Here is a 288,358-nt window from a genome sequence, read left to right on the forward strand (position 1 = left end):
CTCTCTTCCTGATGTCTTTAATATTTCCTATTGTCTTTTCCAGTAAGTCTTTTCAAGTGACTAAATTACAGTAGCTTCAGTTCACTCATTTTTAGCATCTAGCAGCTTTTCTTGGGCTGTACTTTATCAGGCTGTGAAGGAGTGTCAGGTATATCTGGTGTTTCCCAGGTCAAAATTATGTGTGCTGCATTTAAAAAAATGGGAAAAGGCTAGGCTGTACAACCTTCTCCTTGGGTTGGGTTTTTATGTGTGTAGAGCGGTTGAGGGAATATCAAACAGTATAGTTAGATAAAAGAATGTAAATGTAATTATTCATTACAGTTCATCTAGTTCAACATTAATTTATTCTATCACCTGAAAGAGTTGCTGTTTAGATACATTAATCACACATAAACAAACATAAATATATGCGTAGTATAATTTTTTACTCCCACCCCAAATGTAGCTCCGGCTCTGGTGGTACATGCCAAATGCTCAAAGAACTATGGCAACAAATTATTCCAGATAAAAGAAAAATAGTTTATTTACAGACTAAAGTAGAAAAGCATTTGGAATAAGTTCATTCCTAAATGGGGAATCAATTTACTCAGACCAAACACAACAGCATCAAGAAATAAAAACATACACACACCAGATTAACTGAATACAATTCCTACCTACCTAAAATGCTTCAGGGCAAGCAGAGAAGACACTCGGGTTCAGCCTTCCTGCATGCTCTGCCAATATGGATGATGACAGAAGAGTGAATGGTAGGTAGCTCTTCTAATTGATTATTCTAGAGCCTGTTTATGCCATTGGCTTATTTCTGATATGAAACCTGAAGGTTCATTCATTCACTTAGTATTTTCAGGTAAGTTTCTAGAGATCAGTCTAGACATGTTGTTCACAGGTCTGTCCTTGCAGTTAGCCGAGGCTATTTTGTTGAGAACTCAACGTCCCTGAGCAGGGCTGGAAGCCTTCATTTGTCAAAATAATTAATTCTGGCCTCAAACTACTACGAGGAAATCCAGCATTTATAAATAATAAATATAAAATCAATAAGCTAACAAAATCTCCAAACCTGGTCTATTTGGAGTTGTTGCTGAAAAAAAGGAGTTGTTTGAGGAAAAAAAAGGAAGGCCCAATAAGTCCAACATAGTTTTATATGCAAAAATTCCTATGGATATAAATTTATCAGAAGCAGCCCCATTCTCAGTATGGTTCAGAAACATATTAGGACACATGTGGTTCCATCATCTCAGCGTTGCAAGATTCTGTTCCTCAGAAAACTTGTTTTTCTGAGGAATAGCCTCAGATGAATAGGTAACAAAGGTCATCTTGTGTACAGAGGGGCAGGGCAGGGATGCTGCAAATGCAATCAACATTTCTTTAGAAATGTGTTGTGCATCATGCTGTTCTGTTATGCCCATCAGCGCAATGGCTTTCTCTCAGGTACATGCATCTTGAGGACACTAATCAGTAGCTGACTGTTCCAAGCACTTTGAATGTGAATCACACTCATTTACCCAGCTGTGTTTTGTTAGGCAGAACAGAGTTATCAGGATCAGCCAGTATAGTCACCCTTGCGTAAAGTCACTTGAGGTTACAGAATGAAGGATAGGGGCAATGGGAGAATCCATTACCAGTAATAAAGGAAGACCTTTGTATTCCCTAAGTGCATCTGAAAACATAGTCTTGAATTCAGTCAGAATGTTGCCAGATACCAGAAGTATGATAATCAGTGATAAACCAGTGTCAGCTAAGATGACTAGTGGGACAACTCTGAACAAACAGTAGTTCCAAATTTTCACTGAATGCTTGGTACTGTATTTCACAAAGTTCAGAGTAGAAAGAGATAATCTCTAGGATGTCCTGGTAAACCTTTATTCCAGAATAGAGTTTCACAATGCAATGAACAAACTGTTGCTCTCAATTTCCACAGAAGAGAGATTCTGCCCTCATGGTTAAATATGGTTAGCAATATCCACTGCAGCATCATACTGAGGCACGGACAGATCCTGCAGTGAAGCAGCTTTGTGGCACTACAGTTGAGTTCTTTTCTGCTGTATACCAAGCAGTGGCTAGTCTCTCTCTGGCCTGACACACTTGCTCAAGTAGGTTTGATCCAGTTACCAGATCAGTGCTAATGTGCTATACATTTCAAAAAGGATAGGCCCATTCTTCTTACCATCCTCTATAACCTTCATATTGCATGATACATGTTTGTCTCATGCTCCTCATAGCAACTGATCTGAGGTATGAAAGGAAGCTACATCCTAAAAATAACTAGCAGTTGCAGATGAGGATTTCTGGTTGACTAGCCTAAGAGCAACGTTAACACCTGGCCAAGCACATTTTACAGGGGCTAACTGATACTTCCTCGGCAGTCAACGTTGCTTCCTGTGCATTTTGGGAAGTGAGCTGGGTTTTGCTTTTGCTTTTCTTGAAAAGAGACACCTCCTCTAGCCATCCCCTCTAGCTTTGGGAAAGTGCAGTGCTATACTAGGTACCATAATTCCAGCAATATATGTAGAAAGGCTTCTGGAAAGCATTACAATGAGCTGTCTCACGAGGCTGTGGTGAAAAAAAATTCTCTTCATGTAATCATGATACCCCTACTGAGCTGCTGCTGGGAGAACATGGGCTTTGTCAAAGGTATCTGTTCCACAGACACTGAGTAATACAGCACACTTCCTGTCTGGGTCTGTAAAGTCACTGGCTGCTAAGCGAAACTGCAGCCTAGTGTCCCTCTCTTGCTGGGGCATTCAGGGTTAAATTCTTCAATATGCTCTGAGCTAGTCATCTCTCACTGGATTGCTCCACTGACCTGAAATGCTCTTAATTGATTTCCACATAGCCCAAGGCAGTTGCTTATGCCAAGTTCCTATAACTTGTGCTTTATTTCTCAAAGCATCTCTGGATGCTTCCAAAACATCCCCTCCTCAGTATTATGCATCATGAAGAGTAAAGCATTATGCATTGTGCATCCCTCAGAAAGTACTTTACCATTACTAGATAGCAATACTGTTGTAACTATAAAGATCCATCAAAGGAATGTAATTTGAAAGTGAAACTGCTCTTGGTAAGAAGCTGAGTTCTAGACCTGCTTAGTGAGGCAAGCTGAGGGGGCAGCTGTACTACCAGGTGCACCACCGCCAGGCCTTTCACTATTAGGAAAAGCAAGAATCTGCACAAATTTGGCTTAAGTACCCAAGTACTATGTATTATGCACATAGAGATATATATTTCTTCAATCAATTTCATCAAAACACTACAGGATAATAGTCTCCTTTCATAAATCAAATTAAAGAATGTAATAACAGGCATCATAGCTGTATAAAAACAAAAACTCAAACTGTGGTTATACAAACACCTTAAAGAGACAGCACTCCTAAGGTGAGTCATGGCAATTAGAGACCTCATTCTGGCCTATTGAAATGGGCTATCTATCACTGGAAAAGATATGAATTCATTGGAGAACTTCTCAAGGCTTGATTATATGCTCCCATTACAGGTTGCAAACACACGAATATTAAAGAACACGCTCCTCAGTGTCATTCTCTATAATAAAGCTGAAGAAAGCAGTGACATAGGGAGAAGGAACTGCAGCCAGGGCATGAACTGTCCGCCCGCCCGCCCGCCCTCTCCCACCTGCCACGCCACACCACGCCACACTCCTGAAATGCCCTGAAATGCTCCCCCCAAAACACCCCACCCCTGACACGCCCCTGCCCTGCCCCCATGACTGCAATGGCAGCACCTGGGGTGAGCAGCACCAGATGTCCCCAGTGGTGGGATTCAGCAGGTTCGCACCACTTCGGAAGAGCTGGTTGCTAAAATGGTGCTTTTAAACAACCAGTTGTTAAAGTTTTTGAATCCCACCACCAGAACCGGTTGTACAATTATTTGAATCCCACCACTGGATGTCCCCATTGCAGCTACGCCTCTGGTAGAAAGCCCGTCCCTGGAAAGCAGGGCTCCAGCATCCCATCTGCCTCTACTGGCATTCCAGGGACATTCCAGGGGCATAGCTGAGGAGCCAACATTAAACAAAAGCCTTTATTGGCATCATACAAAATAATGAAAAGTACAGTAAGAGAAAAGGAGCCCATTGGCCCAAATACAATTGAAGGTACCAAAAAAATTTGACAAAAATCTACAATGACAAACAAATTACTAGCCACAGTCTCATAGTGAGATACATTAACTCAGAATACAAATAGTATAAAATTAATGACTATCTACAATTTCAAGAAGAATGTTAGCAACTGTCTCACAGCAAACAGTGTCAGTGCAATTCAGCAAAAAAAAAAGGATCTTTAAGGAGTCTGCTAATCCCTCACATTTAGCAAATATAGAAGTACTAAATTTCATTCTGATTCACATGTATCTGTAGCAGTGAAAAAGAGTATGTTCTGAAGTTCCATGCCCATACCACAAGGGCAAATTCTTTTGTCTTTCTCTGTTTTATTGTACCTGTCGGTTAAGAGGGCGGAAGGGATTACATTGAACTGGCTTAAGAATATAGGATTCTATAAGATACAAAGGTAATCAGACAGACAGCCATGGTTAGGTGGGATTCCAATAGAAAAAGGAGAGCACATTTTATTTGCTGCCTGTACTAAGTACTGGAAATCTGCATCCAATAAATGGCTTTTAATTGTATATCAAGCCTCAGAAAATGACAACATGTTCAGCGAGTCAACAGATAAACCAGTCTCTGATCATTTGTTCTCAATTATTGAATGCCAATGAGAAGATGTTCACACTGTAAGCAGTAGGTATGCAAGACTAGAAGCAGATTGAAAAAATACTGGATCCGAAGCCAGAATTTAAATGTCCTTAACCAGGCCGTTGTTTCAATAGTTGTCTGCCCTGTCTTGATGCACAAGGCAGCGTAAGAGACACACTTAGGCAGGCCCATGATTTTCCAAAGAAATGTAGAGTGGATAGAAGTAATCGATTGATTGACTGCTCTGATCCATATGGGAACACCATGCAGGAGTTGAGAGCCAATTCTGGCACTGAATATTTTTATGGCCGCTGGGATATATTGATTGCCGGTTGTACAGTGAAATCGAGTTATTGCATCAGTATTACAAGAGGCGCTAGTTAGGGCTTTTTTCTTCTGTTGTGACCAGGATAGTTTGTAACTGAATGTGATGCCAAGGTAGTTGAAATGCTTGACTTAGAGCCAACATTTGTCAGCTTCCACTTGGCCTTTGCGTGCCGGAATGCTGGCGCAGTGGGTTTGGGCTTGCACCACCAATGGTGGGCTTTTCGGTAGTGGGGAAGCTTTTATTATTTTCTGCCTTCCCACGCTGCCAAGAAGCTTTCTAGGAGGCAGTGTCAAAATGGTACTAGATCCCACCCCCAGGAGCTCTGGATTGGGCTGCAAGGACGATTGGACTATTAGACAATAACCACACACTTACTTTGAATTAAACTTGATTTTGATTGCCATGGTTAGGATTAGGCCATTTCATTTGTCACCATTTCTTTAGCACTTTCATTTCTCCTTTACTTCCCTCTCGCTTGACTTTTGGTTTTTTGGATGTCAAGTAAAGCATCCTGATATACACAGTTCCTCTTAAACAACCAGCTCAATTGTGAGCTAGCAAATTAATACTAGCATTGTAAATCCATTAACAAGCTGGCCAGTAAATGAATCATTGACCTATTTTTCAGAGATAATAGCTGAGAAACTGTAAGTGATGACCTATAAAAGCGGCAATGGTTTAAGAAAGATTAATCACTGCAGCAGCAGAGCCAAGAAAGATTAACTGCCTCCTGGGTTTCTACCAATCAGAAAACACGGTTGTCCAGTCTGCAGTCACTGGCTCTTTGTCAGCCAACATATTTTGATTCAGACTTGAGATGCGTGCAATACTCACATGGTATATTTTGTGCTTCATGCTCTGATAACCTTCGCTATGTGTGATGTCACAAGAGTAATGATTGGCTTATTACTGTTCCTGGATGTAAGATGGTTCTTGGAGTTGATTTCCACAGTTGAATATATGCGTGCGAATGCAGGGCATTGATAGGTCACACAGTGTTCACCTCTGTCCCATCAACCTGTTTCTCAGGAAAGAAAAGTTACCTCTAAAATCAGAGCCTGTTTACAACTCATGGATGATATTTTAATATTGCCGGTTTATGCAGATTTATGCCAGTCTACATGGATTGATCCCAGTGCACTTAGATTGAAGCAACTGGCAGCAGTTATCCCATGGTGAACTATTGGCATAGAATGTCTTTTTCTGTACCATCCACATTTTAAAGAGTTTTCGGTATTTGGTGTACACAATTAGGGGGGAAATTTGGTGTACACAATTAGGGGGGAAATTACACAATTAACGTAAGCCATTTGATATGCCCTTACCTGGATGGCCTAGGCTACCACCACGTTTTGAGATCTTGGAAACTAAGCAAGATCAGCTCTAGTTAGTATTTGGATGGGAGGGCACCAAAGAAGGAGGCATACTGGCAGAAAATGGCACCCAGGGCAAGACCTTATTTTTGTGCCCCCTGCACCTCCCCCTGTGCCCGGCTCCACTTACGACCTCCTCCCTGCCTTGTCTTCTCTTGGCCTCTTCCTCTGGGGGGGGCTGGGCTGAGGCTTGCCATGACCTACCAGCTGCTGCCCCCCCCCCAGCTCAACCTCCATTGGCACCTGGTGGGGTCAGGTCGAGAAGTGCCCGGCGTGCCCTTAACTGTATTGAATCACAGTCCTTTACTGGCATAACAAACAGATAAACAATTAATTAAGTAAAAAAAATCTAGGCCAGATAAAATTAAATAATTATCTAGATAAAGCATTCAATTTAACAAAATATAGCTAGAAAAAGTTAAAATGATACAACAGAATAAAAGGAAAAGCTATAAGAAGTCAAATCAAGACTTTATGTGAGCACAATCTTATAGCACAATTTAAAAATTTTGTGACAGTTTCAGTTATTTTAGAAGCAGAACTATTCAAGAGGAAAGGTACTTTAAGAGACTCCATCATAAGTTACTTCTTGTTTACTAAAAGAGGATTTGATAAGTTGGTCCAAATATTTATATAAAAGGGGCAGTAAAAGAGAACATGAGAAATAGTTTCCATGCAGTTCATCTTGCAGGGGCAGTGCCTGTCTAAATATAAATCAACAGATCATGTACTTCTAAGTTGTCCTGAATTCTTAAAAGTTAGCCAGGAGCTAATTTCCCCCCTAATTAGTAATGATTTGACTTCTCCAGCTACTGAGATTACTAGGCTACTGAGAAGCAAAGATGGATGGATTACATCCAGGGTTGCTAGATTATTGGCTACTACTGTAGAAATACAGGACCGCTAGAAGGGAAATGCACAAGCCTTTCACAAGCCTTCCATCAATTGCTTAAACATGCTCATAGGGGCTGTTCATGACCACTTGGTTGAATGAACAATAATAATAATAAAAGGTTACAGGATGTGTTTTAGTTGATGCAATGGTTGTACAGAAAAGCACGTTCTTTGCTGTTATCATTTTCATCTCAAGTGGGTTCTATAATATGTTCTGTCTGATTCAGTAAGAGTTTTCCCACCAATGAAGTTGTAACTATTTTACCCTCTTTACGACCTTGATTCCAAAGGATACTGGCTATTCTCTGACAAAAGAGATGATCAATACTTGGAGTGGTCAAAAGCAAGCAGCCACAAGCTGCAAGGGCTGCAAGGGCTACTGTGCAGCTCAGCATGGCTCTGTGCTCAAACTTTGCCAAGGGAACATTTGAGTGAGTACATGTGAGTGAGAAAATTTGAATGAGATGGTTTGCCTTGTGAGCAAGTTCATTGTGAAGATTTCAGCATGTCCGCTCTCCTTAAGTTTATACAAATGTCCCTTCATTTGTAAAGAGGGAGTGATCACATTGAGAAGGAAAGCTGTCTCTGGTAAATCGTTTTAAAACTCTGGCCTTACCATCTGCCATAGGCTCAGTGTGTAGCCTTGGGATAATTTCTTTTTTAAAAAATGGGAATGGTACTGCCCTGCCCTCTAGAGTGGTGAATGCAAACACAGCTGCTTAAGAAAACAAAAAAAGATAATGCTCCTTCCAAAAATAAATTAAAACAAAAAACTGTAAACGACTTCAAACCCTACCTCCAGAGGCATAACAAGGGGGGAAAGTGCTTGGTGCACTGGTGAGTCCTCCATCCCCACCATGACCCCGGAACAGCTCTGGAATGCCCTTGCCATACCCTCACAGGGGTGCGTGCCCAGTGCATTGTGCCCCCCCATTCCCTTGGAGCTACGACTCTGCCTATCTCCAAAATGAAATCTGGAGCTGCCCTTAGGCAAGTCACTTGGCTTGATTCAGATATCAACCAAAACATGGCTTATTTCAATTTCAGTTACATTAGAAACAAAGTTTCAGTTTACAGACTGTAATTCAGATCCCAGTTTGCCTGATACATACTGTTTTTGTCACCTTTGGTCCTCCCCCCCCCCCTTCTACTGAGAGACTGGTATCCTAGCCTGCACTATGTCAAGGCCAGCACAGGGAATGTGCATGGATGAAGCCATGCTGTCTGCATTCATATGTCAGGTAACACTGTAGGTATTAAATAAACTTTAATCCATTATTTCAGATCCTGGATGTACATATCCTAAATCCCTAACCCATGTTTGGATGGTCATACTCAGTAACCATAATTTATTTCATCCAGGGTTTTGCATGATGCCTGAACCATGTCACGGTCTCTTACACCTCCCTCTGCAATTTGAGGTTAATAATACTCACCTACATCTTACAGGATTGTCATGAGAATTAGTGAAATATTATTTGTGAAGGCTACTGAACACTTAAAAAATGCAATGCAAACGCTACATATTATTGAATTGTGGAAGTAGTTTATATGACAGAAGAAAAAATCTGGCCAGGATCCCCATCTCCAAAGCTGCTTTTGAAGGTCGGGCATCTTTCCAGTGCAGCTTTGATGTGGCATGAAGAACTACAACTAGAAAGGACAATAGATCCCTCATGTGTTCTTGGAAGTGCTTCTCACTTATGAGTTATGTTTAAATTGGTCCACGAAATGTCTGCTGTGCTAAGAAAATCTTTTTTTTTCCTGTTAGAGAAAGGTACTTGGGTATGATAGTATGGTAGGAAAGAGATGTCAATCTTGAAAAATAGAAGAGGATCACAAGAGTCTCCCAGACAGATTTCACTGGTATGTCTGAATCAGTGCCTTGAAAGCAACCTTTTGCAATCATTGCTCATTTGACAGGCCCAAACAGAATTACATCACTTCCTAAAAGCAATCATGCATCTCCTTAAGACATCTTACACATCCACCACAAATTCAGGAAACAGGAAACGTAGATATGTTGTAAAGCTGAGAAAGATTGACAGCAGTCTCATACCCGCTCACGGAAAGCTATCATGAAGGAATGCAACTTCATGTTGTCTTTGTTACTGTTGCTCAGTGAAAGACTTGCCTGCTATGGTAAGTAGTAACATGCCTTTTGCGTCGTTAAGAGGAACTACACAGACACATTTTCTGCTTGAGGCAAAGGAACTCTTTTGAAGTGTTACACCCAGAAAAGCTGGTCCTTGTAAAGGCAGTTTGCACAAACTTTCGCATGTTTCTTTCAGCTTCGCTTTCCATCTGTTTGCTGGCTTTTCTTTCCATGGATCTCGCGTTTAAGCTGCAGATTCAAGGTGCGTTATGAAGTGTACAAAGCTTTTGCTTTCATCCCAGTACTTGTGATTTTAAAGTCATTTGATATGTTTGAATTGTTGGGGACCTTTGTTTCTAAGGCTGCAATGCGAGAGACAATAACTTGGGAGTAAATCCCATTGAACTTAGTGGGATTTGCCTCCAAGTAAAAATGCAAGGATTACATTGTAACCTTAATATTTCATGGGCAAATGAAAAAGCAGGCATTCTAATGATCTGTCAAAACTGTAACTGAATAATTACATGATCACAAAGAATAATTATTAACCTCCAATAATATATACTCACTTCTTAAAATGTAATGCCAGCCAAATAATTTATTTTTGCGGAGGCAAGACAGAAAATGTGTTTTGATGTGATTCTCTCATATTGAACAGTGGGAAAGTCCCTAATTTTATTTTCATGTATTTAGGATGCTATGTTATCACATGCATTTTGAACAACAGAGAGGCTGACAGTTATTTATTACTTGCTTTTAATTATAAAACAGGTGCCTGTTCATGAACTCACTAAAACATGTTGCAATTCAATCCAGCAACATTGACCCTTAATGAGGAGGAAAGTTTATTTTCATGATTTTTCTGATCTTTGCCTTTTATGACGTTTACAAAAAAAAATAATCCTTACGCAGTGTTGTGCTACCAAAAGGCTCTTAAAAAGATTCCTAGTCCTGTCATCATTATGCTTTTCATGGCTTTAAATCAGAAACAAGCCATCTTGTGATTACAACATTTATTTGTTAATGCTTGGCTGGATAAAGCACATGCAGTCATGTAAAAGCAGCTTTTGCCATTCAAGCTGGATATCTGACATGCTAAAATGGGACCAGCAACCTAACAGCCATCTTGGAGATACCATCAATAAGCACAATGTAAATCTTGTTAGAAACCTGGTGAAACCAGGCTGCAGTTTGAAATAATGTAGTTAGGTGATCAGAATCTGCTAATGAAAACTGAGATTGGCTATACTGTTTCTCACCAAAAGAAAAAAAATTGCAACTTCATTTGCCACATGTTGGATGGTCTTTGTTTTAGAATGCTCCATTTGGCCCCTAGTGCCTACCTAGTTCTGTCACATTAAGTTTTAACAAAAGGCTTTAAAACATAAACACTCCCATTTTCTGGATGTTTGGCAGCAGAATAGTCCAGCCACAGCAAATGATTGAAGGATGGAATCTATCACTCAAGAATGTATCCATTCAGCAAGCAGAGAGCATTTGGCAAACAGTTTATCAGGGAAAGCATGTCAGCTGTGAAGGTCAACAATCTAGGAGTGTTCTTACCACCATTTTCAAGCAAAGATACAACTTGGAAGTTTCAAATATTCTGAAGAAAGGAAGGAAGTTGTGAAAGACATTCTAGAAGGCGAATGACGCTATAAAAGGGGGTTCTTGCTAAGACAATTGCAAAACAAGACATGGGCCCTTTCTGCACAGCACAAATAAAACATCCTGAGGATGTTAAAAGAAGCATCTTGGGAAGGAACTCTTCACAGCTTTTCCCCAAAGATGCCTTTTTGACTTGTTATTTCAGCTTAACCCATATTTTTTTTGAAAATGCCAAACTAGTTTTTTTCAATGGTGGGATTCAAAAATTTTAGTAACAGGTTCCAATGGTAGTGGGATTCAAACAGTGGCATAGAGCCAATGGGGATGGGCGGGGCACGATGGGGGTGGGGCCAGGCATTCCGGGGGCGTGGCATTCCTGGGCGGGGCTGTGGCAAGGACTATGGGCGCGCATGCCCCAGGTGCAGTTCCCCTTCGCCCTGCCTCTAGATTCAAATAGTGACTGTTTAAAGTATTAAAAAAGCAATATACCGAAAGGTAGTATATTATTTATTTTTTATATAATTATATTGATTGATTTTAAATATTAACATAAGTAAGGAGAGAAACCAAAAACTGTTTACAATTGTTAACATATTACAAACATATCTAATTGTCTATCTCTCTCAACCTCTCCAACTAAAACCTCCTATATTGCCTCCCTCCTTCCCAGAGCCCTTCGGGGATAGGGCGGTATAAAAGTCCAATAAATTCATAAATAAATAAAACATTTCCCTCCCTCCCTACTTTCTACTTCCCCTTCAGATTCCTATAACTACTTTATCTATTCCACTTGAAAGAAAATTAACAGAGGGAGAGATCCAAAATCCTTAATCTAAAAGAGTAGTTTAAACTCCTCTCTTTCCAATATAAATTTCAAGGGGAAAAAAGAAAATGAAAAATCTTTACCTACAATACTTTCCCAACCTTTATACCAATGAACAAAAAAAAATAGAATTACTATATATTCTATTATTTCATACAGTTCACACACACGTGGGGGGTGCCATGGGGGCCGCAGGGGGCCCTGGGGGGCGATTTTGCATCCCCCACTTGACGAGATTTGTTGTACCCAGGGACAGAGATTACCCCTTGTCCCTAGTGGAGTTAATCATTAATAACCAGTTCTCCAGACTGATAAATTTTTAGTAACCGAATAGGTGCGAATAGGCTGCATCCCACCTGTGGTTTTCCCCCCCAAGACATCTTAAAGACACTTCCCCCATGCTGTGTAGAAAGCAGCCCATTTAAATTTTCCCACCTGAGTTTCAAGCTTCCACTTGTGTTTCCTCTGTAGCTCCTGCCAGCCATTTGCTGCCACTTCAGTGATTCTCTCTGCAGTCCACCATTTGCTGAAGGTTTCCCATGGAGGTTTCCTCTTCTTGCATCGAGCCCACCCACTTTTCCTGTGTGTAAAATACAGGGGCGTACCTCCCAGCGGGACATATGGGATTAAATGTCCCCAGGCTGCAAATATTTAGGCATGGGGGTGGCAGAAAATCACCCCTCACACCCCTCTTCCTCCCCCCACCCGAGTCCATACACTGACGTTGTTTGGTTGTGGTGGGGGAGGACAGCCACTTATATGGGGGGGGGGTGTCTCAGATTTTGCACCGGGCTACATTTTCCCTAGACACACCTCTAGTAAAATACATGAATAAAGTAAGTTTTTCTTTGTAATCTTGGGAATTTGTTTTTTTGTTTTTTTCCAATTAGATGTTTTGAAGCTATGCAGACTTGATAGATTTCGATATGTCATTTTGAAAAAAGGAAAAATGACCAGTTCCTGAGATTGCCAGGAAAAACTAACTTAATTCATGTACTTTCAATCCAATTACTCCTTTATTGGCATAAATAGCAGAAAATACAAGTTCATACATATAAAAAGACAAGTTAAAAACAATATAAAAATGCATATGAGAAGTAAAACAATTAGCGATAGTAAAAAATAAAATTAACAATTGAAGATAGTCATCAGAAATGGAGCTGCTGTATATGTTACATCAGCATTATAGTCTCCTAGAAGAAAACACATGGCAATAGTAAGATTTTGAATTTTTCTTTCTGCCAGAAAAGGATGGATTAACCAAAAGTGCACATCTGCAATTATTTCGCATTCTAAAAGGACATGAATCAGAGAATCATGTACTTTATATGCAGGAAAAGCAAGAGGGTTCGATGAAAGCAGAGGAAAACTTGGTGGGAAACCTTCAGCAAATGGAGGGTGGCACAGTGGATTCAAGTGACAGAAAGGGGGGGACCAGGAGCGTACCGCCCAAGGGACATGGGAATATCCATGTCCCTGGGTGCATGCCTTTGGGCCAGATGCCCCCCACGTAACCAAATGGCGTGCACCCCAGCTGTATGCCACCAACCCCCCTCCCCAGGAGCTGGCCTGCAGGGAAGTGGGTGACGGGGCTCGGCAGTGGGTGGCTGCGGTGCCTGCATGAGCCATTCGCTGCCACCAAACCCCACCCGCAACCTCCATGCAAGCTGGCTTTCAAAAGCTGGCTTTCAAAAGTTGGTCTGCACAGAGGCCTGGGGGGCAGGGCTTGGGGGCATGGCCCCACCCCCATGCCCTCTCTCTCCATGCAGGTCAGCTTTTGAAAGCTTTTAAGGGGCTCAGGGGCAGGGTCCTGCCTCTCCCCATGTCCGAGTCCTCCCTGGCCTCCATGCAGGCTGGCTTTTGAAAGCCAGCATTTGAAATTTGGCTTTTGGAAACTGGCCTGCATGGAAGCGGGGGGTGGGGCTCAGGGGTGGGGCCATGCCACAAGCTATGCCCCCCAGCATGGGGGGCATGAAGGTGAGGGAGCGCCTGGAGAATGAGCTGTTTCCAGGCACCATTTCCCCCCTCCCCCAATATGCCTCTGTTGGGGACCCATTGTCTCCTTTAGTGTTTCAATTGTCTCCCAGATGTCTTTAAAAGGTTATGCAGATTGGACCAGACTTGACTACTGAATTTTGATGTATAAATGAATTTGGTTTTGAAGCAAGCTTTATCTTCTGTACAACAAGGATGAGCTTTTTACACATAAACAGCTTTTGAAAAATGAAACCAACTGCTTGCTTGAAAGTGTTAAATGCCTTAAGCTAAAGTCCCAAGTTGGTCTCTTGACTAAAATTCTGGATAATGTTCTTGTGTAGCTGGGCTGTGAAGACTGGGAGAATGACAATGTTTAGGGGATCTCTGAAAAATGATATAAAATATTTGCACCCTGCTCTTTCAATCATAGCGGCTTATGAATATTATATTTCTATCAAAATAAAACATACTATATTACATACACTCCACTTTGTCTTAGCCAAAAGCCCAAGAAGCCTTTTAAATAACAATAGCAAACACCAAATAATACAGATTATCAATCAAGATTAAACTAAAGATATCCAACTCTTCAGACCAAAAAACTGTTAAAATTCTTTTACTTAAAATCCTCTACTAAGGATGCTTTGCTGGCTACTTAAAAATGACGTGTAGCCCAATCCTAAGAGCTTTGATTCAGAAGTAAATGCTGCCAATTTCACTAGGGCTTACTTCCAGGATAAGAAGGCCAACTGCAACAAAAATTAAAACCAGCTGTAGTTTAGTTACAAAATAATTTTTGTTTTCCAAACTGAAGCACCTGAGATAAGAAAGAAGAAGAGTTAGTTTTTATAGCCACTTCTCTCTACTGAAAGGAGTCTCAATGTGGCTTACAATCGCCTTTCCCTTCCCCCACCCCATACAACAGGCACCTTGTGAGGTGTGTGAGGCTGAGAGGGTTTTGAGAAAATTGTGACTATCCAATTTCACCCAACAGGCTGCATGAGGAAGAATAGGGAACCAAATCCAGTACATCAGATTAGAGGCCCCCACTTTTAAACACTATACCACACTGGTTCCCAAAAAAACAAATCTTGAACCATATATATATAGTTGGCAGGTCCCCCATGGCCAGGTAGGGTTGCCAACTCTAGGTTGGGAAACTCCTGGAGATTTTGGGGTCCACAACGGGGTACAATGCTATAGATTGTACTCTCCAAAGCATCCATTTTCTGCAGGAAATCTGACCTCTGAGGTCTGGAGATGAGCTGGAATTCTGAAGGATCCCCACGTCCCACCTAGATGCTGGCTATGTTCATATTAATTGCTCTCTATTTTGAATCTGAAGATAAAACAATAGTATCACACATAATGCTCAACTCATGCTAGCTGTTAACACACTTCACCCTCAAAGTTTGCTAGTATTTGAACAAAGCCTATTAAGCCTAAGTGTATATTTTATTTATTGTATAAACTCTGAAACTGTACCTTCAAAATGCCCAAGAGACTGCACTTGTGGTTTACTAGCCATCGCTGGTTCAGGAAAGAATTATAATTGTATGGCTGCTTACATATGGTGATAATTCTTCCTATCGCTCTTGTCACTGCTCAGAAAGCAGATGCATTCACAGTGCAACCAGAGCGTTCATGCAGCAGTCTTCTGTGCAAATTTCTTGCTTTAGCTCCTCCAGCTCTGTTCCAGAAATCAACACCCTTCAAACTAGTGGAGGGGTTTATTGGGAGGGGCAGGGGGGTCAGTCATTTTTTAAACTTCAATTGCCAGATTACTCTAGTGCAGCAACATTTCAATGGTCTAATTCCATGATCAACCAGTTTCTCTGAATGTCCAAATTTCATGCTGCTTATCTGACTTGTCATTTTTGAGGGTTAAGTTTCCTTCCTACTGTTGGTGAAAGTTATATTTCTGAGTGAAGATATTGTTTCAGAACCCACCTTGCTTTTCTACAATATTGTTAAGCAGAGGAAGCGATACACTCTTTGTTTTTAAATGAGTGCAAAGTAGCCTTTGATAAAGTCAGTTTCTACAGGAGGTGGAGCAGAGCTTGCAGCAGTGAAATATGGGGAAGCAGAGGTCCCTGTTTTCATCTCTTGTAAAACTGGAACATATACTGTGTAGGATACATATGTCAATATGAAACAACATTTTCTACTATATTCTGCAGGATCAGAGCCTCTTATGTTGGTATTTAAGTCTTTTTGAGAGTTGATCCCATGGCGGCCAGGATACAGAGAAATACTCATACATCTTTTGTAGTCAGGAAGGAGATCAGGTGTAATTCTGGAAGAACATCTGAAGGCAGACAACCCTACTCACAAAAAACATGATCAAATTGAAGTTGCTTTTTAAAAATTATTTTAATTTAATTATTAATTATTAAATTATTTTATTTCACTTTATGGTAATATTTTATGCAACCCCTAACAGGCACCTTCAACGCTGTCTTTGCGCCTGTCAAGTATTTTTAGAAAGTGGGTGAAGCCGGGTAGAACTTTTGCTAGTAGAGCTTTGGATTGACCATTGGAGATTTGATTGACTTTAAGAACTTTTTAAAACATTGCTTTGGGAGCAACTACCACCACAGCACAGCAGTCTTCACTGTGTGATTGAAGATAAGCTACAACAGCCATTTTGGGATTGGCTTCACCTCCTGCAGCAGCCATTTTGTGACTGTGCCCAACATCCTGTGCCAGAATTCCAAAGATTCCTGTAAGCTCAAAAAGGTTGGAAACATCTGCCTTCGAGGCTCATTCTTTATTATCCCCTTTCCCTATGCTGTTTCTAGCTAGCTATGGCTTATTTTCTTGCATCTTGTCAGTCTTCCCATTAAAAAAACATGTTTTCTACCTTTCAACAATGAGATACCTGTGACTCAGTTGATCTGGGATTGTTGAAACGACAAAGTCAATTTTCTGAAGCAGGTCCTGACCTGCTACCTGGAAATAGTTTGCGAGTTTCATATATCTAAAACTGAGGTAAAAATGTGTCAGAGGACAGTGGAAAATTTTTAAAGAGAAATGTGAAGCAGAACTGAAGATAATACTAACAATGAAGGTTGAAAGCAAATGTTGCCTGTCGAAAACTAAACACTGGTGCTGTATTTGAAGAAGCAGAGTAATAGTTAAGCCTTACACTGCTTTCACTTTTGCATATCACCATTTTTTTAGACATCTGCCTTCAGATTCCAGTATTGTTTCAGAACAAGGGGGTGAGGCTGGGAAATAGAGCCTCTGTTAAAGAAGGTTTCCATATTTGTTCGTTAAGCAATGAAATTGCCCATTATGTTTGCTGCCTATGCAGAGCAGAGACTTTAATTATTGCATTAGCTGCTGGTTGCTTTGCCTCTTGTCCTGTTAACTCCCACAAAAATGCTGGGGAAAGATCAGAGCTTTTTACCTGACTCTTTGCTCATGCAAGGATTTGCTCAGGCTTTCTCCCAAGACAACAGCAAAGTTTGTATCTGGTAGATACAGAGAGACGCCCTACGGGTTTCTGGTTTCATTGCTTGTGCAAGTGCATTGATCTACATCTGTTCAAATTAATGTGCGAGAAAAATTTCTCCTCTAGGAAGTTCTTGTTTGTTTTCCTTGAAGGTCTAAACCCTCGACAGTTAAATACTGAAACACAAAGACAAACCTACTTTAGCTTGTAGCATTTAGCCTTTTAAACAATGGATAGTCAGCGAAAGTCATATTTGATCTGCTGTTCTGGGCATACCTACCTCCTATTGATTCCAGTGGGCTTTCATTGGTTTCCATGAAAGATATTGTCAATGATGGTGTAAATAGGACTGCAACCATAAAATTCTGCCTTATTCAGGAGTAAACCATATCCATTTAAATGGGGCTAACTTATAAACAAGAATGCCTGCTAGAGGCCTGCTGGGGGTAACAGGATGGCTTTGCCGGGCTCACAGATCAGCTGTTCTGGGAGCTGGACTGACTGTATGGGGGGGGGGGGTTGGCTGAGTTGGCTGTTGAGAGTGGGGGGAGGCAGGAGAGCTTCTGGGCCCCCCGCAGAGCAATGATTCCAAGGTGCCGCTGCTCTGCAGCCAAGAGGGAATCAAATGTCGGGGAAGGGCCCCCATTGGTGGGGATTGAGACATTTGATTCCTTAGCCATTGATTGTTTAGGATTAACCTGTGAGTGTACTATGTTGTTTACAGTATGGAATTAGCTGGTTGCTGCATGGCTGAGCAAGATTTTTTCCTATGACTGAGAGTCCTTTTTTCAGTTACTTCATACTGCATTAGGATTGCCAGGTATAGTTGGTGGGTTCAGGAGGGAGTTTCATGGGAGAAGAAAAACACAGTCTTGTATACTCACCAGAAGTTGGTTCAGGAAGTGACAAGGGTAACACTAGGAATAACTATGTTTCTAGTGATTCCTAGAGCTACCCCTTCTCCTTCCTGTATTAATTTATGATTAATGCTTGAGGCTACTTTCCCCTCTCCACCGCTTGGAGCAGTAGCAGATAATGGGACCCGGGGCTTAGCAGCCCTAGCTAGGGAGTTTTGGTTTATTTAAAAGACATGGATAAATCAGACTAATAAGACTCCAGATGGTTCAGGATTTACATTTTTGATGCTTCCTCACATAGCACATCAGGAAGCAAAGTTTTAGCCTAGTCTGTTACGGTCTGATGCTTAATGGGAATTGTTACTAGAGGGGGACTTTGAAATACCTTGTCCCACACTTTCCATTTGAAATGGTACAGCCTATTTTCCTGACTCAGCACTCTGCCTCTTAATTACCCCTTCATTCTTCTGCAGGTGTTGAACAAGCCTCAACATATGCTGTCAAAGTGATCCCTCCAGTAAAAAAGTCTATAGTGAAATTCTTTTTTCACACTTCTAAGTGACCTCATTTGACTGAATGACATCACTGTCCAATAAAGGCTGAGCAAGATGCCAGCAGAGGCATGTAGACTGCAGACTTCTGAGCTCATTAACCATAATATTGGCATGTTATGGCCAACTGTTGCTTATTTTTATCTACCGTGTTCCTCCCCCCCTAAAAGTCTGACAGCACAACTGGGTGAGTGAAACAGTTTAGACTGAAGTTATTTTGGGAGCAATTAATGTACAAAATGTCTAAAATATGTGCTGCTCTTGAAGGCAGGAACAAATATTTACATCTCGCCAACATCTCATCAAGCTTTTGGAATGCCTTCTGAACATGATACTTGGGAGACAATGATCTAATCTGTTGGGTCCTCTTTATCTGTACGGAGCCCCTCGGGGACAGGGCGGTATAAAAATCGAAATAATAAATAAATAAATAAATAAATAAACCGAATGTGTAAAACAAGACTTTAAAAATTAACTGATTTTGGCCTAAACCAAACTCTTAAAGTGCACAAAAAGTGTTATAAGAAACATTTTCTATTAGGACTACATATACATATGTATTAATGGGATGCTTGTATTTTCCCTGTGGTGTCTTTATCAGAAATACAGACAAAAGTACACTGCTAGCATTCCTGAACAGGAATGGCTTTTCTGTTGTACCAATGTGTTAGGCTGTTCTAAAAATAGCTGGCTAAGACTTGGCTAAGTTTTAGAGCCCTTTGAATCCGAAGTTTACAGAAATAACGGAACCCATAGACTTCAGCTATTCTCTTTTACAAACCTAACTAGTGCTTTTATCAATTCTTTGCATTCCTACTATACTAAACTATTTGTGTGAAGAAACTGAATCCCTTAATGCAGTTTGTTCTTCTCGTATATTGGTTCAGGCTTCAGGCCTACAATGGAAAAGTTTAAGTTGGAAAATAACTGAGCTGATGCCGTAAACTTCACAAACTGTGACCTTTACAACCCAGATAAGTGATCCAAGTGCAGAGAATTAATGGGCCTCTGAGCATCCTTCTATAACTCCATTCTAGTTCCTAAGGCCAAGAATGATGAAACCACATTTTACCTAATTAATAAAGATGAGCTCATGAGAGATGGAACTTGTGAAGTGGTGGGCTGGACTAAGCTGCAGATTGGTTGGTCTAATCACGCCATCAAACTCTTCTGACCTTTGTGGTCGCATACCTAAAACTGGCTTCCATGATTAATTGAGATAATGAAATAACTATGTATCTGACTGGTCAACTAAGATCAGGCGAACTCAGACTCTAGCCCATATAGTTCGGAATCTAATTTTATTCTTGGTACTTTGCTCATGATTCCTGGACCTTTGATTTTGTACTTGTCTAGTGGGTGAGTCTTGTTGACTATCCATGCTTACTCTTGGATAAGAGTAGATTCTGAAATTTGAAGGACTTCAGCTGAATGGTAACATCTCATAATTAGAACAATATAATTACTGATTTAGCTTTATTATTTTATTCCTCACTGTTCTTTTAATAATATTCTTGCACAGTTTTAATAAATCACTTTAATTATAAACTTGTGGTGTTTTGTCCTCAGGAGGCTTCAAACTAATTCTAGTACCTAGGTCTGGACGGGCTGCACCTACCAAATTAACTGTTTTCTTGTGAAAGTCACTTTGTGACTTTCTTAACTTTAATCCAAGGAAGATTGAAATTGCGACCCTTGGCATCTGCCTGTTTGGGTAGAGAAAGGGATTGGCAGGAGCTACCTGGACTGAGGAGGGAGGATCACACCTCACAGTTTTGTAATTTGCATGCATGTTAGCTGCACATCTCAATAATTCCTTGGGCTAGGGGTTCTCGGACTCAAGGCAGATTACACAGAGTGCATCAATGCTATCAATAGAAAGTGGCATTCAATAAACAAGGGAATAAGATTTGGGTTATACAACCAACCAGAAATCTGAAAAGCAGAATTGAAGCCAAGCATAGGTGTTAATATGACACATTAAATGATGCAAGATTACACAGTAGGATTCAATTTACAGCAAACTTCAATTTACAGCAAACTATACACAGTAGTACTGGCCACAATCCCTAATAACTTAGTGAATCATTTTGTATCCTTAGTATCCAAATAACATAGTGAATCACTCCTTGAACCAAACCTCACCAAACTTGGGGGGTAGCATAAGGACAGTCTCCTGATGATACGCTGACATTTTGGTGCTGATATGTCTAAAACTGCACTCCCTGCAGGCACCAATGTCCTGGTTCAAAAAGAATATTTGGTCATGGTGGGGTGGCCGCCCATGGGGGGGGGGATCCAACTCAGGTTTTGCCCAGGGCTACAGTTTGCCTCGTTATGCCCCTGGTTCTCAACAATCAGTATATTCACAGCGCCACACCTTTGTAAGCCCAGTAACCAGCAGAAGTGGCAGGAACAAAGCAGAAATTAGTCTCCAAACAGCTATCTTGGGGATTACTACAACTGAACCATTTCCCTTGGAGTTCTGCCTAGTTTGTTTTGGACTTAATTATCCTTAATGCTAGAAAGTGATTTACAGCCTTGTGCCCTTCATGATTTGCCTGTTTCTCCAGATTATTTACGTATCATTTAATGGCCCAGATACGAGTCTTTGTGGAAATAATTTTAATTCCAAAGTTGATATGCAAATGATTATAGAATCTGCAGAGTGGCAAGTGAATAATCAGGCTGTGGTCATGTTGCTGATAATAGTGCTAAGATAGCTACTTCATCAGAAGAAGAAAAACTTTTAAAATGCATGTATAGCCAGCAGGGGTCTCCATGCTCTCAGCTGGGAGCTGGCATGGAGGAACAGAATGAGGGGAGCCAGCTGCTTAGAAAAGAGTGTGGAAAATCGTCCTCTGGAGAGGGAGGAAATATACAGCAATTGGGCAAACTGATGGGAATGGTGTGGCCAGGGACCTACATAGTCAGTCAGCAGGGGGGTAGTTGGCAGTAGAAAAAGAGGAGGAGAGTGGATTTATACCCCATTTTGCTCAACTGTAAGGAGTTTCAAAGCAGCTTACAAAATCCTTCCTTTACTCTCCCCACAGAGACAATTCAAGAGAACTGTGAATAGCCCAAGGTCCCCCATAGACTTTCCACAGAGTTGGAGAACAAACCTGGTTCACCAGAATTGGGCCCACTGCTCATGTGAAGGAGTTGAGGAATCAAATCTAGTTCTCCAGATTAGAGTTCACTGCTCTTAAACACGACACCATCACAGCCACTGTTAGTGAGGAGGGCATTCCTTAAGGAGTGAGAAAGGCCTGGGGTGAACAGGAGGGAAGGCCTGGACAAAAGCATGTGGGAGGGTGCAGATGTTAGGGAAAGCTCTAAAGCTTAGGTGTCAAATTCACGGCCTTCAGATGTTATGAACTACAGTTCCCATCATCCCCTGCCAGCATCATGCTGGCAGGGGATGATGGGTATGAATCCACTAACTTTATCTGGAGAGGCATACTCAGGTTATTGACACACAATATGCTCTAAAGGCTGTGGATAGGTGAAACCTGTGGTGGACAGAGGAGACAGCAGGCTCACAAGACTAAAGGCCAGGGAAGCAGAGATAAACCGCTTCTCTCAATTTTGGGGCTAAGGGGGTAGAACGACAAGATCTGTAAATGAAGGCAGAATGAACAGTTTACTGTTCTTCAAGTGTTGGTGAAGTTCTTATCAGAGCGAGGTCACTATGGAGCCCCGACCTTCATGGAGCCCCTACCTAGTTTCCTTCATGCCCATACCTAGCGTGAGGTATTGATTGCCCCCAAATGTACCCTCAGTAAGTTATTAAAACTAAGTTTCACATATCAATCCAAATAAAAGCAATACATTGTTTACATCTCTTTTGCAGGCTTTACCACTGAACCTGCAGTCCCAGAAGGTTCAGATTTGCTCCCATCAACAGTTCAAGTAATTCTGGGAACCTCTACAACTTTTGTGGTGTTGACAAGCAGTGACCAAGACCTGAAAACTGCCACCCCACTAACAGAAACTGAGTTTTCTGCCACCACAGAAATATATCCCACAAATGGTAATGGAATTGAAGATCTGCATCCTGCTTTGATATATGGAGTCCCTGCAGCGTTCGTATTAGTCCTACTTGTTCTATTGATCTTTTTCATCATAAGACGTCGTAAACGGAAGCAACTCAAACAAGGTAAAACGTTTTGGTGAGACAGGAGGAGAAAGATCACAGGTGCGGGAAAGCAGGCTCAAATCTTTCCAATGTCATGTTTAAATTGGATCTATGCTTTGGTATACAGAGAACTTTCACCTCTTCATCCTATGCATTTAACCACATCTGTTAGTGCTGTTGCTATTACTTCTCTTTCATCCTTTATTTAAAATTCCGTTATTTAGAAATTTATACCATGCTTCTTTCTTCAAAGTGGCTTATAAACTACAGCTTTCCCTCTCTTTCATATTTCTCATAGTATACAGCCCTGAGAGTTAGGTTAAGATGAGGGACAGTAACTGACCCAGTTAATAGGCAGAGCAGAAATCTGAACCTGGTTTCCCAGATCCTAATCTGACTCTCTAAAAAGTGTACCATGCTGGCTCCAGGGCCACCTCTGAATGGTCTCAGCCATACAACCCAGAAAACCTACAAATTTCCATAGACACCCACCACTTCTGATCCTGATGGTCCCCAGAAGTAGAGAAAGCAATGACCCAAGATTTTCCCCCAGCAGAGGCGTAGGAGGTTAAGAGCTCATGTATCTAATCTGGAGGAACCGGGTTTGATTCCCAGCTCTGCCGCCTGAGCTGTGGAGGCTTATCTGGGGAATTCAGATTAGCCTGTACACTCCCACACATGCCAGCTGGGTGACCTTGGGCTAGTCACAACTTCTCAGAGCTCTCTCAGCCCCACCTACCTCACAGGGTGTTTGTTGTGAGGAGGGAAGGGCAAGGAGATTGTCAGCCCCTTTGAGTCTCCTGCAGGAGAGAAAGGGGGGATATAAATCCAAACTCTTCTTCTTCTTCTTCTTTATATGGAAGAGAATGCTATTGACTGTTATAAGAAAGAGAACAAGTAGAAAAAACCGGTTTCAACAAGTGAGACAAGCAGATGCTGAACTCTGTAATCTTTCCCAACTCCTCAGTACCTGGCAGGATATGGGTAGAGCAGTGTAATTAGAGCCAAACACATTGCTGAATTCTCCCCACTTACAGTCCCCTAACAATAATTATCTGGCTAAACATAAGTCCTGCATGTACAGGAGATCTTATTGGAGCTGGCTGAATTGTGCATCTTACTGCTGTCTGGTTATCTTGCATATCCAGGCCAGCTCTACCAGGATTCTCTGGCTTTTCAGCAAAGGGTTTTAGGCCACAGATAATGTGCTTTGATCATTTTTCATGACTTGTCCTTATTAAGCAAACACTGGATTTGTGCAGGGTTTCTTCAATCAAGAAGCAAAAACTTGTTTTTTCAGAAGAATGAATTTATTCTTAACATTTTCACAATGGTCTTCTTGGGTAACTGTGATGACCACCACTGCTACTTCCTAACAAAAAAAATAGTATTACAGGGGAATCATGTGATGATGTGTCTATAAGCCACTTGAAGAATGCCATGAAAGAAACTGCAAATTTCCCATTCAAATTATTCTGTCAAAGGAAAGCAAATGCAGGCAGAGCCTTTGGAAAGTATGCAGTGAGGCCTAAAGGGGCCAGTATAAATGAGCCAGCCCCTGATTGGACACAAAGGTCAAGCACTACACAGTTAGTTGATGAGGCTTTTTCCTTGTTTGTTTATATTGTACAACAGCTTGCAAGCATGGTTTCAGGATGATATCTTGAAAACCAGTATGATGTACTTATTAGAGAGTTCAATTGTACCCTGTCTCAATAAAAGAAAGAACCTCAATGTGGAATTAATCCACAGCCCGTTCCTGGACCTTCATTTAAATGGAAGCTCCGCTGCAGTCCTAGTGCATGCTGAGTTCTGCCCCCCAACCCTTTTCTCCGTTTGTATTTTAAAAGCTATTTTAAGCCCTACTTCTGTCAAAAATTTCTTCTGTGCCCTATTAAGCTTGCTACTGTGATAAAAGAGCATTTTAGTGCATTTAACATTTATTAGCAGAACTTGCCTTTTGCAATCATTGCACCCACCATTTTGTGTCAGCTTCATCATGGAGCTGTGTCAGCTTCATCAAGTTGACACAAAATGGTGGGTGCAATGATTACAGAAGGCAAGTTCTGCTAATATACTTTAGATGCACTAAAATTGCTCTTTTATCACAGTGGAATCTTAATAGGGCACAGAAGAAAGGTTTTGAGAGAAGCGGCACTTAAAATAGCCTTTAAAATGCAACCAGAGAATTGCAGTTTATTGAACTGCAGAAAAATGCAACTGTCACTTTTGCCTCATTACACATGGCTCCCTTTTTTTTCTTTTGTTAAGAGAGGATTGGAAAGACTCAGGTTCAAATTCCCACACAACTATGAAACTCACTTGGATTACTTTGTTCCCTGTGGTATTTGGAACCCATTTGGGCTGGTGAAACAGGGTGATCAATGATGCTAGAATCATCAGTAGGTGGACCCAACTAATTCTTTGTTTGTCCCTATCCTAATCCTTTGTTTGTCCCTACCCTTCCTTGCAACAAGGTGTGGTCACAATGGTCTATCATAATTCCATCTATCTAACAAGTGGCCTTTTCCAACAGTCTGCCAGGCCTCGGTAGATATTCTGCTGGCCACCCCACTGCTCAGTGAGCTCTCTTTCTGAATTAGCTGAACTGATCTTGGGTGTGCTGGTAGAGCCCCCAAACTTGGTGGTCTCAAGTGACTATTTTAACATTCTTGCCAAGGTCAGGCTGTCAGGAGTGGCTCAGGATTTCATGGCTTCCATGACAACCATTTGCATTGTTGACAGAGTGCTAATTTATGCAGTGAAGTGGCAGACTCATTTATTAAAGATAAAGTTAACTGTTTATTAGGAAACTACATTTCAGATAGGACTGAGAGCCATGGATAGCCTTCAGCTACCACACTAACTAGGGAAGGAGGGAGAGGAGACTTTCGAGAAGAAGGAATGAATTAGACCTGAATTAGACCTAAGAAGAAGGAATGAATTAGACCTGAATTAGACCTAAGGACAAAAAAGAGGTGACACAAAAGGACGGAAGGATCTTTAACCTTACAGTCCTATATAGCTGACAACTTGTTTGTCCCCTGCTGGATATTTTCTCAATTTGTTTGCACTATTCCCAACCCCACATACTTAGCAGGGCATACACTGGAGCTGGTATATTACAGTGATGAGGAGGGTGATCTGGAGTTTAATCTTACTCCCTTGTCATGTGCAGATCATTGTCGAAAGATTTAATGCCCCCCCTTTAATGCCCACCTCCTTTCTCCGAAGGGGTGGTGGACCCATTTAGATGCTCTGCCCCAGGTGCCTGATGGATCCTGATGTTTCTTTATCAATACATGGGATTTCCCCACCTCAGCTACTGAAGATTCTGTTGAGGCCTTGTGATGGCCCCAGCTGTTGACACAATCACCCCTAATATATATGTATGCTGTATGCAACCTGGCAGGATCTGCTAGACAAGACTAAATTACAATTATTTGAATCATGCATGGTGGTGCAGCTTGGAAACTATTTTAAATCTGGTGTATTCTTGGAGGGACATTTAATAGCATTTAAACCTTATAGAGAAGATATGTTTAAATAAAATGTGTCCAGTGTAGGAACTCAGTCAGATCCAGTCAGATCTCAGAAGATAAACAAGGTTGGCCCTGGTTAGTATTTGGATGAGAGACCACCAAGGAATACCAAGGTCACTATGAAGATGCAGGCAATGGCAAACCACCTCTGAATTTCTCTTTCCTTGAAAATCCCTACGGGGACACTATAAGTCACCTGCGACTGGATGACAAAGCAAAATCCATTTATGTCTCATTCCCCTCTTTTTTTCTTGTTTTATACCCTGTTGAGTATAAAATAATTTTTCTTCTGCTCTTTTGAAGGCAGTGATCATCTGTTATACCTCATCCTAACCTCCACTGTATGTAGTTGCCCCTGTTTATCTTATCTGGTAGTCTTGTCCTCCCGTATCTCCCCTGGCAATTGATTTCTGATCAGGGTTTTGGGGTTTTTTTGGTGAAATATCAATGATTTTTAAATCTCCAGACTTTGGAGTTTTTAAAGTCTGGCTCCTTTGCTGTACTCTTCTGTAGTTTCGGTTCACAAACAGGTCAATTGCACATGTGCAGAATGAGACCATCTTGAACTAAACCATTTTGATAGCAAACTTGTGATTATGCTGCTTTCGCTGTTGGAACTGGGTAACATCAAGGAATTCATTGCTTGCAGTCTCCTGTTCACTGAAAGACTGTGTTGTGAATTTTAATGCAGCAGAGCTGTAGTATTAAATTTATCTTGGCTACTACTTTCTACTTGGGTTAAAAATCTATTCAATTTCACTTCACTTTCTTCCTGACTTCTCATCTGTCCTGTCTAATTTTATGCCACCTTACCCTTAATAGTAACCCCAGAGGATTTAAAAATTGCCCTGATTTCCTTATACTGTAGAGTTCAAGCACTGTTCAAAATTATGCAGTGCCTTTGCACAGAGTGTCTGACTGTTTTCTCCAGCCCCTATTACTTGAACTCACAGGCGCATGCTTATGCAGCATGAGCAAAAGTATGTGTCCCTCCTGCTTGTGCATTCAGCTCTTCCTGCATGCTATGCATGCAAGTTGCGTTATAAGTATGACTAGGAAAGAGAACTGGGTCAAGATATAGGAAGTGTTACCCTTTCACGCCCAAACCATACATGCCTCTGAAACTAAGGGTCTAAGCAGCCTTTAAGTTGGATTAAGTGACAGAATCATGATGATGTCATCTCAGGACAGGCAGGTCACTGTGAGAAAGTGTCACCCTCCTTCATTAAAGGAATTGCCTTATGATTCCATGGAATCTCCCCACACCCTGACCAGAATGAATGACCAGTGCTTGCAGAACAATAATCTGGTATCCCTTTCTACTTAGGGAACATACAGAACAATACAGACCTGCCAGGTAAATCAATTAATACATTAAACTGCAGGATAACTTTATTTCTTGCTCTGTTAACATCTCCCTTGGAGTGACTAATGCAACAGGAAAACCTTGCCACCAATGATGGAAAAGGGAGCAAATTTGGGATATATGCTTGTAGCTCAGCATGTAAAGTTCAGTTTTGCCTCAGGGCTGCCCTCCACCCCAGTTCAGCTTCTACATGTCTTCATTCCTCTCTTCCTCCCATTCTCTCAAAATTCCATTCTGGAGCCACCATGCTTTCTATCAGGAATGAATCCTCACATCTCCTTTTGCTTCTGAGCATCCTCCTTCTCCTCCAACCTAATTTGAGTTTGCAGTCCATTTCTCCTGAATTTTCCCAAAGCCCAAAGCCTGCCCTCTTTTGCTGTTTTTCATCAATTCCAAATCCAGTTATCTCCTCCCTATACAGTTAATTCAGCCTGACCCCTTTTACTGTTGTAGCTCTGTCCCCTTCCCTTCTGATACCTCTTCTTCTTTTTGAGTGGGTTCTGCTTTGACTAGTTGTGGGTGGATATATTTAACCAAAGTGACCCTGTACCACTAGGAATGATTTAATCACTTCCTGTTGCACTTTTCAGATTGGTATGATTTTGATTGCATTGTATTGCATTGTTGACATTGACCTTTCCTGCCCCCTTGTCTTATCACTCTATATTCATTAAAGGTTGATCCAGTTACACTGGAAGTTCTTCTCCCTTCTGTTCCCCAAATATCACCTCAAGCAAGCACCTGTGTATACGCAGGATCAAGTGCAATCCTAAGTAGAGTCATAGCCTTCTATACCAGAGGCGTACAGCCTATAGCCGTGATGGCGAACCTATGGCACGTGTGCCACAGGTGGCACACGGAGGCCTCTTTTTTAAAAATAATTTTTATTGTATAGTTTGAAATAATCATTCTATTTACATCTTTCTGATATAATTTCCAAACAATACATTTTCCCTTTTCCCCCCTCCCATCCTCCCCTAATATAAGGTGACCAGATGGTCACCTTTGTGAACTGGGACGGGGGGTAGGCGGCCCCACGTGCACGCAGCCGCACTGAAGGCAGTGCGCTCCTGCGGCCGCACGCGGGGGAGGCTGCCGCACTGCCTTGCACCCCAGAAGGCAGTGCGGCAGCCTCCCAAAAATCGGGACAATTGAAATAACCCGCGGGCCGCGGGACAAATTGTTTGAAGGCGGGACTGTCCCGCCAAAAGCGGGACGTCTGGTCAGCCTACCCTAATATTATGTTTTACTTTTCTTTAACCAAACAGCAGTAAGTCCATTCGTTGTTGTCTTCTTATCCATATGTCTTCTCTGACTTCCATCTCCTTATACACGGAGGCCTCTAGCCGGGCACGCGAATCTCCCCCTCCCCCGAGCAGGTTGCCGCCACCATTCCCCCTCTGCCTGAGGGGGAATGGCGGTGGCGACCTGCTTGGGGCTGCCTGCTCTCGCAATGCAGGAGCAGGCGGCACTGAGCGGGGAACCCCCTCTGCCCGAGGGAGAAGGTGAATGCTGCCCGAGGGACAAGGTGGCTGCCTTCTCCCTCAGGCAGAGGGGTAATGGCGGCAGCGACCTGCTTGGGGCCGCCTGCTCTCGCGGCACAGAAGCAGGCAAGCAGGGTACCCCTTCTGCCCCAGGTGGCTGCCTTCTCCCTTGGGCAGAGGGGGAATGGCAGCGACGACCTGCTTGGTGGCCTCCAACACTCCAGCCTGGGCATTTTTTTAAGCTGAGAAAGGGACCCTTTCTCAGCATAAAAAACCCAAACAAATGCAGAGGCTGGAGGTCCCCTCTCTCTCTCTGAGAGGAAGGGCTGGAGCCCACTTCTCTCTGAGAGGCTACCTGTCAGAGAGAGAGTGGCGCTCCAGTCTCCCTTGATCCATCCACTCCCCACCCCCATCAAGCTTTCTCTGCCCATGGATCACAGGGTCCATGGCCTGCATCTGTGTCTGGCATCTTCAGAGGTGTATCACAGAGGGAAGTCCCAGAGTATATCACAGTGTGTAACAGACTTCCCTCTGTGATACACCTCTGAAGATGCCAGCCACAGATGCAGGTGAAACGGTAGGACTAAGATCCACCAGACCACGGCCACACAGCCCGGAAAACCCACCAGAACCTGTAAAACCTCAGTATTCAGGTTAAATTGCCATATTGGCACTTTGCGATAAATAAGTGGGTTTTGAGTTGCAGTTTGGTCACTCGGTCTCGAAAAGGTTTGCCAGCACTGGCCTAAGGGACATGGGGTTAACCATGTCTCCGGGCGCACACCACCGTTCCCCCACCTCCTGGTCTGCAGGGAGGTGGGAGCGGGGCTTGGCGGCAGGTGGCCGTGGCACCTGCCTGGGCTGCCTACTGCTGATGAGTCCCATCCCCCAGCCTGCACACACTTTTTTTTTGCAATACGCTCATAATGTGTGTGAAAAGATAGGACTATGCTGAGCTCTATGGGGCTTCTTCACCCATAGAACTGTATGTACATTTCACTGGTTTTAACCTATTTGAGTCTGAGACCTTCTAGAGTAGATAGGGATACAACTGTGTTTGAAATCACTGCTGGGAAAATATAGACTTAATTGAGTTATTGTGTTACCCGTAACTAACACTCCTAAATATATCTATCTGGAAATGTCCCATTGATTTCAGTTAAACTTACTTGCTTTGAATTCCCTTAGACAAATAGTTGGAACATAATAAAGATTTCAGTGTACATCATGCCAGTTGCCACTTCAGTTTATTCTCTCCTGAGTACAATGGGAGAAAAGAAGACTTCACATCTACTGTCCTCACAGCAGAAGGAATATTCTGCTACCTCAGTGCTTGCTTGGTTTATGTGTAGTGTGCTTTCTTCTCAGGCTGAAGAAACACAGGCTTGCCTTATAAATGGCTTGCTGAAAGCATTTTGAAGTGGGTTGTAGGAATGAGCAATATAACCATGACTTTGCATATCTTACCTTTGATCTCTTTCAACACTGCCTTTGAAAATCTGCTTTCTAGAGGGGACATGGAACAGAGAGACTAGGCAGCACTCTTATGTTTGTTAATCTTTTGTTATACATGCCAGCAGCATATCCTACAACGTGACACAGGGAAAACAGGGTTCACAATAGGGTTGTCAATTCTGTTTTGGGAACTTCCTGGAGAATTGGAGTGGAGCCTGGGGAATGAGGAGATACCTCACTGGGATAGAATGCCATAGAGTCCACTCTACAAAGCAGCCATTTTCTCCAAATGAATTCCTGTAGTCTGGCGATCATTTATAATTCCAGATGTTCTCCAGCCTCCAACTGGATGTTAGCAACCCTAATTTATATGGAGTGAACAAAGGAGTCAGGGAATGCAAGTGAGTGAGCCATTTATTTGGGATATAGTTTTCAGGTTTTTTTGCCCTTGTGGGTCACAGAACATTGTTCTCACCATAACAGTAGCATTTAATAGCCACAAGACTGGAGAATAGATGTCACAGTTAAGAGTAAATTAGATGTGACAATAGAGGAAGAAGAAGAAGAAGAAGAAGAAGAAGAAGAAGAAGAAGAAGAAGAAGAAGAAGAGGAGGAGGAGGAGGAGGAGGAGGAGGAGGAGGAGGAGTTTGGATTTATATCCCCCCTTTCTCTCCTGTAGGAGACTCAAAGGGGCTTACAATCTCCTTGCCCTTCCCCCACTCACAACAAACACCCTGTAAGGTGGGTGAAGCTGAGAGAGCTCCGAGAAGCTGTGGCTAGCCCAAGGTCACCCAGCTGGCGTGTGTGGGAGTGTACAGGCTAATCTGAATTCCCCAGATAAGCCTCCACAGCTTAGGCGGCTGAGCGGAGAATCAAACCTGGTTCCTCCAGATTAGATACACGAGCGCTTAACCTCCTGCACCACTGTTGCTAAGATCCTCTGCGAGATTTTTTTATAACACTAGTAGCTTTGATGAGAATAGAGCAGGGATTGGAGACACAGTGTTGGTGGAGGTAGGGACCTTTTCCCCTGCATCATTTTACCAAGTTGACATCCAGTCCCTTCACCCAAACATTAAAAAGCCCTGTGTTTATTCAGAAAATTCAGGAAGAGAATGTTCAGTGACTCAGAATATGCAGGTGAGGGGTGGGATCAGTTGGGGCCCTGCTTTTCAGAGTCCAAAATGCCTTGGATATATTTTTCTTATTGTCCTGACTGAGTAGGTGGTATATTAACATGTGATGCCTAAATCTCAGTTTAGAAATTCTTTGTTTTTTAATTATGTTTGCCTTTCATTTCAGAGGAACTGGGGAGTGAAAACTGTAAAAGGTAAGATGTATAGCAATTTCTTGTTCTTCGGTGTTTGATATCCTCCTGTTCGTTTGTTGAACCATTTGAGCTGTGCAGACTCCATTTTGTTACATCGCACGTTTTTGTAGATTAGAGCCTGCTTCTTCAGATGCCACGAGTCGATCCTCATTGTCCTATAATTTTATGTAGGATGAATGAAAGTGAAATACAAACAGCAGGACCAAGCAGCCATGAAATGCAGGAAGTACAGGGCAAAATGTAGTTATATAAGGCTTATACATATATGGCAGAACAAAAACATGCCCCCTGCTGTGGCAACAGCAGCAAGTGGGGCAAGAACGGTATCCATGTGCTCCATTCTTACCTTGCTCATTACTGCCCTCCCTAACCCTGCTCCAACTTCAGTTTTTTGCCCCACCTGTGCAACCACAGCAGCATTTTTAGTGGTCCCTCCCCAGGGCCCCGAACTCCCCTTTCCTCTCACTTTTTGTTTCCCACTTTATAAGGCTACAGGGTGTCTCAGCAAGGAAAGGGGGAAGGGCTAAAAGTGGTAGGAAATGGCATGGCACATAGCGTCAAACTGCTGCTATTTTGAAAGAGCAGCCACCCAGCAGTTTCTCCTTTCAGCCAGAGAGAGAGAGAGAGAGGGAGAGAGAGAGTTTTTATTTTTCCTGGTTCAACAGGGAAAAAAACAGGAGCCACATTAGTTATGTTTGCTTTGTGTACAACATCCTGTGGATCTTTCTGTTTACTGCAGGAGCTTCCAGTTGCTCTGTGTGAATTCAGCCTAACATTTAATCAGGAGAACATCAAGACCATTCACTAGTGTGCAGCTATTCTACAGATTTTGTTCTATATAGTTCTCCTCCGGGGGCCTCCCCAGCCCGCTCCTTGGCCAGGGGTGGGGAAGGAAAGAAGGAAGAGGCAGCCGCCGAGCTCCCTCTGCCCCCCCCCCCCGGTACCAATCCTCTGCTGCTGTCCCGGAGGAGAGCAGGGGGGAGGGAGGGAAGGAAGAAGACCTTCCCACTTATGGCCTCCCAGCGTAGGGAGATGGTCGAGCCCCCCTCCCACCCCAGAAGGCTCTGAGGCTCCCTGGTGGTCTGGGGGGGCAGGCGTCGGCTGACCCCCAGCTGTGCCTCCCCCCACTCCCCCACAGCATGGTGGCAGAGGCATATCTAGGGAAAATGGAGCTGTGGAGGGGGGCAGAAAACACAGATTTTGCCCTCGGCTCCATTTTTCCTAGATACGCCTCTGGCCACAAGGCAAGGAGCGTGGATAAAACTGGAGCATATGGTTGCCAGCCCAGTAATGGCAATCCTTGAGAGATAGGGAGGAGAATTCCTGATGATTAGCATCACACCAACGCCACAATGTCCCTTTCAACATCAGTTCAGTAGTTATGTTGCCTTTTTAACTCTATGTCACCCAAAACTCTATGAGTCTTTCTGTGGTGACATGATGCCAACATTCTCCCCAATTTTGCTCCTGCTATTTCACTGAACTGTATATTGACTCCAAAATGTTTGCATAAAAGTTGATTCATTCTTCCAAAACTAGGACCAACAGCCAACTATTGAGATTCACTCTAGATGTATGGCTGACATAACCATATTGAAAATATCAGTCTGAATGAAAAAAGATCTTAACTACATGGTCCAAAATATCAGTGGTGGAGCTACAAGGGGAAGGGGGGTTGTACTATGCACCGGGTGCACACTTGGGGGTGGAAAATCGCCCCAGGCCCCTCCCCCTCCCCCTGGCACCCCCACCCCCTTCCCACGCTTACCTTAGTTCTTTTCCTTTTCCTATAACTTTTTTAGGCTGAAAAAAAAGGCCTGTTCACAGCACAGGCTAAAAACGGCCTGAGGAACTAGAGATGGGAAGTATAGTTCCCATCAGGCCGTTTTTAAGCCTGAACTGTGAATAGGCCTTTTTTCAGCCTGAAAAAGTTCTAGGAAAAGGAAAGGAAATAAGGTAAGTGTGGGAAGAGGGGAAGGGGGGTGCCGCGGGGGGACATGGAGGGTTGGAAAATATCGACTGCGCACCGGGCGCAGTTTGGCCCAGCTACGCCTCTGCAAAATATAGTTCTGTTTTCTTATTTAGTCCTATTTTTGAAGAAGATACTCCCTCTGTAATGGAAATAGAGATGGAAGAACTTGATAAATGGATGAACAGCTTGAAAAAAAATGGTATGTATCTGATCTTACTTTCAGTCCTTTTCCTTTCTAGTGAAATCATCTCTTCATTCTTTCCCTTGGCTTGGTTCAGTTTCTGAAACATATTTTTGTCTCAAATGCTAAAATAGTCACAGAAGTGAATGCCAGGTAAGGAATTATTCTTTATATATTATGGAGGATGGTTATTTTAAAGCAAGTATTAATCAGCAAATATGTTCATTTGATATGCTGTTGTTTTTTAAAACCTTAAAGATTTTTAAAACCTTTAAAACCTTAGAGATTTTTAAAATCTTCGTGATATTTTAAAGGCATAGAGTTCTTTAAGGTGGCTGCATGTTTTACATATTTAGGAGCTTGTGGTGTACTGTTTCTGTCTTAAAGCAATTATTGACTAATATCTCACAGAACCTTTTATCCTGCATTGTCACCAGGATATTACAGGTGTGTTGCTATGACTACCATTTCCTTCTCTTAGTCTTTCCATTAGTCCCCCTTACCCTCCATTATCTGGCATGCAGTCTTTTGCTTCTTTGTTAAGTGGAGCTTAACGTCCAGGATGGAAGAAGATTCTGCCTGCACAATCATTCTTATTGTGGCTCCTGACCCCTCTTACAATCTCCATGCTTCCTTTCCACATTCACTGCAAACCTCTTGACAGTGGTAATTTGCTGTTAATATGTTAGTTGAAAAGGGCCACAAAATGGTTGACAGAAAGATGGAAGTGTATGCACAAACTCACAAATAGGAATCAAAGGGTCCAAAATGTGAACACTTCTACAGTGCTAATGTGATCTAGTGAACACAGTGTTAGATATGGAAATAGGAGACTTGTTTTGAATCCCTACCTCAGGAATGTTCTGGTGGTCTGGGAATGGTGACTGCCTCATAGCTTTAGTTTTTCACTAATAGTCAACTCAAGGTTGCCAGGTCCTCCCTGGCCACCAGTGGAGTGGGAGGGGGATAGGGTTGCCAGATATGGGTTGGGGAAATCCTGGATCTTTGAGGATGGAGTCTGGGGAGGACAGTGATCTCAGTAGTGCACAATGCCATAGATTTACCCTCCATATCATCCATTTTATCCAGGGGAACTGATCCCTGTCATCAGGCGATGACCTATAATTCTGGAGGATCCTGAGGTCCTACTTGGAGGTCGGCATCCATAAATAAACTGCCTCAAGGGACTGTTATGAGATTCAAAACCTTTGAAGTTACAAAAGCCTTGTATATTTTCAGAGCATGCCCAAAAAGTATCTTCATATGATGGCACAAATGTACCTATGCATTTGCATAATTAGAAAACATTCTTCTTCTGCCTTGTGCCTTGAGCTGCAAAACAAACTTTTGTTTTGTTTGCCAGTCTGCAGAAATTGATAGCTTTTCCCACATGCAGTGGCATCCTTTGGGAGAAAGATTCAAACAGTTTTACTGCCCTTTGGCAATAAAACTGTTTGAAAAGGCCCTGTAAAAATAAATGAACTTCACACCCTGATTTCATATCATGGATTGATGCTGTGATGGACTGCACAGAAAGAGTGAGTTTAAAAAGTGCACGTCTATGTGAAGGCCAGGTTGTTTATGTTCAGGGAATAAATGCCTAGGAATAGGGTAAGCAACCTCATTTGCTGTCCTGCATTTTGATTGGCTTAGCAACTTGATGACATAGAGAGGAAGGAAGATAACTCTCTGACAAGAAAAGCTAGAGAAGCTTTTGGATTTTGGATTCCTATATTTACCTTATTGCCTTAACTGAGCAAAACATATCTTTTCTGAAGAGTAGTTCAGTCAGTGTATGTTAATCTGACTGGTTCTATTGTGTCAGCCTGAGCTGGAAGCAAAATTATACCCAGACAGAGAGAACTGGTGGTAGTTTATTGAGTGGGTGCAGAGAGGTGGAAAACAAAGTCCTATCTCAGGGGGCCAAATAAACAACAAGAAAGGAATAGGTCCTCTGAGAGGGAAGAAGAATTCTTGGAACCACTTAGTATGGCGTATTTGGGGCTTTTGCCTTGTTTGGTTTAGAGTTTCTGAGTGAAGCTTGTGAGCATACTGAGTATGTGTATCAATCTGTTAGAACCCTGTGAAATAAATCCTTAAGCCAGAAACAACAGAACAATCTGCAGAAACGGTACCATCTAAAGAACATCTAAGCTTCTGAAACTAAAACTGAAGAAGCCTAAAAGCTAAAAAATGAATATCAAAGCTCTTGTATATATGTTTTCCTGCCTCTTTTCCTTCCATCCAGGTGAGCTTCCATGTTAATAAACTTTAATTCTGTTTGGTGTGAACCTGCTTCTATATTATTGTGAGCCTTGGAAAGTGTTTTGCCAAAAAGGAAAATAACAGGCTCATTTTCAATTTTTGGAATTACCTCACACTACCAATGAAAAAGCTCAGGGCCTAAAAAAAGGCAGGAAATCTAACAAGCCTCGTCAGAAGGTAGTTAGCCTGCCTCAGTGAGTTGAGATGGTGAGGGGCTCCACCGCAGATGCTTATTAGTGGAGAGGGTTGTATGCAGACAATCACATTAATCTAGTTACTTAATTAAACTCTTGTTTCAAGTCATGTCTGAAACCAACCAATGGTATTTAGGATTATTTCAGTTTTCAACACCCTAACCTTTAGAAGCTACAAAGCTACGTAAGGGTTCACAGGAAGTAGCCAAAGACTTTAAACTTCTCTTTATGTCTGATGGATGGTGGGAATGGGCATTGATCTTGTCTGTGGTCTTCAAAGTGGGCATGCAACACTCAGTTGATACTACTTGATGGGTGCTACCCAGCAACAGTATTAATAGGATAACAACACAGATACCCGCCAGCTGGAATAATCCAGCAGAATAACAGATGTGATAACAAACAATTGTAAGATGGGTCATTTATTATTATCCATTTTATTTTTAGCTTGTGACGAAGGCAAAGTATTAGAGATGGGCAGTGTTTATATATACAGAAAGCACTAAAATAAATAAAACAAAGGTTACTATGGCTTCCGACACATTCACAGAAGTTTTTAAAATGGGCTAATGGCTCTAGACATAATATTAAAAATAAAAAATGATCTCCTCCAGGAGTCTACCATGTAGTCATTGCTATTCAAATTGAACACACATTCCAAAAATTCCTTATGCTAACCATTTCACTGTCTCCAATCTTTTCTTAGCGGAATGTGAATATCTGACTCCTGTGAAAGAAGAAAAGGACCTGAATGCAAAAACCAGGTACTTACACTCTTGCAATTGTATTTCTGAAAAGGACATAGTCAACTTTAAGAGCTCTCAAATTGTACAATGCTCTCTGCTGCTTTATTGTTGACTCTAAAATTCATTTTACCTATTGTTATATAATTCTATTATTCTTAACACAGAATGGAATTCCATAAGAGTGTCAGTCCCACTTGGGTCAGTCTTCATAAAGTCCGCGTAGCGTGATAATCAAAACCTGTGGGTTAACGCAGCTGCAGCTCCCCACCTGTGCTATTTTCATATCCTCAGACTTAGAAAATAACAAGAGAAGTATAAAGCATAAGCAAGAATAACAGCTGTAAAATAATGGTGCCATTATCATACAAAACCCAGCATGATTAAAACAAAATGAGGAGATTGGGGAAGAGATGAGCAATTGGGAGAGGAGCATAAAGGTCCAGGCCAGTAGAATGCCATCAATGTAGCCTGTTATTGTCTTCAATTATAGGCCTAGTGGAACAGCTCTGTCTTACAGGCCTCCAAAACTGGGAAAGATCTATCAGAGCCCACATCTCCTTAGACAGAGAGAGCTACCAGGCAGGGGCTATGGCTGAGAAAGCTGTGGCTGGATGGGAACAACTGGATGGTCTAGGTCACTCACAGACTGCTAGTGGAGACAGGTGATGTTAGTTGGATTCAGTTAAGAATTTTCCCAGTCTGCTCCACTCCATTTTTGATGGACTTAATTTCAGGTGGCTCTGCTTAAGGCAACCCCCCAATGCATCTGGGATGATGTCTGATTGACCATCCATCAACAGGAAGAACTGGGTGTCATCAGTGTACAATGGAGCCAAATATTGCAATTTTGCAATGGAGCCAATATTTGTTCCGTGAAGATGTGAAAATGGCCTGGGGTATGGGGTTGGGGGGAGGCTGAAATAGCTTCACCATAAACTCCAGAGTCATAAGTACAGAAAGACCCCAGTAGGTCTGGAAGGCACAAGACTCCCATTGCTTACTTGATACACAGTCCTCATACAGAGGTGTACCTAAGCAAACTGGAGCCCTGGGCAAAGCATGAGTTTGATGCCCCCCTCCCGCAGCGTGACCAAACAATGATTTTTTCCACCAGGTTGTTTCAAAGTCACCATCATATTATAGGACATCCCCCAATTCATAAATCTGAACACAGCAATGGGCCATGCCACACAGCAGAAATAATTTTTGAAAACATTTTCAGAATGCTTTAAAAATGTTTTATTACTGCTATGAAAACATTTTATGGTGTTGTATCCAGTCCCCCCAATTGGGGGAAACAGCATCACTTTCAATGTTATTTAAACTGGGGACCCCAGATTCTCCCTTTAAGATGGATTTAAAAGGAGAATCTGGGCTCCCTAGTTTAAACAAGTGATGCTGGAATCCACCCCCAAACAGCATCATTTCCCATGGTGTTTAAACTAGGAGCCCAGATTCTCCTTTTAAATCCATCCTCCTTTTAAATCCATCCCACCACAAGGTGGCGCCCTAGGTAGCTGCCTACTTTGCCCAATGGGAGGAGCGCCACTGCCCTCATATCATGCCCAGCAAAAGAGTGAACTTTGTAACGTGAATATTATTGCTGAGAGGTGTTCTGTTTAGCTCTTTGTAAATTCTAGTGAGAAAGACATGTTAATCTCTTGGTATATTAAAGACTTTGTGAAAGAAAACTTTCTTGGTCAACAGTTACTTCATAAGATGTATAATATGAAATATATTCTGGTGATAGGGAATCCAAATAGACAAAGGATAGGAAATGTAGATTGTGCCATTTCTTATCAGCTTCATGTAATCCTCTACTGATACTGTGAAGCCTATTGATGAGTTCTAATTTAGCCCTTTGTCTCTGGAATCTCTCCAGGGAATTCATGAAGAAGAGCCAACAACTCCTTTCATCACCACAGGAGTTAAATTACTTACACAACTAGGTTAATTTTTCATCAACTACAATGAGTGGTCAAGACACTTATATTGTGTCTTTTAAAAAGAAATGCCACACTTTGCATTTCACAATCTTCCCCCTGTATGTATTCCTGATTTCATTTGACAAAGTGGTCTTTGGCCCAGAAAAGCTTATACCACAATAAATCTGTTAATATTTAAAGTACCCAGAAATTTCTTTCCATCTCTTTGGTTAGATTCACAGTGATCATTCTCTTGTGGAAATTCAAATGAGGAGATTATTCCTCATGAGCATTTATATTTCTGACAGACTAACTGGTTCTACACAAACTATTATAAATATTTAAATTGGCCTTTGTTCAAGATCTGCATGACAAAAGCAAATATATTTTTCAAAGGAAAGAAAAAATTGTCCAATACTTATAACCCTGATTTAGTTTACTGTGAAGTTTCCTGTGAAGTTAACTTGCCATCCCAGAATTAGCTTTGTCCCTTCAACTCCTCTGCCTTCTAAACTATCCCATTTTAATATACTTCCATCAAGTCACAAAAGTCCCTATGGTGATTAAAAGACCACAATGGATTTTTGGGAGGGAAGTGGTAATCCATGAATTTACCTTCTGGTAATACGTTTTCAGCTACAGTTTGCCAAGAGACGTGTGAACACTGTTGATTAATCCTTCATGAAAAGGGTGGATAGAAGGAAGGATCACTATTGCCACTAGATGGCTCTACTTTATTATGAATGATGATAATTTTAGTTCGATGTAATTTATTCCATTAAATTATCATTAAGTGTTTTGTGCTAAAGCAAAGACGTTGTCAGGTAAAAACCAGTGCACCTGAGAAGACTGCAGCAGAAGATGTGAGACCAAATATTTTGCTACATAACAAAGGATCAACCATGCAATTCAGCTTCAATTTGCTCTTCTATAATCCCATTGATATTGAGTCTAAGTAGTCAATTCATTTCTCTACTAAAAGGTGTAAAACTTAGAAAAAATATGGAATGGTGGAACTGTTAGTTATTAGAAGCAGCTTAATGGAATATGGAGACAGGCTATCATGCAAGGTTTGATCCAGCTGGTTTGGTGATTAGAACATGTTTGAAGTATGGCATGGGTCTTATCGTAAAATTAGGACTTCAGCTTTCCAGCCCTTGAAAATGGAGTGTAGGGCAAAAAAGGCCAGTGTAGCCAGTAGAAGGAAATAATGACCATGGGGAAAGGGCAAGTGGCAAGAAGAAGCAAGAAAGAATATGGAGGATGCTTGAAGAAAGTTGGTATAAGAAGTCTAAGCTGTGGCTTCTGTTGTTATTGAACCAACATGAAAATCAACAACTCCTCTCACAGTGTAATTACATTAAATTGGAGCATAGCAGGGCTCTTTCAGGGTATTCTGCAGCACTAAGAAAAGTTCAGTTTTGCTAATCCTCCATTTGTGAACAAGACAAATGGGTTAATGAAATATAATCTATAGAGTTTTCAGGATGATAAAGCAAGTCAATGAACGTTCTATATTGCAGATGTGAGGACAACAGACTGCAGATAGTTCAGCTTGTAAATTCATGTAAACAAATGCAGAGCCCAAGAAAGCATTACTACCTTCCTGTCTTTAATGTCAGTATGCTTTGAGCCTGTTGCTGGCCGTTGGTGCCCCAAACAGATGATTGTGAGACTTGGTGATAGAAACAATCCTAAGCATTTGGTTAGATCTGACCTATGTGTTGGCAGCCTGAAAAGAGCTTATGGGGAAAACCAGATTTGGATAGGGAACAAACTGTTATTCTGCCAGTGTGTGTTTTTATAATTGTGTAAGCAAACAAAGCCATTAGTGCAGCAGACAGACATTTTATGATTAAGACAGCTAACACTGAAGAAATGTAACATGCTTCTTTTCTTTTGTTATTAAGGAGAATTCTGTACAACTCAAGTATGTGCACAATTCTTCTACCAATAGAACATAGTCCAATAAAAACACATTATCACACTAATTCTACAGAACCAATCTGACATCAGAACTGTCTAGTCTAAGAATACCACATGGAAGAAATTACTAAAATGTTCAACATTTTATACTCCAAATGTTATGATACATTATATTTATTATTTTAAATTATATTTACACAGTGACTGTGAATCATGAAGATGACACTACCTGATTTAAAAGAAGAGACACACCAAATTTAGATTCCTGAGATCCTGCATGGCCAGGACATGAATCTCAATGTCCATCTGCTGCCAAAAGGAATGCATTTGGCTGTTCCTGTGATTATTGTTCATCCTAATGACAGCATCCGTTCTGCAGAACAGAGATCCTGAAGTTTACTGATGTGCAATTCAGAAGAAGCGTGTAGAAAACAATCTTCTTGCAGACATTTTTCAGAGCAATTCCCTTTTTTTTCTTGAAAATATGTATGGTCTATTTGTAAGTTTGCCCATTATCAGAGGCGTATCTAGGGAAAATGTAGCCAGGTGAAAAATCTGAGCCCCCCCCCCCCCCCCCGCCACACTGTATGGGCGCCCTCCCTCCTCCACCATGACCAAACAACTTTTTTTGCACCAGGTCATCTCATCCGGGGGGGGATGGAGGGGGAGGAGGATGGGGGGAATTTTTGATCCCATATATCCCCTGGGTGATATGCCCCTGCCCATTATAGAAATGTTCACTTGATTTTGAAATGTTGAATGAATCACAGTAGTTATGTACTATTAAAGTAACTTAATCTCCTTTCTGGTACTTATGGTAATACCTCATTCAGCATTTGTACTGATGAATCTGTTAGAAATCTTGGAACAAATCTGATATGAAGTGACAAGTCATACTTGTGTCCAATATTACAAATTATTCTTTACAACGCATGGCTCTACCCTGGAAGTCTTTTGATTCTTTGTAACATAATGAAAAATGTAAAAGCAGTATGGATGCTGGGGGCTATGGTTGTGTCTTCAGAAAGAGAGAGAGGGACTCTGAACATGTCCTGTTTTTGTATGAGGGATCCAGTTGCTGAGGAGCAACTTTAGCTCAACAGGTAATTTAGTAGAGGCCTTCCTTTCCTGAATCCCAGTGACTCTTGCAGAGTAACATTCCTGCTTTGTTATGGAAGGGATGAACAAAAATTTATTAAAGGAATAAGAAAGTCTTGGTTCCTGTACACTCAGGCTGAGCTGTCATTCTCTACCTTGGGGAAGCTTCTTTGTCTGTTGTATAGTAATATTAGCTGATGTCTGAAGGCATGAACTTTAGGTTGAATACTCCAGATTCAGAAATACCTGGAAATTTTAGGGTGGAGCCTAGCAGAGTTGGCTTTAGGAAGGGAGAGAATCCTTAGCAGGGTACAATGCCATCCAATCCACCTGCCAAAGCAGCCATTTTTTCCAGGAGAAGTAAAATGAATGTTTTAAATAAATAAGCAATTTATGTAATAGTCTGGAAATCAGTTGTAATTCTGGGGTGATTTCCAGTACCACCTTGATGTTAGCAATTCTATCTACACCAAATGTACGGGCCTGGACATTTCCCCCTGCTAGGTCTGAACTGTGGTTTTGCAGTGTGTGTACTCACTTTTACAACAGAGTCAACTTGAAATGAGTGCCAAACCTACCTGAGCTTAAATTTCCATTGGTTCAGGTAACAAAGAGAATAAGAATAAACTTCTGAGACACTTCCTTAGTAACTACACAGCTGCTTTCTCTCACTATCGTCCTATCTTCATTAAACCTTCTTTTTATTCAAATCAGGAAAAATAGCCACTGAGCTATCTTTAACCCCTTTTGTTCTATCCACTACTAATGGCTGTTTTCTCTTACAGCCTATGCCCTGAATCAAGCTTTAAGATGTCTTCTGCCACAGTATTTTGATAGTCAAGTGCCTGGAGATAATTAACGACAAAATTCTATAGCTGAAACACTGGTCTTTAGTTCCTACATATGAGCATGAGCACATGGTCATGCTCAGCTGCCATGCTCTTGCACACAAGAAGAGGTAGTGTGGCCCGTGGTCTGCTTTGGTTGGTTGGTTGGCCTCTCACTTTTAAAAAGTTTAGATGGGATTTTTATTAGTATGCAAACCTGGCAACTCTATAAAGAAGAGCGACATATTAGTGTCTCCTGTGACAGGATACCTTTACAAGCTGTAAGTAACAGCCACTTCAGAAGAGGCGTGGACTAGTAGGTCGCTCCAGTTCTCTTACTGGCCAAACTTGAGTTTCTTCCAACTGATACTCTGGTTGTAGTGGATTAGGCTGCTGACACTTTCCTGCTTCCACCATCTGTTGATATCAAAAGATTGCTGTTGTAGAAGATGGCACTGGAGTTGAGAGTGTGGTGAGTGACTAGAGTGTCCAACTAGGATCTGGAAGGCCCAGGTTTGAAACTCCATTCTGTCCTGTAAGCTTTCTGGGTTTGTCACTCTCCCTCAGTCTAATCTATCTCACAGGGTTGTTGTAAGCATAAAATGGAGCAGAAGAATGATGATGTAAGCCATTTTGTGTCCTCAGAGGGGAGAAAATTGTGTATAAATAAATAGTAGCACAAAGCACAGCATGTTTTAGGATAAGGCATAGGAAATATTTAACAGTTACTGATACATACATAATGTTTGCCTCTTTCACACTGCTGTTTTAAACCAGTGGTTATCCATTGCTGGACTGAATTGTTGCAAAGCAACATGGGGTGAAGGTCCAGACAGCATATTTAAATCCATAAATGAGCAGTGTCTGATATGATCCTCCCATTTCAACTTGCAAGACATTTTATTTTGGCTGGGGGAGGAATGTTCTAACTTTTACACTAACCAGAAACTCTCAGTCTTAATTCTCCCAGGTCTCAGTTACAACTACTTTTCCCGGGTCTCTTAATTCTGCCCACCAATTCAAACTCTTAAAGACACACATCTATCAGCTAGACCAGTGGTGGCGAACCTATGGCACAGGTGCCAGAGGTGGCACTCACAGCCCTCTCTGTGGGCACGCACAGTTTGCCGCCCCCCCGCACCCTGGTCTAGGCTAGATTATTAGCATTAAACCTAAGACCTAGTTTTGGGGAAGCAGTGTAGGTTACTCTGTTAAGGGCTGCTAAACCCCACTGATTTTCATGCGAAGAACTAAAGCACAATCCTTTACCTGGGAGTAAACTCAGTTGCTGGCAATGGGGCTTGCTTCTGAGTAAACCCTTCTAAGGTCGTGATTTACTGTTGGAAGAGTTGGATGGTTGCTTCAAAGCAAAGCCACCAACTACCACCAAGCTTACTCCCAAGTAATGCATGCCTAGGAGCCAACTGTTTTTTCTAAACTAAAACCTCAGTATTCAGGTTAAATTGCTGCGTTGGCACTTTGCAATAAATAAGTGGGTTTTGGGTTGCAGTTTGGGCACTCAGTCTCGAAAAGGTTCGCCACCACTGAGCTAGACCAATATAGTAATTCAGTTACAGTTGCAAGCATCTGAATGCAGCATCTGAATGCAACATTGCTATATTACTCTGTACTATAGTTAGAACATTTTTTAAAATGGAAATAAAGCTGCTGTAAACAAGGCCAGCAACGAACCAACAAACATTAAACATAGGGGGAGAAGCAGCAGTATCATTTCTGAAAGTAATTGGCCTCAAATATTCTTGGATTCAAGTCTGTTATCTTTGCATTGCCTCTTTTAAGCTGTCACTTAGTATTGGATGAAGGTCAATGTACATTTTATAATAAGAACACTTTACTTGTCTTCTATAAATAAGGAATTAGAAATGTTATTCACACACATACACAAGTACATAGTAATAACAAATTGAATGCATAAATAAAAGAGTGTTAATTGCTCCAGAATGCTTATAAATGTTTATCTCATGGATGTGTGTTAACTACAAAATGAAAAAGGTTACCAACACTATGTAATGAAATATAATGATGCTACCACAGTATATTATTTCTGTAAATAATTATGAGATTTAAGTGAATAATCTCTTTAATTTTCCTCAGCACCTCTATTGTAAAGTTGAATTTATTATTAAATGGTTTGCATCTACAAGTTGGTCTACGGCTATTGTGATAATGCAGATAAAGGAAACAGCTAGCAAAAACTATTTTACAGTGAGGAAATAATAGCAAATCAAAGAAAATATATTCTCCAACACAAAATAAAATGTTCTGCTTAGGTTAGCAAACTTTTTTTGTTTTGGTTTTTGAATGTTCCTTAAGGTTTCAGTCAGATGTCACAAACTACAATTTGTTACTGGTTGTTGTGGGTTTTCCGGCTGTGTGGCCGTGGTCTGGTACAATTTGTTAATTAAATGGCCCCATGTTTTCTACTATCTCCCTACTGAATCCTGGTGTTGTTTATAAACAGTTAATGAATAATATATATAATAAACATTTTAAACAAACTCTGCTTATATTAAAGTGGATCCTATGTCTCTTGCAATTTCTGCAGCTTGAGAACAATGGTATATAATGACACAATATCAATTTGATCCATTTTCACATGCTATATTAATATTATGGGCCAATACAGATCTAAAAATTGGGAATAAATCTTTTTTAAATGAAAGAATTGGACCAATAGCAGGACTTTTACATTGGACCAATTAGGACTATGAGTTTTGACCATTTCTGAGCTGAGGTCTAGATATGACTGGCCACCCTATGTAGAATGGCAGCACTTACAGCTACAGTATTTGTTGATATTTGCCCTGAAACTCTGTCTCAATGTCCCCTTTGCTCCTTGAAACACTAATTGAATCAAGGGAGAAAACAAAACCTACAATATTTGTTTATAAATATTTTATGTCAACTAATAAATTTGACATGCAAAGTCTCAGGAATGAATGGAATAAGGAACTAGATCACCTTATCTTGCCAAATTGTGACATGCTCATTGTGTCTGAATCTTGAAGTGTTTATAAACTGTGAATGGTTAATATATCTCACTTTCTGAGAAGAAGCAAAATTAACTAAACTGAGGCTTGTACTTGGGTCACATTATGAGAAGATAGGAGTCATTGAAAAATACAATAATGCTAGGAAAAGTTGAAGGAACATAAGAACATAAGAACTAGCCTGCTGGATCAGACCAGAGTCCATCTAGTCCAGCATTCTGCTACTCGCAGTGGCCCACCAGGTGCCTTTGGGAGCTCACATGCAGGATGTAAAAGCAATGGCCTTCTGCTGCTGCTGCTCCTGAGCACCTGGTCTGCTAAGGCATTTGCAATCTCAGATCAAGGAGGATCAAGATTGGTAGCCATAGATTGACTTCTCCTCCATAAATCTGTCCAAGCCCTTTTTAAAACTATCCAGGTTAGTGGCCATCACCACCTCCTGTGGCAGCATATTCCAAACACCAATCACACGTTGCGTGAAGAAGTGTTTCCTTTTATTAGTCCTAATTCTTCCCCCCAGCATTTTCAATGAATGCCCCCTGGTTCTAGTATTGTGAGAAAGAGAGAAAAATTTCTCTCTGTCAACATTTTCTACCCCATGCATAATTTTATAACTTCAATCATATCCCCCCTCAGACGTCTCCTCTCCAAACTAAAGAGTCCCAAACGCTGCAGCCTCTCCTCATAAGGAAGGTGCTCCAATCCTTCAATCATCCTCGTTGCCCTTCTCTGCACTTTTTAAGGAAGCAGGACAAGAGGAAAATCCAACATCAGCTGGATTGACTCTAACAAGGAAGTCATGGTCCTCAGTTTCCAAGACCTGAGCAAGGCTGTTAATGATAGAATTTTTTAGGGAACTATGGCCCTTTCCGCATGGGCCATTTACAGCGGCCCAGGGACGGCAAAAACGCCATCCCTGGGCAGCTGTTCCCACAGGCAGCGCTGCTGTGTTGTGCGGCCCTGAGCAGCGTGAAGGCGCCGCTTTCCACCTCCCTTCCCAAGGGAGGTCAGAGGGCAGCGTGGGCGGGTCCCTGCAGCCCTCCAGACCAACGCTGGAGGACAAGGTGAGTGGGGGGGATGGGAAAGCGGCGCCTTCGGCGTGGTGCAGCTCACACTGCGCAGATGCGAAGGCGGTGCTTTCCAAAAAGGGAGGTGGAAAGTGGAGCTGCCTCTTCTGCACTGGCCTCTGCGGGGGCCACTCACATGCTCCCCTGCGAACGGCCCCCTCCCCTCCACCGGCATAATTTCTGCCAGTGGAGAGGCACCCTTTGCACTGTGCGGAAAGGGCCATTGATACATAGGACCACCAGAAGTTCAAAGCAACTTAATGGCACTTTAACACTCACACACACAAGTCAGCTTGACCTACAAAGAAAGGTGGCTTATACAAAACTGAAAAAAATATGGGGGTTCATATTTCCCCTCATGTCCTCTTGTTTCCTTTATGTCATTCGTTCTTATTCTCCGAGCACTGTGGGAGACAACTGGGGAGTCCTCCTCAAGTTGAGGATATTTAAATACCCTCAGAAGCGCCATCCTTTCTAGACCTCACATTTTGTTGCTGTGTCAACAACCGTAATGCCATACCTAGCCTTACTGGCAAGTTCCAGGGGTTTAGCAGATGTAAGAGGGGCCATTTGCCCAAAGCTCTTTGCCTTCTTTCTCCCAATGCAGTATACTTTTATTGCCCTTTAACCATTCCACTATGGCAAGTGAGATCCAACCTTCTAGCTAATCATCTCTCTCTCTCTGTGTGTAAAGTTCTGTCAAGCTGCAGTTGACTTAAGGCAATCTAGTAATGTTTTCATAGCAAAAGACTAATTGTAGTAGTTTGCCAGTCCTTCTACTGCATAGCGACCCTGATATTCCTTGATGGTCTTCCATCTAAATACTAATGAGGACTGACCCTTCTTACTCTCTGAGATCTAATGAGATTAGGCTAGCCATCTATACAGACAGGGCCATATAGCTGAACAGAAAGGCAATTTCTGGACCACAAAAAATGAACACTCATTTATGTTCCTGAACATCTTAGCAGAAAGGCATGTGCCCAAGTGGTAGTTTAATACTCAGAAGACTGGAAACATCAAATGCATACTTCACAGAAAGTGGAAGAGAAAAGGTGTGTTTTATAGCATCTGACAGCTGGAAAACTGGCACATTGTTTAAAGAATGATGGTGCAGCTGTACATTTATTTTACCCTTGAAAAACAGCATGTAACATCTGTTGCAACATAAAGGCAGCTTGCTTGAGTAACATCCTGTGGTGTCAGTATAAAAGTGTTATTGTTGCATTTGTGATTTGATATTTAGAATAAATAACATCAAATTGAAATAATCTGGTTTATTGAAATGGAGCTACTTTTCATATTCTGTACTTCATCACATGAACAGACACTATAGCTTTCATACAATTTTGCTCTCTCAAGTTATAAAATGTGCTTTATTATGTTGTAGGGAAAACAAGGACAAGGCTTAAGAAATCTAATGTACAAGTACAAATGAGTCATCTCCAAATATATTGTTATTGAAACCTTCTTTTGTTAGGCCAGTTGCTTGCCGATAGGGAATGACGGGCAATATATTGTCTAAATGGGTCTTTTGGCTTACAAATCCTCCCTTGCCTTTGGAATGTGACATACTTCAGCATTAAGGAAGGAAACAGTTTGGAGTCAGTTCTGCAGTTGTGAAAGCAGAGAGGACTTAGAAACAGAGAGACTGGAACCGCCAGGTGGAACACAGGGGTCCTTTCTGGGTTAGCATAGTACCTGTTTTGCTTTGCCATTTTGCTATTTGCATATTTGCATATAAAACAAATATTACACAGACACTGCAATACACATGAGTAAAATTCTGAGCAGACGTGTTTAGGTTAGCATTGTTAAAGTCTCCAGTGCTCTGTGATCAAAAGAAAAATAAATATGGTTATGTTTCTTGCTCCATGGGAAATTAGGAGGGTTTAACAATATATTAACCATTGCAATATATGCTTACAGAGCATTTTCTTCACGCAATGTGTGATTGGTGTTTGGAATATGCTGCTGTAACCCCTATGATCAGAATGGGTTGACCCAGAAAGGGGTGGAGACTCTAAGCCAGAGAAGGCTGCAAAAACTGGTGAAGTTGGAGGAAGCAAGGCTACCAGGCTGGGACCTTGATTTAATCCGTTATAAGCTCTTAACACCTTGTTTAAGGTAATTGCAAAGTTGTTGGGAACTAGTGGGAAGGGAGTTGGTTATTTTTGCTATAATTGTAAATGTTAGAATTTATTGTTTCAGGGCTTGCTATGTATGTAATTGATGGGAGTTCGTTTGGGGACCTTCATCATCTTGGATCCCATTCACCAAGCCTCTGAAGTCTTCATAAGCCAACCGCCAGCAGGAAGAATTGGACTTTGCATTTATCAGTAGTTTTCAAGATAAGGACTTGAAATGCAACTTAGAAGGACTGTAAATTGTTAATGTTAAATGTAAATGTTAAAAGTTTTATTTGTTAAGTAAACTAAATTTTGTTTTAAAATTTAGTTCTTTGCAACTCCTTCCAAGTTCTGCCCCACAGAACCCACAGTTAGAGGTTACACTGCCACAGGAGGTGGTGATGGCCACTAACCTGGATAGCTTTAAAAAGGGCTTGGACAGATTTATGGAGGAGAAGTCGATCTATAGCTACCAATCTTGAGCCTCCTTGATCTGAGATTGCAAATGCCTTAGCAGACCAGGTGCTCAGGAGCAGCAGCAGCAGAAGGCCATTGCTTTCACATCCTACATGTGAGCTCCCAAAGGCACCTAGTGGGCCACTGTGAGTAGCAGAGTGCTGGACTAGATGGACTCTGGTCTGATCTAGCAGGCTAGTTCTTATGTTCTTATTTTGCCATGATTCCAAATTAAGCTGATATACAGTTTTCCTGCAATCTGATCAACTGATCTGTTATTATATTTACATCTCAATCCAGAGGTGACAAGCGGGTGGGGACAGCAACACCCCAGCACCACACAGACCTCTCCAGAAAATCCCCCAATCCCCACTCACTTCTGTCAGGGATCAAAGACTAGTATTTCCCTAAAAAAACAATGATAGCAGCCTGCACAATAGCAATATTACATTGAAAGGCTACAAAGCCCCAAAACACAATCTTCATTCTTGGCTTGAGTTGGGAGCCACCCAGAACTGGAAGCAGGAAGAATTGCAAAGCAGATTCTACCTGACCTTGTCTACACACCACTGCTATCTCCAGACCTGACTGACAACAGACTAGCTCCTGACCTAGATTCTTGGATTCTCCTGCTGCATGTACTCCTGGCATTTGACTCCTAGACTGATTTGACTTCTCTTTGAACTCTCCCACAGATTTGGTAACCTTGGACTTTATTCTTTGCTGAACTGCCAGCAGCCCAGCCCCAGCTCTGAGCATCCTCAGTACTGCATGTAGCTGTGGCAGTACACCAGCCCTGCTGAGCCTGCACACTGGAGGCAGCGGTGGGAGGCCTCCCGGCAGCATGAGGAGGCTCCCAAAGTGCAACAACCTCCCCACCACCAGGAAGCCTCAAATGGGGTGCAATAGACTTATGCCAGCCATGGGGGGTGGGGGTGGGGACTGGAACACTGGTGCCATGTTCAATGCCATATTCTAGCTCGGGGGGGGGGGGGTCACACACCAGCAAAATTATCCCTATGCTAGGGTAAGTGCCCCCAGGGAGGACAAATCTGCCAGCACAGCTGGCACACTGTTCCCAGAAGCAGATTTTCCCATCCCCTTTGCAGGGGCTGTTAGTAAGCGAACCATTTTGTTTTAGACAAGGGTATCATACCAACACCAAAAGAAAGTTAAATGAATATGAAATTTGAGAATAGTACTCTTACTGCCTGGACACCCCTAGCAACAGCACAGGTTCCTTGGCAACTGCAATACTTGAGCACCCAATTAGTGATGCCTCCAACATGTGATTATTGCTCAGGAGCACCTATATCACTGATTATGAGGCACAAAAAGTACTTAAATGTACTTAATGTGTGCCACTTTTGAAATTGGAAGTGGAATACATTTAAAAGCTGCCTACTGGATTTTTCTATGAAGTTTGCCTTCCTACTAATACAGCACCCTGTTTGAAGCGCTGTAAGATTGAGTTGCCAGTTCCGAGTTAGGAAATACCTGGAGATTTTGGGAATGGAACTTGAGAAGAATGGGGTCTGGGGAGGGGATGGATGGATTTGTATGGAATATAATGCCATCTACCAACGCAGCCATTTTGTCCAGGTGAATTGATTTCTGTTGCCTATAGATCAGGTGTAATCCCAGTAGCTCTTCAGTCACCACCTGGAGGCTGACAACCCTACAAAATAGAGTTACTATGAATTTTTCATCAAACATGTTTAACAGACAAATTATCCTTGTTCATCTGTGATGATCAGTCATGAATTGATCACTGGGTCTGTTCAGTCACACCAAATGACTTGGACACCAACTGAACAGATTTGCAACTATTCCCACCCCCTCCCCACCATGGCAGATATGTCAAAACACTGCTGATGGAACAAAATGGCAGCCATTAATGTTGCTAAAAATGATTTAGACAAATAAAAGCCTGGGGAGGGCAGGAGACGGCCTACAGGGAGGCCGGGGACACCACGGTGGGCAGCCGAGGCAGATAGCTCAGGCAGGTGGGTGGGCGCCCCAGCAGCAGGCTGGCCCATGAGCCAGCCTGCCATCACAGCCCCTGTCCAAACTGCTCCTGAGCCCTGTCCCCCGGCCTCCCTGCTGGCTGAGATAAGTGGGGCACGGGGGGCATATGGGGGACACAGGGAGCTGGGGGGGCACAGGAACACCATTTAGGCCCTGTATGCCTCTGAGTTCCAGTCATTGACTCCAGTTCTTGCTCATGGATCATCTGAGCTTATGGCTCACTCCATGGGTTAAGTCACCATAGCTTCCTCAACCTTTGAGAAGGGCCCGTCAGACCCAATCCTGACACTTACCTTTAAGGCTGGAGGACTCCCTCTTCCCATGCTACCCATTTCATCAGCTAAGATTATCTCCACAAATTCTGCTCTCTGTAATCTCATCTATTTCCAAAGAGGAGGTGGATAGCTACCAGGTTTTTCAGTGATACATATTGCCTTTGAAACACCTTCTTCCATGAGGTTTACCTGGTACCTACTTTGTTGTCCTGTAGATGACAGGCCAAAATATATATCCTTAGCCAGGCTTCCAATTGAAATGGTTTTATCTTTTTAAAGCTATTGTTATTGTTGGCTTCTAGCCTGAGGACTATTTATGAATGATATTTTAAGATGCTTTGATGCCATGGACTTTTTATTGCTTCACAATACTATTTTATTATGGTTCTGTTTGTATGATTTAATTGCATTGTTTTAACTATATGAGCCCTTACAAGCACGTCTCTGGAGATGTGGTATATACAAAATAAATAAAATAATAATATGCTAATATTTAATTTGCAGAGAATGTTTACTTAGCAAATATTTTAAAATGCCAGTTTTCATCCCTGTACTTTGAAAATGCTTATAGCCCATTCTACCATCTATCACCTCATTTTGCTGCCTGTTAGATTTGTTTGTGAATGTTTTTTTATTGTCTCATTTGTCTCCATTTATTCTCTGTTTGTGACAGTCCAGGCAAAATAATAGCATACATGTTAATAGAGGATGTGCCAGTGAGTGAGCCCTTCATGTGAAGATTTGTGTGTTGTGATAAGAGTTACTTGAGTAGATTTGAACACTCAGGTGCTGCAGAGGTTTGTTGCTGGAACTAACCCCTGTTTTTCATTTCCACTGGGTTTTATTTTTATTTTATTCCACAAGGTGATCCACTATCAGTGGCAAAAAGTTGCTTACGGTTGGGGAGCAGCCTGTAAGCAAGGACAGACCATTACCCAAAGACCTGTGAAAAAAATGTTCTTTTTTTCCCTTCACTGAGTTGTGTATCTCTTAAATACTTCTCCTGTTGTGAGGGATATGCTGTACTTCAGAAACCGCTTTGGAAACAAGGTGAATTTTGTGACAGCCGCCCTAGATATTTGAAATTAAAATACAGAGGACATATGCTTGTTTATGAGATATTACAATAGATAGTCATCCATGGCCTGAGTAAGCAACCCTTAAGAACAGTGGTGGGATTCAGCCGGTTCGTACCACTTCGGCAGAACCGGTTGTTAAAATGGTGCTTGTAAACAACCAGTTGTTAAATTATTTGAATCCCACCCACCGGAACCGGTTGTTAAATTATTTGAATCCCACCACTGCTTATGAACATGCTGAAGAATTCTGTAACATTTTAACCAAGTGTCTTTTCTATCTCAACTCATTCTTCTGGTCTTAAGAGGATTCTCAAGTCCACACGACACTGCATTCCTGAGATAATGGCCATATGACCATTATATGGTCTCTTTTAATTAGGTCAAAGAGATCATTCAAGAAAAGCCTCTCGTTATTTAAGGGCTCACAACTTCACTTTCAGCCTGTTTCAGCCTCTGATGAAATCCTGAATACTCAAATAAATTAGACTGACATTAGTTAAGGAATTGTTAACTTGGATTAACAGGCCACATAAACAAATCCAGAAAGGACATAATTAGCTGCTCTTTGTGTCTGCAGGAGCCACGGGAAACACACACACAGATAATTATGTAAGAGGTTTTTGAGGAGGTACAGAATAACCACAAGAACCTAGTATAAGTTCCCTTGAAACCTTCACTATTTGTCCTTTGGGTCTTCTCCAGAGTAAATAATCTGTGACTATGTGAATAAGTTACAGAAGCATGCCTTGCAACAAGGTACCAGAAGAAATTGACTCCTATGCCTTTCTTTTTGTTGTTACTATTAAATTTTTAACAAGCTAGAACAATGCAAGGCCAACATCTGAAGTAACCACAGCCACAGAATAATTATGAAACCATAAATAATTTACTGTTTCTTAGAATATGTTCAGCTACCCTTTGGGAAAAGAAAACAACACTGTATTTGAAATCCATTGTTCAAGAAAAAAATGGGTCCCAAAGCAGTGTCTCTAAGCCAGTTTTTTTAAACCACAAGAGGAATGGGGTTTTTTTTTTGTAATTCAGAAGTTTCCAGCACAAACTGCATAGTTAGAATGGAACTCCAGTTGCCCTTCTTGCCAAAAAACTGTAAGACTGTTGTTAACATTGACTTTGCTGTCTTAAGTGACCTGCAAGGGAAAATATGTTCCTCTGTTGCTCCTTTATAATTTATAAAGGATACACAACTACACTTTCTAAGCCTTCATTCACCTAGTCTTACTTTCCCGGTTTTCCCAGACAGAAATACAGCTCTAGGTCACCATGAAAGACCTGATGCCATTAAATCTAGAAGGTGTGCTTGCATCTCACTCTTCGTTGTTGTATGTAGAGAAATGCCTTCAACCCAGGAATGAACCCCAAAATTAAATTCATTGTGACTGCACTCTGTCCATGTTTAGGAACCCAGCTGTGAACTCGCTGCTGGCAGAAAAGCAGGCATGGAGGAAAGAGCCATCAAGCTCCCAGCACAGACCACACCTGCTCTTAGATAAGCTAATGGCACTGCCCCAAGCAACACAATGGCTGCTAATTCACACCCCGTTGCCAGGTTTTACACAAAGGAGACTGAGACTGCCAAATGACTAGAAAGTAAATTCTTCCTCTTTCAGCACAAGATCCAAATGACTTCTCAAGTGGGATGGACTCCTCCAGGGTAGATTATACATTTCCAGGACACGAGGAAGGAAGACTTGTTTCGTTCTGCACAGTTTTCGTTCTGCGCAGTTATTTGTATCAGCACAAGCCACTATGGACTAAGTCTTTACCTAGGGACTCCATATTGTCCATTAAGCAGGGAATAAACTACTGCAACTTCTGCAATTACTTCAACTTCAAGTAAAGCTAGCCTGCTCTAAAAATGACTGCATTCAGAAAATACCTATTAATGGGAGAGAGGACTGCATGTTTTTCATCCTGGCTTAATTCTGATTTGTTCCCTGGCAAGCCCTGACAGGCCAAATCAAAAGTGCCAAATCAGCCTTTAACAAGAAAACAAAGATCTGAGTAATCATCTGTGAATTGAATGCTGATTTCACAAATTAACTACCGGTAGTTAAAAAGAAGCCACTGTTGTTTGTGATGTCTGAACTTAGCCAAAATCTCTATATTCAGAAGGAACAAAGATACATTAGTGCTGTGTAGTATGTGTAGTAGATTTTAACAATCTCTTTTATAAGACAGTTTCAGAGGGGTAGCCATGTTGATTTGCAGTGAAATAACTAGATTTGAGTCTGGCAGCATCTTAGAGACCAACAAGGTTTTGTGGGAGTAAGTTATTAAGAGTCATGTCCTAGGAGATTGATAGTTTCTTCCACCCACTCCTGTCCAGTTGTGTACTTAGCAGGAGACAGAAGGGGCTGACACCCCAGGAGCCAAAGGTGAGTGTCACATGGGGCACATTCCCATGACAGCTTTTTGTATTGCCTGCCACCTGCCTTTTCCCATGAGAGCTTTTTGTATTGCCTGCCACCACCTCCTCTCCCTCCTGCATCCTGACTCACCAGCTGCCGCCTGCCTGCCCCCTTGAGCTGCTGCTGCTCCCCTGCTGGCCTGCCCCTTCCTTGGCCAGCATGCCTCCTGGCTGGTGCAGCAGGCTCTGCTCAAGCCTGCTGGTGCTGCTATGGCTGATGTCACCCAGTTGCTCTGGGGTACTGTTGCTGATGGGCGTGGCACTGGAGCCCTGATGCACTCATAGATGCTGCCCTCTGAAATGCAAGAGGTTGAGAGCACCCTTTCCATCCAGCCCTCCCTGGAGCACAATTTTGGGGTGAGCATAATTTGAGGGTGCAATTTTGGGGAGAGGGTACAATTTTTGGGGGGCACAATTTCAGTATTTGCTCTGGGCACCATTTTCTGCAGGTATGCCTCTGTTCTCGCCTTTCTACCGATGATGAATTTGCAGCTGGGCTCCTATGCATGGACAGAATGCAATTTTAGGGTCCATTCCTGGCTAGAGAACCTTTTGAGAGTCTGGTGAAGAGAACTTTACTCTTGAAAGCTTCCCCCCCCCCCCCCCCGTGTTGTTGGTTTCTAAGGTGCTATTGGACGGCATATCTAAGAATCTCTTGGTTACTAGAAGAGCCCTTTGGAACCATCATTGATAAAACTTCTTGAAACCTCAAACTTTACAATATAGCCTGATCCAGCGAGTGCTTTTCCAGTCATTTTGTTGACATAACTGACAATGCAAACTTATCTCATAGCAACATCCTTCATAACATTATTGGGTATAGGCAATATGTTCCAGTGACATTCCTGAAGGATTACATTTTCAACAACATAAACATGTAGCACAGTTGCAACTTCAAACTAAAACAAACCTATGTCTTTCATCAAGAACTTGAAATTGTTTTAAATTGCACTGCAAATGTATTGTGCACGCATTCTCTTACACCAGTCTCTTTCTATGGGATTGACGGCTTTGAGAAGCTTGAAGAATCAGTTGTGAAGAGACCTGTGGTTTGGCTCTGGAGTGGAGGGTTCAAGGTTCCATTTCAAGTTGGAAGGCAGTGCTGTATCCCAGGGTGAGTCTGCTCACTGAGACTCCTGGAGGTGTCTCAACTGCCTTTTCTCTGAATTGTTGGCTCCTTCTCCTGACAAGGAGGTGTCTGTTTGGCCCATGACATTAGCTGAGTGTTTTAAATTGGTTCACAAACCCATAAACTTTTGCACTGCCTATTGAGAATTGCATGTATACTCAAAGGGAGTCCCAAGCATGCATCAACACCATTGATTTTGCACATGCAAAAATAGCACATACTTTTAATATGTAGCTGATTTCAAATACATGTACTTATTGAATTACTTTATACCATGTCCTTCTCCCCAACTGGGACCCAAATTGGCTTATATCACTCTCCTCATTTTACTCTCACAACGACCCTGTGAGCTAGGTTAGGCTGAGACAGTGGGGCTGGTCTATGGTCACCCAGTGAGCTTTCATGGAGCAAATGGGGATTCAAACCCAGGTCTCCCGGATAGTTATTTGACACTCTTAACTACTATACCACACTGGTTGTCCTGTAATTCAGCTAGATATGTCATGTAATTCTACTAGATATGAGCCCAGCAGCACCTTAGAGAATAACAAGATTTCCAGGGTATGAGTTTTCAAAAGTCAAAGCGGTGAAGAAATCTTTGACTCTAGATGGCTCATACCCTGAAAATCTTGTGGGTCTCTATAGCTCTTCCATTGTGGGCCAACATGGCTACCCTCTGAACCTCTGTATCCCAAGTAATCCAGTAAATGGTGAGCATGCATCAAGTGCTGCTAGCTAGTCTTGCTCAATGCTGCCAACTGTGCAGATGCAAAACTACTGGAAGTGCTACTTACAAAACTGTTAAGAAATAATCAATGAACTACAGATGAGCTTGACTTGAAAGAAAAAAAATATTATGAGCAGAATATGTCTGATTTTCCAACATCTTATTTGAATTTTTTTTAGCAGCAGCACTATTTTTAGTGGTCCTGACCAATTTGATATGAACTGTAAATGCTCTTCCTTCTGACCTCCTGCCATTTATAAGCAATTGAAATAGCACTGATCCTAATACATTGTTGGTGGGCACTATGTATTTTCCAACTCTGTAGGAATTATCCATTTACACGCATCTTGGGAGGGATGGCAAAGGTGTTTTTAGAGTCTGAATACCGAACACCCCTGCCCATAGGCTTGTTGACATTCTCAAAGATTCCAAAAAGGTTGTTAAGCCAGAACTTGCCTATGCAATTGCAATACTGATTCTTCCTCTGTTAGCCATTTTTATGTGCATAATGTTCAACGTTGAATAAAGCTTTTCATGTCTTGCTCTTGATGAATGGCAAAGTAGTTCATGGCATCTAGTGGGCAAAGAGTATGTTCTGTTCTGCAGAATTGGGATATGACGAATATTAATGGTTGATAAGCAAGAGACCTAATGCAGTTTCCCATTTTATCTGGGGATGTGATATCCACTTTCCTTCTTTTCCCTCCATTTTCTTTCCAACTCCTTCATACAGGAGGTTTGTTCCTAAAGAAACTTCCTATGCTAGTGAAGAATTGGATAGCTGCATACCTTGGGGCATTATTATTTACCAGTTAAAATAGTACAGTGAAAGTAATACATAGTTTAGCAAACATAATATGTGATGCAGTGGCATACCACCCACAGGGACATGTGGGGTCACATGCCCTAGGGCGGAGGCCATTTAGTCACATAGGAGGCAGAAAATCACCCCCACATGGCCACGCCCCTCTGCACCTGGGAAGTGGCGGCTGCAGGGCTGTTGCTGGGCCGCCTGGCATCCAGGGGTAGGAGGCAGCCTCTTCCCCGGACTCTGAACCCCAGCACTTACTGCTGTCCTGGGGGAGGCTGCCCATTGCTGGAGCTAAAGGGAAACGCCGGTGCCTGACTGGAGGGAGGCTGCGAGGGCTCTGAGCCTCTGGCTCACCCATCACCTCTCCTGTCCTGCTCAGGCGCCAAAGGGGAGCCCTGGATCAGCTTGTCAAGTGCTGCAATGCCACGACTTGGGAGGCAGTAGGTAAAAGCCTCTGCCCCTAGGAGGAAGAAGGACCTGCCTCAGTGTTGAGCTGCAACCCTTCTCTGCGAGGCAATTGCACGCATCGCTCGCAAGATTCAGAGTCACCATTTTATACTGCTGATAAATTTATTCATATCTTTGCAACTTGTTTTCCTGTAAGAATTGTACGGTGGTAAACATTCAGTAATTCCATTTTAAACATACAGGGGCATATTTCCCTGTAGCACACAAACAGAATGGAGTTACATATAAACTTTAAAACGCAATGACACAGAGATCCAATACAAGTCTTGGGAATGAAGGAGAGAGCTGTTAAAAAAAACATTAAACTGCTGGCAGAAACCAAAAGGTTTTTCTGTTTGTGTTTTTGGCCACAACAAACTATTCATGCCCTCTTAATCTTTGTAGATTTCCATCAACGCTTGTCTGTGCTAATTTGCTAAACTTGGGTGTGTTTCTCTAATAAGTATCAGGACAAGGTGGGGATGGTCTCCAGCTATGTCTGAACCTGTTTAAGAAACAAGAATCTGATTGTTTTCGGCATGATTGCTCCAGGCTTACAGTCATGTGAAAAAGAATATTGTCCACTGTCTTGCTCCTTTAACATGAAGGTGTTATCAGTTACACAAGGATGTTTACTTCTCTTTCCCATGGAATGCTGTGAATTACAGAACTCTCATTTCCTTCCTTTCCTTACATTGTCCCCTTTTCACTTCTGCAAACAGCACGGAGGCAGGCATACACATTTCTCCGCCAGTTAGCCTAGGAAATAAACTTCCCATACTCAGTCATTTTCCCTGTTGAATTGTTAATAGAGCAGGCAACACCTCTGAGCAAAGCTTTTCAGTATGTTAATTGAACAGTAACAGGTTCAGGCATTGCCAGGCAGTCTGCAGAATGAAGATAAAGTTCATGTGTTAGAGCTTATTAGACGAGACCAATATTAAACAGCCATCATCGTGAATACACCTGGCAAAATTAGCATTCGACTGAGAGATGTTCAGCGTATGATATTTCCAAGTGAACACATTTTTCGTGTCATGGATATAAAATATCAAGCTTTGCTTGGTAAGAAATCAAACGATTCATTTAAATTAGTTATCAGCAATCGACTCTGCTGTGATGATGTTGCAAACCCCATCCCCACAGTACCAAATATGTCAGTTTGCATCCTGCCAGTCAAATAGCTGTATCTATCTATAATTAGACCCAAGTCCAATTGAACACTATGACTTACAAGTAAACATGCCTAAGATCAAGCTGTATGACATTTGCTGAATGATGTGTAGAAAACGGCCTGGTCATTTACAGATTTACCTTGCAATTATAATTATGAAAAAGATAATTTTAGCATTCAGTGAATTTGTTACTCAACAAAGACTTTGGCTCAGAAGCACAAAAGAGGGATCAGCCCTCTGTTTGGATTGCAATTGGAGCACAAGTGGCAAGTGCTACCTTTGTATATTCAGAAAAGTGTTCATTTAAAAAAATAAGATGCTTCACATACTTGTAAATTATATTGCAATATGGATATGAACATGCATATTCTGACATTGCATACCCTGCTATATTCTATATTTGTAAACTGCTTCCAACAAATTTCTGGAGAAAAGTACAGAAATGCCATAAATCAGTCAAGTGGCAAGGAATTTCCATCTGGAAAAGACTTTACTGGGAAAGATTCAGCTTCAGGGAGCAAAACGGGGAAAGACAGACCCCAGAATGCTGCCGGCAAGCACAGCAAGTTATAACGAACTTAAACAAACATTTCATGTTGCTATATGTTCAAGGGCATAACCAGTGCTTTAAAGATAGACCAACAGCTTTAGCAAAAAATAAAAATAAAAATCCAACCTAGACTGTTTAGCCTTTTCCCATACTGTGTTAAAATCTCATTTATGAAAACTCACTCAATACATTTTATAACAGTAGGTGGGTTTACATGTTAGATACCAACCCACGTTCAGAATATGAAATGTCAATCAGTGTGTGAAGATGTGTTGCATACTCTTCAGCTTTCTGGTGAAGAAAGTGACAAAAAGAGGTTCAAATACTGGTAACATCCAAAAGAGCAACAAAACTGCAATTTGACCTTGTGGTTAGACTGTTGGTCTAAATTGGGAGGCTTCAGGTTCACATTTGTTGTTTGAGAAGATACTAGCTCAGAGCTATAGCATGACTTGTCAGGATATTGAAAATTGCAAGGTGGTCATATGCTGGTCTAGAATCCCCCACCCATAAGGTTGAGTTGGCACCTAGTCCTTTCGCTGTGCACTAGGCCAACATGACTTGCTCTTTCTTGAGATAGGGTACAACCCTAATGATTACGCCAATTGTCTTTAAAATGTACATATTCATCTAAACGATTGCACTGAAGACTACTGAAAACGTGATCTAGCACATGTGTTTTGCTTGCTGGTTCGCTACTGTGGGTCTGGGTTCTTCACTTACAATAAGATTTGTGGTTGTTCATTGATGAATTTAAGGCAAACTATGAACGCATGGAACTGAATGGGATTATATCAACACGTTTATGAATGAGCTTCCTTTCCAAAATCGATCTTGTTCCTGCGGTGGTAGCAGGTTGCGGTTCGTGGAATCGGCTTACGGCGGACCTTTGGCCGGTTGTTCGAGGAAACCAATCATTGATACCTGTCCATTAAGGATTATAAAAACTCACAACTTTTTCCACAGATTACAATTATATGGCAAAGTCTGGTACTTTGTGTATGTGATGCAATTTAAGGAAGATCCAGTCATTCATGCAAAGGTTTATCCATTGAATCAGCGGTTGTAAGCCTATGGAACTGTGTAAATTAAGAAAGAATGACACAACAACCTTGTAGAGAGTATAAAGAGACTACTTTATTTACTGATATGCATATTTTCACTGATGTATGATGCTTTGAATGTATAACTATATGAATATGTATTGATAAGGAAATTATAGACCTTGCTATTCTATATACAGTTGTTAGTGGATTATTGGGTATTGGGTGTTTAACTGCCCATTTCTTACACTCGTATAAATCATACAAGTCAGCTCTGACTATTGCAAGAGTGTACTCTGAAGACGCAAAATGTGACCTGTGTTTTTTTCCTTTCTGTCCCCTCCTGTCAGACAAGAAAGGGGGGGGGGGGAGAAACTATCTTCTCCCACATTTTGATCCTCTTCAAATTAATTTATTTTTTTAAAAAACTGTATTTCTGTCTTGTTCTGAACATAAACACTGAGAATATCATATGGGATGAGGCAGAGCCCAGTAATGTAAACTATTTTGGTTGCTGGTGATGTATAGGCCATGTACCACTTCTCTTCTGCTGAGATCTGGAGACCTTGAGTGTAGAGTATGAGCATTTAGGGGTAAGCAGGCAGAGCATCATCCTCTTTGCTCCAGTGCCCAGTCAATTTGCTGACTTTGGTGAGAGGGCAGGCAGGGATGAGAAGAAAGGAGACTCAAAGGTGTGGACAAGAGAAAAACTGCAACACTCAGTGGCAGGCCCCTCCAAAGCTTCTCACAAAGGGAGCCCACTACTGTCTGTCTACATCCATAGGCCTTTCTGCTTTGCATGAGAATGGTTTAAAGATGATGGAAGTCCAATCACCGAACAGAGGGCTGAAAGTCAGTGGGACTAGGCAAGACAAAAAAAAACTGAAAGAAACATTACATATGAGGAAAAAGGCAACCTAAAATCAGCTTCCGGAAAAAGATCAGGGTAAAAGTGATTTCCCCTTCCCTGCACCTCCTCAAAAAACCGGGGGGAAAACCAGGGGGGAGGGAGCAGAAGCAAAAAGGCAAAAAAAGAAAAAAAGCAAGCAGAAATCAGGAGATATAACAAGGCAATATAGGGCCAGAGATGATGAAAAAAAAAACCCAAGCAGAAAAGCCCCGAGAATCTCCCTCAGGTGTAGGCTTCAAATCAGGAATAGAAGTAAATGTTTTTCTTTTGTCTAACAGTGATTTTGAATGTGGCCTTTTATGAAGCCAAATGTACCCTCCTAGTCATCTATTGTAGAGTCTGACACATACTTGACTGTCAGTCCTGTTATTACAGACAAAGATTGGCAACCCCCCTCCCCCCAAAAAGATGTAGTGAGGCCCCTGATGGATGACTGTACATGGCTGGTGGGTTGCATTCAGATTGGCGAGTCTCGGGTTTTGCAACTTATATTACATGCAAGATTTCTAAACAATTTGATGTTTAGTAGGAGTTCAGAGAAGAGTAATTTAAGAATGATGGGGTTTTTAGAATATCTATTTATTTGTGTACACACACACACATCAGATGCAGGGGTGGGGAACACTGATTTCAGACTTACAATGTTATTAGGTTGTTGCACAGTAGTTCCACTATGACAGGATAACAGAAAAACAGAAGAGCAGTGGCACTTTACTCATCTATTCAGCCAGTTCCTCCAGCAGCAGCTGGCCAGGGACTGGAGTGCTGCAATGAGGAGTGGAGCTGCTCTCACCACCCTCTACCCACCATAGGCAGAGGGCGTCGTGATGGTGGGCTACACCAGAACAGGCAAGCTCCAGGAGCAGGTCAGGGTGTGGTGGGTGGCAATGGAAGTGGACGGAGGCAGGGAAAGGCTGGTGTTGGATGGGACCAGGGAGGCAGAGTTAGGGGAAGGTCTAGGACTAGGTCCACAGAGACAGGGAACTCAGACAGTGGGGCCAAGGATGGATAGGCTCGATTCCAGCCTATCCATCCTGGTTGGTGGAAGGGGCAAGGGCAGCCATATGAGAGGAACGAGAAGGGCCGAGGAGGAGGTTGCTGACTTCCAGTTCCTATATCTGGGGAACTTGGCATGCCAGGAGGGAGAGGCAACAAGTAAGACCTCCTCCTTCCATTCTGAGGCCCATGCAGACTCCAGGGAGCTGGAGGGAGTGACCTGGGGGAAGCCATGAAAGGTGACCCTGCCGCCAGGGAGTACCAAATATTGTAAACCAAACTGTGTCCCTGTTGGGAAGAAAAGCAGGGTAACCATATCTAACTAAATATTACTTCACTCAGAGGGCAGCAAGCCAAGATATTGCCGCTTCTTGTGTCTTATATGGCTGTAACCTAATATAGCAAATCATTTTCAGATGCTGTTTCCAGGAAGTTGAAGACATACTGATGCTGATTTGACAATAGCAGCTAATTTTTTTTGCACAAAATTTTAATCAGATCAGGCACATTGCAGAACAGCAGGAGCAGTCTATCTGAGAAGGCCAGGCATTTCAGCAAGTGTCCTCAAAGGAACACAACCACTTTTCTTAGAACTTTTCTTCCACACAAGTCAAGCTATCATGGGCATGGCAGTGTGAGCCTTACATCAGAAAATAATAAATACATTGCATACAAGCACTACACCTACACATGTATTCATAGGCCAAACCTTTGAAACATTCACAATAGGAGACACTTTCAATGAAAAGAGGTCAGCACTGGGTACTTTATTTCAATGGCTAGTTAATTATATCTTTTGTTTCTTTAATTATGGAACTCAAGACAACATTCCAGAGATCTCCTATCTGGGCAGGAACGAGTCTAAAACCTGCTTAGCTTTATGAACAGTACTGCAACATGTGTCTTCATATTCTGGGCACTAAAGGTAGGATCAAACATAACAAGGAGAGCTGATGAAATCTACAAGGCAGTATGCTGAAATGTACTACCAGCAAAGGCTTGAAGGAGCTGATTTGACCTCATGATGTCCACATGTGCACAATTCCCATTTATACTTTCCTATAAGTACGTCACAAGGTATGTTTCTTGCATATTATGGACTTTTAATCCCAGTGTACATACAGCTGCCATGTATGTAGCTGAAGATGAGAAGACATTTCATACATCAGAAGTGGGCTGCAGATCTTTTTAAATGGATCCTCATGAATTCTATATGATTTTTTCATTGGAATGAAATGAAACCACCATGAAACCATAGAGCATGTCTTAGTCTACAGGCAGCACCAAAACAACCACGCATCCCACACTGTGGCGCCACAGTGATGCAAAAACCTGCTTGAAAAACACGGATCCTCCTGATTTTTTAACTTTTGTCACCCCAAAATCAACAGCACATCACAGCCCAAGTCACATCTCTGAACACAACAATCACACATCTCACACTCCGTGGTGCCTCAGTGGTGCAAAAACATGGTAAAAGAGCACAGATCTTCATAGATCCTCCTGATTTTTCCGCTTGGTCACCTCAAAATCACAAGCACATCACAGTTCAGGCCCTTAGACACATGTCTGAACACAAGAATCAGACATCTTACACTCCATGGCACCACAGTGGCACAAAAACCTGCTAGAAAAACACAGATTCTCGTGGATCCTCATGATTTTTGCACTGTCACCCCAAAATCACCAGCACATCACTGCTCAAAACTTTAAACACATGTCTGAACATGTGTGATGTTGGGGTGACCAGGTGGAAAAATCAAAAGGATTCATGGGGATCCATGATTTTTTACCTCGTTTTTGCGCCACTGTGGTTCCATAGAGTGTGGGGTGCGTGATTGTTGTGTTCAGACATGTGGCCAAGGGCTTGGGCTGTAGTGGTGATTTTGGGTTGACTTAGTGCAGAAATCATGAGGATCCATGTTTTTCAAGAAGTTTTTGCACCACTACAGTGCCACGGAGCATGGGATGTGTGCTTATTTTGATGCTGCCTGTAGACTAATGTCATGCTTTATAGTTTCATTTCATTTCAATGCAACAATCATATGAATTCATGAGGATCCCTTTAGATCCGCCTTTTACCGGCTCTGACCAAGGGAAACGGAAAAGTTTCAGTTTCTTTCTCATCTCAACACAAAAATGCTGGGTCTGCTGTCACAACCCTAACCACATCCCGCACTAGCCAGCAATGAAAAATAAACGGTCTTCGATGCGGATCACGGTCCGACAGCAAAACAGCACCATACGCCCAAAGCCCCAGCCCGCTCCTCGTCTTACTGCGGCTGCGCACAGCCAGGTGAACGGGAGGGCGCGCGCTCCCCACTCACTCCTGGCTCCTTCCCGCGTCCTGCCCTAAGTTCTTCGGCAGCCACGCCCTGTATCCTCCAAACCGCGTAGCATCCTCTGTGCGTCATCAAGCTGCGCAGCGAGGGGCGAGAGAAGGCGGGTGGAAGGGTGCCGTTGCTAGGCTACGTATGTCATCCTTCTGCGCCACCGCCGACAGGCCGTCCCTTCTTTGCCTCCACCCTCCCACCGCTGACTGTGAGTGAGCGACAGAAAACAAGCGGCGCTCCGAGAGCGCCTAACAGCCGGACCGTCCCGAGGTTCCGCTCCTTGTCCTCCTATTAGGCAAGAGAAGCGGCTCCGAGTCCCGCGCCGTTCGCTCGTTCCCGCCTCTGCTCGGATCGCGCGCGGAGACTCAGTCACCCACATGCCTGGGAGTGGGGCGGGAGCGGCGCTGAGCCCGGCCGCCCGGCTCCGCTTCCGCGCAGCCTCTGCCTGGCTGGGGCCCTAGCAGCGCCTACTGCGGGGACTGGGAAAGTGCATGAGAGCCAGAGCCGGGCTGGGGCCGCGGCCCGACCCACTCGCCGCCTCCCCCTCCAAGGCCGGCGTGGCCCGACCGGCCCCGGGGGGAAGCGGCGGGCAGTTCTGTGGAGGTGGCGGCTCCACGTGAGGCGCCCCCGGACGTGCTGTGTTGCTCCCCGGCGAGAGAGCTTCGGTGACCCGTGCCGGATTCTCCAGACGAAACGCCTGACTCGACGCTTCCTGGTAGCCCAACTTGCTGTGACGGCCCCAAGTTCTGGCTGCCTCGGCCGCCTTCCTCCCGGGTCAACTGCGGTCACAGCAGGAAGCCCAGCTGGACGCTGCTACTCTCGTTCCCAATGTGAGTAAATCCGGTGGGACTGCGGGGGGCTGAGGACCGAAGGGTCATCTCTGCGACCCGCTGTTGCAAGCACTTTCGTGGGTGCTGCACGTGGTCTGAAAACCTCATCCTTCCCTTGCGGCCCCCTCCCCGTTTCTGTGCAAAGGAAAGGGGTGGGGAGCCAGAAGGATGCTTGAGGAGATGCTCCTGGGGCGGTGCGAAGGGCCTCCTCCGCCGCTGCCCCCTCGTTTCAGATGCATCTCACGTCCCCGGCCGCTCTGCACGGTCTGCTGCGCTAAGTGACCCTCCCTTTTAGTCGCGGCGAGGAAGCCGGCCTCCTCCCACCCCTTCCCCTCTCATTCTCAGGGTCGGCGGAAACGATTGGTGTGTACCTTCAGGAGGCTTTAAATGGCTTTGTTGGGTAGCTTAATGAGACGTAGAGGGCTGTAAATCGCCAATCAGAAAACGACTTGGCCCATCATACTTGCTCCGAGAGTTTTCTCGCTCCACGCTTCGCCCCCACCTGAGAGTAATCAAAATTTTGAAATCCTTGTATCTTGTGACCAATGACTTTCTTTGGAGAGGATGTGGAAAACTTGGTAAAGTCATCCTTGGAGTATCTTTCTGCGTATTTTCTTTTCTTTCACTTCCTTAAGCAGGAGTTCTTCTGCCAGATTGCTTTATGGCTGGAGTGAATGTATGGGTACGATCCATATCCAGAGATGCCACTTCGGACTGCTGTGGTTCAGTAGATGTGTTTGAATGTTTGTTTCTCCCAGCTTTTTAATACTGTGACAGAATAATGCTTGGCAAAGTGAAGCAGTGTTATAGTACACTTCAGTATTATGTGTGCACATGCAGGCAGTCTCAATGGGACTTGTTTAATAGTAAGCATTGAACTGATTCTCAGGAGTTCAAAATACTATAAGCAGTTCCATTGAAATCAATCATTACCTCAACTCTATACAGTTGATCTTTAAAATCCCAAATGTAAAACACAGTTATTGAATTTGAAACTGGCCTGTTGTGGTTGAACCAGATTCTAATTCTGTCCAGTTTGGTCTATGAAAGTATAACTTAATGTAGAGAAAAGCACATGACAGGAACTGTGTTTCAACAGTAGTTCACACGTGGTGTTGCGGATAACTTTTCCTGTATTCCCAGTTCCTTTGTAGTGGTTTCTTGACATTGGAAAGCTTAAACAGTAAAGTTTCTGCTATTTTTCTTTGAACTGAAAATGCCAAACTTTAAGAAATTAATGGCATAGTTCATAGCACATCCACTCTAGAATAGTACATTAAAACGAATAGTTTGTGTAAATCACTTTAGTCTTAATGTCAATGTAGCAGTAAGGATTAGTAGCTCCTGAAACATACTTTCCAGCTTGCTTGTGCTATGTATTAGCTGTACATTCATTTCAATTGTTCTTCTTTTTCCTTATCTCAACAGTTGGAATTGGGTCTTCATTGAAACATCCTCCACTAGGGTTAATCAAGACAGCACTGTTGTTCACCTAGGTTTTGTCTCTGTGTATTTCATATTTCCTCTTCTCACTATCTCTGTACTTTTTACCTTATGACTATTCTTTCTCCATTGCATTTTCCTTGATACTTCAGTGTATCAAAAAACAAGTAAAGTGTCATTTAAATATTTATTTGTTATGCCAGAGTTAAATAGTCTGACCTGGAGAGTAAAAGAGCCGTTTTGAGCAGGTATATTCAGTTAGTCTTACTTCTAGGATAGCATTCTTAGGGTTGCATTTTAACTTCTGATGATTTTGCTGCGTACTCTGTGGAAGTCCTTATTTCAACTTATTTCAAAAGTTGGTCACAGTTTGATGGACCTGTTGTCATCTGGAAACCCTAGTGGACTTTGTAGCATCTGATATATATATTCATTCTGTACTGAATTGTATTACCCAGGATATAGTGCATCTAATGATCAAGCACAGTTACTTTTTGTCCTCCAGGCTACCACAGTATTTCTGATTTTATTTCATTCATTCATGTATTTTAATATAGGCCAGTACAGTGCCCAATTTCAGCTGACTAAAATCCTGAAAATTATTACTTGGAAATAAATTCTGTTTATAAAATAGTGACATTTCTAAGAATATGTGTAGTTGAATCACTGACTCTGCCTATTTTGTCCCCAAATCCGTCTTTTCCAAGTCTTACAGTATTGTAGTTCCTCCTGTATCTTTGATTGCGATATGATTCTGCATAGTTTAGCAGGTCCCTTTCTCACTGAGCCAAAGAACTTTAATAGTGGCAACAACAAAAAACAGCTGAGTAGCATAGCCGATTTTTGTTTCAGAAGTCTTGTCGTCTGTGGCATTTTGTGGACTTCCCATGTATCCTGGCTCACTGAGTTGTTTACAAGATATTGCCCTTAGCAGATGGGGTGGGGAGTTCCTTGTTGTTCTTAATGATCCTGTAACTGTTAAGATCTGGGCTTTGTGGCTGTTTCTTTCCAGTTCTTTACAATTATCTTGCTCTCTTGTGCTGTTTTCCATCTCCAGGTGTATATCCCTTTGTCCCTGTCCTCTGAAGTTAGTTCACCTTTAAAAAAATTTTTGATCTACCCAACCGGACCAAGCAAAAGTGAGTGTGACCACTCCTCCCCCAGTTATGTTTTCAGTACTTTGATCAATTACTTTCGTAATATGCTCCAGAAGAATAGACCTGTTTATATTTTTTGCTAAGGAATCCACATCGGTGAGTCTTAGTACTGATAATGGTTTTGTACTTCGCATATTCCTTTCTGTTCTTTGCTTGTTCATATTCTCTCTGTAGTATCCTGGTTTGTGGTAAGCCATAGTTTGCTGCTATATCTGAACTGGGCAAATTATTGTTCATGATTTTCAGTTCTGGCCACACAGACTGTGGCTTGCTTGGGCAATATGCAGCAGTGAATGGTGATTTGTGCAAACTAGGAAGTGGGTAACTTAGTGTGCCCAAGGTTAGGGGGAAAGAGTGTGAACCCAAAGCTTATCACGTTTCAGCTGAGCTGAAGAATCTGTTTCTGTCTTTAACAAATTTATTGTTGGCTGAACTTTTACTGATGGGTAGCTACCAAATTTTTTGATAAAACAAATTAAACTATGAAAATTTGTGCCACAAAATTTCATCACTTTTTGATGTAGGATAACTTACAATTAGATTTGGTGAATCCATGTTTCAAAGCATCATTTGGCAGTAAGTTGATTAGGCAATGAAAATTATTGACTAGTTGCTTTGCTAATGGTTGTCTAGTCATAAAATACTAGACAGCAACAGATTGGTTCATTCCTGGCTTTATTTTCTTCAGTGACTCATTTTGTCACAATCCAGGAAATGGGGATAACAGTAGTGAAGGGGTCAAACACACTTTTTTTTATACACATAACTGTCATCTTTACATTGTGAGTTCAACACTGCTTCGTAGGTCATGTGTGCCTTATAGAAGGTCATTAAAATAGCATCTGTATAGTAGTAATCTCAGTGGCTCAGTTAATATACCTACATAGCTCAATGCACATCTTTATAAAGGCAGACAGGTGTGGAACTGGCTCCTTATGTGATTCTGACAACTTTAACATCACAGTCCTTTGCAGAGTTACTCCCACAAATGAATGGTCTTAGACTGGAGTAACCCTCTTTAGGATTGCACTCCAAGCATGCCATTCCAAGCACAGGGAAACCGGTGATTGTTTTGGCAAGTTCAGAACTGCTAGAGTTATTGGAGTTATTGAGACCACTTTTGCAGGATAAACCTTTGTTGGTATCCACTTCCTTGTTAAAAATGCTGTCACATTTTTGAGACCAGCAAATCAAACCCTGAAGTCTTTTAAAGTAATAAGTCAGTGTGATGTGGTGATTAGAGTGTTGCGCTGGGATCTCATGTTTGAATCCCTACTCTTCAATTCATATTTGCTGGGTGATTTTGGGCCAGTCATTCAGTCTCATCTTCATCAGCTCACAAGGTTGTCGTGATGATGAAATGGAGAGGGTGAACAATATTGTAAACTTCTTTTGATTCCTGCTGGAGAGAAAAGTAGGGTATAAATATCTAAATAAAGACATATATCTGTTTGATTTCAAAATGGTGTAATGATACTACTGAAGTGACATTCAGCTGTCTAACCCTAATCTTCTTGAACAACTGTTAATTTCTACAGCAAATGAGGGAGGTACCTTCAAAGAGCCTCACTCAAATATAGATCTTGTTAAGTCTCTACACTTTGCCTGTCCAATGTGCGAACAATATAGGGGTTGTATAGGTGTAGTAATGTGTAATCAAATAAAGACAGTAGTGTTATACAGAAGCACAAATGAAGCTAAATTGGCTGGCTGACTTCCTATATTATTTCTAATTTTTAGTGCTCAGCAATGTTAGGCATTTTGATGTCACGCTGCTTGAAATACAGCTGCTCCAGAGGTTCATAGTGCAATCTTCAGAAGTATTAATCCAGTCCAAATCAGTAAGCTTAAGTTGGAATAACCGCATAGGACCGCACCGTTACTTTCTGGAGGAGATGCATTTCTAGCATATGACCTATAAATGTAACTTCAAGTAGTATAAAGGTGTATCTCGGGTGCTGAGAATCTTGCCTTTGGGTTCTCCAACACTTTGCAGATTTCTTTTTATTTTGGTCTGTTGACTAAATCCTGCCATTGGTCCTTCATTTGATTTGGTTCATGTTCTCTTTTATTAATACCAGAGGTTACTGTGAGAGGGAAAGTGATGGTGGAGGTGTGCTTAGTATTCTGATGCTTAGGGGTATAGTGGTTCTTTGCATCTTGCTATAAATAATAGTCAGAGAAGCCTTTTTTCAGCCACATCTTTAACGCCGACAGAATATTTAGAAACTTTAGTTGACTTCAGCATCTCCTATAAGGCCATAATATGTACCAGGAGAGTGAATTTTTTTCTTAGTCTTCTAAATAAGCATCTTACTTTACTCTAGAAGCTGGGCTGTATGTACCAGTGATGATTTATTATTATTATTAATAATAAAAATGAGTGTTCAGCCTTTATGGAGCATTCTCACGGTAATAATACTATTCATTATCAACGTGCCTTGGGTACTTAATATTTCAGGATCTTGCTCTGATGTGAACTTCCACTGAGCAGTTTACCTCAATTTCTGACTTAAAGAAAAGCAGTGTGCCACGGACTTCAATTTTTAGCCCTGAGTACAGGCAGCAATTTTGTATTGAGGATCTGTTCGGGGCTTGTTTCCTAAGAAATGTCAGGAGTGTGAGAAGGGAAAAATCAGTGGTTGGTAGTTTTCCAATGACACAATCTAAAGCAGTAAAGTAACAAAGTATTTTTAATAAAAAATGTCAGAGAAAAATACAAAAAGATTCACTCTTGGACTCGATGAGTGGCAGTGAAATGCAGGTAGTATTCAGTTTTGAAACTTACATGGGGGTTTAAACTTTTTATGCTCAAAGTTGGAGGTTCAGATTAGCTTAAGTTTAACTGTTGAATAATGTGAATAGCTAAGGGACTGCTGAGGAGGAGGAAGGTGGAAAAATGTTCATCTGTGCAAGTTCTTTGCATCAAAGAATCCACGCCGTAACGTGTATCTGTCAGACTGGAGATTGATGGACTGGAGATTGATATACTACATAAAGGGTTTGTGTGTACAAATGTATTGCGGATGGAACCCATCTCCCGGTATATTTGAGGTTTATCCAGTATCCTCTATGAGTTAGTAGATTCTTTTTCTTCATATTTGAATCTCGTTTCCATTGATCCTGTTAGACTGTGATTGGCTGAACAGTACCCTTCTATTCTTCTAACAGTGTGGTACAATATGAGGCATTTGTCTCACACTCTGCCCTTGCTACTAAAAATAAACCTTGAATACCTTTTAGCTATGCATCTTTAAATGTTTTTGAATTTCCTAACTCAAGTTCTTAGTCAGGCTTTAAGATTTGCTCCCTTTGAAGACAAAACAAGTTGGATTTATAGGCAACCCTTTTTTCATTCTCATGAGAAAATGTGAGAGCTGTATAGCAGTTCACTGAAGAAAACAGGACAGTCAAGAAGGGTTTTGGAGCAAAGCTGGAGGCTTGCCAAAAACAGTATATACAATGAGAGGGGTGGGAGATTTTTGTCTGGAAGGGAAAGCTGACTTTATGAAAAGGGTACAAGGGTAGAAAATGGGCCAGAAAGTTATTAGTGCTCAGAGTGAGGCTAAATTGAAAAGTGTGGCTTTAACTGAGGTTGAGATTGTAGATCATATAGTAACAGATAAGTAGATGCTGGGAAATTATTTAGTGTTAGGGTTATGATATTAACAAGTGCTATTATGGGTAGATAAGAGAATTAGCAATATTTTGTTTTAGTTTGTACTCCTGTATTTGAATTGTCATTACCAAGTAAACTAAATTGGAAGAAAGGAATGTGGAAAGAAGGAGTGTGTATGACATTTTTGTTTTCCCCATCCTCCCAGGAGCTCAGATTAATGTTTCGACTTTGTAAGAATCTTGTGAGGTAGACTTGTGAGGTTAGACAGAGAGAGACTTGCCCAAAGACAACTTGTGAAGTTAATGAAGTAAAATTATCTCAATTGATGTATCCCTTGATTTCTCTGTAGACACTAATATTCACTGGCTTTGTGGAAATGGCAGCTTTTGTGCTGCAAAGTTATTATTTTATTTCTTCCTAAAACTGAAACTGTCTTTGTAAACAACTCTCACAGTATAAAGCTAGTTTACTTTATATGGTTTCTGCTTCAGAGATGTTGGGATTTTGGCAAAGGGTTGAATGTGTGGCTAAAGTCTTGTCAATAAAACTAAACTTCTTTCAGGTAGCATTCTCTGACAATAGAAGCTCAGTCATTAAGAAGTTCTTGTTGAAATTAAGCAACTATGTCCACTGTTTGTCATATCATTGTAACCTAATGTAAACAGTACATCTGTTTATCGGAGTTCTGACTAAATGTCTTCATGTGAAGTCCTGACTACTTTGATAAATTCCTCAGTGATAATAGTATTAGCTGCAACAGCAAAATCTTGTGGCACCTTGAAGACCAATTTACACTGGGATGAAGTGATTAGTTTAGTGGTAGATATATATAGTAGAAATCTAAGCAGGAAGAGAACAAATAATTGACTTTTTACCCATATTAGACATTAGCATTGATAACCAATGTGAAGCCCTTTAACAGGAATATTTGCAAATTTGTCGTTGGACTAAGGTCTTGGTAAATCCAGGGAATGATAGCTGCTATAGAAAATAATTACTCTTTATGCATTTATTTATCTCTGTCAGCTGATACCCAGGCCCTGCGGGACCTTAACCAGTTCCCCAGAGTCTGTAAGACAGAGATGTTCCACTGGGCCTTTGGTTGAGGCCATTCCATGAGTTAATAGTTGGTTTGATTTATCTGGCTTCCCATACCCAACTACATTTGATGCCATGATACCACCCGAAACATCACACATGCTTCCCATCATGTGTATTGGCCCTCCCCACTTTTGTCTTCCCTCTTTGTCTCTCCCCATCCCTTGGGAAACCGAATACCATAAGGGACGGAGAGTGTTTTTAGGTTTGGGACTTTGGTCGCCATATATGTTAGATTAAGATTTATTGATATCAATTGTCTTATGGTTTTATCTTGTGTATTTGTATTTTTAGTGACTGTTTGCTTCTCCAAGCCCGACTTTGGTTGAGGAGAGCAGGGTATAAATTCAATAAAATAAAATATTTTTATTATTAATTTTGCAATGTTTATTTACGACCAGTAGCTCCTAGTCAAGAGTAATTCACACCATTCTATTCAACCTTGCCATCATTTGACTGGATTCGTTTGTGCTCTATGTAGTGCTTTGTCACTATAATGTCTTTTGACTTGCTTGACCCTTTGGCCAAATAAACCTGCTTGTTCTCCTTCTGTCTGCATTTGGGTTATGTGTGTGTGTACGTGTGTGTATATATATCCTCTTAGACAACCACATCATGCATCTGGTAAGTATGCTTTGTCCAAAAACTGAAGCAATAAATGTATTAGCCTTTGGCTGATTCCGCATGGGCCAAAAACAGCAGTGTGAAAACGGTGTGAAAACAGTATAAACCCTTTTACAACGTTTTAAACCCTTTTACACCATTTTCACACCGGTTTCACACTGCTTTTTTTGGCCCATGCGGAATCAGCCTTTGAGAAACCACAAGAGTGTACTGTTTGGATAAACTTGGTTATTAACCTTTAATATCTTAGTAGGTATGCCTCCCCGCTTCAGAGAAGACTATGGGCCTCAGTGAACTTACGCTGCCCAAAAGGCCAACTTACATCCAAGGCACAGCCCATTGGTGTAATGTCGGCATCGTAACATATGTGATCTTGTATCTTTCACTCCCCAGATCTTATTGCTTTCTGTTATTGTTACATTTTATAAATTCTACACAGTTCATCTATCACAAAACCTTTTATTTTCCAGGTGGTAAACTCTCCTCCTCGGTCCCTGGAAATGGAATGTTATGGTCGCTATATTGTATTCTGAAGAGTGTACACACACGATTGCTGAGCTGGAAGGATAGTTGCACTAATTTTTGTAGGCGAATTCTGATTGCCTCTTACGTTTCAAGCAAAGCTTAATATCAGCATGTTCTTTTGGGATGTCCTGTGCGGCTCCTTCTCTTTTCCCCACATTGAAAAACTAACGAGTGGAATTTTACTGTGGTTGTTTGAATACCTCTTAGCCATGCAGTTCATTCCTGAAAGGACTGTTGGCTTTGCATTGGTGGTCAGGCAATTACCATGTTCAAGTAAGCATGTAATATACTGTTTGTTTTCACCCCACAATAAGAAAAATGGGGATTTACGTGTGTGTAAGTTCTTTTTAGAATTTATTGTTGAATGCTGAAACTCAGTTTGAATAATAAGGTTTTTTTAGGTAGACTTCACAAAAATGTCCATAATGCATTGCGGTGTATCTGACAATCTTTCATAGACTTTTTTCTGATAGTAAACTGCGATTCTACAAGATCTAAACTTCCACATGGATGTCTCTTAAATGTGAATTAGATATACATTTACTATTAACTTTTCTCTGATTTGCAGTGTGGATTCCTAAAAGTGTTTAAGTCAATAAAATAAAAATATATGATACAAATACATGGAAAAACGTGATAAATCAGTGAAAAAATGAAACAGGGTGTATCCCTTTGGTTTAGTCTGTCTGTAAGAAATGTGGGATGAAGAAAGATTAAGACGCTGCCCATGTCTCACTGTTTGGATGCAACAAGTTGGCTCTTGCCTCCTGGCAAGTAAACACTCCCATGAAATTGATCAAGCAACAGCAAGGTGCTGTTTATGTTTCCCTTACAGTGGCCAGCCATGTAATTTGCGAAATTTGGTTTCTCAGTAGAAGAATAGTATGTGTGTGGTGATTGTATTGCATTTTAGCTGTGTTTCTTGTGCAAGTTTTCTAGCAGGATCATGGAACTGAAATTAGTATGCTTCAATCTATATAAACATTCAAAGAAGTGAACTTAAGAGATGTTTCTAGAGTTTGTGGGAAAGCCAGAAATATTGCAGTTAGATGCATTCTCCGAGGCTTCTGATGTTTCATAGACTAACAAAAGGTTGCTTTATTAGTTGCTTTAATGAACAAATCGCTTTATTGGCTTAGACATACTGGTAGCTTTGTCGGTCCAAACAGCTATGAGTTCTTATTTCAATTCACCATTGTGCTGAAGTAGTGAAGTGATAGCCATTGACCTTCTGCTAAAGCACAATAAAAAGTATTTTGTGAAGAAAAGTGCACACGGAAAACTGCAACACAGTTCTTGGACTATAACTAAACAACTTAAAATGAGTCTTCCTGTGTTCAGACAGACCCTTGTAATGTTTCCTAGCACACATACCTAAAAATGTTGAACCTGGGTCTAGCAGTGAGGTTGTGAAATCTTTTTCTGTGAAAAAAATATCAAATTAATATTGTACTCTTGGATTCAGAGTCCTTAACTAACAAAGCAGAATGAAATAAACTGGTAATAGAGTTGTTGTACTAGGAGGGTGGGTTTATGCTTTTGTTATTCCCGAGAAATTTTACTGATTTAATTCTAATTTGAGACTATAATTATAATAAAATTGTATTGCCACATTTTAAGAAAAGTTGGAGTGTTGCTGTCACTAACTAGTAGACATTATTACTTGTTAATATATGCAGTGAAAAAAAATGAAGATAGGTGTCCAGCAGGAACTCATTTTATGGTTTAATACTCATTTGCTTTTCTCGCCATCTTGTCACCAGATGTGATATAGATCTGTTTTTCTTTTTTCTTTTTGCACTTGAAAAAAATATTTACAATCCAAGGGAATGAAAATTTACTCCATGCTCAAACAGGATGAGTCTGTGTGGGGTGTGTGGTGGAATTGGACCTATAATACAGAAGTTTTACTTTTTGGATTTTTGCAAGTATATGTTATCTGTTGTGGATGATAGGCAGGAGTGCAAGAGATGCTGTAACAGTTATGGTGATGGAAGGATACGTTGACATCTCTTTGATTGGCAGAATGTGGGAAAGGTGCTATTTTCTGGGTAGAGAACATCCTTTACAACATGCCAGCTCTTGGCTGTGTTAACATCTCTTGATTAGACCTGGCACACAGATTGCTTAAAGTCCTGGGAGCCCATGTGGGGAGGGGCCTGAAAATGAGGGGGTTTATTGGGAATGCTGTTGGTCAGTCTTTTGGGGCTGTCTCTCCTGGGTACATTTTCAGTGAAGGATGACAGAAGGGAATGATGCTAAAGATGGCTGGAGATTCACTTGCCGGGGGCGGGGGGGGGGGGGCATCATGCTGCTAACCAAAGACCAAATATGCCATGGATTATAAGTACCAAATAACTTTCTTTTTGTACATTTTGTTTATCTAGATCTGTCTTGTAGTTTCCTGAGATTTTGTCTTGTTAATATAAAGTTGAGGTGGTGGCAGTGAGAAGGGAAACAGAGAGGTCGGGGGACAGTGGGTTGTCTTCTCCACAAGGTTCACTACAGTATCTTATCCTGATGAAGTGGTTATTGTGATCATAACTGGGACTGGATGTAATGATTTTGAAGACAACATGTAATGGATGGATAGTTTCAAACCCTCAGCAGCCTTCCCTTTTCAGCTGGCAAAGCTGATCCAAACCTAAGAGGTCACATAACCTTTTTGTATCCCTAACCATTCTTTCACCTCACATGTATGAACTGAGGTATGCCTTTGATAAAGTACAAACGGACAATAATCATTTGTGGTTTAGATGTACTTCCCCATTTCCTTTCTTCATCTTGTGGTTTGCTGTAATAACTTATTTCCATAGGTTAGGAGGTACTGTTAATAGGCAGCTCACTCAGCAAGGTTTGAATACACTTGATAACTGGAGAAAAGCAAGAAACAAAGGAGTAAAATAGGTTAGGGAAAAGAAGGGTGATTCAAGGTTGAGTATGAGGTACTTCTTTGTTAGACATCTTCTTGAAGATGGTGTTTAAGGCAAACAATTACCGTATGTGCTGAATCCTACCCAGACTGATACCTGACAGTGTAGGAATATCATTTTCTACTTTTTGCTTTGTGTGTTATGTTTCATATATTTTTAATTGTCATGCAGATATCTGATTTCTATTAATATTTATTTATTTGAATATAAAATGTCTGTGAATTTCCCATGCTGCCTGCTTGTCAGCCAGCCACCTTATTCACACTATCAAAGTTTTTTCCTTCACAATATGGTTTTTTTAAAAAATACAGTAAACTTTTAATATTCAAAGTGATGGCAACATGTGGTTTTTGTTAGGCTTTTTCTGGGTCAGCCAAGCTGTGAGTGTGCCCATTTGCAGGTTGGCACCCACAGGAGGCCCTGCTGACATGGGTGTAGCTGCTGTGGCAGAGCATAGGGAAAGGTGGTTTTACAGATAAGAGGGATTGAGACCATGAAGGATTTTATATGTGATAATCCTGGTACCTGATGGGCAGAGCAACCAGTGGAGGAACTGCAGAATGGCAGTAATATGCGTGCTATGTTTGTCTCTTGGTAATAGCTGAGCCTCTGCATTCTGTACCAGTTGGGGTTTCCAGATTGACTTGAGAGAAAACTTGTGTGCAGTGCATTATAGTCGTCTAGTCATGATGTTCTTGTGGCAAGGATACAGGTGGCCAGATCTGCTGTATCATGGTAAAAGGCCATCGTAGAGAATCATAAAAAGCAACCAAAGAATTGACCTGTAATAGCATTTTGTGAAAACCTCTGCAAATGTATTAGGTTATTTGGATCCATTGTGTGTTAGATTCTTTGGATCCATCCAGTGAGAGACCTTGGAACTTCTAAATCAGTGCCGCTGTGAGTAGCAAAGTGCTGGACTAGATGGACTCTGGTCTGATCCAGCTGGCTTGTTCTTATGTTCTTAGTGGTTCTCAACCTGTGGGTTGGGACCCCTTTGGGGGGTCAAACGACTCTTTCACAGGGGTCGCCTAAGAGTCCCTGCATCAGTATTCTCCATCTGTAAAATGGATAAATGTTAGGGTTGGGGGTCACCACAACATGAGGAACTGTATTAAAGGGTTGCGGCATTAGGAAGGTTGAGAACCACTGAAATCTAAATGCTATTAAATACTGAAGTGCCATTTAGAAGGGTATAGTGTCTGTAGTCTTTTAAGTATATGAGTGATACAAACTGTCTGTCAACTTTGTAAATAGTCCTTTTTTTCCTCCGCACAATGTAACATGCTGTCAAAACTCGGTTCTTAAATATTTCTAGTGCTTTATTGTCAGTGTATGTTAAAATCACTTTCAAATGTAAACCATTTACTGTTTCTTGTTTTCATGTTTGTACAACAACCAGAAACAATTGCCAATTTTCTCACAGTGCTAACCCTCTGTGACTTTTTTCTTTTGCATATTTGATCAAATGTTGTCTGTCTCGTCTAAGACCCATTATTTGCATTTGAAATAGAATTCAGTAAGCAGAATTGTTTTCATTTTGTGCAGAAAAAATGTGAGTGTCTTAGTGCATGATGTGTATGTGATAAATCTGTTGCTCATTTTAGATTAGTCTGTTGCTGAGATTTTTTAAAAAATGGGGACAGTTTTGCAATGGCTAGTGGTAGTACTTACAAGGTAGAGCACACCTGATCTTTTTGGATAAATTGTCTTACGCAAATATTAAAATACTCTGAACTTAAAATCTGACATGTTGGGAATGGCATCTTGTATCCAACTGGAATTGATGGGGTTTAAAATGTGGACTCTTTTCTTCAGGGACTGTAACAGTAACTTAAAGTTTGAAATAACGGGTCTCTTTATTAAATGGCAGTAACATTCTTCTGGTATTTTGAATTTCAAATAACAATAGCATAACTATAAAAATGACTGGCTTCCAAAGAGCAATAATAAATTTTTAAAAAATCATTATGACTTATAGTTTATGACAGCTCTCTGAAGAGTTTTTATAATTAATAAGTTAGCATATGTAATTAATATTTTTAAACCAAACACTAGATTTTAGCATACTAGAGGAAGTCTACTTGTAGTACCTTTCTGCCAATCTAGGTTTGTTTGGTTTCATTGTTAACTGAAAGAAGTTGTAGGGTATGTAATTTTTTGGGGAGAAAAGTGAATGACTTAAAAAGCTACCAGGCAATATACAGGGTATTTTACAATAGTAGAAACCACAGGAAACTGGCAGCAGAGTAGCCAACATTCCATAGCTGTGGTTCACTGTACCCAGTTATTTCTCCTTCCTTTTTATCTGTCCCTTTATGTGATCTGCTTGTTGTTAACTTTTTCATGGCCCAATTATGCGGTTCTTGCCCATGCTTGTCCCTGACACTTTGAGTTTCTTAGTCACCAGTCATTCTCACAGTAAAGTAGCTGGTCCTCATTATGACAGTTAAACCAAACAAACCTAAGCGCTGTGCCGTCTGCCTGTGTCCTCTGTTGGCAACGTCATGGTTTCTCTGCTTGCCTTTTGGGTTAAGTATGGCTCAGGAAGTGCAACCACCCTAGCTGCCTGCCAACTAGAACCCTTTTCTAGTGGTCTTCTCTGGCGAGCCATGGACAAAAGTAGGGACTGTATAGTTGGCTGACTCTTTGGGTATGTGGAAAATTATAGCTTTGTTAACTAATCAAAAGAAGAAAAATCAAAAAGTGGCCTGATTATGATACTCAGGATCGCAATGTGGTGAGAGCAAGTGAGAGTCACTCCAATAAAGAGGGAATGATTACCCTTCTTGAGTACTAAGAAGTGATAGCATCCTGGAGAAGAGAATCTTGGTGGTAGATGGCGATAGTGTACCTCTATGGTCCCTCATAGGCTCCCAGCTTGTTGAACTCTGATCTCTTACTTCTTCCCAAGAAACTTTAATTTCTCATTTGAGCAGAGGACATCCTGATGTTTGGGTACCCTTTGTCACACAATCCCAGGAAGCAGGATATTAGGTCATTTTCTTCCCACCCGTGAAGAGAGGAGTATCTCCTTCTGTTCTTTTCCTGCCTCCTCTGCACGCACAGGCCTCCAAAGTGCTCCACTTGCCCTTTGGCCTGTGGAGTTCCTTTAAGGTCATTGATTTTTTCACTCATGTGCCTTACTCTGTATTTTCTTCTTCAAGGGGAAAACTCCTTGTTCATCCTTCCCACCTCCAGCTCTTCTGCTTTTTTGAAGTAATTCTAGGCGTAATTTGGCCACTCAGAAGGAAACAGTGGAGAGTCAGGCTGCAAGGAGAATTTTGGCACCAAACCCCCTGTGCTTTACTGCAGCAGTTGCCAGCGGTCTGGAGCTGCCACTTCCCCTGCAGCACAAGTGCAACCTGATCCCCTTCCATCTTCTTCCAGCCTCTTTCCATAGTGGGTCCAGGACTGTAAATTAAATGAACTTCTGCCATCAGTGGAAAGTGTTTATATGATGTTTTAAGTGTTGTTATAAATTGGTTTTATTGGTTTATATAGAAGGTTGGGAGCTGCCTTGAGCCTGCAAGGGGAAGCGTGGTGTATAAAACGAAATAAATAAATAAAGGTGGTGAGTAGGCTGGTCACTCCTGCTTCTCTGGGCTCCTCAGGAGGAAGTGGAGATGCCTTTGTTGCCCTGGTGGATCTTCAGGAGTGGCCGACTAACTTTTCAAATAATGAAATGGTCAGAAGACAGCAGTTTCAGGGATGGCACCCTGGCCACACCACACCTCATCAGCCTATGTTCTGCCGAAAAGTCCTTTACCCCAAGGGACTTTTTAATGGGCCAACCTCATATCACCAAAAAGGGACTTTTTAATGGCCCAACCTCATCTCACCAAAAAATCTTCCTGGCCTACTAAAGCAGCACAACCAACCTACCTCCCCATCTTCCCAGGCTTCATTTGCAAGGTCTTTAACAGCTGGCGGAGAAGATTTACAAGTCTGATTCGGAGCACTCAGGGTCTCACTCAGATAAGACAGTTTTCTTGTGATGAGTTGCCCCCCATACTCTACAGGGCCCTAAAGATTTTGCAGCTTTGCACCCCTAAGGGAGACGAGGAGCCTGAAAATTGGGGCCACAGAGCTGTTTGGTACGCCCCAAACCTTGGACTCTGCCCCTCATTTTCTTTGCTTTTTCACTGAAGGGGTCAAGAAAGTATGGACTGAACCTTCATGTCATCACTTTCATATCAAACGTGCCAAAAATTATACTCCTTTTCACCAAAGGGTCCCTCAACTCTGCAAAATTCCAATATATCATGTAATTTAGCTATTCTTGAACCTAAGGACACTTGAATTTTGTGGCTGATTTGTGCTTTTGTGATTGTACTCTGTGAACCTTTTTAGAGGGGCTCTCCCAAGTTCGAATTGGTGCAACCTTATATGTGATTACTGGCATGCTTAAAAAAAATGCACTAGTATAGTTTATTGTGAAATAGATCAACATTTTCATTGGAATGAGGAGACTGACTTGTGGGGTTGCCAAGAAGTACTATTTTTACCTCTTAAATACTCAAGGGTAGCAGTAATTTCATAATGTGCAGGTGAGGCATGTAGATTTGAATGGTATGAATGAACTCTTGATCTGTAGCATCTTTTGATTTGTAGCATCAAATTGTTTGCATGCAAACAAGCATTGTTACAAAAACACACGTTAAACTAGTTTGATTAGCATTTTCAAAGTAAGATGGGCTATTATAACTGTTTTGGACAAAGTAGAGTAACTATACATGTGACGAAAGGGATTTTTTTTTAAAAAAACCCAGGTAACGTTTGATATTCTGTGGAAGATATTGTTTTGATGTTTAAGGCAGGATTCGTCTGCATATGTGTCTCTCTGCCGTTGAAATTCTTGGGGAGAAATATTTACCTAAGCATTCACCATGTTTTCTTTACCGGATTATTGCCCAATGCATGGCCTGTCAACTGGCTCCATCTTTATGCATCCTGAGAATCAATAGTACATTAAGGATACTGACATGGGGAGGGTGAGCGCATAAATAATGAATAACAACCTTTAGTGCTAGTATTTTGTTTCTGTTAAGAGCAATACAGATTTCACTGCGTTATCTGTGCATTTGATATCAAATTTAACACATCATTATCAGACCACAAATGCTAATTATAATCAAAAGCTGCTTCTTTGATTAATAGGCAATTTGAGGACAAATAAAGCTTAAATTAGAACTATTATTAACAAATGAGAGTACTGCTTAGTGCTTCCAGCTTCCTTGAAAAGTGGGAACCTTTAGATCTGTTTTCTTTAGGAGGATAAAGGGCACTGCCATTCACGATGCTGAAATATTTCTCAAATATGCAGGCTGAAAGGTAGGAAATAAGCAGGTACATACACAGAGAGTGGAATACTCAAAGCAGCATCAGTCCCTGGACTCTTAACAATATGGTTTCTCTGGGATTCCAAACAGTAAAACCTTGGAACCCTGTTTTATTATTTTCTAGCCAAATAGACCCTTCCTTTCAGTTCTTACCTTCTTGACAGGTATAATATTGGATTTCTATAATGGAGAAGTAATTAAAAAACTAACAAAAAAGAAAGAAAAGCAATCGCTTGCATGATGGACCACTAATGACCATAAAGGAAATACTGACTGTTCGCTATATGTTACCAGGTTATAGCATAGAAGTTGTTGTGGGTTTATTTAAATTTTTTGGTTCAGCATACTTTATAGCATGATTATAACAGACTTTAGTAACATTCTGCAAACTGAGATCCACTCCAGGGTGGGGATGAAGGAGGGAGTGAAGTCCCTCTTGGTTGTATGAGCTGCTTCATCTTGTGATGCAGCTGCTTTGGAAGACACTACAGCGTTATAAGGGTGAGCGCTGCATGTTCATTCTGTATATTAATTTTTTCATTAGCTTCCTGTGATTTTTTTCTATCCTGCACTTTGGTCGCAAGCATACATCAGCGATAAGACTTCTTTATGAGCTCAGAAATGTGACTGGGCAAGGCAGCAGCTGATTTTTAGAACTTGCCTGTTTCAGGACATCTGAGCAATTTCACCTGATATTACTTTACGTTTTCCTTGTAACGTTCTCTCCCCCTCACCCGCGAACAGCGGTGTAGAATCAGCACAGGAAGAGTAAAGTCCTTGGCAATACCAGCTCAATTGCATCTGCAGATGAGGATTTAAAATTCTATGCAGCAGACAGTACTCCAGCAGGCGAGTAAAAGGTTACTGCATTATTTGCTTGTTTGCATGCAGAGTCTTTCTCTACAAAAGGCTTTTTATTCAATTGGCATTGGTTGTTTGCATTTAAATATTACTAGGAAATGATTTAATATCAATGTGAATATCAAAAGGGCAGAGCAAGGTTGAAGGAAGAGGTAGAGCTGGCTCAATATAGCTGTGTACCAGTGCTAGAAGAGAGGGGGAGGAGACAGACGAAACACAGCTTTTTGATGCATAGTGAAAACAAGAAGTTTTGCTTCCACATTGATGCCTAACCTGCTGTCATGCCACCTGCTTTTTTTTTTAACCGTTTGGTGGGAGTGATTCAGTAGACAACTACTGATAGCTCTATCAGTGTGACAATTATTTCAAGGCAGATTACCCTGTAATCAAGCTGAGCATCTGTGTTAATATGCACTCTCTTGCTACAGATATTCTAGTGCACGGCTGCAATGATAATAATGCAAAGCTTTTAATAACTGAAAGATCAGCATGTCATCTTCTAACACATAGTTACTGCGTTTAATATTGCTTGGGAAACATCAAGGTTTTTTTTTTAAAAAAAGTGATAATCAGCAAAACAGGTGACTTCAGGAACCTGACCATGTTACTGAAGAAACCTACTTTGTTGTAGCATAAAAATACCATTTCTTCCACAGGGACTAAAACAGATAATTTTATTTAGTTCCTCTCAGGTATTCTTCCTTTCAGTCCCTGATTGAACTAAAAGACTTGGCGAACTTTTGCTTCTAAATTAGTTTTCCTTGAGTGTTAAATCCATGTTTTGTTTGCCTCTCGTATTTTCCATTGCTTTGGCATGATCTCTTTTTATCTGGAATGTTTTCCTCCCCTTTGTATTATTGTGCCAGATCACATAGTATTACAATTTTTTCCCCTAGCATTTTAAACAGCTTTATGTTTTGTGTTCAAATTTGTTGCGCTGAGGGGGGTACATCCATAATGCGTGTAGACATTGCAAATTTGAGCCATAGAACATATTTGTTCCTAGCTTTACTGTAATTGGCCGGTTACCCAGGCCGTTTACATTAGATAATTAAAGGTTGAGCAGCTTTGGTCAGGTTCTCCAGGAAGCCGTTCTCTGATACAACCAGCAATGCAGCAGCAGTCCCACTTCATATACTGAACAGATCTTGAATTGTGTGCAAGAGAACCTGGAGGGGCGTGGCTCTTTTCTGTTGGCTGTTGGAAGACTGTGCATTCAGAGCGGGAATGGGCTGGGTAGCAAACCTGAAGCACTACAATAAGATAAACTCTGAGCTCCTACAAAACTGGAGAGCACCAGGATGGCTTGCCTTGCGGAAAGTATAGGCAAACGGATGCGCTTTGAAACTGAGAGCTTTGCTTGGCAGTAGTGGCTAGTGTCGGCTTTGCAGGAACACAGTTGTTTTCTTTTTATCAGTGTGCATTTTTGCCAGGGAACTGCAGAATGCGGCAGCCAGCCAGTTTTGATTGTGTGTGGGCCCATACCAGTACTGATTTCTTAAAGGATAAACTCATCCGATGAGCAAGTCAATGTGTGGCTGTGGCTGCAGTGTTATTTCTTCTTTAATGAAGAGGCTGGGCCGTTCGACCTGCTGCTCCGATCTTCTGTCTTGCAGCCATACATCAGACCAGTTGCAGAGATTGTCCACCGACTGTCCCAGTCAGCCAAAGAAGGTAACTATGCAAATTTATTTAAAACATTTCCTTTAAAGCAGATGCCATATGCACCTTACAAAAGATCCAATTTCATATGTTTTTAGGGGGGTTTTTTTGACCTTGCAGCAGCTCCCCGATATCCTCTTGCCATCATCAGATTGTGTAGCAATAGAAATGTGCTGCAGTAATTGATTTTGTAATAGGATCAGGTGATTTACTGGCTGCACTGACAAACACTTGCTTGCTCTGAATTGTGGAACAGTCTAATGGATGTTTGTGACTGCATCCTGGAGTTGCTCTGGAAGTGCTGGAGGTTTAGAAATAATGCCGAGTTTCTTATTTGAATTAAGCTGTTTAACTTGCTCTATCCAGTAATGTTACTGAATAAAGTAGCTACTTTCCCTCTATAATTCTAGTGGCACCTGCTAGTTTAGCAGTTCAAACCAAAGCAAAGTTGCACTTGGTTAGTTCTGCTGATCTGCTGCTGATTTAAAAGGGTGAAACCCTGGTTAGAATTATACTGTGAGTGTGTCATATGTAGTTTTTAAAGTTTCCGTAAAGAAAGATTTATTATAATTCGTACCTTTTAAAGGAGTTCAACAACAAGTATAGCTGTTCTTGGATATCTGTAAAACAGATCTAGGATATCTTTTTACAGTTTAAGGCATAAATTCTGAATTTTGATGTAGCTGAATTGTAATGGGCTTACTAATAGGTTCTGTTGATAGGATTAAGCTGTTAATCTTTGTGATTTCTGATACTTCAGTTTCACATGCAGTTATCAAGTACACCAACGTGGTGTAGTTCTTAAGTGTGGCAGCGTGGTGTGGTGATTAAGAACAGGTGGACTCTAATCTGGTGAACCGCGTTTAATTCTCCACTCCTTGACCTGAGTGGCAGACTCTTTTCTGGTGAACCAGATTTGCTTCCTGCTGGGTGACCTTGGGCTAGTCACAGTTCATTCAGAAGTCTTATCAGCCCCGTCTACCTCACAAGGTTCCTGTTGTGATGAGAGGAAGGGAAAGGAGCATGTAAGCCGCCTTGAGTCTTCTTACAGGAGAGAAAGGTGGTGATCAGGAGGTATAAATCCAAGCTCCTCTTCTAAGTTTAAGAAGCACAAATATTATATTTCTGGTTTATCCCTTTTTATCCCTTTTTATCCCTTTTTTCATTCTGCAAGTTCATATGGAAGAAAATTACATGCGATACACAGCTGTGATGACCTAATCTAATCCCACAGGAGCAGAGCATTTTGCTGAACTGGTAGATAACAAGGTGGAATCCAAAGAGCTATTCAGGCTTGCTCAAGGTCCTGAAGATGGCCAAAATAATTTCATGATTCTTTCTTTTTAATGGAAGGTCCCCATGCCTGACCACAACTGCTTTTGGTTTCAAGTGTGGCATGTGGTACGGTGAGATGCTGTTTGAGAAATACAAGTTCAGAGTTAGTTGTGTGGCCGTCGTTGAGTAGTCCCTGTGATCTGGGACCACACCTCACTGGACCGCATATCAATTGCTGCACAGACTACCTATAGTGGTACTTCACTGTTGGGTGTTCTTTTGCTCCCTGGTTCTGTATAACTTTGGCTGGATTTGTAGAACAGATTATACTTTTGGATTACACTTGAGATGCATATATGGAAAAACCAGTAATAACAAGAGCTAACTTTTATAATCTCCTGGTATTTGTCTGTTCCCTGTTCCTCCCTTAAGTTGCTTAAGCATCTTGGTTTCATATGATTCACGTGAAGCTGCCTTATCCTGAAACAGAGCATTGGCCTATCAAGATCAGTATCATCTACTCAGAATGGCAATAGCTCTCCAGGGTCTCAAGCAGAGGTCTTTCACCTCACCCATTGCCTGGTCCTTCTGACTAGAGATGCCAGGGATTGAATATGGGATCTTCTATATCAGCGGTTCTCAACCTGTGGGTCATGACCCCTTTGGGGGTCGAACGACCCTTTCACAGGGGTCGCCTAAGACTCTCTGCATCAGTGTTCTCCATCTGTAAAATGGATAAATGTTAGGGGTGGGGGTCACCACAACATGAGGAACTATATTAAAGCGTCGCGACATTAGGAAGGTTGAGAACCACTGTTCTATATGCTGATCCGATACTGTACCACTGAGCTCCCTTGGTTTGATTGGTCTGTTCTGCATGTCTTTCAGCTTTGCAGTTCTTGTGGTATACGTGGTTTTTCCCCTAAATAATTTGCTATTTTATTTACTATCTTTCAGATCCAAAACTTTAAGAACTCTCCTTTTCTGCAAATGGAAAATCTTTAAATATTGTTAAATAGTATCTAACTAGCGGCATAAAATATCTGGTCACTTGTAAGAGAAATTAGTATCTTCCTGGGTTCTTTCCTCCCTAGCAGCCAGCGAGTGATTCGCCAGCCTGGCTGATGCCAATGGGAGTGAGGCGGAACAGAAAGCCTGAGAGCAACACATGGAGTAGCCGAGAGGGAAGGGCGGAGCAGGCGTTGCCACATGTAAGGTTTCCAACTCAGGGTCAGAAAATTCATGGAGATTTGGGGGTGCCATCATGTAACTGCAATCAACAGCCGTTGGGGCCGGTTCCTCCTCTCCCTCGGGCTCCCACTGCACGTGAATGGAGCCATCGCCGCCATGGCTGGCGGGCCGGATAAATGCCTTCAGGGGGCCACATTTGGCCCCCGGGCCGTAGTTTGGGGACCCCTGATTTAGATGAAGGTGGAGTGAAAATTGTTGGAAAGAACATCAGCAATTTGAGATATGCTGATGATACCACATTATTGGCAGAAAATAGTTGAGACCTGAAACAACTAGTGATGACGGTTAAAGCAGAAAGTGCCAAAGCAGAAATACAGCTGAATATCCTGAAAACAAAAGTAGTGGCTACTGAAGAATTACATACCTTAAGTATTTTTTTTTAAAAAAATTATTTTAAACACAGAATTAAAATCAAACATACTAACCATTGTGAAGCTTGCGTACATCTGTATTATTCGGTTTTACATCTTAAATTGCAATAATAATTTTTAAGGCTCAAGAAATTAACATGCAGTTTCGATTGTTTATCCTTATCCATATAGGCCTCATATACTCTAAGCATACAAGTCATTAGTTTATAACTATCCAAGCCTCAATTAGCATAATCAAAAAATCTTCATCTTTCATACTCTGTGGAGAGTTGGTAGTGCACCAAGGATTTTAGCTTTGCCATTGTTGAATATTCTGTTAACTTATTCATCCATTCCAGAAGGCTTGGGTGGTGGTCTGCTTTCCATCTTGTTGTAAATCCACTTTCCATCTTGTTCCACCTTCTGTCACCATATATTTAAATGGAATTACACAACTTCAAGATTGGATATGAAGAAATTGTTAGATTTTCTATTCTTTGGCTCCATCATCACCCAAAAGGGAGCCTGCAACTAAGAAATCAGAAGGAGACTGAAACTGGGAAGGGCAGCCAAGAAGGAGTCTTACTTGTTTCCACTAAAAAATGTACGTGCTGCCATGTGTTCTTTGGCGGAAGTTAAAGCAGTGTGCTTCTGCATTTTAAAAAGTCCAGATTCTCTTTTAGCATTAAGGAATCTTATTTAAGAGTCCAGGGCAATATGAATGCTTTTAAAATGAAAGTTCTATGTTTAACAGTGCAAAGAATCATGGTTTTTACAAAGGCAGCTCTTAAATAAGATTCTTTAATGCTAAAAGAGAATCGGAAGGGCAGGGGGACAGAAGTGGACAGGCAGTAGGACCCTGGCGGAGCATTCCTCCACAAAGAAGGCCCAGGAAGATGTGGCAGATTAATTCACACATCTCCTGAGATCTTTTTGTGGAAAAAGGTACAGAAAAGATTCTGAAGAGTAAGGATCTTTTTCTGGCAACTAAAATCAAGGCAATTCATACTATACTTCTCCAGACCCACCAGGTAGTTTTCCTATTAGTATGAATTTCAGTATTTAGACATTTGATAGTATCCAATTTGGAAATAGCAGTATGGCCTTTAAATCCCAAAGTACTGATGTTCCATCCTAGAAATGGGCATCACCAACAAAATTATGTAGATTATTTTAATCACCTTTGTAATTGATACTATCCAGGCCCAGAGTGGCCTGATCTCATCTGATCTTGGAGCTGAGCAGGCCCTCGTTAGTATTTGGTTGTGAGACCACAAAGGAAATCCAGAGTTGCTTCAGAGACAAGCAATGGCAAACCATGTCTGTTCATCTCTCGTCTTGAAAACTCTGCGGGGTTGCCATAAGTCAATTGCCACTTGCTAGCACTTTCCACCCCCAACAATACAAAGTAGCTTCTATGATGCAAATGGTAGAGATGATGTACCACTTTTTGGTATTTTGTAAGGATTCTAATGTCTTTTATCTTTTTAACCCTATAGTTCCTTTGTAAGTATCACTGTTCTCCTGCTAATCTGAACAGACTGTTGTTTACATAAGGACCTCAGTAAACTCTCAGTAATCCTGAGAGCTTCGCCATGTAGAAGTGATATTAGGAAAAGAGGTTAATTTTATAGGCATGAACCTAATTGAAAGAGTAGTATTCATAGGTAAATGTTAACAAGCAACACAAGAGCTCAGGGTTTTTTTGGCTGTAAAATAGTAAGTAATCTAGTCCATACAATGAATTTCTTTTCTGAAACTCTTATGTTCACCTCTCCTTCAATTAGTAAACTAGAAACATTTGCTGTATCCTTACTACTTTCGATTAGTAAACTAGAAACATTTGCTATACCCTTACTAGCTATAAGAATATATAGTATGATTTAATAACGTAGTGCTAAATCATACTATTTTTCCGCTGTAATCCTCTTCAACTTTTGTGGAGGTGTTTGTTACATTGTATGCAACCATCTTTTTATAATTAAAAAAATTCTTATTGGAGATAAGTGGAAAACTCTGTACTGTTTCCTGAATAAATATTTGAGTTAAGAAAACAGAAGCACCTCTGTGTTAGCGATTTGCTATGGTAACTAAATCCAGCACCTGTTGTGCTTTACCCCCTCATCATTTATCAGTGCTTTGGAGGAAGATTGGGAGATGGTTTAAGGTAGGATGTGAGCTAATATTAATGAGATACTTGTTGTTTCCTTTCCAAAGGAATATCATATTCTCAATATCATGGATGGGCTTATAATTATATTATTTATTGGTTAGGGCATTTCTGAGTCACGCTTCTTCCCAAAGGGATCCAAAGCAACTTACAAAACTTTTCCAAAACAATAAGTTTTAAAAAATATGATTTAAATAAACAAGTCAAACTACAAAAATATCAAAAACAAACACATGTATTAAGAATCAAGGAATAATTTAAAGGGCAAATTATTTCCAAGAATGTCATCACTAACCTTTGTCATTGACTACATTAATCATTTGAATTTAGGGAACACAGCTTAATTCTTATTTTGGAGGAAACCTAATTTTATGGGTTCGATCCAAGGAACTGCGATATGGGTGAATCTGAAGTAATGGCAGCTTCTCACCTCCCTCCCTTGCTCTAGCTCACTCTGACAATCATCTGTTTTTATAGCTGATTCTGTATTCTATCTGCCTTCAGAAAAAGGCAAGTTAAGTCCAGTAGCACTTTAAAGACCAATAAGATATGAGTCAAATTTGCCTTTGTCAGATACCATGGAAATCTTGTTGATCTTCAAGGGACTACTGGAATCAAGCCTACCTGTTCTACCACAAACCAGAATGGCTACCCATCTGAAACTGTCTTCAGGAAACTTTCTCAATAATTGCATGGGATTATCTTGGAGCAAATTAAGAGTGGGAAATTTATTATTGGCCCTGGGGGTTTTCAGTTTGCTTTTGGTTACAGGAAAAGTCATATAGCATGCAATGTTCTGTAGAGGAAGCTCCTGAGGTCCCAGTGGAAGAGTTTGTGTTCTTCTGAAAGTGGTGTTGGAACTTGGAGCAAAGGGAGAATGCCTATAGTGGCAATGCTTGTAGTAATTTCACATTGAAGTAAAGTTTTAGGAATGTTTTTAAAGGAAGTCTTTGTTCCATTTTGTTAGGGAGGGCGCTGCTCAGTTAGAAATCATTCAGGCCTCCAATATTGGTGTATATTTTTCAGCTATAAAGAATGGAGATAATGGAGGGTAGCATGTGCTGCTGCAGACTTGGCTGTTCTTCTAAAATATTGTCCTGGAATATAATCTTCTAGTATTTTCTTGTTTTCTACAGGAATGAATGCCAAAATGGGATTTTGCTATTTTCAGAGCTGTGGTGGGAGGCAGTGAAGGCTTGGGAGAAGACATCGAAGGCAGTGGAAGGAGGGAAAAAAACCCCTCTGTGGACCTAAGGGTTTAGTATAGCATAGTGCAAAACATCCTGCAGCACCTTGATATGTTACTAAAGTGTGCAGAGAGAAATTCAGGTAGAGTCTTGGCCATATGTTAAGGATAAGGGTGAGTTTGAGGTAACCTGGCTGGAGGGAGGAGGAGGAAGGCCAGGAGTAGGTCTTCTCTGACTTTTACCAGCAGCTAAAGTGCCAAGAAGCAGGAAAATGGAAAATTGCTTAGTTTATTTACAAACTTTTATGTGGTAGTCTTAACTAATAGCTAACTTGAGACAACACAAGCAATGACACAATGAATTTATGAGAGTGAACCTGCATAATAAATGTGGGAAATACAATAATGTGAAAATGAAGTGTGTGTACCTGATTTACATTGCTAACATCTCACGGAAAGAAAATTGACAAAGCAGCCCAACTTTCTGTGTGTGTGTATGGAGGGAGGTGGTCAAGTCACAACTGACTTATGGTGACCCCATGGGGTTTTCAAGACGAGATGTTTGATGGTGGGATGCCTTTGCCTGCCTCTGTGTGGATTGAGAGTGTTCTGAGAGAACTGTGACTGGGTCAGGTCACCCAGCAGGGTTCATGTGGAGCAATGAGGAACCAACCCTATTTCTCCAGATTAAAGTCCACCACTCTTAACCACTTCAGTCATTGTGTTGTTAATAACAAGTTTGATAATTTCTTGAGGAGTGCTGCTTTACTAGCTAATTTCTTAGTGCACGACTGCCTGCTGTATCGGAGAAAGCCGGTGGAAAGGAAAAAGGGAGGAAATGTTTAAATGATTCCCATCATGAGGCTGGACTAAAATTCTTCCAGACTACTTGTTTCCTGGGTGGAGTCGCTCACATTCCTCACTTCATTTCCTGCCTTGTTAAGGAGAGCATGCTTTTGTAGGAACAGCCCAGCAAGGCCTCTGCGGTTCAACAGAAGGCACCTAAAAGTTCTGTTTCTATACATTTATACCTACTTCTCATTTCTTTATTCTGTATCTCAATTCCTCTTTTCAGCCCACTTCTTGCCCCTTCTTTTCTGAGGGTGGAACGGCTGAAGCAATACAGAATGTGGAAAACTTCAACCAAACCTTGGATGGCTGCATCTCGAAGAAGGATTGGAAACCTTTGTTCTCCCAAACTCAGGATGGAGGGACTACTTACTGGCACACTCAAGCAGGTGCAGATCTGCAGAAGAATGGCTAATGGCAGATGAGCAGAGGTGGCAAAAGGAACATGCCACACAATTCAACCACTACTCAAAGGCAGCAGCTAATGCCACTGGGAAGATATTCCACACCAACAAAGATGATGGATGCTTGGGATCCACACGTATAGCTGTGAACAGTCAGAGAGATGGAGTACCACCATAGAGGTGCCTTGTCTCTCTTGCAGTCCCATTTTCTGTATGACATGTGGAGATAGCAAGCTTTTTCCCCATGCAATATCGGAGAAAGTCTGGATCCTGCAAAAGCGGGCTACCCTTCCCTATGAGGAAGCCGGAAAAGATTTTCTTCAAGATCCCCCTCCAGGACACATCCCCCCACCCCAGTCCCATGGATTATTTTGTTGGGAAACAGTGAGGATTCATCAGATATGGGGCAAGTTTCAGGGAATCAGCCCTGCCTGACTAAGATGGCCTACAAAAAATGGTGATAAAACATAATCCATTTTTCTCACAACCCCCTTTTACAGAGACTCAAACATAATCCACATATTTACAGATGCGAGCTTGATATGCCAGGAAGATGTGCACAAGGGACCTCAAACTGTATGGAAAGGAAGGTAGGCATCAATGTTTTTGAGAGCAAGGCAGACTGACTCTACTCCAGTTCTGGAGCATGATAGGGACAATCATGTCTTAGTGAGAACAGAGAATGTCTCAGAAAAAGCTTACATAAACAAGCAGGGAGGATCCAAGTTTTTGACTGCACACAGCAACAGCATGGTATGTATACTGGTCAGAACAGAACCTCAGGTCAATATCAGCAGAGTGCATCAAGAGCCAGCAAAATGTGCTAGCAGACTGGCTAAGTAGACAGCAGCTGGACGACAACAAATGGTCTCTCAAGATAGAAATCTTCCTTCAGACTGTGAAACATCTTGGGAATCCAGAGGTGGAACTTTTTGCCTCAGACCTCAATCACTAATGTGCCCAGGCTCTTCTTCAGTTCCAGATGGTGGAAAAAGAGCAAACAGACACCCTTATGTATTGTCGAAGGCTTTCACGGCCGGAATCACTTGGGTGCTGTGTGGTTTCCGGGCTGTATGGCCGTGTTCTAGCAGCATTCTCTCCTGACGTTTCGCCTGCATCTGTGGCTGGCATCTTCAGAGGATCTGATGTGGGAAAGCAAGTGGAGTATATATCTGTTGGAGTGTCCAGGGTGGGTGGGGAAACCTTGTCTGTGAGTAACAAAGGCGGCAACCAGGTCAATAGTTGAGGGCGTCTGAATAGAAGTATGAGTAACAATGAAGACTATAGCCTGGGAGTAACCCTGTAGATAGCAAGGTCATTGGTGGGAGCATCTGAATAGAAGTATCCTGGCCTTTGTTTCTTTTGTCTATGGTCATCCTGTGTTTGTGTGGAGCTGGTTTGACACAGTCTTGACCCTAGTATTTTTCAACACTGGCAGCCAAGTTCTGTTCATTTTCATAGTTTCTTCCTTCCTGTTAAAATTGTCTATGTGCTTATGGATTTCAATTGCTTCTCTGTGTAGTCTGACGTAGTGGCTTTCAGAGTGGTCTAGAATTTCTGTTTTTTCAAATAATATTCTATGTCCAGGTTGGTTTATCATGTGTTCTGCTATTGCTGATTTTTCTGGCTGAAATAGTCTGCAGTGCCTTTCGTGTTCTTTGATACGTGTTTGTGCGCTGCGTTTGGTGGTTCCTATGTAGACTTGTCCACAGCTGCATGGTATGCGATAGACTCCTGCAGTAGCTAAAGGATCCCTCTTATCCTTTGCTGAACGTAGCATCTGTTGAACTTTCTTAGTGGGTCTGTAGATTGCTATTTTGTAGGTTGTGCTTCTTCATCAGTTTTCCTATGCGAATCCAGTGGTTCCTCGCCAGTGTATGGTAAGGAACACCTCTTCTCCCCTCTAAGATGGCTCTTTATCTTTGTTCATGTGGCTTGTTCTTGGTCTTGCAGCCCTTCTGATTTCTGTATTAGAGTAACCATTAGCCTGTAGAGCCCTGTTTAGGTGATTCAATTCATCTTGTAGGAGGTGAGGTTCACAGATTCTGTTTGCGCGATGTACCAAAGTTTTTATGGTGCTCCTTTTTTGCCCTGGATGGTGATTGGAGTTTTTGTGTAGATATCTGTCTGTGTGAGTAGGTTTTCTGTATACTGTGTGTCCCAATTGCTGGTTTGGTTTGCGGATGACTAAAACATCTAAAAATGGCAGTTTTCCTTCATTTTCTTTCTCCATAGTAAATTGGATGTTTGGGTGGATCTTGTTGATATGGTCCAGGAACTTGTTTAGTTCTTCTTCTCCGTGGCTCCAAATGGTTCCGTTATGTGGATGACTCTGAAGATGCAGGCTTTGAAAAGAGGGTATTATAGCAAGTGGTACAGGTGGACTGATGCTTCTTTGGATACCTCATTTCAATATGCTCTCTCCCTCAGATCAAGAAAAGAATGTTGGTGCTTACTGAGGAGGCTCCTTCTATTCTGAGGAAGCGAGAGCATCCTGTCCTACTGTGATGTTGTGTGTGTGAGTGTATATATATGTTTGGGGGCGGGGTGATACTCTGTTTTCTCCATGTTAATGCCTTTCCTGTCCTAACATTTTTATTGTTTCATAAAACATTGAATGGTTTCATTAGTATTTTAATACAGATACTGCTTTGGGTGTTACTGAACTGTGGATAGTGGGTGATCCTACCTAGGAGACTCGAAGTCTGGAAGAATTTTAGTCCTTTCTCATTAATAGACAGATGAGAATTATTCATGTCAAGAAGTTAGTCTTTCTTCAGAGTGAAAGGAATACTCACACTAAGTGCCAATGTTCCTTTCTCCATCCTGATCCTACTGGGTAATTTTCAACTAGAGGGTGGGCTTCTCTTACAGTTGATATGGCAGGCATGCAGTTGGCTACTAAAATACTCCGCTACCTCAGGCATTCACGAACTAAGGTTATTTTAAGTGACTGTAGCAAATTGCACAGTTGACCTGGTTAAATTTAGTTTTACTGTTCTGTTTTTAAAATTCTTTTAGTGTATGGCCTATGGACTGTCACACCTCAATAAGGTAAAGGTAGGTAGCCATCAGTGAGCAGTTGGACAGTCCATTTGTAATTTTGTTATAGTCAGTGCTAATTAGGAGGCATGCTGGTGGACATAGACATAGATGTGAAACAGTGCTCAGTTCTAAAACATTTAGCACTTGAGACAGCATTCAGAGCAGTTGGATTAGCCTAGATCAGGACTGCCTACCATGGAGCCTGTCAATATCTTTCCTGGCACCAGCCGAAGGTTCTTTGGATGGGCCCAGATGGGGCTTTTGCCCAGCAGGGTTTCTCATTGGCTGAGCAGATTTTTAAAAATTGCTTTGGTAGAAACTGTCATATCACAAAGATCTTAACTGTGTGACTTAAGGTAATATGTGTGTTTGCAAGAAGATACTTTTAACACAATATGTTTATTTTTTAAAAGCATATTGTTAATCAGAAGTTATGTCTGATCCTGACTCTTGGACGTTTTGTGGTTGGGTCTGTAACTTGTGGTAGTAGCCATTTTGGGCCCACCATCCTGTGTCAGAATTTCAAAGGTGCCCACAGGCTGAAAAACATGGGGGCACCTAGGCTAGATATTGGTTTTTAAGCCTTCCAAGTATTGATTCCCCCATCCCTTGCTCTGTTAGCTTACTGGGGTGAAATACTTAGGCGAGGTCCACTTAGCTTCTTTCTAACTTCCAGTAATTATTTTGAGAGTTCAAAATACTTCTGATGCACTCTCAGTAATTCTTACTATAGTTCTTTGTAGTTCATGTCTTGTAGCTGGAGGGGATTGGGGGCTGAAACAAAGTCCCTTTCCGTACAGTGGAAAGGGTGCTCCTCCACCGGCAGGAATTATGCCGGTAGAGGAGAGGGAGCCGTTCACATGGGATCGTGCGAGCGGCCCCGCAGAGGCCAGCGCAGAAGAGGCAGCTCTGCACGGAGCCACCTCTTCTGCATCCCCCCACTCACCTCGTTCTCCAGCGTTGGTCTGGAGGGCTGCAGGGACCCGCCCATGCTGCCCTCCAACCTCCAGGGGTCAGAGGCCGCATGGGTGGGTCTCAGCAGCCCTCCAGACCGATGCTGGAGGTCGTGGTGAGTGGGGAAGACGGGAAAGCGGTGCCTTCGGTGCGGTGCGGTTCGTACCGCACCGATGGGAAGGCACTGCTTTCCAAAAATCTCCCTTGGGAAGGGAGGTGGAAAGCGGCGCCTTCACGCTGCTTGGGGCCGCACAAATGGCTGCCCAGGGACCTGTGTTTTTCCATCCCTGGGCCGCTGTTATTGGCCCCATGCGGAAAGGGCCCAAGTGTCTTGCAAAGTGTCATAGTGAGCTCACAGTTACTATTACTCATATCCACTACAAAGTATCAGCTCTCACTTCAGATTATATTCCCTCTCCTTTTCTTTGGCTGCAATAGTAATTTGTTATTGAGGGGGAAGACCAATTTTGTGAAAATTTTCCTTTTTCATTTTGATATAATGCTTCTGTAGCCTATATAATGTCCAGTTTTTTTCATAAATTGGCGACAGTTTTTTAAAAAATGATTTCTTAAACTTGAGTAAAACCAACATGATGTTTATGTTTAACCTTCGGGTAAAACAGGCATGTTTTGCCTTTAGAGATCTCATTGGCTGGGCTGATTTAAAAAATTGCTCTGGTAAAATAACGTTTATTTATTCCTTTCTTTCTCTATATTTTGTTGCTACCAGGAATGTAATTCCAACCCTTTTTATACTTTCTCCTGAAGTAGTGTGTCCAAGTTTTAAAGCAGTTGCTAAAGGTTTTGTGGTCCTGAGGAAATTACCAGTGTGGAATTTCAGGTTACGCATAACAAAATAACATTTTATTTATACATGTTCTGTAGCTTAAAGGTTTCAAAAATAATTTACATAAAACAAAAAATAATTTGCATCATTTAAATAAAACAAACTGAGGCAACAACTTCTGCTGAGGTGACTTTCACTTTACATCAATCCAGTCTCACCTTTACATCTCAGACACCCTATTAGGGTTTGACTGCATTTCTAGTCTTTCAGTGTTTCTGTACACACTAGCTCAGTTCATCTCAGACCGACTTCCTGTCAGTCCTTCACAGACTACTATCTTTCTCCTAAGCTTTGCATTCCTTGAACAGAAATCTCAAAAATTGATGACACAGGCAAATAAAGTCTGTTCTCCAATCCATCTGAACATTTTGCCTCGTTTTTCCATTCCAGCTAACTATTTACATCTCTTACATGATCCCAACCTGAGACATGCTGTTGCCCTGGCCAGATGCAATGTTCTCTTGGAGGCGTAGCCCATCTTGGTGGGTGGTTTCCACCCCCATTCAGGGAGGCAGGAAGAAGAATTCCGTCACTTCCTGTCCAGGTTTGGAACTCGTTTTACCCAAGCACCTTTCCTGCCTCGACAGGAGTGCATGGATTTCTTGGTCCTCCGTGCACTGAATCCTTCCTTGGCTCCTTTTGGGCTTCTCGATCCTCCTGTCTCTTCTTCTTCTTCTATTCTTCTCTCTGTGTTGAAATTAACTGTAAGTAGTGGGGATAGGGGAACCAGGTCGCAACCCTCTTAGGCTCCGTCCCCTCGCTTAATCCGCATTCCCGCCAAAAGCGGGAAACTCTCCCAACATGGCCGCTCAACAGCTTTTCCCCACCGAGGGAACTCTTCCATCGCTTTCAGCGGCAGAAGCCACTAGGGCTTCCACCAAAGGCATTGCACTCTCCTCCGGCCACAGTCCCTCTCAGGGCCCCTCCCAACAGGCAGCCCGGACACTCCAGCATCGGCGCTGCAAGCGCCCAAACGGATCGGCAAGGGTAAGAAGCCGCCTTGGTGCTGCCAGCCCCGGCCTCCCGCGTAGCAACAAAGGTGCTCCTGACGGGATCGAGCCACTTGCCCCAAGCATCCAGCTCGCTGCCCCGGCCGCTCTCTCCTTTTCTCCCTCCACGGAGACAGGTTGCCCAGCCCTCTGCTCCTTCAACAGCCTCCGGAGCCTGGACTGCAACGGCCATAGCTAGCGCGGGAGAAGATTCGCGCGCGCGCGCGCAGAGGGAGAACAAACGCCTCCCCCCTTTTCGATTACAGAGCAGCAGTCCCAGGAGGCATAGATGAAAGCAGGCAAGGCTCCGAGTATGCAGGGCAGGCCGCTGCAGAATTATTGGAGGGAGGGGAGTGAAAATGGTGAATGCTGAGTCCCCATTTTAACTGGCAGTCCCTCTCCCCTGCTGACATCCCCATGTAATTTTTCTCAACAAGGGCCATAGAAGACAAACTTCAACAGATCTCCATGGTCAGCCAGAACTACTGCCTGGGGCAACTCAAGCTGTTGCGCATGGGTCTAGGGGTTACCCTAGCTCCCCCATCGCAGGGGGTCCAGGACCCTTCCCTATCAGAGACACAATAATTAGGGGTTACCCTAGGTCTCCTTCACAGGACCCCCCCCCCCCCCCCCCCCCCCCCCTCCCCATGGGCAGAACTAGGGGGCTAACCCTAGAATCCCCCCTTTCCCAACAAGACCCTCTCCCACTTTCCAGGAGATGAGGAACACAGTGCAGGGAGGAAGAGGAACAGGGCGTAATCCCACTTTTTTCACTGAGCTCCTGAAGAGTTACTCTCCCCGTTCCAGACCAAGTCACACAAATGTTTTAAAAGATCGAAGAACTTGAAAGGCGCTCTCCTCTCATTGCAGAAACTATCACTGCCCTAGAACGCTACAGGATTCCAGGGGGCCCAAAATCCAGGCACCAATGTCCCATCTCTGCACCTCCCATCAAGGGGGGTTACGTCCCACAAGGATGCAAACACTATTTCCCTCCAAGACGCAGGAACAACAACTGGTCTTTTCCCATTCCGAGTTCTTCATCAAGAAAATTAAAAAAGAATGGGAGAACCCTGCAGCCAACAAACACAGCCTTTCTTCTGTCAAGAAAAGGTACACTGCGTGCCGGAATATGGCTGGACTCCATCCTACAAGTACCACCACTCTGTGGCGAGGCACTCCATAAGTGAACCCACCTTCAGTCGACAGGCCTGCTTGTCAAGGAAGGAGAGGGTAATATCCAAGGACCCTTGGACAAGAGATCCCGGACGTAAGCCTTCATGCTCCAGGCGATCCCCGCGAAGCCATCGGTAGCTCCATCAAAGCCTTAGCCCCAGCATCCCACCGTGGCACGGGCATTACTAAAGTGTGGGCCAACCGGGCCCTGGAACTCACTTCCGCCTGAACAAGTTAGCGCCCGTCAGGGAAGGCCTTCCGGACCGCATCAAAACAGGTGCCGCCTTCATAGCTGAAGTGCCACCTTGGGCCACGCCATCATCCCTGTCCCTTCTGCGTAGCGCCATGGCCTCCTCCTTGGTGCGCCGCGCCGCCCAACGCATGGGTTAGATCCTGGCAAGCCGATATTCATTCCAAAACCCTCTTAACAAGTTACTCCTTCCAAGGACAAAGCTCTTCGGAGAAGACCTACAATCCATCACTGAGTCGAGGACCAAAGATAAAAAAGAAGGCCCTTCCAAAATTCCTTCGTTCAGATGGGAATAGGAACTGGTCCAGAACAGCTCCTGCGTCATCTTCCTTTCGCTCACACAGAGTACTTCCTAGAACCACAAGGGACGGCAAAAGCTCCTCCTGGTTTCCCAGAGATGTCAGAAACAACTCTTGGTCCAACAGGGGATCTGGTTCCTTTCGTAGAAGGGGAAACTTCAGACCCGAGATTTGATAAAAACAACAGACAAGAGGGAAATTCCAAATCCTGACTCCGTCCCAGTCATGGGGGAATCTGCCTCCTCCTATTCCAACAACAAGCATGTGGGAACCTTACGAACACACCGATGCCTGGACCAAGGAGACAATATCCCAGGGATATGCAATAGAATTTCTCTCCTTCCCCCCCCCCTCGGTTCATCCCCTCCCCCCTCAGCAACCAAAAGGAAAAAGCATCCAGAACCTTGAGGGCCATAGAGACATCTTCACAATGTCCATCAGGGGCCATGGAACCGGTCCCCTAGAGAAGACACCTACTCAGGTCACTACTCTCATTTGCTTTTACAGATCCCCAAAAAAGAATGGGGACTGGAGGAAGCGATCTCAATCTCCAAGAAACTGACTCAACAAGTTTCTAAAATTACGCCAGATTCCAAGCATGGAATCTCTCCTGATCGGCATCTCGGGAAGCCATAAGGAGCCGGGAGACTTCATGACTTCCCTAGATCTAGCAGAGGCATACCTTCACATTCCGATCAGACCCTCACACAGAAAATTCTTAAGGTTTGCCGTAGAAAACAACCATTACCAATTCAGAGCGTTACCGTTTGGCCTCGCCTCCGCCCCCCCGCGTTTTCTCGAAAACTCTATTGGCACCTGTAACACTTCTTCGTCATCGGGGGATACACATACACCTGCCCTATCTCTCGTGACGATCTTCTTTGATTCGATCCAGGACCAAGACCAAGGCCACACAGGATCTGGAGTTAGTCATCAACACACTACAACTCCATGGATTCCTTATCAACAGAGAAAAGAGCATCTTGTCCCCAACTCAACGGATCCTCCACCTTGGAGCCATCATCGACTCCAACAACAACGCATCCTCTTCCTCCCGGCGGAAGAAAAGGTTTGCAAAATACAGAAGATGGTCAGCTCCATCATGCATCCCAAGTCTCTGCATCCCCTCATGTTCCTAGTGAAACTCCCTGGGAATCCTCATTTCAGCCATGGACCTGGTCAATGGGGAAGATTTCGCAGCTTCGTCCCCTACAACTGCTCCCTGCGACCATTTCCAACAGGATATTATCCTAAAGAGGGACCGGCCCATCCTACTTCCGTGCCCCCTCAAGAAACAGATGCAATGGTGGCTTCATCACCCAGAACCTGATTCAGGGCAAACTTATTTCTTGTTTCAGGATCAGATTACAACTCTTCACAGATGCCAGCCTCCAGGGATGGGGGTGCCAGCCTCAATCACCATTACACACAAGGGAAGTGCAGGACATCCAATGCGTCCAAGCTGCCCTATCAATGTGTTAGAGGTGGAGGGCAATCCTCTTAGCCCTCAATGCGGCTCCAGACCCCTCGTCTCCGGTCCAACACATCCTGGAGTGCCTTTACAGACAACATCGCAGCCAAGTTAGGTACCTCAACAATCCAGGAAGCTGGCTCCAAGATGCGTCACGCCTTCTCAAAGGAAGCCTCTCCAAGATAATGTCATGGAGGCAGAAACCAATCTCTTGAGCATCAAGGCAGAGGCACATCAAAGGTTCTTTGAACCTGAACGCAGACTGGCTAAGCCGTCAAACAATCTCACCCGGCAGAATGGTCCTGAACAGGGAAACCTTCTTGAGCATCACCCGCATGGGTCGGCAGACCAAGCATCGAATTTGTTCGCCCACGGCCCAGAGCAGCGCCAAGTGCCAAACTTTTATGTCCAGATTTTATCACCACTGCAAGAGGCGATGGCGGTGGATGCCTTGTCAAGCCAATGGCCCCCTGTCCTACTATACGCCTTCCCGCCAATTCCTGTCATACCGAAGCTACTCAGGAAGATCATCACAGAGAAGGCACAAGTGATCCTAGTAGCACCTGCATGGCCAAGGAGACCTTGGTTCTCCACAATCCAGGAACTGTCAGCTGCCCCTCCAGTTCGGATTCCGGTCTTCCCAGAACTCCTGCATCAGGGTCCTCTTTTCCACCCCAACCCAGACTGGTTAAAAGAGCTGACCCGTCCTGGTTGTTGAACGGCAGAAACTGATCAACAAGGGTTACTCCAGTGAAGTGACCAACACACTCCTGGCCTCCAGAAGACCATCCACTGTGCGGATCTACAACTATACTTGGAAACGCTTCACCATCTGGGCTAAAGCCAAAGACATTGATCCGGAATCCCCGACGTTATCCTCCATCTTAGACTTCCTACAAGAGGGCTTCCAGGCTGGTCTCAGAAGCAACACTCTGAGAAGACAGGTCGCCGCCCTGTCTACAGTTTGGCATACCTTTCAAGGTTTTCGGCCCACGCAACATCCGGACGTTATTAGTTTCCTAAAAGGGGTTCAGCAATCTCAACCCCCCCCACCTGTCACCGGTTTCCATCCTGGAGGCTGCACCGCAGTCCTCTCGAAGCCCTCACAAAAGACTCCCTTTAGGAGCCCCATATCAAGACCATCTCCCTTAAATGGCTCAGAATGAAGGCTCCTATTTCTAACAGCCATCACTTAAACAAGGAGAGTCTCAGAAATCCGCGCTCTCTCCAACCGATCCCAATCTCTGCATCTTCCCACTCGGCCGACAAAGGTAAGTCCTTAGCATGGATCCCACCTTTCGACCCAAAGGCTGACCTCTAGCTTCCACCTACAACAGGACTGATTGTACTACCTACTTTCTGTCCCTGCGCCCTTCTCATCCAAAAGGGAAAAGTCACTGGCACACATTGGATGCCAGACGGGCAATTAAGGCATTCCTCATTAGAACTGAATCTATTAGGAAAACCCAAACCATGTTTATCAACATCTCTAACCCAAAAATGGGCCATGCCATGTCCACATCCTCCATCAGTGCCAATCTGAAGTCGTGTATAGTGGAATCCTACAAAGCATTAGATATTCCTGTCCCGGTAGGGATAACAGCACATTCCACTAGATCAGCGGCTTCCAATGCAGCCTTTAGGCATAACAGCCTCAGTCGAACAGATATGCGGGCAGCAATCTGGTCAACCCCCCTCTACCTTTGTGAAGCACTACAAGCTTCAATCTTGGGGGGCATCCGATACAGTATTTGGGCGTAGGGTACTGGAGCATATTATAGATTCCCCTAACGACAGCCCACCCTAATAAAGTGGGACACTGCTGGGAGAGTCCCACCAAGATGGGCCTCAAGCCTCCAAGAGAACGGTCCATTGGTTCACTTACCGTGAAGAGGCCTTCTCTTGTAGGCGTAGACCATCTTGGCCCTCCCGTTGCGTCGTTAACAGTGCAAATTGAGCTCCAGAACAGTACCAAATAATTATAGCAACCCTACCGGGTTCTTAGTTCACCTTGGGTTACCTAGGGCTCTCCTTCCAGGCCCAAACCAGTTTAGTTTTAGCTAAGGCTAGAGTTAATGTTGTTATAATGTTAGACGTTATCTCTCTTGTGAGACTTTTGTTCCTTCTTACTGTACTTCCAACTGCTTCGGCCCTAGTGGGATACTGGATAAAGCGAGTTCCAAACCTGGACAGGAAGTGGCCGAATTCTTCTTCCTGCCTCTCCTGAATGGGGGTGGAAACCACCCACCAAGATGGTCTACGCCTACAAGAGAAGGCCTCTTCACGGTAAGTGAACCAATGGACCGTTCTCCCCTCTATCAGACGATATAATAGAGAGTGTCATATTTCATCTACTGATAGAACTTGCAGCTGTAACCTTGGCCTTGAAACTGTTCACCAGGTTCTCCATCACTGTCCCCTATATGAAGCCGAGCGGGAAAAATTTCTCAATCCTCTCATGCCTGGATTAGGCAACACTGTAGGTGTTGCCAAAACCCTGTTCCTGTTAGACAGCAATTCAACTGCCACTCTTGAACCAACTGCCAGATTTCTGTGCGCTGTTATTACAGTACGTTCTCAAATGTTTATTAGACACAATTTTAATTCAATTGTTTAATATTTTAGTTTTTATATGCTGTACATCTAAACAGATTTTTAAATTAATCTAACTTCCATTGTATAACTGATATGCCATTAAAGGTCTCATTTCATTTCCTAAGCTTTGCTCACTTTCTGACTCTCAGTTCAGCAGAGAATACTGTCTGTCTTGTGCCTCTAGCTGTGTCCAACCTTTGTACGGCGCATACAGTCATTTACTTTTCATAGGGCCGTTCAGTCCTTTTATGTTTAAGGAACATTTTTAATTTTTCTATTGAACTTTTTCACAACATTAATTTAGTGAATTAAAAATACCAGGCCATCACAGATCTTGTGTGGTGACTTCATAATCTACTACTGTTGATTCTCTTCTTTGATCATATCAAGAGAATTGATCTTAACACTATCATTGATCCCTTGTGGCTTTATTATTATTATTATTATTATTATTATTATTATTATTATTATTATTATTATTATTATTATTATTATTATTATTATTATTATACACATAACAACACAGCACAAGTGTCTGGAATTCATCTCTGAATATCGAGTCCTTCCCAAGGACCTAGGATATTAGAGGTATTTGCGTAGAATGTGTGCAGTTCCTAGAAGTGCTGCTTTCTGCAGCATGTGGACTGATGTTCTGTCCAAGTTTAGGCTTTCCAGATGTTTTTCAAGATTTCTTGGGATTCCTCCTAGAGCACCGACTACTAGTGGGATTACTGTTGTTCTTTTCTGCCACAATCGTTCAACTTCAATTTGTGGAGTCCTTGTATTTTGTGATCTTTTCTAGCTCTTTGTCTTCTACCCTGCTGTAAACTAGCACAGCAACATCTATGAATCCAAACATGTTTTTTCGCTATCAATGTTATGTTTGGGGTGTTGTGTGCCCAGGTGTCTCTATCTGTTATTATTCTAAAGTCCCAAATTATTTTTTGCTTCTTCATTTTCTGTGGTCTTCTCTGGCTTGTGCTCGTACCAGGTCTTGCTACAGGGCAGGCCGTACTTTTTGCAAAGGTTCCAGTGCACCATTGCTGCTAGCCTATTGTGACGTTCAAGATAGTCAGTTTGGGCTATTTTCTTACAACAGCAGATGATGTGCTCCACAGTTTCATCACCCTCTTTGCAGAGACGGCACTTTGGGTCATTGTAAGACTTTTCGATTCGTGTCTTTATTGCATTTGTCCGTAATGCTTGCTCCTGGGCAGCAAAAATCAGGCCTTCAGTTTCTTTATTGCATTTTGGGGATACATTTTGGGGAAACTCAACTATTATTATTATTATTATTATTATTATTATTATTATTATTATTATTATTATTATTATTATTATTACTATTACTATTATTATTATTATTATTATTATTATTATTATTATTATTATTATTATTATTATTAATCATTAATCGCCCTACCCCCGAAGGGCTCAGGGTGGTTTACAGGCAACCAAACACAATACATTGCAACTAAACATTGCAACTAATACATTGCAACTAAATATTTTGAATAATCCCAATTAAAACAATAAATACATTAAAACAGTAGCAGCAATAACCTTTCCATAATTAATAAATTAGGTGGATGACGTCCGGTAAAACTCCGGGAGGGGACTGGCAGATTTTCAGATAAGCCGATGACACATAGGGTGGACTCAGCGGCTAGCCTCCCCAAAAAGCCCAGTGGAACAGCTCGGTTTTACAGGCCCTGTGGAACTCCCCAAGGTCCCGCAGGACCCTAACAGCTGGAGAAAGACCCGTAAAAGCCCTGGCCCAGGTGGAGGCTAGCTGCATCATAGAGGGACAAGGGACCACCAGTAAATTCACTTCTGCCGAACGGAGAGAGCGACTCGAGACATATGGGGTAAGGCAGTCTTTAGGTAATATAGGATTAGATTTTAAATTTTCCAATGCTTTTGAAGGAATTAGAATAGTAGTAATACATAGTAATACATAGAGAGTTTGACTTATCTTTTGTTTACACTAATTTTGCTTTTTAAAGCAATCACTTTCAGCTGCTGAGAGAATAGCTACTTTTAAGGCATATTTCTACTTCCTGTTTGGTCAAAATTGATATCTATTGACATTTAAAATTAAATATGATTCTAAAAGCTTTTCTCATTTATAATGTATGTTTTCTTATACTAAACAAGTAGCTAAAAACTATAATTCTTTGCTTTTCAGTGTAATTGGAAGTAAATCTGCCAGGTATTTTGGGCTCTGGGTTTCTATCAAAATGTTTGATTCTTTCACAACTCTCAAACATTGTTTTTTAACAGATGCCTTAAAAAGGTTTTGTGTATATTGGAGTTAAAATATTTTAAATACAACATATTTTACAATATTGTTTACATTTACTACATTAGACAGTGAAGATTCCTGTTTGAGCAGGTTTTCCTGTGAGATGGTATATACATTTTCAAAATGCCTGTAAAGGGCATTTTATGAACTCTGGAGAAACTGCAGTGACCTTTTAAGGCTGGTAATTTTACTGATGTGTCCAAGGCCCTGATGGTTCAATAAACATATAGAAGAATACTTTTTAAATTTTATAGGTAAATGTTTCCATCTTAAGAATAACGACTCAAGGCATGAAAAGAGAACCTTACCAACCTAGCCCTCCACATATGTCCTACCTCAACTCTGTACTCATCTGCCTTTGCCCCCAGTGACTGGCCACTACCCTTGCAGGACTAACTCCTTGTTGTAGACAGGCCCTCAGGAACCAACAAACAGTCCGGCCTCAGTTATTCAGCGACTGCAGTTATTTAATGAATACACAAAGTCTAGAAACAGAGACCTGCAAACTGAAACACAATATTGCTGCCACAAGATACCTCAGCTGCAACCTCTCTTTTATAGCCAACCTCCCATTCCCGAGTGCAATAACCTCGTGCAGCTGGGTTACTTTAGTCTGGTTCCTGTAAGGACTTAGCATCCAAGTCAGCTCACCCCATGGCAGCTAACCTGCTACTGAGTCTCCTCTGCTGTAACCTAGTACGCAGTCTCCTCCTGCGTTTCTCCTGGGGCTCTGGAGACAGGGGAGGTGACGGGGCTGGAAGGGTCCTTTCTGACTCATTGTGAAGAGGCTGAAGGACCTCAGAGCTAGACCCTGGCTGGGAAATCTCAGAGCTTGGACCTGGCTGTGGATCCTCGCCTGCATGTTCTGCCAGAGCCTCTAGATCTGGTCCTGCAGGGACTAATGACTGGTCAGACTCTGCATTAACTGGGAGTGCCTGGGGATCTGGAACCAAAACTGTCCCCTCCTCTCCATTGGAGTCTTCCTTCCAGAGGTCCCCTACTGGACCAGGCTGAGCCATAACACTCCTGTAGACTGAGTTTTCCTTTTCCTTTCCTTTCCCTTTTCCTGTATGGAAATAATTCTGCTGATATGTTGGAAAAGAGAATATATGATAACTTCCAGTTATGACTTGTTCTTTACTTTTCAATCAACTCTGGGCTCAGTTAACCAATTTCTTTTTCCAGACCACCGCCGCACATTCATTCATTCATTCATTCATTCATTCATTCATTCATTCATTCATTCATTCATTCATTCATTCATTCATTCATTCATTCATTCATTCATTCATTCATTCATTCATTCATTCATTATCCCGCCTTCCCCAACCAAGATCTCATGCAGGGCGGTGCACAATATTTTGAAACAATTTACTAAAACATAAAATGAATAATTTGTTTATAATTAAAAACACACTAGTTTAACCAGTATTGTACATGTAATATATTTTCTTCATCCATCCTCTCCCATACATGCCAGGTTTCATGGTAGAATTTCCAAATTCTTAGTTCTTTCCATTTCTTATGTTTGTTTCATCAGTATCAAATAATTTCCATTCTCCATGGCCGCCCAGGAGTGTATAAAACCAGTTCAAAAATAAGATGTCAGTTTTTATGCAATTTTCTCCTTACAAACAGAACTTAAGAGGATCAGTGGCTCGAGTTGGCCTTTTTATGTGAAGAAATTAGATGATCACCATTTAAAACATACACACACGTGAAGAGCGGAAATTTTCTAAATATAATGCTGCAGTGAGAAAAGATGTGAGAAGGGCTTGGAATTGAAGGAGGGCCAAAACTTAGACCTATACATAGAGCACTGTGGAGTATTATGAGGTATATATATTTTCTCTCCTCTTGGGGTTTGCTATTGGATTCCATATTGTTAAAATGAAGGCCAGTGCAGAAACAGTTTATTGAATGTGAATGCTGGTTTCGATTTTGAAGTTGTTTTTGAGAGAGTACTGTAACAAAGCATATCAGAATTCACTAAATGACTTATTTGAAATTTGTTATGTTTGGTCTATACCTAAAGATATTTGTTTGAAGATAAATCCTACTGAGTTCCTAAGCTTACATTACAATGTCTAAACTATTGCTCTTAAATTATTCCAAGGCCATAAAATGAAAGAAAAAATACTGAAGAGCAAAATGTTTTACATTTAAAACTTGCAGCTTATCTAAATTCTCTAGAAAAATGTTCATTGGATTTAGATGGAACAAATTGAGAGACTGTATAGTAAGGTTATTATAAATCTATACTTCCATTTCAGATTGAAAAGACTGCACACAATTCCTTGAGATCCACAACAGAGCACAATAAAAACTGTGTTTGTCACAAACTTTAACGCTTTTTGTTTTTGTAGTGAATGATCGGCAGGAAGGACTGCCCTCTAGTGGTGTAATATGAGAATTCATTTAATAGTTTAATTTTTAGCCTTCTACATTGACTGTAGTAACATTGACTAACATTACAATTTCTGAATAAAGTGCATTTAAGCAGCACCATAGCATCATGCATGCAACATAATTGCCATGATGGAATGTGATTGCATACTATGGGTAAAAGATTATCTAATGACATACTGTTTAGTGCTTGAAAATGCTTGATTCTCTTCTCACAAATTTGTGTTAAATTCATGGCATATAAATATACTTATATAAATATTTATTTTCCAAATAAATATAAAAAGTAGTCAGTTCTCTTGGTTCATGGCAAAATGTGGAAACAAAAAAAAACCTTTTTGTTAAGACCAACCAAAATAACACAAGATAGAAGTTTTTTATTAGAGAGCAAAACTTAGCAAAACATTCTACACAGGGAGGCCTTGAGAGTGTGGTTTAAAAGATATTCACATTTTTAATATCCAGCATGATGAAGAGATCTGGAGAACTCAGAAGTTTGCTATGCAATGTGTCATAGTTTGGTTGGTTTTAGGTATTTGAGTAGGTTTTCTTGGCTTATGTTTTTGGATATATTTTCAGTAATATTTACAACTACCCATTAGGACATGTTATACTCATATTGCACATGAAGGAAAAAGGAAGGCTAAGAGAAATGGGTTTCTTAAGACCATCTTGTGGTTGAGAGATATTTTGCACTGGGGACTTCTGGGCGTTCTGAACTAGTTCAAGCACTGCTTCTTTTGTTTGTTCTCTGGTAATAACTCCTGTGGGACAGACTGTATTTGGCAAGTCTGTTTGATTTATCATTAACAGTGCACTATTGGTCCTTATTATCCTATTATCATATATATTAAGATGTGTTACTAGGACACTGGAGCATTTATGCCTGCTGATTCTGTTACACATATATTCGGCCATATATTCATATTCAGTTGCGAATTTTGCATTTATTTTTAAACTGTAACAAACTACAGCCTATACTGTCAAAGGCTTTCATGGCCGGAATCACTGAGGTGTTGTGTGGTTTCCGGGCTGTATGGCCGTGGTCTAGTAGCATTTTCTCCTGACGTTTTGCCTGCATCTGTGGCTGGCATCTTCAGAGGTTCTGATGGTAGTAAAGCAAGTGAAGTATACCTTTGTTTCCCATGTGTCAAGCAAAGACATTGTAGCCATACTTTATTTGTGATTTTACAATTGCTTGTTCTTGGGAGGGAGGGGAGGGAGGGGAGTGTTATGCAAGTGAGGGGTGTTAAGCAAGTGAAGGGGAGGTAGGGAGAGGGTGGTATGTAAGGGATGGGGAGGGCCCCCAGCATCTGGACATGGCCTACCCACCCTAGCGGAGGGAGGGGGAGGGGTGGCATGCAAGGGAAGGGGAGGGAGGGGTGCCATGAAAGGGAAGGGGAGGTAGGGAGGGAAGGGAAGGGAGTGAGGGGTGGCATGCAGGAGAGGGAGGAGGGAAATAGCACTGGTAACCGAGATCTGAGGGAACCAAGAACATAAATATCTATATCTCAATTGCTGTGTGTAGTACCAATCTGCTGAAGATCAATACTGTCAGTTAGCAATACTGACCATTAATGGAACAGTCAGGAAAGAGAGGAGGAGATACCTGAACAGCGTTTAGCACCCCCCCCCCCCCCCCGGCCATTTGCCTCATGAGGATTTGGCTCCATAACCTCAGGTTTAGCAGTTGCAGATTCTGGACAATCTTAAAACCTCCCAAATGTTCTTTAATCTTTGAAGAAATCGCTTAAAAGGTCTCTAGCCAAAGTATTTGCTTAATTTTGAGCATGTTCCCCAAGTTAGCAGGTTGTCATCGATCATGTCTTTGTTCATGTGTTGCTTAAGATATATAGCCTAATAAAATCATTAATGTTATTGTGGCATGCACATTTTCTGTAACCAATTGTGAAGGAAAAAGATTTTTCAAAATAACTTTACATAAACAATCAGTTTCATTATCTGTGTTATTTTCTTTATAATTGATACTATCCAGGGTGCCTAATTTAGATTTTATGAACCACAAAAGCTTTGTGTTGTTAATGAGAGGCATTTGGGGTTCAGTGTTCATATTCTCTGTTATATTGAATGTAAAGGTATAAAACTAATTACGCATTGCAAAATGCATAGGAGGAGGACTTAATTTGAAATTGCAGTGACCACATTATGCTTCCAGATTCAAACAACGCTGTTGTGCTGGGCTTGGTGTTCTGGGTCAGAAAGAAACATGAAATGTAATTCTTGTATAAATGAGATACTAATAACATGTGTAATCCTGGTAACAGAGTTCTCTATTTTTTTCTCTCTCTCCTTAGAATGTGAAAACATTTGCATCTTCAGATAGTCTAGCGAAGGTTCAAGAAGTAGCAAGCTGGCTTTTGGAAATGAATCAGGAACTGCTGTCTGTTGGCAGCAAGAGACGACGAACTGGTGGGTCTGTTCGCGGTAATGCTTCCTCCAGCCAAGCGGATGAGGAGCAGATGAATCGAGTTGTGGAGGAGGAGGAGCAGCAACAGTTACATCAACAAGAGGAGGTACATGTTGCAAGGAATGGAGAAATAGGCGGAGGGGAACCTGGACTTGGCCATAGAAATGAATCCCAGCAAGGATTAGAAGAGAACAACAACAGGTTTATTGCGATAGACGAAGAATACTCTGGGAACCAAGAGGAGGAGGAAGATGATGCACATGCTGGTGAACAGGAGGAGGAGGAGGAGATGGAGGAAGAGGAAGAAATGGACCAGGACAGTGATGAGTTTGATCAGTCTGACGAAAGCAGCAGAGACGATGAACATACCACTAGTAATAGTGTTACAAATTCAAATAGTATCATGGACTTAGCAATACATCAGCAGTCATCTCCATTCTACATAAAGTCAAAGGTGAGTAACTTTTCATTCTTTTTGGGAGAACACTGAAACTAGAAAATTACTTATTTTATATTCTTTTGTATAAAAGTAAATGTGCATTTACTTGAACAAATAATTCCTATGAAAATCATCTGTGAAAAAAATTTTGCTGTGAAAAAAATGGTCATATTAAGTGTAAGTACAGTATCACTATCTTTCTTGTGTGTTCCGATCTTACTGTGCTAAGTGGCACCAGAAACTTTAGTGTTGTTCCTTCAAAAGTGAAGGATCTACAAGTTTTAGATTTTTAAGATTTTGGTGTAGCTGGTTTTAATGGTACTTGAAGATGATACATAGATGTAAGATTAATAGGATTCACACGATTCATTTTTGCTTGTCCAGCTTAAAGGAAAAGCAAATTGAGTATGCTTGTCATCTGTCTAAGAAATTAGGAAAACTTTAATATTTCTGTCACATTCATTTGCTGAATAATGAGCTGATTGCTGGCCATTTATGCACTTGTGTTCTGCCTTGCAGCCAATTCACCTTTCCTTTGCTGTAGAATTTCCTTTATGCATTGTTTTTTTTGCCCTTTCCAATGTCACTGTGGGGCAGAGCCAGAAGCTGCGCAGTTTGCAAATGCTGGCAAAAAGCAACCTTTCCTGTTGCTGTACTTTTCTCCACAAAGCAAAACAGCTAAACAGGAAGTGTAATTCTTGACCAGGGTTTTGTTGCTCCTTCCTGCCTTCTCCAGCTTACCCAACAGCATTTTTCCCACTGTTCTGGCCACCATTTCCAAAAGATCAGAAGGGGTTCTTTTGGAGCATATGTATTTTTAAATACCGCAGCTCTAAAATTGGAACAAAAGACTGATCTGTTGAATTATCAGAGGCCATGGGGGAAAAGGGAGTTTGCAGGAAATTTACAAGACATTCAGATTTAAACTAAGTAAGTCGATGATCCTTTCTTACTAGTTATATATATCTAATTGAGATACAACAGAAGTAGTAGCACAATTTCAAGTATTGCATAGATAACATGGAGCAAGAAAGGTATGAGCTGAACCAAAAAAATCTTTGATTTCCTAATGCCACTTAGGTCTAGCCTGGGGGCCACAGAGTAAATGCACTTCAGGCCTGATCCTGTTGTTGCTACCCTGATGTTTGTGCCGCGATCAGTCACCATGAATGGCTATCCAGCTCACTAACAGAGTGTGTCTCATTGAAAATTTTGGTGTGCCTTTCTGTAGCCAACCTGTCAGCTCTTCTGCTGTCTAGTTCTGGTGTCCCCACCCCACGCAGACCGTTGTTGGATTACCACTAGTGCTCCGACAGCAAGAGGTAAACATGATGTGCCTGAGGGTAGGTCCAGATGTCAGACATGAAGTGCACAGTTCTCCTACAAGTGCAGAACAGGGAGAGCTTGAGTTTCTTCATGTGGGCCCTGGAGCCCTCTACAATGAGGGCATCATGCTCCTGCTCATCATGGTGCAAGAAGGAGGCATGTGCCAGATACAGGCATTTTGGATCAGCCTGTGGAAGCCGACACCTATATCTCTGGAGGGCTGCTGGTCAATAGTGATAATCTTTCCAATGAGACAAGTGACTTTCCTCTCTGCCACCTACATCTCACCTCTTGGCACCTAGTTCCATCCTTGCCAAGCATCTATATCAGAGATGTTTGCTTCCCTTGCCTACTGAAGACCATGCACTAGATGCAGCAGGGAGAGCTTGAGGTAAGGTCACTAGTTGACTCACCTCTTTGAAGACTAGTGGCCACTTCGAAGACTAGTGGTCATTTAGTTAGCCTTTCTCTCCCACTATGGAATCACCTTCTGTTGGGATGATGAATATCTTTCCCTTGACTGATTATCCATCACCTAGTAGTGCTTCCACATTGAGGATGTGAGGAATTGACTGTTGTGAAGAGCTTGGGCCAGACATGCTGTGCACAGGAAGAGAGGACTGAAGGCTGCACTACATCTTGCACTACCTCTGGGGTCTTCTCATGTCTCCCCTCAGCAGGTCTGCTGGGTTTTGAAGGAACCAAAGAAGGAGTTGGTGCATACCACCCTCCTCTGGCTCCTTCAGCATCCTCTTGTTTGTTGAGGTGAGCTTCAGAGCTGCAAGACTCTTGTCCTCAAAGCTTACCCTAAAAGACAGTCCGTGCAGCTCTCCCTCCTTCTGGGAAGACCCAACAACACTGGAGGATGCACGAGTAACAGCAACAGCCTGAGCAACAGACTCTTGCCCAGTACCACCACCGGTAGTCACCTGTGCAGGTAGCACTGCTCCAGCAGCTACCTCAACCAAGAGGACATTATAAGGCATCTTCATTGTAGCCATAGGTCAGAGTGGTGAAAGGTGTCTGATAAGTAGGTCTCTGAACAGGTGGGGGTACTCTGCAACCCTCCCTTCCTCCGGTGTAGTCTTCTCCTGTGCCTTTTCCCCAGGGCCTTGCTGCATTCCCTTCCTATTGTTCATTGTTCCCCTGGAAAACACACACACACACACACACACACACACACACACACACACACACACACACACACACACACACACACACACACACACACACACACACACACACACACACTCTCTCTCTCTCTCTCTCTCTCTCTCTCTCTCTCTCTCTCTCTCTCTCTCCCCCTCTCTCCCTCCCTCCCTCCCTCCCTCCCTCTGTGTGTGCGTGTGCGTGCGTGAGTGCGTGCGTGCGTGCGCGCCACTGCCCTTTGTGCCACTGCCCTTTTTACTTGTTTGGTGTTTTTATCGTTAATGTTCCCCAGGATGGGACCCACTCCTTAATGCCATCACTTCTCCATTTGGTAAGGAGTAAATATTGCATTATAAATTTTTAAAATGCCTTTTTATCTTGGCTTCATCAACAAATGGTCATTAACAAGACTTTTCATATACACTCACATGCATTCCACTGGATCCCACCATCTTCCAAGTAACCTTCCTCCTGCCTAAGGGACATTCCTTTGACTTAAATAGCCCTCCACCAGATAGAAGGAAAGCTATGAACTTGGGACAGAAAGAAAGGTGGGATATAAATATTTTATTAACCAAACTTTACTCAGTAGAGTGGTAAGATGAGGTGGGATACACCTCTGTAGGATTCGACAACTAAAACCCATGGACTGTATCAGCCCTCTTGAGAAGTGCCATTGTGCCCCAGCTGTTTTCAGCATTTGTCTCGCCATTGTTAATGCTGCTGTGGAGTACGCGTCATCTTCACAGACTGTGTTGTGTAACTAGCTGTGTCAGAAATGAAGCATGACCCTCTTGCATCTGCATTTAGCCTGGTTAGTTCTGCTGAATTTCATGTAGTAGAAACATTCTCCCAGTTACTGCGGTCTGGGACATCAGGCAGAGTAAAAATAGATAGAACATCAGAGTCATATGCTGCTTCTGACCCAGTTGACATCCCCATGCAAAACTCCTGTGACTCTTTGTGACTGTGCAGAGAGGTCTGGGATGCATGCCCATTTTGTGCATCCTGTTGCCTCCTGGTTACTTTTTCTTACCCACTGACTGCCAGGGAAGACGTTATGAGATGTGGCTGAAAAGCAGTGAGAAGAATGAGTCATAGACCTATACTGTAATTTTTTCCTGCTCGTGCAGTGATCCATTATTTTTTCATCAGGCCTATATATTAATCAGTGTGTAAAACTGGTATTTCTGGAGGTATACACTTCCCACATTAAGATCTGGAACATCACATTGCTTTAAAAGGATTCTTCCATTAACTAATAATCTCAGGTGTAAAGCATGCAGCCTAGTTGTGATACATAGAGGGCTGGACTAAGTCACATAATGGGTAGATGATTTGTAGTTTTCAATATGAGATCCTAACTTAACGGTGTTAAGGTCTGTGCTGTGTTAGTGGCTAAAGCATGATTTTCACATTAGTGACTTGTATTGCCAACTCATCCATTTCTGTGTTATGACACCCAAACCCTAGCATCTGTGTCTAGGAGTTCTATCATTGATCTTGACAGAACGTAGAACTTTCCCTATCCATTACACATAAACATTTGTATCTGGGAATAGACAAAAATTACTTCTGTAATATGGGTTCCCGATGTCACATCATTGTGTGTTTGTAAAATGCCTTCAAGCTGCAGCCAACCTACAGTGACCTGGTAGGCTTTTCAAGGCAAGAAACTAACAGAGGTGACTTGCCACTGGTTTCCTCTGCATAATAATCCTGGTATTCCATGATGGTCTCCCATCCAAACACTAACCAGGGCCAAGGATGTAGCTAAGGGGGGATCCTGGGTTCAACCCCCCATTACATGTCCAAAGCTCTGCCCCCTCACCCCTCCTCCGGCTGGCCTCCCAGCCGGCAGTCCCTTCTGCTTTCTCCTCTAGGGAGAAGAGACTGCAGTCCCCGGCCTCGGAGAACTGCTTTTATAAGTACTGAGGCCGAGAGGCAGTGGTCAGGGGGTGGGGCCATGTTCTACCTGGCCCTGGGGGGCATGGCCCCGCCTTCCCAAGCCCTGCCCCCTGGCCTCAGTCCTTATAAAAGCAGCTCTATGAGGCTGGGGATGGCAGTCTCTTGTGGCCTCCCTGGAGGGGAGGGCAGAAGGGACTGCCAGCTGCCGGATCAGCCGGCAACGGTGCGGGTGGGGGGCAGAGCCAGACAGAGCCGGGTGGGGGTGGAGCCGGAACTGGAGTCTCCGTCTGCAGGTGGGGGCTGGCAGAGCCCTGTGTCCAGGTGGGGGCTGGTGGGGGTGGAGCTGAGGGGAGGTGGACCTTGGGGAGGTGTGGCCACTTCCCCAGGGGCAGGTGGGGCATGGCCTCACCACCTGAGCCCCCCCACCCCACCCCATAAATTTATACCTACTTCACTGACCAGGGCTGACCCTACTTACCTTATGAGATCTGATGAAATCAGGCTATCCTAGGTAATCCAAGCCAGGGCATCCATTTGATGCCAAAGAAATGTGGAATCTAATCCTTTGGGGTTTTTAAAGCATGTCTCAAGGTATTTTACCTTTTTGCATACAGCAGGGATTGCCTCTTTTAAGATGGTGCTAAGGTCTGAGAGCTGGAATTTATGTGTTCGTTGCTCTAAAAAGTCAAGATGGCAGTAGTGACACCTTATTTATATAAAACATTTATACCCTCCTTCCTATTGCTATGTTAATGGCAATGCAGAATGAGCCAAATATTAATCTCATCTAAAACATCAGAAACACAAACCAATAATTAAAATGGGAGCAATGAACGAATTTTAAAAGTAAAATGAAATTCTGTTTATCTTAAAAACATTATTTATCTTAAAAACGTTAGCAAAAAAGCTCTCTGACCATAGCTTAAAACCACAGAAATGAGAATAGCTAGTTAAAATCAGTACAGGGAAGGCTTGCAAGAACAAAAACTTGTATTCTAGATGCCTAAAAGTGTAGATGCTATCTTGGAGATGATGTGGGGTGGGGATGATTATTGAGGGAGTTCTAAAGCTACCATTTGGGAAGATCAGCTCTGGGCGCATTTCTGCTTAGCATTTAGAAATGCAGATCAGCAGAACAGGACCACCAACAATAACCTCAGCTGTCCCTTAAGCACATTGAATAGGTTGTTCTGTGGTTCATACAATGAATGTACATGTACTTGTTTAGTCCATAAAATTCCTAGTGAGTTTTGCTTTGAGAGAAACTGGTAACAGAATATCCTAATGTTTGAATCGCAAAGATGAGCACGGGAAATACCATGAATATTTTCACTATGCTTAAGAAATAGCTTCACGCAAGTTTAATAGAATTCTATTTCGATCAGGCATTTGTTCCTTCCATTGCTCTTGCCTGTATGGCAGGTGCAGTAGATTGACCTCCTTATTAACCCAAATATTTTCAATCAAGTGTGACACATTTGCAATTACTGATTACTGTAGCAAAATAGGATTTAGATTTGCTGGATGCAAGCTATATGTAGGAACCAAGTGAGAAGTGTGAGATTTCAGCTGATAAATATTGCAGAGAAATGAAATATTCTCAACTTTTAAGTTAAACACCTTTTGGTAAGAGGTACCGTATATACTTGAGTATAAGCTGACCCGAATATAAACCGAGGCACCTAATTTTACCACAAAAAACTGGGAAACTTATTGACTCAAGTATAAGCCTTCAAATTTGACTAAGTAGAAGCTAAAAACAGAAGATTTGGGAGCAAGATGAGATAGAGTTGCTTAACAGAGTTTGCATTAGGGATGAGCAGCTTTCCAGCACTCTAGCAACACAATTGAACCACTGTTTTCCTCCAAATGTAGAATAATTCTGGGGTTCATAGCCATGCCAGCCTAAACTTTGCTCCAAAGAAAGTCTTTGTCTTCAGCAACATCAGTATTTGGCAGTAAAGTACTGTATGAAGAATTGTATTAATCTAGAATGCAACGCACCAATAACCCATAGGAGAGAAATGCCTCCATTTCTTTTAACACACACACACACACACACACACACACACACACACACACACACACACCCACACACACACCCACACACACACACCCACACACACACACACACCCACACCCTAGTTGTAATGCAAAAAAATTGTAATGTAAAAAAGCAGCAACATGCTTACCGGATCCCCACAGCAGCCCCAGCTCCGGCTGCCATATTGGAATTACCGTATATACTCGAGAATTAAGCCGGGGCGGCTTTTTCAGCATTAAAAATGTGCTGAAAAAGTCGGCTTATACTCGAGTATATACGGTAAACTGTTCCAAAGATTTCAAGTATTATGGAATGTCACAGGTGGATGGGAATTGAGGTATATTTTACATTTCATTAAGATCTTGCTAGTTCGAATCAGTAAGCTTTGCAAGAACATTAATCAATCAGTCCACAAACTTTTACTAAAATACTAACTATGCAAAGATATATGTAAGAAAGCACACTTACAACAAGGGGGAAAACTTAGTTTTGTTATACTTCCATGGACATTACTGCTATTTGCTTCAGAGGCTAAGCACAAAACTACTGTTTAAAAGGCAGGCTAGGTTTGCATAGGAGAATTTTCAGAATTCCTCTAGGTATCAAGAGAAGTAAGAAACCTAGGAAAATACTGCAGACTATTTGAGATGTGTACTGGGAAAGACTGAAAATACACAAATAATTAGGTGACTGTATGCTCATTATTGAATATATATCCATCAGAATATATATCCACGAACAGAAGTCGTGGGTGTGCCCTCGCTGCAATGAGCTCCTGGCACTCAAGGAACGCGTGCGTTCTCTTGAAGCCAAGGTGGCAGACCTGGAGAAGCTGAAAGAGGCAGAGAGGGTGACAGACGAGGCTTTCAGGGACCTAACAGCCGGGTCCTACTCCCAAGGTGACATCTCTTCAGATGTCATGGAGAATGAAGGTCTTGGGGACGGAGGGTGCCAGTGTGAGGTGGGGGAAGATTCTCCCTTAGATGGGATCCCTTCCTTAACTGGTGATCAGCTATCCTCTCGCACTGAGGATACCCCTCAGGGAGGTGGGGGGCTCCTTGTAGTGGGTGATTCGATCATTAGAAATGTAGAGAGTTGGGTTTGTGAGAGGTGTGATGACCGCATGGTGACTTGCCTGCCTGGTGCGAAGGTTGCGGATGTCACGCTTCGTCTAGATAGGCTTTTAGACAGTGCTGGGGTGGAGTCAGCAGTTGTGGTCCACATTGGCACCAACGACATTGGGAAATGTAGCCAGGAGGTTCTGGAAGCTAAATTTAGGCTGCTAGGAAACAGGTTGAAGTCCAGGACCTCCAAGGTGGTATTCTCAGAAATGCTACCCGTTCCACACGCAGGGCGAGCTAGGCAAGCGGAGATACAGGGTCTCAATGCGTGGATGAGAAGGTGGTGTAAGGCAGAGGGTTTCAGATTTGTCAGGAACTGGGGAACCTTTTGGGACAAGGCAGGCCTGTACAAACGGGACGGGCTTCATCTTAACCAAAGAGGAACCAGGCTGCTGGCGCTCAACATTAAAAAGGTGGCAGAACAGCTTTTAAACCGGGATCACTGGGAAAAAAAAAGCCGACAGGAGCTAGAGGTGACTTAGGTTCGAGGAATACAGTATCTATGGGGATGCAGACAGAGAGGGAGGAGTTTTTTCTAAAATCAACCACATACAAAAGCGAGGAACATATGCTTAATGTGCATGTGACAAGGGATAGTGTCTACAAAAGACTTGAGGGTAAAAAGCTACATAAATCCCAGGTTAAGGACAGAGACAGGGTATAAAGGTGTCTCTATGCTAATAGTAGAAGCTTACATTAGACCCTAAAAAAAAATGGGGGAGCTAGAGTTACAGAGTTTTGAAGAGGAGGGACTTTGATACTTAAGTGGGCATTACACAGGAGACATGGTGGAATGAGGGAGAACCAGGTGGGATGTGCTGTTATACCAGGCTACAGGCTCTATAGGAAAAGAGGGATAGGACAGAGGCGCATTGGGGTGGAGTTGTCCCTTTTACATCAAAGAGAGCATGAGTATCACACTAAAATAGACAATGCAAGGGGAGCTGGTTCCCCCTACAGAATCACTGTGTGCATATCAATGCACCAGGTGTGAAGGACAGTTTAATATTAGGAATATATTATCGTCCCCCTGACCAAAGTGCACAAAGAGGATTCTGAGATGGAAAAAAAGAAATTAGAGAGGCCAACAAAAACAAAAATGTAGTGGTAATGGGTGATTTTAATCTGTGTATCTCCCATATAAACTGGAAAAAATGCATGTTCAAGGTCATAGTAAGGGAGAGAGCATTCCTGGATATGCTAAATGACTGTGGCTTAGAGCAGATGGTTGTGGAACCAACCAGGGAGAGAGGTGATCCCTAAGATCTAATTCTATGTGGGACCCAGGACCTGGTGCAGAAAGTCCAGGAAGTGTTGTTGAGCCGATTAGGGAACAGCGACCACAATGCTGTCAGATTCAGTATCTCAGCATACGCGAACAAGTGGCAACTACTAATATGTAGTTACATTCGCCTCCAGAAAGGGAAATTTCTCAAAAGATAGAGGGGATAGTGCGCAGGAAGCTGAAAGGGAAAATCAAAGAGAGTCAAAACTGTCCAGGTGATGCTTGGAGGTTATTTTAAAAACACAGTAATACAAAAGCTCAGCTGGAATGTAAGTTCCCACAGGTTAGAAAAAAGGCAGCACCCAGTCCAAAAAGAAAGCCACCATGGTTGACAAGAGAGGTTGGAGGAAATTATCAGAAAAAAGAAAATGTCTTTTTAGAAAATGGAAGTCCGAAGTTTGGCTGATAGAAAGGGAATATGAGAGGGAACACAAATGGTGGCAAAAGAGAAGTGCTAAGTTAGCATGTAAGGGAGGCAAAAAAAAGTGATTATGAGGAACGCGATGGCTGCGAACATCAAGACCAGCAACAAACAACAGTTCTTCAAGTACATCAAAAGCAGAGGGAAGCCAGCAAGGGGAAAGCCTGGTAGGCCCATTAGGATGACAAAGGAACAAAGGGGTGTGCTAAAAGATGGCAGGGAGATTGCAGAAAAGCTGAATGAATTCTTAGCATCGGTCTTCACCCAAGAGGAGGTGCGAGGAACATTCCCTGCACCTGAACCAAGCTTCTTAGGAGGCCGAATCCGAGGAACTAAGCGAAGATAGTGATAGACAAGGAAGAAGTTCTGGCAGCCATTGATAAACTAAATGTTACCAAATCCCCTGGCCCAGATTGCATTCACCCAAGAGTTCTTAAAGAGCTCAAGCATGAAATTGCTGATTCTTCTCACTTTTAATATGCAATCTCTATCCCTGAAATCAGGTTCCATCCCTAGTAAGACTGGAAGATGGCTACAATGTCATTACACCAATCTTTAAGAAAGGATCTAGGGGGAGACCAGGGAAATTACAGGCCAGTCAGTTTGACATCTGTTTCCTGGTAGAATTAGTAGAATCTATCACATTAAAAGATAAAATTATAAAACATGTAGAAAAAGCAAGACCTGCTGAGAAAGAGTCAGCATGGCTTTTTGCAGAGGCAAATCCTGTTCTTACAAACTTACTTCAGAGTTCTTTGAGGGTGTAAACAGACATGTGGATAAGAGGGAACCAGTGGACATTGTCTACTGCTGGATTTCCAAAAGGCTTTTGACAAAGTTCCTCACTGCAAGAGACTGTTGAGAAAACTCAGCAATCAAAAAAGGGAATAAGAGGGGAAGTCCTCCTATGGATTAAAACTGGTTGAGAAAACAGGGAAACAAAGAGTGGGTGTAAATGGGAAGTTCTCACAATGGAGAGATGTCGTGAGTATATATATGTAGGGTGTCCCCAAGCGATCCGCTTTGGGACCAGTGCTCTTTAACCTATTCATAAATGACCTGGAAGTAGGGGTGGGGTAGCGTGGTGGCCAGAGTTTGCAGATGATACCAAATTATGTAGGGTGGTATAGAGAACCACCACCAGGGATTGCTGAAAGAGCTCCAAGCGGACCTTGATGACAGAAATTAGGTGAGTGGAGCTAGAGAAATGGCAAATGCAGTTCAATGTAGCAAAAATGCAAAAGTGTGAGAATTGCACATAGGGGCAAAAAATCCAAACTTCACATACTGCACGCAGCTTACAGGAGTTAAAGTGCTATCAGTCACAGACCAGGGAAAGGGATTTAGAAGCTGTCTTGAGGTTGATAGTTCCATGGGAATGTCAAGTCAATGCATGGCAGCTGTAACAAAAAGGCAAACCTCTAATGCTGGGGATCATTAGAAAAGGAATTGATAATAATAAAACTGGGCAAAGATTGTCATGCCCTTATATAAAAGCAGTTGAAGAATTGCTTAACCCGCTACATTCTAAAAGTACTGTGTCCAGTTCTGGTCACCGCATCTAAAAGGGATATTGAGGAGATAGAAAAAAAGAAGTGCAGAGAAGGGCAACCTTAAGGATGATTGAGGGACTTCGGAGCACCTTCCCTATGAGAAAGAGAGGCTGCAGCCGCTTTGGGGACTCTTTAGTTTGGAGAGGAGGCTGGCTGAGGGGGGATATGATTGAAGCTCCTACAAAAAATTATGCATGGGGTAGAACACATGTTGACAGAGAGAAATTTTTCTCTCTTTCTCACAATACTACTAAATTCAAGGGGCATTCCATTGAAAATGCTGGGGGGAAGAATTAGGACTCAATAAAGGAAACACTTCTTCACTATAGCGTGTGATTGGTGTTTGGAACATGCTGCCACAGGGAGGTGGTGGCTGGCCACTAACCTGGATAGCTTTAAAAGGGGCTTGGACAGATTTATGGAGGAGAAGTCGATTTATGGCTACCAATCTTGATCCTCCTTGATCTGAGATTGCAAATGCCTTAACAGACCAGGTGATCGGGAGCAACAGCCGCAGAAGGCCATTGCGTTCACATCCTACATGTGAGCTCCCAAAGGCACCTGGTGGGCCACTGCGAGTAGCAGAGAGCTGGACTAGATGGACTCTGGTCTGATCCAGCTGGCTTGTTCTTATGTTCTTATGTTCTTAGAATCTTGACAACAGTATGCCAACAAATATCGAATAGTAAACAGTGCCCACAACTGGAAACAGTTAATTTACTAACTATTAATGCTTATATATTATTAATGTTTTAAATGAATTAGTATAGGATTAATTATTCTCTTATATTTTATTAATGTAGCTGAATTAGTATAGGTTTGATTATTAGACTGTATTGTAGCAGTGGCGTAGGAGGTTAAGAACTTGTGTATCTAATCTGGAGGAGCCGGGTTTGATTCCCAGCTCTGCCACCTGAGCTGTGGAGGCTTATCTGGGGAATTCAGATTAGCCTGTACACTCCCACACACGCCAGCTGGGTGACCTTGGGCTAGTCACAGCTTCTCAGAGCTCTCTCAGCCCCACCTACCTCACAGGGTGTTCGTTGTGAGGGGGGAAGGGCAAGGAGATTGTCAGCCCCTGAGTCTCCTACAGGAGAGAAAGGGGGGATATAAATCCAAAACTCTTCTTCTTCTCTTCTTCTATTGTATTATTATTATTAGATTGTATGATATTGTTGTTGTTCACTGCCCTGAGTCCAGCTTGCTAGGGCACGCCGGGATAGAAATCTCAAATAAAGTAAAGTGAAAAATTCCCAAAAAAGGAGGCATCAAAGATCGCAACAAGTATCGGACAATCATATTAATTTCTTATTCAAGTAAAGTGATGCTCAAAATATGACAACAAAGGCTGTTACCATGTATGGGACAAGAAATGCCTAATGTTCAAGCTGGATTCAGAAAAGTAAATCAAGCACAAATTTACATTGGTTACTGGAACATACAAGAGAATTTTAGAAGGAAATCAGCTTGTGTTTCATAGCTTACAGCAATGCTTTTGACTGTGTGGATTATGAAAAGCTATTGCTGGTTTTAAAGGAAATGAACGACAGCATCTGATTGTTTTGATGCACAACGTATATTCTGGACAAGCGGCCACTGTTAGGACAGAATATAAAAAAAGAATAGTTTTCAATTGTTGAATATTTTCTATTCCTTGGCTCCCTCATCAACCAAAAGGGAGACTGCAACCAAGAAATCAGGAGGAGATTGATAATAGGAAGGGCAGCAATGAAGGAACTAGAAAGTTTCTTAACATTAAGGATGTGTCATGGACAACCAAAGTCAAATTAATTCACGCCATAGCATTCCCTGTTAATAGTAATACGGTGTGAAAGAAGTTCAATGAAAAAAGTTGACAGAAAGAAAGTAGATTCATTTGAAATATGGAGGAAAAGAGAGTTATGAATACCATGGACTGCCACCCCCCACCCACCCCCCATGCCTGAACTGTCCCTGGAAGGTAAAATGACTAAATGAGGTTATCTTATTTTGGTCATGAGTAACGGAAAAAGACAATAATGCTAGGAAAAGTTGAAGGCACAGGAAAAGAGGAAGACCAACATGAGATGGATTGATTCTGTAAAGGAACTCATGGCCCTCAGTTTGTAAGACATGAGCAAGGCCTGTGAGGTGCAGGAGATCCTTCACTCGGGGGTCATTGAGCCAACTTATAGCTCTTGGTGAAGTGCAGAAGTGGTGAAGGCTGATGCAAGCATCAGGTTTTGCATTGATTACACAGAAGTAAATAAAATTGCCCAGTTCGATTCATACCCTGTGCTTCTAGTTGTCCTCCTCATTGAGCAACTGGGGACAGCCTGTCATGTCTTGGTTCTGAATTTGACGAAGGGATACTGGCAGGTTACCAACAAAGAAAAGAATACCTTTGACCACCACCACCCTGGCTTTTTTCAGTTCAAGTGTGTGCCTTTTGGGCTTCACAGCACTACTGCCACCATCCAGAGGCTGGTGGACTGGATATTTTTTGGCCCAGTGTCATAGCTTCACTCTTCTTTATATTGACGGTGTCACAATAATTGACTTTTACTGAGCCTCCCAAATACAACACCTAGGGATGGTTTGCAAGAGCTGGTGACTGCTAACCTAAAAGGCAACCCTGAGAAGAGTAAGATAGGATTTTGGGGAGCTGAAATACCTCAGATATCTGGTCAGGTGAGGCCTATTTAGCCCTTACTTGAAAAGGTGGCCCATTAGAGCATAGCTCCTGGACAAACAAAATTAATGGAGGAGGCATGGGGTCTGGTGGGATAGTATAGCTGATTTATTCCGCATTTTGGTACCCATGGGAATTTTCTCTCTCTGCCTCATACTGCTTAACTTACTAGTTTTAAGCAGATAACTCAAATATATATTGGACCACATCTATTAGACCACATCTGAATGGCTATGAAAATAAACTACAAGGACTTAAAATGTTGCAACTGAAAGAGTGATAAGTCTACTGTATTAAAAGGTAATGCTTCAATTTGATCCGTATTTTGGAGCAAACGGAAAATTACAAGATTTCTAGCTTAAATAGCGTGGGGGATAAGAGTGAGACCTGCGTAACTACATAGGCCAACAGTCATAGGTAGAGCAGGAACCTCCCAACACTACCTTCTGAGACTGACCCCTCCATACAACTTGAATTACCCGAACACCGTGCCCTTTAGTCCTATGCGCACAAAAGATTGTACCAAAAATAAAACTTCGTTGGTCCTAAAGGTGCCACTTTTTTCTGCCGCTTCAGACCAGCATGGTGACCCACCTGGATCAGTCCAGAACTGAATTTGTGAAGACTAAATGTAGAAGTGGTTTGACAGCTGATGCCAGCCTGAGACAACTATAGAGATAAACTTAATCAGGAGATTAATCATGTTATAGCCTATAAGGATTGGGCTGACATTTCTAGAATGTTTTTGACTGCAAGATGATGCAGCTGGGCCTGTGCTGCATATCTGAAATTCTTTCTGAAATGTTAACGGAGGATTAAAGATCCTGGTCTTCCAGGTATGAAATATATTCACCAAGTGTCCTGTAAATCATCTCTGCATTATTCTTGACATGCATGCATGTATACATTTGAGCACTACCCAATCCCTTTTGCATGCAGAGTCCACAATGTGAAAGAATTCCTTCTAGTAAAGACTGTAGCTTCTTCTTTCCCCTTGCCATGGTTGCTTTGTACTACTTTGCTGGGTAAAACCCAGACCTAGCACATCACATGACATCCTCAAAGGAGGGAGAGGGTTGCATTGCAGTGCTATTTTGTGAGAAGCTCCTCTGCATTCTTCTTCTCACAGTTGAAAAGAGAGAAAAAGTCCCAGATGTATCACAGAGCAACCCTGACCTGGATAGCCCAATCTCATCAGACTTCTGAAGTTAAGCAGGACTGGCCCTGGTTAATAATTAGATGGGAAGCCAGCAAGGAAGCCCAGGTTTGCTGAGCAGGAAGTAGTCAATGGCAAGGCATCTCTGAATTTCTCTTGCGTGGAAATGTGCATGTAAGTGAACTACAGCATGACAGAAAAAAAGGGCAATGCTAATCATGCATAATAAGCATGTATCTCTTTTTCAGAACAGATATAATGATACTGGTCTTTATTAATGTCTGCGACCCACTAGTGAGTCATGGCATATAAAATATCCAATTGGTATCCGAGTGAAAGGAGACAACAAAATGCAACCCCATGCTTTTTACTATTGTACCCACACTTCTGTGGCAGCTGTTTGTAAATGGACATGAGCATATGAGTACTTGAGTCTTATTTACTCAAGTAATAACAGGAAAAACCTTGTAGTCACTGGAATACGAATACTTTTCCTGTTGTGATAAAGCCAGGGATTAAACAGGAACTTTTTACTAACCTACCTAAGTAACCCAGCTCCAGTGGTTGTGTGCTTTAAATTTCAAAGTTTAACAAAACAGCAGCATTGCTTTCTACCACAGCTAATTTAAGAATAAGCTTCTCTTCATTGTGTCATAGAAATTGTTCTTCAAAATGTGCTGTAAAATGACTGTCCCTAAGACAAGAAGGCTACCTTACTATCCTGCAGCCTTTCAAGCAGGGACTGTCATGACAGTTTGGTAAATGAACAGTAAGTATGACCAAGACACTTCCAAGAGTAATGCAGTAGTTTATTAAAAATAATATATAAAATAAATATAGGAAAATTAATTCCTTCATAGTTTTGGTAATTAAAAGTGTACTTAACTCTGTTTAAATAACTACTCATGCTCTAGGGTTTGTTTGCAACAAATATGATGGAGATATTAGACCAATAATTAGCGTCTCTTTTTTTAAAAAAAATCCAGACAAAATCAGTTCACTCCAATACAAAATTGGTATGTGATTAAACTTTGGCTGACTTATCTCTAACCAATAGCTTAAAAAAGAAAAAACCACCATGTCACCCATTTCTACAGTGTATGTGTTAGTGATATGCATGGGTGGGTCAATAGCTATTTGATTGGCAGGGACAGTCTGCCTGCATAGTCGTTTATAATTCTGGTCTATACTAGGATAGCTTGCACTTCTCTAAGCAGCAGACAGGTCAAGACGCTTGGTAGGAGAGACTGAGAAGATTGAAAGACAAAGATAAATCAGGCCTTGGGAAGCTGAATCCTTCTTTTAAAATCTTCAAGATACTCATTTTTGTTAAGCTTTTTATTAATTCTATTTCATTACAACTAATTCTGGATCAAGTAAAGCTATACAATGTCAAAACCAGAGAAAGCTTCCATGAATCATGGCTTGGTTCCTGTTGATCTTCAAAATATGAAGGAACCTTTGCCCCATCAAACTGTGATGAAGATATTTAGTATCAGTATCATAGCCCAAAGCCTCCCTTTCTGCCGTAGGCGGGTGAGTATGAATATTTTGTCCCTGTACACATTAAGACCTACTTTTGCAGTACCCTAGTTTAGTAATGGCATCTTTGGTCAACAAAGCAACATACATTTAGTGTATATCTAGGATTTTCTTGTGGAATTTGTATAATTTCAAAATGTAAAAATTTACAAACATACATATTATTTAAAATATTTAATTCTTGCTTATGTAGTAGATTTGTTGGGATACATCAAAGATCCTTTTCTAGTCTTGACAGAGTTGAGCTTGAAGGTAGATGTTGGGCTAAAAGATTATTGTGGGCAAACTACAGTGCTTTGCTGTTTGGAAAACTCATATGAATTTTAAATTTAATATTTTATGTTGTAAGAATTAAAAATGTCTGAGAATATTAAATACAACTTGATGGTGTATTTATTGTAAAAACTCTGGCCTTTGGAATCAGTACAATAGAATATGACAGTAACTTTCAGATTGATATTTTATCTCTGGAATCCCCTGTTAACTATGGTTGAATTCATGTATAGGATTCATGCAGAGTCCCGTAGGAAGTTTACAACAAGAAATTATAATCAATTCGGACTTAATATATTTTGGTTTTGTGACTATGAAAAAGAGAGAGAGAGGTTCCCCTTCCCCCTCCCCCCAATATGTATATGCCCTCTGGATCAAATAGGCTTGAGTCATTTGGGTATTTAAATGCGGTGCTATAGTTTGCTTTAAAATAGAAACTGTTGACCTCAAGCAAGCTTTATAGCTTGTGTAATTTCTGCTGATCTGCAGTAGAATTATATTTTTCTTGATTAAGGAATGTGTTAGACAATACGTAATTTAGAAACAAAGTGTAAAGTACTGGAAGTAACTGACTTTTTAAAAAATCCTCCTAATTCAAACCTTAACTAGATTAATACTTTCTCCTTGTTTGAACTTAATTATGTAGCAGACAAAAATGCAACGTATACAGTAATCATTACCTTTAAAAATACTTCTGTTATGAGATCCAACAGTTCTTTTCTTATGCATCTCCATTATTAGTTGTATTCAGTCTTATATTACTATACATGGTCATAGAACATCAGTTTGTCATTTGTGTGTGTGTGTGTGTGTGTGTGTGTGTTACTCTTATCAAGATAAAAACAGAAGCTCCTCCTAGCAAGTGTTTATTAAAGAGTACTAGGTTTTTTGCAATAATTATGTGATAAGGATACATTTAACATGAAAACTTTCGGACACAAAATTGAAATTTGTAATTTTGTGACTTACCTGGAACTCAGAATCCAATTCTCAAGCCGTAGAATGTTTATTAAAGAAATCTTTATTACTATACAACAAAAATTGCATTAATTTTAGTTAATGTCAATATACACATGAAATTACACGCCTGATTTTCTCAAAAACAAAGTTTATTTCTGCTTTTTCACTGTCTGAATTTAATTATATTAGTTTTTCTTGGGTGTGAACATTCACTTTAAATTAGGGGTGGCCAACCTAAGGTGCTCCAGATGTTCATGGACTACAATTGACCATGCTGTCAGGGGCTGATGGGAATTGTAGTCCATGAACATCTGGAGCACAGGTTGGCCACCCTTGCTTTAAATGTTCATGTTTAAATGTTCATGTTCAGTGGGTTTGGAAAGTATAACATTCCCCTCAGATTACTGGCAACTTAAAATGTCTTTAATGTTCAGCTATCTGAACCTGCTGGCCTTTATTTTAAGCATGTAATGAAGATTGTGTGTGCTGATCCAGTATTTCTTTGGACTATAGTAGCTTGTATGTATATAATGTTTAGCATCTAACCCATCTCACGTAACACTAGAGACCCATTCCTTACATTTTGCTATTCGTTTTTACAACATATGCTCCTTGTAATATATCACGTTAATTCTCTCCTCTGTCTGCACAACTGTATCCGTTTCCCAGAAGAGTAAAAGCTGCATTGTTTTAAAAAAGATCAACTTCTTTGAAAGCCTGAGAGTGAAATAATATGGCACCTTCGCTAGTTCTTTGTACTTAATCCTGTCCCACATCTTATTCCTCCTGAAGACTGACTGTGCCCCTTGAAATTAAGACTTGCAGTGGAGAAGCATGGCATTACCCTTCCACTACAAATAGGTTTGTTCATACACAAGGAGTTTCTATTCATAGGAGGCAAGTATGGGCGTATGACCTTGGAGAAGGATGCCAATGAATTCTGTGACAATTCAGGTTCGATTTAGAGATTCAAGTTTCTTTAGTGGCCTCTCTGCAGTTTGGATAGAAGTGGGTGTTCAACTTAAACATGACGCTCCATGAATGACTGGGCAGTTCACACACTGTCAGTCTGTCCTACCTTAAAAGGTTTGCAATAGTAAAAATATAGGAGAAGAAAAACATGTGTGCCAGTTTGAACTGTTCAGAGGAAAGTCTGGATAGAAATGGCACAAAAAAGATGAACAAGAATGCACAGAATCAGTCTAGAACAGTTAACACTACTTTTTTCTATTCTATACTTGACAATGAAGTCAATGGGTAGAACCCATAAGAACATGAGAACCCAGCGATTCTGTGCGGCTAAGTGTGAATACAATGGAATTATTAGATTTGATTCAGTTTCTTAATATATCCCTAGTAAAAATCTTAAACATTATATAGCATCAATTTGAGCCATGCTGAGGTGTAAAGTTCAGTTCTGAAGCAGAATGATTTATGGCTTGAATTGAAATACAAATAACAATAAAAAAAAGCCTAGTAACTTTATTAAATCTAAAATCTCTTATTGATATCATTGCTCTTGTTGTTCTAGATCAGGGGTCTGCAACCTGCGGCTCTCCAGATGTTCATGGACTACAAATCCCATCAGCCCTTGCCAGCATGGCCAATAAAAAAGTAACGTTGAAACCAATTGGCCATGCTGACAGGGGCCGATGGGATTTGTAGTTCATGAACATCTGGAGAGCTGCAGGTTGCAGACCCCTATTTTAGACCTAGGTGTTTCTTCTGATTCATGTTTCGTATGATAAATGTTATAATAATCAGGCATGTATAGTAGACAAAAATAATCTGTATTGAGTGGCCTGGAAAATCTTTGACTATCTTTATGCTTGCTTCATGAACTCTTGACTGATTTCAGAGACACATGTCAGAATAGAAGGAATTTTTAAAGCTTATGAAAAGTTTTGAAAGCTGTTTTGTACTGCAGTACAGAAAACTGCTATTTAAAGGGGGGGGGGGATCAAGTTTTTCTGACCACCTTGGTAAACTCTTAGACTTGACCACATGGTACTGGTATCAAAGATTAGAACCTAGAAATTGATGAACAATTAAGAGTTTATTGTCATACTATCAAGGTTACTTTTTTATGTTCAACTAGTTGGTTTTGTGCAACTGGTGGGTTTTCACATTAATCTTTCCAGTCACCACATACTTCACTTTGGTAGAACTGATTATTTGAGTATGCTATTTGGTCTTTTCTGTGGCATTGCCTTGTTGATATCTGTATAAGTGAAATCTCTAAATTAATGAAATAAATTCCTTATCCAGAAATTTTTGAACCAACTAATTCCCCAAGCATCCAATATCATGTCAGTAAAGTCTAGAAATAATCTCATGTTGCTTTGGCAATAACGTCTTCTGAGTGCCATTCCAGTAATCTTCATCCCAACTGTCCTCTAGCTGGTGGAAGATCTTTAAGATGATTTTGAAAGCAAAAAGCACAGATTGTGTTGAGGCAGGAGAGGTCCTGTCATACTTTACATGTTAGTAGTCTTACAAAAAATCTTGCTGCAAAAGGACACAGATCAGGCAACTGTCAGTTTGGATTTGAGATGAAGTTGGTTTCCCTATAAGGAGAATCAGAGCAGATGATGTATTATTTTACGTTCTGAATATTAGATTGATTTACCTACATGCTTATATCTTACTTGTCTCTCCAATGGACAGCCAAAGAGGCTTTCACCACTGTTATTGCTTCTTTCATTTTAGCCTTGCAACAAATCTTTGAGGTAGGATCAACTGACAAAGGGTGACTGGGTCAAAATTTCTCAACAAACTGACGATAACCACTATAACATGTTGGGCTTATAATGTTAGTGCTTCAGTATTGTTTCAGAGAATCTGCATTTCTTATTGTTCTGAGACTACAAATAGCGAACTTTCCCCAAAGGCAAGCTGCTATTAATATCACTTCCATACTCGTCTCCCCCACCCTTATGCCAACAGCTGACAAGAATGCAAGCAATCTTGACTGTGTGATTTATTATGACTGCATTCCAGCCACATTTTTCTCATTGCATGTTGTTCTTAGCAGCATATTTTCAGAGGTTCCCCCTGTCCCCAAGATGTAGATGTATATTAATTTTAGGAAAGTACCTTGTTACTTGTAGAGAGGTGGGCTTCTTCCACCTGCGGACTGTGATTTACCAGTATTCCTGTATCAATTCATTTGATTTCAGATCTCAGCCCAATCAATCTTAATGTTACCTGTTCAAACCTGCAACCCCATTTGCAAATGTGTTTCCCTTTCCCAGAATGACTTCTTTGGATTTAAATAAAAGGAAAAAATTGAATTCTAAAATAAAAATAAAGACCCAGCAAAGTATAGTGGTTAAACTGTCAGACTGAGATCCAGGAAAACCAGGTTTGAATCCTGACTCACTCCATAGAATCTTTCTGGATGACCTTGGGTCGGTCACACACTTTCAGTCTCGATCCTGGCAAGTATTTGGGTAGGGTAGGTGTGCAAGCCACTTCTGAATGCATCTTGCCTTGAAAACCCCATGGGATCACTATGTCAGCTTGACTTGATGGCAAAAAGTATTATTATCAAAATCCATACCTTTTATTCCTTGAAAGTTCAGTCTTCCCTCCTTGGTGTGGTGCCAGTATAAGTAAACAATTAATTGACATGCATACGTTTAGTGTATCTACAGAAAAGATTTTTAGATTTCTTTAGATCTTTAAAAATAATTTTCAAGAACAGAAAGTCTTCACCTAACCACAGTTTCTCTCCTTAGCAGATGACTTTTGGTGCTAATAGAACATTCTTGCACGTTCTCTTCAGCTGTTAAATTAAGTTTGTATTTGTCAGAATTTGTAATTTATAATACACATTGATACATAAATGATGGAAAAACACAGTATAATATGAACAAAACAAGAAGGGGGTCCCATGCCATGAAGGCAACTGATAACTGTCTTGTGAAAGCTGTGATTTCACAAATCAGTTATTGGTTGCATCATCATCATCATCATCATCATCATCATCATCATCATCATCATCATCATCATCATCATCATCATCATCATCATCATCATCATCTCATCATCATCATCATCATCATCATCATCATCATCATCATCATCATCATCATCATCATCAATTCGATTAAATAAACCACTCTCCCCCAAAGGGCTCAGAGCGGTGTACAGACAATAAATACCAAAATACATAAATCAGTAAAAACAGTTGCAGTGATACAACCCACCCACAATTTGGTGTATGGCATCCAGTTCTAACCCTGGGAGGGGACTGGCAGACAACCGAAGAGAAACAGATGGTACATGGCCATCAGGAAGGGGCGGCAGGTCAGCGGCCAGCCCCTCCAAAAGCCCTGTGGAACAGCTCAGGTTTGCAGGCCCTGTGGAGCTCCCCAACAGCTAGAGAAAGAGCGTTCCACCAGGCAGGGGCCAGGGCCGTAAAAGTTCTGGCTCTGGTGGAGGCTAGCCACATCATAAAGGGGCAGGGGACCACCAACAAGTTCACCTCCACTGAACAGGACTCCTTGTTTCTTGTTTTGTTCAGAATTGTAATTTAGACAGTTCTTGTTTACACTATTTAAGTTGGTGCAAAGCTTTCATCAGTATTGTTTCTCTTCATCTGTATATAACTGGTGCCAACTACTGTCAAGTTGTGTTTTAATGGAAGCAAGCAATTTATTCCAAATTTTGATAATCTTCTAGCCTTTGTTTATTTAGCCTCCAAAACCACAGTTGTACATTCACAATTTCATCTTATCTGTGCACCAAATTAAATCAGACTTTCAAATAAAGAGTTTGCAGAAGCCAAAAAAAGTGCTGAAAAGACTGTAGATTCGAAATGTAAATTAGATTACTTAAATTTATGAAACTCTGATGCAGAGATCTTTTGCAGTGATAAAGTTATCTTGTGGTATTGATTCCTACTTTCTTTTTTGTGAATGGAATTAAAATCTACTTTGTTTCTTAAAAATATAATATGACACATTGTATGGTTTAATTGTGCGTGTGTGTGTAGTGTCAAATTATAGCTTTTCAAAAAAAATCAAGCTTTATTTTATTTCTTTATTCAGAAAAAAGGAAATTTATTTTTTGTTGTGCCTGTGGCAGTGAGTCGTAGTGACTCTGAATGAGCTTAGTGTTCAGCTGCTCAGGGAACCGAAGGAAGGTCAAGTCCCTAGGACCGAGACTTAACAATCGCAGTAGAGCTGATTGAGTACTGGGCAGAAGTCCAGATCAGAGTCCAAATATTTGCTTGCAGGCAGTCACCATACTGGGTCACCATTCTCCACTTCTCCCAATGGAGGAAACCTCCTCTTCTTCTGTATCCCAGATGAAGAGGTCTGTCTGACAAAAATCCATGAAACTGCCAGGTGACAAGAAGACTCAGTGGGCAGACAAGTATCACATCTAGGGAAGAAGGAAAGACACTTCAAAGGCTGATAGATCCAATTGTAAATAATAATTGTAAATAATAGCTATCAGAACAGCCTTGGAATTGTTTCTACCATGCCTTTAGATTCGTCCCAAATCCCCACCTGACCAGGTTAGGGAATGAGTCCACAGTCTGCTGCTGGAATTGTCAATGGGGTGACAGAGTGCCAGTTTTCAAATAACTTCTTCAAATCAGCTTTTATATAAATCCTTCATTTTTTGTTCTACTCCTGACAGTCTCTGGAGGGGCAAAGAAAGGATGTTTATCCCACTGGCAAAAACAGTATTTTTAGATTGCTAGGGAATATAACCATTTTGCTAATGTGACTGTGCTCACCCCTACTTCTTGTTTTATGTATTTTGTTAGAGTTCTTTTTAACTCCTGCCCTCATTGGATCTATATTTATTGAATGTGTTTTCTCCATCATTTCTACTTTTGTACTCAAAATAAAATTGCTTGCTTTTACTTGGAGTTGTTGCTTCATTCTCCTTTTTGTTATTACTGAGCCTTCAGTGTATGGCTCACAGACCCTTCAGCATTGTGACCTTAAAAAAGAAAGGAAAAAGTTAGTTCTATCTCTGGTCCCTTGTTTCGTTGAACTATCTCAACAGGTAAGATTCCAAGCTTCCTGAGTGAGCCAAAAGGTATATCTATAGAATCTATTTCTGATCATCCCCTGGCTGGTGGCAGTGCAGATATGATCTCCCTTGGCTTTTGTTGAGTCTAACCCTGTACCCCAATCACAGGAGTTCCTCTTGAGTTTCTTTCTCTGAGAAGTGTGAATCCTAGTGAGGTGGGGAATATCCTAATGCAGTACAGATGAGAATGGAAGCAAGTCATCTATATATGTGCAGATAACTTACAGGTATTCAGGATGATCAAAAAGTGGCAATGATGGGATTATTGGTGGTGAGCTAAAAACATCAGGATGTTGGGAAACTATGGAACATGGAGCCCTGAAGCAGAGGCTTGGATGAAAGGGATCAATTTCTTAACTGGCCTAAAACAGGGATTTGAATAAAAGCTTAGGTGGTGAATGCAGAAAAAGTCAGAGGAGAGAAGATTGGAGGAAGAAGAGGGACATGCAGGTAGCCTTGAGGAAACTTCATAGCTCTTAAAATTGGAATTATATTGGTGGATTTGTGGGAGTGGATCACTGTGAGATGCAGGGTGGATAAAATAGTCAAGATGAAGGGTGGATAAAATAGTCAAGATGCAGGGTGGATAAAAGGTGTAGAATAAGCAGACAATGATATGAAAAGCAGAAACCTAGAAAACCGTGTATGGTAGAGAAAGGGAGCTGGATAGAGGATGAACTGAAGACCCAATAGAACTGGGACAAAGCTTCACATTGGCCCTAAGGACTGAAAGAGCTATGTACCCCAAGAAGGAAGTTTGCTTGGGGAGAAGGGCTGGAAATTGAAAAGGGAACAAAAAGCTAAAGGGCCATAATGTGCATAATGAACGGGAAAGACCCTAACTGTCAAATTGTGTGGTTTGTACGATCACCTTAGCATGGGGATATGGCAGCTGCAATAGGGTACTGGTGGCCTATTGCAATGGGGTACTGGTGGCCAATTCACTGGAAGGTGAATTTTTCACATTTATATGATATATACTGTCAGATTGTCTGGATACAGATTTCTAAATTTGATTTGTGCTAGGGGACATGAAAACCAAGTGCAAGAAAGAATAGGTTATGGTAAACATACTGTTATGAAGTGTCTAAAGTTGATGAAATTTTGTTATTTTTACTGCTCAATTTTACGGAGAGTCAAACGGGTTGATGGAGGTGGTGCGGCACTATGCTGACATGTTTGTCCCCTTCACTAGAGTTAGGGACTCTGTCAGCAGGCAAAGGCCCTGGGTGCCCCTCAGATCTGCAACGGTGAAACCAGGAAGTGGGTGGCACTGCAGAGGAGTGCTGGTGTCCAATTGGATGCTGCCGTGGGTGGGCAGCCAAGGCATTTCTCAGGAGTACAGCTGACTTTTTGGGTGATGTAACTTGGTTAAGCCCCATGGAGGACTTCCAGGTAACCGGAATTTTCTTTTAGTTGCCACCCTACGACACCTCGGGCTTTAGATTGAGCAGCCTGTGTTCTTTCTAAAATCCCTGTTATAATACAGGCTTCAGTATGCAGGCAAATGTTTTCAATACTTTGATATAGTGATACTCAGCATAATTCTATATTAAAAGTTGAATAAGCTTCAAGGCTTGATGTTGGTATTCATGACTCCTTTAGTTTAACAACAGATATTAAGTGGATGAGTACATGAAGTTAATTCTACCCAAGGATAGGATTTGGAGTGCATAAAAGTTGGGGGTTGGGGGGATATTTTGAAGTTGAGAAAAAGATACATACTAAATACAACTGAGAGGAAGTTCTTGAAAATATGTATCTTGTCAGAAAATAAGACTTCAAAGGGAAGAGAATATAAATACATCAAAGAAGAAAAATGTTTTGTGGAACAAATGGCCTCAGAAATAAGCATGAGAAGAAAATACCATAATCAGTAAAAGTTGCCAACAAGATGATCCAACTGCTCATTGACTATGAATCTTTTGTAGTATGCTCTGAAAACTTGTGGCATGTAATGCCATTTTTCTTTAATGTATTTATACTGAGTGTGGAACAATAAGTATGTGTTAATGAAGAGAGACTCAGTGCTATGCCATCTTTGAAGAATAAAAATGTTAAATATTGGGTGTGGCACAATAAAGTATGCAGTGGTGGGGAACACAAAGACAAAAGTTCTATTAAAGTGATTATGATGAACCCTTCAGCTATGAGCTACATGCAGTTGTTTTTCAAGTAGCTCCATGCAATAGGCATCGTTAACTTAGAAGAGTTCATAGCAGTCACTCATTGGCTCTGGGTTTTTTTATATTTGTACGAGAATAGGGAATTAAATTCAGATTTAAGATCGTGATTTAATAACTGTGTTCACACAGTAATATCGGAAACCTTTTTTGGAAATGTGTTTTTCTGATTACCATATATACTCATGTATAAGTTGACCCGCATATAAGTCGAGGCACCTAATTTTACCGCAAAAAACTGGGAAAACTTATTGACTTGCGTATAAGTCGAGAGTGGAAAATGCAGCAGCTACTGGTAAATTTCAAAAATAAAAATCGATACCAATAAAATTACATTAATTGAGGCATCAGTAGGTTAAATGTTTTTAAATATTTATTTCAAAGAAAAACAGTAAACTAGCTCTGCAAGTGGAAAAGAGGGTCAACAAAAACAATATGGTCTCAACAATAACTTTAAAAGTACAAAACCTTTAGCTCAATCAGCAACCAAGCTAAAACACAAGAGTTAAAATCCTTCAAAACTGGATTTTTGGTCAGGGAGGAATGTTTACCAATATTTCAGGTCAGGGAGGAATGTTTACCAATATTTCAGAGTATCTTTAAGAGCCCCTCCTGATGATACTAGCTAGGTTTGGTGAAGTTTGGTTCAGAGGGTCCAAAGTTATGGACCCTCAAAATACAGTCTCATCTATTATTAGCTTCCATTGGAAACAATGGGGGATGGGAGCACCCACTTTGGGGATCCATAACTTTGGACCCCCTGAACCAAACTTGGGTGGTATCATCAGGAAAGTCTCTTGAAAAATCCCTGAAATTTTGGTGCCGCTAGCCTAAAAACTGTGCCCCCTGGCGGCCGACAAAGTAAAAACCCTAAAATATTTTTTTAAAATACACCTCACTCACGTATAAGTCGAGGGGGGCTTTTTCAGCACAAAAAATGTGCTGAAAAAGTCGACATATATGTGAGTTTTTTCCTATTCAAAATTCATACTGTCTTCTTAATTCACTATACAACTAGATAAATATGTATTTAGTGAAAAAATATTTTTCAAGCCACAGCAGCTTTTGTAGTGAATTCAGCATTCACTGAGAGACTGATTTTTGTCCGCAACTTTTCCTCCAGAGATGTGGCAGTCGATTAAAAATCTTTCAGTTCACAGCATTTTACTGTAAAGCTGCTTATCTTTTAAAACTGAAATCAGGCTAGTTCTCCCCACCTTCATGTGTTGAAGAGGGAGTGAAGGAGCCAATACCTTTACTCACAACTGTTGAATTTAACATGGAAGAACCACTAGTTAAACAACTCTGTTATTGAAATTACATGAAAATCTAATTTTGACAAACATTCTTCAGTAGAAAATGTCACAAACATTTGTTAGTCTTGAATACTGAATCTGGTATAGCATGTAAACCTTTTGAGATGTTATTGGCTGACTGGGGGGGGGGGGATACTCATTCTGCTTATCTGGAGTTAGTTGAAATTTCTTTAGTGCAATAAGGTGTTCTAGGGTAGTTAAATATATTTCCATGACAAAAATAAATCCTTTATTGTATGAAATTTAAAAAGAATATTTCAAGACACAAGAATCATCAGCAACAGTCTAGTCTGACCAGTTGGAGTTGGAAAGAGGGTATTTTAGAACTACTGAAAAAATTAACTCGTGGTCAATAATGCCCTCATTTGGTTGTAAGTTTTCATTGATGTATGACTTAAAATCAGTGTCAGTCCCCTGTTCAGACAATAAAACACTTGTAGGTTTTCAAGGATTTTACTGAAGACATATGAGAGACAGAAGAAGACAGTTCTGGCGAAAAGCACTTGATAATATGGATAGCATAATCCCCACCCGCACATGGGAACAGAGAGAGTCAGAAGTGTCCAGCTTGGAGGCCCCTCCCAGCCGCAGAACTCCAAGGCCAGAACCAGTGATAGCAATGCACCTTCAAAAGCGAAAGCACTCCCAGATAATTCCGCACTCCTTACAGGAGCATCCTGACAATCAGCATCTTTGAGTCTTCGGGGATTGGGTGGTATACCTCAGTCAGTCAGTCAGTCAGTCAGTCAGTCAGTCAGTCAGTCAGTCAGTGTCCTATCTCACAACACCCAAAATACATTGATAAAATGTTTACTGTTGATATTTTAAGGAATGTCTTAAAATATGTTATGCATACGATCAACAAATACAACTTGAATTATTCATTTGTGGTCTTTGGTTGCTTGAGAGAGCACAACTTCCATTTCCTATTGCTCACCAGCGTCTGTCCAGGCTAGTATTTGGATGGGAGTCCACCAAGGAATATCAGGGTTGCTATGGAGAGTAAGGCAGTGGCAAGATACCTTTGTTAGTTTCTTGCTTTGAAAACTGTATTAGGTTGCCCCACAGATGCAGGTGAAACATTAAGAACAAGATCTACCAGACCATGGCCACACAGCCTGAAAAACCCACAACAACCAGTTGAATCTGGCCGTGAGAATCTTCAACAATACATTAAAAAGAATGTTTGGGAATCGGCAAAGCAGCTGCTTTTAGTAAAGCTTAAAGTTGAAGAACGTAAGAACATTTAGAGCAGCCTAAATTTCTAATGTGTTATGTTTTGTACGAATTCATACTGCTAATTAACTTGTGTCTATCCTATGAGAAGTTCTCTGTAACCTGGAAACTTTTGTATTCTTGTTCCACTGGAAGTTGATGCCCTGTCTTGTTAATCTTTGCTTTATTCATAGTCACCAAAGTTTGGGAAGTCTTACTACCTTTCAAACTGACTTCACTTCCGTCTAAGGAGCTGCCCTGTTTATCAGTGTTCTGATGCTGACCACTTCACCTTATGTGATATCACAGCAGTGACTGCATTGTTGGACCCCATTGCTGCTAATAAACTGCATTGCTACTAATAAACAGTTTTTAGATTTATTTATGTTGGTATGTGCAACTCGTTATGTATTTTACTCTACTGCAGAGAGTTCTTTGTATGCAGCATTACCAGCCAGTGTTTCATTCAGGTATTAGCAAGACTTTCAGCTGTTCTCTGGGAACCATATGTAGAAGAATAGTATCCAGAGGTGCATACTTTGCTAAACCATTGTTTCAATTTTTCTTTTTTACATGAATAAAACCCTAGAACTCTTAATTAGTATCTGCATATGCTGGGAATATGTCTGATGGTTGACTCTTTCATGAGCTGCTTTCCCATCACTGAACATGCAGGGGCACTGTAGTATTGCTTTTAAGTTCCCAGTATTTTCAGCTTAACATTCATTTTGAAAGTTTGGTATTGCTTTACAGATACTGCAGAAATTTGATGCATTATAATAAAAATGAATTTTATCACATTTAAAAGTGCGTATTCTTTATAAATTAATTATTTTTATTGTTTTTGAAGTACTGTGTGTGTAGCATTGGGAATTATTCTTTCTGTCCAGATGTTTTGAATTAATATTAATTTCTGTCTCATTTTGTCTCCTGCTGAAGTAAATTGGTTTGGTGAAAGAGGATGAACATCCCAATAACTCATTTCTACTATGAGTTGCCCTGTTATATATTTCATAATATTTGGAATGAAGAATTCTGATAATGAACAATACTGCTATGTATATGGAATTATTATTAAATATCAGAACTCAAATAAATTCTCTAATTTGTTGCATGTCATTTTTATTTTGAGAATTATTTGAAGTAGAACACTCTGTAATGAATTAACAGTATGCTTTATTCAGTTGCTGTTAGATAGGTCTGCAGTTCCTGTGCTGAACACTTCAAAATATGTTTTTAAAAGCTGAACAAAATGTAACGTAAAAAAGAAACAAAGCACAAATTGATTAATAACATCAAATCTGAACAAATAACTAATTCCAGTGTATCTGCAAATAAAGTTTTGAAAATCTAGTCTGAAATGTCTTGATACCTGATGACAAAATTAATGTGATACTTCAGGTCGAACATTTGCTGTATAAAGAGCTTTTTAAGTGCCAGGATGTCATGGAAAGTTACCACAAAAGACTATCATTGCTGATCATACCAATGGGAGTGGCATAAATTTAGATAAGAGAAAAATTGTTTCTATGTCTTTTCCTCCTCATGGACCCCTGTAGCTCATGGAAAGGTTTGTTAATTAACAGTAAACTTTCATGAACAACTTTATGTCTTTGGAAATGGACTGAACTTGCAGATAATCAGACTAGCACTTGGCATATCACTAGTACAGGAGGAATAAGCTGTAGAAAGTGTAAAGAATTGGTTCATGTGGTTTTAAATAAAGTACTGTAGAATGTCAGCTTTTCATTAGATGCTTGTACCCTTTCTTGAGTCTGTCTGTCTTCATTTTCTCCCTATCTGCACTGGCCCTTTTCTTTTTGCAGTCTTCCCCCACCTCTGTTCAATGGCTAATCTGCAAAGTTCATGCTGCAACTGCTTCTTTGAGTGGGACCGTTGTTCTGCCCATTTCGTACCAGCTTTGTTACTGTGCAGTATTTTTCAGCTGTTTGTGCTCATTATCATACAGCTGGTATTTAGAGGAGGGATAGAGGCAGGCAGAAGCTGCACTGTCTGCAAGCATGAAAAGTTCTTTTGCAAATAGGGTGCTGGCAGATGGGGCGTGTGTTTTGAACGGATTTTGCTGATAACAGGCTGCCTTAAAAATCATTCTGAGAAAGTCTAAGGGCAGCCCTATGAATTCAGAGCTTGAGAGATATTCAGCTTTTAGAAACCCTTTTAAGAATATTAATTAGCCCAGCACATGAAAGTGACAAATGGCCTGTTTGCAAAACTGTGAGAGACTCCTCCTGCCTCTACTCTACTTTAATGGCTTTCCTCTTGAAACATCTACTTAATTTTCCTCTTCATCACACCATGATAAAATGTTAAGTTTATGGGGAGGCCATAGCTTATTGGTTGAATACCCATTCTGTTTTACAAAATTTTAGGTTTGAGCCCAAGCATTTGTGTTTAAAGTACTTCAGTAGCACACCCTGGTGAATACTGGGCTCAGTGGTTAACAGTCTGATTTGATACCTACCTGTGTACATGTTGTGTCCTTGTTTCCAGTTAAATATTGCTTTTACCTTAATACAATTAAAAAGTTACAGGATTTTTTGGGAAAAGTTTATTTTTTTTAAAAAGCTACAGAATTAACTACTGTAGGCACATATACATCTTCTTACCATAAGGTATTGGATTACTTACAACAGTTTCATCAATCTTTTTTGAAGGGGTGGGATGGGGGACGTCAGTGTCGTTTATGTCTATTTCTAAATTTCTTATTTGATATTTATCTCAATTTTCTTCCCATTGGGGAACCCCAGGTGATTACAACATCATTTTCCTCATTTCCATATTATCCTCACAGCATCAACCTTATGACCAAGGTTAGGCTAAGAGAGAGTGACTGACCCAAAGTTATATAGTGATCTTCCATTAACAGAGTGGCGATTCAGACCTGGATCTCCTGGTTCTAGTCCAGCCATTCTCAACCAGGGTTCCCTGGTACCCTGGGGTGCCGTGAGCATGTCCCAGGGGTACCACGGCAACACTACCGCCCCCTCCCTCATTTTTGTGGTGTCTCCCACCGGCGCCAGCAAGGACATGGAGCTGGCCCATGGGGCAGGGCCTGCCACAAGGTCAGCAGCCACCACCACCCCCAGTGCTACCCTTCACCCTGGGAGGGGAAGGTGGGGTGTGTGGCAAGCAGGGGCAATGGGAGGGGAAGGTGGAGGGTGGCAGCAGGGGTACTGTGAGATATGAAGAGTGAGGTCAAGGGTACCCTGACCCCGAAAAGGTTGGGAAACACTGAGTCCTCTGTTTTTTTGACTCTATGGGCACATGGAGAAATCTGACATGGCATAGTGGGCACAGCAGCAAATTGGCTATCACAAAATGGCAGCCACAGGAGGCATAGCCAGCTATAAAATGATTGCTTCCTTAACTTCAGTATCACAATATAGATCTTTGTGTTATAGTGACTGCTGCTACCAAAGCAACATTTTTTTAAAAATTTGCATAGCCAGTCAAATTTCTAGTAGTCAGTCAGAAGCCTTGCTGTACAAAATCCCTACCTGGCCCCACCCGCTTTCTAAAAAACTTGACAGGTGCCAGAGAAGATATTGGTGGCTACCATGGGACCCACAGTAACTATGTTAGGGACCCCTGTTCTAGTCTGACCCCCTCCCCCCAAAGCTTCTAAACCACATTGACTCTCTTGGTGATTCAAAAGTGTCAGGCATTTTAAAAAAAATCAAATTAATATTGCCAACAGATATATTTGCATTAATATTTTATTGCAAGTAATCTTTTTTACTTTCAATCTTTATTGAATTTAAGCAGGCATTTTAATTGAAAGATTATTTTTGATGCAGATTAATTTTATCAGACAGGTAACAAAGTTTTTCTTCCTTATCCGTGAAACTTCTATGCATGCATCCTTTTTGTACATTTCTGTCAAGCACACATTCATGGGGAATGGTTGCTGTATTTCTTTGTATACTAATGAGAACATAGCGTCGAGTTAGCATTTACTTACTGGAAAAGCAGTTCTTGCTGTATAGGAGATTTGCATTTTAGTTGAGAGATGCTTTCTACCTAATATTGGTAGGTTATTTGCAAACAAAAAATGGTGAAGTGCATACAGTGTGTGCAATATACTGTGATAATATACTTTGGGATAAAGGAATAAATTTAATTTGATGTTTGGGTGGGTGTCTTTGATTTATAGTTAGAGTAATTCCTAAATAAGTTACAGAGTATCCTTTCCAGATGTTTTACTGCTTTTTAAAAAACGCCTATTTATTCATCCATCCATCAAGGATTGCTTCCAATATTTTTATTTCGAACTCTTTCTCAAGAGGTGTGTAGCAAAACAGCTGGAAATAATTAGAAATTTCCATCTTTATAATGTTTGAATAGTCAAGGACTACTGTGAAGTTCATTTACAAAGCTGCTTAGTATCTTTTCTGCATGTCAGATGACTATAACTTTTTCAACCTAAAGATGACAGGAGATTGGTGAATTCATCCACCATTTCCTGGACCATTTTGGTTCTAAAATGCTCTGCTTGGGCCCTAGTGCCTGGGGAATAGAACTCGGTAGGCACTAGAACCCACTAGGTCCAGGAAATGGTGGATGATTTCACAAATCTGCCATATTTTTGTGGAAAAAGGTGCTTTGTATTTTCATTCCAACCTTACAAAGATCCTGATCTTCATTCATTTCTGGCTGCTTTCCTACACACCAATCTGAATTCAGAGAAGTAAAACTTTAGAAGCTCTACATTTTCATATTTAAACAAACAAAAAACTAGGCAGAACCTTTTTGTGGAAGCAGCAGCAATTGGGGGAAATGCATATAACTTCATTATCCCTCCAGTCTTTTATTGAATGAGTCTAACTAGTCTTTTCAACATCTCCCATTCTGGGCGACTGTGTATGGACTATTGTTGTGTGGGGAAAAGTTTAAGCTCTGAAATCCCTCTGACACAATGCCAGTATTCAGGATTTCACAAACCCAGTCATGGAAAATATGGTTCGCATTCTCCTTTTCTGGTTCTTCCACTCTTCTTTTATGAACCAGGAATTAGAACCAGGAAACCTTCAAAGTAACCACAGGTATTCATAACATCTGAGTTGGAAATAGGTTTTTTTTCTAGTTTTCTTGCCTACAAACAACAGTTTTTCATCCAAATCATGCAAGCTGGTTGGACAGGACAAGTAATTCCCCGTAATTTTCCAAGTACATCCTTCAGCCTAAGGACATTCTGACTTCTTGTTATCATTACTAAACAAACTAAGTTTTATTCTATTCTATTTAGCTCTTTCTATTTAGTTATTTTATGTGCTGCCCTTCCCCTCACAAGTTCAGGGCAGCTTCCAACATTTTATATAAAACAATAAAATCAATTTAAAACAATGTTTAAGACATCATATAAACCCTTTCAACTGATTGTGGCAATTCATTTAAATTACAATCCTGAACTCACTGAAGGTGAAAGAAGTTGGAAGGTGAAAAGAAGGAGAGGCTGAGATGGAAATAACCATAGCTGCCTCTGCTGTAATTGACATTGAACTCCTAAGTGCCATGGGGGTGGGGGGCGTGATTCAGTGCTGAGAGGAAACTACACATTACAGACTGGGCTGGAACTGTTTGTCAGCTTTCACTTCCAGAGACTTTCCTCATCCAAACTATTGATACATACCAGATTGCTGGCAAGGCAAGAAAACAAATCTAAACAAAATTATTTTCATGGCTAGTGTAGAAGCCTATGCTTTGTGTTGTGACATGAAGCAGTAAAACTTCTCTCCAAGTCTGCTTTAGTATCCAGTCCTTATTCCTCTGCTGTCCACCCCCCCGGTGAGCTTAATCTACTTTTAATGCTCCTCCTAATAAGTGGCCCTTTCACTGGGACCTCATTCCCATCCCACTGTCGTTGATTCACACATAATGGCAAAGCCATAATCAGACCATAATACAATGTATGCATATCAGGCTTTACCATACTGGAAGATTGTTGCTTGTATCCCAAATCCCTGGCATTCACCTGTGCCCCCTAGTCAGCTAACTACCCTATAGTCGCGAGGCCCTAGCTCTGTCTGAGCCCATCCCACCTGTCTGTTACAATTACACTCATGGCAGGGGATGATGGGAACTGTAGTCCATAGCATCTGGAGGGCCGCGAGTTTGACACCTGTGAAGGTTCATAAATTATCAAATAAAGTTACAATTCAAGCACAAATTAGAATCTCTCTCCCCCTGCATAGCAATTATTTCTGCTCTAACTAGAGACAGTGCAGTTATTTTCATTTTCATGTTCTCTTAATTTTGATAGGCCTAGACTTTCCAAGACCTAGCAGAGAAAAGGCACTGCATCTGTGTTCTGCTGATCCAGCAGTATAAATAAATGTTTTCAGTTTTGGGTATATAGCTATTCAACCATAAAAGTAGCCCTGGTCTGCCTTTCTAACATTAAAATTGTATTGTGTTGCACATGTTGTATTGTGCAGTCTGTTGAATTGGACTGGCATGTTGAACCTTCCAAGATTTAGAGTAACTGTATTTTATTAGTTATTACTGTGATGTCTGCCACTTGCTAATCTGGAATGTGTTATATAATGTTATTAGGAAAAACAATAAAATTGTGTTCAGAAACTGCTGATTATCGAAAACAAAATTTGGAAATGAACTAAAATGTGTGTAAAATTCATTTCTCTTTTGGTAAGAAAAGTTGTTACAGTAGCAGAAGATGATAGAAATGAGTGCTTTGAACTAAAAATAAACAAGTTTGTGATGGTCTGCTTTTTACCTTGTTTATGTTACTGCTTGGAATAGTCTCTGTGTGGTAACATCTTTATATGCCTCTGTAATCTGTAAAGCCACTGTTTGTGCTCTTGGTGTATTTAATGAAAAATTCAGACACCATCATTAGCCACCAAGAATGGAACCAGAATCACAAGGATAACAGGGCTGTGTACATTATGGGAGTGTCACAGAGAAAACCTGGGGAGGCTATTCCATGCTGGAGTTGTGCAATAACATTAAATGTAGACATGTTTTAACCTGTACCAGGGGGAGGAGTTCACTAATTCTGTTATGTTTTTTTCTGTCAACCATATTTTCACACACTTTCCCTCTCCCTTATCTTTGATAAATCTACAGCCTTACATTCATTGGAAATTCTTGAGATTGGCATATACAACAGATAAGAAGCAATTGGCTGTTTGCATAGAGGGTGGAACTAGTGGCTGCCCTTCGCACCTCCTTGCAGCAGTTTGCTGCTTACATGTATTTATGCAGACATTTTGTTGTTTCATTGCATTTACTGATTTATGTAACTGTGTAATTTGTAATGTTTTTTGACTAGCCACAAATATCCTGGTTTTTGTTTGTTTGACTGCTATTTAAAGGTAAAAGATAGTTTCCCCTTCACTCGTATCCGACCCTGGGGTACCACTACAAGCAATTATTTCCTAGGCAAGCCGTTTTTGTGGGGTAGTTTGCCATTGCTTTCCCCGGCTATTCTTTACCCCCTAGCTATGTGCTTAGGTACTCATTTACCAACCAAGGAATGGATGGATGGCTGAGTTGACCATGAGCCAGCTGCTAGGGTATCTGACCCACAGGGGGCTCGAACTCCTGACTATGTGAGTGGCTCCTTGACTGCTATTTAGTCTACAGCTATTTCAGTAAGAACTGATGACATATCCCAACTTTTAGTAGTGGTTCATTTTTTTTTGTTATGTAATAGGTTTAATCTTGATTTTACACTGCTTGTTTCATTAAAAAATTTTTAGCTTCCTCTGGCCACTTTAAGGGTTGTTGTGGCATACAGTATTGTTAATAAACTTGTGAAACAGTTTTTAAACATACATATAATGCATTAGTTTAATACTTCCTCTGACATTTTCAAGGCTAGCGTAACAACCTTGAGCTAGCATTGTGTAGTGGCTAAAAGCAAGTGGATTCTAATCTGGAAGACCATGTTTGATTTGCCCACTCCTCCACATGAGCAACAGAGTCTTAGCTGATGAACCAGATTTGTTTCCCCACTCCTACATTCCTGCTGGGTGACCTTGGGCTAGTCATAGTTAATTCAGAACTCTCAGCTTTACCTACCCCACATTGGAGACTTAAAATAGAAACTAAGGTGACAACATATGGTTTTCCCATAGAGACATTGATGAAAACTGAATATCACAAAGCCAGTAAGATAATTAAAAAAGAATTGAGGACATAGAAAGATATAATGACCTAAATAAACTAAAGAATCCTATTTTCTATGCAAATAATCTCAAATCAAAATGGCACCTTATGTTAACCACTTAGATATGTCACAGTATAGGAAAAGTTTCGTTTTAATAAGTCATAATGCTCTACCAACCGCAGTCCTAATGTGCAAGTATCAGGGAAAAGGAATGTAAATGCTCATGTTCTGAGGATACAATAGAAACAATAGAGCATCTTAGTTTTGACTGTAAAACTCTAGATGTTGAAAGGAAAATCTTTATTAATCCTGTTTTGAATAAATTCCCCAGACGAGATAAGAAAACCCTTATTTCAATCTTAGTTGATGGTTCAGAAGAGGGGATCACAAAAAACATAGCCAAATTTGCCTGGAGATATTATAAAAGGCATATGTTGGAATCTTTATTTTAAGGTGCAAAATTCTAATTAATAGCTTTTAACTTATTGTTAACACTATTTTAAATTATGTGATATTTGTTTTACATCTTTTCATATGTTAAGCTATAGCAACTGATGTGTATTTTAACTTGGACTGTTGCCTGGTCTATGGCTATAAATAAAGTATGTATGATGTTTAGCAGTCACTGGTCTCTTTCCTCGGAGAATGATGTTTTTGAGTTTTCCCTATTTCCTTTGGACCAGGGCAAGCACTCAGTATCAATGTATTATTCTTCCTGTCAGCTACAAAATTTTGATTCTTACCCTTGCCAGGATTCCTACTATGTTGCTTGGGAATATATATGCCCACATGCTCCCATGGGGACATGTCTTCTTGTCATATCCCTTCTCATTGTTCCTCCTAAGATATTAATCAAACAGTCTTTGAGATTGAGACTTGAGGATGTTGCTGATACAATGTGTCTTCATCAGGATCCAGATGATATAGTCATCCTTCTGGCTCCAAAGCCGAGGCTAATGATGTTTCCATGCCTACTCTGGATGGTGATGTCAGTGATTCTCCTCCTGTGTCTCCATTGGAGGCTTACAAACTCTATTCAGGACAATTTATTTGAATGGTGAAAGCACTTCACATTGACTATATTCAGTTGGATCAAGATCCTTGGATCCAATCATAAATGAGGCAAATAGCGCCAACACTGGGCCAATTGCCCTGCCTTTAATTAAGGATATTCAAAAGATAGCTGAATGGGTATGGCTTAGACCAGGGGTAGGGAACCTGCGGCTCTCCAGATGTTCAGGAACTACAATTCCCATCAGCCTCTGTCAGCATGGCCAATTGGCCATGCTGGTAGGGGCTGATGGGAATTGTAGTTCCTGAACATCTGGAGAGCTGCAGGTTCCCTACCCCTGGCTTAGACCTTCCTCCAGTCAGTCAAGATTCCATCAGGAAAGTTGAAAACTTATATAAGATTAAACAACATGGATCAGAATTCCTCTCCCACCCCAAATTCCATGGTCACTTAGGTCCTTCCTTCTCATTATAGGTCTGGTTCCCATTTCTCCCCAATAAATAAGGAAGGGAAAAAAATTAGACAATTCAGGTTAAAAAGTGTTCTAGGCCTTTCCACTTTCACTGCTGTCATGGTAAGCTAACCAGATGTTCCTTTGGAAGTGCATGGCACAGTGCGTTGAGGGCAAAAAGACTGGGCAAAGTGTTCTTTGCTGAGGGCACCAGACTGAGAAAGCAGCAGTTGAATACTGTCAAACATACACCAGTGTTCACAGAACCATGGCATCTGGAGTGGTACTGAGAAGACACACTTGGCTGAGAGTCTCCTTATAATTTCCTGACATTAGGATTAAAGACCTCCCCTTTAAGGAAAACACTTTCTTCAGTGAGGAAACTGATAACATCTTTGAGAGAATTAGAGGGCACCACAGGTTTCAAACAAACATACTTCCCTTGTCATTCAAGTCAACTGTTCCTACAAAGCTAATGTAGGTTCCCGTCGGTTTCTCAGCAAAAAAGTAGATGTTCCCAACAAAGGCAAAAAGGAGGCGGTGGAGGCAATCCCTTAGGCCGTTTCTGCATGGCAGCGGAAACGGCTGGGTCGGCGCTTCTCGCGCCGACTCCGAAGACGCTTAAGGACGTCCGGCCTGCAGACGGTCCCGGGGACGCGGGCAGCGGCATGCGCGGAGCGCCTTCAAGATGCGCCCGCTGGACGACCTTCGCGGCTTGTCCTCTGAAGGCCTCCAGCGTGTCGCCCGAGGCCTGGGGACACGCCCCTGGTCCCTACTTAGCCGCCTGCTCGAAATGGGCGCAGGGCAGGAGAGCGTCGTCCCCAGAGCCTCAGCGGCGGCGCCTTCTTGAGGAGGCCCAGGGATCAAGGTGAAAGTGCCCAGGAATTCGGGGGGTATGCCGTGAAGTCAGCTGCCGTTCGCTCGGCAGCGGCGGCTTCCGGGCGGGCAGATTCCGAAAAGAACGCTTCTTAGCGTTCTCGGAATATGCCGGCTGCGGGCCAGCCGGGCGGCGCGGGGGCGGCGCGGCTGCGCTGCAGCTGCGCCGCCCATGCGAATGGCAGCCTGGAGACGGCGTTTTTACCGTCTCCAGGCCGTCATTTTTCGCCCGTGCGGAAACAGCCTTAGAGACTACAGGAGTCAGAGCGTACTTTTTTTTTTGACAGGTTGTCATTATTCCATGACCAGTGGTCTATGATCACTTAAGATGCTGGATCCGTTCCGTAATAAAGTTTAGTTACTGTTTGACTTTTGATCTATCCCTTCCCGTTTTCCCTTCCACCACCTCCTTCCAAATACTCTTCACCTCTGCTTATAGCTGAAATTTCAATCTGCTATTGTGCTTTCAGCAAACTCACTTAACCCTTTTCTGAAAAAGATTTTATTCTAGATGTTTTCTCATTGATAGGAAGGGTGGTAGAAAGAGATCTACCCTGGATTTCAGACGTCTTAGTAAGTATTAAACATACCCACGTTTAGGATGATTTCCCTTTCAGACATCCTCCCTTTATTGTCTGGTGGTGTCTGGTTTGCAGTCCTAAACTTAAAAAATGCCTATTTTCATGTATCCATTCACTAATTTTATAGAAAGTTTCTAAGGTTTGAGTATGGGGGTAGCCTCTATGAATGACCCTTTGGATTGGGTACAGCCCTATTACAGTTTTCCTGTAATGCCTTCTTACCGTCAGAAGGTTGTGCTGTGTATCCTTAGCTAGACGGCTAGTTGTTTATTGCTCCTTTCTACCAATCTTTGTAGTGTGATCTGGCTTTTGCGTCCCAAACATGAACTAACCTGGGTTTGGTAATCAATACAGAGAAGTCCTTCCAATGCAAACCATAGTTTATTGGGGTATCTTTGGATTTCATTACACAAAAGCTTATTTTCTACTTTCATTGAATCCTTTATCACTGTTTTTTCTACTAACAGATTTCAAAAGGTCATCTGCATAAAAAAACCTCCCAGGATTCATGGTCTCCACTATCTCTGTATTTCCCCATGCCAGGTTGAATATGAGATGTTTGCAAAATTATTTCCCTCGTGAATGGTTCCTCAACCCTCAATAGTTAATTTCCATTTTCAGAGAATAGGGATTCCGTCATGTGGATCTGTTTGCCTCTGAGTGCCTTCTTTGCTGCTCCAGGGCAGGAATGGGCAGGAATTCATTGTGGATTTTTCCCAACTGCACTTGTAAGGTTGCCTTTGCTTTGCTTTTGTTCTTTTCCCTCTGAATCCAAGACAAAGCAAAGATGGTCTCAGACCAGTCAACAGGTGTTGTTTTCTGTGTTTACTTGCCCTTACTCCATTTTAAGCAAAACAGTAAATAAGGTAACAAGTATAGACATTTAATAAAATATAAAGTCACTGTAGACCTCATTAGGGATTAACTACCTCAGGACATTTTCTTCCTAAAATTGTGTAGAAATAAAAATCCACTAAATATGAGTTTCACTTCAAATATGAAAAATTTATGTAGCAGTTGATGCTCTCCGCATGGTAAAGAAAACGTCAAGTGATGGTTAATGTTATAACAAATTCCTTATAGTATTAGTAGTATGGGCCTTTGGAATTTGTGTTCCTCAAACATTTATTTTACCAATCGTAAAAGCTTCTGATTTCTAAAATCTGTTTATATATTTTTGCTTGTCTTAGAACTTGAGAGATTTAAAATGTAGTTATTTGCTGAGAAGATTTCTTGATTAAACTTAATAAGCAATTTTGTAAGTCCTGAAGGAAAGGATTGTATAAGCATAATGATTTGCAGTTACTCAGGCTGCAGCTTGGGGGAGCTTAATGTCTTCTCTAACAACTTGTGTTATTTTCCTTCTACTTTATCACTTTTTCTCCTTCCCCCCACCAATTCCTGTTTACTTGATTTACTTTTCTCCTGCTGTGGTGTGAACAACATTTTTTAAAAGCTGTTTGTATTACCTTGAAAGAGGGCACTTAGTCGATGTACCTCAGTTCTCTCTGCGAAATGGGGATAAAAACTTCCTTCTCTGTACAGCTAGGCTACAAGTAGTAACTCAAGTGCAGCAATGTTTACTGAGTGTTAACTATTTCCTTAATGATTATTGTATGAATAGTATTTTCTCCGTCCTGATTCACGGGAGAAAATTGGAAGACAGAAACTGTGCAACAAAATGATATGCAGGCAGATTTTTGCTACAAGTTAGGAGTGATGCTGGATAACAACACAGCTATTTTGACCAGGTCTCAGTGTTTATCACAGCACCTAGTTTCACTCTGAGGCTCAAATGTCCTTTCTGTAGTTCATACAGAGAGCTCTATCTGTGTATGGAAAGCACCACATCAGAATGGGTGTGGGAACTGGCATGTTTGAATATTATTCCATATGTATAATCAGATGTCTTAGGGCCTAGCCTATAGCCTTCTTTCTAATAAGCTTATTTCTCTAGAGTACAAGAAAAGGGAACATACTACTGGTTCTGTTGTGCAAATCCTCACATAAGAGTTCACATTGTTCTACAATGGAAAGGGGCTGCAGTGATTTTCATATTTCTGTTTGTTCAAGAATATGCAAAGCTCCTTGTACTAGCAAAAGATCATCTTTGGATTTAGATTAACTTTTCTTGCACTGTAGCTGCAGTATGACATCTCAAAAAGCTTTTCTTAGAGGTAGGGTTTGCCTTGAATTCATGAAGGAATTATTTTTGTTTCATAGATAAATATTCTATCAATAAAGCATTTACCTCCAACCTGAAGTCAAATAGTTGAAGCACAATTCTGCTATCCTTTTTATTGGATAAATATACTCTATGTATTTAAAATACTTGTGTCCTGTATCCAGTGGTGGGATTCAAATAATTTAACAACCAGTTCCGGTGATGGGATTCAAATAATTTAACAACTAGTTGTTTACAAGCACCATTTTAACAACAGGTTCTGCCGAAGTGGTGTGAACCTGCTGAATCCCACCACTGCCTGTATCTCTCAACACAACAGCTTCTAGACCTGTAACAAAAGTATTAAAAATTGCATAATAAAAATACTTAGAAAAATCTGTGGGTTTGAGATACCATGGTTAGAAGTTGAGACTTTGCCTATGCCAAGCCATGTGCTTTGGTACTAGAACTGTGATTCCTTCTTGTAGAGTTTTAAATAGCTTTGATCCTTTGAGTAAACTAAGTAGTATATGCATACCACTACCAGCTACTCTGATTTGGCCATAGTCACGGGCATAACAGTTAGCAAGATGAAAATATTACTTAAGACACAAATCTAATCTTTTCTATCTGAATCTATAACTAGTAACCTATCAGCATATTGGGGGTGGTCCAGGGACGTGGTTTGGGGAGGAGCTAACAGTAAGCTTCCTCCCAGCCATTGCCCCCATTGCATCGTTGGCCAGGGCTTTGGACCTTTTGGTGGCATAAGTCCATTGAGGCCAGTGGGGCTTTCTAGTGGTGGGAAGCCTCCCTATAACACTGGGAAGCTTCCTTGGGAGTGGTAGACTGGCACCACTGTAGTACACAGTGTCACAGCAAGGCTCCCAGCCCATTGGTTGGGTCTGTATGTCTGTTAGTGGGAATAACAAGCCATGAGAAAGTCTGGGGAATCTCTTCAAGTTTTAAAGCTAGTAATTCTCACCATCAGACACTGATCCAGTGTTAGATTGTCAGCTTGCATAGAAAAGGTCACTCTCTGTAAACTGATGAGGATCCCTCCATAGCTCCTATACATTATGTTCTTCATCCATTCCCAGGCTTTTAAAGTTGCCATTCCCTTCTGTCGTGGTCCCCAGTCAATGGTCAGGGGAGACCTGGCAACCTTGTAGGACAGACTTCTGGAGTTAGTCTACAAGGTAAACTATTCTGATGATCTGCCACAAGATTTTCAAGGTTGTCAATAGTCATTTTCTGGTGTATAGCCATCCTATGTTGCATATATTTTTTTTCTTATAAGCTGATCTGCACTGATCTTCTGTTTGGAGCTTTCTGTTTTATGTTATTTTTGTATCATTTTAGTTTGTTTTATTTCTTAGCTGCCTCGGGCTGCATAGGAAAGACAGGATAAGGAAAGGCACAGGAAAGGCAGGATTTTGAATAAGCATGATATTGTTTCTGTACATATGTCCCATTCATAAATGGTGCTGTTTTTACCCAGGATCTGGTTTTGAAAGCAAAAGCAGAAATCTGAAGCAGGCCTTATTAAAGGCTAAGTAGCTGTTGCATTATAAGGCAAACTAAGCAAAATGAAAAAAAAAAACCTGGAAGAATTTGAATGTCTTTGTATTATTATAGAAGAAATTAAGGGAACACAATGTTAATGGCAGGAATGCCATCTGGGAAAATATTAACATCCACACAAATGCTGTTCTGCAGTGTGTTAACAATAGCAGTAGCAACATATTCAAGACATAGTTGGTAGGGTTTAGCTGATATTTTGTGTTAGTGTGTTTAACTGGCATACTTCTCCCCCACTGTTGTAATCTTTTTTAAAAAATCACTTTCAGAGATCCAAATGAACTGATTCTTGTGAAAAATTGTTCCTTTCACATCGTGGTACATCTGATAGTTTCATGTTGTATCTTCTAGAAGTCTGTGCCATATGGATATCTCTAAGAAGTGACAGAATAAGAAAGCCTAATTATGTGAATGTGACATGAGATTTTTTGGGGGGAAATTCAACACATGGTATAGCAATAGAATGAACTTAGTATGAGGTTAAGTCCATCTCTAGTAGATTTTAATGGTCGTAACACAGGTTTGCTATTTATTAAAACAAGGGCTGAAGTCCTAAGGGTGCTTTCCTGGAAGTAACAGCATAATCCAGAGAGGGGGGCTGAAACTGCTTTGGGTAGTGGCACAGCCTCGTGCTGACACAATAGCTCTCTGCTAGCATAAAGGGCATCACCGGCTGTGCAGGGAGCAAATGTGCCGTGTCCAGCTGCTCTGTGGTGACAAAACCTGGAAATTCCGGAGCAATCAGATGAAGTCCAATCGGATGTCTGGAGCAATCTTCCCTCACCAGGGAGGGTTTTTTCTGGCTTTTTGCCTACCTGAAAGACCTCTGTAGGGGTGGAGGAAGGGTGCTGTCCCTGACCGCCTCTGGCTTTGGGTTGGGCTACCTGACCCACTGAATAACATGGGACTTATTTCCACATGACCTGCTCCCTAAAGAACTTGGAGAGGGTGGACAGTGGAGACAAGGTGTCTTGTGTAGCTGTGGAGTCATCATGATGGAGTCTTAAAAAATGGTGAATGATCTTGTTTTATGTAGGGTTTGCAGTTCCTCCAGATTGGGCCTGGAGATTTCCTAGAAACCAGGGTTGCTGACCTCCAGTTTGGGCCTGGAGATTTCCTAGAAGTACAACTGCTCTCTGCATAAGAATTCACTTTGCTTGGAGAAAAATGGTTGCTTTGGAGGATGGACTCTACGGCACTATACTTCACTCCCCAGCCTCCACCTCCAAATCTCCCACCCTAGACTTGGCAGCCGTAGGTATAACTTATTGTCCATTCAGATAAGATTTTGGGTTTGCTACTGGGCATCTTACAGACCCATCCAAGCAGCTGGCCATGGCCATACTGCCCTGCTGCTCCCAGAGAGGATTGTGGGAAGGCTTGCAAAAAGAGAAAGCCTCCCTGCCACTGCGAAGCCCCCATGGGACTCGATAGATTTACCCCACCTTTTTTGGTGGCCTAAGTTTCACATCCCAGCTGCTGGCATAAGGACGCTAATGGCTGGGAGGGAGCCAACTAATGTTAACTCCTCCCCACGTCACACCCCGGCCTGCCATCACACCGATGGTTGGGGGGGGGGGCACATGCCGGCAATATTGCACCTCTGCCCGAGCAAGTGCCCTGAGGAAGGCAAATCTGCTGGCGTGGCCACACACTGCTTCGAACGGCTTAAACCCGCCCCCCCGCCCCCGCATGGGGCCACTAGTGTGATCATCAGGCAGCCATTGTGAAGAAAGAATGTTTTCTGCTGATCCCTTAGAGCTCTATTCCAAATTAAGAAACTGTGCTAGAGATGGACCAGTGGTCACTGTCTGACTCTCTATAATATGTGTTCAGTATAGAGCAGCTGCAGTTTGCTGTACCTTCCTTCAATTTTGAATGGGCTAGACATTTTCAGGGTTTTTTTTCTGTAGCTCACTTAAAATATTCTTCTGCAGCAAGGAATTAATATTTCCACCCTAATAGTAAATGCCACATATCATTAATAAATTGAGTGCTAAATATTCCCAAGGAAGTTGATTATTTTTTGCCAAATGTCCTACAAAGGAAATGTTTGTTGCAAATTGTTTTAAAATGAACTGCATTTTTATGCAGCAGGTTTTGTACCTATTAGACATAGAGGTCCAGTTAGCTTGCCTGAGGGCCACAATATAACTGTAATTAGTGAAAATGAGCCTTGTTTGCTTCGGAAGCAGCCAGGGCTACCCCTATTGTTAAAAATCGGGGGAGACGAATTCCCAGGGTTTGAAATTCTTGTTAAAGATATGCATTATTTTCTCAAACCCAGTGGCCAGTGTGCGGATGGCGTGGGGATGGTATAATTTCCTGCGAAGTCCTTCCCATGCTGCGTGCTCACAGGCTCCTTGGAGCTGAGCACCGTATAATTGATGTGCTGCCTGCATTGCTGAAGCTTGGACTGCACCATTCTCAGCGTGAGGGAAGATGTAATCTGATCTCCGTGCCGCTAAGGGAGGAATCTATTCAGTCAAGGCTTTGACAGGGCAAAGTCTCCTCCAATAATCTTCCCCCCCTCTCTTTCATTATTCCCTTAAGTTCTCCTCAGACGAGCTGTATGCATGTATGTGTGCCTGGAGAAGCTGCTTGATACCGAGCCTCGTTCACGTTCTCAGTGGAGTTTGGTTGCTGGTTCTGCTGCCTAATCTTCCTTTTCTGACGTGCCCGAGCATGTCCACATTAGAGTCTGTGACATACCTACCTGAAAAAGGTTTATATTGTCAGAGACTACCGAGTAGCCGGACACACGGGGGCACCGAATCTCTTAAAGGAAAGAATACTGACAACATGGGTTTCTATGGCACTTTAAAGATGATTTTTTACAAAGTAAGTAACCTGGTTTTTTCTTTTTTCCATGTATGTGTAAATGTGTGTGTGTGTATATGGGGTGAGGATGGAAAAATCTGTATCATCAGAGATGGCTGCAGTATCTCACCCCCTCCTCTTTTTGGTGGGTGGCTGGATGCTTAACATTCTATAAGCTGAATAAAGGCAAATAATGAAAAGGCTCAATGAAATGCGAAATCCTTTTATTTTAGGAATCTGCATGAGAAACCAATGGCAGATCAGACTATTTACCTTTGGCTGAACTGCCTCTTCACATTCATTTGACTACTTTATGCATGTGGTTAAGTAAGGGCTTGATTCCATATGTGTTTATCATCTGCCAGGGTATTTTATTTTCATGTTGTTAGTTCAGATGGCCTTGGATACAGATAGGATAGATGTTTGCTTGTCGTGGTTATATTGCAGAGGCATTTTAAAAATGCCATGTAATACTTTAGTAACATATTTCCGGTAGCGATGCAGAATACAGCCTGCATTATCTGTTATTTCATAAAATTGACAGTGGAGTCCTCCTGCAAATTCTAGTGTTTGCTTAGGAATTTATGAAACAAGTTTTCAGTTGCACAAAACCCCCTACAAAACGTTGATGTTTACATTAGATCATTCTTTGGATATGAACTTTTTAGCTTTGTATTGCTAATTTTATTGTGGCATTCGGTTTGATGTAGTGCTAAGTACCAAATATCTGCATTTATCACAAATCAGACTTAGAATGTATGGGGAAAGTTTCCTACAAATGCTGAGAAAACAGGAGTTTAGTCATTTCCTTAGGCAAGTATAGAGACTGTAGTTTAAAATGTAGTCTATTCCATTTTTGAAATGAAGTTATGCTTGAAGTGGGAATTACAATTCTAATTTCTAAAATTTGTCATTTGAGAAAAGTAACAAATTTCACAGGGGGGAGATAACAGTACCTCTTGATACACCCTTGCAGGAAATCAGTTTAATTTGGGGTGGGAGGGGGAGTAAAATTTTCTAACTCAGGCATCTCTTCCAAACTGCCAGTTTATTTATATCTGGAAAGTATTCTACAATATATTAATTTGCCTTTTGTAAATGTGGAGAGGGCTTTCCTGGCATGCTCCTGTACATGGGCAAAAAGATGGTCTCCATTTAGTCTGAGCCTCGCTTTGAAAAGAGAGGTTGTTAATGAAGAAGGTTGTTTCTTGCTTTGGGCTTTCTGGTTCTGTATGGTAGCATGCTGTGTTTTGTCCCATGCGAGCCATGGGCACAAAAATAAGGTTGACTGCTAGAGAAAGCTTCTTCCTGACTGCAAAAATGAAATGAATAAACAAGGGAATGTTGTGCAGAATAATAATTCATGAACCACAAGTAAGTGAAATGTTACAAAACTATAAGATTACACCACACCTTCCAATGTTACTAAGATACAAAACTTAATAAAAATGTGATTTCGATGAACAGAATAAACATCTGTATTTGAAGAGCCATGTATATTTGTATGAGCTGGTGACAATGGCTATAAATCATTCTTTTGAATAATTCTACTGTGTGTGTGTGTAGCGCTGAAATTTAAAAAGACATTTAAACCTGGACTGAAGTTCATGTAGAGTCATTGTGGTTGTTGATCCACTGTTTCATCTTGTCAAGCCTATAAAGTTTATGTTCTATATATACACTTGCGCAGATGTCTTTTTAGGCATAGACTATCTTCAATTTGTAGGTGAGGTTGATGCTTACTTGGTACATAAGCCTTGATTTCTGTTACCACATTTGGTGATTCAACATGTCCTCTACTGTGTACCAAATATCATCATCATCTTTTTAAAATGAATTTGTGCTTGGCAGTTCAACAAGAAATGTGTATATATATGTATATACACCCTTTTCCCTTTTCTTTTATGGCAGTGGTCCTGAAGTCATCTTCATTAATATAGCCTTTAAATTGTTAAGAAACCACTTTAAACTGTAAGTCAAAAAAATGACCTGTAGTGTATACTGGTTGATTTTCACTTTTAAGTGGTTATGAAAGTATGTTTGGTTTAATTTTGTTTTCCTGTTTTTCTTTTTCATTCAAAAAAATTGTCCCAAAGAATATGCAAAGTTAATTTTGGAAAGACTGTCTAACTGAATGAGTAAATCATTATTTGAAATTAATAAATGTGTGGAATCAAATATCTGTGTAGGAGGATATACTGTAGTTACCAAGATATTATAGGTACTGAGTCCCTGGAAATATTTCTGGTTTGGTAATGGAAATTTAACCTTAGAATGCTACTTTGAAATGTATTTGTTATAAAAACAAAATTTTGAGGCACAGACAAAACAGAATCTTGAGACACAAGCACCACCCTACTTATTATAGGCCTAAATTATCCTGGCAAGCTAACAAAAACTTTTTTTGTGTTTTACCACTTTCAGATGAAAAGAAAGTTGGACCATGGCTCTGAGGTCCGTTCTTTCTCCCTGGGAAAGAAACCCTGTAAAGTCTCAGAATATACAAGGTAATTCAGTGTACATCTCTGCTTTCATTACTTCATCTTCCCCTCTTCTTTCTTCACACCATAAAGCAGAATTGAGGGGATACCTGCAGTAAACACATAAGTGACTTGCTTGAAATTTCTAAACTTTTAAAATTAAAAAGGCCTTGAATATTACAGAAGTCTTTCTTCTGGATTAATAAAATATAATGAATATTATTCTTTGTTTTCAGAGGGCTTTAATAGCAGTTTCCTTTTAAAAAATCTGTTTGAAATAGACTGTACCAATTCATTTTAACAGCTGGAATATTGGAACGCCACTGTCTTTAATATTAATCACAATCTTGTTACATACAACTGTGTGTGTGGTTTCTTACTCATCTAAAATAAGCATTCCTGTACAACATGAAGCTGCATTTATAAATTAAAGGGATGTATGTTCATCATGAGACAAACCAGCCAGTTTCACAACCCTTTTAATTTCCTTGGCTTAGGAATTTCATATTATGGATGTGTACAATTCAGTACTTGGTGTAGTTGCCATAACAACTAGATGCAGTCCTGCTGCATTTTTTCACGTTCAAATCTACATCACTGTAAAACTTTCTTGTTCTAGCAGATTGTTTTCTATAGCCTGTTTATGTAAGTTTAAATTTGAATTATCTTTTTATTGCCTTATGATTTGAAATATGATCCGTTACATAGGTTACTGAGGTTTTTATCTCCATTCCTGCATATCAATTAAAAAGTTAGAAATAATTCTACGTACATTATGGTTTAATTGTAGAAGTTGGCATTAAGGGAAAGGTACACTTTAGGCAATCACATTTCTCTGTGATTGGTGCACTGAAATCATGTTTTTAAGTTTCCAAGTTCTGCCAAAAAGCCTGTTCTGGAAACCCTGTAAAACAGTGTTTGAAGACAAAGTCAACATGTACCTTATTGGTTTTGTATTTAAATGGAGGGTATTACACTGGCATGTTGTAGAGTTCATTTGACATGAAAATCCTAAGATAGTAAATGCTGCAATGACTTTAGCAATGGTCCTTTACCCAAAATACATTAAAATATCTAAGCTGCGTCCCTCAGATAATAAACAGTTGTACTGTGTTTGACCTATATAAAGGTATTCATTAAGCTATGTTTTAAACTGTGTAAAATTGAATGCTTCATTTTGCTTCCTCTGTTATTATCCATATTATAAGAAACTGCCATGGGTAGTAGGTTTCATAAATCTGCTTCTATGCACTACAGAATGCTGTAAAATAAAAAATCCTCATATAAAATCAGTGTTTTTGTTGAATACATAAAGCTACCTTATATTGAGTCAGACCATTGGCCCAAATCCAATAGTACTGCCTAGTATGGTAATTGGCAGCAGGGTATAAGAAGTGTTGCCTACCCTGTCCTAGCCCTGTTTCCTGTAATGTTTGGAGATACTATGAACTGAACTGATCAAGGAAATCACCCGTGTTACCCTTCATTATTACACTTTTGACTTGCCCAGAGCTGTTGAAACCTATGGAGCAATCCAAACAAAAATAGCATCCATGGAGCAATGGCAGCATTAAAGCAAATTTAGTTGCAAATCAGGGTCATATAACAATTCTATGTGTGCAAATACTTCAGTTGGCTAGATTTATTCAGCTCCAATGCAAAGTATGTCTGCTATTTTACATGCCTGACAATGAATACCATGCATGGGCTTGCTGTAAATGAGAGATCCAAGGATTTTAACCACAGACTTCTACTGGTCAGGCACTTCAACTAAGCATTTTACATAATGAAAGATGACAGGAGCAAAGTGAGACAGCAAGGTCACATACTTTGCTTGGCCTCTACTTTTAACAGTCTACCACAGAGGCTGGAATTATTTTAAAATGTAATAGCTTCCCTATTCTAGTTTATAATTTTTTTAAAAATAGTGAAGATAGGAGTAAAATAGGTTACAAAGGCAGGATATATAAATGGTTTAAATGGAATGAAATTGAACTTGGGTGTAGATGACAGCCTCTGTATGAAAAATCATTACCCTCCCTCCCCAAAGCCAGCAATTCTGTGTAGAGATATTCAGTTTCTAAAAGGCCAAGAATCTAATAGATCAACAGATTGCCATAATTTGTGAAGCAACTTCGTGATGTGCTCATTAACTGTGAATGCTTATGGCTAGAATCCAAAGATTTACCCAGCTAGTTTCCTAAGCCAGTGTGACTATAGATTTGTGTTTCTTAATGAACAGCGCCCATGCCACATGGAAAGTAACATTGTCATGGTGTCTGCCTTTTAGGGTCTGGGTGATTAGACACCCTTTGTGCTAGAATTAACTTGTGGGATACTACCTCCTGACTTGGATCCAGTGAAGGCTCTCAGAGAAGACTTCTTTTGCTGGTTCTTTCTTCCAGTTGCAGATGTCCAGTTCTTTTTCTACATTCTATTTCTGGGGGTCCCACGTTCCCCAGGAGCAACGTGTCAAATAGTATTTGGGGCTACATGGCACTTGGTGGAGGAGAATCACCATTGAATCCTATTAATACCCTCTGTTGGTCATTTAGGACAACTGCACCTTGTTTCCATGCTTTGTGAACTTTACACTGTAGACTTCAGGCTATACATGGCACCGACCACATACAAGCATGAAAGAGAAAAGAACTGAGTTTGGAAAAGGGATGACAGTCAGTAAGATTATTGATAATCATATTTGTTTGGATAATTTAGAGTTGCATTTATTCCATATATAATTATGTTTTATAAGACACATGCCTAAGAGCTATCACACGGAAATAAAGATCCCAATCCATGTCTTTCTCCTGAGTACTTGTAATATCTGCAGAGAGGAGCATTCGGATGATACCTGACTGAGGTGCCTCCTAGAGGGCCGTGAGCATACTCGTTTTACACCAGGGATCAATCTTTGGCCCCTTCCGCACATGCAAAATAATACGTTTTCAAACCACTTTCACAACTGTTTGCAAGTGGATTTTGCTATTCTGCACAGCTTCAAAGAGCACTGAAAACAGTTTGAAAGTGCATTATTCTGCATGTGTGGAATGAACCTAAGGCCCCTTCCGCACATGCAAAATAATACGTTTTCAAACCACTTTCATAACTGTTTGCAAGTGGATTTTGCTATTCCGCACAGCTTCAAAGAGCACTGAAAGCAGTTTGAAAGTGCATTATTCTGCATATGCAGAATGAGCCTAAGTTTTGTGGAATAGGTTTTTTTTGCCTACCTTGAGAATTTATGTGATATACAAAAATCTGTACTTAGTTTGTGAGTGGGACTCACAGATGAGTACCATGGGAGAGTTTACTAGAGTTAAATATTGATGTAAACTGAATCAGTGGTCTTTTCTGCCTTAGTACTACTGGGCTTGTGCCTTGCTCAGCAACGCCTACTACTTTTGGAGACCTGAGAGCAGCCAATGGTCAAGGACAACAACGGCGCCGAATTACATCCATACAGCCACCAACAGGACTTCAGGAATGGCTGAAAATGTTTCAGGTAAACAGCATTTAGTAAACTTCCTGCAGTAGTTTTAAGTATCTTGTCACAAATTGAAATGTAATCACGTTAGAATATCCATATCTGCCAATACAGGAGATATTTACCTCATTAGCAGTTTTTCTATCTTCCACTTTCCCTTGGAATAATAAAGATTGCTGTTTTGTTTTATTTTTATTTTTGGTTTCCAGTAGCTTATTTTGGATATCTTGCTGTTTTATTTTAAACATACTGAAAAACATTTTTACATAGAGTGTGTGAAGGTAGGTTTCACCTCAGATCACTGAAGGCGATAGTTTTTAAAAGCAACCTATTAAAAGATTATTTTATAATTTTTCAAAGCTGTTAATTATTGCAGTTGAAAAAAAATAAGAATTTGTTTTGTTCTTTGAGGCAAGATGTTAGGATTAAAAAGAGAAATGGGAAGAGTGATCTCAAGGTAGGGATACTTAAATTCAGGATTGGTTATAAATGGTGTAAACTAAAATGTTATCAATTAGTGCTACTGTATCAGTCTGGTACTGCACTGTGGTTATAAAGAAACTCGATACTTCTATGTACAGATGTATAAATTGAAAACTAATTTGAAGGAAAACAAGCACAGAAAACAAACTAAACCAGCAGATAAATTAATTCATTGTAAATACTATATCTTCAGTAATAAGTTTACCACTCAATCCATGGAGTAGAAAGTAACAAAGCCCTTTGTGGTCAGCATCAGTAGTTGTCAAAATGAATCATTTCCGTTCTTGCCATTGAGGAGAAAACGCTTAGAAGCTTTTGTGTTCTCCCATTATGCAATCAAAAAAATCTTATCCTTCAGTTTGAGAAATGTCATGGTAATTTGGTCCAAAAAGGCATTTAAAAACATTGTGTGGGTGTGGATTTTTTAAACAGAAATCAAATATGTCTGCTTATATTGTATTTTACAATGCAGCAATGGATTTTTCCAGCCTGCAGGGCATTTCAAGCATCATTAAAAAGTATTAGCTTTTTGTTTCAAAAAATGTTTTATCCTCAACAACCTTTTGAGGTAGGTCACAAAAAGAGCAACTTGTGAGCTAACATTATACAAAGTTAGGCCTTTTTGAGCCCACAGAGCTAGGTTGTGAATTTTCCATTGTATGCTGTAGGCTTTCCAACCAATGGTTAGGAAAAGTTTTCTCAACATTGTTCTGTTGGGGAATGAGAAAAGTTGGAAAAAAATATGCTGCCATAGAAATGAAAGGTTTAAATCTCAAAAGTACATATCACATACAAGTCATTATTTTGTATCTTCTAACAGTTAAAGGTTCTATATTCCTACTCTCTGTGAGTTGCTGGGCCTACCAGTAGTGCAGATTATTCAAGAATAAAGCATCTTCTGAAACCATGTTGTAGGTTGTTGAAAAACCTGGCAGAAGAGGTCAAATTATACTAGTTCTAGAATTGTCAGAAGGTACATTCAGAATCATTCACATATTGTAGGAGGTGGTGAATAAAAACCTTACAGTAAAGTACAGAGCATGCAAGATTGGTCACCTGAGTATGCATTATAATAAGATGATGCCTATATTATATAGGTTGGCACATCATTAATGTTTAGGAGGCGACAACTGTGTGATCATCAGCATTACTTGACTATGAGATTAATAATACTTATAACTACTCGCAAAACTCAGAGTAAAAGGCTGTTTATATAATATTAATTATACAAATAATAGAAGCAAATTGAAACTTAATAATTTCACTATTTGACTCTTATTTGATATGCATTGAAACCTCGAAAAGTCAGTGATAATATCTGAAACAATATATTCAAGAAACAGCAAATTGTCTATTTGTGCACCATGTTTCCATAGGCGAATAGGATATGGAGCACCTGTAGCTTTACTTTAACAAACAAAACCCAGCAATTTCTATCCATCATAAGTGAAAGTGTGCTTTAAAATATGTGCCAATTACATGCTCTAACTACTGTCATCAAGCAGCTGTCTGCTGCCTGTCCCACTCTTAGGGAGGCCCTTCTGGCATATCCAGAGCCTGGGCCTTTCCCATGGTGACTGGCTCTGTGAAATGGGCTCCCTGAAGAGGTGAGGCCAATCACCTCCCAGGTGATTTTAGCATACCAGGTGCTCGGGAGCATCAGCAGCAGAAGACCATTGCTTTCACATCCTGCATGTGAGCTCCCAAAGGCACCTGGTAGGCCACTGCAAGTAGCAGAGTGCTGGACTAAACTGACTCTGGTCTGATCCAGCAGGCTTTTTCTTATGTTCTTATGTTCAGAAGATACTGCAAGGCCTGCCTGTTTGCCAGGGATTTGATGGGATTTAAATTAGATGAAAAAGGTGTGGGAAATTAATATTTCATATATATATATATATATTCTACTTGCACAAACTAACTTGCCAACCCAAAGTGAAACCAAATATTTTTTCCAGCTGTTTTTTCCCCTAACTCTGCTTGTGTCTGGCCGTTTCCGCACGGCCAAAAGCAGCGACGCGATGACGTCGCAAATTGCGACGCCTCCGAAAAAAAGCGTTCGCACAGACAGGCGGAACTGCGGGCGTCCGCAGCCCCGCAGATAAATGTCGGTTCGCACGGAAGCGCTGCGAAAGCGGCTGCTGACCTCACCATCATGGCCGCTGGAGCAGTTCAGCCCTCCCAAAATGGCCGCCGCTACTGCGGGAGATCGTTTGGCAGGCGCCGTTGGAGGGGACGGCTCCGCGATGGCGGCTGATTCGCGACCGGAAGGTCGCCTGGGCTTACGCGCTCACATGGGGAAAAAGAGTGGTTTAAAGCGTTTTCTGAATACGGCGTCTTCGCGCCGGTTTAGCGTTTACGCTGACGTATGGCTAATAAAGCGCGACTATCGCCGGCCATGCTGCGATGCGAACGCTCTCGCTATGGCGGTTCTTTTTCCGTTGCCACGACGTCATATTTCGCCCGTGCGGAAACGGCCTCTGACTCTCAGCTGTTGAAAACTGCATTCATTTCACCTTGAAATATATAGTGAAGATTCTGCATAGTCATTCGAAAGATGAATTATTGTTGAAGTTTATGGATCCATTAGATCTAATACATTTTTCATTACTCTATTTTCTGTTAGGTTGCGTTTGACTCACAGTGATTTAAACCATTCACTGACATATGTGTGTTCATAAAATTCTCAGTAAAAAAAATGCATTGATAAAATGGAACTAATTAAATAATTGATTGTGCTTTTTGGTTCTTAACCTGAACTTTATATTTCAACTAGATAAAAATATTTTAAAATGAGGGGAAGGTAGGTAAAATGTATAGTAAAGAAAGGGTAAAGTGTGTCAGGTAGACTAGGTGGAATAAATAACACGTTATTTTAAAAGAAACTTACCAGAAAGCTGTGAATCGGGATACCAGCATAAGTATTTTCAGCCTAGGGTAGTAAACATTGTCCTTTGATTATACTTCCCCTTGAATATTACTGGAGTTAGTATGAAGATGTTGGCAATTTTGGAATCTTTGTGTTTTTAAAAATATTTTTGTATCCATTTTGTTTGCACAACAAGTGTTCATTCCAAAAGGTGACATCTTAGATCAGGCCTTGACAAATTTGCTTTGGCTCTAGGAGCCATCCCAAAAATGTGGAAGCCAAATTCATTTTTAAAGGATCTGTATTTTAATAACCATATCTTCTGATTATTAATGCCACAAAACCTAAACTTCTTCTCAATTTCTTGTAATTTTATTAAAACTATGACAAAACTAGTGTATAAATCAATACAGGGTTAATTCTTGTTGTCTTCATAAAACTAAAAAACTTAAACTCTCCCCAATTTCTCATAATTCCATTATTGTTTTAAAAAGCTCCACTTAATTGAATATTGGAGCCAGTATAGGAAGCAAGTTGTTAAGAAATGAGTTAATTCACCACAGTGAATTATATAGTTGAGTACACAAATAAACAACCATTGAGAGGAACTTCATATGTCATATATTTAAACATTCTGATGTAAAATGATAAATAAGCTTTTGGTTGGATCCAGGCAGGGGTTGGGGATTTTTTTTTTTTTGCTTATATCTGTGCCAGTTCTCATTCCCATTCCCCTTTGCTTTATTTAGTCCATGCTGGTTGTCTGGTCCCAAACATTGGCAAAACTGATTAGATCGAACTGTTTGTATTGTCTGTGAGAACTCCTGAGAGATGCTGCAATGAAACCATTGGATCAGCAATGGAATTTCTAGGCACCATGGCTACCTGTTGCCTGTGATTGATGGAGTCCTGCCTAGATCCTTTCCATCTCTGATGACTGATAAACCTCTAAAAAAACCCATATAAAAACATATATAATATTTTACTGCGGTGACTAATATGCACACATTACTATGTTTGTGACCATACATGTTTAAGTTGAAAAGTGGATTGAATCAAATTTGTAGACTTGCATATTATCATTTTTAATTACAGTAACCAGTACCTTCTCTCCAATGTATGTGTTTGGTTTCATAAGCCAATGATATCTCCCCTCCAGTATTGCAAAACATGTGCAGTATGAATCTCTGAATTCTTGGGATAGTTATGCTAATAATTGTATTGACTGTTTCACTGTTTCTCAAAAGCATATCACTTTTTTCTCATTTCATTTATTACTAGTCTTTAAAGACTACATGAACAACTGTCATGAACTCAGCCATTTTGTGTCAATGATGTTATTAGGAGAAAGACATAAATAGTAATTTGTTGTATTACAAAGGAAATGTTTTCAACATGAACCTAGATTAAAATTTGCTTTGCTTGCTACAGCTGACTACTCCCAGCTATGAAATTTTGTGTTCAGCTGCTTACCAATAGCTACTTAGTAATTTTTTTAAAAAGACAAAAGGGAACAAGTTTTCAGGAGAAAACGTTTTAATCTGTTTGTTTGAAACAATCTTATCTAAATTCCCTTCAGTCACTTCTTAACCAGTAGGTTTTCCTACATTAAAGTGAAAGGGCTTTCCCCTGTGAATTATTTTAGTTCATGAATGCCACTCACTGGCCCCTTCCGCACACGCAAAATAATGCGTTTTCAAACCACTTTCACAACTGTTTGCAAGTGGATTTTGCCATTCTGCACAGCTTCAAAGAACACTGAAAGCAGTTTGAAAGTGCATTATTCTGTGTGTGCGGAATGAGCCACTGTCTCTTGGTATTTCATTATGTGTTGGAGATAAGATTATGTCCTGGGAGTATTTATCATAGTATCAAACTTTCCCTTTTGTTTCCATAGCAAGCAACTATTAACATATTACTTACAAAAATTGTTTCTTTCAATTTTAAGGCCTGATTGCAGACTTCATTTGCAAAGCAATGTGAAGCAAACTATATATATGTGCATTGTGGTGTTTGTAGTACACTTCTAGCATATCCTCCCTTTACCTGTAACAGTATATGCCAACTACATGTAGATAAACAGTTGGAAAAGGGAATTATATACATACATTCCAATATAAATTGAATAATTTTAATAGTACCCTACTTTCATATGCTTCTTGATATTTTGATTAGCCACATTAATGGTCCATAGGTTATTTTTCCTATGCCACTCAACTATATGACCCTGGGCTTTATCTGGGCCTACATTCTTTTTTCTAAGATGATGCCATGCAAGAAAGTTCTCCTCTTCAGTTGCTGAATAGAAATTCATTCCTTAGCTTTTCTGAGCCTTGAACATTCCTTCAGACACATGACCTTTGGATAATGTGTTACTTTGGAAGGATAGTAGTTGATAAAACTGAAATGGCATGCTAAAATTGCAGCCATAATTTGCAGAATGATTAAGAATTGAGGTCATATGAAAACATATACTGTGTGTGACTTTTTATGTTCCTAGTGATTTTCAGAGAGGACAAAGTGGCATATTTGTTTGTTTTAACCTGCTTCTTCTCAGTAGTATTCAGGGCAACATATATTTTCTCCTCTTCTCCATAGCAAATCTGTGAAGTAGATTAGACTGAGAGAATAGCAGACCAAGGTTATCCTGGTCATTTTAACACAGGTTATTTGCTCCAGGGTTGATGCTGTTTTCCAACAACTTTGTGGTGCATTTGTGCACCTACTTGGGTTTTGCTGGGTTTTCTCCAAAGTTTCTTCCAAACTTGCTTTGCTGTAGTATGGATGGAAAGATGACAACAAAGCCTGAATAAATACTGTATGGGTATTCAGATTGTTCCAGTTTTTCCCACACAGCAGCCATTTTCATTGCCCCATCCCCATAGTGGCTATTTCCTTAAGTCACCAAGGACTTTTGTGGTTTTCCTTAATTGGCTATTTAATATCATTATAGAATTTCAACAATATGTTCAACAATTTTCTTTGTTCCAAGCTTTTTTTCTTTTTAAAAGTAAGTTTCCAGGGTCCCCCATTTCACAGATATGCCTTTGCCCTTATATCTCCACAATGAAAGGAGCTAGTGACCTACTTGTTGTAATGATATTCCAATGCCAATTTTCTAAAAACACTGAAAAAGGTCTGCTGGTGTGTGGTGGTACTAGGGTGACCACTGCCAGGATACTAGAGGTGGGAAAAATATGGGGGAAGCTGCCATATTGCTGCTGGGCTGTGTCCACAACTGCAGCAGCAATGGGGAAACCAAGCAAGCCTGACTTTATGTGGAAAATATCTCAGTATGTTTCATGGCATAGTAGAGATCTGAACCTAGGTCTCTGCAGTTTGAATCTGACGAGGTGTTAACTAGTCTGGCAAGAAATTACATTAAACTAGCTTTTATAATCCAGTTATCTAAAAGTTGAATTCCCCCTGATTAGGATTCTATAATAATATTTTCCAAGGTAATGTTTCCAAGGTAATATTCTACCTAGGGTTTTATCATTAATGTGGATCTTTATCATCATACTACAGAAGAATGATTATCTTATTTTAAATGGTAGCCTTCTTTTTCAGCTTTTCTTGGAAGTAGATTGTGCCGTAATATTGTTACAGAATAGGCCTTTTTTAAATTGTATTTTTTCTTCTAAAATTATTTTCACGCTAAATGTCATTTGCTTAACAAAAGTCTCTAAACCAATATGAGTGAGAAAGACTACATGCTTTTTCAGATTTACCATATATTCAGTTATTAACTTTTTCCCACAAATGGTTTTGCTAATCTGCTTCATTCGCAGAGGGCCTTATTAAGACAATCAAATTTTATGGTACCCATTAGTAAGGATATGAAGAAAATTGCAAGTAAAAATCCCCTCTTTCCTTCCTAATGTAAAATGTGTACAAAATCAAATATTAGTTTAGAGCCAGGAATCAAATGGATTGCAGTGGGGCAGTTGCACATATGGCTATAAAAAATCGTTTTTGCAATAAAGGCCAAATGAACTTTGTGTTAATTTGCTGCTATTATATTCTGGATCATTTTCACCTTTGTTTAAACTTCTGATACTTCTCAAGAACTCTTGGGTGACTGTAAACCTGTTCCTCATTCAAATTCTCCCCTTTTATATGTTGAGAGTATTTGTTGCTCCCAAAGTAATGGCAATTGTTAAAATGGACAAAACTTTATAAGTGTATAGTGATATTAATGCATCCATTTGTGCCTTGCAGAGCTGGAGTGGACCAGAGAAGTTACTTGCCTTAGATGAATTGATAGATAGTTGTGAGCCGACACAAGTGAAGCATATGATGCAAGTCATAGAGCCTCAGTTTCAACGAGACTTCATTTCCTTGCTCCCCAAAGAGGTGAGGATTATCAGTTAATACTGGGCTCTTGGTGCTGTTTGACTATATAATGCATCTTCTGCCACCTTTAAACACTTCCATGCTAATTATGGTATTTGGTATTGTCAGCGTTAACACTGCTAATTGGTGTTAAAGAGGCTGCAAGTTGACAAACTGCCATGATTTAATAATGCAATTTTCAGATTAATGTATGCTTGTGATACAGTTGACTTTGTTTCAGTGACTAGGATGTGCCCCATGCTGCTTTTTTTAAGTCAGGTTTTCTTTCTTTTCAATTTTTCATTTAGTAGGTGATGTATGAGCGTTTGGTTTTCTGATTTTACTCTTGAGCATTTTCCAGATCATTGACATTTAGCTTTTTATCTTGACTCTACACCTTCATGGAGGGAGTAAGACTTCCGTAAGGCCTCTTTATACAAATCAGTTTCAGGTACCTAAAATGTACTGCCATGTAATGCAAATTCATTTATCTCTTGTTCCACTGAAGTTAGTTATATTTCAGCCTGGTTCAGAGATGGCCAGCTGGGAGGTGTCAGTGACTTTGCCCTCCATCTGCTACCTTTGAAGGGTGTGGATAGTTTACAATATGAAAGAAGCAAGCCATGATTGATTGATTGATTGATTGATTGATTGATTGATTGATTGATTGTTTAAACTTCTATACCGCCCAATCCCCTAGGGGTTCTGGGCGGTGTCCAACATAAAACATAATTATAAATAAATTATTAAAACCTTTAAAACAGCGAATAACAGTAATAGAGGTGTCCGCCACCCCACTTTAAAAATTCACCCTAGGAGAGAGGGAGGACAGAATCCCATTAGATGATGGATCAAGATGACAAAACTAACTGGGGGGGGGGGGGTTGATATGCTTACAAAACTTAATTATGGACCTCTATGAAGAATTATAGATTTTTATTTAAATTGCCTATCCCTGTTCCAAGGGTATCTGCAAAAAATCCATATATAATGACAGGAATTCTTCAAGAAAAATTGCAAGCTTCATAATCCTGACCCTTTGACAAAACTGTGACTTGTTGGATGCCTCTGCAAAACATAATGCAGCTCAACAAATCTGACTAAAGTCAATGGGAAAGCAAGTTCTTGATCTGTGTTCTTCATATTGAGAATATATAACCTAATGAAGGTTTGAGACTGAAAATCTTTTTCTTTGCAGTTATTTAAACAACAGTTAAAGCTATCAGAAGAAAACACCCAATGTAGTTGCTGAGATTAATAACATTAGTGGTTTTGTTATGAACTAGTTGTCCCCTTGTGTTTTATCTTCAGTTTTAATTGCATTTGATGCTTTCTTTAAGCGTCTGTTGGCCAGAGCATCTAGTTGTCTGACAGTGTGTGAATTGTGATTACAGTCTATATATAATATCATACATGCTGTTTTCACTATTAGATGTTGTTTGAGTAACCTGATTTTGTCTAAAAACAAGTTTGTTACATTTTTTTTTGCTCTAGCTGATGATGGTATAAATGTTTGCTTTCAAATCTTTTGCAGTGTTTTCCAGAACAAAAAACCCTCAATTCATTATATTCTCTTCCATTCTAATAATGTTGTAATTGAGCGATATTGAGCGTACTGCTGAAGTAATCAGAAATCAAAATTATTTGTGAAGGAAGCATTTTTTAAAAAGCACTTTGTCAATAATCGCTACATAGTATAGAAAAGGAAATGCTAAATAGCTACATTTCAAAAACGTTTGAAAGATTCTGTCCAAAGAATAAGACATAAACAATGTTGCCACTAGTCTTCTTAAGTGTACTGACTAGGGCAGGGAAGAGAAATTATCTTTGAAAAGATCTCTATGCTCTTGTCTGGAGAATAAGAGCTCAAAAAGTTTTTGCACATAATTTGGCCACTTGATGTGAAATATGTGTACGTATCATTGCATTATTGATTATTAGTCGTACTCCCAGGGTATAAGAACTTCAGCAGTAAGTAGAGTCTGCCATATTTTTAGCTTTGACTAATTATTTAAGTACAGTTTTAAAAGAATACTGTTTGTACACTGGAGAGGGCTAATTTTGCCATCCAATCCAGTTGAGGTTTGTTGTTTTGTGTAGTTCATAAATCCATGCTAAGCAAGAAGTATGCATCAGCGATGTTATTTTTCTATTACTGGTTATCTCATAACTGCCATAAGCATGATTTGGATACCTAGCTTTGTTAGAAATTCCAAAATGATGTTGCACTTAATTTTCAGAATTCAGAATCTTAACACTCTCATCCAGGTAACAGTTACACAGCAGTCTTATTTATATTTTTGTGTGGTTTTCTTTTCTTTTTTGTAACGAAAACCTTGATAGATGGCCAGTAACTATCATGAATCTCAATATATGGCAACCCTGTGTAGCATGTTGCTACACATTCTTTCCTTCCTACTAACTGTCGAGGATGCATGACAGTGCAACATTAAGAGTGTATTAGTGGAGGATCCAGTGTACTGCTTTGCAGTCCTTCTGTCACTGAATGAAGAAGTGTCTGATAATAAGTTTATTATTCCTTGTTTTTGAAGCTTTAACATCACAGGTATTTTTACTAGATACAAAAGCTGCAGCAGTTGTTTATGGACTTTTTATTGTTTTGATGTGATTGTTTTTAATATGATCAATTGTGTGTCTTTGATATGTTTTGTTTAAAATTATTACAAGCCGCTCTGGGGACCTGATTATTGAGTAACAGATGGTTTCAAGACCAAAAATTACTCATCCTGAATGGTGTGTTCATGTTAGCAAGCATTTGCTTCTGGCATGATAGCTAATTCCTTTATCCCATTTTTGACCAACGTACCAATCTTTCAAAATGCCAGGATTCTTTTGACACATATAAATTATTCATACATAGCACTCTATCATGGTTTGGTGCTGTGTTGGTAAGCCCTGAGTTTGCATGCTTCCTTCTTCAACTCATGCGGTTGAAGTCTATTATTAATTTCTTGTTCATAGCAAACTATAGTCTTCCACTGCAGCAAAATGACTGCAGGTATTTATCTGTGAAAGTATCGTAGGCAGGGCCCCAGGAACCAACAGTCAGTCCGGACACAGTTATTCCATGGGGACACTTATTAATTGAAAACACAAGGCTAGGAACAGAGACGGTGATCTGCAAACTGAAACACAACGTTGCTGCCACAAGAAAGCTCAGCTGCAACCTCTCTTTTATCGCCAGTCTCCCATTTCCTAGTGCAATGACCTCTTGCAGCTGGGTTACTTTGGTTTGGCTCCTGTAAGGACTTAGCATCCAAGTCAGCTTGTCCCATGGCTGCTAACCTGCTACTGCATCTCCTCTGCTGTAACCTAGTATGCAGGCTCCTCCTTAGTTGCTCCTGGGGCTCTGGAGACCAGGGGGGGGGGGGTGACGGGGCTGGCAGGGTCCCTTCTGGCTCATTTTGAAGAGGCTGAAGTATCCCAGAGCTAGACCCTGGCTGGGAAATCTCAGAGCTTGGACCTGGCTGTGGATCCCTGTCTGCATGCTCTGTCTGAGCCTCTAGATCTGGTCCTGCAGGGACTAATGACTGGTCAGGCTCTGCATTTACAGGCAGTGCCTGGGGATCTGGAACCAAAACTGTCCCCTCCTCTCCATCTGAGTCTTCCTCCCAAGGGTCCCCAACTAGACCAATCTGGGCCATAACAGAAAGGCTATTTTTCTCTGAGCACACTAGGACATCTGGATGTTTCCCACTATTGAGGAGGCGGGATCAAATTCTTGCTTCCTCTTGCCAGGCAGACTGCTTTCTTTCCTCAGTACTGGAGACTCTGAATCACAGTTCCTTAAAAAAAACCCTTATAACATTCTAACTAAAGAACTTCTAAACATTAGAGCAAACCGTGGTAAGTTCCTGGCTTATTGCCTGGAAGGGTCAGGAAACAAACAGATTAAGTCAAGATTAATGCAGGAGTACAAAAGTACAAAAAAAATTAGCTAAACCACAAAGAACCTGTGCCTATACTAACAATATACGGAGCAACAAATGTCCTACTGTGCTCAGAGAAGAATGACCTTTCGCAGGTCCTGAGCCAGAGGACATCTGGGACCTCCCCTAGCAATGTCACTCAGAATGGTGGGGGTTTCATTGCCTAACTGAAGGACTTTTCTGCTATTGACAGTGTCTGCTGAACTATTTTGTCAATTTTATAGTGAGCAACCAATGTGAACACTGAGGACCATGTGGCTGCCCTGCAGATCTTCTTAAGGAATGCCACTGTAGTGGAGGCACTCCTGAGTGAGCAGTTACACCCCCTGGAACTGGCAACTGTAATGCAGGATTCTGTAATACGTGGCTAATTCTAACCAAGCCACTTCCTCAGTAGCCTTGGGAGCTCTTGCTACTGGTAAAACTACAGCACAACTCGTAAATTCGAAGCTGTCCCACAACGCACAGCTAGTGACTTCCTCATTTTTACACCCAGATCCCTGTCTGATGTCCCATGAGGTAGCATGCTTAACCCCTCTTCCCCCCCCCCCATAGAAAGAAGGAGTGACGCTCTATCAATGGTGAGCCCTTTCAATAAGGACACAGCCAAGCAAAACTCCTGACAAGTTCAGAGTCATATGAAAACGGCCACCACTAGTATCCACTTGGAGTGTCAAACTGCATGCTTGGACTTAGTGCATAACCAGGCCTGCCCATGGAACTTCACCCAAGGATCCCCTAAAAGAAGGAGGCGAGCTGGAGCTCGATCCACCAGCACTTAGAGCTATCTACAACCGCTCATCTCCAGCTGGTCCAACCTGGGCTCAAGAGTTACTCAGAGTTGAAGCAGAAAGATTCTGTAATGCAGTCCCCGAGGCATTTGCTAATGGTATTAGGGGACATCTTGGAACCTTTATTAGAGGGAGAAATGGCAACCAACACTGAATTTGGTCTTTCTGATAAGTTCCGTCCTTAAAATGTATGTCTTCAGAACCCTACACACATCTAAGGTGTGCCAATAAGCTTCCCTCAGGGGTTTGGTCTTTGGACAGAATGAGGGAGAAAAAATTCCTGCTGTCTGTGAAATGGCATGTCGACCTTAGGACAAAAAGTGGCATCTGTCTTAAGGACTACTTTATCTTTACAGAAGACACATAGAGCAGGACTCATGGACAGCAGCGCCAATTCTGACACACTTCTAGTCGATGTTACTGCAACCAAGAATATTGTTTTCATGCTCAAATGACTCAAAGGAACGTCTTTGAAAAGGATTGGTCCGCGATTATTGAAGCACTAAATGAAAACAATGTGGGGATCTGTGAAGGGTAGGTTGATCGCTGGCGCTGAAGGTTTCCTCTTGAGGAATCTCCTGATGTGTGGATGCTTGGAGGTTGGGCAACCATCTATTGTCAGAATTACTGTCGCAATAGCTGCCACCTGATTGTCAAGTGTGGAAGAGCACCAACCTGTAAGAACTGAAGAACTCTCTCTCTGCTGTCAGATGCAATGGGTCTAACTTCTTTCTGCAACACCAGCGAGTAAAGACTTTTCACAGTTATAGACTTTTGTTGTGGAATGTCGCCATGATGCCTTAATGATGTCAGCCACCTGTGAACAATAACTTCATGCCCTTAGAGATCTCTGCTCAAACTCCACATGGTTAGCTGCCAGTGTCCTGGATCTGGATGCAGGATGGGTCCCTTTATGTAGAAGGTCCTGATGATGTGGTAGATAGTTCGGTTCCTCTGTCGACATATGCATCCGTTGCTGAGAACCAAGGACAACATGGCCAGTATGGTGCCACTAGGGTAGCCTGTTCCCATTGTTCCTTGATCTTCTGGAAATAATCTGGGAATTACCAAGAGTGGAGGAGAAGCATATAGAAGACCTGTTGGCCATACTGTGGACAGACCTATCTGCTTACAGATGAAAATACCTGGAGTAAAACTTAAAAAAAAACTTTGGAAATGGGAAAACATTTTCCTTAGAACACATGTGAAAATTCCTTTTTGCCCATGTAGACCTGAGATTGGATTTGGGCTGTTTTACTCCTGCTGGTTGGTCCTTAATAGCCAGAGCAGCCATAGACTTGGATAAGATATACCGATAATCTTCCATCTTAAAGACTCTTAGTGCAGGCTCAGTGACCTGAATGTTTTTGTCAGTCTCATATGCTGACAAAAATTCACCCTCATCTTTAGAATCTACAGCAGTGATTGTAGAGTCAGATAAATTCCTTTCAGGACTGACATGGTATCTTTTCCTAACTGTTTTAGAGGGAAGTGATGGATATCCCCCTGCCTCCCATTGGTATGTGCAGAGGTCCAATAATATCAAAACCTGGGATTTGGCATGGTGCAGATATGTCCAAAGCCCCTGGGCACTGCTGAACAAGATCAGGAAGAATCTCCGCCTATCCTTCTGTAAGGTCTACATCTCCCGTCTCAGATGTTCTCTCTGCTTGAGAGAAATCACGCTGAAAAGGTCCAGCCGCCATTTTGGCTCCTCGTGACTTTTTAGAGTGCTTCCTGTGAGGCGGGTGGAATAAGGTGTGCTGGCTCTGTCCAACAGCAGCTTGGGTTGAGGCAGTCCTATCAGGAGTCATGCCTGCCCGAATAAAGGCGACCTTTCCCACTATGAGTATTCAGAATATTGATGACTGTGACTGCCTCCAGGGAGGAGCTCCTTCCCATTGGCCATGATTGTCTCACCATCGTAACGCTTGAAAATGAACCTCATTGTAAATAAATAAACTTTCCATTCTTCTCTCTGGCTCTGGGAACCGTTTTATTCAGGCAAGAAATCTACAGGCTTGTTCTTAAAAGCCCACGGAAAATCTTCAGAGACTGTGTGCTGCTTGTGGCTTGGCATGACTATTGACGTCTGAGCAAATGTTTGTCTTTGCAGAAGTTCCAAACATAAAATGCTAATGCAGTTCTTTGTGTTAGGGAGTCTCAAACAAGGAATAGTCATCCTGATTTCATACTCCATGGCTTTAAAAAAGCATAAATACCTTTATACGTTATACCTTTAACTATCTATTTCCATTTTAATGTGTATGTTGCGTAATTTATAAACTAGTTTGTGTTGTGAAACATTAATACTACTTTACCTTTCTGTTTTCCGTGGCTGCTATTTTTTTCAGCTTACTGTTTTGTCAGACTGATTTCAGGAACCTTTTCCTTTGCCCTAATACTGTTTCTTCATTAGTGAAGGCACGTTTCTCTCCTCTCCCCACCCACAAGCCCTGTAATTAGTTTAGATTTTCCAAGCTTTCTCAAAGAATGCCGAGAGATCACAGAAAGACAAAGCCGAGGGGTATCCACACCTACCTTTCCCTGCCACTCCCTCCTTGAGAAATGAATTCTTTGAACCGGGAAGCATTGGAAATGGCAGTTCCCATGTATTCCTGGGGCAGTGGATGCTCCCAACAATTCTCAGGAGCATTCAGATCTGGAAAAGACCTCTCTTGTTGCTAGCTGACTTTTCCATGCCTCCAGCCCCTCTCCCTCACAGTTATTTGTTTGATGAATGACAGGAAAGATTGGCATCTGGCTATTATATTCTAAACTGAAACTTCAGAGGGAAGTTGGTCTTGGCTGGTAATGGTCCTGGTAATTGGACAGTTACCACAATATGCTGCGGTCATACTTTGGTTATTTATTATTAATGTTCAACGGCTGATTTTTCTTATTGTTCAATATTTTTATTTAAATCAAGGAAGCATTTTTAATAGCCAGATTTGCCTTTGCTGCATGAAGTCTCCTTCCGCCCTTGCCATAGTCCAGCACGGATGTGGCAAGTTATATCACCAAGTATTTAGTTGTAAACTTTTATCCCTAAGATGAAGAACATCTTTGAAATCCTTTGAAAGAAGTGGCTGTCATCTGTTTCCAAAGCCTTCAGTTTATCAACTATACGCAAATGCAGATTTAGCGTCTCCCTCAGATTGTCATGTGACTATTTCCCTAATCAGCCTCAGGAAGGATAAGGGCAATCCATGTAAACCCAAAGAAAAGGTCAGGACTGTCACTGGGAGGAGCAGAGTCAGTTGTAGCATCAACATTAATGAGACTGCTGTTTCACAGGCTGGAGAGGACATGAATCCTAGAGTAACAATCTCCAGATCTTCTTTAATTATTCGTAGAGCGCCTCAAGGTTTTTCATCTTGGCTGTATCTCCAGATTTCTTAATTCATCCTTCTTTTTTCTATTTTGCCCCTTTCTGCTTATCTTTTTCTAATGCCTATTAGATTCTAGAGGCAGGACTGGTCTTCAGTTTTATCTCTTCTACAAGGGTTATACTTGAAGCCCTATAAAATAAATTCAGTTTTAAAGCAATGTATAAAACAACAACTATTTCTCCTTTTCAACTTTTTTATATATACAACTATGCAAAACTGTTACTTTTGTGCAGTCACACAATTCTTCATGTTCGTTTGGCATTTTTGAAAACTGAGTCTCACTGAAACTGAAGGAGGCACACTTGCCTTGTTATGTTAGTGAAATCTGTGAAATCCTATAATTATTGTCAGTTGTTTTGCAAAAAAATTGGGCTTTCTTGACATAAGGCTGTGACGGTGCATTTGAAGTAATGATCACATTCTGAACAGTATTGATAAATGCTTAAAATTATCAGTTAGTATGTGATGTGTTTGATATTCTGACGTGTCCTGGGGTGATTAACACACATATCCATGTTTCGTTCAAGCTACAATGTTGATAAACTCATATGGTGGGTTTTTTTTACATTTAAGTAATTTCTATTTCTAAATGGGCAGGGGGTTTCCCTTACTTCTGGGCTAGGAACAGAACTACAGGGGAAAGGAGTATTAGCAGAACTAGTTTTTTGTGATTTTTCTTTCTTCCTGCAATCTGCCTTTTGTACGCCTTTATTTAAATATCTGTAACTTATTTCCCAATTTAATAACTGTTTAATAGCTTGAATATATTGCTTTGTGACTGTCTGATGTCTAATCTGGTGTCTTATATGTCCTTCCCTTTTTTCTTTGAGTGTAAAATGTTTATATCCTACCTTGATAATGACTGTTTTGTCACTGCCTCCTCTTTCTGCTTGTTTGAGTTTTACTTCTTCCTCATGGTCTGCTGCCTGTCATTTCTGTGTCAATTTTATTTTTCTCTCAGCCCCAGAAGGTTGTCTACTTCAGTCTAATTGTTCATAATCTTGAAACATCTTCAGTGAATGTGAACCATTATAGTTGCACGTTTTCAGCCCTACACACTTATCAACCTTGCTGCAATTTCCCCAATTTTCAATTATTTGCCAAACTTCTGTTATCAATTTTCTTTCTCTGTGTGTGTGTCTGTGTGTGTATGTGTTTCTCCATTTCCAGTGCTCTTGGCCTCATTTTAGAAATAAGGATTATGTAATCCACATTCTCTATTAAAGTTGCATGTTTTCCTTTTTAAAAAAACCTGTAAACTGTGAGGTATAGTTCCTGGGTGCTTATTCACCAGCCCCCATGTATTGCAGGTGAATTAGATGAAAAAATAAGGCCTCCTGCCATGTTCCTTCTTTTTGGGCTTGCATACAGCGCTCATCTCTTCTTGCCTATGCTTTCAATCCTCCAGATTCATATGCCCAGTCCAGTATTTTTGGGGAACTGTTTTTAATCCATTTGGGATTCTCTCCTCCTTGAATCCAGATTTTTTTTCTGCATACCTCTAGCCTCTTCCACTACCAATTCTTATTCTCTCTAAGCCCATTTTGGTACCTAGTGCATTCACATTAGACACTGATTTATTAGTAGTGTAATTATTAGCATCCTAACATCAGTAACTCCTTCACATTGAGATTAATTCCTGCTTCATTTCTATCTCAATGCCAGTATAAGTATGCAAAGTTGTGAGGTCATGGAAGGTTTTCTGTCTCGAATTAATTAGTAGAGTTCTAAAACATTCCTGAATGATTCACTTAACTGCTGCTGGAGGTGATTTAAATCTTGAGGAAAATGCCCCTTCATCAAAGGGGAACTTAAAGAGATATCTTTCATTTTCCTTACTCCTTTCAAAACCAGTATGAGAGCTGAGAACCTCTTACTATCTTGTTGAATATACTACTTCGGCTTACATTAAATGGATATTGTGCAGTTACAATCCCACTGCTTCAGAAAACATGCTTATCAAACTCACTCCAGCCCCTTCTGCGCAGGCAGAATAATGCACTTTCAGTCCACTTTCACAATTGTTTGCAAGTTGATTTTAGCGATTCTGCCCAGCTGCAAAGTGCATTATTCTGCATGTGCGGAAGGGGCCTCTGTTAAACTAGATCAGTGGTTCTCAACTTTCCTAATGCTGCGACCCTTTAATACAGTTCCTCATGTTGTGGTGACCCCCAACCATAAAACTGCTTTATATAAAATATAAAAAGACCATTTTCTGATGGTCTTAGGCGACCCCTGTGAAAGGGTCATTCGACTCCCAAAGGGGTCACAACCCCCAGGTTGAGAACCACTGAACTAGATGATAGATTGACTATCTCTTACTTCGTGAGTGTTTGATGGTTCCACTGGTATTTTTGATCATGACTATTTTAGTTGGCCTTTCTGATCTTATTTTAATGCACATTGTGCACCTGTGCTTAATCCGAACTTGGTTATTTGGTTATCTCCAAAATTCAGTAAACTGCTTTAAGTACTATGATCTCATTGAAGCTAATGTGACTCCTCAATTTTTTTGTTTAAAGTTGGCACTCTATGTGCTTTCATTCCTGGAACCGAAGGATCTGCTGCAGGCAGCACAGACGTGCCGATACTGGAGAATTCTGGCAGAGGACAACCTTCTGTGGAGAGAGAAGTGCAAGGAGGAGGGTAAGGCTTACTGAAGTGTGAACATAGGTATACTAATAATAATATAGGAGTATTGAACTAAGCATATCTTTGCTGTACCAAACACTTAATGCAAAGGCAGTCTATAAATAACATAAATAAATCCAAATCAGGATAATTTAAACTCATTTAAGCTGCCACTTATTAATTTCTGAATTATTCACAATACAGAATACAAGAATAACAACCTGGATAGGTTGTAGAAACTGAATATTGTAGGAAACTGTGGAAAATTATTTCTAGTGCATTCTTGTAATAAGTGTCATACTGATAGGTGAAAACGAATTGCAAACAAATGCTTTCAGAAGTTGGAATACTATATATAGTTTTTCATGAAAACCTGAAAGGCAAAGTAATTTATAGTGACAGCATAGCTGAAGTGTTCCAAGTGGTAAACATGCAAATATCTATTGGTAAAGTAATGCTGAGATTATTTTTTTAAATGAAAAAGCATAGGATGGAGATAGATCTGCCAGTGTATTGGGTTCCTGTTAAACTGATTAAATTTGGCTAGATCACTTGGTTCTAAAAATTTCTGTTGTACATTCAAACATCTTGTTTTTAAAAAAGGCTGTGATATATTCAGGATTTGGCAGATCAGATGCCCGGGGAACAAACAGTTCTGGAGTGGGTGTTGATCCACATGTACTGGCAACTATAATTTCAAGCTAGTAATGAGATTCACCAGAGGGTAAGATAGAGAGGATAAAACAGTGTCTTAAGAGCCTCCAATAATAAAAAAGAAGAAAAGGTGTGTATAGCCTTTGGCAGAAAAAAATGAGTAAAAACAATTAGGGAATAAAACATTTTAAGTGTGTGTCAGAGGCACAAAATTTTGCATTCCAGGTGTTGAGACAAAGAATAAGTGAACAGTAGTATAAAATATAGTGAAATCTGACAGTTTGGAACACATTAATATCTCAAAAAAAATCAGAATTGTGGAAAAAATGAAAATTATACTACATTTGATTTAGAAGGAAAGGGAGGTAAGAGAAGGGATGGTAGATAGTAAGGAAGAAATGAAGTCTGACATAAAAAGCTTGAAATAGAATATTAGACTGGAGATGATCCCAGTGAGACTAGAAGTTGCTAATAGCTTTATGTTCCTGTGAAGCAAGACTGAGAGAAGGATAAATCTGGACTTTGTGTGTTTTTCTGATTTTATTAAATTTTTATAGGGATTGATGAACCATTGCATATCAAGAGGAGGAAAGTAATAAAACCAGGCTTCATTCATAGTCCATGGAAGAGTGCTTACATCAGACAGCACAGAATTGATACTAACTGGCGGCGAGGAGAACTTAAATCTCCTAAGGTAACCATCTTTGAACTAGGCATATGACATAATAAATAAAGTTGGATCTCTCCTTCAAACCCTATTGTTGTTCAAGAACAACCAAATGATTTCTGACATTTAAGAATGTTCCAAAATTGCTCAGATAACTTGAGAAGGTGATCAACTTCTTGAGGTTTGCAATTTACCAATGTATTGTCGAAGGCTTTCACGGCCAGAATCACTTGGGTGCTGTGTGGTTTCCGGGCTGTATGGCCGTGTTCTAGCAGCATTCTCTCCTGACGTTTCGCCTGCATCTGTGGCTGGCATCTTCAGAGGACCATCTGTAACATGGCAGAGGCAGAGTAATGGGAAACTGTGTCCGGGGCATACACCCTGCCGCGCCGGCGTCCACCCCAGAATGCCCCTGGAATGTCTCCTCCACAACCCGGCCATGCCTTTGCTGTGGCTCTGCCCAGGGCGTCACACCCGCCCCGTCCTGTGGGCGCTACGCCACTGGTGTACGGAGCATATTTGCTTTTCTGTCCTTCCCTTGTACTAGAGATTCCAGCAGTTTCCAATCTCTTTTCCTCGTGTTCCACCTATTGCAGTGGCAGGCATTTTGCTAGTTACACTTATAAAATTAAATATATTGTAACATGCAAGGACCAAAATCTGATTAATTTTTCTGATGAGAAGTTGGTATCTTCTTTTATACTATAAAACTAATTTCAGTTCTCTTTCCCAGCCTACTAAATGTGAAGTATTAGAATTCAGCATGTAGTAACAAACTTGGGTGTGTACGTTACTGATAATTATCCAATAGTATTATGGTTACTCATAGTTTTATGGAGAGGAGCTTTTAGTTTTAATGTCTTACTAAGCACTAAGTAATTTAGATCATGAAGCTTTTAATAAAGCTAGATTGAAAAGCAGCACACTTAATTGTTGTCAAAACCACAAGATAGTTCTTTAAGAACGTTCTTAGGTGAAGAAAGATCTTCAGCTGCTGCCTTAGTGCATAAAAACAAAATGCATTTTACACTGTACATCATTTAATGTCTTCAGGCTGTACTAATGGAATAACCAAACTATTTAACAGTTTGTGTAAATAGTTGCTACAGGAGTGATTTTTTAAAGCTTTTAATATCAATAAATTTAATTGTTGTGGGTATACTGATTTGCCTTTGCTGGGTAGTTCTTGAATGGTCTATGAACGATGTAATCCCATATTGTTACATTTGTAATCTCATAGTGTTACGTTGTATGCATCTCCATGAAATTTTTCTCTTTTTCACAGTACTAGAACCAGGGGGCATTCATTGAAAATGCTGGGGGGAAGAATTAGGACTAATAAAAGGAAACACTTCTTCACACAATGTGTGATTTGTGTTTGGAATATGCTGCCACAGGAGGTGGTGATGGCCACTAACCTGGATAGCTTTAAAAAGGGCTTGGACAGATTTATGGAGGAGAAGTCAATCTATGGCTACCAATCTTGATCCTCCTTGATCTCAGATTGCAAATGCCTTAGCATACCAGGTGCTCAGGAGCAGCAGCAGCAGAAGGCCATTGCTTTCACATCCTGCATGTGAGCTCCCAAAGGCACCTGGTGGGCCACTGAGAGTAGCAGAGTGCTGGACTAGAAGGACTCTGGTCTGATCCAGCAGGCTAGTTCTTATGTTCTTATGTTCTTGTCTTCAGTTAACATCTGTTTTCAGTTAAACGTTTTGATACAAATTAAATACTATTTAACCAATAAATAGTCTGCTTTAACCAGTTTAAAAATTCACTAAATTGTTGTGACAGGAAACCTTAACTAGAAAGTGTCTTACCATGATGATACTTAATCAGAGGCGTTCCTCCCATAGGGCAAAGTGGGCAGTTGCCCTGGGCGCAGCCCTGTGGGGGGCGCAAAAACTGCAGGTTCTTTTGTGGGATTTTTTGTATTTTCAGTGTTTTTCTTTGGCCTGCAGAGGGTGCAGTTTTTGGGCTAGCAGCACCAAAATTTCAGGGATGTTCTGGGAGACTCTCCTGATGCTATCACCCAGGTTTGGTGAGGTTTGGTTCTGGGAGTCCAAAGTTATAGACTCCCAAAGTGGGTGCTCCATCCCCCATTGTTTCCAATGGGAGCTAATAGGAGATAAGGCTACACCTTTGAGGGTCAATAACTTTGGATCCCCTGAACCAAACTTCACCAAACCTGGTATCATCAGGAGAGTCTCTTACTGATACCACCCAGGTTTTGTGAAGTTTGGTCCAGGGGGTCCAAAGCTATGGACTCCCAAAGGGGGTGCCCCATCATCCATTGTTTCCAATGGGAGCTAAGAGAAGATGGGGGCTACACCTTTTAGGGTCCATAACTTTGGACCCCATGAACCAAACTTCACCAAACCTGGGTGGTATCATTAGGAGAGTCTCCTAAAGATACCCTGAAAGTTTGGTGCTGCTAGCTTAACAATTGCACCCCTGACAGCAGGCACTTCCCAAATTTCCCCAGATTTTCCTTTTAAATCCCCCTGCCTTTGACCATGGATTTAAAGGGAGAATCTGAGGACTAGTTTAAACATTGAAAGTGATGCTGTTTCAGGGTGGGGGAGAATCAACCCAAAATAGCATCAATTTCAATGTTATTGTTTAAACTGGGAACTAGATTCTCCCTTTAAGGTGGATTTAAAAGGAGAATCTGAGCTCCCTAGTTTAAACACCATTGAAAATGATGCTGTTTGGGGGTGGATTTCAGCATCACTTGTTTAAACTAGGGAGCCCAGATTCTCCTTTGAAACAATAAAAGTGATGCTGTTTCCCTCAATTGGGGGGACTGGATACAACACCATAAAATGTTTTCATAGCAGTAATAAAACATTTTGAAAGCAATTTGAAAATGTTTCCAAAAATTTATTTCTGCTGTGTGGCATGGCTTATTGCTGTGCTCAGATTTGTGAGTTGGGGCATGTTCTATAATGTGATGGTGACTTTGAAACAACCTGGTGTAAAAAATCATTGCTTGGTCACAGTGGGGGAGGGTGGCTGCCCATGGGTGGCGCCAAACTCCAGTTTGCCTAGATATGCCACTGGGCGTAGCTACAAGGGGGGGGGGGTGCGCATTGCATTGGGCACGCGCCTGGGGGGGGCATCAAGCTCAGGTTTTGCCCAGGGCTCCAGTTTGCCTAGTTACGCCACTGTACTTAATGGAAAGGAAAAAGGCATTAAGTGCAACTGTGGTATATTTCCCAAAAATAATAACAAGACTCCAGCTTATAGCAGCTCAATAAGGTGGATAATCACTCTTTTTTTCAGTATAATCCTGTCCCTGTGAACTCCATTGGTAGAATTCTGTTCCAGTCTATTCTTTTCTGTGCCAATTCCCAGCAGTTTTGCAAGGTTGAGGCTAGAACCTTGAACCATCAGCAGTTCATAGATATATTTGCTTATTTTTCCTTCTGGTTACAGGTGTGGTCTCTTTGTCCAAGCTGAACCACAGCAAGTAGTAGCTAAGAGAATGACATAGACTGGGGTGGGGGTGGGGGGTACAGTGCCAAAGGACCATCATATTTGGGGGGATGTATTTGAAGATATTGATAGATGGAAAGAGCATTCTGGTAAATACTGGCAGTTAGGAGGAGGATGGTGGAGTAAATGTTAAAGTACACTATCACATAGTTTGCCATTTAGCTATTCATCAAGTTACTTGTCTGAATCTTTTTATCTTTTCCAGTCATAGTCTTCTGTAAAGAAAATTAGGTATTAGAAATTGCTTCCCCGTTGCTTATTAGTAATAAATTATAAATGCTACCAATCTGAAACTTCTGTTCTCTTTATACTTCCTTGGTCTATGGTGACTATATGAATGTTGTGTATAATCAGGTGCTGAAAGGTCATGATGATCATGTGATTACATGTCTACAGTTCTGTGGTAACCGAATAGTTAGTGGTTCGGATGATAACACATTAAAGGTTTGGTCAGCAGTTACAGGAAAGGTAAGACAAATACTTTCATTGACTTCTAATGAAATTAACACTAAGTACATTAGCAGAATATCTATGTGATTGATATTGTTTATTGTTATATTGTGTTGCTAAAATTCACCAGGAAAATTAACACTAAATACATTAGTAGAACATTTCAATAATTTATATTATTTATAGTTATAGCGTTAAAATTTCACCAGGAAAAGGTTAAAAAAAAAGTATACTTATTTAAGCAAAGTTTTATTTTTATTTCGACAAGCATCTGTCTATTGTTTTATTTATACAAGTACAGTGTTTATAGTTGATTTTGGTAGATGGTATTGAATTTGACTTGGATGGAAAAAACATTCAGCACAATTCAGATTAAGAATAACCAGTTGACTAATACTGCCTACTTTGTAATATTATTTAAATGGTGCCACCATAGTTTATGAGACTGTACTTTATAGAAAAATTAGTTGGGTCCCTGTCTTCAAGATGTTCACCTTCTTAAAAATGATTATGGTGTAAGTAAGAGATAGAGAGAAAACAGTAAGCTGAAGGTGAATATTAAGCAGATAACCCAATTTATATAGTTTTATAGAAAAGAATTATGCTGTGGTTTGAACAGTACTGTTTAAGATTGGTCATAAACCTCTGGGGGCCCAAGACCATTAAAATTAGGTCCCACGATATCTTCCAAAAATATTTGACATACTGATAATAATCCACAGGGCTGGCTGTAGTAATAAGAGAGAAAGGTTTAGTGAAATTAATTTATGCTGCATAATTTGTTAATTTTCTTGCCTGTCTTAACATTATCTGATGTTCATCTATACATCATCATATCAGTTGTGTCATTGTTTTGCTAGGCTGTTTTTGTAGGTGTTGATTATATTGTAACTCTTAGCATGGGGAAAGGCTGAAGATATTATTGTAGTCAAGTTATTTAGTTCAAACTGAATGTGTTTCCTATCAGGATTTACTGAAAAGGATAATTTGAAATCTCAGTTAAATTTGTATGAATAAATTATGGCACTAAAGGAAGAGTGCTTTGTATGCATCTCCTATCCATAAATAAAATGCTGCCCAATTTGGGGGGGGGGGGGCAGCAATGGGACTCCTGGATGAGACATGGGCCTATGCGAGCGGATTTACCCTACCTGGGGCACTAACCCTGGCAGAGGGGCAGATAGGCTGGTGGGCAGCTGTTGCAGCCTCCCAGGATGCCCAAATGCAGTGCCCAGCACCCCATCAGTGCTCACACAATGCCACCAGCCTCATCAGTGCAGCAGGGGCATGGCCAACGTATTCCCGGGGTGGAGCTGGTGGTGCTTGTCAGCTTCCACTCCAGATTTGTGGCTATTTATGCCATGGCCTAGGCTATGGACTTGCGGCACCCTTTTGGTGCCATATTAAGACCTAAAGGGCTTTCTGGTGAGAGGGGGTTACTCTCCCCGTACCACCAGAAAGTTCTCTAGAGGCAGTGGGCAGTACTGCGGTAGCGCTGTTCCTGGCTACCTATATCTATGAATTGCTCTGCCTGTCTACTAACACTAAAATATTAAAGTACCCTGAATTTTTAATCATTTTTTTGTAGAATGTGACTACGTAAGGCTGAAGAGTGGCATGAGTTAGTCTGTTTTGTCTTTGTCTAAATGGTCTAAATGGTAACCAAGCCAAATGCTTGCTTTCAGTGTTTAAGAACACTTGTTGGACATACAGGTGGAGTTTGGTCATCTCAAATGAGGGACAACATAATCATCAGTGGATCTACTGACCGAACACTTAAAGTGTGGAATGCAGAGACTGGGGAGTGTATACATACATTATATGGACATACCTCCACTGTGCGTTGTATGCATCTCCATGAAAAAAGGTAAATCTTTGTTTCAGCAATTGTAAAGTATATTTTCAGACATCAAAGCTTGCATTCCAAGAGTATTGTACACATTTTTTGAATTTTTAAATAATTCAAAGAGTTATATTCACTGCATCAGTGAATAGGAATCATTTAATTGTTTAGTTTTATATGCAGAAATTACTTAGTCTGACTTTATGTAGTAGATACAATTAGAATGGACACCTAAAATTAATTTCAGCCTGTGTGGTTGTTTCCCTTTTTCTTCTCCCTTAGAGTTGTCAGTGGATCTCGAGATGCTACTTTGAGAGTTTGGGACATAGAGACAGGCCAGTGTTTACATGTTCTGATGGGTCATGTAGCTGCAGTCCGGTGTGTACAATATGATGGCAGGAGGGTTGTTAGTGGAGCGTATGATTTTATGGTGAAGGTATGGGATCCAGAAACTGAAACCTGTCTACATACCTTGCAAGGCCATACTAACAGAGTGTATTCGTTACAGGTAAGCATTTTTCATCTGGTGTAATAAACCTCCTTAAATATCCCACTGATGGTTATAGATACCTATTTTCTAGTTTTTTTAATTGCTTGATAAATACTAAGGAACATAGCAAGGCTAGCCTACAAAATGACAACACATATTTGCTAGACATCTTTGTTTGCATAGAAGAAATAGTTACTATTACCTGTTGACTTGGTGATATGAATCTTAGTAATCGTTCTGTCCAAATTTGTCCAAAGAGATGAAAAAATTGGCTTCCAATAAAGTGTATGGTGTAAAACTGTACAATGTAAAAGTTAGAAATAATCTTTTTTAAAAATGCTATACAAAAAAACCTTGGCAATTCTGAAATAATTATAGCAGTGCAGAGAGACACAAATGTTGTTCCCAAAAAACTCAACGCAATAGTACTATTGCTGTAAAAGTTCTGCCTCTTTTGAACCAGTCTTATGTCGGAAAGGCAGACATCGCAGTGCCCGACCAGATGACCTTAATTCATAGGAAAACTCATGGCAAGATGCAGTTTATAAATTGCCCTGGGCTCAAATATTTAGGACATGAGCAGCTTAACCCAGAGCCCCAGGCAGGCAGAGACAACACTGCTGCTGTTTGCCCTGCCACCTCCAGAAGGCTTTTTGGCAGTGTTGGGAGGAAAAAAATAAAATGAAATTTCCCTGCCACCTGAAAGCCCTTCATTGGACTACATGAACTTATGCCACCTGAAAGAATGGCATGAGTTGGACCCTCAGGCTGCTGTGTACCTGGAGGCAATGCTGGGGTGGAAGCCAACGAACATCGGTCATACTTCTGGAACACCCACATTATGTTGGCGGGTCCAGGCCACTTGGAGGGTTTCACCAGCCGCCCACCAATGGATTTGATCCTCCTGGGGTAAACGACTCAAGGAGGGCAAATTTGCCAGTACAACCCTGTGCCACCTCCACTTGCCTACAAAATTTGACAACACATTTCTTGCAAGTTACTGTAAGGCTGTCTCAATATCTTGCACTTATTTTGAAAGACCAGGCAGTAGAACTCAACGTTTTTCTTCTACTTTATATCACCTTTTAGACTAGAGAATGAGATTAAGGAAAAACTTATTGATTGTTGTGAGTTAAGATATGGCAATAAAGCTATTTGCTGTATTTCTCCAGTACTATTTGGATTTTAAATTCTGGTGTTTTATGTAGTTTTTAACATTTTGATTTAAAAATGTGTTTTAATCTATTTTTTATCATTGTGGTTTTATTTATATTGTAAGATACCTTGAGTTCTTCAAATTAAACAGATTTAAATAAATAAATAAACATTTGAAATGAATAAGGATAAAACCATGTATATTTAAATGTGAGAGCTCAGCATTTCAAATGTAGTTTATACACAAATGTTTGAAATTAAGGTAGCTGATCTAGCAGTTATAGATAATTAGGTTATAACAGCTTTGCATGTTTTTCTTTTATGTTGCACACAGCCTTAACATAAAATTTCTTCTACAGTACTTTAAACACAACTTGATTTCTCTACATGATATGTTTTGGATCACAAGATGTGTCAGTTTAAAAAATTGACAGTGAAAGTACCTGTTTCGTAAAGCTATGAAGTTACAGAAAGGCAAAGACTTTGCAGTCATAATTCTGCTTGTTCCAGATTCATGTGGAGCTGCACGAAGTAGTTCAAGTAATAAGTACATTTGGATAAGGAAAAAAAAAGGTCATTACAGTTCTAGGAAGCTGGGATTAATTTGAGATTAACCTTCTGTTTTTGAAAATGTTTGCAACATGTTTTAATTCAAGGTAGAATCTAGCCATGTTCAAATCTGAAGGTGCTGTTATTTTGGATATGTTAATTGATAGAATTATAGAAACATACACCGTGTCACTGATTCGTATCACAGAGTTGCAAGGCAATCCTAAGCATGTTTACTCAAAGTAAATCCCTAGTAACTATTTAGGATTTCAGTCTTAATTATTTCACAAATGAATAATATGTTAATAAAGTCCACCTTTTCCCTTCAGTTTGATGGTATCCATGTGGTGAGTGGGTCTCTTGACACTTCAATCCGAGTTTGGGATGTGGAAACAGGAAACTGCATACACACGTTAACAGGCCACCAGTCATTAACAAGTGGGATGGAACTCAAGGACAATATTCTTGTCTCGGGGAATGCAGATTCCACAGTCAAAATCTGGGATATCAAAACAGGACAGTGTTTACAAACATTGCAAGGTGAGTTTATTGTAGGCTTACGTACCTTACTCCAAAATATTCGAAGACCAATGATTCTACATGTTTGAAAGATGGTTTTTAATTCAATATATAAATGTAATCTGAGTATTTGAAATAAAATGGTGAGTAATTAAAATGGTGAGTGATTGATGTGTCCTTCTGACGTGCCCCATATCGTTCCTCGTTCTCCCTCCTATATTCATATATTGGCTTTGATGCCATAGTGAATTAGCACTGAAAAGGCTGACATGACCTCTCTATCAGTTAATTCATTATGATGTCATAGAAATCCTGTGTTTGGGTTCTGGCTGAGTAGCTACTTAGAAGCTAAAACCAAAAGTCTGGGGAAAATTTATATGAAACGAAATCCATTGTTATTCTTCATCACACATTATCCCACTGTTATTCTTCATCTTATGTCTGTGTATCACATAAATGAGCTATGTGTCTAGGAAAAGCCTGAATTCAGAACCTCCCAAAGCAAAGTCTTTCGGTATAAAATCATTCCTCCTCTTGCAGGCTTGTTCTCACTACATATGCCCACCCACATCAGCATCATAGATTGGGTACCTTCTCTGAGTATTTGTCTGTGAATACTTCCTTGCATTTTTTTCCTTTGGGGACCCTATATATATAAAAAGGGGACACACAATGACCCAGCCAACATCCGCCCCATTAGCTTGCTCTCAATAATTGGCAAGCTATAGACTAAATTTCTATATGCCAAACTTGAAAAGTGGGCCTGTCAAGTTAAGATCTTAGGCTCTGAACAGGTGAGTTTCTGCAAAAGGCAAATCTACTTTGGATCATGGCCTAGTTTTCTCTCATTTAGCTAATAGATATGCAAGTCATGGCTCAAACAAACTTTTTGTTGCTTTCATTGATTTGAAAGGGGTCTTTGATTCAATCTCAAGAGATGTGCTATGGGAAAATCTTAGTTCTTGAAATATTGACCCTAGATTGTTATTCTTAATCAGGCAGCTATATTTCAATGCAACATGCCAAGTAAAATGTTCACCAGAGGGCCTCCTCACAAGTAACATCCCCGTTAAACAATGCATTAAACAGTGCTGTATTTTAGCCCCCCTCTTCAACATATTTTTATGTGATCTACCATTGGCACTCTCAGAAGTTAATGGTCATAGTCCCAGACTAGGTCCCTCCCATATCTCTATACTATTATATGCAGATGATGCGGATTTATTGTCCTGCTCTAGAATTGGACTATCCCACCTAATGAATGCTTGTGCCATCTACTGTGAAGCTAATCACTTAAAGATCAATTTTGAGAAATCTAAAGTCCTAGTATTTGCCAAAAAATTAAAAATCTTCAAGTGGAAAATACAAGACAATCCAATTGAACAAATGCAATACTGGGCTTCATCTACAGCAGGGGAAACCATTCCAGCTGCTTTGAAAGTTTTTAATGCCAAAATAGAATCTCTACTGCTGTATGGGACCCCCATTTGGATTAAATTGGTAAATTACTCTTTAAATTTGGTCCACTCTAAATTTCTACACAAAATCATGGGGCTGCCAAATTGTGTGCCCTATACAGCATTGTGTTTAGAAACTGGACAACCTTAGAAACAAAAGCCTGGTTGAGAACTGTTATGTTCTGGTTACGTGTCCATTTTCAACAGGACCCTTCAAGCTATTTATATCTAATGATAACAGAATCCAAATTTTTCAACTGGCTCCCATTAATTACAAACAAAATTGGGTAATTTAGCATTTCTATTGAATCCTTGAATATGTTGTCCCATGCTGAATGAATAATAGTTTGAAAGAAAGATTACTAGAAACAGAATCTCCAAACTTATTTGCAGTGGCATCCAAAACATGTTCATGCCTAAGCTCCTTGAAACCATTTAAAAGGGGATGCATAGCAGGTTATATATGCATGATGCTGAACCCTATCCTTAGGAGAGCTATATCATTGGCTAAGTTCAATGTTCTACCTTCAGCGCTGCTATATTGTAGATTTAAAAAATTGGGGACGCGATGAGATTCTGCTCCTGTAACTGTAATCAACTGGAAACTTTAACCCATTCCCTCTTCTATTGCACTAAATATGAGGGAATTAGGGGGAAATATGCAAATTCTCTTCCCTTGAACTGTGACAGGATTCCAGATACTCAAAAGATCTCATGCTTGCTAAATAACCCTGATCTTGTAGTTTGTGAATTGGTGGCCAAGTTTTTACTAGAAATTATACACCCTAAAGGATAGTTCTTTTTTTAAACTTTGTTCTGTCACTCTGTTATTAAGAGATTCTTTGTTATCATTCTCTTTGGAGACTGTTTTAAATATGGGATTTTTTGTTTGTTTTTTCTGTATTTTACCTGTATTGTCTTATATGCCAATAAAGGCTTGGTGTTATGCTATGCATTTTTTATTCATTATTGTTATCATTAGAATATTGTGCCAAATAATCCCCCAAGCTGTAAATTCTGAGGAGGACCCCCCCACTTTGGATGTCTTCAGTGGTGTAGTGTGGAACAGACAACATTCAAGTGTTGGGAGCATAGAGGCAACTTCCCCTTGAGTAGCAAAGCATGAATAATTCCTTTTCTCTCTTGGACAAAAGTCATGGATTCAAGCATGCAATGTGAATACTGTATAAGACCAGACTCCACACTTGCTCCTCTTGGCTCAGGGCCACATTCTGGGAATGATTTAAAAGTGCTTTGGACTCTATGGCAGAGGCTTCCACTGGACCTCTGTTTATTACCAAGTTGATACCTTATGCTTTTCCAGTTTCTTCAGGTATTCTACAGACTTTCACAGTCAGGGAGATCCTTTTCTTGCACAGTCCTGGGAGTTCATACCTTCCAAGCTACAGTTCAACTCTCAAAATAGGACTTCATCTTCTTGAATTTCCAAAAAGAGACTTTGACTCCATTCCTCCCTTTATCTTTCCTGCTGTGCCGTGTATTAACACATCTTTGTGCCCAAGGCATCTCTTTACTGCCCAGGAGAGTTCACATGATCATCAAGCTAGAATGTGAAATAGTTTCCTTCACTTCCAAAATGTTCAAGCATACACATGAACCATTTCCTCCTGAAGAAGAAAGGGGTAATATAAGTGGTACTTACCTACCAAAGAGGAGAAGCATTTTGTTCTCAGTACTTTTCCTTTATGAAGAAAGATATAGGACTTCATCCTGTACTGGGCCTTAGGGATATCAAATCCTCTTACATTAAGATTCTGAATGGTGTCCATAAAGAGGATGCTATTGCTGTTTTGATACCAGAGCTTAACTTGCCTCTGTCTGCTTCAAGGTTGCATATTTTCACATGGCAATCCAGCTCCAATATGGTAAATTTCTTAATTGTTCTGTGGGAGACATATACTTTCAATACCAAGCGCTGCTATTTGAGCTATATTGTATGACTGCAGGTGCCTGAAGTTCATTGGTATAATTTTCAGCTGTAAAACTACAGGGACATTTCTGACTCAGGACAGATAGCCTCGCTGCTACTTGTGCATCATGCTAATTGGGACAGATGCCGTTGTCCATTGCTGTGGTGTAATACAGCAGGCTGCACATTCACTAGTTTGGTTTGACTGTTTATTCCATCACCTGTGGGAGCCTCAGGATATGCATCCCACACTTGCTTGTCTGAAGTCTTCAGTGTTGGATATGCCTTCAATATCTCTACCAAGAAACACCTTAAGCACCTGTTTAAGCAGAGGTGATCACAGTGATGCTTCCAGACGTGGATGAGGGAACACCTTAGCCATAGCGAAGATCTGGGAGGCTACTCCACAACAAGTTGCTTATCAATAATTGATGTTCTTCAAGAAATCAGTTGTGCCACCCATCTTCTTTCCATGCAGCAGATGCCTTGTAAAATTGCTGCAGTGTTGTCTTAGGAAGACTAAAGATAGAGGTTCCTCCTCTTGGGTGTGCATGGTGACTACAGGCTCAGAAGGGAGGGAGAATTTCATACAGAAAAACCCATCTCTAGAAGACTCCAAATTCAGGTTCTGTGTAGGCATGGGGCCTATTTGTATGGCGCACAGATGACCATGCAATCTGTTCTTTATGTGGCAGTATGTTATTGCCTTCTGGAGAGTTTGATGCTCAGTTGCCACCCAAAAGATAAAAAAAGCAAGAAGTATTGTGATTGTGTTGGGATTTGCCAGCAGGTTACTTGGACACCATCTACCACTTGCCTTCTACTACTCAACCTTACAGTAGCTTTCCAGCAAAATTTATTGCTGAGCAGGGTATGCTATGAGCTTTCATATGAATTTGCATATCTTGAATGGTTGAGGGGCATGGAACATTTCTCTGAAAACAAACCAACCAGTTTTTTCTAAGGTGGGATATTTGTTAGAACTGGAAATATACTTTCTGGGAAATCTGCTTGCTGACATTTAGGGAATGATTCCACACACTGAAGTGTGGTGTCTCACTTAAAATTTTGGAGAACAGAAACTGTAACATATTAAGGCTTAAGGGAAGAAGTGTAGCAAATAGCAGACAATGCCAAAATCAAACATGTTAATGACAGTTGCTCCATATCTTGGTTCTTCTACACCATAGTTTTATGAACGGATTCTTCTCAGTGAATGTACATTATTCTGTTAAAAGTGCTTGCTGCCAGAGCAGGCAAGCATAGATAGCTAGAAATGTGGTCAGGATTATTAAACGAACCACAATAATATGCAGAGATATGATCATTATAACAGCTACTCGGTATCTTTATTTTAGAGAACTGAGACATTCCTGTGCCTAGAGGTTAATTGGGTGAAAATAAGAAAGCACTGTCTGTTCCTATAAATCAAGGAGGAGGATGGCAAAGTATCTGCAGCATTTAAAATGTAAAAAATGAGGGAATGAAACAAAGGTTTTAGTGCTCTTTTTAATAAATACAGTGCCGGCATTTAGGCACACAAACATAGACATATGCTACTGTCCAAAGGAGAATGTTTTGAGCATTGATAAACATGTTTGTTGCACTCTTAATATTTTATCAAAATGTATTTTGCACTGAATTTTATCCACTAGTTCTTATAGAAGAATGAAACCTTCTTAAGGCTTGATTCTTCCATCAACAACATAGCTCCATTAAATACAATCTCCTTATTACTCAAGCTTGAATCCTTTGAAGGATTTGAATATTTGTGCTGTTTGAAATAAAAGGAGAAGATGCCTCTAGGAAGGAACATTTTGCAAATAAGAATGAAGGCTATCTTTGAAGCTTGCATGTTCCTCTGCTTCTGTTCATGCCCTCTTTTTCCTTGCCACAGCTGTATTTGCTCTTTCTTTCCATCTCTGTCACTGTGACAGAAGCTTCCAGAGTGATGCCTCAATTTTCCTGCATGTGGAATCACTGTGTGGCTTTGGACATAACAGGAGCACACTACCCAGTTGCACGATCTCATCCACAGTAGGTGTGGCTTTCCTGAGCATTGATTCCTCAAATAAGATGAACAAGCGTCACTTGGTCCAAACAAGTCATTCCATAATGGCTGCCAGAAACAGAACAATCAGAATGGCATCACTGGTTCTCCCAAGCAAGCAGCTATGCCCATCTCTGTTTCCTTTTCTCTTTTTCTATGTCCATGAGAGACTCCTACACAAAGCACATATACCTACTGTACTGTGTTATGTTTGGGGTGTTGTGGGGTTTCTGGGCTGTATGGCCATGTTCCGGTAGCATTTTCTCCTGACGTTTCGCCTGCATCTGTGGCTAGCATCTTCAGAATCTCTGATAGGAGTGAAGCAAGTGGAGTATGTTGTGTGTTATGGAGTGTGTTGTGTTTCTCCACATGGAGAAAGATCACTAGTTTCAGCACTTTCCGTGCCTTCATAAGAGGGAAGTGAAGACTTTTGCCAAGATAGTGTTTGTGCTGTGTTGGCAAACAGTGCGGGGGAGATACCAGTCTCAAATTTGAAGCATCCGGGCTGTCTAGTCATGATTGTGCAAGCCTCATTACTCGCAGAGGATGCCATGAGAAATAGCACAGTTTCTGCTTGGTTGGTTGTCTCACTCTGACTCAAGAATCCTACTTTTTTTGTAGTCATCGTATTGTTATAAAGCACCTTTGAACATACGTTAAAGTTTTTTGAATGACTCAGCAGCAGCTAGTCTTCCCCAAGTAGTTGAGTTGCCTTGTTCTGCCTAGATCAGTTCATATTTGTATCTTGCTGATCATTCCATCAGTTAACCCTTCTCTATGATACCAGATGTTTGGGGAGTGTTGAGTACATCATTCACTTAATTAGCCATTAGCAAACTACATGGTTTTCTGTTTTCTGTTTTCTGTTTGCTGTTTATCAATTATAATTCTACAGATGTATAAAAATAAAGCATAAATAAAAATCTGGCTTTTAGCTCTATAGCCAGTGATGTTGTATCATATTAATAGTTTTGCTGCTTTTATTGTTCCAGGTCCCAACAAGCATCAAAGTGCTGTGACCTGTTTACAGTTCAACAAGAACTTTGTAATTACCAGCTCAGATGATGGGACTGTGAAACTTTGGGACTTGAAAACGGGTGAATTTATCCGAAATCTAGTTACATTGGAAAGTGGAGGGAGTGGAGGTGTCGTATGGCGGATCAGAGCCTCCAACACGAAGCTAGTGTGTGCAGTTGGAAGCCGGAATGGAACTGAGGAAACCAAGCTGCTGGTGTTGGACTTTGATGTGGATATAAAGTGAAGCTTGAAAAGATTATTTTGTCCAGAAAGGCAAACATTGTTCTGTCCTCCCCCACTCACCCCCCCTCTCTCCCTCTGCAAAAAGGGAAGAAAAAAACCCTTGTCCTTTGGTGGTGCAGGATTTTGGCTTGGGGCAACAGATCCTAAAGACCTACAGGCTACAACAGAAGAAAGAAGAGAAAAAGATGACAAACTGTAACTGACAAGAGAGGCATTTGCTGTCTCCTTACATCAAAGGCTTCACTTTTGAATTGGGGGAAGGGGGGTGGGCAGCTTTGCAAAAGAAGACTTTCTAAATCAAGCCAGGTGCAATTTTTTTTATTTTTTCCCCTCTCTCAGTGCTCATTGAGCATGGTGGAGATTACAAAAGTTGCTACAGCTCTTCTTAACCCTGTTCTCTTACCACAGAAATCTAGAAAGGAGCTTCATACCTCCAAAATCAGTTACTGATTGTCTTTCAAGCAAGAGAGCATCTGTGACAGCAAAGGGTCCTTTCTCATGTGTGGAACAGCTAAAAATCTTACTGTGAATTGTTTTTTGTACAGTTTTACAGCTTTTTTTATTTTGCCAACCATTGCCAATGTCAATCACAGTATTAGCCTCTGTTGATCTATTTACTGTTGCTTCCATCTCCGCTCTTCAATGCATATGTTGCTCTGAGGTGGCGAGTTGTCCAGGGTGTTCCTCAGATGGAGTCAATACATGATGCTGGTGCTAGAAGTAGGTCTTCAGCTATGGGATTGTTGTCCCGCCCCTGTACTGTATTCCCAGTGGCCAAACTTATTTATGCTGCTAAATGAAAGAAGAAAAAAAGCAAATTATTTTTATTTTTTTTTCTGCTGTGACGTTTTAGTCCCAGACTGAATTCCAAATTTGCTCTAGTTTGGTTATGGAAAAAAAAAGACTTTTTTTGCCACTGAAACTTGAGCCAACTGTGCCTCTGAGAGGCTGAGAGTGGAAGAGTTTCAGACAATTTAGAGTGAAGTTTGCTTGCAAGTAATGAATCGAGAGTGTGTTCAAAGCTTCTTTTCTTTTCTTTTCTTTTTCTGGGCAAAAAATTAAAACACATTCCTTAGAACAAAGCTCTTGTAGCCTGTTCTGTGGGGAAACGTTTCTTTGTGAGGGCTGTGGTGAATGGAATAAACAGACATAATGAAACTGACAAGATATTTTTTAAAAAAGCATACAAAAATGAAAATAAAATTGCTGGTCAGTCTTAGTGTTTTACGGAAATTTGAAGAGAAATAACTGTTACAGTTTTATGGCAGTGAAAAACTGACAAGAGTGAAAATGCTTTGGTTTTTGTGGTAAAGTTGTCACACAAAAAAAGAATGAAATTGTCACATGGTTTGCCTCATTCTCCAAGAGCCACAACTCCAGCTGAACTGTGAAAGTGGTTTAACACTGTATCCTAGGCGATCTTGTTTTTCCCCCCTCCTTTTTTGGTTTATTTATAGTCTGATTTTTTTATTTTAAGAAATCGGATTTCAGTTTGTTAATTTTAGTTATGTAACAACCTGTCAGGATGGAGGAAAACAACCTTTAAAGGGATTGTGACTATTATTTGATTCACTTAGAAATTTTATTTTCTTATAACTTAAGTGCAATAAAATGTGTTTTTTCATGTTAATATGTCTTTTTCTTTCAGTAATTTAATACACTTCAATTTTTACTTAGCAAAATAATTGAAATTAGAAAAGGTTTTGAGTGTGGGATTTGAGAAGTTCGTTACATTTAAACAAGCACTCTGTTTTATCGGAAAGAGGTATAATAAACAGCTGCTCAGAATCTTTTATTTTATTTTTTAACTTTATGCAACACAGTTTTAGGTATTCTTATTTAAGATCCTCTGTGGAAAACTGTTTCAGAGCAGCTGTTTGCTTTTCCTGGGGGATGGCACTTTCAGTTTATTATCTTGTCTTCAGTCTATGAAGCAGTTACCAGTGTGAAAGTAATATCTTCTAGATGATGTAGGGGGAAATTAAGTAACAAATCAAAGGCACACTTCTATAAATACATTTCTCAAAATCATGACATTGAAATTTTTAAAAGGAGTGTTATATTGATTTTCTTACAACTGCTATTTATTGCAATAATTTGACTGCAGTTGCATAGCAAAGATTAAACTAAAAAATGAGCCTAGAGTGAAACAAAGGAAGAATAGTAGTCTTTAAAAAAGGTTAATCAAAGTACCTGGAAGCATAAGATGAAAAATAGGAAGAGCCATACAATCATCAAGTTGTTAAATACAGTTTAACAATCAACTTGTTAAAATAGATAAGTTGGTACAGTCAAGCAATTATCAAAACATTATTTGTACCTCCAATCAAGCCTACCAGTTGCTGCATATTCTCCAATTTCATCCCTAGGAGACTACAGTACTTCTACCAAGGAAATGGACCATACTAGTACAATGTCTAGAGAAGTTACACTTGTGACCTTAGGGGTATGCTGCCAGTATTAAGATAGATTGTCCAGTAGTCTATCTTGAATAATAAAGGACACTTCTATTTCCTTATATATCTGGAAGAAAAATCACATTGGCTTTACCTAGTGGCCAGGAATAAAAAGTGGTGTGAAATTCTATTACTTCAATAATGCTATGACAGAAAGCTGGAAATCATCCCTAGAAAAATTCAGATACAAGGAAAAACGGTAAGTATTATGGAAACATGTTGTAATTTGATATCAGAGTTTATTTCTGCTGTTTCTAGATTGTGTGTAGTGCTTCTTGTATGGAATTCTGATGAGACTATAAAACAAAACTTTGAGAATGTGGCTGAGAAGATATAGAGCTAGCCTCTTCCTTAAGCTAGTGTAGTCTTTACTACATAGGATAATGCTATGAGTTGTTTCATTAGTCTGATTCATGAGTAGCATGTGTTTCATAACAAGTTGACACAGATAAGAAGTGAAATAGTCTGAATCCATGTTCTGAAAGTTCATAGGGCTTGTGACTGCTATTTAAGCAATGTCCAAAGTACTATTTCAGCTCTAAAGCTACGATGAGATTGACTGTACCTCAGTTCTTTTGCAGTAAGGGAAGTTCTGTGCAAATGGTACAAAAGAGAATGTGTTTGCTCCCTTTGCCAAATAGAGGATACTATTACTGTACAAATAGCTGTTCACTGTAGAAGGTGCAGCTAACCTACAGGACTGGCGTTCACCTGTGCATTGAACCACAGCTTTGACTTGAATGTCGTTGTCCTGTCTTAGTAAACCATATTAATTGTACAATTTAGCACAAAGCCGTGAAGAATATTTGCTTAAGAGCAGAGTACATTATACATACTGCTTAGGCTTCAGTACTAAAAACTGGTTATACAGGACAAATATGTCCTGGTATATTGCAGTTAAGGAAACTGTTGCTATCTTGTCTATCTCTTAATCCTCTTTCATATGCACAGCCAGCAGACTCGGAACTGTTTCCACATGATGCATAGCAAGGATGCACCCATATGAAAGCATGATTGTGCAGGCAGTGCTTATTGTGTAGTCTGTCACACCATATCAGCACTGTTCCTCCCAGTGGAGTGTCAACATCATGAGAATGAACCATGTTATTGAAATATTTATATTCATTCCCTACAGCATGCAATTGCACAATATGGTAGTGGCTCTCACGCTACTGGCTGCATGTGTGAAAGAGACTTTGTACTGAATTAAATAAATTTTATTTATTTATTTATTTATTTATTTATATATTTATTTATATATTTGGTTTATAGACACTGTACCAGTGTGTACTGAACAAGTGGTATGCACAGTGTTTTGAGAGTTCAGGGTGAACTCTCTGGCCTTTGTGAAATAGCTATAATTTAAAAAAATCTAATATAACATTTTAAAATTTAATTGGACTAGTTCTGTAAGGAGGGTTCATGGGTATTCTGTGCATCCCCACACTTGGGACTGCGCTTGCACAGGCCTGCCATGGAAGGATTTACAAGTTTTCTGTCTGCTCTACAGCTCTGAAGAGCACTCACTCCCTCTCCTCTTGGGAGGGAAGATTTCTACCCAAATAGTCACATGATGGTAGGGGGAGTGATATTCCCTCAGTTCTTCTTTTGCTGCCATGGAGGAGAGAAGTTTTTGCTTCAGCTCTGCTAATTCTTCACCTCACACCAGGCCTCAAGCCTTGTGAAGTAGTTTTTCATCAAAATTGTTTTTTTTTCTTTTCCACCATGGAAGTTGAGAAAGACTCTGTTCTTTTCAAGTTCTTGCTTCAGTTCTGCTGTTTCTTGACCTCACATCAGACTTCAGGCTCTTTGAGGTACTTTATTCTTCAAAATTGTGAGGCCGTTTCCGCACGGAGACGGAAGCGGCTAGGTCGGCGCATTTCGCGCCGACCCGACGACGCTGGGACCGTCTGCATGGACGGTCCTGGAAAGAACAGGAGCGCCCGGCGCCGTGAGCGCTGGCATGCGGCCGACCCGGCATGTCCCCGAGCCTCCGGCATGTCGCCGAGACCTGGGGACACGCCGCCCCGGCACTGCCACCTGCTCCAGCGGCGGCGGGGCAAGGAGGCGTGTCCCCAGGCCTCGGCGACGCACCGGAGGCGCTGAAACCGGGTTCGTGAAGGCAGTGAGGAGGGGGGATGGGGAATCTCGAAGCCGCTGCCCGTTGGCTCGACAAGCGGCTTCGAGGCGGCGTTTCCCCAACAAGAGCGCTTCCGAGCGCTCTGGGGAAACGCCGGCTTCGCGGCGGTCGGGCGGCGTGAGGGCGGCGCGGCTGCGATGCAGCTGCGCCCCCTGTGCAAATGGCAGCCTGGAGATGCTGTTTTTGCCGTCTCCAGGCTGCCATTAAATGCCCGTGCGGAAACGGCCTCAGAGATCAGCATTTCAATTCCTATCTGAAGGAAGCTCTAACTCTCAAAAGTTTATATCTCCCAAATCTTGTTTATCTTCACTGGACCTGGGTCTATCTGCTTGGCTTCAGTATCACTTACATCCCGTTTCCCCTTACAGAATATAATTGCATTCCAAAATTACTAGTGAAACTTGTCAATTGCCAGCTTAAGTCAAAACAGTAGAGTTTTCTATCCTGAGTTGTAAAATGAATCATTATGTTAAAGCAATAAAATGTTCTGAGTTGATAAAATATATTGCGTATCTTTTGAAAAAAATCTACAGTTTTAGAAAGTGAAGTGAAAGCAGTATTAAGAGCAACTGGGAGAAACAAATCACCCGGAATAGATAGGATATCAATAGATCCATTCTAAGACACAGAAATGGAGTCCATCAAAATCTTAGCAAAAATATACCGTGCTTTCCAGCCTTTTAGAATAGTAGGATAGAGGCAGTCCTCTTTGCATCCAGAAAAAAAGTCCACCAGCAAATTCTATTACTACAGGTGAGACCGTTTTATTCTCTGGGCACAGGGAGAATCATTGTACCTGAATTGTGTGACTTATCTTGTGCTTGTGATTACATCCCTCACCTAAAAGGATCCAGTCTATCTACCTTTTCAATTAAAGTGAACATTTCTGCTATTTCAGTATTTCATCTTGGCTTGGATTCTTTTCCCTCTTTGCTCATTCGCTCTGCAAGCGTTTTCTTAAAGGTTTACAAAACATGCACCTGCCTCTGTCACAGTGGAGTTTGACTCTGGTTCTCACTGGGTTAATAGGACGCCCCTATGAACTTGTGAACTCCAGTGACTTATCGCTCCTGTCCTATAAGACTGCCTTCCTCATTGCCATCACCTCTGCTAGGACGGTGGGGGACCTGAGATCTCTCAGTTGTGTTCCACTTAAATTCCATCAAGAAAAGGTGATGCTGTGCCCCAGCCTGGAGCATTTGCCTAAGCTGGTTTCAGCATTCCACATAGGTCATGGCCTGGTGTTGCCAATGTTCTTCCTCAAACTGTCTTCCCCAGTGGAGCAGTCTCTGCATTTTAGATCAGAATCCTGCTTTTCCAGATGCTCAGGGTCTGCTAATTTCTTATCAGCTCTCTCCAGCATTGGGCCAATTGGCCATGCTGACAGGGGCTGATGGGAATTGTAGTTCCTGAACATCTGGAGAGCCGCAGGTTCCCTACCCCTGTTCTAGATCTATGCAGGGCATTGCTTTTCTATCTGTATCACACTGCAGACATGAGGAAGGACAATAACTTTTTTCTTTTGTTTTAGGGAACCACATAGGGGGAACGCAGTAGCTATGCAAACCCTTTCCGGGGGGGGGGGGGGGTCCCAAGCCCATGAAGTTGGTTTATGATTCATCAGGGTGTCTTGGCCATTGGACATTCATGCTCACTCCACCAGAGCACAAACAGTGTCAGCTGTCTGGCCACATGAGACTTGAAATTGTTAGTTTCTATAGGCAGAAGTTGGATAACTATGTACTTACAGTTTCAGTTATGACTCAGTGTGCATACAACCTTGCCAACAGTGAGTGCAGGTTCAATTTCTTCAGTCTCTTCTTTTTCTTACAGTAGGAACACTCTATGGTTAATTACACATAAATCCTATTTGTGCCTTTGTGATTGGCCTCAGAAGATCTTGCTTAGTTTTTTTGTCTTGAGAATCATATCATTTAGTCCCAACCCTATACCAGCACAGTGGTGGCCTTTGTTCCTTCATGATCATTTAGTACATTTGGTGTTTTCTACATGCAAGCTTATTATCAGAAATAGCATAAAATTGCATTCTGTGGGTTATTTACAGGTATTTATTGTTATTGTGATTTTCTATTTATTTTTATTTACTATTTATTATTATTTACTATGTCAATACAATCTCCTTTGTGGGATACTCCATGCCAAAGTGCTGTGAATTTTCATTTGTTACAGTGGTGATCCTTCTCAAATTGCTAGCCTTGTTAAGAACATTTATTCTTCCTTCTAATCCTGGAGTCTTAAACTTTTGGATTACCTTCCATCTCTGTCAGCCATGGCACAATTTCCATTTGTTTCCCTCTGATACTTAGTTTTTCTTTTAAGGAATAATTCTGTCATGGGTGCATACATTGATTGCTAAGAAATGTCTGAGTGGACTCACTCACTTCTGGACCTGAGGGAGCTCACAAAAAGGTTGGATCCAGAGGTGCTATTCTGTCAGCATAATGAGAATTATATCAGTAGAACAGGTCTTCCATTAACAGAAGAGGGTGGGGGAGTACTCTTCATTGATTGGTCCAACACTTTGCCCAATGCTTTTGTTAAGAGTTCCTTAACTCTCAAAAGCAGAGTTTCGGGAGAGTCAGGCAGCAGGCAAAGGTAGAAGACCTGCACTCTTCCAGCTTTGCTTTACTGATGATGTTTTGAATCCAGATCAGTGTCTGCCAATTTCCCCTTTACTCTCAGTGGTTACTATATCAGTGAGGAGGTACTGTTTTTTACACTTATCCTCTATGGTGCTTACCGAAGGTTCCATTTTCTGTGTGCTCCGTTTTTAATCTTCATTTCGTTTCTTTAAAAGAACAGTAGAAAATTTTCTGTGAAAGAAATAAAAGTGAAGTACAGGTCCAAACCATGTGAGATCTTCCAATTGTAGAATCGCTACGAGGAGATAAAGATTCTGCTATCAGTACTTTTACAGCCTATCCCAAAGAAAAAGAAGAGAAGCATTCCTTCTCAGCAAAGAAGCAACGTTTTCAGAATGTACCAGAGTCAGTCCCTAGTGCCTGGTTAAATGGATGCATGGATATCCTGGAGAATTGCTACCAGTTCTAATAGGCAGTTCTGTACCCAAAATAATGATCTGTGCCTCAGTATATTACATAAGTTCATAATAAAATAATCTGCAGTCATCTTTTCACTTCACCACAGTACAAAGAACCTTTGTAAATTGATGCATTCTGATCTCTAAAATATTGTTTTATATATTCATGCTACATTTTGTCCTGTAATCTGGTCTACTTCCCCAAGTCTATATTCCTCTTTCTCATACTTAAATAAGTCACAAGGCATTGTCCAATGTGAAGATGAAATACAACTCAAAGTATAGTTAAAATCCATTGAATAGATGCCAGAAACACATTCAGTAGTGCTTGATCACACCATAAAATCTATCCATTTTCTATGGTTTTCTGACAGGCACTCATAACCAATCCATAAATGAAAATAGGATTTCCAGGGTAGTGCATCAACTGCCAGCTGTTACTGCTATTTGTTTTATTACTTTGTTATTTTAATTTCTTTTTTATTGAATGTTAGGTTTAGTGCGTCCCATTGAAAGTTTTTCTACAGGCATAGTGTGGATGTAAATCGCTAATTCAGCATTTATTCTAATCTAGGGTTCTATTTCTGAAACTCTTGATGAAAGACTTTCAATTGTATTTATAGCCTACTTTTTACAAACATTGGCCACCCACACAGCTGGCTCCAACAAAAAAAAACTTATCACAAATTCTGAGAGAGTCCTTTCAATAGCAGTTGTAATTAAATTAAGAGCAATAAGGAAATATATGAAATGGAAGATAAAAGAAATTTTAAAAGTAACGCATAATGAAATTCTGTTGTGATTTTAGAGGTTCCAACAATTATATCGACTTTTACTTCTCTTGGGGCAGAGGGAAAATACAAGCATGACAGAACTTTCATCATTCTGTCCAAGCTGGAATTTACTGTGCTTGTGACAGCGAAAGAAGGGCACTGTTATTTTGGCGGTTGCCCTCCTTCCAATTGAAGCATGAATGGTATTCTCTTTTGTTGATTGACCATCATGTATTTTCTTTACATCACTGAATACTTTGGGAAGAGCCTCGACAGATTCAAGAGGATGTCAATTTTCTGTAGACTTTCATACTAGCAAATGTAATTTTGACAGGTCACTGTAATGTAATGTCTTATCTTGAATATGCATGTTTGCGTTCAGACTGACATTGTGTCATTTGGTGGCTTTGCTAGTTCAGCACAAAATGTGTTGACAGCAGGGAAGAGGCAGAACAGCCAGAGGAGAACCATTTCTTCTCCTACTCATGCTAAGGATAGATTTTACATGCTATTGGCTGAAAATCCACTGAAACAAGGAGATGATGGGTGCCTGCAAGTCGGGTAGGTTGAAGAGGTTGCCAAGTTACGTAGAAGCATGCAATAGGAAGGTCCAAGAATTTTATGAGCCTGTTAAAGTTCACATTCTCAGTAATGCTTATCAATTGGAACTGTATGCTTTATTAGGCTACAATGTCTAATACCTGAAATATGCTTTTGGTTAATGACCAATGACATATTTTGATGACTTCAAGTTTGCAGGGGTTGCCTGCCACTTTCAGAAGGACAACACATGATCCACATGTCCTATATAACATGAATGATGATTTTTCAAGATATGGCATATATGTCATTGCTACCAGTAGCTGTGTTACAGCCACCTGTTGCTATAGTGGCAGCATGAATTTTCAGGGATGGAGTGCAATAGAGACCTTCTAGAATATATGAATACAAAATATTTGTGAATTATAGCACTTAGTTTGAATATATTATCTATGTGCAGTTTTTATTTTTTTTCTCTCTACTTCACTCATTTTTTCTCTTGTCCTTGCTTCTAGTTTTAAAGGTTTTTAATATACTGATTTTAAATGAATAAGTAACAGTTGGTGAAAAAGTGGGGGGGACTTCAGTGTCCTGTCCCTTCTCTTGGCTACCAAAACCAGAACAAAAACTTCACTTTTTCAGTTTTGCTAAGCAAAACCATGTCCAAATATATAAAGTGTGCAGAATGTGGCTTTTTGGTGCAGAAATCTGAGAACAGGTATTGTCGAAGGCTTTCATGGCCAGAATCACTGAGTTGTTGTGTGGTTTCTGGGCTATATGGCCATGTTCTAGTAGCATTTTTTCCTGATGTTTTGCCTGCATCTGTGGCTGGCATCTTCAGAGGATCAGAGGTGTGAGATTCATCATGATAATTAACAGACAAACTCTGTACGGGATTAACAGAGAAAGGAAGAAAATTCTTGTGCCATTGCAAAACCTTTTTGAACACCCTCCTCTTATCTCATCTAGTTTTCATATTTTGTGGAGAACAGAAGAATATTTCTCCATAGGAGAAAAAATGCACTTCATTCTCACAGCAAGGATCACTGCCTGAGAGTTCCCCAACAGCACCATTCTATGCTGCTGAGGGTTCTTTGTATGTTTCCTCTCTCAGTTGCCTTAACAGGAATCATTTCTGCATTGGCTTTGCAAACAGGTCTGTTAGTAAGTCAGCCTTCAGTGGGAAAGAAACTGCTATGCAAATAGAAACTAAACACTGCACTGCACAGAAGCCTCTATGTGGGTATTCCAGTTCGGCAAGAACATCGAAATTGGAAGATACTTCTTTCAGATTATCTTCTGAGCCATTCTTTCTCCCACTTACCATGCCATGTCCTACAAAAGTGTGAAAAGGAGATAACCAGGTGCCAGAATAATGGCAATTTCTGAAAGATTCTAAGTGTGACCAATTCCCATAATATTTAACAATCACAAACTGGGATGTTGTGGGTTTTCCGGGTTGTATGGCCATGTTCTAGTACTATTTTCTCCTGACATTTCGCTTGCATCTGTAGCTGGCATCTTCGACAATCACAAACTGATTTCTATGTCACTGATTTCCAAGTAGAACTTCATCATGCACATGAAACAGTTTGCATGCATTGTGGGGCTCCTAGGAAGTGGGGCAGATGTTTCTACAAATCTGGATGAAAACTGGGGAGGTGTGTTGTTTCTCTACAAAAGAATAGCAAGTCTGCACATATGCAAAGGGGAAAATTTTCAGGTTTCCTTAGATGGAAGCAGAAGTGAATGAAAGAAGATGGAATAGAAATAGTGGAGGATGTAAGAGTGAGAAAGCAATCCAATAAGGGGAAATAGGATGGACAGGCAGTTGAGTAAGGGAGAGAAAAGAAAGATCACCTGGTGTGCGCCTCTATCGGGGTGTAGTGGGGGCATTCCAGGCGTGGGATGGCGTGGGACAGGGGTGGAGGATGCACCGATGCCCCAGGCGCTTTCCCCCCTTGCTACGCCTCTGGGTGAAAGGAAGTGGCAATTTAGTAGGAGGGTGACCAAATGAGCTGGAGGAAAGGGCCTATGGGAGAAGATCTGTCCCACTTGCAAGTACTCACAGGTCCCCAGCTTGTTAAATATAGTAAAGAAAAGAGGGGGGTTGTTTGGATTTCTACATGCACTTCTCATGATAGGATCATTCAGCAAATGATCAGTGTTGAAGTAATATTATTTCTCCTTTACGGAAGATGCTTTAGCCTTAGCTTGTCTCATTTTGTTCAATTTCACAGGCTCTGCAAAACCCAGAATGACGAAATACTAAACAGAATGTTTGTTCTGCTTATATAAATCTTACCTCTGCAGGAGGGAATAAATATTTATATTTCTGTGGCACCGCACAAACAGTAAGTCAGAGATAAATGCTATTAAAATCAAAAGGTGTGTGGCTATGCTAAGGTCACAGAATATCAACACCTGCACTGTAAACACAAGACTTGGAATGGAATTCAGCTTAGAGATGTCCAAGAAATGTTTGTTAGATAGGATGTATATTTGGGGGCCTTAAGAAGCTGGTACTTGTTGCGAACCAGAGCCTTCACTCCTGCTATTGCTAGGCAACCTTTTTGTTGTCCTGTACTCCATTTCCATCACTGTTTCCATTAATGCAGTACGGCTATTGTTGCAGCTGTATTAAAGGTGATAAGTTTTGCCTCTCTGTGCAGGACTCATCCAGTCATGGTTATCAAGCATTACAGCTGGGTTCTGTTTTTGATATCGCATTAGAAATATTGGCTGAACAATTGCCAGCTCATGCCAAATGCAGAAACTTGTATGTGATGGCAAAGAGATAAACACGATCAACTAGGAGCTGCTATACACAGGATTATCAGTCTGCTGGTGACCTCGGACCAGTCACGTTCTCTCAGAACTCTCTGAGCCCACGTGGAGGCAGGAAATGGCAAACCACCTCTGAACACCTCTCGCCTTGAAGACCCTACAGGATCACCATATGTCAGCTGTGACTTGATGGCACACGCACATTCACACCAAGTAGAAGTCCCCAGATCACCTAAACTCCTCTATGGCCGCTTGCACGGGTTAGGAGGCGCTCTACGCAGGAGTTCTGCCGGGCGCAGCGTGGAGGCCTGCTCGCACGCAAGCGCAGCAGGCTGGAAGGGGAGGTCGGTATGCAGGCGGCTCCGCGACGAGCCGCTTCTGCCTGCCTGACCATCACTGCTTCGTAGTTCGCCACGCTGCCTCCGACCCCTGGAGGTCGGAGGACAGTGTGTATGGGCTGCGACGCCCTCAGGCTTAATGCAGAAGGACACCGTGAGGGCGGAGACGGCATCTGCCTCCCGGCGGCGCGGTTCGCACCGCGCCGCAGGGAAGACGCTCCCTCCCCAACAACAACCCTTTAAAGGGTTGTTGTTTAGGGCGGCTTGACACCGCCCTGGGGGGAGGGAAGAAGAGTCAGGTCGCCTGTGCGAACGGCGGCCTGGGGGCGCCTTTTTTGGTGCCCCCAGGCCGTCATAAATGGGCCGTGCGGAAGCGGCCTATGCAACTTTCTGGACACTTTTTAGGAAACTGCTTTTCAGCTTACAAGGGGGTTACATCATGTAGAGATAACATGTTTAAAGTACTTCGAGCACTTAAGAAAGGGCACTGGATGTGTAAGTGTTAAAGTTATGAAACTGTGGACAAGAACAACTGCTTGCCAGGGGAGGCTGTCCCACCAGGTCTGAGTTCTTCCAACTCCATCTTCTTGGCTGCTCAAGGCTAGAAAAGGAGCTGCTCCCTGAAGCTGTCAGTGCTGCGACTTGCCTGGATGTCACATTAGGGGATGAGTTCCTTCAGCGGCTCAGCCCCCGCCCCCCCCCCCCCGGCTGCTGTTTCTGTGTTTTATTGTATTGTGATTTTTACATTGTAGTTCATTTTTTGTTGCGGTTTGTAGACTTGTGAGTCTTGCTTTGCAAAAGGAAAGTGGGATTTAAAAAACCCGAATTTTAAAAAAACCAAACACATAAAACAGAATTGCAAGGTCCTAGTATTTTTAAAAAGAGTTTTTAAAAAGCAGATGTGTCATAATAGTGTGTAAAATAACGCTGTGTCATATTTTATATGTTACAAATGGCTTCGTGTTTACAATTGATACAGTGGGCTTTGGCTCACAAAAAGCTTCTGCTACAATGAAGTTGATTTTAAAGTGCCCCAGGACCCTATTGTATGGACTTAGAAGCCTAACATTTTCTTACATTGTTATCCTGTTCTGGAATTTTTCTTGTGCACGCTATATTTTCTGCACACCATAATAACTGTGCAGAATTTAAAGGAAAAAAAATAAGTGGACAAGATGTCACGATAGGTACAGTGCGATTTTATTATTTATTTATTTATTTCATTTGTAGCCTGCCTTTCTCTCCACAACTCAAAGCACTTTGGATAAAAGCAATGCCCTCAAATGGCGCAAGATGAAATAGGACCTGGGGTTACAAAATTAGAAGACAAACTGGACAAAAAAGATGAAGACATACCATAAGCATTACAGAAGAAGGATAGCAGACGTAGAAAACAATGCGGCAAAAGTATGAGACTGCATACAATAAACAATGCAACAGACTACAATCCTGTCTCCTTATAAAAGGAGAATCATTCTGTTCTACTACAGGTTTGTCAGCTTCAATTGCTGACAATTGTTAGTTTCCTCGGTAAGTACAGGAAATTGTTAGTTTCCTCGGTAAGTACAGGAAATAAAGATAGCTGGGCTTAATGTATTTATTTATTTTATTTATTATTAGTTTTGCTGTACCGCCCAACCCCAAAGGGCTCTGGATAGTGTACAACCAACATATAAAACTCTAATAAATAATAAATTTAAAACAAACCAATCCATAAAAATTTACAAGACATAGAGGGTGAAACACAGAACTTCAACTCTACCCTCCTAAGGGGAAGATCAGGCATTGTGAACATAAATATGAACAGAATAGCTAGGGCAGCAGTTTCATTTCTGCCAGTAGGAAAGGAATTCTTTTCCTTTTGCTACACATCTAGATCTCTGTGAGTACACTGCTATTTCTTCCCCATACCTTGACATGCAAGTACAGAAACACAAGTCACTTGCACTTCCTCTCTTGCTACGTCGGAAGGATATGCAAAGTAGATCAACGTCTACTAGAAAGTTAGTGTAGTGTAGTAGCTAAGAGCCAACTGGGCAACTGGCCTTTGGCAGATCATTTCTCCTCAGCTTCAGTAACTCTGCCTACGGCATGCAGATAATAAGTATGATGGAACTAAAGTATGTGTGCAGCTTTCGACTTCCCAAAGCATTCCATACATGCTAAGTATAGTCCATTACGGTCTTCTGAGGACGCCCATCCTATTTGATTCAGCATCAAGCATGCACAAAACTCACTCGGTCAAGTTTAGAAGAAATTAATCATGCAAGTTGTGGATCTGAGAGCTTTCTGTTGTTTATTACAAAAACTTGCACTGACTTAGGGGAAAGGATCAGGCACAATATGACAAACACAACAAAAGCAGTTGTCATGGTTTCCAGGACTACTGACATATCATGCAGCTGAGACGGTTCAGGCTGTCAGGGTACATTAGAAATAATATTAGAAAACTTGCCTGAGACAATCTGGTGTGCCCTCTTTATGAATGCATAATATGCCATGACAGTTTACACAGCAATAGGTCCTCAGGCAATTGATGTTATGTATGTATTATCCCGAAGTCAGATATATTTTGGTCACTCTTTTGATGTTGTACCTCCGGTGCAAAAGAGACTTGAATGAAACATAAAGCTGAGAAGAGATTTACATATAATGTCATAAAACAACATAATGGAAGTTGGAAATATTTAAAAATAAATTGCACAAATTGGCAAAGAAACAATATGGGGAAATTGGAAAAACTAGCTGAAATGAGAGAGAGAGCGCAGAGATTCTAATATTATTTAACCCTTTTGTCATATTCCTAATTTTATTTCACATATGCTTTCAGTAACCTTTCTTTGTAAAACCTAAATCTCTTGTTCATAAAAACTAATGAATGCTTTGTTCTGCATATATTGTAGAAAAATACATTGAGTTTAATAGACAAAGGAAAGTCTTCAAAGGGCTCACTTAGCCCTGTTGTTTGTTACTGTGATGCGTAGAAAGTAACTGCAATGTGGATGGATTAGAAGGAATAGTAGTTACCTGACTTTAACAACTGAGGTAGAAGAGCTGGTTTGCTATTAGTAAAACTTTTTAAAGTTCTTTGTTTGGAATGGAGGGAGCTGATTAAAATTAAATAGGATGCAGATCCAAGATGTGTGACGCAGGTCCCAAATGACTGCTTGTCTGCTTATATCTTTAGTTTTTTATATTTTTTCATCCCCTGATGACCAAAAGTTACCTCTTGGCTTGGTTGATTATCATAATGTATCAGAAAGATTAAAGGAAGGCTAATGGCAACAGTAATTAGAAAAGGAATCTTTCCCACAGGTTCATGATAACCATCAGAGACAGGTCCTTTCATTTTCATATAATCTGACTAAGAAACAAAACGTACCCATAAGAATCTTTAATGTTTTTTCTAGGCAGCTTTCCTGTGTGCAAAACCACCAACATATTGATTCTAGGCAACGCATTTTGCTATTATACCACAAGAAGTATAAAAAGAGTTTCTTGTGTCTGCCTTTTTTAAATAAGCACCTCTCTAATTAGCAACAGAGTCCCTTCATTTCTGCCTGCCAATTCAAGATGCATTTTCTGCTTCAATGAAGCTCCTTCCATTAATGAGTTTTGCCTTTGTAGTATGTTTACTAGGGTTGGTCAGTGAGGATGAAACAGCCCTTAACCATGAAAATGTGTCTCTTTCTTTTTTCCTTTATACACAGAAGAAAATTCTAGGCCTAAATTATGTTGAATGCCAGTCAGTATTCTCAGCATGTGTCGCCATAGCTGAGATTTCTTGCTCCTGTCCCATGCCCCACCTCCCCGGTCAATAAGCACAATTTACAAATAATATTTGAGCTTATTTCTGGATCATATTTTGACAAAATGGAAGCAAAGAACAAATGGTGATCCCTATGTGGAATTGAAAACTTGCGGAAAAGTTGTTTACTTTCCTCTGATACATATCCAGACGCATCACAAGACCAACTGCGAATATCAGGATTGGAAAGGTAGCCCTATCATGAGGGGCAGAGGCATTGCAGCTGCAGGGGTGTGTGTGTGGTGGATAAAGTTTGCTAGTGACTTGCCAAGGACAGAGCTTGGCAAACAATGTTTTGTTTATGCAATAAAACATTCTGCTGCATTTTAAACACTTTGAAATGTCTTTGCTCGTTGACTCTGCTACTGGTGTTTCTGCAGCATACATGACAACACATATATACTTCAGTTGTTAACAAAGTGACATGTGTAATAAACATGCCTCTTAAAATTATACTGAGTAAAGCATCTCAATAGAGGAGGATAAACAGACACAACTGTCTGAAAGTAAGAATAGACAGAGAACAGTGAGGTTACTGCGTAAAATACGTGGCAAGTGCCAGAGTCCCATCATTTGTTCCTGCTGATTTGTTTTCTGCATCAGTGAAGTTTCTTTCCTACTTGAGTTTTTGTGTAAGTAGCAATAATATTCTGCCAATATCCCATGGTTACTTCAGCTAAGGGGTAGCAATGGTTAAATACACAATCATAGGGTCTTTGATCAAACTGCCCTAATGAACATTATTTTCATGAACTGCTGGCAAATGAAATACTGTGCAGGTGAATAAAGCCTTCCGGGTGCAGCAGAGTTAGAGCCAGTCACAGATTAGCAGCAACATATATAAAAGGACAGCGATGACACTGTGGTGGGTTGCAGGGGTTCGGGTCTTCCTATGAAGACTCTGTTGTTAATATAGCCCAGATCATGATTTGAAATTTGCATTTTGTGTCGTTCTATTTTGCAAGCCCCCTGCAGATTAAGAGCTGATGCACTTTAAAATGGTGTTATAGTGCAAAGTGTTTGTGGGTTTTTTCCCCCTGAGATTAGAAAGAACATTGGACTTGCTAAAATCTTCAGTCGTGCAGCAGGCCCTTAGATACTTTCCAGCAGCATCCAGCTGACATGCTTTAAAGAAGGAACACTTTAGACTGCAAGTGGGCTATCTGGGGAAATTGCTAATTAGTCAACAGGAGCCCATCTAGTTTTGGCTTATGCATCAGCAATGGTTAAAAGCCTAATTTGTCTTTATAGTCTAAATCTGATGCTAAAGGACTTTATAGAGTTTTATTAAGTTTGTAATTCTCATGTTTATTGCACAAGCTAAAAGCGAAGAGTACATTAAACATTTACATTTTCAGTCTAACATACTCCGTTTTATCTTTCCAGGAAGACCGATCAAGATACATGGCCTTTTTCCCAGTAAAGAAATGTGGTCTCTTCTATTCACTCTTCCACAGCAGACACGTTCTCTAAAGGGAGCAGAACTCTTTGATCTGCTGAACATAAACACATTGCTACCCTTCTCCTTATCTCCATTAGCCTAGACTTAAAAAGACTGATTAAAAATCAGCTTTCTGGTCATTGATACATGAAGCAACACAAGCATGTGACCCTTCTGAACAAAGATTTGGGCAATTCGTAACAATGAGCACCAAATAAATGTGACCAGACACACATGAACATTTTGTACACAGTAAAAACAAAAATGGTCTAAAATCCATTACAGACTTGAGACAGAATCATGCCTAGTGACTAAATAACATAGCTCATCTAAAATGAGCCTCTCTGCAGTAGGAAACCTTTAATTAGAAATGCAGTTTTTTTTAAAAAACCCTAACCAACTGGAAAAAGCCATGTCTTTTCTCGATCTTACACTTTTGTTTATAACTCTTGAACCAGTGGATCTGTTATTTCAAAAGAAGGCTCTACTGAACAGAATTGTTGCGGGGAGGGAAGGTTTGTGTGGAGGTAACAGAAACCAGTAAGGCTGCAGTCAAGCACTCCAATGCAGAGGTGAGAGAAGGGACATATTTCCACTGCAGCTTAAAAGGCAACTTTTCTTTGCCAAGACTTTGCTTGTGTCTGTCCTTGTGTATATTAGTAAACTGTGACAGGAGCTGGAGATGTCCATGAGATCTTGCAAGCAAAACTACGTTTTCTTTTTCTGTGTGCGCATCGCTGCATCTGATCTACTGTCTCTATCACATTCTGCTTTTCACTACCACAGGCCAACAATCTCATACAGATACCAGACTGCTCAAATGAGTACACAGAGCTCACCCACTCACCATACTGGTCTTCTTTCTTCACTTCAATGTTAAGGAGGGTATCTCTGCCTTTTTAAAAAGAAAATGCTCCTGGAACTGTCTTTTCTATTCAACTGAATGCTTTATCGTATTTAGTGAGGGTCTCTAAGGTGTGCATCAATCCATTTGCTGTGTTTTGATGCTTGTTAAGAGTTAAGCTGAGCTGAACTGGGAAGATACAATTTGTGAAAAAGAATTTACATGCATACTCCACTTCATGGATTATTCATAGAAGGCTCAAAAAAGGGTAACAATATATGCATACACAAATCATTCAGGTTGCCATACTTTCATCTCTCTGTAACCACTTCATCTGTGTACATCTCCCTATAATGAAGAATACGCTTTCCTCAGCACCAGTTGACTATATTCTCAACAGTAGTTCCATCCCTTCTGATGCCTGCACTTCTTTGCAGAGCTTGTGGCTGAATTCTGCAGGGCTGCTAAGACCAAGTGTTCTGCCAGGCATATGGATGGGGATATCTATGGTTATATAGAGCAGCTCGCCTCCCTATTTCCCTTTTTCCTTCTCTTCCTTTGCCCTTTCCCTCCTTTCCCCCCTCCTTTCCTTTTGCCCCTTCCCTGGTCACTTCCTGTTCTTTTCTTTGGACCAGTGGGCTCCTCAGTCTCCCAGTAGTCACATTTATATTTTTGGGCTTACTTCTTCTGATGAGGACAGCTTATTTTATGAACCAGTAATGTTGTCTAGGGTGCTTTCTTGTATTTTAGAATAGGAATTATGGTTTTTAAATTGTATGTTGGAATGCTTTAATGTTGATGTTGTTGTCGGAAGCTGCCCGGAGTCTGACTCCTTGAGGAGGGTGGTGAACAAACAAGTTTCAAAAGCCATCTATTATTTTATAGTCTTTGTCTAGGCAGCCTTTTGTCTATTCTACAGTCCCTTTTGCACATGCAGAATAATGCACTTTCAGTCTACTTTAAGTGCACTTTGCCGCTGTGCTGAATAGCAAAATCCACTTGCAAACCATTGCGAAAGAGGATTGAAGGTGTATTATTCTGTATGTGCGGAAGGGACGTACATGGCAATGGTGGTCGTGGAGTGCAGTTTCTTCCTCTAGATGTAATTAGCCAAGATGGATTTGCAGAATGAACCCTCCTCCTCTGTACTAAGGGATTTAATATCTCAGCAGTGGTGTAGGAGGTTAAGAGCTCATGTATCTAATCTGGAGGAACCGGGTTTGATTCTCTGCTCTGCCGCCTGAGCTGTGGAGGCTTACCTGGGGAATTCAGATTAGCCTGTACACTTCCACACATGCCAGCTGGGTGACCTTGGGCTAGTTACAGCTTCTCGGAGCTTTCTCAGCCCCACCTACCTCACAGGATGTTTGTTGTGAGGGGGGAAGGGCAAGGAGATTATAAACCCCTTTGAGTCTCCTACAGGGGAGAAAGGGGGGATATAAATCCAAACTCTTCCTTTTCTTCTTCTGCTTTCCTATCCTCTTGTGGGTCAAATAATCCTTTTCCAAAACCTCCAGGAAGATCTAGACCCATTATGCACCAGGAGTTTGCTGCGTGGCAGGGGCAAATATCCATCACAGCAAGATTTCTTGCATGGATGCATTTTCCAGAGCCACGCTTTAAATTTCCATTCTCCCCACACCAAGCAACATCACTTTAAGAGTGATTTTAATTTTCTTCACTGCCAGATTGGGGGAGATTGGCCAGTGAGCACAGCTTTGCCCCAAAATCTTCCCTTCACCCACTGCCAGCCTACCTGTACACTGTAGCCTGTACACTCCCACACACGCCAGCTGGGTGACCTTGGGCTAGTCACAGCTTCTCAGAGCTCTCTCAGCCCCACCTACCTCACAGGGTGTTTGTTGTGAGGGGGGAAGGGCAAGGAGATTGTAAGCCCCTTTGAGTCTCCCGCAGGAGAGAAAGGGGGGATATAAATCCAAACTCTTCTTCTTCTTCTTCTTCTTCTTCTTCTTCTTCTTCTTCTTCTTCTTCTTCTTCTTCTTCTACCGAGCTTCACCCCTCCCACTCCCTTGTGCTCCTGTACATGCCTCCTGCTTTCCCCCTCCCTCTTGTTACCAACTCCTTCCTGCTGCCTCATTATTCTGCTAGATCACTTTTCTGAAGTCTGTTTATTTCCCCAGGGACAAACTAGGTACAAAACTGTTTGCGTATAACAGAGCATGGGGAATTGGGAGAGTGTTCCGAAAAGCATTGTTCCAGGTGGTCTGTAATCCCATTACTACTCCCCTTCCTTCTTGCCAGAGAATGAAAACAGTGGGGAGGCAGTGGGCAAGATTGATAATTTCAGTGTTGTTTATTTATTACATCACAATATTGATATGTCATCCTAAAAATGATGCTTTTTGTGCATTTTCAAACTGGATTTTTGTCTGCTTTGTCCCTCGTCCCCCCCAAAACCCCACCACCAATATGATTGCAAGGGGATTTCTCCACCCATGATTGGATAAGCATTTGCATTGCATTGCACACTCCAAGTAAAATGCCTTTCTCCACAAACATCATCAACTGGGCTATCTCATTGGCTGCCTAGATTTTTGCCATTACATATGTGTGTGTGTAACTGCAAACTTGTGGGCAGCACTCACCTTTTAAAATATACTTAGAAGTTAAGTGCTTTGTTATTTCTGCTTTGTACTATTTTTTGTAAGATAAGACTGTGATATTTTCTTTCAACAGATTCCCCAAGAAGCCCTGAGAAGTATGATCTTGGTGGAGCTCTGCAACCCACTTCTGTGCTTCCTATATATGCTGGTACTGAGGAACTTTCCAAAGAGTCACACTTGCTATTAACTTAAAAGGACTGCACTGTGGGACCAAATAGCTTTCTGTGACCCTTTCTCCTGGTTCAATAAATCAATCTAAGAGAAATGCTAAGGGAATACCCGTAGCTGACGAAACTGCAGTGGGACTGACCCATCTCAAAGCAAAGAAAATGTAGGCACCACAGTTGGAATCCTCTCAAGTATGCATGGACAATGCAACCTAGTATGAGATAATGGGCACACTGCAATACTTTGTCTGGTAATGTGACAAAAACGTCCAGTAAGCAAAGGGAATAGGAATGATGGTGAGAAAGGCTCAAGGTCTGTGGATGAAACTGTTTCCAAAGAGTAGGGAAAGAAGAACTTTTTTTCTTCTTTGCTTCTAGTTCAAAAGGTTCATTAAAAAAGGTTACGTAGAATAAATGTATGAAAGGAATAGAAGTCATCTCAAGCTCTTCCCCATCAGTAAATCAGATGATTATTCACAGAGCTATAAGACAGTGAGTTGTACAAATCTGTAAGTAAGCAAGTACTAGAGCTAGTCTCCATATATTTTTCCTAGACTGAACAGAGAGTTTTGTTGCTTTTTTTCCTTTCAGTTGCTGTTGAGTTGTGATGACCCCACAGGATTTTCAAGGCAAGAGGCATGCAGGGATGGTTTGCTAATTGCTGCCTCTGCATAGTGACCCTGTATTTCTTATTGGTCTCCCATCCAAATTCTCGCCAGGGATTATCTTACTTAGATTTGCGACCTGACAAGATCGGCCTAGCCTGGGCTATTCAAGTTGGGTCAGTCTGAACAGCAAACAATTAATTCAGATGATTCTAGTGGGTTTTCCAGGCTGTGTGGCCGTGGTCACATGGATCTTGTTCCTAACGTTTCACCTGCATCTGTGGCTGGCATCTTCAGAGGTGTATCACAGAGGGAAGTCTGTTACACACAACAGACTTCTCTCTGTGATGCACCTCTGAAGATGCCAGCCACAGATGCAGGCGAAACGTTAGGAACAAGATCCATGTGACCACGGCCACACAGCCTGGAAAACCCACCAGAACCAGTAGAATCTGGCCGTGAAAGCCTTCAACAATAAATTAATTCAGATATTATAATGTTGTGTACTTGGTGTGCATTTTTTAATAGAAAGGCTGATATGAGAAAACAGAGGGCAGTACCAAAACAGCAGTGGATGCTGAACTGCTTTTGTTTTTTGGTTATTCACATGCACTCCAATGAAGATATAAAAGCCACTGTGTCCAACCATATCAATGCCATAGTGTTCTTGAGTGACTTCTGCGTCTAGGAACAGAATGTGGTGTGCACATAATTGTGTTCAGATGTAAACATGTACTACAGGATGAAGTATGAGGGATCATCAGAGAGCCAGACACATGTAAGATGCTATGACAGAATATATTTGCACAGGTATCCAGGCAAAGGGAATCACTAGCAGAAACTAGTCTGCATCTGGAAAATAAATGAAATATTAGTGGAAGGAAAATGACAGACCAATTTATAAAGTGGCAGCAAACACTCATGGCAAATCTACCCTGAATAAATACATTTGTTCATACTTAACTGATGTGATCATGTAAATACTGCCACCTCTAGTTTGACCTCAAACCTAGTGTCTTCCATGGCAACACTGGGGCTTTCTTAATTTGTATCAGGCCCCATATACCGAGCAGGTCACACCCTAGATTTAATTTTCAGGGTGGGCTTGGAAGTATATCCAGTTAGTATGATTCAGGTGCCATGATCTGACCATTATGTCCTGAAGGCCCACCTAGGTGTACCAAGCCCTTCTTGTATAGGCACCAAGCTGATTTTTGCTCACCTACAGAGCCTTATAGATCCTACTGGATTCCAGAATGCTCTTTGGAATCTTATGCCTCCCAGTGTCTCATTAGATGTGCAGATCAAGGACTGCCATGGTTAGCTTTTGGAGGCCATTGATGAGATCGCTCCCTGATGCCCTCTTCACCCTCCTGCCAAACCATCCTGAGCCTGGAAAAGGAAGGGCGTTACATAAATTGCACTTATAAATAAATAGAAATCATCCAGATTATGGACTACAAAGGTATGGGAGGAAAAAACTTTTAAAACCTGAGAAAAATGAAGAAAAAAAAGAAGAAAGTTACTGTAAGTTTCATGTTTCCATTGATAAGATCTTTCCTGCCCTTGAAGTAGAAGGCTCTGGTTTTCTCAATAAATAAATACAGTACTTGCTGCAGGCATCATTTTCTGGTGTTCACCACTGGATCCTGTTAAGGGCAAGCAGAACTGTGTAACATCTCTCCACTTTCTTTACAACCTTACACAACTGTCCAAATTGTGTACACATAAATCAATGAACCCCTAGGAACACTGTTTGTTTGAAGCAGGGAAGGGTCTGCAGTGAATAAGAGGTTTTTTTAAAATATCCACTTATCTCTATCTTTAATGAGTCTCAAAGCAGCTTACAACTGCCTGCCCTTCCCCTACACACACAGACATCTTGTGAGGTAGGTGGGGCAGATAGAGTTCCAATAAAACTCTAGCCCAAGGTCACTTAGCAGGCTTCATGTGTAGAACTGGGGAATCAAACCTGGTTCTCCAGGTCAAAATCCACTGCTCTTAACCCCTATACCAATGCTGGCAGGGGAAATGCCAAAAATTGTTGTCCTCTTTTCAATTAGCAGAACTAACTAGTACAAATGCAAAGGGGTGTTTGGATTCCAGCCAGTGTCTTTCATTTTTACCCACTAATGTTAAATTTTACATTCTTGAAGTCTACATCTTTATGTTAAACATTTTAAATGCTTCATTGAAGTTATATATCTGCATATGAGATATAAGGCAGACAACCAAATCAAAATAGGGCAACTAGCAATATTCACAACCAAACTCTGCTCCCTGTCCCCTAGCTTATGTAGTCTGTGATAAGGTTCAGCAATATACAAATGACACTTTGTTTCTCTTGTTTCAGAGATAACCTCTTGCATTGAATACAATTTCGCATTAGTTGGTGCTTGTGCTTCTTGGCTGAATTTAAGCTCTAATTATGTCATAATAGTTTTGTCTTCAAATTACTCTATTGTGTGTGAGATGGCCTCAATCTCGATATGTCAAGCCCACCAGCGGAGCTCTTTATTGGGCAGACAGAATTAACTAAATAATGCTTTATATTGGCAAGTATCCATGTCATTACGATTTTATGTCAGGGTCCAAATATATGTCCATAAATGTTTATAAATTCTGGGCATCTCCCTTGTAGGGAACAAAGGAAAGGAGATGTTGCTACCATTCATATAATCTTTTCAGAAAACAAAACACAAATTTCACAAATGCCTCTTCAAAACAGCTAGAAATAGGTATTTCAGATCAAAGCAAATTGGCGCTTTTCTGTTAATCCAATACATGTGGTCTGCACATTGCTTTTGTTGCAAGATCACTGCAGAAATTTCACAGTACTAAGTATGACCTTCCGGCCCAAGTACCAAATCAAACATAAGCATGGGGCAACTCCTAGGTCCTTTCCATCATCCTTCTGGTAATAGCAATTATCTGGGAAGTACCTCAACTTATTGGAAATGGAAATGAGTCATGTGCTTTCTGCCTTTATCATAGATGCATCTTCAAATTTAGGAGCCTATTTACATTATTTCTGATCATCAATAATTTATTTATGTGCTTCAGCACTGGGAAGTTTTCCTGGGAAATAGAATGTGGAAAGGATCAAAGTAACCACTCAGGGAAGGTTTCCCTAGCAAAAAGGCTTTCTTGAGAAAAAACGATGAAAAAAGTCAGTGTCACACTAAGTTTATATTACCACATTTCATGGTTAAGAAATGCCAGAAAAGACTACTTTACTTCTTGTTTTTAAAGACTTGTGTTTATTAGCTTGTAACTCATTTTCAATGTTATTTTGTGGTGCTGAAAATGCCAATATCCACACAGCAAGTACTGGAACAGTGGACAGAAAATCAGCAGGACTGGCAAAGAAACTCAAATAAGCTGCTGTCAATGACCATTCAATAGACTAAGAAGAAATAAAGATACAACCAACAGGAGCAGGCCAATAGCAGAGCCTTTAATGTCTAAAACATAAGAATACAAATCCCACCAGAGAGAAAAATTGAATTATGTTGTTTCTGTGGGCACTTCTGTGTGGGTAGACACAGAACATAAATTTACGAGGAGGGCTAACACTGGCTGAGAACAGAAAGTTCTCAAGCATATTTTGTGGCGGCAGACAAGAGAGTAGAATAACATTAAGAATTCTTCATAGTGAGCCTTCTCTGAAAACATCTCACCTACTGAGCGGCTTTAGAAAAAACTGGACTTACATAGAACTGCCAGTACAAAGACTTCCAAGAGGAAAGACCAAACATCAATGCAGCATGAACTGATGTATCAGAAGATCAAGGGACTCCATACAGATTTCTTCTTTCATGCAAATCTTTGTGGGTTTATAGAGATAGGAAACATGGTGAACCACACAAACTGAAATACTTGGGGTCATTTCTTCTTGTTCTCATGGAAGAGTGTGCTGTATAGAGAGTGAAACCCTTGGCAACTTGTTGATTGCTATTTAGTGCTAATGGGATTGCTATTTAGTGCTAATAACTCTAATAATACAAAGCTTGTCACAAATTGTTAAATACTGGCTAGAGGGCACTGCAGAATACTTTTGTGAAAATTCTCGATGCTAACTTTTCTTTGCAATCTAAAATCACTTCAGATTAAGGTTCTCCCAGGTCATCATTTTTCAGCATTTCAGAATTAAAATGCAGTTTTAAAATCCATTTATTGACAGATGGGGAAAAACAGCCATTTTCCTGTCAGTTTCCCTTCTGTTGGAAAAATGTCCTATTGCAAAAATGTTGTTATTTCTCTGCAGATCCATCACAACTGCTACCGTATGTGGAATGTGGTTAAGTGGTGCAGGACCCTGATCACTGAACCTACCACAGTTCCTTTAGTGCAGAAACTCTCACCTGAGCCCTCCGGGGAAGGGCGGTATATAAGTTCAACCAATAAATAAATAAAATAATCTAACCTTTAAACAAGCAGTGAATGATGTTACCATTCCCATCACTCCTAGTAGCAGCGTCCCATCTTTTGCTTGTAATTTGCTCTGAAAATATTTTATCATTTTGAAAACTGTGTATTTCCTTTGTCTAATGTTGAAAAAGACAGTAGCGTAGGCTGCTATCTTTCCAGTAGTGGATATTTACTGCAATGGGGACCAGTTTAAAAAATAACACTATGACCTCTAATCACATCTCTAATTCAGAGCCAGTTCTGCATAATACAGAGTTGCATCTGAATAATAATGCTCACAGAATTGTACACATTGATCGAACAGATATCCAAAGCATGCATGTCCACCTATATTTTAAAAAGTGATGAGAAAGCAAATTGTCCATTCATGCTGTACTGTTAAATATTTCACTGGCTAAATATTTCAATGGCTGTAATTTTAAATAAACCATAGATGTAGAACTAGATCTACGACTGATCCCACATTTGATCTCTTTCATGTGAAGCTCCTGATCTAGTGTCAACAGTTTAAAATGATAAATGTAGACTTCCTTCTGGGAGGCAGATGATTGTAACATACTACTATCTATAATGCAATAGTACATTTAACTGCAGTAGTATTTTTAATATAGGTTGCTGCTATTAAGAAAGCTCCTTTCCGTGCAAGGATCTCTGGGGTGAATTATGGCAAATACTAAACAGTGGCTAAGACAGATACTCAGTGATCATCTGGAAAAACTCAAAGTCAATCTCAGTTTGCAGACAATCCATCTTCATTTTCTGTACTATTAGATTTGTAAACATATGCAAGCATTGAGTGCAAAGCAACCAGCAAGACACTTGAAAAGTCTGGTTTCCGGCAAATATGGGGAAATGAAAGCACACATTTGCAAGTGGTAACATACATTTTAGCTTTCCTTCCCTGTTGCTTCATTTGAAGGTATCATTTGGACAATCAACAGTCTGGTCAATCAGATGTTTAAACAAGACTGGAAATTTGAGGGAGGCAAAATAACATTTCAAGATCTGAAAAAAATATTGAATAATGGATTGTACAATATGTAAAGCTTGCTACCTATGAGACAGACATGATTAAATCAGGTGCATGGCTAGAAAACACTATGCAATAAAGAATCCATTACATAAATCATTTCATGTTGGAACAAACAGAAAATGCAAAAGTATTTACATTAACATCTATGCAAATAGAAACAATTGTTCTATAGGAAGAGTAAGACCATCCACTGTGATTGGAATAGCAAGCCAGTCATTCATCAAACTGCCTGTTAACTTCCAGAATTCAGACCTTCTGCCTTCTGCTGTGCAGAATATTAAAAGAAAACTTTAATAAAAGGAAACTATCTTTCCACCTGGAACATTATAGGCCCAATATTTTTTTCCTAATTGCATTTTTAATCACAATACATTCTTTAATTGTTTTCTAGCGTTCAAAGACTTATGATTCCCCCTGTGAAATCAATGCTGAAACTACCCAGCAGCTGCATTTTGCAAGCACAATACAAATTCCATCTAATCAACATGGATATTCAAAGATCCAAAGAGACTCTTGGGACAAAGGCCCTTATAATGCACATTTGGTACATTCGGATGAACAAAAGTAGGCCAAAGGGTCAGCTTTTCCCTACTGTATGACACTGAGCAGAAAAGCATGGACTGCAATTCAGTAAGCATGAGGGAAATATAGTACATTTTATTAACAGTTTATCACGTACTGTATATGTAAGAATATGTACTGGATAGTAAGACCTTTATTTTCTCTATTATTTACCACAGAGGGTTGCCAATTCTATCCAAAGCCTAGCTTTCTTTAAAGTCAGAAATTAGTCCTACTGAGCAAAGTGGGACTTTGCCTTAAATAATTGGTTATAGCTGTAGCTGGAAAAGTGGAACAGATGCTGCAAAATGAAAAATGGTTTGAGGGTCAAGATGATCTAATGTATGGTTCACTTTCTGTTTCACTTCAAATAATTACTAAGAAAACAGAGGAGAGACAACCGCATATACTGAACTAAAATAAATGTAATAAACATTCTAGATCACCTATTCTTATTAAACAGTTTCTAGGCCCCAATTGGCGCCTGCGACATCTTGGTATGAGTGGAAATTGTCACTCACTGTTACCTATGCTTTTTTCTACATGCCCTGTAAGTTCACCTTCCTCTTCATGGCTCCAGTTAAGATACTGATTCCAAAACCAATTTCCCTTTTGACGATAGTGGTTCATTATGCCCAACACAAATAAGACATCCTAGGGATGGCTTTAAAAAACCCCCCAACCACCTCCTAATTTCTGTTCAAACAGCAAAGACAAAAAAGGTGTCAGAGGATATAGAGGCTTTCCCCTCCCACCTGACCATTAAGCTCTCTGGCCAGTTTCTTCTACTGGTGGTGCTTGACATTTTTTGCTGCAGGGATTTTCTGTGTGTGCAGCTATTTGGTGAATGTTACCTTGGACGTGCCTTTTCAGCCTGAAAAGTAGATGGTTATAGTCAGCTCATCCTGATGATTGCAGCAATATATAATCTTCCCTTTAAAAAAATTGATAAGATGTCTTTGAACCCACAAAGACTCAATTTCAGAATCTATGGCGATTTCATATCATTGTGAGACCGAATGTCCAGGGTAACCTTCACAAATAGCTGTGCACACAGAGAATTCCTGATGCACAAAATGTTGGGCACCAGCAGCAGATGAAGCTGTCCAGATAGCTTTAATGGTTGGGCAGGAAAAATAAGATGTCTCCTCAGCTCCTGAGCTCCATATAGCTAGCAGCAGATGTCTTGCAGACAACTTCAGGAACAAAGTCCACATATTAGCAACTTTTTAAAAAGATGGCTCAAGCTAAAATAGAGTATCCTGAGGGCATCTTGAGGAAAAATCTGTGCAGAGTTCCTCCCTGAGATGTCTTATTTGTGATTAATGTTATCTATGTAGCCACAACTTTTCTACCCTAATTTTAAAGGGAGCTGTATTTGTTGTTTAGAGATATATTTTTACCAATTAAATTAGAACTAACAACATTTAACTATGGAGAATTGTACCTGGAAAAGAATTACATAGGAGACTTCAGCAACCCTGCGTAGCAATTAAGAAATACACAATAGGCTGTTCAGTAGAACTCTAGTTCCTGAATAACTGCACAATCAACATGCCAAGACTACGAAGATAACTTTCTTGATATTCCAATATGCATTTTTGATGCTGAGAGAACAGCAAACCCATATACAGTTATTATTAGACTTCTGAGATTTCACAGAAGTATATCCAGAGTGCTTTATTATCCTAAATAGCCAAATTTGCTCTGAAATAGATGAAATATTGTCAACATTGGAATCTTGGGAATGTACAAATACCAGAAACCATGATTTGTGTGAATTCTTCTTTCCCTTGTGTGGTAAAATGGTACTGGTCACCAAATACTTAGAAATATTGGTAAACATGTGGTAAGTACAGATTCCTGGACCCCTAATTTATAATGTTTCCCACCAACTGCTGGGGGAAAAAAATCTCTTTAGGACTTTATTTCCCCTTTGCTCCCTCTTTTGTTATAGATATGATGTTACTACTTCCTTTACAGGATAAAAAGGTTGTGGCTGGGTAGAGGTGAAGGGAAGCCCTTTTTCTCTGGGCATATTTATAACTGACAGCACATTTTTATGTTTGCTGAGCTGACATTGTAACGATTGCACCTATGCTGAGGAATGTATTCCTTCAATCCCCTCCAGGCCTCATCGCTCAGCCCTGTTACAGTTTTGACAGCTGAGGGAGGTTCTCTCAAGAAAGTCTTATTAATTTTTTAGGTGAAATACCAGAGATTGACATTTGTGGTTATTTCCTACAATAAGATCATTCAAATGGTGCTCAAGGATAAGCAGGACAGAAATGGGATTTGACCTTTTATGTACATAAGACAGATCACAGTGATTTGCAGTGTGTTTGTGTTGCTGGAATACTTCAGGTTTTCTAGATTTCAAGATGTGTACACATAACTTACAGTAATTTATACTAATATAAATGTGACCAGGACACATTGAAAAAACACATAATCAGCATGAAAACAGCTATTACAATTATGAGTAAGTCATTAGTCTAGAGTTTCTTACTCTTTAATCCACTACTGCCCGCCAAGTATGACACATTATCATCAAATGTCCTTTAAACTGGAACTTTAAAAAGGACATAAAAACAGCACACTGGATAAGGAAATTTCATTTAAATTTATGGTATATTTGTGATACACACATACACAAGTAGAACAATTTCTAGATTTTTACTTGAACCCAGTTGGGGGAACCTGTTCTTCTCTTTTCTTTAGCCCTGCATTTCTTTAGACAATCCATGTATGGTATATTGTACACCTGATTTTTAAAAAAGTGTGTTAAGTAATTTTCATGTTAAACTCAATGCATGTATAGCTGAAAGTACAATACAAACCCCACTTTTATCCAGATGTGGGTCCTTTGATTCAATTTCAAATTGAACACACATAGGTTATTTTTTTTCAAATAGATGTACACAAATATACACAGGATGTTTGTGTGTTCACATTATCATGTAAGCAGGGCTTTTGTTTCTATTACAGTTCTCCCTCTGTTGTTCTCTTTCTGAAAACTCATAACATGTAATGGATTGGAAAAATATTATTATTTGGGAAGTTGGCCCCAGGTGGGGAGGGATCATTCTTTGTTTATGACTTGTTACATGCACTTTTTAAAAGGGCCCCAGAAGCATGATATCAGAAGCAAGCCTTTATTGGCATAGAAGAAGAAGCATGATATGGAATTTTATTCTCAGTCTAAAACAGCTCTCTTCAGCTGGCTGGCAGAAGTCATCTTAAGTACTCCCAAACATAGGCAGGGGGGGGGGGTAGTTGTAGCCTCTCATGGTGCCACAATGAGCCATTGTTATTCTGGGAGAACTTCAAGCCCTATCTGGTGTTTGGCAACTCTAGAGAGAGTGGGACTGAGCTAACCTGATCTTATACCCTTGAAAAACTCTAATGTTATTATCAACAGAAAGAAATATACTGAGTGATCAGAGAATAGGTTCTGGGGCTCACTTTATCCCCATGCTTAATTTCTAAAAAAAAAAAGCTGCTAGTACAAATATTTTGTCCCCTTACTCTTCTGGGATGGGGTGGGAGGAGATACGTTTGAATCACTGAATGAGTGGGATTTGGGACTGAATCTCAGTTCTAGTGCTTACTTTTTAAAAAAGAGATGTGGCATGTGAAAGTTACATATCATTTTTGCCTAAAAGGAGATGAAAACGTCAGAGAATCAATAGATCCTTGAGGTTCAGCCTTGATCATTTAAAGATAAGTAGAAGAATCTCAGCAAGTGCATCTACTTTTAAAAAATCAGTTATAGGTATAGATATAATAATTTTAGTATAAAATCTTTTGGCATTTTTTGCCTTGATCATATTTGACATGGTCAATTAAGGCATATAGTTCATACTCTCCACCACTGCCTTTATTCAGTTGCATAAGTCTTGCTAATGCTTTTAATGAAAAGCAAGAAAGTGTTTGAGTATAAATTCTTGGTAGGTAGACCAATGCAACAATGTGGCGAATGAATACCACTGTGGATAAATGTAACATGATGTGCACTGGAATTAAAAAAACCCTCTCTTCCTTTAAATATGTTATTGATAGATTTTGAACAGAGTCAAAGAGGTAAAGACATCTTTGGATTGTAAGAGATACCTTGATAAAAGTGTCAATTCAGACTGTGACAGAAGTGAAAAAGGCAGACTTATTGTTGGGAAATATTAGGAAAAAGGTTGTAAATAAAACAGCCAATAATGTCTTTGTGTAGATCTATGATGTGGCCTCATTTGAAACATGGAATGTACAGTGAAACCTCGGTTTTAGAAACCAACGAAAACCGAGGCAATGATTTCCATACATAGGAAATTAGCAACGAGGTCACATGGCACGGCGACGAAAGCAGCGAAATCTGATGAAATCCGAGGCAACCAATGAAAACCGAGACAACATTTTCGCGCAAAAAATTGATGAAAACCAAAACCAACGATAACGATAACCAAAGTTTCACTGTATCTGAAAAAGGATGTTGCAGAGCTGGAAAAAGTGCAGAAGAAGACAACCAAGATAGTTATGAGGAAAGGATAAACTGTTTGAGGGTTATGAGGAAAGGATTATGAGGAACTGTTTAAGGGTTTTCATTTAGAAAGAATATGACAGGGGTGAGGATGAAGGTAGACAGTGGATAGAGAGAACTATTTCTCCCAAAATAGTAGAACTTGGGTGTACTCAATCAAATTAATGGACACTAAATTCAAGATGAACCAAGGGAAGTGCTTTGGAATCGACTGTTCTCTGTTTTTGTGATGGCTTACAAAAAATAACAACACTGTACATATGTATTACCTATACGTTATCTACCATAAAAATCTAAATAATTCGGATACATGGACAGTTTTTAATTATTATAAATCATCATGAAACAATCTCAATTATACATATTATGAAGGACAACAACATTTGTTTGGTTTGGGGAAAGAGTGGTTTGGGTAGGTGAGCATAAGGAATTACTTGATGCCAAACAGAAACAATTATTCAGGTTTCACCTGCCTTCTGACGAACTTTAGCTGACAGAGTAATATTTTCTTTAAGGCAAAATTGTCAGACTTTGAAATACCAGATCTGTATGTTAAAATGGAGAAAGGGTGTGGCGTCCACACAGATATTCTCTTCCTTGGTTCCCAAGCTATAGCTATATCTTTGTGGGAAAGCACTCATACAACATGATCCACTTTCCAGCCTGGACAGGTATGATCTTCCCAGAAAGAAAAGATTCCAAGCACATTAGCCAGCTGTCTGAGCAGGAAGATGAACATTTCAAGCTCCTCTTATCAGTACTGATTTCTTTCTGCCAGCTAGATTCCCAAGCTGAGTCTGGCAATCAGCGAAAGGGCAGGGACATAGTTGGCGGGGGCGGTTTGACTTTGTGAGTGTGATGGCTTCACTTTGGGGAAAACCTGGAAGCAATGGCAGTACTTCTAGAAATTGCTGGATACTACATGGTAAAATCACAGAGTTCCAGGTAATTCCAAGTACTACCATCATCATGCCCAGGTATTACCTGGAAGTGATATCATGCTCATTGGTGAGCCTCTTGTAACCAGTTTTCTCTGCCATCAGATGTCCTTTTAAGGTATTTTTAAAATGCTATTGCCTTCCTTTAAAAAAAGGGCAAAAAAAGGTGAAGGCTGGAAATTCAGAGAAGTACAGCAAAAAATTGAATAAAATTCTTGAGCTATAGTGCAATAGCAATTACTGATTTTCCTTAAAAGAAGAAGAGTTGGTTTTTATACCCTACTTTTCTCTACTTTCAAGGAGACTCAAAGCAGCTTACAATCACCTTTCCTTCCACTCCCCACAACAGGCACCTTGTTATACTGTTCGGGCTGAGAGGGTTGCGAGACAACTATGACTAGCCCAAGACCACCCAGCAGGTTTCTGGTGGAGAAACAGGAAAAACAAACACAGTTCACCACATTAAAGTTCATGTGGAGGAGTGTAGAATCAAATCGGTTCTCCATATTAGAATCTATAACTTTTACCTACTGCACCATGCTAGCTTTTACACGCTGTCCCCCAAATGCTCTCCAGTGGCATAATGTGGGGAAAATAGTCCCATGTAGAAGCTCTACTGCTAGTACAAATGCCTCTGCATTTGTCTTGGTGATGGCAGGAAAACAAAGGATCCTTACAGTGCAGATGTAGCCTTCATTTCCAAAATTGGGTAAAAGTCATTTTGGAGGCAATCAGGTTATCAATTGTTTATGTTCTTCCTCAGCTGGGAACAAGGTCCCTTATTTCTTATTTTCTGATAAGAGCAGTCTCTACATCTTAAGTTCCAAGAAATGTTGAGAGTCCAAGGAAGTTTCCCATATATTTCCACACTGGCACTTTGATGGGACAATATGTGACAGTTTATATGGCTCAAAGACCCAATTCACACAGTTATATGTGATGTAGTTATCAAAAAATAAGCTTATCAGCTGATAAACTGACCAACATTAACAGAAGAATGCTTCCCTGGGGATGAGAGCTCTGTGATAGTTGATCTGTGACAGTCAGCACATACAACTGAGACAACTGCATCTGTTTTTTTCAATGTGTTTTCAGTTGCCGCTGTGGAATAAAATTGTACTGAATACAAGGTATTTTGTGCATTACATTTGGAAATTTGTCTAATATTGGCCTCACCATACTAAAGGCATTAAAACGAGCTCTTGAAAAGGCCCATCAACATTTGGGGAAGGTGTTGTGTGTTACATAAGAAGCAGTAGGAAATTCCTCCCACCTCTTTAGTGATCTTTATGGTCTTGGAAGAAAGGTAATCTCATTCTGAGACTCAGTGTTTGTGCGCCACTGACTAACCATGTTTTTTTCTCTATTGAAACCCATTTCTAAGGAACTATCAGGAACCAGATCTATAGAAAAAAGTTTGTTAATTATTCCTTTGCTTCAAGAAAACTGACAGAAAATAGTTTTGAAAGAAAATAGGGTATAAGACCTACATGCTGAAGATAAATTTTCAACCCCGTCCTCTACTTTTAACAGCCTAGTTCTCCTGATGGAGCACCCCAATGAGCACGCATTTGGGAATGTTAAAGTGGGCTCTAAGAAAACCTGGTTGTATTTTCTCTAAGGGAGCAAAGTTAGTACAGAGTCTAGTTGGGCACTATGTCTGAGTTGTGCTGATGATTTGGCTAAAATTGCTTAATTGCAGCTGGATTAAAACCATCTTCTTTAATGTGATAGAATCTTAATATGGCTTCTGTACTTCTTTGGGCAGCGTCAACCACATGATTGATATGAGAGGTTTGCCTTCCGTTATATTGTAAGAACATATCAAGGTAGCTACAACATTTTACCTGCTCTATATATGGTGCTCATTAATAACTCAGGTACAGTTTTTAAGCCTGCTTTTTTAAGCCATGGAGCTGCTAATTGGGTGGACCAGTCACTTGTATGTGTAAAGTGCGATCAAGTCACAACTAATGGTGACCCTCCCCCCCCTTTGGAGTTTTTAAGGCAAGAGACATTTGTTCTGACTTTCAGAGAACAGGTGCTGCTCTTAACCACTACATCACAATGGCTCTCAGTTAAGGACTGATTAATGATGAAATTATCTTAGTGTGAAAGATCTAAAAATGTGTATGAAGATAACTGGTCTTTAGAGAAATAGTCTCTATTTTGTTCCATAGTAGTAATTTCTAGGATGTAGCTCAATGTTACATAGCTTTCAGTTGGATATCTGTTTATGGGATGTTTGGTTTTTCTCTTTTTGTATTGTTATATATTGAAATAAAGGCTATTTTAAAATGAAAAAGAGCCCTGCCATGTCCTTCTTTGGCTGATCTCTTTGAAGCAATTTTTAGTCCCTTCCTTCAAACGCTTTGTTGTGGTAACAGCACTGAAGAGCAGAGCCTTGAGATGGGGCCTTTTGCAAAATAAGAATTTATTCATTAGCAGAGGCCAGTGGAAAAGAGGGTTCATGGCTATGATGATTTATACTGCATATTTTAGTTTCACTTGCAAGGAACCACCTTGCTGACCATTACTTTTAAATATAGGTGCAGCACTTGTATTAGGCAATGAAAATGGAAAAGTTTCTTAGTATAACATATACAAAAAAAAGAAGCCCTGTCCTTTGCTATGTGCAACAGAACTGTAGACCTGGAGGGAACAGGTGAAGGACAGGTCGGGGACAATAAGCAGCAATGCAATTTAGGTTGTACTAGCTAGAATGAAATTTACAATGGCTATCAATCCTCATGCTTCAGAGTAGATACTGATCACCAGCTGGTGTAAGGAAGAAAAATCTCCCTCTGGTACAATATCCCACAACTGGCTACATGAATTTTTTGCTCTGATCAGCATGGCCAGGCCATTCTCAAAAGCAGGCTATAAGACTGGATGGATCGTTGGTCTGTTCCGGTGCATCAATTTCTATGTTCTTAATTTCCTTCACAGTCTGCACAGATTGGGATCAAGTTATTTATACCAGAACAGAAAATTTCACAACATATTGTAATAGTTTCAGCCATTCTGCAATTATCATAAATAGTAACTGAAATTATTCCAGTGTCTCATCCAGAGTAGTATAGAACATTTTTATATGGTCTTGGTGATTTACTACTTTTATTTTTGCTTGGGTGAAAAAAAATCAGATGCTCTCCACTTAATTAGATCCATTTTAAATCAAACATCAGCTACTGCACATTACCAAGGAAATGTTCAATATAACAATAACAATAGCATGAAGAAACAGCATTACTGATCTCTAAAGATGTAATTTAGAATTTAGTTTGGATTTATTTTAAAAGAAAGATGTAGCATTGCCTTCATAGCTGAGAGATTTATTAGCACTCTGCCTTTCCATTATCCAAGCATTTCACTTGCCCTGAAGCACATCTGCACCACAAAGACAAGGAGAGACAGTGTGGATCTTCTATATTCATAAATTACAGATGATGCTCTTAGCAATACATCTATCAAGACAATTCTCTCAAAGCGTGAGATCTACCTGTGAAATATTGTTTCTAAACAAGTAGCAGAGGAGAGGATATTGGCAGGAAGGGGTGTGTCTTGGTAAGGGAATATCGTCTACAGTCCCAATTTGTTTCATGGGGAATATTTCAATTTCTGACCCAAAGCTCTTCAACAGAATCCAGGGTAGCAAATCAAAGATAAAATAAGACCTCTGAGGAAGGAAGGGAAGCTTTTGTTTTAATATTGCCCTGACTTCAAAACCCCTTCCTCAAGTAACAAATACATTTTAATTAATGACAGCCCAGCAAGCTTAGTGAATACTAGATGGGAAAATTTTTAAACTAATTTGTATTCACTTTTTAAACTTTCATTTTGAACTGTCCAAGCTAAATCACATGTGCAAATGGTTAACATCATTGTTCACATTTTTTAATGTATAGCCACTGTGTTATGTCTTGTCTTTCACAGCATTTTTTCTTTTCATCTCTTGCTCATCAGCTCATTTATTAGCATACTGAGAAGAAGAGAAGGATAATCTACAAAGGATACAATAAAGAGAAGGAAAGATCTGCATAATACCCGGAAGATTATGTCAAAAGGGGGTTGCAAGGTTGCACGTGTGGGTGGATCCATGAAGTGACCTCAAGTACTCTGCATCTACAGCCAATTATGAAATGAACATTGACTGTAGTATAAGAACAGGATTTGTAAGAACATTACAGTAGTTGTAGAGCATGGAATACAGTTCCAGAGAATGGCAAGTAGGAAACTGCCATGGCAGAGAGAAAATCCTTGACTTTTATACAGAATAGAAGACAAGGACTATGCCAAACAACAATGTAGACAAGCTACTGATGAAACAATATAGCAAGAGTACCTCACTATCCAATGAAACAGGTAATCCTTTAAAATTTAAAACCAGTAGTTTAATATCTTTCTTAATATCTTTTTGAAAGATACTTCACTTTTTCAATTCTCAAGGAGGGTAAAATGAATTTGAGACCTGATAATTTTAAATGGATGTCTTGATATAGTGAAATATCTAATTTCCAACATGACCACATTAGTGGATACTTAAATCCAGAACCTGGAGTTATGGACAGATTTTTTTTTTTGGTGAACTTAAAAAAAGTTTGAGGTTTGCAGAAAAAATCGGAAATCTAAAAACAAAATAGATTGGGTGTTACCCAAACGCCAAAATAGAAGCAGTGACTATATTTTTAAGAAACAAATTCTCTCAGTGGCAATTGCTAAGCAACTACAACAGTAGTGCCAAGCTGTCCAGTAAAAGGCAAGGGGATGGGACAGGGGCCTTTCTAGGGCTTTTCTGACCATTGAGAGAGGACTCTAGGGCTAGGCTAGGGTTGTCAGTCAGATGGTTGGGGTCTTATTGGCCATAAATCGAGGCCTTGGGCTGGTTGCCATAGGTGCGGTGATGTCACTTCTAGAAGTAATGTCATCATATTTAATAATGTGGGAGATTTGGGCAAAACTCTGTGGTAAAAACATCTTCTACCATGACTTTTTGCCCAAGTAGTAGAGTTTCTCCCATGTTGTTGGTGATGTCATAATGTCACTTCTGGAAGAGGCATCAATGCACCAATGGTGATCAGGATTAGGCTTCAATTTACAGCTAGTAAGCCCCCTCCCCTGCCTGTTGTTGGGGGTGCTGACAATCCTGAGCCAGGCCCAGTAATAACACTGGGGGAACTCGCTGCCATCAGACTTCAATGATTCACCCAGGCCCATCTGCCGCTATTGTATAACAGCAACAACCTCACCAAAAACAGTGTAGTTTAGTGGTTAGCATCTTAGACTAATATCTTAAATAGCCATGTTTGCATTCCCATTCTGCTTTGGAAGCTCATGGAATAATTGAGCCAGTTATACAACCTAGGCTGTGAGAATAAGATTGAAGAGATGAGAATGCTGTAAACTGCTTTTGGTCCATCTTGTGGAGAAAACTGGGGTATAAAGTAAGCAATTTATTTATTTATTTATTAGTTATAACTAAATAAATAAATAAATAAATAAATAAATAAAAATAGCTGTATATGGGGAGCCCGATAAAGAAGGAGAGAAGAAAGCAGGGGATGTGGGGGATGTGGGGACTGCCAGGAGTAGAGAAAGGAGAAATAACTTAGGGAATGGAGATACAGGGGAAAGTCAGGTGCCCCACAACAAGGCCTTGCAGGTTCTCTACCCTGCAACTGGGCCAGTCTCAATGGCTGGTTTTGAGCAACTGGACTGGTGGAGAGCACCATGAAATGGCTGCAAAGCTTCTCCAGGTAGTGGGAGGGAAGGATGGAAAGCTGAAGACAGAGGGGCAGATAAAGGTAGTTTAGCTGGTGGGAAGAAGAGAAGAAAGCAGGAAAAGGAGACAAGCTATGGGACCTTTCAAAAAATGGGAGGAGGAAATGGTGGGGAAGGGAAAGTGAGATGTCCTCTGCAAGTCCTTGTGGATCCCCCCTCTTCTCTGTCTCTCTTGGGATTTACAACAGTTGCCACACTTGCAGCAGCTTTCCTATTCCACAGTGGAAGTTGAAGATCTATAGTTCTTTCTTCTACTTCCTTCATTGAAATGAATAGGATAACTCACACTAGAGCAAGAGATATCAGGCCTTCTGAACAATGACTGAAACAATTTTAATTGTAAATCAGCAACAGTAAGTATAAAACAGAAAACCTGGTGCAAATTATGAAAGCAACCAGCTCTTTAGCACAGAAGCATTGTTTTTCTTGCAAAGGTTGCTTCCTCTTGGGAATCCCCCCTCCCAGGGTGCAGAAAACTCATATGTGTAAAGGAAATGTTATCAATACTGTAAAAGTGAGGAGAAAGGGACATCCAAACTACAGGGTGTGATTAACAAGTCAAGCGGGTTCCGGTTCCGGTGTGCCTTGAAGGAGGTAGTAAATCACGTCTATGCTCGCTACTTTTAGCCTTTTAAGCCTTTTAATTAGTTTTTAAACGCAGTGTCATTCAGCTCCGATACCTGCTATCTTTATTGTTTTAGTTTGGCAACCGCTATTCTCAGCTGGAATTAATAAGAAGTTTTAACCTTGAAGCAAACAGAGCCTCTGTGTTTTTAACTGAGACTGCCACAATCAGCCCGTTCTAACAACAAGCTGCAATGGTAGCCTAGGACTGTTTGCATGAAACCCCTCACTCACCCCCCCTTTTTTTGGTGATATTTATGATAATTTGAAAGACCACTAGCTGCCAGCTGTTAAAATTAAACTATGGGTGTGGATAAAAGGAGAAGGTCTTCTGATAATGAACAAGATGATGAAGACATAAAACTCTTGCCAGCTAACAAGCAAAAAAAAATCTCAGATTTCTTTGAACCTGTGATGGATGTTATCGCTGGAATTCCTACTTCCAATCGTTTTGCTGCATTGGAGCAAGTAGAACACAGTATCCAAGAAACAACACATTTCAATAACCCTTTAACGGGGGAAAAACCACGCCCTGAGTCTCCATCTGCCTCTGACAAGACTCTGTTAATCAGCTACGCTAAGCTTACAGCAGACTCCCTGTCAATGATCCTTGAATCTACCAGAAATATTCAAGAGGTGCTATCACTACTTATTCTAAAAACTGATTTGACTTTTAAAGATTTGAAACAATTAATACCCCCCCCAAAACAACAATTTGACTCCTTTTAACTCAACAAAGCAGAGGTGCTATGAGGGGAATGAACTGGAAAATGTGGGGAGAACAGCATGCAGCCCAATCAAAGACCCCTGCCAAACTCAGAACTTAATCCTGGAAAAAAATAAAATTTGCCTAATCATCCATCCTCATAGAGGCAGAATGCATTACTGGGCCTCAAGAAGAGAAATTCTTAACCATTTAGCAACTATTTTGAAAATCAAGCCAAAATGGATTGATCTTAAGAACTTTGAGACTTTGTATAATAATAGAGCACAACGGAAGAAATCTTAAGCTTACGTTCCAGCTCAAAAAAATACCAACCCTGGCTGTAGGAATATAAAACAGAAACTTAACTTCCTAAATAAATATATACTTAACCACGGAAGTTTTTTCTCATAATGTGAAATTAAGATCATTGATACAACCTGTAATTCTCAAAGGGAGCACAAACTACAGGGTGTACCTTTGCCATCACTGCTGCACTGTGCTTTTGCATAGGCACAATTAGAGGAAACAGGGATGAGTGTGGGTAGAGAGGAGTGGCAGTAGCAGCTTGGGAATGGGTGTGTATGGGTGCCATTCCTAATTATTTTCACCCCAGTTTATTTATTTGGTTTATTATGCACCCTTTCCCTCACTAGTGGCTACCAACATTTTATACGTCAGTAAAATGAGATATCGTACATTTAAATAACATTTAAAACAGCATTTAAAACTCTTCATAAACAATGGCAATTCATTAAAACACAGCTAACCAACAAGAGACAAAGAATGGAACAGATGGAAGAGGGGGAGGCCATGATGTAAAACCATAGCTGCCTCAACCGTAAGCCTGGTGGAACAGCTCTGTCTTACAGTTGCTGCTGCTATGGTGACAGGTGCATTTTTGTGACCTTGAGTCATACCAACCTAAACTCTTGTTAGATTTGTACACTAGATTGATTTAGGAATCCAGAAGCAACTAAGCAAGCAGCATAATCCAAAAGGAGATAGAAAATGGGGAAAGAAATGGGATCCTTTAAGAAAAAGTGGTTGAGCTTAATGCTTAGAGGATGCATTGGAACAGGGTTATGTAAAAACTTATTTTCTGGTTCATATTGCTGAATCAAGAAACCTGTGGTCATGTTTTGGAAAGCGTTTCTTCTTGCTTCTAATCTCTGTTTTGTTGAATATAGCCACTGTGGCTGGAACATTCTTGTCAAAATTAATTCTGAACATTTCACAGCAGGTCAGTTGAGGAAACTTTCCTGGGAGACATCTCAATCTCTTTTTGTACAAGAAAGAAAGAAACTACAATCTCATTATAGTTATTGCCCACAGAAGTACAGAACAGCAAATAGTGTGAGCCAATGATGAATTCTGCTGGGGTCCAGTAACTTATTTCCATTGGACAAAACAGCCAAAATAATACATTGAACTAGAAAATGCTCTGGAGAGTTAGAAAGATTCCACCATTGTTAAATATGATAATGCTACTGTTCTGTTGCTAATTCATTTTATGGCAGGCATCCGTTTAATGTTAGTTATGGAAATAAATTGGCTGTCTCTTGGCCATTTATTAAAATACCTTTGTTCTCTCAATACTAAATCCTGGGGCACTTTTAGTTGTGTTGCTGTTTCCTCAGCAGCTTCTCATGAGATTTTTAAAAGATTCCAGATTCACAGAATTATGCCTGCTCACCTAATGAGCTGTTGAGTTATTGTGCCTCATTCAAGATCCAATAGGATGGTCAGGATGTCACTCAGACTCAGGGCTTCCATGTTAAAATCCTGCTTAGGAGAGACCTTGGGCCTGCGGTTCTTAATATACATTTGAAATAAATAAAAACTGTGGGATACGCTCCCTACGGGAGGTATAGACAGACTCCAGTAGATGGAAGAGTTGTTTCTCAACTATAAATTGTTTTATCCATAGTTTATGAATACAAAATTCAAGAATATGCAGGGATGGGAAATTTATGTCACAATCACTTTGTGACTTTTCCTTGTCAAGTTCAGTCCTCAATAGATGGTACTCTGGGGCACTTTGGGGCACTCCGTGTGGGGACTGCAAACACTTTGCTCTCAGCAGTGAAAAGCATGAACACCATTTTAGCTCACCATGTGTGTCATTGTTGCTTTCCTGACGAATAATCAGTCCATTAAAGTGACTGCTTTACTACAGACAGACTCCAGGGGAGGTGAGAATTGCCTCTGAACTATAAATATATCCATATTTTGTGTACATAAAATTCTAGAATGAACAGGGAAACTTTATGTCACAATCACTTTGCAACTTTCCCCTATTAAATTTGGTCCTAAATAAAAAGTAGTTTTGGGCACTCTGTGGGGTGACTGGAAACAGTTAATTTGCTCTTAGCAGTGAAAGACATGAATGCCATCGCAACTCATTGTTGGTTTCTATCCATCAAGGTAAGTGGCTATTTTGTTCTAAGTCGCTTTTTTCCAGTTTCATTTTTTTGCTTGTTAAAACTAAAGATTCCTGTTGATTTTCTTCATGTGATGGATAATATGGTAAATTGAATATGTAACTTGTATGTCATGATTTCTTGTTTCATCCTATTTATTTAATATTTAGTGGCATTATCTTCTTTATATTTGATTTCATTAGTTTTCAGTTCTGATGCTAATGATTATTGCAAAATGTATAATTTAAAATTGTTCTTAAAACATGGCTTTAGCAAGCAAAAATATGTTATATTTGTGCATACATTTTTCTGAATTCTCTAAAATATTGATTTTAGGCTCCAAAAAGACAACAAAAGAAACGGAAGTAAAGTGAGGACTACATGAAATTTGGGTTCATGTGCTTTCTTGGCAAATATGGAATTAAGAAACCTCAGGATTTTTTTTATGTTGAACTGTAATGAGAACCTGAGGCCTATGAAACTGCAAGAACATTTTGCACAAATACATCCAAGGGATTCTGAAAACTCACTGGAAATACTGAAGCAAAAGAAAACTCAATTTCACTAATCAGGTTCTCTCACTAAATTGGGTTTTTTAACTACCAAAAATGCATTCCTTGAGGTCTCCTATAAAGCATGATTTATAGTTACAAAAACAAAACAAAAAAGGCTTCACACAATCAGCAAAGCATTTATCAAACTTCATGCCCTTGAAATGGTCAAAGTTGTCCTTGAGTACCAACAGAGGAAACAAATAAAATACTGCTGTCAAATGACATCATAATTTTGGATCAACTTATGGAGGAACTCAAGAAAATGACTCTGCCCTTTGGACTTCAACTGGATGAATATACTGATGAAGCTATTTGCAGCCAATTCTTGGTGTTTGTGAGATATGCCAGTGTATGTGCATTATAAAAGAATTTCTTTTCTGTGAATCGCTGTTTACTACCACAAAAGCTGCTGAGGTTCTTTAAGTAATGGATGAATTCTTTTTAAAAATGGAGTTGACAGAAAGACAAAATTGGGTTCATATGCACTGATGATGCACCTTGCGTGCTGATAAGAAAATCTGGCTTCGGAGCTTTGGTAAAGGTGGAGGTCCTACAAGTAGTGCCACTACATTGTTTTCTCACAGTCATGCACTGGCATAAAAAACTCTTCTTCCAAGACTGAAATCAGTTCACCACTGTTTAAGTTGTAAACTTCATACAGTCTCAGACTTTGAATCACAGACTGTTCAAAATGCTCTGCCAAGAAGTTGGAGCCAAACATGAAATTTTGTTATGTCACACAGAAGTATGCTGCCTTTCACGTGGTCTTAACTCATGTTATGGAATTAAAGATAGCCTTAAGTCTTCAAGAAAAGGAAAATAAATTTTGTGAAGCATTTGAAACCCAAAGCTTTGTTGTGTCTTCGCCTATCTCACAGATATATTCTCACACTTGAAGTCAAGTCATATTGGCATATCAGCATGAAAGACAGAAACCCTCCCCCCAATATGACATAATAGATCTTGAGAATTGACTGCGGTACTATAAAAGTCCTCAACATTTCAATTCAAGGATAAGAGGTCACAGTTTTGGATGCAAATGAGAAAGTTGCGACCTTCAAGCAAAAGCTGAAACTTTGGAAGAGATGATTGGTGAAATGCAACTAGGGAAATTTTTCTTCTTTAGAAAATCTTCTTTCTGAACAGAAGTTTATAGAGAATGTCTCAGAGTCGATCCAAGGTGATATTTTGAGTCATATGGATAATCTTATGGACTCTTTTAATTGTTATGTTACTCAAATCTAATTGAGTAAGACAAATGGATTCAAAATCCTTTCAAGTTTAATTTGGACTCTATGGATGCTGCTGTTATGTAGAAAGATGACTTTGATTTACAGGGTAAAACCTTGCTCAAGCAAAATTTCAATCAAAACCTTGATGAATTTTGGTACTCTCAAATGGCTGCATATCCTGTTCTGGCAAAGAACGCTCTTTCAGCTTCAATTCCGTTTCCAACAACCTATCTCTGTGAATCTGGTTTCCAATTCTTGACAGCATAAAGACCCAAGCTAGAAATTGGTTGTATGCCAGAGATGATTTGCACTTAGCATTGTCTAAGACTGTTCCTCAAATAACTAGTTTTACTGACTGCAAAAAGCAACACCCATTGCACTGAAAGGATTTTGAAATTTTCCTTTTAAAAAAAATGTGTGTACTGAGCTACTAGAAATATGTCTTTCAGATATAACAAAACTCTTTCAATGGTTGTTTGTGTACTTTTCTGACAATATGCATTTTAGTCCACACCAGAGCCAAAATTGTTGTCAAAATAAAAAGAGATGGGAGACCATCTATGTTGCTGTCAGCTCATTGAATGATGGACGGAATAAAAAATACATAAGCGTTTTTACCCATAATAGCACTTTATATGGTAAAATGTTCTGTTGATAATCTTCTGTTTCCAGGATCCTACACTCCAGAATTTACTGCTGCTTTTAAAAGAACATTTTTGTTAACATTATTACCCGTTCATATTTGAATTATTTAAGAACTCTCCAGTGAATCACCTTTTCCTACACGTCAAGTAGTTGCATTCTTTTGTACATATTGAAGTGCCTGTTCGGTTGCCACTTGCATGTGTATGAGTTCTATATTCTCAGAGAAGCACAGAGGAACTCTAGATTTGGGTGCAATGCCAAAAAATAGTGGTGCTTTGTTTGATATTATCTCAAAAAATAACTCTACCTCAGCCTTAAAGGCATGCAGCCTGGTAACAAATGGCTCAGGTCAATACTTCTCAAAACACTGTTTTCTTGACCCTTTCCTTTCCACTCTATAGGAATATAATTACAAGACTGCATGACAAAATTTTCATATAGCCATATAGGTCCATCAAAAGAAGAAAAGTTGCAGCAGTACGCTGCCTTTGTTAATGAAAATGTGTCCAAATAATGAGTAAAATATTTGGTGAGGGGGATTAGAAATGAATTGACCCAGGAAAAACAAGGAAAGTAGTAATCTTACTACTTCAGGAAGTAGTAGGAAAAATGTTTCTCAAGGAATATTTTTCTTTGAAATGTGTGAAATTATTTAATCATTTAACATGCATAGCATGGAAGTCTGTCAAGTCTTCAGCAGAGAACTTTTCAATGGAGAATTCAGTTAACACTGGCAACAAAAACAACCTGTAAAGTATATTTTGAATAGGCTATGACAAGGTTCTCCACAACCAATGTATATAGAAATCTTTTTTTTTCTAGTAATGAAAAAAACCCTGGAATATTCTCAGCCTAATGCGGGGTGTGTGTGTGTTTGTGTGTGTGTGTCTGTGGCTCATTCCGCACATGCAGAATAATGCACTTTCAAACTGCTTTCAGTGCTCTTTAAAGCTGTGCGGAATAGCAAAATCACTTTCAAACAGTTGTGAAAGTGGTTTGAAAATGCATTATTTTGCATGTGCGGAAGGGGCCTGTGTCTGTGTCTGAATCCTCTTGAAGAGGTGGTGCAGGGCTGCACTGATGCACTTGTTTCCTCTACTGGTGCAAGGGGCACTCACACTCATGATAAGGCAAAGGTGCCAGCAGCCAACTGCCCCTCAGCTCTGCAGCAGCAAAAGCTAGAAGTCCAGGATGCCATGGAACTGTGCTAGTGTCCCAATTGGACGCTGGCACTGTGGGGGTGGACCTGAATGATCTCAGGGATGGAGCTGATGTTAGCTTCCTCCCTGAATTTGCAGTGTATTGAACTTCAGATCAGATCCTGGACTTTTGGGTGGCAGTAATTTTTTTTTGCCTTTTGCTCTCTCCTCATGCTGCCAGAAAGCCTTCTGGAAGCAGTGAGATGGTGCTACAGTGGTGTTGTCCCTGGCCAACAGGGGCTCTGGATTGAACTGTATGAGGAATAGTTATAAAAAACAAAAACAAAATAAACACCAACCCACCTATATTTTTTCTCTGTAATTTGGAATGAGCACTAAAACAGCATATGACTATCTTATAAAAAGCCCTCAAATCTGTGAGATTGTGTCTCCCCCATACTCTATCATGACAGCTTCACTCATCTCAACAGGGACTTCTGCAGGTACCAGCCTGCAAATGGGCAAAACCAACAACCTCAATGGGCCCCCACATTGTAGAATAGTCTACCTGAAAAGGTAAGAAATGGTCCCACTCTGCTGGATTTCCACAAACTGCACAAAACTGAATAATTAGGAGGACTTCTCTACCCGAGCAGTAGGATGGCACCATACAAAATGATTCACTATGTTATTTGGACACTAAGGATACAAAATGATTCACTAAGTTATTAGGGACTGTGGCCAATACTACTGTGTATAGTTTGCTGTAAATTGAATCCTACTGTGTAATCTTGCAGCATTTTATGTGTCATATTAACACTTATGCTTTGCTTCAATTCTGCTTTTCAGATTTCTGGTTGGTTGTGCAACCCAACTCTTATTCCCTTGTTTATTGAATGCCACTTTCTATTGATAGCATTGATGCACTCTGTGTAATCTGCCTTGAGTCTCAGTGAAAAAGGAGAACTATAAATAATAAAAATAAATAGCTTTGCCCCATCTATTATCCATTACAAATCACTCATCTTGCCACTTTGCAGTTGCTCTGCAGTGACCCCTGGTTCCAGTATTCAGATTAGTAGCCACCAAGCTACTAGACTGATTCTTCCTGGTAATCTGTAATGCAGCTTGCATAAAATGGCTCTTTTTTTCTTTCATTCTGATTTCATATAGGTTTTTAAAACATTCAAAAATTGTTTCTTCATGACAGACATGGGCCTCTTCCCTCCTGGACACCATAAGGATAACTTGCACATGTTTAATTATAAGTTGTCTCTGGATTCACTATTTTGATCAGTTACCTCTGAGAGTATCACTTCAAAAGTCCAAGAGGTTGGTTTTGCTGATGATGGATCACATGCATAGAGGAGAGGGCTCCTGGCTGCCCTCCCAGACTTTTGCCAGAGACTTAAAAAAAACCAGTGGGAAGTTATCCAAGTAATCCTGTAGCTGCCTCATGGTGTAGTCCAAGCACTTGTTATGCAAATAACATCCCAAAAGGGGTCTTGAAGCTCAGGATAAAGTCTGGGGGGGGGAGCAGGAGCTCTCTCCTCTACTCATGCCACCTGTTGACAGCAAAATCAGGTTCTCAGGCTTTTAAAGCAATATTCCTTGTGTAACACTGATGTGTAACACTGATTGTGTTGTTCTGATAACTGTGTCCTTTTTTATCTAGGTCAGTGTTTGACATGGCCCTAATACACTCCAGGGAGCCAGCATAGTGTAATAATTAAGAGTAGTGGGACTCTGATCTGGAGAACTGGGCTTCATTCCCCACTCCTTCACCTGAAGCCTGCTAGGTGAGTTTGGGCCAATCACAATTCTCTCAAAACTCTCTCAGTCCAAGCAGAGGCAAGGAGTGGCAAACCACCTTGGGTGGCTTGCCTTAAAAACCATACAGGATTGCCATAAGTCAGCTGTGACTGAATGACATATTTGCACATAATCCATTCTAGCACTTGGTATGTGCATGAACAGAGAGAAAGGAAGTCATTGTCACTACAGCCTCAGACAGAAAAGGAAGTGGACTTATTAAACTATGCTCTTGTTTGAAACTATGCCACCTCCTTATTATGATGCCTAGCGTTAAGGACACAATACTGACCAAAGCAGTGAACCCAGAGACAACTCGTAAACAAATGTCTTGAGGTTTAGCCCACATTCCTAGAAAGCACACTTTTCAGCACTTGCCTGAGTAAGAGTGAAACCCCCCTGTCTGAAAAGGCTTTGTTAAAAGTTTGAGAGAGATGGGCTACAGGGAATGTGTTTGGAATGGAATGATAACAATGCCCGCATTGTACAGCGCATCTGAATATCCCTGCACTATGGAAAACTTTTCAACTTACTGGTAGTTTCATGAGAATCAGACATCGTACAAAATTCTATTTTATATGCACAAGAGCCAGACAGTATAAAAACATTTAGGGCTATACTGCACAAGGGAGGTACTAAACTTAATTTGAAGTCGTGTGTACAAAAATATTCCGAATTTGAAACAAATACCTTCGTCTTTTGTTCATATATTGTGTGGCAATTTGGTGTTTTGTACATCTCACAGGATAGAATTGTATATTTTATGAAACACTGGGCTTTCAATGAAAAAAGCATACCTGTTTTGAATTTTTCTTCCTCCTCCTATCACATGATAGTTCTGTTCACTTCTTCCCAACTGGCAGGAATGAGAAAATGTATGAAGTGTTGATGTCACAACACTGGGCAAGTTATACTGCATGCAATAGAAGGTTGACACAGAAATGCTGGTTTTAGTGGCATCCCTGTGTTACTTGCAACATCCATTTCTATCTTTAATAATCTGCAGAATCTAGTTATGGTAACTTTTCCTACGCCCCTTCCGCACATGAAGTATAATGCACTTTCAATCCACTTTCACAATTGTTTGCAAGTGGATTTTGCTATTCCACACAGCTGCAAAGTGCACTGAAAGTGGATTGAAAGTGCATTATTCTGCATGTGCAGAAGGGGCCTCACAAAAAAAATAATGATATTAATCTGATGGAGTAAAGCTTAATGAAATACACACACAAAGCCATTTCAAAAGTTAGTAGATGGGAAGGCAATTTCTCACTTGCTTTCTTTGTAAACGGGATAATTGTACGTAAATAACTGTATCTATTCCCCGCACCGAAGGTCTCTTGTGTAATAGCCATAGAACTCTTAGGTACCAGAAAGAAGCAGTATCCACCAGGTGGCTGCACATCCTGACATCACTTGCCCACTATCTTTCTGTCACCTCCCAAGTTTAGACACAAAGTTAGTATACCACTTGGCATTTGAGAAAACAGTAATATGTTTAATCATAATTAAAAAAAAAAAACAGGCAGAGGAAAGACAAAAATTGCCCAGTGGCAATCCCCAGCCAGGGAAATGTAGTGTGTGGAGAAAACCATTTTGTTTTATTGTCTTTGCCAGAGGTAAGATGCCTTTGCTTGAAGTTTGCATTGTTCAAGATGGAAGGAATAAGAGGGGAGATGAATAACAAACAGTAATGGATCAGCTGCTGCCAGGGAACCCCTGTCTATTCTGATATTCAGCAAACAGCAAGGGAGAAGTGCTCTCTTGTTTCCCCCAGCCTTTCTTTGCAAGAGATGAGCAATTAGAATTTCTGGCCTTGGTCTTGAGAGGCTGGGCTTGATTCTAAGCCCAACCTGGCCTCAGAACAGCCCATTAGTGAGCTGCCAGTGTGGGGCTGAACTCTGAACTGAAGCAGAGGTCTAATTGCAGTGCACATATCTCTATTTTTTATTAAGCTCAATTTTCCTGTCTTGAAATGGGCAAAGCAAAACTTGAAGGGAAATAAAATGGTACGTAATGACAGGGTGCAGAAATTCTTTGGTTCAGGAGAAATTCATCCACTAGTGCACAAAAAGCCTAAGAGGGTTTCCCAAGCAGATGTACACATATTTAAAAACAGTGATACTTTCTCTGAATTATAGAAAAGACTTTGCAGGTTATTTTTTTAAGGACTTTTTACATGATTGGGTAACTGTGATACTCTAATGCATAATTGGGTTTATTAAAGCAACTGAGAGCAAATCAAAGCTAAAACCACTAGAAAACTCCTCCAAATAATCAAGACTTCTTTGTTTGTGTGTGTGTGTGTGTGTGTGTGTGTGTGTGTGTGTGTGTGTGTGTGTGTGCGCGCTTCTCTTTTCACTGTTGGAAGCAGTGCAAGCAATACCACAGTGAGGATGGTGTGCCAAGTTTACAGTTCAGACTTATATTTCAATTATAGCACCATTCAAACCATCATGTAGCAATGATCCTAGACAGCGAATGAGAGGAATTAAGACACGATAAGATTTCCCTGCCAATATAAAGAAAGCCAAAAGAAGGTTTTGTTGATGTGAGGAGAAAATGTTGATTTCATCACATCTGAAATAACTTAGCATGCACTATTATAAGGGAGAGCCTCACTCTTATTGAGGTAAAAATGCTGCTGGAACGTTACTTCCCCCCACACAGTTCAAAGACTAGCAGGGATCCAGCACCCCTCGTACTGTCAGAAGGCAGTAGAGAAGAATGCAGCAATTTCTGCAGATTCCTCTCTACAGCTATAGCTATCTGCACTTCATCTCGTTCCATTTGCAAAGTCTGGGCCCAAGCAGAAAAGGAAAAGTCAGCAATATATGTTCCAGAGCTCCTCTCACATGTCCCTAGAGTCCATATTTTGTTTTTAAAGACTATGAGATTACTGCAGCCTGCTTGTTCTGGAAATCTGTTGTGCAGTGCAATAGCCCCATTCAATTTCCTGTTTGTCCTGAATCTTGGAAATGCACACTGTATATTAGACCAACTGAGAATTTTAAAAGACTAATGATTTCAAATATTTTCATCCCTATCCTCCTTCCAATCCTATCTTGGGCTCATTCCGCACATGCAGAATAATGCACTTTCAAACTGCTTTCAGTGCTCTTTGAAGCTTTGCGGATTGGCAAAATCCACTTGCAAACAGTTGTGAAAGTTGTTTGAAAATGCATTATTTTGCGTGTCTGGAAGGGGCCTTGGTTTGGTGGTCCACATACTCAGTTACGCAGACCATCCATAATCCAGACCATCTATAATAAAAAAGGGGGTTCTCGGTTCTTTGTCGTTTGCTTGCTTTCTGGTATGCAACAAAAAGGGATTAAGGACAATGTTTGTTTGAATCTCTCAACATCTCAAAGCTCAGTTGGGAAGGGGAGAATGAGACAGGCACAACTTGCCCACACACGCTAGAACAATTAATTAACTTCTATACCACCCTTCTTCCTATACTGTTTCCTACCTATTTGTCTGTCCCATATCCTTGCCACTCAACTATAACTATACCCCTACCCTTGGCAATCAACTCTGCAAAGTGATAGGAAAACAAAACCCAAGGGATGTGGAAATTATCATAGATAGCTGAACTTATAGTTCTATAAGTTTCATGGGTTGGAAATAATGGGCAGTAGTATTATTAGAGCTTTTCTATACGCTTGATTTACTCCTGATTTTCAGTTGATCCACAGGCACTGCAATTGGTTTGAGCATGGTTCTTCCACAAGCCTTTGCTGGAAACGACTGTTGTGGAGATGATTTATTTGCCTTTGCACATCCCTTATATAGTCATGATTTTCCAGGAAGGGTGCTGTCAGCATCAGTGTTGTCATCAGTGGTATCACATCAACCCACCTTTATTTTTTCAACATATATTGATAGCATGGTTGCATTTTTTTAAAAAAGTCACTAATATATATACTGATTTCTCAATATACCATTGTAAAGATAAGTTTGGAAAATCAGATGGTGCAGTGGTTGAGGTACTGGACTTGGACCTGAAAATTCCAGGTTTGAATCCCACTTGTGCCATGGAAGCTGGCTGGGTGACCTTGGGCAAGTAACACTGCCATGAGAATAATCTGTAACTGACTGTGAACAATCAGCTGAAATAACCCACTGCCTTTGGACCAGTCGTCCCTTGCTAGTATTTACATGGGAAGCCTCCAAGGAATACAAGCATAGGTGTAGCTATAACAGGGACATTCTGGGACAACCACCCTGAATGGCCCCCATTGAGTCATGTCGGGGTGCAAAATCACCCCCCCACACACACACTTCTGCCAGCCAGGCGTGGTGTGGAGCAGAGCCAGGTGCCCCTCAGGCAGGCTTCGACTGGCTCGACTGCTGCCCAAAGGGTGGGCCCAGGTGAACCAGAGGAGGCCTCCACTTTTTCCCCTCCCCACCACCAGCCAAGGTAAGTGGGGCACAAGAGAGTGGGACCCGGGGGCCAGGGCCCCATGATGGGGCAGAAACCTAGGAGTCTGCCCCGGGCTCCATTTTCCCTAGCTATGCCACTGAATACAAAGTGATGTGAAGGCAGGCTATGGCAAACTATTTCTGAAGGTCTCCTGCCTTGAAAACCCTATGGGGTCATCGTAAGTTACCTGTGACTTGATGGGAGGGGAAAGGTAGGTTCCACAGGTTCTCTGAACTCTCAGCTTTCAGTTTAAAAAGGTAAGCCTGAAGAAGAAGACAACGACTTTGGATTTGTACTGTACCTTTCTTTCCTGAAAAGAGTCTCAAGGCAGTTTACAAACTCTTTTCCTTTCCCATCCCCACAACAGACACCTTGGCTGATTCCGCATGGACCCAAAACAGCGGTGTGAAAATGGTGTGAAAACAGTATAAACCCTTTTACACCATTTTAAACCCTTTTATACCCTTTTACACCGTTTTCACACTGCTGTTTTTGGCCCATGCGGAATCAGCCCTTGTGAGGTAGGTGGGCCTGAGAGAGTTCTGAATGAATTGTGAGTAGCCCAAGGTCACCCAGCAGTAATGTAGGAGCAGGGAAACAAATCTGGTTCACCAGATAAAAGTCCGCCATTCAGGTGGAGGAGAGGGGAATCAAGCCCAGTTCTCCAGATTAGAGTTTACCTACTCTTAACCACTACACCACGCTGGTTCTAGCTCCTTTCCTCATGGAGATATAAGGAAAGAGGCATATCTTTTAAAAACAGGGAATTCAGAGAACCTTCTGAACCTATAATTACAACAATATATCAATATTTTAGAATCTGGAAAAAATAAAATAAATTAAATTGCCCATCTTTAATGCAGGCGGGCGAAAGGATATAGTTTACTGATGATGACAGCAGTAGGCAGAAGGTGGGTAGAAATGGGTGGAACAAAGAAAATCAGCCGAAATGTCATGCATGAGTATAAAGGTGACCCAAAATAGATTACCAGAAAAAGACTGGGGTAAAACTAATCTCAAAAGAAACAGAAAAATGAAGAAGATAAAACTAAAGACACCAAAATGTGTGCAGAAACCAGAGGATAAAGCAAAGTAGAGTGTGTGTGTGTGTGGGAGGGAGCTAACGGGGAAGGAGGAGCCCTTAATTTGATGTAGCACTCTTAGCTTGCAATTTAACCAAGATGGGAATACATGCCAAAGGTATCAACTTTGGTTCCTGACTCCTCCAGTAAAAAGGAACTAATGTAACAGACGCTGGGAGAACTGTTCTCTGGCTGGAGACCTAGAGCACCGGTGACACTCAGAGCAGACAGCACTGAGCTGGAGACACCAATAACCATAGTGAACTATCCAATCTGTAAGACCTGACTTACAGTGAGTAGGAATAGGAAAAAAATCATTGATATAAAATTATAAGGCAACTTTGTATGTTCTTCATCTAGCCAATTATACCACATTTATGCTAAATTATTTACACCTCACCCTAACTGCTTTTTGTTGGCATAGTATGGAAGCTGTAAGTTCAGACTTCCAAATGGCTGTAGAAACAAATGTCTGATTCCCTTCAGAATACTGCAGGTTTAATACTCAAGCATGGGTTGTTAATTGTTCCAGCAATAGAATTTAACTCTACTGAAATATTAGCAACCACTTTGTTTGTGGAAGCTGTGCATTTGTTAAGTTTTGTCCTTTTTCTCTTTTCCATTCTTAAAAAATTGAATTGAAATGCCAATTCCTACCTGGTCCTCAAACACCATATCATGATTGCTGTTATTAACAGTAATTTCAGTTGACTATCTGTCAGACCTACTGCAAAAGACAAACCGAGCTGCCACATGTCTGGCTTCCACAGGGTACTAAGAAGAACAATATCAAGACACTTTTCAAGGGTCTCAATAGCTGGCCTATATTTTTATCCTTCAGCAATGTCAGCATATATATGACTCGACACATGAGCAAATTGAGGGCTTTACCAGTGCTGGCCAGACTTTAAAAAAATGGCTCCTTCTGATCAATAAATCTATCAAAAAAGGTCTCTTGAAGCTTCATTTAATTTCTTTGTTATAAGGGATTTTGCAAGCTTAAGTGGTTTAAAAACTAAAGTTAAAAAAAAGCAATGAGTCATCACATTGCCTTTCCAAGAAGATTCTCTGTTCCAAGATGATGTAGATTGTTTTAACACCCTTTGTAAACCTCAAGGTCAGACTGTTGCAAAAGGCATTGAATTCAGATGGATCTTGCAAGGATCAAGGCTGGGAAAAGCCATCAAAAGTTTGAACTGCTTAGTTTGCAGTGGCCTTCTCCTGAACATGGTGGCAGCATTATTAGCTGCCATTTTTATGTTAGGGGTAGCACTCGGTTTGCATTCTTTCTAGTTGGTTGTATATTTTATCTCTGCTTTATCTTTTAAACACATTACAATTCACTTCATGGAGTTTTTTTTAAAAGATAGACAAATAAGGCATCTCTGCTCTGATGAAATAGGCTCCATCTTTTATTCCCAGCATGGTGATATAACACATGTAGTCTTGCCCACGAGGCCCCAAGGAAGAGACGACACGCGGAGATTCCATCTGGTGGAGAGAGCCAGTGGCAGGAAGCGCGGGATCCCGTGATCCTGGCAACTCTGCTGTGTGCTAGGCTCTGCCTCCTTTTATTAGGGTTTACAAGAGGGGGGGGCAATGTGGGCGGACTGGGAGGCAAGAGAGCAGGAGAGCGGGAGATCATCATGTGATGCATGATCTCATCGGGCTACTACGTGCAGGAGTAAGCATTCGCGGCTGGGTCTAATCCACACCTGAGTGCAGACGCCTCTTTGTCCCTTTGTCTCGCACATCTGGTGACCGTGAGTCAGGCATCTCATGACCTGTGACTCACTGAGGAACGGGGGTTTGGGGAGCGCAGGCGCCCAGAAGGCCGTGAGTCGGCCACCCGGCATGCACCTGGCGCTCCTTCTAATGGTTCTGTTGGGTTCAAGGGCTCACCCCTACATCTCCCCGTTTTCTATGTTTTAGGAAGGAAGCCGAATCAGTTGGGGCAATTTAGGGGGATGCTTGCCTCCCCAGGAACTCGCTCAAGCTAGCTGAGCTGTTTGTGCAACATGAGGACCTGGTTGCTAATGACGTGGGGGGGGGGGGAAAGTCAAAGCGGTCTCTTACACACATTATAAGCGGAAGGCTGGAAATACATTACATAGAAAGGAAGGCTTCAGCAATAAGGCATACAATCGCAAACCAATGCAGAATTGAACAAAAAAGTATAGCATCTTGCAACTCACGCACCTTCATATGAACTAACAACAATAAGCAATCAATAGCGGCATGATTATCTAAGGTCGCTTGACGAGCTCTTGCTGCCCGGAGGCCAGGGCATCCAGGGCAGTGGAGGTGGAATTCAATAGGACTTCGCAAGGGCACAGGCCAAGCCGGCCAATAGTCTTAAGCGTTGTAGGTGGCGAGTCCTGGGACTCCCACCAGGGAGGTTGCGAGGGAAACATACTCAGTTTTGGAGAGGGCAACCGCGTCGCTCCGGCAGGAAGGGTCGAGGGGGAAGGGCGGCGTGGCGGCGGCGCCTGGGCTCCCGGGGTGGAGCCTGAGGCAAGATGATGGCAAGGTGGCTGGGGCAGCAGGGAGTCCCAGCGAAAAGATGAGCCGGGATGTAACAACAACAAATAACATAACTTCTAAAAAATCAAGGCATGCAAGAACTTCAACGATCAGTTGGGTTACAGTAACAATAAACATTGCTAAAACGATTACATAAGCTGGATGATGTACGGAAGGGAGGCAGCCCGTGGCTGCATAATTGTCCAATTGTCCATAATTGTCCAGAGCTCTTGCTGTTTGACTACCAAAGCTGCAGAGCAATGGTGTTGTAGAGGATCCATGGATTTCTCTCAAAGAGCGTAGGGAGGAAGCTGCTGGGATAGTCTTTAGCATTGCAAAGTTCAGTGACTCTCACGAGAGCAAGGCTGTGAGAGAAGGCATGTTCCGATAACATTCAAGTGGCTGAAAACAGCGGAAAGTTCAAAAGGTTAACCTATCAGGAATGTTCCTGGCTGCGACTCCAAACTTCAGCCAGGGGGCGGCAGAGAGGGAGAGAGTATGGCGACTGTAGATGAGGGGCAGTGACATACAGCATCAACCTCTGAGCCATAGCTGGCCCAGGCTGCCATTCCCCCCTGGGGGGGGCAGCGAGGGCTGCGATCTCCGTGGAAGAATAGGTGTGCTGGCTCCAGAGAGATCCCTCCCATCTCAGCCCAGGCTGGGGGGCGATCATGCCCTTTCAATAGGAGCCGGCTTTCCTCGTCCCTGGGATTGAGAGTTGGCCCCATCGACTGGAAACCTGTGTGTGGAGAAGAGAAAAACAAGCAACGCTTTTTCCCCAGGGGGGTTTGTGCGCTTGGCTGAGTTAGTTTTGCTGAGTTATTTCTCATAGATGACCAATGGAAAACCTGAGCCCTGAGTGGGGGGGGGGCTACTCCCCTTTCTTTTGTTTGTTTTGGCCAAAGGTGCAGCTTGGCCCATTCCGGCGATCAATTTTGCAACATTCAAGGCATTAGGAACACATGACACAGAGTAAAGGTCACAATTCCAGGTCGGGTGCTTGTTTGCAAAGCAATCCCAATCACCGTCTAAAGTGTGGGTTTTTTTGAGTTTTGAAAAAGCAACGTAAACAATTCACAATTAATGAACATATCTTGATAGAGTGCATCACATAGAGAAGGGATATAGAAAGAAAGAATGCAGGAGAGAACAGTTCCTGAGCTTGGCGGTTTGCTCACCACGAAAGCAATCTCTTGGGAGGGGCTTTTGCAAAAAACCCTTTATTAAATCCTAGATCGAGAGGTGTTAAGGCGTGTTAGCCCATTTTGAGAAGAATGCAAAAGGCAATGAAAGAAAGAAAAGGAGAGGGGGGAGGGCTTGGAAGTTAACCTTACCTTGCCTCCTGTGGAAGGAGATCCTAAAAGCTGGTTAAAGGAATTCGCTTCCTATCCTCACAGTGTGAGAACTGTGTGAGATGCCAGGTGGGGCTGAGAGACCCCCCCTGGCACTGTGACTAGCCAGGGGTGGCACTCAGCAGAAAATGTGGGAGCACTGGAAATAATTCTGGCTTCACACATATAAAATCTTGCGCCACGCCAATGTGGCAGTGTGAGGCTCAGATAGACAAAGGAAAAAAAAGGTTCTCAAGGAAAAGCAGCATGAGAAAGAAGCTTGAGGGGTTAAAACTAAGATGGAGGTGGCTTGAAGCAGATTCCACTGGCATCCTAGGGAGCAGATGCTGATACCATAATGGGTAGAGAACCTTTCACAGCTGCATAGGCACAACATAATCAAAGGGAGGAAAAACTTCTTTTAGAATTCAAGCACAAGAGTACAGCTTAGAAGCAATGGAAGAGCCCCTCTCATGAAGGGAAAACTTTAGGGGTCTCTTTAGAGGGGGCAAGACACACAGAATATGCATAAGCATACATAAGCATATATAAAACAAGGCAATTCAGTCAATATAAGCAGGGCTGAAAAGGAATTGGGGTTAGTCTTCTGTCCTAATCCTGTAGGAGGTGTTTCCAAGCTGGATCATTTTTATTAAACATACAACTGGAGACATATCTAGGAGGAAATAACATGAGCTGGAAACATCCGGGCTTCCCTTCCCCCCCCTTTCCTGGGGGGGGCGGAGCCGATGGCTCTCCTTTTGCTGTGAAAGAAAGGGGTTTAGGTGAGAGTCGATGGGGGGATTGTGCAGGCCTTTGTTCTCTATGAGCTTGATTCCGAACCGGCTCATTCTGGTCTTCAGAGGCACGCACATGTTGGATTTCGCGAAGATGGTTACAGCTGAATTTGGGGAGCTTACTCTCTGGGTCCCGCAGGGCGGTCCCTTTGCAGGCTGTGATCCTGCTCTCCCTGGGGTACTGACGATTTTCCTGGTACTGGGAGCATTGAGCTTAGGGCTTTGCATGTGCTCAGAGACTATGAGATCTGGCTTAAACCTTGCGGCTGGAGGGGACCAAGGGGGCTTCTTCTTTATGAAGGACTCTAGGCTTAAGGCCATTCTTGCGCGCCGAAAGTATCTTCCCCCTCCCAGGCCTCCCTGCCCTGTAGATTGGCTATGGGGCATTTTCGCGAGGGATAGGTCTCAAGGTCTCAGTCCTCTTGGTTAGCGAGATGGACTGGGCATGGTGCCAGAATGTTGGCATTTTCTTCTGTCGGCATTTCCTCCCGCTGCAAATCAGTGGCTATGCGGGGTTCAGTGAGAGTGTTGTAACCTACGGGCGTGCCATTAATTCGACAACCTCGCTGGATGACACTATCTTCCCCACATGAATTAGGTGAAGTGGATGGGAGGGCACATAGCGAGGAGGTCGGGCCTCGTCTTCCGTCGGGGTTTCCTTCCTCCGCAGATCGTGTGTAAATACGGCTCTGCTAAGAGTTTTGAAACTTACCATTATGTGGCATTGACGGAGTGTGTGGTGGCTTCGGAAACGGGAGGGGAGGCAGGAGCAGAAGGCGGAGCAGAAGGAGGAGGCGGCAGGGCCGCGAGAACACGAGCGGGAGAGTTTGAAACAGGAGAAGGACAGGCGTCCTGCTTAGTGGATAGAAGAAAGTCTCCAGGCTTGAAATTGTAGGTGAAAGATCAAAAGGAGGAGATCCATGGCAAAGGAACACCATGGACCTGCAGGCTGATGGCGACATAACACTGTCTCCACGTCAGTATGCAGCCAGACATCGGGCGCTGCGAGGCCTCCTCTGTGCAAGAGTGCTCCCGATGTTTTCCCAGTCCTTAAGATTGAAGGTCCCCCTTTCGGGGTACCATGGACATTGCCTAGCAGTCTCCTCAACCAATTCGGCCAAGCCCAGCTTCCCTCTCTTCACGGAGACCCTGCCGCGTTTCGGGCATAGCGCTTTCAGTTCACTAATGCGCTTTGTCAAAAGCCGTTAACTTTTACAAGCCCATGCTTACCGGTGGTCTGGATCAGACGAGAGCAGTGTCCGGCAGGAACCAAGAAATCCCTGGATCGCCGATCCAGCCGGATGGTCGTTACGCACCGAGGGGGTGGAGTCCCTGGATCGCGCCGCATCCAGCGGGATTCCATCGGTACCGAGCAGCCCTTTCCTGCAGGCGACGGTAAGTCCACGGTGTGGAGGTTCGAGGATTCCCGAGGTTTCGGCACCAGCTTGTAGTCTTGCCCACGAGACCCCAAGGAAGAGACGACACGCGGAGATTCCATCTGGTGGAGAGAGCCAGTGGCAGGAAGTCAAGCGGGGATCCCGTGATCCTGGCAACTCTGCTGTGTCTTAGGCCTCCTGCCTCCTTTTATTAGGGTTTACAAGGGGCAATGTGGAAGTAGGACCGGGAGGCAAGAGAGCGGGAGAGCGGGAGATCATCATGTGATGCATGATCTCATCGGGCTACTACGTGCAGGAGGAAGCATCCGCGTCTGGGTCTAATCCACACCTGAGGGCAGAAGCCTCTTTGTCCCTTTGTCTGGGACATCTGGTGACCGTGAGTCAGGCATCTCATGACCTGTGACTCACGGGGGAACGGGGGTTGGGGGAGCATGTGCGCCCAGAAGGCCGTAGCCGGCACCGGCATGCCTGGCGCTCCTTCTACGGTTCTGCTGGGTTCGCGGGCTCACCCCTACAACACAATATTGTTATATCTCTACTGTGCCAGTACACGCAAGTTTAGTATTCATTTTTTAAAAAATACTGTAGTTGGTGCAAAAATCAGCCTGTGATCCAAGCAAAATACATTTGTGTGATAGTATGCACCATTGAACTTTTTAAAAATGCTTTTATGGCAACAATTTTTGGAAGGCCACTATTAGAGCTGAATAGCTGGCTCAATGATTCACAAGAAAGCTGTGTTTGCCTGTACAGGTTTTTCTGCACATTTATGATAAAATGGTCCCTCCATTCTTCCAGGTGTTACTGAAGTGGTGGGAATCTCTCCCTTTTAGAGTGGGGAATTAGAAAGAGCAGACTTCTCTCTGTGATACACCTCTGAAGATGCCAGCCACAGATGCAGGCGGAATGTTAGGAACAAGATCTACCAGAGCACGGCCACAACAACCAGAGTTAAGGCTGTTTCTTTTTCCAGTATCTGTCAATCCACTTTGTAGCCTGGTGGTCTGAAGAGAAAGCCAGAAATTACCAATGAGGGTCAAGGAATACTTGTAAGGTGATGACCATTGGGGGAAAGGAACCTTTAATGGAGGTTTGAGTCAGAGAGGAAAAAGAGATTCCTAAGCAGGGTAGGGATCTTGCTCTGCCTCCATTCACTTGAGTGCTGTACTGTGATGAGCTGTTGTGGCATATATACTGATATATGGATTGCATATTTAATCTTCCTGGGTGACTGGGAAGCTAAATGATGATTGGAAAGTTGTTGAGGCAGGCTTAGATCTGCATTTTATAGGCTCTAGTGGTCATCTGAAAGGTTAAGAAATGGGAGGGGAACTTAGCAGTCCATGGCTAATTGTCCACTTCAGACTTTTATACATGCACACATTTCAGTGGTATACAGTTTGTCCTGAACACCCTAGTTTACTGGCTCTCTGTAAATAAATATTTTGTTGTGTTCAATCTCTGTTGTTATACTTGGTATTAAGGGGGGGAGCTTATAATCAGGTTTAACAAGGCATAGAAGAGAGTACCTCAGGATCATAATCACTATTTCCATTAAGGATTGCTATCAATAAATAGTGTCAAGCATTGTAAATAACATTGCTTTGGCTTCTTTCACAGGTGTGCTTGATGTTGTGAAAGGCAGGTATGGGCAGATAGTCCTCAATTAATCCCAATATAATGACACTGTATCATCTTGAGGATAGTGGCACTAGGACATTGTCTGGAGTTTTCCTACCACAAATATAGTTTGCCACCCCAAACTCACAGCATGCTTGTATTTTCTTTGTATAATAGGTCTTGCTTACATCCATACTGGATATTTTCAGCATGTCCAGGGAATAGACTCCCAGTAGGACAAAACAAACTTTAAAGCAAATGGGAAGGATCTCTTTCATATATTACAGGTTGGCCTCCCAATTGTTGGCACCTATTGCTGCTAAAACCACAAAAACAAAACCTGTCCCTATTTTTTCCATATTCTGTTTCTTGGAAGAAATATTAAGCAATATTTTTTTTTAAAAAGCGTCAAGAATCTATGTGCACTACTAGCATTCTACAGATTTGAAACCACTTAGAACACTGATTACACTCGCCGTGGTGGCAAACCTATGGCACTCCAGATGTTCATGGACTACAATTGGCCATGCTGGCAGGGGCTGATGGGAATTGTAGTCCATGAACATCTGGAGTGCCATAGGTTCGCCACCACTGCATGATCTTCATACAAATGTTTGTGTGCTTCATTCCTGTTCCTTTGCCCATCTGTCGAAATACAACATGTTGCTTAGCTGTAGTGGTCATTTTGTAAAGTGCAACCAAATCTACTGTGAGAATAAATAACTGTTTAAATGGTTTAAAAGAAAATAAAATCTAATACTGGATAGTGTCTCTGTTTTAATCTGTGAAATGTTGCCAGCATGATATTAAGGCCCATGTCTATGGGCTACGGCACAGCAGCTTTTAAGCTCTGGCCAGTGAAGCAGCATATAAATCCCACACCGTGGTATGCACAATATCTATTTCTGGAATTCTAAGGATTTTATTTACAGGTAAACCAAGAATACACAATCAAGTAAGGCAGAGGGCTGATGGAAACTGGATGTGGAGATCTCCACTGTGGAAACAAAGTTCAGCTTTATGTCAGGATTGTTTATAGCTTCTTTATTGGATGATGTTATATGCATGAATGGCCAGCTTTGAATTTTGATTTTCAGAACTGAATATGATGTGTGTCTTTTTCTGGCATATAGATTGTTTCCTGTATTTTGGCAACAGGTTACCAGATGCATGCATTACTGCCGAATTTGGCAAATCCTAGATAATTACTGGAAACAAACAGATGAAAAACAAACGGAGCACAATATATTTCACAATTGTAGCTTAGTTTCTGTTATTTATTCATAACACCAGTTTCCCTCACAGAACCCTGCTAGTTCATCTTTTCTGAATTATCCTTATAATGGGAAGATTAAAAGCAAAGATTAAACCGCTCAATCTTTGATAGACTCTAAACAGCTCCAAAGTGCAATGTATAAGGTAAGTATGAGAGAGATAGGCAAGTCATCATACATACTTATAAAGCGGTTCTACTTCACTGGCTCTGCCCTACTTTGAGAGCCTGTGGTGTATTGGTAATGTTATTCGCTCCCTAACCTTCAACAGATGGCACTGTTTTCTTCAGTCTTTCTAGCGTGGCTAATAAGTTCTGGGTCTGAACAGCTTAGACTTCAGGCTACCTATATCTTGGAATCAATTATGCAAAGTCAGTTCATTTCAATACAAAGTAGTGAATGGCCTCTTTCATGGGATTGCTTTTCGTAGTAATCATTACTGCTTCCACACCCATGCCCAGAGTTGGTCCTCTCCTGTTAAATACATTATCCTCTCCTTTAAGATGTATTGCTTTTTTTCGGAGCTTTATCAAATACATGTTGCAGTCATTGCAGTTGATAAATGGCAGGCATTCGTAGGATGAAGGCAAGAGGCAATGTGACCAGGGGCTAAATGCAATTCTCAGGGCAAATGCATTTGGCCATGAGCAAAATAATTAGATTAAGGGCAAGGAAAATGGTTACTGCTTGCACAGAATCAAATCAGATGACCAGTACTCCTGCCTAGGGAAAAAATATTCAAAGAGAATGTACAAACATACATATTTTTTAAAAGCCTAAATGATTTCTCTTTTGCTTTAGTGAGATCACATTCCTTGGACTGAGATCCCTGAGCTGCAGTTATCTCTGAGACTTTTGTTGCGTTGAATTTATTCATTGTCATTTTTGGTGCTTTGGTGGTAGTCTGTCTGAGCTCTGCATTTTACTTGCATAATATATTGTGCTATTCACTAATACAGAAAGCGATCTATCTTATTATGTACTGTGGTATAGTCAAAGAAGTGAGTAATGAGTCTTACACTGGCAAAGGCAACAGCATGTCAAAGAATGCTCCTCCAAAATAGCTGCTGAGCGGTTGAGGGGAAAAAAGAACAGGGAGAACCTAAGCCCGTGGTGGCAAGCCTATGGCACTCCAGATGTTCGTGGACTACAGTTCCCATCAGCCCCTGCCAGCATGGCCAATTGGCATGCTGGCAGGGGCTGATGGAAATTGTAGTCCATGAACATTTGGAATGCCATAGGTTTGCCACCACTGCCCTAAGCAATAAGCAGAGATACTTACGTGTGTCTAAATTCTTTGTAATACACACTATCCATTTTTTTTAAAAAAAAGAAGTACAACTTGGAGTGTTGTGGTGGCACATCTCCTCACAGGATAGGGCACTAAACTCCTTTACCACGACTATTCCTCAAATGATCGGATTACATTTTGAGCAGGAGTCAATACTGAGAAGTTGCTAGGATCCAAGAAAATTGGTGCAGCTGTGTACCTTAGTGATGGGCAAGAGGTTTCTGTGGCTGAAGTTGCAGTTAGAAAAAGTTATTTTAATGGCACTGTGGCGCAGGGCATTATATTGCAGCAAGTCTTTGATTATTAAACACAATCTGCTATTAAAGAAATGTACATGTACTTTGGATTTATACCAGTCTCTTGGTCTTCACTCAGATGCACAGAGATGGCTTTAAAGCATAGTTCTCTATTAAAATAAGTGAATTATGATTTCTCGATGCTGAGTTACAAGTTAACATGTATTACCTAATAATATCACATATTGCAGTACCATGCAGAGCCCTCAAAGATTTTATTTGAACTGCAAAAAGAAGTAATTAATCAAACCCCTCCTCATGACTGGAATGGTATGGGGGATTAAAATCCATAGTATTCTTCTCTCTACTGTACATTTATGAAGTAAAGAAAAATGTGTGCTGATCTTTCACATTATCTCAAGTGATCCTTGTGGAGAAAATGACTACTAATCCATCAGCATTCAGATCAATCAAAATGAATGATGCCAAAAAGTTATTCAGCATGGAATTATAAAAAGATCAAGCTGCATAAGCATTTTTTTTAGCAACATAGTAGTGAAAAATCAGAGTGAAGTTGGGTTGTGGGAGGGAAAGGATCATGAGGTGCCATCATACTCTCTGGAAACTACCCAGTATTTTCAGATATGTTCAGAAGATCCATAATATTGCCCAGCAAATACCATGCCAGGAAACTGCCTAAAATCTAGGCTAGGGTTGCTAACCTCCAGGTGGGGACTGGAGATCTTCCAGAATTACAACGTATCTCCATACAACAGAGATCACCTACCCTGGATAAAATGAATGCTTTGGAGGGTAGAGTCTATGGCAGTGGTGGCGAACCTTTGGCACTCCAGATGTTATGGACTACAATTCCCATCAGCCCCTGCCAGCATGGCCAATTGGCTCTGCTGGCAGGGGCTGATGGGAATTGTAGTCCATAACATCTGGAGTGCCAAAGGTTCGCCACCACGGGTCTATGGCATTATATCCTGCTGAGGGTGCTCCCCCCAACCCTATGCTCCACAGGTTCCACCCTCAAAGCTGAAAGAATGTCCTAATCTAGAGTTCGCAACCCTAATCTGGCCCTAGGTTCTAAAGATAAATTTTGCCTTTGTGTATCTCCCAAGGCCTTAGGAGAGCAGGCTTTAATAAATTGAAAGAAGTCATGGTAACCAACACCATTTTTAATGTGCATTGTCCAGGTTATGCTTTTTGCAGGGTGTGTGTGTGTGTGTTAACTTTTTGAGAATGTTAACTTTTTCAGAACTCCATGAAAGGCCAACAACTTTGACGGTATGTTGGCTACTCTCACCCAAGCCAACCTTTTCTAACACGGCAAAGGCTATGTGAGCTTTAAAGCCAGTGCGCAAAACGTTTTTGCTCACTTTTCTGTTTTGCTGCTGAGGCATTAGTTTTCCAGCACTTTCAGAACTAGTTCTCCCTCATCTCCCAGCCTCCCTCTCTCTTTCAATTCAATCTCAAACTGCAACGATCATTAAAAACAATGAGTATGTCTGGCGCAAGTAAACGTGCCTGGACTGTCAATGATTCATTAAGTACCTGGCACTGGATCCATAATATGGGATTCTGACACAGGGAAAAAGGCTTTAGTGCTCACTGAGAAGAACAAGCTTTTCATGCAAAAGCTTTAAAAGATGCACCTTTGTCTGAGGGAGGGGGAGCCCTTTGAAGTGGTATTGACACTCTCGTCATTTGTATAAGCTAAGTCTTTCAATTTAGGATATCACCTTTTTGAAATCACAGATTAATTAACTCAACTTTAAGCTAATATGGTAATGATTTGTAGTGAGTGGCAGAAATTCCCCTGTAATTATGCATGAATTGATGTGTGATTTCCTAATGAGCTTAACTGAAGAAATCGTCCTTTTGTGATAAAATGCTTTATTTCTTAAAATGCTAGTAACACATTTCTAATAAATTTAATCAAGACACTCTCATTGGTAAAACATTTTCAGCTATTAAGATGCAAGCCTATATCTTGTCTTGTTGCTTAAGCTGATTGCAAGATGTGAAAGTTTAGTGTTTCCAAGACGAGGCCATAATAACTCATTATGTTATTTTCTCTCGGAACTATGAATTATTTCATTTTGCACTTCATTCAGTTCAGGGACGATTTCATGCCTCATCAGAGACTGGTTCTTCTGTAGTTTATATATTAAATTATGCATTAAGGAGCCAGATTTTTCATTACCTTTTCAGCATGTAAACTTGTCCATTTAGAACATCAGGTGAGATGGACCGTATCATGTGTCACTTTTAAATAATGCTTTCTTCCTTTCATGAATGATTTCTCCACTTGAAACCTACACTCATGACTGGCCACAAACCTAAGAAATTGATGTCAGAGACTGTGCTGTATTCAGTGTAGGGAGAACCAGCCAAATGGGTACCCTGTAAGTTGCTTTTCAACCCACTGTATGGGGTGGGGGAAGAAGATACTCCAGCTGTTTCCAATCCTCCCTCTCTTTCTGCCAAAATATTCATTCACAGCTGTTCAGAGTCTGATTCAGAAAAAAGTCCCCCCCCCCCCCCAGAACCTACTACCTATAGTTCTTGAGCTGGAGATGCCAGGAACTGAAACTAGAACTTTCTATACATAAAGTAGATGTTCTTCTAAGGAGCTATGGTTCCTCATATGGCTGCCAGTTCAGGGTTGGGGAATACCAGAAGGTTAGGATGATGGAGTCTAGAGGGCGGGAGGGGAGAGGCGCAAGGCTGTGGGGGGGGGGCGGGGGGGAGAGGAGAAACCTCAACAGAATTGCAGGAAAGGTGACGAACTGCAGACTGCTGGAAACTCCTACGTTTCAAGAGTATAGTGTCAAGGGGTCCAATTGTATGGGTCTCCAAAGAAGGTGCCCCCATCTACGCTCCATTGTTTCCAATAAGGGGGAAACAGCCTTTTTTCCCCTCCAGGGCAAAAGCAAAGAGATATTTTCTTTTGTATTCTGTGTGGTCAGTGCCTCCCATGCCAAGAATAAACACAAGCCCAGCAGAACCAAAGCAGAGCCAAGGAATCCCAGTAGAACTACAAGTCAATGTGGCAAACTCAACAGAACTGATGTGAAACCAGAAAACTCCAGCAGAACAGAATGTGTGTGTGTGTGTATGCAGACTTTTACAAGGCCAATAGAACCAATGTGTAACAAAGAAGCCCAGCAGAGCCTAGAGTCAATGTGTCAATGTAAATCCTTCAAAAGGAATGTCAAACTAGAGAATCAGCATTTTTTGGAAGCCAAGGGCAATTCTGAAAAGCCAAGCACAACAATCTTAAGCATGGGGCACAACCTTTCAAACCCAGCAAAACCAATGTCACATCAGAAAATCCCAGTAGGGTGTTTTTTTTTCTTTTTTCTTCTTTTGCAGAACCAAGAGCAATCCACCAAAGTCCAGCAGTATAGCTTCCACTAATGTGCTCTCTAACTGCCTGTGAGAAATGCCTCATCTCTCCTCCCTCCTGTTGCTCTAGGAGTCAGTCCAAAGGCAGGAAAACAGACATAGGGCAAATGTACAGCCCTTTAACTGTTGCTGTTTGGCATTTTCAAATAACCTGAATTTTGGAGGAGGTTTTCAGGATAGAATAGCCATCTAGCATGATGTCTATTCAGCTGAAAAAAAACACCCCCCCATTGCCAGAAAGGTGTTTTTAAGGTATTTTTTCAGCTCAGACATATAGAATGCACATTTTTCAATACTTCTGCATAAATATCACCAAACTTTGTCTCCTTTGATCTGTCAGCATAGTGCTTCTATGTATATCACTGTCAGATTCCTTAGAGGACTTACACAATAATTACTCCTAAAGCTGAAGTTCGTATTCATCTCTTAAAAGTTTGAAATACAATTGTGGTATTTAAATTAATTTGTGGTATTTAAATTAATACAGATATCTTGTAGCTACTTCTTGCTGTGAACATAGATAGACAGCGGCTCTGTACACCCATCCCCTCTACATGTTGATTGAATACATGGAGAGATACAGCTGGCACAAGTGTGATGGCCTTGCCACCACCTCATCATGCTCTCCAGGACATCTGCATGTTGTGAATGTGCAGAAGAGGTGACTTGCTGATATGCTCCCTCCCTGTAATGGTCTTCAGAGCAATGTTGAATACAGGGAGAGAGAGCATGTACAAATATTTCCTCCAGTCATTCACATCATGCAGATGACCCAGCTATTGTGTGGAGCACTGGTTCACTTTCACAAGCACTAGAGTGAGACATGCTTAAATACAGACCAATAGTTAGTATTTACTTGCACCACACCTTGGCTAAATGGAAATGCGACTTAGGATACAATAAGGTTAGTTCAGCACAATCTGCTAGTGTGGTTGGTTTAATGTAGTTCTGGTTGCTGAACAGCCCCCATAGATGGGAAATATTCCATTGGCACCAACCCATGTATAAGATCTCATGCACTACTGTTGCACCACAGGATTCATTTCAAGGTCTGGAAGTCTATTTTATGGTTGTGATCCAGATAGTTGTTCTACAGGACTCATCACCCGGTGCCAGCTCTCCATGCTGCATAAGTTTGTGAAAGCTTCTTGGGTTTCCGAAGTTGGTTGTCCAAGGTCATTTGATGCTATTAAGGGGGAAAAAACAGAAGTTCCATGGTATAAATAGAGATGCTTATTTAGATCTCAGTGTGTATGTTTGGATTCAGGGTTCACACCCAGGGTCAGGGTTCACACCCAATGCCAGGGTGTAAGGTTAGTCTTTGCTACAAATATACAAATATATGACATCAATTTTGTGGCTTTTAAAAAGAATTTTATTTCTATAAATATTAACATTTTTAACATGTCCTAAAAGTTTGGAAGTTACAGAATATTTGAAAGAATGACTGTTGTATGAAACGAAGAATATTACTGGCTCCTCTGAAATTTTGTGCATAATTGAAATAACTGGGCATTTCAAGCTGGCAAATATCTCAAAGGTAAGTACTTTCAACAATAAACATTTCTTATTTAAAAATACTTCATCTTGACATTTTATAATTGCAGTTTCTTAGCAACAGGTCTTTATCCTAGAAGAACTCTTGCTGTGTAAAAAGGCTGCATTCAAACTACTTTACTAATCCTTAATTTCTTGTAATACCTGAATGTTTAACTCTCTGTGGGGCAGTCCTTGATGACTGTTCAAAAGGTACATCACAGAGGACACTTTGGCTGATTAGACATAAAATGCTTGGTACGAGATGGGGGCTAATGGTTGTCGCAGCAAGATTTCTTGCATGGATCTGTTTCCTGGAGCCCCACATTCACTTTCCATTATTTGCATGGCAAGTGAGACCACTTGTAGCATGGCTTATAATTTACTATGCAGCAAAAGCAGGGAGATTTATCAGTGAGCAAAGCTTTGCCCTGGAGATCTTCCCTCCACCCACAGCCTTCCCTCTTCCTTATTCTGTGATCCATGCCTTTCTTCTTGTCACCCCGCCCCCCATGTTGCTAACTCTTTCAATTTAAAGAAAAGAAAACAAGTTCACTCATACAGGCTTAGCTGAAACACACCAACCTCTCTGCATTTTCATGTTGATAGATTGATAGAACAGAAAGGGCTTTGAAACCAATAAGCCTCTCTGTCCTCCTGGCAGTGGCAGCAGGGAATGTGGGTGCAGGACAGAATATTGGTGTCCTGCGCGGCGCCCGCACCCAGACTAAAGCCGAAGGAGGAAGAGCCAAGGAGCTGTGGCCTGAAGCCGAAGGAGGAAGAGCTGAAGCCGAAGGAGGAAGAGCCAAGGAGCTGTGGCTCTGGCCGCGCCCGGAGCACAGCTGAACCCGCTCGGCTTGGAATCAACCGCTGAAGCTGGGGAGGGGAAGGGTTTTGAAGCAGGCAAACGGATTTAAGGGAGAGCCAGGGAGAGCTCAGGAGCTGCCGCTGCAGCGGGGTGACTTGGGAGGGGCACGGGCTGGTGAACGTGGGAGTCAGGTCCTGGAAGGAGGGAGGGGAGAGGGTGTGGCGATTCCACCTTCCGCAAAACAGCAGCTGCTCGTCCAGTGAGGCAACTGGGTGAGGCACTTCAGGGGCTAGGCAGCTTCGGCCATTAGTGCGGCAACTGCGGCGTGGCTGAGCCTGGCAACTGGGTGAGGCACTTCAGGGGCTAGGCAGCTCCGGCCGTTAGTGAGGAGGCAATCTTCTTGGCCGGGGCGCTGGAGCCACAGCAAACTGGACGAGAGCACTTCAGGAGGCTAGGCAGCTCACCGGCTGGATTAGTCGCGGCAACTGCGGCAGGGCTGAGCCTGGCAGACGGTGCCTTAGCCAAAGGAGAAAAGAGGGCAACTGGGGAACCAGGAAGGGCAGCCCTCTGCCATCCGAGCCCTGCTGGGCAAGTGAACAACTGGCCCCTCGGGCCAATTCAGGATAGGACATCTCAGGAGGGTTAACTCCCAGGACAGGGAGGGAGGGAAGGTCCCCACGCCCGAGGGTCCTGCGCAGGGAGGGGACGCACCACAATTGGTTCTAGCAGAGCTTACAGTGTCCACCTGTTTGACAGTCTGTGGTCCAGGGAATTACTTTGCTCTTTAACTGGAGGGGTATTTTTGGAACAGTAATATGGATAAAAATGCAGTTTAAAGGCTCAGCCAGCAATTATGACTACCGGGTATAGTGAAGTCTGTTAAGGAGAAGTGCCTTTGAGATCTGTGCCTTTATCTCTTGATGGGTGGAATTAAGAGAACCAGTTCTGGAGAGTTGTCTATAGAAAAAGTGTGTGGCCAGGAGGGAGTGTCTCCTTGTGTGTAAACAGAAAAACGCAAGGAGACCTCACTGCAAGCTGACTGCGCACTGAAAAGACTTGAGGTAAACTTTCTATGCATAATGGGCCATTAACTCAGTACTCAAGCACCTGTGCTGGTACTATCATCTATTACGATCACCAGGCGGGCAATATCATCTGCACTGTAGAGACATGACTCTGTTTCATTACCTCAGGCACTGCGTTTTATAAACAACTGGTAGACAGAACTTAAACATTAAATCAGACTATGTGTGTTTTGTGGACGTTTGCATGGTTTGATGCCAGTACACAACATGGGTTTGGGCATGGGTTCTGGCATTTGGAGACCAAGGGGTTATGGAAATTTCAGTTGACTGCTGGTAGAAAACTTATACTACACAGAAAAGTTCCATACATATTTCCATTAAGACCATATGATTGTTGGGTTAAAATAAATTTAGCTACTGACTTTCTACTGACTGTGAAACATGAACCCCATGTATGTGAAAAAATGGTGCTGCTTAGTTTGCATTAAACCAGATATATTCTTACTAGACATTTTGAGATTGTTTAGAATGTTTATTTTACATGGGGTAGAGTGGGACTATGTATAGGCCTTTGGATGCAGCTCTTATTAATGAGCTGTTCACCTTCCAGTAGTGTATTCAACCATGTGAATAACATCAGTGTTGCAGCAAAAGAGTATTTGATAAAAATCTTCAATAAAATTGTGAATGATAAGAATTTGTGTCTTTATATACAAGTATGTTGGGTTATTTCTGAGGTAGTGGAGTTATTGGCAGATTAACTCCCATTACCCCACCAGTGCATTCCTAAACAGAATTACAGATTCAATGGGCATAGAAGGATGTTGCTTGCTTGTGCCAAGGAGGGAAACACATCTCACGTGACATGCCTCTGAAGATAAACACAACTCATAAAACTAGGGTATAGCATACACTGGTAGGTTTGCCTCTAGAGGTTGGGAGGCAGAGATAATGGGCAACGATACAGGGCTGGCAAAACAGCTCCTTCCCATTAGTCCAGATTTCACAGGACTATCTAGACCATCTTATATCCATTTAAGTGTGATGTGTAATTGACCCATGATGAATTGTAGGAAAAATGTGATACAGAACCCACCACTGTATCACATCGGCAGTTTGTGATGTTCTAATGGTTGGAAATTTTCAGGGCATCATGCTCCTGGAACACTCTTATCATTGAATGAGATGTAAACATACATTCAACAGAAGCAGGTGCCCAGGTCCCGGGTGAGTGGTGAAACATGGCAGGCTCAAACAGAAGCTCATGACAGGCTCCAACCTGAAGGAGTGGAAGCCATCCTGTCCACTGCAGCTCCTCTCCTTTCACATGGTCCTAAAACTCAGCCAGGTCAGTGGCAGCACAGGGTCCTTACTGCCCTCATGGCCTGCTTCCCTCACACATACAATTATTAGTAGGAGAAAAACAGGACTTAAAAAAACAGCATGATACTTAAAAGATACATTTTCAAAGTTAAAATTCAGTACTAATTTGAAATGCACCTTATCTGCAAAATTAGATACATGGTAATACTGTAGGCATTTCTCCCAGTCTCTATAGCAAAGACCACTTAAGAAACAAAGACAGCCCTATGCAGGTGGTGGCTTGAACTCTTTGGCCTCCAGATGTTGGACTTTGTTTGGGCATGCAGGAGAACAGGACTGTGTGTATCAGTTGGGGACTGGGCCTTCTTGATGTCATGAGAGTAGGTCAGATGAATGGGCATGTCTCCCCAAAGGCACCTCAAATCACTAACTTGTTGAGGGGAGGGACGTGGTGGACAGGGCCTCTAGTTTAATGGATGGGCTGGGAATTATATAGGCAGGACAGGCTAGTGAACATAGGGAGTGTTTGGGACTGGGAAAGGCACTTGAAATGGGGTTTGCTGGGGTGTCTGTCCTTTGGCTAACCTCCCATTTCAAATAAAATTGACAGAATCCTATCTAGTAAAACGTCATGATAGCGACATCACACCCACTAATGGTCAATAGTACCAGTGTTGGTATCTATATGTTTGTTTTCTGGTACCTAAAGGAGCTAAAGGTTTTTGTCCCAGTACCACATTCTTTACATTATTCAGTGAAATTTTATGTATGTAAGAATTTATCATTACTATCCACCCATCCAAGTTTTGGACAAATTAAAACAGGGGTTGGGAATGAACAATGTGGGCGTTTTGGGATGACAGGACAGACTTTGAGGACTGTTGGAGCGTTTTTGGAATAAATGCAGGCTGGGAGTCAGTTGCTCAATTCTGAAAAAAATCCAAGTCCCACCTGAAGGTGGGCAGCAGTGGCTTACCACTAATGGGGACCTGGAGTATCTCATGTCTCCAGGCACACGCTGTTTGTCACATCACATTTAATCACAAAACAGTGTGTGCCTAACACTGCCGAGCCCTGCCCCCATGGCCTCCCTGCAGGCCAGCTTCTGCCCTCCCCAAGTGGAGTCAACCTACAGGGAGGCTGTGGGGGGGGGGGCGCTCAGCAGCAGGTGGCTATGGCTGGGCCACTCGCCACCGAGTCCCGCTCCTGGCCTCCCTGCAGGCTGGCTTCTGACCTCCTGCGAACAGCAGAAGTCGGTCTACAGGGAGGCTGGGGGTGGGGTTCAGATGGTGCCCCAGCACCTGTCCTAACTGCTCAGCCTCCCCCAGCCTCCCTGCTGGCTCCTTGCTCCTGTAAGTGGGGCACGGGGAGGCGGTCATGCGGTATGGCACTGGTGGGCAGCCCTATCTTCTAGAGAGAGGGACTGTCTGGAAAATAAGGCTTTGGGAAAATGAAAATTTGCCTCTGCGCTAATCATTACCATGGGGTGAAGAAGTCACGTATTGAAAAGAGGCTGGTTAATTCTCAACTGGTCCAATCATTAGGAACAGCTAGGGCCGTGGTGGCGAACCTTTGGCACTCCAGATGTTATGAACTACAATTCCCATCAGCCCCTGCCAGCATGGCCAATTGAGCTTACCTGCTTATAATGTGTGATTTTATTTTTTCTCATATGGCCCCTATCACAGGTGAAAAACTTTTCTGGTCCAGTTTGATCACTGTTGCGCTAATTTTCATTTAATCTGATATGTGGAGAAAAGTTTTAAAACGCACGCCTCTGCCTGTACTCTCAATTGACACAATCTCTTCTATTGCCTCAGGTGTTTGCCTCCTCACTGTTATGTATGTTTAGATCAGACCAAGGAGATGGGGTAATGAAGAGTATACACATGCCTGCATGTCTATTGTTAGTTTGGAGTTGCAGCAGAAATGGGCATATACTAGCTGAACTTGTGTATAGGTTCTATTGATTTCAATGAAAAAATTAAGCTCATATATAAGTATTCACCCACTGAAGTCAACAAGAGTTTAAAATGTATTGTCGAAGGCTCTCACGGCCGGAATCACTGGGGTGCTGTGTGGTTTCTGGGCTGTATGGCCGAAGGCTGCTAGAACACGGCCATACAGCCAGGAGTCCACACAGCACCCCAAGAGTTTAAAATGCTGAAGTTTGGATGAATCATGTCCAAGTAAGCCATATTTTTTAAAAAAACGCAAATATTCTCTGCAGCCTAGTAGAGATGGGTATACTCTTTTCCATGAAAAGATTACAGTGCAGTCAGTTAGGATATGGAGGTAGAGTGAAATTTTTTTGGACAACTGTATTAATATATATCGAGAAACTGGTGAAGATAAATATTGATTTAAATAATGACTTAATGTTCATGGGTGTAATGGAAAACAGAAGGGTGGATAAACAATATAGTTACATGTATAAAATAATGATTAAAGCAGCCCATGCAACAATAGCCTTGGCTGGAAAGAAAACAAAAAATGGACATTTCAGAAATGGTTAGAATATATCTGGGAACAAGTGACACTTGATATTTTCGATATACTAACCAAAAATAAGACGTGGCAAGATAAACAGAATGAAATTTTGAAGATATGGATAATATATGTGGACTGGATGAAAGAAGCTCAAGTCAATGAAGAAATATGGGAGAAGAGGCTACAGAGAATGAACTTACTGCTGTTTGTGTGACAAAACTATGAAGAAAAAGTAATGGGGGGAGGGAGAAAAGGGGGAAAGTATTGTTTGAAAAGGTATGAAGAAGGAAATTACTATAAACTGTAAAATTCAAATGATACAATATTTTTTTTTTTAAAAAAGGATACGAAGGTAGAGAAAGTAGCATGCTTCCACAGTAGAAAATAGTCCCAAATGTCTATGAGCATAATAATCATTTTTAAGTGCAGCCTTTGTCAAAACCATGCATATTTACACATGGTACTTTGATACAAGTTCTTAAGGAAAAAAAGCAAATTGCTGACTGTACATTCTCACAGGTACACAAGCTTTCCATTCGGTGGTGGCAACAGGAGTCTGCAGGGGAGACTGAGCCTCCAGACGCTTCACCAACAAGGTGCGAAGTAGTGGCGGCACTAAGGTTCGGCAGGTGAATGGAGCAGGAACCTGCTGGGGAAGGAACCTTCAGGCCATCTCGCTGACGAGGTGGGAAACAGCAGCAGCAGCAATGCTCAGTGGGTAGGGGGAGCAGGAGGATGAGAAGGAGTGCACAGGCAGTTGCAGATGGCTGAATTTGCCCACAGCCAGCCCCATGTTGCAGCAGAGCTGGGTAACACTCCACACCCAGCCTCTTGAAAGGATAGCAGAAAATGAATGGAGTGGACGGAGTAGAACTAGGGGAGCACTAGGACACGAGTGGAGTATTCTACAACAAAGACGGTCCAGCAAGTGGTGGATGAATATATAATTCTACTTTAATATTTCCATGGAAAAGAGTATGGAGCTTGGATCAACGCTGAAAATAACCTCTTCTAAGGATAATGTGGGATCTTTTTCAATTCATCGCCCACAGTCCCACTGCAATATGTTGTTTTATTAAGAATCTTTGCTGTTAGATTTGAATTCTGTTATCACTGAAATGGCATCTTATTTTGTAACTGGCTTACAATTTAATTGAATCATTCTGTTGTAGTTGTAATCCACCTTGAGTCTCAGTGAGAAAGGCAGACTGAAAATGAAAATGAATGAAATTAAATTAAATTAAATTAAATAAACCGAAACCACAGTATTTCAAAGTCAAATCATAACAATGGTCTTTTTTGGGGAGCTGTGGTTAGTGAAATTATTAGTGTCCTGACAACCCACAGTGGCCCATGGAGTGTCTGCATTTACCATTTGTTTAAAAGTAGTGTGAAACAGCAGTGTGCCATACTGCAGTTGTTTAAAGTCCTTTTGAAAATGAAGCCACCATGTTTAAGCATTTATATTCTTCAGGCCACATGAAGATAGGTTAAGTGTTGAGTCAGAACCTTAGCATTTTTGTTTTATTTATCTCTGAAAGGTTGGCTGGAAATCGCCTAAGACAATGAATGTAGCCATAACCCTACTTCATGGTAAGCATATAATTTCCCCAGCGATCCACTGAGTAATAACATAAAAGTTATGTGTAGTACATATAGTGTTTATGTTCCTTTGGGTTTAATATTGCTCAGAGTAAAATTGATTTTTAGGAATCTTGCAATAAATCTCATTAAAGTAAACCAAATCCTCACTGGCTTTTTATGAAGTTATTGGAATTACTGTGATAAATTAACCCTCTATGCCAGAGAGTCTCCTGATAAAGTGTTTGTTCGATTATAGCCCTTCAGTTACCATTTAGATTTTTAATTATTCTATAACAGTGATGGCGAACCTTTTTGAGACCGAGTGCCCAAATTGCAACCCAAAACCCACTTATTTATTGCAAAGTGCCAATTTAACCTGAATAACCCCCTCAAGCAGGGGCCAGCCTGTTGTAGCCTCCAGCAAGTCCCACATGCACCGCTCTGGGCCTCTCTAGCATCTCTGCTGCCTCCCCCCCCCCCCCGGAGCAGCAGCCATCTGGAGCACAGGCACTAGGCCCGCCAGCCGAGTCCTCCCTGCTCGTTGAGGTGCACACACATCAAGTCCAGTCTAGATGTGTGCAGGGGGGGGGCGATTTCCCCCCATGATGAACTCTGTGTGCGCGTGCCCACAGAGAGGGCTCTGAGTGCCACCTCTGGCACCCGTGTCATAGGTTCGCCACCACTGTTCTATAATAACTTCTTGACTTTGTTCTGAGCCTAGTAGGCAACGTTTCACTTCAGTATTCACAAGATAATACAGTACATGCATTCAGCATTAAAAATCAAGTTTTAACATTCTGAAAAGTATTTGGGGTGTTGTGGGTTTTCCAGGCTGTATGGCTGTGTTCCAGTAGCATTTTCTCCTGACTTTTCGCCTGCATCTGTGGCTGGCATCTTCAGAGGATATGATGGTAGTAAAGCAAGTGGAGTATACAAACCTGTGGAATATCCAGGATAGGAGAAAGAACCATTCATGTTGATTAACAAGTGGAAAGGGTGCAGTTAGCAAGTGTGATTTGCATGTGTTGAGTGGAATCCACCCATTTTAGCATGTGTAAGTAGCAATGAAGTTGCATAATCAATTAGTGTATCCAGCTTGGTTTATCATGCATTCTGTTATTGCTGATTTTTACAGCTGAATTAGTCTGCAATGCCTTTCATGTTCTTTGATTCATGTCTGGGCGCTGCGTTTCGTGGTCCCTATGTAGACTTGTCCACAGCTGCATGATACACAGCAGAGGTTAGAGGTCTTATCCTTTGCTGAACATAGCATTTGCTGAATTTTCTTAGTGGGTCTGTAGATTGTTGGACACAGAACATTCTTTGAAAACACAGAAATTCTGGACCACTTTGGCAACTGCTACATCAGACTACATAGAGAAGCCACTGAAATCCACAAGCACATGGACAATTTCAACAGAAATGAAGAAACCATGAAAATGAACAAAATTTGGCTTGCAGTACTTAGAACAGTAGAATCAAAACAATGGTTAGTGAACACAACCCAGACACAGGATATCTCCAGACACAGGTTAGTGAACACAACCCAGACACAGGAAGCAATCAAATTGATTAAAATGCCAGGCAACTACTGTGAAGCCCTCACTAATCACCACAGCGATTCCGGCTATGAAAGCCTTCGATGAAACATTGAAAAGTATTTGTTTTTCATATAAATAAAGACATGGAACAAAGTTACCACATGAATACTGCTGAAGCAAACTCACCTTAAGGTGATTTTTCCAATTCATAGATAGGCTTTATAATGCAAAGTACTAAGTGGTGAAATACCTCAGCGGGCATGTATCTATTTAATACATTTGTCACCTTTACTGTATTGTAAAATGTCAAGGAGAAGGCACAGTGCGCTAAGATAATTCTCATTGCTTAGCAAGATGGTATAGATAACCTTCTTACCAAATGATAGCTTTCTACTTGGTAAATTGTCATTTGCCTTAATTAACCACTATGCTTCACTAAAAGATGCAGATGTACACCTTTCATGCTTTTCTGAATAACTTGCAGTGTAGTGCTTGTCTGGTCAATCCTTTAAATCCTTGAAAAGTTGGGTTTTCATCAATGGAAAACCAGAGAAAATGGGGTTTTACAATTATAATTTTACTGGTATATATGTAAAGTATTGAAATTAATGATCATAAAAGGCAGCCAGGTTTTTTTGTTGCGCGCACGTGTGTGATGGCAGTCATGAAGACCAAGTTATTCTAATACTGTTGTGGTTTTTATTCATGCTGGGACAACTCTTTCATTGACCCTTTCTGCCATTTCTGGGATTTCCTTACCTCAGAAATAACCTCAGCTGGATGACTGGAGCAGAAATGGAAAAATCAGCAAAAATCACCTTTTTCTTCTATTGGCAGTTTCACACAGGGATTCATGTCAGTGATATTTACAAGAAATCATTGCTGAAGTCAAACATCCAGTCAATTTATTGACCATATAAGAAAATTTCTAAAGACACCACTATTAAAGTTTCTCTCAAAGACATTTATTATAACTGGGGTTTTCTGTATTTAGAAGATTCCACTCCCAGTCTGCATGATGGTATTGATTGAAAAAGGCTTGCCTGTGGGTGTATCACATGAAACATAAGCAGCTGTTTAATATCTCTGTTTGTATCCCAGGGCTGTCCACTTTTTTTCATCTTAGCATAAATCTTTTTTTTCTCTGATGAAGTAACTTCAAACATATAAAATCAATGTAATGTGAAAAAAGCAATTAAAATCCAACAAGGGTACAATTCATAATAAATACTTCTTCACACAGGTGGTCAATATATTTTATCTAGTATGATATCCTTGAGAGGCATGTGTCTACAAAAAGGTATGTGTATTGTGAGAAGGTTTTGTTTTTATTTGCCCATACCTTGAATAATGTAGCTCACCATCTTTTATACTCACTCAGCAGTGTTTGAGGAACCATCTGAGCTGGCTATTGCTCATCCGCAGTCTTTCTTGACCTGTTGATTCCAAAACTATGATGCATTGCAGTATTTGTCCCTTTCTTTAGTAGAAGTGCTGGTTGTAGGCATGCATATAGGCCTGAGAGGAAAGTAAGGCTGGAGTAAAGGTTGTTGAAATAACACAGGTACTCAGGTTTCCCAAAGTAATGCTATTTTCTTTTACAGTTCTTAAAGGAAGAGCTCATTTTGGGCAATTCCCCATGATCCATGCGTGGTACACATGGTTTGGGTGAGGAGTCCCCATGACTTCAGTGCCCAACTTGACTGCATCCTGGCTCCAGCAAAAACTGGCAAGAAGGTACACTTTTTTGAAAAACGCAGGCTGAGGCTGCATCCATGTGGAGGCTGAAGAAAACCAATATGGTTTATTTTTCATGCCCTAGGAGGCATGCACCAATCAGAGCGCAGTGGGCTGGGCACAGAGAGCGCAAAGGGGTGGGTTTTTTGGTGCTGGTTGTGGCTTCGTAGGCATGAACCTGTAAAGAGAAGAAGAGCTAGCACTGAGTGTGCATGCCAACAAAGCTGCACAGCCAAAAAGTTAAAAAATTAAAACTTCCTATGTTCCTACAAAGCTGTGCAGCCAGAAATTAAAAAAAACCTTCCTCGAGGGGAGGGGTCGTGGGGCCGTATCCCCACCCTAACACAACAGCCAATCAGAAAGAGCCACAGAGCAGATCGAGGGCTCATGGGAATAGTTACAGTTTTTGATCCTGGGATTAATTTTGACACCCTCAACAGACAGTGGGGAGGCAGAGACTGGGATGAAAAGGTGCTGTGTTTTACGGAACCGAAGGTGGGAGGGACAAGGTTTATTTTCCCAGTGGGGATTCACCCATTGTCTCCCAGGTAAAAAAACCAGCCATTTCCTCATTCTCACCATCTGAGTTTTTAGATAGCAGAATTCCTGCCATTTCCAGAAAGTGATCTGGGAGGAAAGATGGACCAGCAGAAGTGTTTAGCCAATATAGAAGATATTAATTGCTACTGACCATGCACATTATTTCTTCCTGAATTTCCCATTGTAGTGAGCTTTCAAACTCATATTCTATTAGTTAGAGATGTTTAATGATTTCATAAAGGTATCTATTACCAACCATTAAAAGCAATAGAAATATAATTCAAAACTAATTTTCAAGTTTATGCTACCATGGTTTTCAAATCACACATTTATCATTTATTTATTTTAGACATTTATGCCTTGCCTTTCCACTGTAAGGTTGTCAAGGCAGCTAAATTGATCAAGAAGTGCATAAAAGTGTACATAGTTTGGTGTACTGCTTTAATAAGAAAAAAAGTCTTGTATAACACCAGATGTGTCAATATGCTTCTAGAGCTTGCTTAGATACCAACATAGGAGTGTGTAATATGTTCGTAGAAAGACAAATGCTTTCTACCCTGTAGTAGCTGTGCTATTTCTACTGAATAAAGACCAACATCATATTATGGCTATCATTAATATGAATGGTAAATGGAGTGAAAAATCAATTTTGCATCCATGCTGCAATTTCTAAGGAAAAGAAACAGTCATTTTTGCTTAGGTTAGCTCTGATAAAATAATGCAGATGGTGATCATTTGGGGGGAGAAAAGAATAAAACATATTCCCACTAACTATCATCTCAGGAAAAGAAGTCAATCAGACCATTTATTAGTGATATTAGAAATTATACTGCTGTGGGTCATCCCTGGAGGGCCCTAGGCAGTTTACAACACAACACATAACATCCAACAACAGTTAACATCACAATTAAAACCCTTAAAACCAATAGCAGCACACCAAATTCTAAAACAGAGACAACTTAAATTCCATGTGGATGGCGCCCGGTCCCAGGGACGGGAGGGGCGGCAATGCCAAGCAATGGAGCCAGTATAAGGCATTGCTGAAGATGACAACATATGGCAGGGGCTTCACCAGGGGGCAGCCAATCTGCAGCCAGCCTCTCCAAAAGCCTGGTGGAACAGTTCAGTTTTACAGGCCCTGCGGAACTCACCAAGGTCCTGCAGGGCCCGAACAGCTGGTGGAAGAGCGTTCCACCAGGCCCAGGTAGATGCCAGCCGCATCATTGAAGGACCGGGGACTTCCAGTAACTTCGCCAACTGAGAGCACAGCAGCCTATTTGGGACATATGGAGTTGTACAAAAGGAACAAATTGTAGTTTGTTGAAGTACCAATTTACTTATTATGAACACTGGAGTTAGTCTTAAACAGAATTGCCAACATCCTGGTGGTGGCTATAAGCAGGAGCATAGCTATATAAATGGTGCTTGAGTTCACCCTGGGTGCTGCCTCCCCCACAACTTCCCCCTGCCTCCTCACAACTGCACCCCACCCCCCAAACTCCCTTTGAGGCCAAGAGCAAAGCTGGGCTGACTGGTTCTAGCTTCATACTGTTGGCTCTGCCTCCCAAACTCTACCTTCAGTTTGAAGCTGGACTTGGGTGAGCTGAGGTTGTATGAAATGGACCTGTGCCATGCCTGAACTCCATGTGGAGTTCAGGGAAGGGTTGAGCCCCTCTGGCTGGCATACAACTGTATGCAATTTATTAAAGTCTCAATTTGTTATCATAAAAACTGGGGTGTTTAGGGGCAAGGGCAGTTGTAAGGTGGGTGGTCCTGCAACACGCTCTTCACATGACCCCAGAAAGTGACACCTCAGGCTCTAGCCTTCCCATTCCCATCTCACTACTCCACTAGCTAGATATTTCCCGCTATTACAACTGATCTCCAGGTGACGAAGTTCAGTTTACCTGGCCGTTTCCGCATGGCCAAATTACAGCACCCTAGGGATGGAAAAAACACCATCCGTGGGGTGCTGGACCTGCCCCAAGTGGTGCAAAGATGCCGCTTCCAAGCCACACTCCCTGAGCAAGGTTTTCTAAAAGCAGCGTCTTTGCGCTGGCGCAGTGCAAACCATGTCGGCGTGAGGGCGCCGCTTTTGGCCCCTCCTGTGTGTGCGAGGGACTTACCTTGCCTTCCTGTGCAGCTTTGGGTGGCTGGAAAGACACGCCCATGCTGCCCTCCGACCCCCGGGGGTCAGAGGGCAGCATGGGTGTGTCTTTCCAGCTGCCCGGAGCTGCACAGGAAGGCAAGGTAAGTCCCTCGCTCACACCGTAGGCGGCTCCGTGCAGACCTGCCCCTGCAGGCAGGGGCAGCATCAGGACTGCCCACACGGGATCATGCGAACAGTCCCGACACTCCATGGCTTTATTTAAGCTAGTGGGACGCCGCTGCCTCTGGCCGTGCAGAAACAGCCTTAGAAAAAATTGCTGTTTTAGAAGGTGGATTCTATAGCCTACTGTTTTAGAAGGTGGATTCTATACCCTACTGAAGTTTCTTCCCTCCCCAAAATCATGTCACTCAAAAGTTGTAGTGTGACATTATTTAATGTAGTAGCACTCAAGTTTGCAGCTCACAGAGACCCATATTCACAATTGTCATCAACCAAAACAGCTGCATTTACCTCCATTCCTAGCATGGGGATTACATAGTTTACCTCATCCTCTGGTGACTGTTTCAGGATGGGAACCATCTGCCAATCACAAGCCTCATCAGGTAAGGCCTCACCCACTTTTCTGAAACCTCAAATAGCTACCACATTGGGGAACAGCGTAAAATAGATTCACAGTCAAAGAGCCTCATGTGGTTCCTGAGCCACTGAAAGGGTATCACTGATCAGCAGCATTAGATAATGAAAATTCCAGTATACATGTAGAGAAGTTAGATTTGAGTTTAGTAACACTCTAGAGATCAATAAGATTTTGCATTGCAAATGCAGCTCTGAATGTGCAAATGCAACAATAAATGGATTTCACCCAGATACATGCAGCTGTGTCTCACCTTCCTGCGAGGTAGACAAAACATACACCCCACCACATCATCATTCCACATTGTGCCATGGAGAGAAACTCATCTTACCATTACGTGTCTGAAAATGCCAGCCATAGATTCAGGAAAAACATTAGGAATAAAAACTACTAGGCCACAGCCACAAGGTCTGGAAAACCCACAATAGCCAGCTATTATTTTAGTTTTATTATATGTTTCTATGTAAGTATTCTTTATTGTTATTTGTACTGTATGTTGTACATTGCCCTGATCTTTGATGGGTGGGGGGAAGGGGATATAAATCATAATTATAACAACAACAATTCCACAAAGAGGTCTATTTTAAAATTGAAAATCAAGTAATTGATTGCTTGTAATATTTGGGTTTGAGTGTTTACTGAGTCCAACAAAATTACCAGCTCAATACCTTTCCTGGATTTGTCCATTACACTGCAAATTATAGATATGCAAATGAATAAAAAGATATTTATTCTTTAAAAAATATGTTTATCTCTGGATTTCCTGTATCAAATGTTAAGTCGTATGGTTGAAAATATGTATTAAAAATAATTTCAGAAAATGCAGAGAACTGTAATGCAAGGGTACAATATGGGCAGTGGTAGAAAAATTACATGCCAAGGAAAAGTTAACACTTGGCTATTTTCCCCTCAATGGTTGCAATATGACAGACGGCATTGTTTATAAAATGTATAATTTAAAGCAAATTTGCCTAGAGGCCCAAGACAAAAGATGCTTTATCCTCCCTAACAAATGTTTGTGGCAAGCTTCAAACTCCAAAGTATACAACACAACCTGAAAACAAACAGAAGCTCATCTGCTCTCCCACCCAAACCAAAGCCAACATGATGGCATTTATTGTTTCCATATAAGGAATTTGGCCTTGCTTCAAGCCCTCGCAGGAATCAATCGTTTAGCAGTAGGAGGAGAAAGTAATCACCGTCTCCAAACTCTTCAAAAATCAACATTTGCTAACAGTCTCCAAGGTCACTTTGCTTGCCAGTGGTTCAGTTTGCTCAACTTCTGTTTTGTGCCAAATACCATGATCTTTGTTTCATTAATATGTAAGAGTAATTTAGATTGTGCCAGATGATCCTAAAGTGCATTTAAATCAGTGTGAAGATAATATTAAGATTTCACCCAGCATAATATACTACCATAAATGATTACGTTGTCTGCATACAGATGGCAAGCCGGGTATGGTAATGAGCACAAAGATTATCAATATGGAATGACAAATGCAGCTGACTTAAGAAAAAATCCTTTTGGGACCCATTTATTCCATTTCTGCTTGTAAAAGAGGCATTGTTTCATTCCAGCTATTCTAAAGAAAAATATAAAAGAAGTGGATCACTAAAAATAATCAAACTCTGTGCTAGCTAGACAAGACAAACCCACCTTCTATGTTGTGGAATTCTCTCTTTCTTTTCAAGTATGGTAATTACAGTTCACACAGAGCCCCATTATCTTTTCTTATCTTGATTAATTGCTGTATTTTGAAGAAGGATGATACAAAAGCACATATTTTATTTAGAATACATTTTTATGGTCATTAAATCTATTTAATATTAATTACCAAGTAAATGTCATGCCCACTATGAAAAATACAATACATGGTGTTAATACAGGCACCCTAAGCTATTGCTTCTGTTTTTTAAAAAAATGACAGCCGGGGGTGGGGGGGACTTTTAGAAAACCCACATACTGTCAGATTGACTATAAAAGAATGAGATGATCAGCCTCATTTGTGTCATTAAAAATTGACTGATAATTTTTTAAAAGCTGTTTTAACACCATAAATGGACCCAAACTGTAATGGACAAGACTGACTTACTTGCTGTCTATAATTAAGCTCACACTCATGCTAGATTGCCTTGCAGTGATTCATTTGAGACAGGGTTCGCATGATCTTAACTCTAAAACACAGGAAGCAAGAACAGAGAATAAATGATCACTAGTGGTATAGTTTGCTCAAAATTCAAAGTTTTCAAAATGGTGTTCTTGCCATTCTCACAGCATGTATCTGAGCTTACAAACAGCATTTACAAGTGTCTGTTTTCAGAAAATGCCCCTTCTGTCAAATTTATCTTGATCTTTATTTCTGCCCATGTCCCCCTAGTCATGTAGAAGACCTTGTGCACTATTTTTATTTTTGGCCCTTTGTATGACACTGTTCACACTAGACTGAATCAGATTTTTCAGGTTTTGGAATCAGGTGAAGAGGATCACTTCAGTTTTCTTTTGGCGGACGTAAAGGGTTGCCTCTTTTATGAATTTATCAATTGAATTAAAGCTTGTACATGTCAACCCTCAAAAATAGACCTGTCAATCCTGCTTTTGCCTATGGAATTGATTATTTTAAACAAAATATCTATGTAAGCCCATAGAATTTTTGAAAGTGCTAGCTCATGCAAGATATCACTTCTGGTGTATTGTCGAAGGCTTTCACGGCCGGATTCAATTGGTTCTGGTGGGTTTTCCGGGCTGTGTGGCCGTGGTCTGGCAGATCTTGTTCCTAACAGATGCAGGCGAAATGTTAGGAACAAGATCTACCACACCAAGGCCACACAGTCCGGAAAACCTACCAGCACCACTACTGGGTTTTACCAAAAGTAACGCAAGTGTGCCAGCATGATACTGGTGTGCCAGGATCTGCCCCAATTTCTTGCAGGGGTTGCAACCCTAGCTGGAATAAATTTAGTTGGGGCGTTACTAGACTCCTGCTTTAAAATCCCAGTTTAGGCATAAACCTCGGTTTGTGTGTTTCTTGTCTCTTCTCTTCCCAGTAGTGAGGAATCTTCCCTACATCTCCATTTCTGTACTCAGGAAACCACACATGGCACTATAAGTCTGAAATCCCAATTTGAAGTTAATAGTTTGTTGGATCATCTGCATTCGTACATATTAACTAACTTATCCATAAACTACAATTTCCGGTGATGTCTGAATGTAATCCAGATCTTCAGGTAAAGGATAAATGAAGTCTCAGGACTTATGGCTTCAATAAGCACGTTTGTATGAATCTCTGCATAAGCAAAAGGGCCAGCAAATGGTGGATGCTTGTGCAGACAGATTTGATGAAGAAATGTGACAATGGAAAGGATGAAGAATTCATGTTCAGACTCAGTAGCCCAGTAGCCTCTTAGCAAGACAAGTAGGAATGACTTAGTTCACTTTTTTCTTCTGACCCAAATCCTTTACTGGGGATATCATCTCAGGGACATAAAATGTGCTAACTACTGAATAACTATACCCATACAATGTGGCATCTAGGGCTCCAATAACATGTACCATCAATATGCTTCCTCTCCCAAAGAGGTAAATAAAAATTAAGATGCCATAGACAATCTTCTTGCAAGGGTGGGAAGGTGAAGATTAATTTTAGAGTATTTTGCTGGCTGAGGGTTTGTGAATGATAATGAATGACACTGCAGAAACCCCAACAAATGCAGCAAAACCGGTTTCAATGATGTTGCTCATAAAAGCTATTTCTATGTCTGTTCCCAGATCATTTTTACAACTCTTCATTGCACTCCCTGTACAAGATTCAAACACAGAGAGCCAAAGCAGGACTTAAGGGAAAATTTATGTCTACAGGCCAAAACAAAAATGTCTGCCTGTATTGTATAAAGCACTTGTATTTTTCTAATCCCTGAACCCTCCATTCATTGATCAATGTCTTCATTGCTATTGTACAAGCATTTTGTATTGAGTGTTAAATATAGCTAGGCCTGTATTTTCCCAAGTCACTGTTGCTAGACATTTGGCAAGCAGATGAGGCATTGAGGCATCAAAATTAAGAGAATATTCCAATGTAAAGAAGAATATCTCCAACAAATGCCAATATTTTGGAAGGAAGACCCATGAATAGAAGTTTAAGCTCTTGACTTTTTATGGACTGTGTACATCAAAGTTTGTTTAAAAGATTTTATATCCTCCATTTCTATAAGGTCTGGACACAGTGGCTTATATACTGGATCGTAAAATAGTCCATCAAAATTAAAATAACATATAAAAAGGAAAGTAACCAGCCCCCCAAAATATCCAGCAAACATATCCCACAATCTGCTTGGCCAGCCTGAGCAACAACAGTGAAACTCTTTCAAAGGCTTGTTCATGTAGTTTGGCTTTGCGCAGGTTTTTGAAATCAGTTACTACAGCAACTATTTGAAAGTGACCCAGTGGCGTATCTGCTCGGGGACAAGGGGTAACCCCTGTCCTAGGGCACATCTAATCTGGTCATGTAGGAGTGCAAAATCAGCCCTCCATGTGTCCCACGAAGATGCCTTCATGAAGACAATGAGGGCTTCCTGCTGCCTTGTTGTCTTCGGGCTCCCTCAGCCCTGCCCATGTCTTGGGAGCGACAATGTGGGTGGGGCCAATGGAGCCTGAAAACGAGGCAGCAGCGGCACCCTGCCCCCCTCCCGGTCAGCTTCTGCCCTTCCCAGGCCCTGGGGAGAGCAAGTGCCGGCCTCCAGGGATAAGTGCTGCACCTCTCGCCCCCTCTGGGGTCCCCGCAGCCCAGCATCTGCCCTACCCAGAGCCTGGGGAGAGCAGAAGCCACTGCCACCCTCCAGAGACGTCCTTTTAACCGCATGAAGACTGGGGGTGTGGCTCAGGGTGTGCCCCTGAGCCCCACCCCCAGGTACAGGGGAGTGCCCAGAGAAGACTTATCTTCATTTTCCCCCATACGTCTCTGGCCTGACCACAGGCCAAAGCATATCTCACATCTTACTGGAAGGTTGGGAAGACAACTGAAGCTACCACATGATTATATACGAGGAAATGTTGAGGGTTTGGCACATAAATGACCCTATGGATATTTTTCCCCAGAAGAAAATCCCTAGAAGAGAATGCTGCCAGCATTAGCTCAAAGTTTTTATTGCATAAAAATGTATCAACTCCAATGGGCTTGTGGAATGCTCTATTCATTTCATCCTAGTATCTTGCCAAGAAAGGCACCACACCCAGGTACTCCAGCACTTGGTACAACTACACAGTCTTTTAACCAAGTACTTCCCATTTCTTGCAGTCTGTTATTGCCTCTTTAAGTACAAAGTCATGGGGTTGATATGCTGAGAAAATAGCTGCTGTTATTCACATCACCCATGTGAATTGTAATCCTTTTTTGAAACAGATAAAGTGTTGGTCATTACTGATTGCTTTTTATGGCAGAGACACAACTGTTCAGTGAATGAAAAAATGTTTTGTTTTGATTGTTTAAAACCTGTCATTTTTCTATTTAATTGGGCATGCCTAGATTTCTGAGGGCAAGCGTTTCTTTCTTGCTCACTTTCACAAGACCTAAAGGCCATGAGGTTAATGTTCTGAAGGAAAGAAGTAAAATGGGGGAGTCTGGCTTGGAGATGAAAAGCAAATATGCTAAGGAAAACTGAGTGCTGTTACACAAGAACTCAGAACAAATGGCAACTCTATTCAGAACTGTTTAGCAATACAAAAGACAGAGGGTGGGATACTGAAACATGCAAAATAAAATGTTGACTTAGGGAAGGAAAACTTGAAGCCTGAGATGAAAAGAAACAATCACAAAAGCCTAGTTTTGCTGTCTATATGTTGACACATCACCTTTTAAATACCAGGGTTTACCTGAAAAATAATGAAAGGGAAGAAGGCTGCAAAGTGTTTGTTTTTGAACGTGATACTCCAGCAAGTGCCTTCAAGTGGATTCAGATCATGTGTCTTATAATGTAACTACAACTTGTTTTTATTCCAAGTAGCCTACAACAGGTGCCAGAGTCCCAACAACATGAATGTATTCTGTACCTTGTAACAGCTGTGCATGGGGCAAGAATTGAAATGGAAGGAAATGTTACTCAACATGACTGAGGGCAGTTCCAGAATTTAAAACATCTCCTTGCCCTGATGATAAATTAGGCCATGGCTGATATTCATTTTGTAACTGAATGCTATCAAGCTTGGGGAGAGGTGGAAAGAGAGGGAGGGGGGAGAGTGTAGTCCTAAGGAGAGTTACTCCAATCTAAACTCATTCATTTCAATGGACTTAGACTAGATAATACTCATAACTTGTAACATCTGTGACAGAAGCAGGCTTTTGAAAAGAAAAGAGCTACAGGTTTTGCCATGCAGCCTATGTTAGAATGCAAAATAAATTTC

The 288,358-nt window shown here is 41.0% G+C and overlaps 2 protein-coding genes across 8 annotated transcripts; both read left to right on the top strand.

Moving 5' to 3' along the window:
* Positions 1-9,339: 9,339 nt before the first annotated feature.
* TMEM154 (transmembrane protein 154) lies at positions 9,340-42,000 on the top strand. Of its 3 annotated transcripts, none has more exons than XM_048508865.1 (6): positions 9,340-9,448; positions 22,528-22,833; positions 31,962-31,989; positions 34,075-34,160; positions 37,308-37,365; positions 41,400-42,000. In XM_048508865.1, exons 1-6 carry the CDS (start codon positions 9,385-9,387, stop codon positions 41,413-41,415), a joined length of 558 nt encoding a protein of 185 aa, XP_048364822.1. In that variant the 5' UTR covers positions 9,340-9,384; the 3' UTR covers positions 41,416-42,000. The 3 variants fall into 3 exon arrangements, with proteins under 3 accessions (XP_048364822.1, XP_048364821.1, XP_048364823.1); XM_048508864.1 differs by lacking the exon at positions 9,340-9,448 and adding an exon at positions 9,543-9,663; XM_048508866.1 differs by lacking the exons at positions 9,340-9,448; positions 34,075-34,160; positions 37,308-37,365; positions 41,400-42,000 and adding exons at positions 9,543-9,663; positions 34,201-34,268.
* Positions 42,001-65,860: 23,860 nt separating this feature from the next.
* On the top strand, positions 65,861-200,881 carry FBXW7 (F-box and WD repeat domain containing 7). 5 transcript variants are annotated; one of them, XM_048509082.1, is made up of 13 exons: positions 65,876-66,547; positions 69,048-69,129; positions 111,949-112,515; positions 160,739-160,821; positions 164,158-164,299; positions 171,852-171,986; positions 182,621-182,744; positions 183,941-184,077; positions 187,903-188,016; positions 189,684-189,865; positions 190,124-190,349; positions 192,365-192,575; positions 198,984-200,881. In XM_048509082.1, exons 3-13 carry the CDS (start codon positions 112,018-112,020, stop codon positions 199,250-199,252), a joined length of 2,121 nt encoding a protein of 706 aa, XP_048365039.1. In that variant the 5' UTR covers positions 65,876-66,547; positions 69,048-69,129; positions 111,949-112,017; the 3' UTR covers positions 199,253-200,881. The 5 variants fall into 5 exon arrangements, with proteins under 5 accessions (XP_048365042.1, XP_048365039.1, XP_048365038.1 ...); XM_048509081.1 differs by lacking the exon at positions 69,048-69,129; XM_048509086.1 differs by lacking the exons at positions 65,876-66,547; positions 69,048-69,129; positions 111,949-112,515 and adding an exon at positions 128,482-128,670.
* The last annotated feature ends 87,477 nt before the right edge of the window (positions 200,882-288,358 follow it).

The sequence above is a fragment of the Sphaerodactylus townsendi genome, linkage group LG10 (genome assembly GCF_021028975.2).
Source record: "Sphaerodactylus townsendi isolate TG3544 linkage group LG10, MPM_Stown_v2.3, whole genome shotgun sequence".
Lineage (NCBI taxonomy): Eukaryota > Metazoa > Chordata > Lepidosauria > Squamata > Sphaerodactylidae > Sphaerodactylus > Sphaerodactylus townsendi.

Excerpts from the sequence above, each read along its gene's own strand:
- TMEM154 (XM_048508864.1), top strand. The coding sequence starts at position 9,585 with ATGTTTCTTTCAGCTTCGCTTTCCATCTGTTTGCTGGCTTTTCTTTCC. Across the intron at positions 22,834-31,961 it reads ACGGAAGCAACTCAAACAAG|AGGAACTGGGGAGTGAAAAC; the intron begins GTAAAACGTTTT and ends CTTTCATTTCAG. Across the intron at positions 31,990-34,074 it reads GGGAGTGAAAACTGTAAAAG|TCCTATTTTTGAAGAAGATA; the intron begins GTAAGATGTATA and ends TTTCTTATTTAG.
- FBXW7 (XM_048509082.1), top strand. The coding sequence starts at position 112,018 with ATGAATCAGGAACTGCTGTCTGTTGGCAGCAAGAGACGACGAACTGGT. Across the intron at positions 190,350-192,364 it reads ACAGAGTGTATTCGTTACAG|TTTGATGGTATCCATGTGGT; the intron begins GTAAGCATTTTT and ends TTTTCCCTTCAG. Across the intron at positions 192,576-198,983 it reads GTGTTTACAAACATTGCAAG|GTCCCAACAAGCATCAAAGT; the intron begins GTGAGTTTATTG and ends TTATTGTTCCAG.